The sequence below is a fragment of the Tursiops truncatus genome, chromosome 17 (genome assembly GCF_011762595.2).
Source record: "Tursiops truncatus isolate mTurTru1 chromosome 17, mTurTru1.mat.Y, whole genome shotgun sequence".
NCBI classification, from domain to species: domain Eukaryota; kingdom Metazoa; phylum Chordata; class Mammalia; order Artiodactyla; family Delphinidae; genus Tursiops; species Tursiops truncatus.
The window spans coordinates 23,945,965-24,221,871 of NC_047050.1; the positions used below are offsets into that span (position 1 = coordinate 23,945,965).

A 275,907-nucleotide genomic window follows, 5' to 3' on the forward strand; every position below is an offset into this window, starting at 1 on the left:
CGGGGAACACGTAGAAGTTAAACCGTGCCTCAAAGGGCAAGGGGTGCAGCTGGGAAAGATGCTCTCTGCTCCAGAATGATCACATTTGAGATGACATCAGGACACACAGATGGAGAAATCTTGGAAACAGATGTGATGCCTGGTAAACAGTTGGCTCTGGAGCCCTCAAGGTCCAGCCTTGAGATTTTAAGAATCATCTTAGATGAGAGCAAATATTCAGAATGGTGATTTTAAGGGACAGTAGTGTCCTGTGTCATTAAAATAATTAAAAACGATCATAGTGCAGTTTCACAGAGGTAGAAAGGTAGACCAATGAACGATTTTTAACAATAGCAAACAAGGGTGGAGTATGTCTGGCTCAACTTACCTAGGGCCTCAGAATTTTCCAGTCCCCTTCATGAACACATGTCCTAGAATTGGCAGCCCACCTCCGGCAGGACTGCCCAAACTACTCCATTCCATAAGTGACTGAACATCGACCAAATTGCTAAGCCCCAGAAAGTCGGTTTCCCCAGGTAGCCCAGGTGGGAAACCTGATTCTGTGATCCAAAGACTCAGGACAAACTTTTAACTGAGAGCCTCAGCACACAGAATGGCGTTGGGCCGGACAGCTCTGGGAAAGGAGAGGAAATTCCCCCACGTGGTGAGAAATGAAGGAGGAGTTTGAAACGGAGATGGTCTGGCTCTTCCTGCTTTTTCCTCGAGGTTGCCATCATTACTTTGCATCATGTGCGAGAAAGCAGAGCGCCAGGGTGAGCTCAGACTCAGACATGGTGCATGGATTTGCAATGTTCATCATGAGAGTCAAGGGTGCGTTAAGGGTGATTTGGGCCAAAGACTGTGACAGGCAGCAAACTCCTTAAACCGTCGATAGTCTAGGAGTTAAGTGAGGATAGTAACTTACTGTACAGGGAGGCATTGGTTCCTTAGAAATAAGCAGGTCAGTCCAGGGCAAATTTGGAACAGGGTAAGTACTTATAACTGCACAGATGCGAAGGGGCCAAAGAAGGGAGCATGGGAAAGGCCCAGGGGGGTGGGTGGGTGTCAGGTCCGGGGTGTCTTATAAGAGGAAATTTGTGGGTTTGGGGGTATCCTGGAGTTGAGGGGCACAAACACAAATGATACAGGAGCATACCAAAGACAGCCCTCCCTTGCTTCACCTTTTGGCCTCCAGGTCTGTCTTTGGTGATTAGGAAAGGGGCAACCAGGTCAGATGCTGACCGAAGCCATTTGCTCTGAGACCTCCTGCTGGGTTACACCCCTTTCTGCCCTCAAGCAGGTGAGCTCTCTTCATGGCCTGGGGCATTATTTGCTCTCAGCTTGCATTTCTTCACAGGAATACCTGGCCCTGTGGGTAGATGTCACCAACATTTTCCCAGGCTTGTGAAAAGGGTCTGTTAGCATTTACAGAGCATTTAGCATCTTCCAGTGCCATGCTCAGTCCCTCATTGGGGATGACCAAGACGACCTTGTTAGTAGGTTCTATACTACAATCCCTCACTTCGTAGGTGAAAACAGGGGTACAGAGAAGTCTCACAGCTTCCTCAAAGTCACCACGGGGCTGGGACTCAAACTCAGGTCCTTTTCTGCAGAGTCTGTGACTCTAATCACTCCACTGCACAGCCTGCTCAGCAGGCACGACCTCCTTCCTGCCAGGTGGTGAGTTGGTTGTTAAAACCCTCAAGCCCTGGTGATGCCCTAAGGGCATGTAAATGAGCCATTCTTGATCTTCCCAAATAGTAAATGAATGTTAACAAGCTTTTATGTAAAACTGAACTTTATTGCAATTAAAAAAGAACAAAGACAAGTTGATAAGTGCCTTTAATTACAATGCACCTGCTATTTACATGTAATTATACTTTTATATACAGCTTGAGTAAGGTTCATTACATGTAAACTATAAGATAGGACAAGTTGAACTCCAGCCTTTTGGGAACATTCAGCATAGAAATACTATGGGCAAAAATACACAGAAAACAAATACCCATTTCAGTTCCTTAGGTACCATTACTGGATAAATGATCAAGATCTGGCCACAGAAGAGAATTGTAAATATGAATCAAGTTGAAACTTATTCTTAACATGACTAACAGTATTGCTATTATTTAAACCCTAAACATAATTAATAATTGGATCACTAAAAACAACACAATTTCAACTTATACAGCACCTTTCTTACGGAATTCAAAGCATTTGTATTTATATTATCTCATTTGTCCCCATAACATCCCTATGAGGTAGGCAATGGTTGGTATCATTATCCCCATTTTGTATATGGAGAAACTGAGGCACAGAGTAGTTAATCATTTGCTCAAGGTCACACAGTAAAGTCAGTGCTGGAACGGGGACCACAGAGCCATGAGTTGATCTCCAAAACCAATGCTTCTCTTTAAACTAAATTGTCCCCTCTGAGAATTTAATTCAATACTTCAGTTCATTTTTACAAGACATAAAAACGTGCATTTTTTTCTCCCATAAAAATTGTTGAAATACTATAGGCAAGAAACAAACACTCTGGGGCAGAGGTTAGACTGATACTATGTTCTTCTAGAAAGAGTTTATGGAAGTCTCTTGTTGGTTTTGTTTTTTCATTACTAGGAGTTTCTTTCCCCAGTTTTTAAAAAAGTTAGAATGAAATATATTTGAAAGAATGCACCTAGATACCTAGAAATTATAGCTTTGGTAGCCATATTCTGCCATGCACAAACCAGGTTTATTCCTGAGTTTACAAAGAAAAAAATACCTAAACAATAATTTAAGTCTTTGAGATATTCTTTCTCAATCTTATATACATTTACGGTGTGCTTCTCAAGAGACTCAGAGTGGTAGGCAGGGCACTGGAATAAAATATTTTCCAGAGTCACACACACAGGGGCAGGAAGTCTTTCCCACATCACTTAGTTCAAATTTTACTTCTAATTCCTGCCCTACCCACCCCCTGAGAATCAAATATGTAGTTGGTACTCAGAAAAAAAATAAAGAAAAAATTTTAAAAAGGGTCAAAAATCTGAGGCATACAGGACTCTTTCAAACGCCTGTTGACGTGGATGTAAAATTCAACTTTCCCAACACGTTCCGCGAGCTTCTCCCTGAGAGCAAAGCACTGCTGATGGTGCCGCCAAATCTCCAGGACGTCAGGAGGCAGCCGTGGAGGGGCCCACAGGAGTTAAGTTTCGAGCGCGGCTCAGGAAAGACAGAGAAGCTTATATTTAAAAGCATGAATGCGAAAAAAGCAAGCACACTTACTGGATGGGTCATGATCATCATGTCAGGTTCATCTATGGGTTTGACATTAAAAATACATAAAAACTTGTCAAAGGAATGTTCAAAGACCGACTCAGGCCTTTGGTTCTAGTCTCTTCGCCTAGGGAAAGGCACTGCTGTCTGTCAGGGAAGCCTTTACTACCTAAATGAGGAGCTAAAATTACATTTCTTTTTCTCCTTAAGCTTAAAAAAGGAAAAGGAAAGAGTTTGTTTACACTCATTGTTTCCCACTTGTTGAGTTAAAAAAGCAAACAAAACAAAATAAAACCAGACGTTGCAATAAGTCGGTTCTGAAATGCAGGCTCCAGGGGACAAGACTTGTCTCTCTGTTTTAGCCTTAACTGTCCTGTGAAGGGTGCCTAACTGATATACTAGATAGGCTTTTAAGAATTAAATGTATAATGAGAATGAACATATCTGTTCTGTTAATTTGGAAAAAAATATTACACTCTAGAATACCCATTCAAATAAGCTATGATGAGAGTGAAGGTTAAAAAAATCAAAACTAAACACATCCTGCACCCTCAGGTGTGCAGAACGTGAGACCCTCAGCCACTGGATCACCTAACATCACCAAACATCAGGGATTTTGCCTATAAATGGCCAAGTTATGTTCAACATCTGGTAACTCCAGAGTTAGATGCTTGAACGTTCTCATTTCCTTGAGACCTGGAGAGGAGCTCAAACTAGTTATAACTCACATAACTCATAAGCACTGTTTCTCAGGGGATGGGGTGCAATAGCTACATGGCTAAGAAATGTTACACATAATTTACTCTAGAAGTGATTAATTCTTACAGGAAAGAGTTTTTTTTTTGTTTTTTTGTTTTTTTTTTCCCCTCTCAAAATAATCAGTGCCCTTCCACTTTATGGGTAGCTATTGGTCTGCTGTTCCAGGGATTTCCCTCCAATCTCAATACCTTGTAGGGGACCTGTGGGCTTACCTGGTTAGAGCACAGTGCTCATTTTTCTGCATTTGTGAGTCTGAGTCCTCAACAGAATTTTTAAAAAGTTCTTCTCCATGGCTCCTCAGTGCCAACCATTCTCACGAAAGATGTGGGCAAGAGTGTACATGGTTTAGCAAAGTTCATGGCAAATAACACCCAGCATCTGCTTCCCCAGGTGGATCTGTGCCTTATCGAGATAGCCCAAACGTGAGCTGGGCAGAGCTGTCTTCGTGCCAGGAGGTGCTGGGGAACGGTTTCCATGCTGCCAGGCCGGGTCTGTGATACTGAAGATCGCAATTGGTATTAGAAAAATTGGAATGGACTGGGAGTAGCAGACACAGGGGGGCCGGGGTGGTGCTGTGCAAGGTGACAGAAGGTTTAAACACTCGCAATATTGAAAACAACTTTCCCACTCTTTTGTGAATTGGACAATTTGACCATTACACAGACCTTTTTGAGACAATGAGTCACAATGATGCTAACTGTCATGAATTACTTTTGAGTAACAGGAGTACTTTGAAAATGATTGGGACCATCTAACAGATAATATGTCACTTTTTTTGGAAACTATTTTTATGAGGAAAAAAATGCACGCACAGTGAAATGCAAATTCCTATTTGTTTAGTTATATTTCAAACTCCCCCTGAAAACATGAGGCGTGTTAATACAATGCAATATTTAAGAGGTAATGACATTAAACTATTTTACTGTTGCCAATTTAATATACAGAAGTCTGAGGAATGACAATTACCAACCTTTACAATCCATTACACAAGGTGATCTGAGACAGAGCACAATACTTTTTAAAAAACACCCATAGTATATATATAAATGGCGAGCAAAGAAAAGTCCAATCTAACTGCATTAAGATAAATGATTACCAAATTGAATGCTTTTAAAAAAATTGCCTTTTTTAAGCAAAAATTGTATTTCTCATTTCATCTGGCATTAAGAAAAATCTGAACTACTATTTCCTAGTTAAATAAAAGAAGAACCTGGGAAAACAATGAAATACTTTATAAATATCAGAGACTGGATGTAAATACAACTTTAAAATGAGCAGTAGGAAAAAAAAAACCCCTTTATGAATGTTTGTTCTCTTCCGGACCATGATTTTATTTAATTTACTATGGTGATTCCAGATGAAGACTCTAATTTAACACAGTTTCTGGATCGATCTCTCTAGTCAAACACTTTCTAAGTGTATACAACTCATCTAATGATACTGTCAGGAATAATGTATTTAAGAAAAGGTACAACACAGAGCAAGAAAATACTACTACAGGACAAGAAATTTAGACTTCACTGCAAATAAAGCCATAGTTGATATTATAGACACATGTTCCTACTTTCACATCAGTCACTTATTAACACTAAACATTACACTTTAACTTTTCCCAGTTACACAGTACAATAAGCCTGCCAAGATTTCCAGGAAATAACCATGGGTACCTACTGTGCTTCCCGCAGCCAAAGCTAAGCTAGCTGGGTACCAGAAATCAACACTTTCAGAAGAACGGCATCACTAGGACACATGGACTCATGGCAACTATTACAAGGAGCATTTACAAAATCCTAAGTCAGTCTTGAACTGAGGCTCTGGGATTCTAGCCATGTTACATCACCATCTCAGAGTGGCTCTTCTGCACCGCATCCTCCACCACTGCCTGTTGATTCTGTGCTAAAATCTCATGGTTTTTGAAGACAGTGAAATAAAATGCCCTCATGTAATAACGGGTCCCTGCTTCTGCCCCCGGGTGGGCAGGTAACCTGGCCATGGCGCCATCCTGGCTCACGGGGCTCTTGTTGCCTTCGGCCAAATCTGTCTTCAAACGCCTGTCTGAAGAGGACACCTATTTTCATTCCCTTTTGTCAGGTTGAATATGTAGGGAGTTGCATGAATAAAACTATTTAAACGTACCACTGTTTTCAGCTAAGAGAATGATGGACCTAATTTAAAATCTGAATTCATTAACTAGAAAAATTCAATGAGGGCAACTTAAGATGGTTTTCCTGTAATTACAAATGAAAATGATTGGAGAACTGTTTCTTCTATTCTGCTTTTATGACAATAGTCATTACACTAGTAGGATAAACACTCAAAATAAATGACAGGATGTATCCTAATTAATTAAGCACCAGAGCAACTTTATATATATACGTGTGTATATATGGATGTGTGTGTGTATCATATATATACAACATATATATATATATATATTTTATATAGTTACTGGTAAAAGTAAGTAAATGCTCTAATTCAAAAAATGAAAATCAAATATGAGAAACAGATCTAGTGACATGCTGAGGTTAAATTTCAGCTCTTTGTGTTTACTTATTGTTAATTTAGCACTCAATTAGAATTAACTCTTGGATTTTAAGGGCAGAGAAATGAGTAATTAGCCTTTTTCCCACAAAGAGTGGTACCCTCAAAAGCTTTAATAGCCCTAATGATGTAATTTAATGCAGGGCAAGAAAAAAAATTTGTGGCAAACATATTTGCAAAAATTACTTTCTTCTAGAATTTAAAATTTCCTCAGGGCTTCCCTGGTGGCGCAGTGGTTGAGAGTCCGCCTGCCGAAGCAGGGGACACGGGTTCGTGCCCCGGTCCGGGAAGATCCCACATGCCGTGCAGCGGCTGGGCCTGTGAGCCATGGCCGCTGAGCCTGCATGTCTGGAGCCTGTGCTCCACAACGGGAGAGGCCACAACAGTGAGACGCCCGCGTACAGCAAAAAAAAAAAACAAAAAAAAACTTCCTCAAACATTTCATATAAAACAGGTTACACTTCCCTGCTGACAATATTTGAGAAATAGTACAAGCAGGACAAAAAAATTCTTCAAAACTTTCAAAATACCTGAATAAAAACAAAGATCCTACTTTTAGGCAAGATAGGTTTATAATTCTGATTTATACGACAAAAAAAATTCCTAAACTTATTTTTATCTTTTTGTATAAATTTCACCTACCTAGGTTATTATAGTTGAATGCATACATAATACGGGTGTCAACATTTTAAAGATATAGTAAACTCTTTTTTCTTTATAATATCCTTTCATATATTTAAACTATGTGGCATTTAATTCAGGATGAAATGTTTTTTAAAAGAAGCCATAGGCTTCCAACTCAAAGATTCTAGCACACACTTTCAACAAATAAAGTAAAAAGTGATGAAGTTTATGAAATACTGTACTTTAGGGTCGAAACCGTGATGCTACAACAATAAATATACTTCAGTAAGTTACCCAGTGTTCTGAAGAGCAGAGCCATCTCCTGAAGTTTATTCTGCTTCTCCCTCCTCCCCCCCAACACTCATGGACTGTGCTATCACTTATTCTTTTAGGATTTGTTCTGGAGGGCCTCAGAGTTCCTTTCAGTACTTTACATCACAACTTATTCTTAGCACAGGTTTTCAAGTCAAGAGAGATATTTCATTGCATACTTTATGGCCATAAGGCATAGCCTTGGTTTTGAAACTTCTGGGGGAATTCTGATAATGAAATTTCAAGATGATATGACTATTTATAAAGAGCTTCTCTACCTAGAAATGGTTTTACCCTTTAGAGGTCATACCCACTACCCTGGCAATAAGTAAGACATCATGAATTACAACTTTCGAGCAGTCAGGGGCTCATAAGGGACAAGCCTGCAGCACGCACAATGCTAGGTGTGCAGTGTGACATGGCTGTCACCAGATACAAAGCAACCCCACAGAGTCAAGATTGTCGGGTCAAACTCATTCATACTAAGCAATGAGACTCACTGGGCGAACCAGTGCTTACAAAGGATGTGAATTCAGAGAGCATGGGGCCTTGCACCTTCCTGATCAACTTCTCCCTAATCCAAGGTTATTCCGCCATGATCTTTTGATCAATGATGATTGTGCTTATACACATGAAGTCTTCATGGGAGAGACCAGGCTGACTGAAAAATAACGACAACCAACCAATTTACCCCAACCGAGCTACTTTACAATTTCAGAAACATATTACAGAGCAGTCACAAAATCAAGCCATGAATGCAAGGAATGGAAAAAAACATGCCCGGGAGCTGGTCCCTACAATTTTCAAGATGCTTCATCCTCCCAATTGCATTCTTTATCATAATGAGTGAAAACAGCAAGATTATTCAATCTGAAAAGTCACAGATGTCACAGCAGTACAGAATAATTGCCTCTTTTTATTTTTCTTTAGCAGTGCAGGAAAAGCTCCTTTTCTGTAGCCCACACTGCATAATAGCACTTCAACCAGGTTCATTTTAAAATGAAAAGTGAACAAGCTTCCCAATGTTGGCCTTATAAAATCTAGAGAGATGATTAAATTCAAACCAGGCTGAGCTCTCAATCTGAGTTATTTCAGCAACTGATTTTTGTAAAATGAAGGGGAAAAAAAAGTCCCAATAGGCAATTTACATTTGCAAGCACCAGGCTGCAGAATTCATCACCTTTTTCTTAAAAAAGTAGCTAAAACTTAATGAAATTATAATACCTTCTCGAGGTTAATTGCTCACAGTCATCCCTAGTCATATCTTGTTCCTCCTTCCATTTTTAGCATGTCAAATATTTCAGTACTTCCCACCACAAACCATTGAAAATGATCATTTATGTTTATTCCACTTATTTCTCCAGTGAGCCGATGATTTGACCAGGAGCTCCAAGTACCATTTGAAAAGTCAAGTCTTTAAAAACCTTCAGTGTTTTCAACACTTGGTTAGAAAAAAGGTAACAACTACTCATAATTATCCAGCTTATGTGCTTTATGGTGTCTTTTCAAAATGAGAATACAAATCATTGTACATCAAATCAAAATAGTTAATATACATTTTATCTGGCACTTTCTAGAAATTAGGCATTAAACATAAAATACCTTATAAATTTATATAACAAAAATAAATGTCTATATTTTAATCTCAGATAGATTACCTTAGGGGAGCAGTTCATGTATGAAATCCCGCACGGCTGGTGTGGCAGCGGGGGTCATCAGAAATACACATTCAAGTTCACAGCCCTTGGGAAATGGAAGCCGTGGCTGCCATCCAAACATGTGGTCTGTGTCCCAACATAGAGATTAAGGCTCTCTGTTTTGGAGGAATGAGCTCTGGGCTAAAAGAAGTATGGAAGTACCACGATATTCACTGAAGGCTCTGAAGAGTTTCAAATGCTGGGGAAAAAACCATTTTGACTATAAAAATAAAATAAAGCATCTAACAATGACTTCAAGTACTTTGGGAGAGGCTGCTGACATGGACTGCCCGAATCAGAAGGAATGAAGAGCTAAGAAGCTCAAGGGGCATCTCCAATCCTACCCACTGGCCGGTCCCGGTTCCCAGGGGCAGCTGCTTGAAGAGGACTGGGGAGCGGTAGGGAAGCAGCAACCACAATTTCTTACCATCGAAAAACACCCACGTTGAAGGCAAAGGCCAGGCTGGTGGGAGAATATCCTTGGAATGAACCATTATAAATCGGAAGATTTCAAGGGGAAAAAAGCCATTCATTTTACCGTTAGTAGCAGGCAGTAGAAAGGGGAGAGAGGGAAAGAAACCCGGCCCCTGAGAGTGGCAGTGCTTCAGGCAGGTGAGCGGTGGTTTCGGATGAGTGCTTTTCTTCCTTACTGTGTGGCTTTCTTCACAAAGAGGGTGAGACCACTGACAGCTGGGATCCTTCCAGAGGGTGTGGGTATATGAGGGAGGTGTGCTTGGGTGTGCCCGTGCCCTGGCAGTAGGGTGTGTACCTCACTGTTCTCCAAACTGAGAAGCGGTTTCGGCATCTCCAGTCATCTTCCTTTTCCGGAAGCAGCATATGCAGTGTGGCTGACACTGCTTCTTGTGTTCTGCAACAGCACTGGCCCTGCCGGCTGGTCCTATGCTAGCTGGGTTGTCTTCGGGCTGCTAGAGCCTGGTGATGTCTCGGCATTGCTGCAGGTCCCCGATGCTCTCGTAGTCATTCTCCTTTGGGAAAAGGCCGTGGTGGCTGTTGGTCTCCGGGGCAGCCTTCTCTTCCTCTCTGTTTAGAGTCTGTATCGCTTCGTAATCTGGTTCGGGCTCCTCGCCGTTGGGCCTCCCTGCTGCTGGAAGAGTGCTGACACTGTTGGGAATTTTCTCCAAGTCTTTAAGAGTAGCATAGAGATCGTTACAGGAAGAGGGCGACCTCAGAGCGGCTCCTTGGATGGAGGTATAGGTGGACTCTGGTGCTTTGAGTGACTGTCCTGATTTGTTCCCTGGCTGTCCTTTTTTATGTACTGATGAATACATTGCCGAGATCTAGAAAACAAAGGGTGAAGTGAATAAACAAGCTTCAAGCTTGATTTCTCCCTCCCCTTTTTAGTGATAAGCTAGATTTTTAGGACAATGTGTGTGTGTGTGTCCCTTTAAGACTTTATTGAGATATTACTGACACACAACACATACAAGTTTAGGGTGCGCAATAGGATGATTTGATACACATGTTGTGACATGATTACCACGATAAGGTTAGTTAACAACTCCCTTACCGTAATTGCCGTTTGTTTGGTGTGTAGTGATAACATTTCAGTGCTATTCTCTTAACAACTTTCAAGTATATAATACAGTGTTGTTAATTCTAGTTGCCATGCTGTACAGTATATTCCCAGAACTTATTACAGATGGAAGTCTGACCCTTTGACTAACATCTCCCCATTTCCCCCAGTCCCCAGCCTGTGGCAACCACCATTCTACTCTATGTCTATGAGTCTGGCTTTTTTAGATTCCACATATATGTGAGAACATACAGTATTTGTCTTTCTCTGTCTGACTTATTTGACTTAGCATAATGCCCTCCGAGTCCATCTATGCTGCTGCAGATGGCAGGATTTTCTTCTTCTTGACGGCTGAATGCTATTCCATTATGTACATACGTACGTGTGTGTGTGTGTGTGTGTGTATAAAACTACATTTTCTTTATCCGTTCATCCACTGACAGACACGTGGGTTGCTTCCATGACTTGGCTATCGTGAATGCTGCTGCAATGAACATGGGTGTACAGATATCTCTTCAAGACAGTGGTTTCACTTCCTTTGACTATATACCCAGAAATGGGTTCTTCATTATCTGTACTAATCCTGGAGTACGTAACTCCAGGAGAATTATGTGTGTCATCTACAACTTTGTAAGTAGCATAATTCTATGAAAACCAGGTCCTCTCTGGGTCTCCTCATGGGTTTGAGGAGAGCAGGTGGGGTGGGCAGCTCAAGACCCCCAGGACCTGACCACAGATCAGGTTCTATTTGGTTTCTTTATCAGAATGATATTTCACCTGCGAAAAAGGTTTGACTACTTTACAAAAAAGGGTAAAAAAAAAAAGCATTAGACCAGTGATTCTCAAAAGGGTGCGATTCAAACCAGCAGCAGCAGGATCTGGACAGTTATTGGAAAGGCAAACTCTGGGGCACCACCCCAGAACCACTGAGTCACAAACTCTGGTCGAGGGGGTCCCAGATGGGCTGATTCTGATGTCCACTAAAGTGTGAGGACCACTGAACTAGACTGTTTGATCCACTCTTCCTGCACCACAGAGATCTGAAGAGTAGCTCCTGGATTCTGGTTGGTCATATACCTATATCTGTCAGAGTATCGTTTTCCACTTTTTTCTGTTTTTTTTACTTCACTGCATACTATTGGTTAAATATACATTTACAGACGGGGCTACATTTTCTTCAGTGGGAAAACTCTTTCTTATTTGAAACCAGCCAACTCAGAAATAAAGCTAGGAGACAATCAACTTATGGGATGCTCTTTCCTATGGGAAGAGCAGCCTATTTTCCAAGGACACCTACTCAGTCTCACTAATGTACCTCCTGTAGCCACACGTATCAGGAGAGATTTCATTTTCTTTGATAGAAAAATGGATGATAGAGTAAATGGACTGATGAGGAGATTTGGGAGGTATTGTTTTATTGTTCGAAATCATGTTTGGAAATAGGGAAGAATACCCTTCATTACCTGTATTTATCTTTGCCACAGCGATTGATTTATTCAAACACCCAGGAAATAAATGAACATACTTCCTGACAGATGCTTGGCTTTGCAAGTACAGGGAGAGATGTCCTGTTCTCACACATCTCACATACTGTGCAGGAAGCTTCCAGCTGGCCTCCGAAGCTTCTTAAGACACGCCTGCCGCATGTTAACTGGTCATTTGCATGAGGACTTTTCACTACAGGCTGGTGGCTCACATTTGCCAGGCCTTGACGAGCCAAAGGTTTTGAGTCAGAGAAATAATCTTTGGGAAACTCTTGCCCTGTTGATCTGACCCTTTTCAGGACTGTGAAATTACCATTCTCTCCTTAGAGGTTTTAGTGAAAATACTACTCTCAAAATGAAGAATTAGAATTTCTTTCCATTTAGAAAAGAATTAAAAAAAAAAAAGCCTCTGCTTTTCATAGGGAGGTGCAAACATATGGAACTTTTTATTTATAAGGCGGTCCAAGCCAAAAATGTGGACAGATTATAAAGGGGTAAGTCATGGATGACAGTGATAAAGGGAACCAGCATCCTAGATATTTATTCCTCACCTTCAGGGGTAACAACAGGAGGACAAACACACCTTTACCTGTGAGAGTAATGAGCGTTGACCCCTCACCACCATTTCTGTTTCTCTTCCCTACTTTCTTCCCCATGGTCCCTGCCATTAATGCCCCCAACTCTTTGTAAGTACTTGGGTCTTCTTGGGCCTTATAGTCTTTTCTTTTTTTTGATTATAGGCTCTTTCATTAACTTACAACTTAATATTATCTCTGAGCATGAACCAAATGTGCAGAGGTTGTCATGTGAAATTTGAACTCTTATCAACGTTTCTCAAGTCTTCTAATATTCCTTTTGAATATTTGTCTCCTATGACTATTATTTTTATTTTGTATATAAATAAAAGGTTTCTCTTTAAGCCCCCTTGCTATTTAGCTTTGCAATTTTTCCCTTTAAAATCTTTCATCATTATTATTTGGTCTGTAAATTGTTATTATGTTCTCATAAATTACTCCGTTTTCCCCATTTCTCTCCTTTTTATATTCAACCCTTCCCCCATCATTCTGTTAAATTGGGATAATAGTACTTAAAATTCAGGTCTCAGTTTCAGTCTGGACTGTCTAACATTATATTACATGAATATAAAAATAAATGATTTCCATATTTATTTTTTCTAAATCTTCTTCCTAAAATGAATACACAGGAATCACAGTTCCTTATTCTATGTTAAACATTCATCAGTATAACCAGGTCCTATTTTCAAAAACCACAAACAAATGTAAGATAAGAAGAAAAGTAACTTAAAATTTTACTGCCTCCATTTATTTTAAAGGATTAGTTTCCAGATCTTTTATATTCTATCTTCTTTCCCCCCTTGTTGTTTTGGCCACACGGCTTGTGGGATCTTAGTTCCCTGATCAGGGATTGAACCTGCACCTTCGGCAGTGAAAGCACAGAGTCCTACCCACTGGACCACCAGGGAATTCCCTTATTTCTCATACCAAATGGGATGGCTCCGGGACAGTGAAAAACGCTGGTGGAGGCAAAGGAGCTGCCACAGGCCCTGGTAGGAGGGTCCTGCCTTAGTCTCCTGAGGGGAGGAGGGCCCAGTGGAGATGGAGAGGGGTTGGGGGGTGCATGAAAGTTACTTTGGAGGTGGAACTGAAGGGACTTGTTCCTGACTGCATCTGAGGACAGTGAGGAAAATGGGGTGTTAAGGATGACCCCAGGGTTTTGGCTTGTGCAACCAGGTGGATAGATGGCAGGTCCCTTCCGTGGAGCAGGAGACGTGGAGGGGGTTAGGCAACATCACCTAAGGAAAGCACTTCTGCTCCTTCAACTTTCAATGTGGGATTGTAATGTAGCTTCATATTTTAATACTCAGAGTCCTATATGGGAGGTGATGTACCAGCATAGGTACATTACTTTTGTACATGTACAAAATTTACTAAGCTAGGCATTCCAGAAAGAGGCTATATGTAGCTAGATAAATTAAGGTGTTCAGCTCTCTCTGAGTCTAGCTTGACATAATAACACAATAAATAGTGGCTTTTACAATTTTAATGCTCACTGAAAGTTTAACCAGTGAATTTTCAGCCCCGGTGCTTGGGAGAATATATCATCCTTTCTTGCTGGCGGCCATGTCTGACTCTACTTCCAAGCTGGACGTGTACTTCCTGAAGTTCCCTGCTCTCAGCCTCCCAAATTCCTAAGCCCTTCTCCCCCTGTCTCCCAGCCTGGAGCAAATTCTCTACACCCACCTGCTCCAATTTCCTGTATTTTCCAACCCACTATTAACTTCCTTCTAGAGGGGACTTTCTGACAGATTAAAGCTCCCACACTTATCATTTCTCTCTTCTCATTCCTCTTTTCTCCCCTCCCCTTTCTATTTTTCTCTGCTCCTTCTTCCCTACTGAGTTTTCTTTACTTAGCAGACCTGTTCATCTTGTCCTCTTTCTTGTCTTACCATCTGCCATTCACTCTCTCTGAGCCATTATAAAGCCAACATCCCCAAACCCTGATCTCCAACCATATGCTTAAGAGCGTACTTTAGCTTTCTCAGATGAAGGGTAACATGACAGTGCATTTACTCAAGGAAGGAGGTGCTATTCTCTATTGCATGAGCTTTCTGGTTATTTAAAAACTAACAGGGCTTCCCTGGTGGCGCAGTGGTTGAGAGTCCACCTGCCGATGCAGGGGACACGGGTTTGTGCCCCGGTCCGGGAGGATCCCACATGCTGCGGAGCGGCTGGGCCCGTGAGCCATGGCCGCTGAGCCTGCGCGTCCGGAGCCTGTGCTCCGCAACGGGAGAGGCCACAACAGTGAGAGGCCCGCGTACCGCAGAAAATAATAATAATAATAAAAAAAACTAACAAAACTCACCTCTTCTTCTGTGAGAGTTGGGTCTTCTTCCCGGGACTTGTATGACAACGAACTAAATCTCTGTTAGAAGAAACATAAACCAAGAGAAGGGAGTTTGAAGTCAATAATCGAACCTTTCTCGTGCATATGCTTTGATCCACCTATCTACAAAAATGTTTTCAAATGATATTTGGAGAAGAAATTATTTTCTACAAAGAAATTATATAAAGCACCTGAGGAATAAACACATAAAAAGTATGTTTTTGCATACCCAGTAGTATTACACTTAGAGAAACTTCTGGTTGTTTATTTGAATCTGCAGGTACAAATAAAACGAACAGTTACGTGGACTACTGTTTCAATTCCTAATTGTCACTGACGGATTGATCATCAATGAGAGATGGAAAGCCTGATGAAGAAAAAAACATGGTTTCTTTATCAAGTGCCGGAATTTTATATTTCTACAGCTTGCCTGAGCCATCAGGAAGATTCTTAAGTCATCTGGAAACTTTTCACAGCTAGTGGAGAACTCAGCTCACATTTTGTCACTTGCTACCTGCCTCATTTCTCAATGATTTTGGTTCCTGCTTCACTGATTCTGTCTCTAACGCATCTCCTGCCTGAATTCTTGCTGACTGCAACAAACAGGGATCCTTCCAAGCCTGCCCCAGCTCCCTGACCTCCCTGCCCCGACCCTGTCCTCCCGCCAACCTCACTGTTCACTCTCCCAGCTACACCTCGGACTTCTCTTACCCTAAACAGACACCCCACCCTCCCATCTCCTTGCAGCCCCCTTCAGACCAGCACTCCTCGATCAAGCCCACTCCTCCCATAACCCAGTTCCTACAATCCTGCAAAACGTTTTTGAGTGTGTCGCTTCTCCTGGGCGTCCTTCCTTTCTGCCCTGTCAAACTCCACTGCCACACGTTAAACACTCCACTCCCTTCTTGGTCCCTGGTGAACTCATCCCTCGAGTGAGTCCTTAATGCTGCTCTGAATCCTTCTATCACCTGGTCCCTGGTCTCCTAGCTCCCTGCTTCACGTCTTCCCCTCTCTTCCCAAACTCCCAACACCTCTTCACCCATCCTCATGCTTAGCTGAGGACCTTGAGAAAACTGAAGGAAACGAGAGAAATGTCTATAAACTTTTACCTCCCCCACCTGCCCCCAGTCTCTGCATTCATGTACCTTCCTTCCTGTCAGTTGCCACAGATGAACTTTCCATGCTTCTCCTTAATGATCCTCTCCTCCTGTGCACTAGATTCTGACCCCTCACACTCACTCGTGGATATAAGCTCCAGCGTCTCTCCCATTTTGTCTACATCATCAGCTTTCCCCCTCTGTGGAGTCATCCCCATTCATGTAAAAACAAGCTATTTATTCTAAAAACAAAACCAATCCACCCTTCTTCCAGTTCTATTACTCCTTCCTTTATAGTAAAACCTCTTAAGAGAGCTCTCTGAAAAAGTCACTCAAATAACTTGTCTCTTCCTATTCTCTCTCTAAACCCATTTCAGTCCGGTTTCTGCCTCTTCACTTCAGTGAAACTGCTCTTGTCAAGGACACCGAAGTCCACGTGTAACTATCTCTCCTGACCCACCTGCTGCATCTGATGCAGGGGTCACTCCTTCCTCCCTGAAAGTTTGCCCTTGGCTTCTAGGACACTGTACTTTCCTGTTTTTTCTCTCCTGTTTTGCTCTCTTCTGCTGGCTCCTTTTCTTTCCTGGACCTGTGTCCTTGGAACTCTTCTAGTTCCCGTTCACACGTACTCATGCAGTGATCTCATCTGATGTCAGCTTTGACAACAAATTTCTGCTGCTGACTTCCAAATGTACAAACCCAGCCCAGGCCCTTCCTCGTAAACCTGCTCCCCCATCCAGCTGTTCTCTGACATCTCTACTTGGATGACCAATATCTATCTCAAAGCAATAGGTCCAGCCCGGAACACCCAAGTTGCCTCCCAAGTCTGCTCTGCCTACAAGTCCTTTCTACTTCAGTTAATGGCAATTCCATCCTTCCAGTGGCTCAGGCCAAAGCCCGGACTCATTGCTTCCTCTTTCTTTCATCCACATCTGGTCTATCAACAAATGTCCTGGCTCTAGTTTAGTGTCTCCCGTTACTCCTGCCCTGATCCGAGCCACCTCGTCTCTCGTCTTGCTTATTAGAATGGCTACCCAACTGGTCTCCTTGCTTCCATTCTTCATAGGTGAATTTCAGCTCCATCAGAGCAATCCTTTCCTAACCCAGATTAAGCCACCATTCTTCTGTGCAAGGCTTTCGAGTGACCCCATTTTATTCAGATTATAAGCCAAGGCTATACAGCGTTGGGGCCCTGCTTACCTTTCTTCCTACTTCCCTTAGCGTTGCTCTCCCCTCTCCAGCCACGCCCACCCCTTCTTCTTTCCCGGAGAGGCCGGGCCTGCTCTGGCCTCAGGACCTTCACACTGGCCATCCCCTCTGCTTCATTTGCTCTGCCCCCCAAAATGTGTACCAACTCACTCTCTCACCTCCTTTAACATTTTGTTCAAATGCCCCTTCACAGCCAGGCATACCCTGACCACTCTATTCACAATTGTGCTCCCACCCAACTTTCCTAAACCCCCGGATTCTGCTCTAATTTTTTCCTTTAAACTTTAAAGCCTTCTAAGATACCACATACTTTACTTACATACGTATTTATGTCTCTATCTCCTTACTTAAATGTAAGCTCCACGGGGGCAGAGATTTTTGTTCATTTATATGTTTTGTTCACTAGTGTATTCTCAGCACCTGTATCATGTGGCTTATAGTAGGTGCTCATTAAAATCTTTTTGCAAATAAATGCATGAATATTAAACATTTCAAGTTCTCCCAATCACTTAAAATTAGGCTGGTTTATATGGAGATGATGGATTATTCATTCCTGTATTACTATAGAAAGGTAATCTGCTTCCCAGATGGCTATTTCCAGTTTCTAATGTGACATCTGCAGAATTGCTTACTTAGCAGTGGTTAGACAGTCAACTCTCTTACCTTTCAAATGCTTGTAAGTAAAGAAGTTTTAACTGCTTTAGGCAGCATAAACGTCACATTAGTTTTATTATCTTTAGTTATACAAAGGGCAAAAAAAAATAGGCTGCATTTTACAAATAGATTCATAAATACTTTACTGAGGCTCTCAATGGCTCACTTTACGGGTAAAACGAAAAGCTGAAATGCATTCAGAGAACACGACACAGAATGACTCATTGGCATAAGCTATATAACCCTAGCCGGACCTCCCCTTTTGATCATGAACGGCACAAGTTTTTCAAGGCTACTACTGACTGACTAGTCCCTACTTGGCCTTCCTACCAAAACTTGAGAAGAGAACCCTACTTTTTTCTCTGCAGAGAATGGAAATTAGATATGAGTTGCCTAAAGAAGGTAGGGCCTAGTTTAAATCCCAAGGAAATGCTGACAGCTGGAGATGTGAATTCCAAGCTATGGTGGCTCAGACATCAGCTTACGAGACACCCACAGAGAAGGCTCGGGGATTGTTAGTACATTTTAGAGCTCTGTTGAATAGTTACACTTAAGAGCTACAGGGTAGTATTTAGAAATTGTCACAAAATAAAATCTTTTACTTGATTCCTATAAAAGTCTATACATAATCAGATACGCCCAGTGGCACCTGTGAACTGGTCCCCTCTGCCTGTTCTTGTGCTCTGATTTCTGGGACCCGGGGAGCGGGGAGATCACCCCACTGCCTGGGGTGGTAACAAGTGGAAGAGGCTAAGTGGGTGGCAAAGAGTCTCATCTTTCCAGTTCTTGGTCTTCACCATGAAGAAAATAATACTGTCCCCATTAGACATGATGCAAAAACTGGAAGATATCCAAGGAAGGTGCCAAGTGAGAAATATTTTGTAAATATGAGCTTTCAGTATTTTGTTACTTGGAAGGGGGAACAAAAAGTCAAACACAGCTTCCACTAAAACAGCTTCCACCATTCAATGCACGTGAAGGTGCTAGCATGTATTCCTTAGAACAACGTGCACGCAAAAGCCCCAGGATCAGCTAGACGCCCAATTGTGACAAAAGCTCTGAAACCAATGTGCTGGAGCCCACCTTGTTGGCTTCACTGGTCCCCTCGGCGGCCCCTTCTTCTCCTGTTTTACTCTCTGCCTGTTCCTGAAGGTTTTCATTTTCATCCAGAAGTTTAATGGGGACAGGGGGTGGCGCCTCCTCTTCTGGATCCCATGAATTTCCAAGAATACTCTCTGCATTAGCGCTTTGTCGACACTTTCTGTTTCTGTCCACGGAGGCATATTCGGCAAAGTCTGTTTTGCCACTGGTCTGGGGCCCCGGAAGCTCTTTCACAGTGGAAGTTGACTTCGACCTGCTGCTGTGGCCTCCAGCTGAGTGGGCGGCGGCCGTCACCTCCTTAATTTCTTTCACAGTTTCATACAAGCAGTCCTCCACCATATTTTCTTGTGAGGCACTGTCCTTGAGCACTTCGTACGGCCCCTCCATCCCCAGACCCTGGTCCCCGTCCGCGCTTTCTCCATTGAGCGTCGTGTCCACTTCGCTCTCAGGAGGAATTCTGGGCAACTCCCGGCTCTGATGACATTTTGGCTTCCCTGTGCTGTCCTGGGAGTCCAGCAGATCTGAAGCTGAGGTCTGGACTTCCTCATAATGCTGCGTGCAGGTCATGGTGCTGTCTTCTGAAAGAACTAAAGCAGTGGGAGTATTAAAAGTGGAGAAAGACAATTTCTGACATAATTATTACAGTGAATCAGATGATGTCAAGTTAGGTGAAATCAAAGTGCTGGCTTTTTATTTGATTTGAGGCTGTAAATTACAGATGTTTTGACTGTTAGTGGATATTCTTATTTCAATCACAGTGTAAACTAAAGCCATCCATTACATCTTTCCAATAGAGTATTTAATAAATTGTCTTGGCTATCAATTTGGGTCACAGTTATACAGTCTTTGCTGTTACTCCTGATGGGCTCCTTGTAGGCAGTGTCCAAAGTGACCAGAGGATGAAAGTGACACTGCATAGGGCCAAACTGTGGGAGGCTGGGCTCCAAGGGGGGGGCATGTGTGGCAGCGACTCTCCCGGCCCTACTGGCCTCCTCTCGTGTGGAGGGAATACCTGGGAGCCATCCCCCTTCACAGGTCACTTTGTTTGAGAGACAATGGAAAAAATGGGGCAAAAATGTGCCCAGAGCAGTATCCCAAAGGGTCCGCCTACCCTGTGCCTTTTTAAAGCTCTTCCTTCCATCTTACTGGCTCCCGGTGCCAACATTTTTACCTCAAATTAGAAAATTCGTATTTGAAATTCTTAGATTGCTACAGAAACGTTACTGCGTGGAGCCATTCAGCCATCCCTTTATCAAATGTTTTTTGAGTGCCTCCTAGGTGCCAGGGATGGTTGAAGTGCTGGGGAGACATCATTCATCAGTGAGGTCCAATGAGTCCTGCCCTTTGGGTACTTACACTGCAGTGAGCCAGTTATTAAATTACTGTCTCTCCACTGTATGTTCTTTATATACTATATATTCTTCATATATATAAGTGTATGTATATAATATATATATTATATAAAGTAAATATATACTTAAACATGTATTTGTACTGGTATATTCATATATATTTACTTTATATAATATATATATTCCTTATATATCGTATATATTCTTTACATCTGTGTGTGGGTTTATAACTTAGTTTTTCTTTTTTGATGTTGGGGGTAGGAGTTTATTTATGTATTTATTTATTTTTGGCTGTGTTGGGTCTTCGTTTGTGTGCGAGGGCTTTCTCTAGTTGTGGCAAGCGGGGGTCACTCTTCATCGCCGCGCGCGGGCCTCTCACTACCGCGGCCTCTCGTTGCGGAGCACAGGCTCCAGACGCGCAGGCTCAGGAGTTGTGGCTCACGGGCCCAGTTGCTCTGCGGCATGTGGGGTCCTCCCAGACCAGGGCTCGAACCCGTGTCCCCTGCATTAGCAGGCAGATTCTCAACCACTGCGCCACCAGGGAAGCCCTATAACTTACAGTTTTTAACCCACTTGGTTTTACTGACTAGACTGGGATTCTCTAAGACCCTGGAGTCCAGAACAGTGTCTAATGCATGGTTGACTCCACTGTTTTTACATGAAAATCTAAATGAGTGAAAGAAGAAATAAAGTGCTCACCTCTTATCCTGAAAAAAAAAAGAAAGACTACTTCTCTTTAGGGGGACTAGAAATAGTGTCCCTGAAGAGTATCTCGGGAAAATGATAATGGAACCCTCGTCGGAAGTTACCATCACTACCCACTGTGTTCTAAATACTTGATCATCAAGGAGGGGGTGAACTTTTGCCCTCTGGAATTAGATGTCTGTGTCACGGTGGACAGAGAACGGGCACTGGAGTCTGAAGCCTCCGGTGTCAATCCTGACTGTCCCCCAGTTTCCTTGTCTGTAACTGGAGGTAAGAGGAGGATTTGCTACCCCAGGTGAAAGCGCTCTGTAAACTGGGGAGTGGAAATGTGGCTGTGACTTTGGTGAGCGAGCACATCCTGGGCGTGAAACAGGCAGCATGCAGAGTGGTCCTAAGGGTGTACCCAGGAGTCAGATGAAGGGTTCAAATTACAGATCCTCAGAGCACTGACCATAACATCTTAGGCAAGTGATTAACCTCTCTGTGCCAGACAGAATAATGCCCACCCCCCACCCACCCCCCACTCAGGAACCCACGTCCTCTTCCCTGGATCCTGTGTGTTTCATTCCACGGCAAGGGAGGAATTAAGGATACTGATGAACTATTAGCTGATCTTGAGATGGGGAGGAAAACTGGGGCATCCAGGTGGGCGCGGTGTAATTCTGAGGGTCCTCATCAGTGGAAGATGGAGGCAGGACAGTCGGAGAGAGACTTGAAGATGGAGGGAAGTCCAGGACCAAGGAATGCAGGAGGCTTCTGGCAGCGGAAGCAGGCAAGGAACTAGATTCTTCCCTAGAGCCTTGGGGAAGGAGCGCAGCCCCGCTGATACTTTGATTTTAGCCCAGGGAGACCCGGTTCAGACTCTGACCTCCAGAGCTCCAAGTTCATAAACCTGTGTTCTTCTAAGGCACTAAGTTTGTGGTAATTTGTTGCAGCAGCAATGTTTCAGTTGCCTCATCTGTAAATTGTGAAGAGTAATAATCCCTACCCTACAGGGCAGTCATATTAGTCATGGTAACCTTATAGTTGCTAGCATAAACGGGTTAGCAAAAATGAGTTAGTACAGGGCTTCCCTGGTGGCGCAGTGGTTGAGAGTCCGCCTGCCGATGCAGGGGACACGGGTTCGAGCCCCGGTCCGGGAAGATCCCATGTGCCGCCGAGCGGCTGGGCCCCGTGAGCCATGGCCGCTGAGCCTGCGCGTCCGGAGCCTGTGCTCCGCAACGGGAGAGGCCACAGCAGTGAGAGGCCCGCGTACCGCAAAAAAAAAAAAAAAAAATGAGTTAGTACACATACAAATCTTAGAACAATGGCACAAGAAGCCAATTCATAGATATTAACTTTTCATCCGAATGAGATTTTTTTGGCTAAAACTGGTAGCAATACAAAAGGTAAGCAAGAACAAACACATTTCCTAGTTTTTGAGCCACATTTTCTGAAACCCTTTCTCAGGTGATGAGGCCTGTGTGGATAGCTGGTATTTCTGCAGAACTTACTGTCACCGTTGGTGAGTGCCCCGTTCTGTTCGCTGCTGGCAGGCGCGTCTGTGGCCAGGCTGGTAACTGAACGGCTGAACATCTCCTTGTCGGAAGGCTGCAGAAACAAAGGCACCAAAAGGATCAGACTGCGTGGCAGAGGGGAATATCCATGGCTTTTTTATGGGGGGGGGGGGTATTTTTAAAAATTCATTCATTCATTCATTCATTATTTTTGCCAAACCGCACAGCTTGTGGGATCTTAGTTCCCCAACCAGGGATTGAACCCTGGCCCTCGGCAGTGAGAGTGCAGAGTCCTAACCACTGGACCGCCAGGGAATTCCCTCCATGGTTTCTTCTAAAAATGAAAACAACAACAAAAGCCAAACCCACTGCTTAGATTTAAGTTAAGCGAAACGAAATAAAATCGAGTTCCTCAGTTGCACTAGTCACATTTCAAGGGCTCAGTGGCCACACGTGGACAGTGGTTACCCTATCAGTGCAGTTACAGAACACGTCCATCTTGGTGGAAGGTTCTATCGGACAGGGCCGTCCTGGGAATCTTCCGAGGCCGCCATCCACAGAGCTTCCCATCTGGTAATCACAAAGAGGCTATGGTAGGTTGTGGGGTCTCAGGTCCCTTATCTCAAGGTAAGGGGGACCAGAAGCCCCAGGGCTGATTGGAATCAGCTCCAGCAGAGAGAGGCCTCATCCTTCTACCAGGGGTGCCGGAAACGTTACCTTTTTTAAGGGTGTGTCATGCCGAGGAAAACATCACCTTTGTCATCTGAAGGGAAGGGACTTAAATCTGATCAAAGATAATGTCACTGATGTCTGAGACTCAGAAATCAGCCAAGTCTCTGCTTCAAGGTTCACCGAAACCATCATATGCTAAAAAGTGGTTTGCAAACCTTTCTTATTCTCACAAACAAATTCAGGATGCTTGGAGGGAAGAATGGCATTGATTGTTTTCTACTGGGCTAGCCTGGGTGGACAGTACATGGCATGATACGCCAGGCTGAGCTACAGCTATGACTAGCCTGAAGGTAAGGTGGTAGCTCACATATTTCTTGAAATATGCAGCTGGTCCCACGTAGCAGCTGACTCACTGCTGATATGATCTGTTCCCCCTTCCCACTCATGGAATGCATGGCCTGCGGGACCCAGGAGGCCACACTGGACCATGTTCCAGGAGTCCACCTGGGAAGTTCTGATGTAAACAGCACCACAGCCTTGGCTAGCTGGCTTCACAAATTCTCTGACTTGGGAACCAAGTAATAATAACAGAGAGCAAACAGCTCATGCTGCGTCATGATCCAAACATGTACCGGGAGTCAGCTATTTCAATCCCATGCAGCCCGTGAGATGGGTCGTTGTGTTAGGTTGCGGGACGGCTGCAGACACAGGTGCCCATTCACAGAAATGACGTCACCCCTGGGCAGGAGTCAGCTGTGGGGGGAGGATGGCTCCCAGGTGGGCCCGTAACAGCACAATCAATCCGTCACAGCTGAATTATCATACTCTAGGCTCTCACCACCATTTCTTCTCTTAGCTTCTACGAGAAAACGCCTGCTGGAGCTCCAAACACAGAAGCCAGGAGGGAGCCTCTCTCTCACTGAAGCTTCAGATGCAGCCAGGGGACACCCCCAACCCCCGCCGGCCTTTTTCACCTTAGGATTTAAAGGCAGCTCCTCTGGGGCTGTGGAGTGATCAGTGTGTGTCGGGGTGTGTGTCAGCCGGGATCAGGGGTGGGGAAGGCTGGCTGACTACAAGGACTTGTCAGGCCTGGGATGGAGACTGTGCAAGTTGTACAAAATTGAGAAGCTAGGATAGAAGCTTGTAAAGAGAGCCATGTGATGTGTGTGTGCAAACGTTCACTCCCTTGCTCACACATTCGTATGAGAGAGGCTATGGGGGGCTATTAATGAAGGACACTGCACACGGAGAGCCAGATCTTCCTTTTATCCACCCGCCACTCTCTTCCCGTCTCACCCAGGGCTGCTGCTGGGCGTTAGCAGAAGAGCAGGAACCAAAGGTCTAGAGCAGAGGTTCTCACACCTGAGCAAACATCAGGATGACCCGAGGGCTTGCTCCCAGCCTCCCCCCCCCCCACCGCCCGCCCCCGAGTCTTCTAACAAATGGAGATGGAAGCCTCTCCCCCAGCCCCGCGTCTCCTGCCAACGGGCACCAAGGAGAGTGGCAAGGGGAAGAAAGCTGGGGCCTGGGACCTGCACGTGGGAGAAGCCACAGTGGAGGTACCATCCCCTCTCCCACCCGCCCTCTGGGTGCCTGCACAGCGGCAATCCAACAGAGGCGCTGGGGGCAGGTGAGAAGCGGGGATACAGACAACCAGAGACTGCAGTGAGGGTGACAAGGGGGGTAAAAAGGAGGAGGGTGATGAGAAACCCGGAAAGCAGTGGAGGGTGTGTGTGTGTGAGCCGCCTGCATACAGAAATGAAAGGAAGGAACTCCCCAGGGGTTCCCAGGAGAGGAGGGCTGACCACTTCGCTGCCTGGCCTGGAAGAATCCCTCAATCCTAGGGCAGGGCCCCCGGGGACGCCTCCTGGGTGAGCTTGGAACCTGGCTGCTGGCTGAGTGTTTCATACCAGACCTCACATGACATACTTCAGTCATCCATCTTTCCTTTTTGCCCCTTCTTCCTCCAACCAGTTTATGCCTGATCTTGAGAAATTACGTCTGGGACAGGAAGCATCTTCACCATTTCAGCCTTGCGAATATGAGGGCGGCCCCATCCCCAGCTGCTGGAATTGCTCAGCCAGTTAAAGGCATGGGCCTGAGGGGAGAGAATGAGGTGGGACCAGGACGCCCAGCCTGCTCCCTATCTGGGTGAATCCAAGAGGCCCGCGGGGCTCGATCAGGACCCTTTAGGACACAGAGCAAGAAAACCCAGCAAGGCCAGGCCACATCTGGGATGCTGGGGGTCCCAGGCTCCAGTAAGCTTAATGATCAGCTGTTACAGGTTGAATTTTATCATCTCCAAATTCTTCTATATTGAAGTCCGAACTCTCAATACCTTAGACTTGGCCTCATTTGGAAACAGGATCGTTGCAGATGAAACATGTTAAGATGAGGTCATATCGGAGGCCTTAAAAAAGGGTAACTTGGGCAGAGACAGACACACATAGAGGGAAGACGGTGTGAAGAGTCACAGGGAGAACATAACGTAAGGGCAGAGATCTTCAAACCAAGCATCACTAAAGGCTGCCAACCGACCACGGTAAGCTAGGAGAGTGGCCTGTAACAGATGCGCTCTCACAGCTCTCGCAAGGAACCAACCCTGCTGCCACCTTGATCTCGAATTTCTAGCCTCTAGAACTGTGACATGATAAATTTATTAAGCCACTCAGTTTATGGTCCTTTGTTAGGACAGTTCTAGCCAACTAATACACCGGCTGGAGCCCAGCAGAGGCAAAACAGAAACGTCCCTGCAGTAGGTTGGAACTATCTGAGGATCCTTCCAGCAGTGGCACAACTGCATCCGTTTCAGAAGCTCTCCCAACAACCTGGCTAATTGCACAGGCCTCTAGCCACGGTGAATATAAACCTGCAGCAAGAGGACCGGCCCAGGCATCCAGTTAACTCTGGCTGAATTGCTTCCCTGGGCTTCCTTCAGGCTGTAGGCTTGTGGGGACCTGCTTTAGATAAGCGGCTGCTGCTTTAAAGCTCGTGCACGCGTGCTCACCACGTTCATCAGGTTCTCATGGTCTCCGCTGTGCTGTCTCGGCTTCTTTTCTCTGAAACAGAAAAGGAAACATGGCTGTAACATCCAACGTGCTATCTAAAATCAAACATACACTCCCCTTTCCTATTCAAACTTTGATCGACACTTAAATAATCTCTCTTTTAAAAACCGGGTTTATTTTGCCAAGGAAGCAGAAGCCGGACAATTCACTCTACCCCTCCTCTGCAGGCAGCAGGGTCCGAGGGAGTCAAGTCCCAGCAAGGGGCTGGTCACCTCTCTGGACCTCCCCTTCCTCCAGGAGTAGAAAATACAAGTGAACAAGAGGACTGGGCAGTTTCCTGAGTAGAAACTGTTTATATCTAGAATGCTGGAATGAGTTTTTTGTTTTTGTTTTTTGTAAGGAAATCAACAATTCTCATCTCTTCATCTTTCTTAATTCAGTCTTTGCAAAGTCACACACTGCCATGGGATTGAGAAAATAAAGAAAATACAACTTTTGGCTTGTCGGGGAGGTTACATGCCCTCAGGATGAGTCATATGTACTTGCAGTCTATGGAAAAGTCCATCCAGTAAAAATAGAATTTATTTTTACTCGGGACAGGCTAAAGAAAGCCATCAGTACTAGAGGCTACCTTTCCCATAGATGTATAAGGCAACAGTGACACCTAGTGGGGGCAGAAATAATTGCAAGGCAGGCCCTCCCAGGCCCAGGGGAACAAACACTCCTCTAGCTTTGCTTCTATTTTTCATCTTTCTGGCCAGTTAGTCTCTCTCCCAGCCCTGGAGTCCTGGATCCAAACCGGGCAGGGATTTGGAGGCTACTTGTGTTCAGGGAGTCTGGATTTTCCCCTCCTGACAGAGACTTTAGGGCACAAAGCCACATCCAGACTTTTAAATGACACTTGTCCAGTCTCTTCCAAGGTTATTGAGAAGAGTTTGAAAGAAGGCTGGCTGTCAGCTGGTCTGCACTGGCTCCCAGCAGCAGCCCTCACCAGAGGGCTGTATATGTTGTAACAATGTCTGAACACCTGGAAAATCACTCCTGGTTAGAAAGGACTTTGCTTCTCTCCAAGCAAAGATCTCCTTTTCTTCTTGGTGGAGGGGTTACACATTTTATTGTATATGAGGGAGACAAAGAAGGAGGAAGAGGGGAGGGGAAAGAGAGAGAGAGAGAGAAGTATAATTCTAAAATAAGACAAGATGGTTATTTCATATACAGAATGTTTCTCTTGTAGAAAAGATGAATGTTTCTTAAGAAACTGCAGCTCTAGATAACAAATCCTTAATAAAATGACCCCCGAAAGCTACAGAGCAGCAAAAATTCTCAGTAACTCTCAAATGGCAGCAAAAAGAATATCTTTAATGCACATGATACTTAGATTTCCAAATGTCCACAGATGGAAAAAGAAAATACACATTCGGACAAGGGTGTGCTCATAAGAATAGCAAAAATTTCCTTCTGGGAAGTTTCATACATAAGGGCTCTTCCAGTTGCTCCCCAGGAAAATCAGATGTGGCTTTTCACTGAACTAATAAAAAGTGTCCTGGGCTCCTTTGCGGCAGAGAAGTCAGTTCATCTAACATACGAGTTTCTGGGAATGTCTATGCAGTGAGATGCCATTCATCACAGGCTTTTTATATAGAAAGTCTTCTGGGAACATGTTATTTTAAGGCTCTAGTAGACATGCACTGCTCTCACCTGTCACAACTGGAGCATAGAAAGATGAGGAAGGTGATGAGGAAGAAGGTGGCCACAGCTGCCAGGCTTCCCCACAGGGTGATCTGCATTTGTCCCCCACTCAGCAAGCTTCCCTCGGGTCCCATGGTGGGTGGGAAGTGGCACAGGCTGCTGGATTTGGTCAGTCCTTCCAAGGTGGCGACATGGGGGCAGAGGGCTGCGTCCTCCTGCAGAGAGAACAACGTGTGTTTTGACAACTTCTCGCGTGAAATGCCACAATCTGGGAGTAAGCTCCTGGTGGGGCGTGGGGTGAAGGGGGCGTTTGAGTAGAGCAGGGAGGTGTGTGCAGACTGCAGGTGTGTGCAGGTGTGTGCAGGTGGACTCGACTTGGAACTCCCTCTGGGCAAGTTTCCCTCTGTGGTCCAGGCCTTTGTTTTCTCACCCAAAACGCAAAGCAGGAGCGTGCAATGCCTAGCACAGTGTTTGAGGCAACGGATGTCTTGTTATTTGGATATGTTTGGGGATAGATTCTTAACGTCTTCAAATAAATTTAAGACTCCAAGTACTCCACAGCAAATGAATAAATGCTTATTTGGTTTCTCTTGCATTTTTTTGTTGTTGTTGCTTTTTGCCAGAACAGTGTAAAGCATTTATTACAGCTTTCACAAAAATGCAGTTTGCATCTTTCCCACCTGAATCCCCAACTCCCCAAACCTGCTTCTCTTCGAGAAGGTTTACGGTCAATACAATTAATGAAACGGATTGTCTTTACATTCACCTTCGTAAACAGTTAACTGTTCTGAGTATGTGACTTTATATTCAGGGCTGGCTTTCACTAAACTTTGTAAGCACTCTATAAGTCCACTTTCAAAGGGATGGCTGAAAGTCTACGCTAAGAATGCATCACCGGCAGCAAATAAGACTTATTTATAAACAACTACAAATTGAGTATAAAAGCTAGGACGTATTAGTACCCTGCATGTGCCTGGGACTCGAGTGCTTTCCTCATTCGATCACTGCCACCAGTCTGTGAAGAAGGCACAGCTAATCCCCATTTTTCAGAGACACGAAGTTCCCCGACGGTGTCACCGCGCTCAGTGGCAGCGGAGGATATGAGACCAGCCAGCTCTGACTCCAGCGCCAGTGGTCTCAGCCCCTAGAGGGCGCTCCTTCTCACTGGGGGCTACCGCTTCCCGGTCCAGCTACAGGGCTTCTACATGAAAATGGCCAATGAGTTCTGTGAAATATTTTAAGACTTTTAGATTTTGAAAAACAGAGTGTTATATCAAATTAACGATGATCTCTCGTCAGAGATGCCTTGTTTAAAGAACATTTGCTTTGCTCAATTCTAGAACATTCTCACTTAAACAGTCTTTAACTTCATCTCAAGATTCATGAATAAAGTCAGCAAATAAATATTTTTGTCATGATAATTCATCAAAACTCAAAACATTTTTTTTTTCTTGAAAAAGACGGTTGATGTTTGCATTTCCATTTGCTTCCGTAACAGACCTGGGACTCTATGTAGCCATCACTGAGCATCTACATCAAGTCAGCACCTGGGGAGCTTAACGGAGTCACTGTGGTTCAACGAGACCAGATTTTCTCCAGGTGAAACATTTCACATTTATTTCAATATTTAAAGGTGGCAAATAATAAAAAGCTGGAGAAAAAGAAATTTTATCTACAAGCATGCAGAGAGATTTCTAGATGAAATCGATTGCTTTCTATATGGTCTTGAACCAACATGAACACTTCTTAATGCTCTATAAATAAATAAATGACAACTTCCTGGGTAATACAGAACTTCTTTCTTCCTGTGTTGGTTATATATTATACCTATAAACACTACATGCATACAGGAATGGATGGTCAAATTGCCTTTGCCTGTTTGCCCCTGGACAGCTATAACTGAGTGAAAATCGCCAGCACTTCTCTTATGATTTGTTGAAACAATGAATAATTCACTTTTAAACTTAGACTACAAACTGGCACAAGTTATTAAAATACATTCAAGCACATGAATGACGGGGACCTCTGAATATATATGAAATAAATTTTTATATCCAGATCCAGGTTCATGCATAACACATTTCAGGAGGTACAAACAAAAGATATCTGTTGTGCAGGCGTTTGTGTGTTCCTTCTTTCCTTTGCTCATTCATTCGTACAATGATTTAATCAATGTCTCTTTATAAAGTTCCCGGTTCTTAGAAAATAGTTTGCTGAGTGAATTGTTCAAAAGGCACATATCTATCCAGCAGGACCCTCTCTCCATCTCTGGTACACGTTTCTCTTTTCTCTTTCTCTCTTTCTCAACAGGGGGAGGCGATAGAATATAATGAATTATGTGGTGCTCCAGCTAGCAGAACAGTGTGGGGAGAAAAAGGGCGAAAGCAGATTATTACCAGCTACTGAATAAAGGATGTAACTCAGAGAAAAGGTGTCAAAACTCCTGGATCACTCCCCTTCAACCAGAATTTGCAGAAAAGCTACTGACAGAAATGCTTTTTTACAAAAGTTCTCATCGTGGACAAAAAAAATCTCACAGTGAAAAGCAAGATCATCATCTGGTACTGTTTCTGAGTCAGATTATCAATACATTGTACCCCTAAGGACAAGGGCTCCAATTGCGTGGGCAGCTTTCTCCTCTCAGAAACCTCTATGTGCAACTCGACAGGAGCCACGCAGGTCACAGCTGTGGTGGCAGTGCAGCAGGAACACCTACCCTTGCAGGGGCCAGGGGTCTACACACACATGACCTCCCTCCCAGTGGGATTGTTCCAGTTTTAGAGAAGGTCTGCACCACTGGTACTCTCCTCTCCTGGTCTCTTTCTCTTTCTGGTCTCCTGTTTCCATAATTCTCCGGCCCATTTCTTCTCTGGTCATCTCCTTAAATTTTAGTGGCTTATTTACTATTGAGACATGGCTGCCTCCCCCCACCAACCCAGTGTGTGTAGACGGACTGTCCCCACCATGTGTGTAGACGGACTAGCCCTCCCGTGTGTGTTTTGATGAACTGCGCCCCCCAGTGTGTGTAAATGGCCTACTTCCCCCTCTTTCCCCACCATGTGTGTAGATAGACTATCCCCTTCCCCCGCCCCATTTGTGTAGATGGACGACTCCCTCCCTCCACCGCATATGTAGATTATCCCCTCACCGTGTGTAGACGGACTGCCCCTCCCCCATGTGTGTAGAGAAGCGCTAACACCCATAACGGATGTACGCGTTATGACTTCCACATTCCTCCCTCTTGGTGGAGATGAGAGTGGAAGCCCTGTGTGGATGGTCCAGGGCTTTCCAAGAAGTGGAATGGACTTTCCCCCCAAGGCTGGACCCTCCTGCACTGGTTCCACTGAACTTAAATGCAGTGTTCAGGGTTCTTTCGTGGAGTTCATTTTGAGCAGGGCAGGGCATAGGTGTCCTTCCCTGAGACTCAAGGCTTCTCTCAGGATTAGCGACAGAGAGGGAGAATGAGGACAGCGAGGCACAGGGTCCGGGAAGTAAGAAGTCACCCTGAAAAGGAAGGGCCCCCGAAGGAGCGAGGGTTTTCTATATTATACACTGTGCGCCTTTACCAACCAGGTCCTTGTGGAAAAGATAATCCAAGGCTGCGGAGTCCCTGATGTTGTTACCGGCCTTGGGGACCAGCTAATTTTCTGCTAATTCCTATATCAAGTAAGATGTTTCCTGAGCATCCAGCACCAACCCACACCAGCAGAAACACATGAACAATTTGGGGCGATCTCTCACGATTTTTTCAAGGAGATATTTAAGCCTATTTCTCTCCATCCTGTTCCTACCCGTCTCAATAAAATTGCATTCAATTAGAGAATACTGTTTCTTCAAAGTTAAAAAAATATCCCATTGTCAGACCACATGTGTAAATATTCTATGAGTTATTCAACATAGAGCAAAGGATGACCATTCACCGTACCTCAGCGAACATTTATTACAGCACCTGAATGCCCCACTAAGATGTGTTGCAAAAGATCATACTACTAATGAAATAGCAGATTTAGTTTAATAGTTGTACATCATTTTTTTTGTTTTAGAATAGGCTTCACCATTGGCTGCACTGACGTTCAATCATGACCAGTGACTGTAATTTAATGCATGATATTGACAAGAGGCAGTGGCATTTCGCCCACCCCGCAATTTTATATCATTTCAGAGTACTGTGGGAAATTGTCATTTGGCCCTGAGAAAGGTCGATGCCTGAGTTTATAGGACTGCTTTTGGGGATTCTTTTCGAAGTAGGGTTGGATAACTATTTCGGACTAAAAGCTCCATAATCACTCATACTTTTGTATCCATTCCTTTCACGATTTTAATCAGTAAGTGATTCAATCTTGAGAAAAACCGAGGGCCTTTTACTTTAAAAGCAGGTGCCACGTTTAACCACAAGGGGGCAGTATAATTCTATTCTCAGCCCTCCAGGACAGACCTCAGTTATTCTTGCTGTCGGCGCCTCTGCTGAGCCTTTTAACTGTCTTCAGTAGCCTGGACTATCGCCACCCCAATCAATTCCAACAAAACAGAAAGCAAAAACCGGATGAAATGAATGAAAGTTGCAGGCCAACTACCAGCTATTTCTTTGTTTAGCCAAACACATTTAACAGGTAGGTGCTCTGATCGCTGCAAATTCTGTATAATTTGGTAGAGCTGGGATGGCCGGTGAGATTAGCTATAGAAGCCGACACTTAGTTCCTCTGAAGCCGGTTGAGGTCAGTAATGATGGTCATTACCATTTTATAGCTGTCCTAGTTGACTCATAATTAAGCATGTTGGAAACCACCTCCACAAGACTCCTCACCAGTGGCCGAAATGAGGAGGTCAAGGACCCATTGCCATGGGAACGCCTCCTTCCCGGGTCATCACCAGGTGTGGGAACCATGCGGTAAAATGACACTTTACGGGCAACAGATTTTAACCAAACATCTAAATTCCTTGCTGGGCTTCTGTCCTGTGAGGCACGTGGGCAGATGCACAGGCTATGGAAGCATGAACCTCTCCACTGAAGTCTCCGGTCTCCTGAAAGAGTTTTAAGCTCAAGTATTCAAATTCGGGTCAATTTCTCTTCCAACCAAAGGGGTTCTGCTATAGGTAAGCTTTGTGCACTGAACTCTGTGTGAGGGTCAAGAGGGTCTGCTGTAAACACGGAGCCATGTCTGTCCACCAGGGCCCTGCTAAGGCCCAAGGGTCTCTGCCATACCAGTTGTTACAAACATATCCCTGTTTCTCTCTTTCCTGAGTTGGGGGGAAACACACGCAAAGAGCAGAAGGTGGTAAAGGACTCCAAGGTAAGATTTTCTTTACGGTTTCCCACATCATTTTATTTACATCACTATGGAGCAGTATCTTGACGTTTCTTCCTGCAGCGGCTTGAAGCGCGAGAGAAAGGAACCTGGGGAGCCTTGACAACACCAAACTGGCCCTGCTGCCATCAAGGCTTGCTGCTGCTGTGGAAAGAGCAAGGCATTCATCCCAAGAGCGGGTTATAAATCCTTCAGGCCATCTGTAAGCGTAACCTGATTTCTTCTTGTGCATATTAAACCTGTTGATCCCCATGGGAAATGGGAAATCTGACCCTTTGGGAGTGTGTGTGTGTGTGTGGCTGTCACTTGTCTTCAAAAATACATTAAACTTACATTACAGAAGTCATATAGTTTATTGCTTATCAAAGCTCTGCTGCCGTTTTGGTTTTTGCCTTCAGAAAAGCCAAAAGGCAAGTGACTTTGGTGGGTAAGGAATGCCTTCTAAGGTGGTTCCTCCTATCCTGACTTGAAAACCAATTCCCAAGGCTCATTTTTTTTATTTTTAATGGTAAATCTCATGAGAAAACAGGAGAGGGGTCGGGGAGAGAGAGGGAGACAGAGAGAGAGAGAGAGAGAGAGAGAGAGAGAGAGAAAATGATTCTGACAGACATGGCGGAGGAATCCAGGTATAGGGTCTTCAATTTGCATAAGCAAGTCTTAATGGGCTGTTTCACAAAGTGTGCAGTTTGAACTTTAGGCTCTAGTTCTTCCTGCCTTGCATGTTTGCTCATCTGATCTGAATGAAAAGTTCCTTGAGGGCAGGGATATATCCATCTTGTATCCCACCACATTCTCAGCATCTCCATGAGCTGGCAAACAGGAGACAATCAAGACATTTTTACTGAATACATGTTACTGCAAAGGGAGGATTCGCAAGCTGACTCTCAAAATGCAAGTTTAATGAATAATTTATTAGGTAAGGGAGAGAAGGAGAATAAAAGAGAAGAGCACATCAGGCAAACAATTAAAAATTAAGCCAAGTATGTCTTAAGGCAAAACCTTAGCTCTGGAACAAACACAGCCACCTGCCTCTTTTGTACTGTCACCAAAGCAGCCTGAGGTCTCTTGAAAAAGGTCCCAGCACTGGAATTACTTGCTTCTCTGTACGTGAATCCTCACCACCCTTACCAGGTCTCCACACTGGCGATCTCAATGTATCCCCAAGCTTGGCGTCCCTCTGGCCCCTTCTCAGCGATGACACGTCACGCCTCCCTCCTCTCCTAGGAATCTGGTACACACCTCTCTCTTCCCTCCCTCACAGTCCTGGGTCTTACATTTCTCAAAGGAAAGGGGAGCCTTAACTATTCTTGGCCGTCTTCGCACATTTTCATCCGATGGAAGCCTAACCGTCCCTCAGGTTTCAGCTTAAATGCCACTTCCTTGGAGCAGCTTTTCTGACGCTGTTTCCCCCTCCCCAGTTTAGTTTAGGCCCCCTGACTTTTTTTTTTTTTTTTTTTTACAAGCTTTTCCCTTCACGGCATCACTCAAGAGTAGAGTGATGAAGCCCTTTGTGTGTCTCTTCCACCGGTCCAAGCTCCAAGAGGGAGGCTGTGGAGAGACGTATCTTGTTCGCAGCTGTAGTCCTAGTGTGTGGCACACAGTAGGCACTTAATACATAAGTTGAATGAATTAACAATGAGTAAATAATTCCAAGGATCCAAGAGGAGGTGGATACTGACTTGGCCTTCAGAGACGGTTAAGAATTAGAAGAAATTCTTTTTCTCAGTCTTCTCAAACAAGGCTGAAATTTCTTGGGGATGTGAGGGGTTCCAGAAGCTGGCTTGCCTGCTTGACTAGCTGGTGGGGAAGTCTCCATGCTGCCTCCATCCTACACATGATCGACCGGCCTCTCTCCACGTTCCCCTCAGGGTCCTGAAGGGGCCCAGTGTATATCAGTTTCGACTCGTAGGCTTGAAATAAAAAAAAAAAACACGGCCATCCCCACCATGTTCATAACGCCCAGGTGTCCGCCCACCTGGGACAAGAGCAGGCAGGTGAGGACATGGGAGCCACGCCATCTTTCTGGCAGGCTCAACTTCACGCGGTCGTGACTTGTTTCCGGCACCAGAGAGAAGAACGCTCCCTCTCCTCCGATTCGCCCACTGTTCACTCCCAGCCATGTCATCATGGGTCTCCTTTCCAAGGGAACTAGTGCACTTTGCAGCCCTGGCACCATCTTCTTCGCTGGAGTCCGGTGGGGTGTGCTGTTTACACACGGGCCAGTTTACTGAGGTGGGACTTTTATTTATTTTTATTTTAAAAATTTATTTTCTTGAAGTATAGTTGATTTACAGTGTTAATTTCTACTGTACAGCAAAGTGATTCAGTTATACATATATATACATTCTTTTTCCTATTCTTTTCCATTGTGGTTTATCACCGGATACTGAATAGAGTTCCCTGTGCTCTATAGTAGGACCTTGTTGTTTTTCCATTCTATATATAATAGTTTGTATCTGCTAACCCCAAACTCCCAACCCACCCCTCCCCCAGCCCTCTCCCCCTTGGCAACCACAAGTCTGTTCTCTATGTGAGGTCAGGACTCTGTTAAGCATTTCTTTGCCTGTTTTTATTTGGCTTCTGACGCACAGGTGATTCAGACACTTGTTAAAAAAGTAGTAGTAAAAGACTTAACCAAAGAAAAACAAAACAAAAAAAACCCCAAAACCCTTCAGTGTCTTTGATGAGAAGTTCAGAAATTTACCATGTGACATAAACGTCTCTCAAATCCTCCACTCACGGACCATGATATTTAAAAGATCAGATTCATTTTAACACTTGAACTGTGGTTGGACACTAATTACAAGTGCTCCAGTATCTGTCACATCCCAATTAGCTTCTACCAAGCCCTCACCTAACAATGCTACCTCACGGAGACTGTACATCAAAGGATGCTTATTCTGGGAAAAGGAAACCTTCAGGATGGAAGCAGTGGAATTTCAGAGTTAGATAGCAATTTAAGCCACATCCCAGAGGAATCCCAGTTCGTAGTACTGGTTTCATTGTGAGTTAGATCAGCCACACCTTCTGATGTACCCGGATGTAAGGACTCTGAGGTAAGAGTTAACATTCTACCAGGCACTAGCAAGAAGGTAGCGTGACATTACCCAGTGCTCAACACATCAAGGCAATCTTTAATTCTCATCTTTCCTACATTTAAAAAACATTAAGAATTCTTTACATTATAAAACTGGCCGACAAAGTGCTTTTCGTTGACCTCTAGAAAGCAAAATCTTCAAAAACCTTCCCTGCGAGTTACTTGCCGGTGTTCCCAGAAACTACTTAGGGAGACAGAGTGACAGCTTGATTACAATGAGTCAGAATTTGTGTTTGAAAATGTAGGTATTCCGGGCTCACCCTCAAGGCTTTCTGCCAGGAGGGTGCGGGGAGCAGATGACTCAGGGAGTGTGACTCCCAAGCTCCTTATAGAGGAAGCGACAGGGCCATGGACCTTGTAGGGCAGAGCTCCTCCAAAGGTGGTTCTGGAGCAGAAGCCTCACCATCATCTGGGAACTTGTTTAAAATGCAGAATTCAGGGCCTTCTCAGAAAGTCTGGGGTGAGGTCTGGCAATCTCTGTTTTAACAAGCCCTCCAGGTGACTGTGATGCGTGCCGAAACTGGAGAAGGCTGTTCTAGAATAGCACCTTCCTTCCTCTCCAGATCACCTGGGGATCTTGTTAAGCAGCAGATTCTGAATCCTGCGTTTCTTTCTTTTTTTTCAGTTTTAATTTTTTTTTTAACTAAAGTATAGTTCATGTACAATGTTGTGTACATTTCTGCTGTACAGCAAAGTGATTCAGTTATACATATATTTGCATTTTTTTTCATATTCTTTTCCATTCTGGTTTATCATAGGATATTGAATATAGTTCCCTGTGCTATACAGTAGAACCTTGTTGTTTATCCATCCTATATATAATAGTTTGCATCTGCTAATCCCAACCTCCCACTCCATCCCTCCCTCAACCCCCTTCCCCTTGGTAACCACCAGTCTGTTCTCTATGTTCTTGTGAATCCTGCATCTCTATTCGGCCCTCAGGGGAGGTCTAGGCTGCTGGTCTGAGGGCCATGTATGAATAATACTAGCGTAGATGTTCATCTTCCTTCAGCTAGGGTTGAAGGGTCACTGAGCCAGATCCCTGGGGCTGAAACTTGGCCTTCATCTTCCTTAAAGTTAGGTGAGATGAGGTCAGAGCTCCTGTGTCCTGGGAGCCTTCTGGATTCCCATAGAAGCACACAAATAAAAGGCTGCCCTTTACAGAGTCTAACGAGACAAGTCACTGATGTGTGGCGGCACAGACCCAGCTTCTGCTCCATCCCTTTCCACTATACTGCTCTGTGGCCTGGAATGAGCCCGCACCTCCTGTGCCTCAGTTTATCCTTCTGAAAAGTGAGGTCATTTATAAAGTTTCTTTCCAGCTCTGAGATTCTCTTATAAAAGTAGCCAGTGATTCATAAGTTTTACGACCCACATCCAGAACTTTCCACACAAAGGGAAGTATTGACCCAGCAAGAACTGGAAATTCTCAGTGTGATCAATAGTTTCAACTCCCCAGGAAACACAGTCTTAATAATTCATGGGAAAACCTGATAAGGCCACACCAGTCACACAGATGTCAGGAGGGGACACCATGGGCGGTCTTCACGGTCAGGGTCCAGCGCCGGAGGTCAATCCTGACACCCCCAGAACATCAACAGCACATCTGGCAGCAACACCAGGCACAATGGCTGCAGAGCAGACGATGAGTCTCTTAATTTTCTCATTCACGTGTAGTTGATATATTTACACATTTGCGATTCATATTTATAAAAGTCTTTCAACAAAGTGTGAAGATCAAACCAAAGTACGCAGATGGGTGTGCAGAGGTGACTTAGAGAGAAGATGCGGCTGCTGGAAGCTTCTGAGGCTGTTTAAAGGCATATGCCCTAACTTAGGAAAATCTTACAAAGACAGCAAGTCTGAAAGGGATCCATCTAATTTCCAATCTCAATACTTGACAAGCCTGAGGAGATTCCAAATGTGACAGAACATTCTGGAGACTTTCTCTGTCTTTATTATGAAAGATGCTCAGCTCTTTGGTTTCATTTCTTGACTAATACCTCCAATGTTTCTTACTCTTTGACACTAAGGCACAATCTGTATTTTACTCTTTGACACGCAGTAATCCACTGAACAAATAATTGCTAAATACCTACTCTGTGCCAAGGACTGTTTCATCTTCTAATCACACCTTAAATATGAGATGACACTAGTCTGTTGCGATTCAGTTGCAAAATTCAACTGGCAAGAGGTGAAAAATCTTTAGAATTAAGTTCCTAATACAGAGATATATTTTGATCACAGATGAAAAACAATTTATTGTTGAATTCCAAGCACGGGAAGTCAGGGGAAAAAAAAGCCGGAAGTCCTTTCATTTCCACCATATTGCATGAGAAACAACATCTAGCCACAATAATTGTAGCGTGATTCCGTTCAGCTTGACAGCAGAGGCGCCGTGGCATTGACGCAGCTGCAGTGCCCTTGGACTGATGTTGTTTCAAGCTGAGAACTGTCCTCATTGTGTCTGGTGGATTCCAAAGGCAGCCTTTGCATGAGTACGGGGTGGACAGGACCACCACCAGGGACCCACGCACCCACCCATCACAGTCAGGGTCAGCCAACTGCTGAGGATGGATCAGATTTCAAGGACCTGGGAGGGTACCTGTAGAGAGTACCCCTCCCCGTCCCCCCCACCCCCTAATGGAAGAAAACTACTTTCACTTTACAGTGAAAGCAAAGCTTAAAAAAACATTCATGCAAGAAGTGGCACAAGCATTTAAAATCCCATTAAGGCATAAATGACAGAACAGAGCAATTCACCTAGTGAGGACAAGGGAGGGAAGGAGAAGGTGAGAGGGCTGAGGCCAGAGTGCAGACACAGTGTACGTGGAGGGAGGCAAGGGGAACAGACTCGGAGGACTTTTCTGGTAATTTTTTTCTGCTTTACCATTTTGTTTACAGCTGGCTTTACTCCATGGGGTACTTTGGGAGTTTAAGAATGACATGTGTATGTACATGTCTACGTACTTCAGCACATTTATTTTCTTCTTCTCCTTTGCCCACTTTAGAGAAGACAACACTCTGTCGACAGAGATGGGGAGATGGGTATAACAGAATGGCAACCCCTGTGGAGATTCTGTTCTTACAAGGTGTGACATGACTAAACATGAAACTCAACCATCAGAACCTGTCACATTCTTTGTAAGAGGTCTGTGTTCATTACAATGGCCATTAATATCATGGATAGCCAAAAACACTTTGAACTAGATACAGAAGGCAATACGGAGTATTTAAGAAGATGTGGTAAGAAGATGTGGTGTATATACATGTATATATACTATATATACACACACACAATGAAATATTACTTAGTCATAAAAAAGAATGAAATATTGCCATCTGCAGCAACATGGATGGACCCAGAGAATATCATACCAAGTGAAGTAAGTCAGACAAAGACAAATATTATATAATACCTCTTATATGCAGAATCTAAAAAATAATGCAAATGAATCTATATACAGAACAGAAACAGACTCACCGACATAGAAAACAATCTTACGGTTACCAAAGGGGAGAGCAGGAGTTGGAGGGAGGGATAAATTAGCTGTTTGGGATTAATAGATACACACCACTATACATAAAATAGATAAGCAGCAAAGATTTACTGTATAGCAGAGAGAAGCGGAAAATAATCTGAAAAAAAATATATATAACTGAATCCCTTTGCTGTACACTTGAAACACAACACTGTAAATCAACTATATTTAAATTTAAAAAAGTTGTTTCAAAAAATAAAGGCGGAATATTACTTAGCCATAAAAAGAAACAAAATTGAGTTATTTGTACTGAGGCGGATGGACCTAGAGTCCGTCATACAGAGTGAAGTAAGTCAGAAAGAGAAAAACAAATACTGTATGCTAACACATGTATATGGAATCTAAAAAAAAAAACGGTATGATGAACCTAGGGGCAGGACAGGAATAAAGACACAGACGTAGAGAATGGACTTGAGGACATGGGGAGGGGGAAGGGTAAGCTGGGACGCAGTGAGAGAGTGGCATGGACATATACACACTACCAAGTGTAAAATAGATAGCTAGTGGGAAGCAGCTGCATCGCACAGGGAGATCAGCTCCGTACTTTGTGACCACCTAGAGGGGTGGTATAGGGAGGGTGGGAGGGAGACGCAAGAGGGAGGGGTTATGGGGATATATGTATACATATATCTGATTCACTTTGTTATACAGAAGAAACTAACACAACATTGTAAAGCAATTATACTCCAATAAAGACGTTAAAAAATAATAAAAAAATAAAGGCAATATGGAATAAACTGTAGGGTCTTGAGTAGAGACATGGCAGGATAGAAGAGTATCTCATTTGTGAGCAGAATATTTTCTCAACTTCAGTGGATGAGTGTTTTGACTGTGGCCCTACCGAATAACTAGCCTCGACTGGTATCAAAGGGCACGGCCTCCAGGCCCCTCCATCTCAGCCCCATTGGTTTCATCTGGCTTCCTTCCCAGGCCACGTGAGAGCATCAGCCATTGCAGAGATGCCCCCCCCCCCCAAACCCCCTCAGTCCTGCTCACCACCCGCTGGGCACTTGTTACACTGCTGATGCCAAGGCCTGACCCTCAGATATTCTGATATAATACAGCTGCAGTGGAGCCCAAGAATCTGTATTTTTAACACGTGTCCTAAGTGATCCTAACATTAAGTAGCTCGCTGAAAACCCCAGGCTCTGAATTTGTTACAAGTCCTACAGGAATCCCAGTGAGGTGGAAGTTACTCATCTTAAAGTCTTTGGGGGATCAGAATTACTCAGAACTGACATCATTTGGCCAGGGGAATCACTGTAGCAGGAATTAGGAAAGTGTGAGAGGAAACGTCTGTGTAAACGTGGTCCCTACAAGCTGTATCATTTCCATTGGTTCATCCTATGAAAGGAAAAATCTAATCCTATGTTGAGTCCCAGGGGGCAGGGGTAGTGAAACTCCTAGGAAATCCACTGGGAGGTCTCTGCAGGGCATTTCTTCCCTTACAATGCCACGTAGCTAATGCGATTATAAGACCTAATGAACTGAGACTAATGCAGTTTTGAAAATCTTCATAGCTAATGAAAAATCACATCTTCTCCCTCAAGATTTCCCATTTTTTTCTGTTTGTAAATCATGAATGAAACGAAGACATGGGTGAAGGCTGTGTTTATGGTCTTTATAATTTGAAGAGTTTGTTATTTTGAATGTCACAGTGGTTTCCAAGTGGAAGGGTCACATTTGGAATTTACATTCTATGCCACAGTATTAAGAACGTTTTGGAGAGACCTAGAATATGCATTTATAACACTGATATTTAAAAGAGAGTCTTTCCCCCCTGCTGAGTTCAAAGTATTTTGTACATCAGGTCAGGCTGTCAAGGTAGCCACTCTGCCCCAATTTCCTTTTTTTTTTTGGAAAGTAGAGAGCAAGAAAATGAGAGCTAATATCAGGATATGGCTTTGACACCCCCCGACTCAGCACTTCTCTATCCTATGTTTTCACCCCTTTTGGGGAAGGAACATTTCAAAGGCATGAAATTGAGACAGGAGAATGGCCTATGGTGAAGTGGCGTATCGGGGAAGGCGCATCTTAGAGGCATGCTGTGGTAAATTCAGGAAAAGGTGCCAGCCACCTCTACCTGACTATCCACGTTACTCAGTTTTTTTAAAATTTAATTAATTAATTAATTAATTAATTTTTGACTGTGTTGGGTCTTCGTTTCTGTGCGAGGGCTTTCTCTAGTTGCGGCAAGCGGGGGCCACTCTTCATCGTGGTGCGCGAGCCTCTCACTATCGCGGCCTCTCTTGTTGTGGAGCACAGGCTCCAGACGCGCAGGCTCAGGAGTTGTGGCTCACGGGCCCAGCCACTCCACGGCATGTGGGATCTTCCCGGACCAGGGCTCGAACCCGTGTCCCCTGCACTGGCAGGCAGACTCTCAACCACTGCGCCACCAGGGAAGCCCCAAGTTACTCAATTTTAACTTTCACTTGTTAATAAAAGAAACACAGGTATTTATGGAGTACAATGTAAATCTAGTAAGAACTTAAAAAAAGGCATATGAGGACTCAAAGAAATTTTGCACATGGAATCAAAAATGTGAGTTCACTCCTCTCTGCCACTGAGGCTTTGAGAGGCTCTGGCTGTGTTAAGAGCATAAACTAGAGCATATGAGTGATACCCCTAGAGGCGTGGGGTAGGCACTGCATAGCCATCACAGCAGCTCTGTAGATGCACACTATGAAAGTAGCACAGTGGAATTTGATCCTGAGAAGGTCACTGTTGAATTATTTCTCATGCCTCTATTACAGGAAAACTTCAAGAAAAATATACTTACAAAATGGAACAGGAAGGTGTGTTTCCAGGACAAAAAAACTCATTTAGCAAAATCAGAGTAGTCACTGACACCTAGTTATTGCTGTTCAGTTATTGCTGAATTTAGTTATTGCTATTATATATTGCTACATAAATCAGTATTATTCTTTTAATTTATTGGATTAGATCATCTAAGCCAAGTGGCTTCATTCCAGTTTTTTTTGTAAGCAATTATTTCTAATGGTTATGTGATTTCTCAACACTAATTATAAAACAATACATTATTATATTTTAAATTTAAGAGAAAGAGTCAGTCTTTTTTACATTACTTTTTTTTAAGCCTTTCTCCAAACCCTTTGAAATCCTACTTTATTTTACTTCCTAATGCACTGTCATATTATAATATATCAGGAACAAGCAAATTTTAGGGACAACTGGTCCACCAGCAGCCACTGTGTTTCATCTTACTAAGAACATGATTAAGAACAATCTTAGATGTCCTGCAACATTCACTAATCTACCACAAGTCTCTGATTCTGTAGCCAGGATCCATCTAAGTCACCAAGGGGTAGGATTTCAGCATAGTCCCCAAACTAGTATTGATAACGTTCTCCCAGACTGTGTCATAGTACTACCATTGTACGATCAGACAGGGTAGGGAGAGGCTGAAAAATCAAATTCCAATCTTTCACGTCATTAACCGAGTTGTAATCTGATGCCATTTCCCCTAATTTATTATTGGATATGGCTTTTCGATGAACTGAAGGATACCCTCTTGTCAATGTTAACTGGAGTGCAAATAGCCTCCATATTGTAGCCGACACTATTCTATTGTCATGAGCTGGGGGGGGGGGTAGACTGGATAGCAGCTGAACCCACTGACTAATTAATGTCATAAAAAGTAGCTATTATAAAATATTAACATAAGGAACTGTCATGATTTATTTTTCTGTATTTTTTGGTAGAACTATTAAGGACCTTGTTCTATTGTGTAGTGCATAAAGCTTTTTGTGATAAACTCAGAGATTTTAGTGCTTGGAAGGTGGTTTTATTTATCCTGATAAGTTAGTTTGATTTTTTTTTTTATAGTGACTAAACTATACATACAAAAATCATACTTCCTTTTCTCTGGCTGGAAGCTGAACGCTGTAATTATCCTTCAATTATAGCAATTACCTTAGTCTAGCTGTTTCTTCCCTCTCTCTACACCAACCCCAATTACAAGTTTTTGATTTCACACATTTTGAAGAGTCTTATGTAAGTGTCTTTATTATAACAATCTCAGTATTTCTTAAAAACAGATCTTAATTTCTAAATATTGTATATATGAAGCTTTAAATTTAACTGCCATATACTCTTCCTTTATAGATTTTAAAAGCTCTCAATGTCCAGATACACTTTTAAAAAGCAAAGGATGAAAGAAGGAAGAAAGAAGGAAGGAAAAGAAGACCTTCCCACTAAACTAATCTTTGGGATCATAAGTTCTGATCTCTACTCTAAGGAAATAATGAAAGAAGTATTCAGATGATATATGAGATGCAAAGACTAAGGTGATTAAAATCAAACCAACTTTATCCTAAAGGCTACAGAGAATTATTAAATTCCTCTGAATTATATTAGAATTTTCAATCCTGGCTATACAGGATAGAATCACTTGGTAAACTTTTTACAATACACCAATGCACAGGCCTAACCCCAGAAATTGGCAGGGATTAGGTCTGGACATTTACAGTTGTAAATGTGTCCCCAGAGCATTTGAATGTATAGTTTGGGCTGAGAATCATTTAGCTAGACTATTCATTCATATTTCTAAGCTTTTAACTGACAAATGCTACTTCATTTTATTTCTTACATTATTGGAACATAGCATAGTCAGGATATGACAATATAAGACAGATACAGCTCACTGTTCCTCTTCCAATACAAGTCCACACTGGGCACCATGCAAACCAAGCTTTTTGCAGCACAGGTATAACCTCAGAGTGCAGACCCAAACAGAGCATGTATAGTCTAGTCCAGAAGGTAGTATCTAACCTTGCAACATAAAGACACACACTCAGAAGCTATGGACATTGAGCCATGTTCTTTGACTGTCTGCTAGATTAGGTCTACATATTTATCTCTGCACCCCTCCAAATACTAATCTAAAAGTTGTATGGCTAAATATAATTCACTAGATAAGTTAAAATAGCATTATTTTAAAGTATTTTCTTTTCTTTCTTTTTTTATTTTATATTAGAGTATAGTTGATTTACAATGTTGTATTAGTTTTGGGTGTACAGCAAAGTGATTCAGTTATACATATACATATATATCCATTCTTTTTCAGATTCTTTTCCCATATAGGTTATTACAGAATATTGAGTAGAGTTTCCTGTACTATACAGTAGATCCTTGTTGGTTACCTATTTTATATATAGTAGTGTGTATTTGTTAATCCCAAACTCCTAATTTATCCCTCCCCTCCAGGTTTCCACTTTGGTAACCATAAGTTTGTTTTCAAAGTCTGTGAGTCTGTTTCTGTTTTGTAAATAAATCCATTTGTATCATTTGTTTAAGATTCCACATGTAAGTTATAGCATATATTTGTCTTTCTATGTCTGACTTACTTCACTTAGTATGATTAAAGTATTTTCAAAGTAAACATTTCAATAAGAAATACAAAAAATCTCCTCGTCTAATGTCACTAGTTCTCACATACTGTTTTCAGGTTGCATGTCAGAGCTGATGTAAACACTCATTATGTCTCCACTTACAAAATGATCCATAATTCTTAGAGGTAAAGAATGTACTAGAAATCAATACATCATTATGACAATACCTTTCTTTATGCTTTAGGCTACTGGAACTTTTCTCTTGAACTTCATTGCTTCAATGGACACGATACACTGTTCAGGTCAGTTTGACAATTAACTGAAGGACTACCATGGGCGAGGCAGGCTCAACCCCTTCAGCCTCAGCTGCTTCCTTAGTGTCCTTGGCCATGACCTTCCAAACCCACAGGCTATTTCTTTGTAGCTCTTGGACATATTGAGTTTGTCCTCACCCTTTTGTACTAGCTGTTTACCTACAGGAACGATCATTTTTCAGGTCATCACACAGCTGGTTCTCCTTCCTTTTTTTCATCCTGTTCAAACAGCATGTTCTCAGAGAAGCCTCCTCTGACCAACCTTTCTGTAGCCCTCTCGTGCACCCCCAACTCAGCCTTATCCCATTGCCCCCTCTTCCTTTCCTGTTATCCCATCTGAAAGCATCTTATGGATTGGCCTTTGTGTTCATAGTCGGAGGAGGCTCTCTAGAACATAACCTCCACGAGCACAGGCCCTTTGTCCGGGCAGCTGTAACTCCAGCACCTACAACGGTGGTGTGCACTAAGTATCGATGGAGTGAATGAACACATGCCTTTGCGGTTTTATCAAGAGTAGTTCCAAAAATAGTCCTGTACTCCTTAAGGTTGAAACTACTGAACAGATAATAAATGAATGTACAGTTGCAATTTTAACTTATAGTCCCCCACGCACTGTGCATGCGTTGGGATTTTAATTGGACCCACAGTGCCAGCCACTTTCGCACAGAAGGTGATTTGTACCCTGTGCCTTCGCTGGCTCTCAGTTTCTGCCAGAGAGAGCTTCTCCTTTTTGAAGTCTTTGCTGTTCCTTTCAATTCTGGGCAGAAAGCAGCTAGACATTAATGTCTGAAACTGCACTTCTAATGGTCTGTGGAGGTTTCTTGAGATCACCTTATTGGGGGTAACACCATGTTTGTTTAGCGTAGGGTTCTCAGTCTACCATGGAAACGTTTTTGGGTCTCTTGCTATTGTTCATTTCCATACATGTCTGGCTTGGGCTGGGAGTTACGCTGCAAAAAGCATCCACTTGATGTTAGTGGGTTTCTTACAGCCTGGGATATTTTGTCGGTAGTAATCTTACCCTTCCATTATTACCACGTGATACTAAAAGGACTGGCTAGGAAATCAGCTGTAATGTTCAGGACAAATCCTCCTGACACGTGGAATCGTCAGTTGGACCCTACCTCTATTTCGAGGCGCTTCTGTTTGGTCTAGGCTGGCACTTTAAGCCATATTAATACTGCACTCTGCCAGCCTTCCAAACACGCGCCTGCGTTTGCATGTCAGCTCTGTTCAGCATCTTCAGCATTTCAGTTTTCCATTCAGTACAGAAAAGTATATTTGATATCATTAACAAGATCAGCTACATTTGTATCTTGTGAAACATGCAGTTTGGTGCCCTTGCTCAGAAATGTCACCCAATAAATAAATATTAGTTCCTTCTGCTGCTTTCCTTGCTATTTTAACAACTTACTTTATTCAAAAATATAAAGAAGAATCTGCATCTTTTAAAAAGTCAGTGTACCTAAAGTATTCAAATGTACTTCTAGTGTCTGTTTATTTCTCTCTGTTAGCTAATTAGAGTTATGTTAAATTCAAACAATAAATTGTAATCGTTATCAACATCTGAATCAGCTCCTTCAAACGCAGGCGGTCCAATGACAGGATAAAGTTCTAAGAGATGGTGGATCTTGCTTTAACCAAATCTAATATATATAAATTTGTATTCATAAAAGAGCGGCATTATGAAATAATATGAATATTTTCCAAAAATACTATTTTAAATAATGATCAATTCGAAATTCTTTAAAATATAATTCAATTTCAAATAGACGTTCACAGAAATTAACAGGAGCCTACGTAATACCATACAGTAGGTCATAAACAGATGCAAAGCCAACTCAGAACTAATGATTATTTCCCAGCACTGATACAAGGCTGTTCAACTATAGGGTTGGGGCTGAGGGAAAACTGTAGTGGGCGAGTCAGGATGATCACACGTGAACACAACGATGAATCAACGCAGTGTAAAGAGGCACCACCGGACACTGGGTGTGTGATGTAAGATGAAGCATGAACTATGAAGCCTTCTTGCCAAAAATGTGGACCTGAGCTGATTAAGTCTCCAGATGTCACCACCAGGCTTTCATTTATTTTTCTTTTACTTCTATCACTTAACGAATCAAATAACAATCAAGGGTTTTGTCGACCCCTGTCAGTTAACTCACATTCACAAGATTGTGAGGTTTGTGCATAGGTTTCTATATGTGACTATCTGTGTTAAAAAAAATCATTACAAATTTTGTACGTGCAGCTTGTGTAACTACCCATAAGGACTGTCATCAATGTGTCCATTAAAATGCCAGTGTATTGAACGGCAGGAAACGAGAATGACAAAGTCTGGTGGTACCTACACATTTGAGAAGACACTTCCAGAGCTTCCCTCCTCTCCCTGGTTGTGAAACACATGATCCTTGTTCTTTGAGGTTCAGTCTTGGGCCTTTTTCCTTCTTTTGCCTCATATTTTCTTCCTGGCATCTTATCCACACCCATGAGTCCAATTCCCTTCTTGCTGCCTTGATTCCTTATTTGTATGTCCAGACAAAGCCTCTATTCTGAGCCCTAGATTCCATATCCAGTTGCCATGGGACCTCCCCCCGCCCCAGCACCCGGCTGTCTCCAGGCCCTCGGTCTCAGCATGTGTGCACGCTGGACTGGACTCTCCATCTTCCCTGCACACCGGTCGTCCTCCAGGACGCCCTATCTCCGTGAACGGTGCTACCTTCAGCTCTCTGCGCAAGCTCGCATCCCAGGGTCCTCCCCTTTACCACCCCCTCCGTTTCTCCGCATATCCAATCCAACACACCAAGCCCTCTTGGTCTCATCTCTGAGATGACTTTCAAATCCATCTCTTCAATGAGTCCTTGTCTCTGCATCACCAAGGTCAACCCCCTAGTCAAGTTACCAGCATCTTTTGTCTTGTCTACTGCCTTCACCCTGCCGCCTTCCAATTTCTTCTTCAAACCCCAGCCAGAGGGAATCTTTCCAAAAAGAAAATCTGATCATACCAAGCCCTCTGCTTAAAATCCTTTACTGGTTTCCCACTGATCAAAGGATAAAGAAAATAAAATCATATAGAGTAGGCTGCCACTTCCTGCAAATCCAGGCTTTGGCCTCCTTCCCTCCCTCTTCTCATTCTACTCTCTCACTGTCTCCATCCCACTCACTTGCTCCTTACCTGGAACCCCTTCAACTGCCCCAGCCCCTCCCTTAGTTAAGTTCTACCCCCCATCAGATGCCAGGGAGGCCTTCTCATGCACAAGGCTATTGCTCATTGCTATACGTGTTTCTCTTTCAGAACACCTCTTTTTCCTATGTCCACGTATTTGTGCCATAGGTTTGACTAATGTCTGCCATACCTTCTAGACCGTATGGAAACCCTATTATGAAATCACCCCTGAACTCATAGTTAGTAGACACTGCAGTCTGTCATCTGGTAGTACATGGCAATCTCTCCTCCAGTCATGCTTGAGTAATCTTGCTGAATCTGGTGACTCTGGTTTGTATTGGTTTTTGTTTGTTTTTGTTTCCATAGTTAGTTGTGAAGTATGAGGTCAGATTTAAAAGAGGACCCATTTGCACAGGGCCTGGGAGGTAATGCAAACACTGAGGCAGGCCAGGTTAACCATGGGGAAATTTTTTCTCCTTCTCAAAGAAATGTGATGTTTCTCATTTTTCTTTGAAGATATGATCTGCTCATTCTATCTTTTGTTTTTTCTTTATCTTAAGAAAACCACAGCACAAAAATAATGAGAAATGGTGACTGACCCTCAACTTGATGGTTGGGGAATGACAGAGCAGGGTGGGGACAAGGGCAAATTATTATTCCACACCCTCCAAGTTGGGTATTGGTTGCCATTCTTTTAAAAGACGAAAGGAACAAGTTCTATAGTCTTAAAATTTAGATGTATATAGATGTATGAAATAGAACTAATAATTAGGTTTTACTAATCATCTTCTAAAATCGGAAGGATGAAATAGATTATGCTTACTAAATTTCTGGATGGTGTTCATTGGAATAGGGTTTCCAACAGCTCTCAAGACATGTGCTTAATCTAAAATGTTTAATATACTGTAAATCCTTTACAGTAACAATATTAAAAACCTTAGACTCTCCAGGGATCTTTGAGATCGAGTTCAACATATTTGCATTTAATTTTTATTTATAAAAAAATAATTGCAGTAATTTAAGATATTTGCAAGGTTTGCAAGGGTAAATTTGTCTCATGTTGGATTCAGAAACCTTTATACAACTACTAGTTTGGCAAACAGATGTCAAAAATACGGATTCCCCTTAAAGATATTATGTATAAATAAAGCCATCAAATTTAGAATAGCAAGCCCCAGATGGCCTAGCAGCATCAACAAAAATCACTTTCCTTGCCAATGTGAATTTCATAAAGCAGAAATCATTCTCAGGCACGCAGAGACAGACACATCAAGTCCACGAATACTTATGGCCATACGCTAGGTACCAGGTTAGGTACTTTATTATGTGGCCCATAAAACAGGACTTTAAAAACAAACACTGTGTGTTCAAAATGAACTGTTTACTCTTTATGGAAAGAGTGACCGTACTCTTGTGTTTTAGTGAGACAGGGTGGTGAGTACACACGGGACCGGTGGGATTTAAAAGTACAAGCAAGGCCATCAGCAAACCTGTTGGGATTGGGCTGCTTTGAACATTTGAACTTATATTGCTTTTTCTTTCTGATAATCTATTTAACCTAAATATCTGGGATTCAGTATTTGGGACTACGAATGTGACAGAACTGCCTTGTAAGCGTAAGTGTCTTTGTATGATCAGGATTAATGGAATAGGAACTGAGGCTTAGAGAGTTTCAGTAGGTACCCATGCCCACTGCCACCCCTGACTCCCCATTACTCAGAGAGAAAGTGAGAGAAGTGAGGGTGGGAGCCACATGTCTCAATCACTCCACCATCAGGACTTTCTAAAATCATAAAAGGAACTGCAGTATAATTGAAACTCAGTGCTTGAAAGCTAAGTGTAAGCAGGTGGACGGCCTTTTGAGGCCCTTGGGGCTCCTGGAGTTGGGGCGCTGGGTGATACAGGCTGGAGTCAGAACATAGGGCCCAGTGATCACATGACATATCTTTTTTTTTTTGGTACGCGGGCCTCTCACTGTTGTGGCCTCTCCCGTTGCAGAGCACAGGCTCCGGACGCACAGGCCCATACGGGCCCCAGCTGTTCTGCGGCATGTGGGATGACCGGGGCATGAACCCGTGTCCCCTGCATTGGCAGGCGGACTCTCAACCACTGCGCCACCAGGGGAACCCGCATGACATTATCTTTAAGGAACTTCAAGTCCCACAGTTATAAAAAGCAGACACCATCCTCAATGAACATTTGCCATATTTCTATACTGCACATTCCTGAATAACGTTTGATGCCCTATTTATTTCAAAGAAGATAGTTTTTTTTTTTTTTTTTTTTTTTTTTTTAATTTTGGCTGCACTGGGTCTTAGTTGCGGCATGCATGTGAGATCTAGTTCTCTGACCAGGGATCGAACCCGGGCCCCCTGCATCGGGAGTGCGGAGCCTTACCCACTGGACCACCAGGGAAGTCCCTAAGATAGATTTTTTTTTGACAGTTCACATCAATGATTAGAGATATTCTAGCTGCCAGATAAATAAATCTCCATTGGATCCAATGTGTGGGATCCAAGAGCAAATTATGGATCCATCTGGAATTATATGGGGCTTGGCTGGTTTTGTGAAAATAGTTACAAGGCAACAGTGAAAGAAATCAATAAAGATTTATTAAGGTTCTTCTTTCTTTGCATAGGTTTAAAAATGGGTTCTGACCTATTAAAAATGCCTTTAGTGTTTTTGGAGTTGAAATATTACACTTTACTGTCTCTGGTTCTTTTCTTGAGTTGACCCTTCACATAGATTAAGTATGTCTTTCTCATGCATGGCTGTGAGGATGTCTGGCTGCCGCCGCCAGGCTTTCTCAGCTTCATCAGGTGACGACACCTAAATTCTGTGCCTAGATACACATGCCATCATAGGCAATCGCTTTCCCCTACTTATATTATCTTTCTGTAGCAGAGAAAAAATGCATAACATTTAAACTTCTTGAACACCATTTGGAAGTTCATCTGATACTCTTTAAAAGTAGGCAATTAAAGAATTTGGCTGAAAATCTGACTTTTAATATATGTAAGAAAAAGTTAATAGGTTTCACTTATTGAACATCCACTCTTTGCCAGATACTTTTTAACTTGGAGCCTCATCTAGAAAGATCAAGTTACATTTCACTTATTCTTCATAGGATTGTTGTGAGCTACAGGTAGGTGAAGGAGATTGTATCAATGGTCACAAGGCTTCCCCTCCCTGTATCCTCACTCCTTGCACTGTGACTTTGTAGGTCCTTCCAGCAAGAAATGTTGTCTATTTCTATACCCTTAAATCTTGGCTGGTTTTGGACTCACTTTGTCCCATGGAATGCAGTGCAAGCAACAGTGTCAGACCTGAACCAAGACCATAGCTTTGCATGTTTCTGCTCTCACTTTTGGGACCCTGCTGGTCCTGTGAATAAGTCCAGACTAGCCTGCTGGATAAGAGACATGTGATCCAGGTGTCCTCATTGTCCCCCAATAGTCAGCCAATTGCCAGAAGCAGAGATACTTAACTGACTGCAAGCTGACTGTAGACATATACATGAGCCCAACTGAAACCAGAAGAATCGAGCCAGCCCAAACTACAAACCCACAGAATCAGGAGCTAAGTAAATGGCTATTGTTTTAAGCTGTTAACCTGTGGGGTGCTTTGTTATGCAGCCAAAGCTAACTGATACAAAAGGCATATTCTCATCACTGTACTAAAGAGAGGTACAGAAAGGTTAGTAACTTGTCCAAGGTCACTAAGCTAGTAAGAGGTAAAGCTATCAGGTATGACCTCTGTCTTATGGGCCCACACTCTTAGTTGCTCCACTGTGCTGACTCTTTTTAATGCAAATGGTAAGTGCCTCCAACCTGCTCTGGGCTGGGCTAGACATATTTCCTACATTTAGGAAACTTACAATCTCCATTTTGTTTTTCCCTAAGGAACTTGCAATGCGATAGTTTTGTTCATACTATTGCTTTCACCTGAAACACATTTTAAATTTATTTTTCACCTTTGAAACCTGCTCAAATGTAACTACCTCTCAGAAACCTTTCTAGTTTCCCAAGACAGAATTAGAGTTTCCCATCTGTGGTTGACTGCAAAAGTAATCACAGTTACTCCTTCCTTTATCCTCATCCTTTGTAATGTGACATTTCAGTACCATCCATTAAGAGATGAAAGCTATTTCCCTACCCCTTGAATCTAGACTGGACTTGTGACTTGCTTTGGCCAAGAAATATGGCAGAGATGATGGGGTGCCAGTTCTGAGATTAGGCCTAAGGGACCTTGCATACTTTCACTCATTCTATAGGTAACCATAACTCCACCATGTGAACAAGACTAGGCTAGCCCTGCTGAAGCGTGAGAAACCATTTGGACGAGTGTTCCATCAGCTAGGTTGTCCCAGCTGAAGCCCCCAGATATGTGAGGACCCAGCCAAGATCAGCAAAGCCAAACCACAGTGAACACTGCTGTATGTGGGTGGCTAGTTGAGACCAGAGGACTTGCTCAGCTGAGTCCAGCCTAAATTGCCAATTGCAGAATCAAAAGCTAAATAAGTGGTCATATTAAGTCACTAAATTTGTTATGAAGCAAAAGATAACAGATACAGATCCCTTTGTACTCTTCCGGCATTTTTAAACTTATTTTTGGAAGAGCACATATATTTGATAAATGTTCAATCAATGAATGAATAAATGATTAAATATGCAATTACACTGAGATAAGATTTTTCGAACAAAACAGAACTCTGACTCTTTATTTTTATTTTGAAGGGAATAATTTCTGTCTTTCTTGGCTGTGAGACAGAGCCACATTTACAGGGCTTGATACTTAGCAGAGGTGCTCAATAAATGTTAGCTCTCACAGATCCTGTATATGACCTGAAATGCCAAATAAAACAAAAGCTAAAGCAAACACTGTAGCACTGAGGCATGCAAGGGATTTTTTCCTAAAACCTTTCAAAATCAGGACAAACTCTCCTGGTATTTGTGAGGTGGAGATCTAGGGCAAGGGACATGATTTTTTTCCCCTTAATATTGGCAAGCTTCTTTCTCTTTGAAAGTATACACTCTTTAAATGATCCATCGCTACTCAAGTCACCCAATTTCAAAGAGTGGGAGAATTCTGCTATAGAAAGACCATCATGGGAGGCATTTCCCACTCCCTTAAGGCTAGTGGTTCTTAGCTTTGGCTGCCTAGTGGAAATACCTGGGAAATTTAAAAAAAATACCTCTAGAGAATAGTTTAATTAGTTTGGGGTACATTCTGCACATAGGGACTTTTAAAAGCCCCTGGATTGACTTTACTGAATTAGTCAAAGTTAAGAACCACTATTCAAACCCTCCCCAGAGTGCTTCCACCGGTCAAGTGATTATTATTGGATTTAACTTTTAAGGCAGACCTAAGTAAGCTTTCCTTTTTATATGCCTCTAATCAAAACACGACACTGAAAACCTATAGCTAAGAAATAATAATTTCTTATAATGGACAATGACTGGCTCAAAAGGAATTAAGAAATAATTATCAGATGAGTATCTTCCTGATGATTAACTCAACAAGCATAATATGAACACTTGGCAGGGTCTTAAATGTCTTCAAGGCCTTAAGTATAATTAGGTATTCAAAATTTTATTGCCCTAAATTAAAGCACCACATAACACTATAAATTATATTAGATAATAAATTCAAAGTAAATTGCACTGAAGCACATTAAACTAAAATTTTTGTTTGAAAATGTACCTTATATGAAAATAAAAATGTATCACAAATTAAGGTATAATTTAATATTTAATATGATTTTGAGTTCAGATTCAATGTGGGCATTTCAAAAAACTGTGGTCTTATCTTCTGAATGTATAAGTGGGTCTCACATGGCAACAGTATTATTTTTAAGGACTATTTTTTTGGGGGGGATGTAGAGTACAAAAATGCTAGAAAATGATAAATAGTAATCCTATGCTATAAACTATGTAATGCATGCAAATTGCTTTAGTACCAAAATTTCGTCGTCAATGAATTCCTTCACAAAGAGACCTCTAGCACATATTCAGAGAGTCAGAATTTTTCTAAGCCACAGTTTTGGGGAGAGAAAAATCTGGTGTGACCCCCTCTGATTTCATAGAAATGGAAAATGAGGTCCAGAGAGGTTAACATGTCAAGCAAAGCCCCCAATACCCAATGACTGGGAATTGAGCCCAGGACGTTTGAGCTTGCACCCTCTCATGTCTCCAGAGATGGGTACAAGGAAGATAGCAGCACAGTGCGCTCAAGCCCCACAGTCACTGTGGCTGGCTGGGATTGGCCTCTGATTTTGCCCATCTCTGCTGCAGGTGGCTGTGTCAGAAGACCTTGGCAATGGGAGAACTAGTTATCACTTCCTACTCCATTTCCTCTTATGACAAAACAGGCTGGAGTCAACTCTAGCCCTTTACTACATTAGGTATGAATACAGTTACTGTATTTTTTTCTAGTCTATTATTAACTTTTTACATTAACATGGTACATTTGTTATAATTAATGAACCAATGTTGGTACATTATTATTAACTAAAGTCCATATTTAATTCAGAGTTCTTTAGTTTTTATCTAATGTCCTTTTTTTGTCTGTTTCAGGACCCCATCCAGGATCCCACATTACATTTAGTTTGCTCTGTTTTTTCATTAGTTCAACTGTGTGTGGGTGTGTGCATGTGTGTGGGTGGGGGAGTATGACTATCTCTCTTCTTCTATGTAGCCAGTTAAGGGCAAAATCCTACAAATTACTGTTCTCAGGTGCTCTAATGTAAAAGAAAAGGGTATATGTTAATGAAGTAATCTGGAGTTTTAATTATGAGAAAAACACTGTAGATGAGAGGAAGCTTAGGTTAAAAAGAATTTGACATTTGGAGGGACCTAGAATCATGGTCTGTGACTTCAACATGGATTAACAGAATCTAAAAAGCAAGGAATGGGGTAGAGAAGCGTGACAGTTCGGAGTAATAAAAGGCACTTCACATAGAACTATAGCAATGCAGAAGAAAGAAGTAATATTGTGCAATTTATCATCATTTAATTTAGGGGAGTCTGCATTTTTAAAATCCACAGAAATGCAGTCACAGTTTCCTTGCCAATATTTGTAGAAAACATTTTCCAAACAAGACTCATTCATCTTACTCTGAAATGAATTGTTAGATCACAACAGAGAATGTTAAAGACTTTGCATCCCTTATAGAAATGCCAAACATTTTACTCTGCCTGATGCTGTACTATAAATAGGGAAATCCGAGTGCTAAAAATGTTCTTCAAGTTGCCAAACATAGTTCTTTAGCATCAACTTCCTCCTACAAATGACTCATTCTTCCAAAGTTTGAAAATGAAAGCTAGTTACAATTCAGAGAAATGTTGTAGCGTACATCGATTAAATGGCAAAGATATTTCATTTATGTATATTTATTTTTCCTTAGATCTTATCCACTGAAATTCTTCTTCAGAATTTTACTGAAGTTTTATTAAAGAGTAGTTACTCTCATGAGAAGTGGAGTTTTAAATAAACAATTAGAACAGCCAAGCAACATGAATATTGTTGGAGAATAATGATGGTTTAAATCATTTTGAAATTCGTTAACTTCATTTGGATATAATAGATGCAAAATGTATTTACTGTAATAAAAATAAGTTAATAGTGAAGTCATAACATGAAAACTAATAAGCTCACCAAACAAGATGGTACAAATAATGCCTCAATGTCCAAGAACACAAGGAAATTAAACTCTAAGAAATTTTACCTGATTAAGAAAAACAGGACTCTTGGGAAGAAAGCATCCTTTGTTATAAAAAGAATAATAAATAGGGAAAATGCCATTGATTTATGATTAATATTTCAAAATAGTACATGTATCTATATATATCTTGCAATAAGTAAAGAGAACATAAATAGTATAGGGATTTGTATAGCACATTTGAGGTTAGTACTCATTTGAAGAGGTAATTGCTTTTTTTTTTTTTTTGCGGTACGCGAGCCTCTCACTGTTGTGGCCTCTCCTGTCTCCGGACGCGCAGGCTCAGCGGCCACGGCTCACGGGCCCAGCCGCTCCGCGGTATGTGAGATCCTCCCGGACCGGGGCACGAACCCGTGTCCCCTGCATCGGCAGGCGGACTCTCAACCACTGCGCCACCAGGGAAGCCCATAATTGCTGCTTTTCACTGAGAGATGCGACAGGAAACTACAGGAGATGCTCATGTGATGTGGATGGAGCAAGGCAGGCGGCCAAGAGTGGATTCACATTTTCTTCTAATCAACTGACGATACCACTGGATTTTCATCTTCCTTCTGCAAATCACTAGATCTCATATTACCAGTCGTTTACTGGAGAATGGCTAGAATCTCTTTAAACTGACTACAAATAATTATTGCAACCTCTTTTCCTGGCTTCATTAAAGGCTTTTTCACCTGTTTTGACTTGCATAGTGACACTTTTGCAAACCTCTATGGGAGATATTTTAGTTATTTAAACATTTTATGGTATATAAGAAAGAAGTGACTTAAGTAAAATTAAAAGATTTTTTTTGAAGTTTTTTACAAAAAAGTTTTTACAAAACTTTACACGTTTCGTAAAGTCTTTCTTGAATTTGTTACAATATTGCTTCTGTTTTATGTTTTGGTTTTTTGGCAGCGAGGCATGTGGGATCTTAGCTCTCCCACCAGGGATTGAACCCGCACCCCTGCATTGGAAGACTTAACCAGTGGACTGCCAGGAAAGTCCCAAATTACTTGATTTTAGGTAAGTTATTATTAAAGATTATAATATCATAGTCATTTAAATATAAATTTTAAAAATCCTATTTTGACTTTTTCCTATTTAATAAGTGATGTGCTATTTAATTAACTTTACCTTCATTACCTCATAAAATACATGACTTGCAGACAAATTTTTGAAAAGGCACACTGGTGTATGATTGATTTGGGAACCAAATATATAAGTTTTAAACTATATTGAATATATTCTGATATCAAAATAGAAAATAATTGTTTCCATTAATATATGTCTGGGTATCATACATTTTGAACAAAAATAATCAAGCTATGATAATTTTGTGTTTAGTTATAGAACAATAAGGCAAAAAGTTTTAGGTTGCAGTTTGTAAGCATTTCTCTGCAATTAATGTATATTTGATTTGATTTGACTGTTTTGGTAGCTTATCAGGTGAAGTGTGAGGACACATATATTAAGGGTATGAATGACATTTATTTCTGATAAATAAAAAGCCAAATTGTATATAATTGTCACTACTTTTCTTTTTTTAACATTGAATTTTATACCAGATAGATATCCTAATAGGCTAATATAAAACCTACCAAATATATTAAGATACTTAAGATTTACAGAAAGTATAATTCAATAAACACCCATGTAACCACTACCCAGTTTAGGAAATGAAACATGACCAACACTATGAAAAGTATATAAGAATTTTGACCAGATGACTGCAGCTTATAACATCATATCAATGCTTCTTAAGCTTATTGTCTCACAAATCAGCTATCCATGATATGTATAAGGTAACAATCTATGACTAATTAAAACTAAAACCTCCATGAGAGCCTGCAGTGTTCACATGAATCATTAAGCGTGTTTGCTCATCTGACTGTCACTGATGGCTTTGTATACTCTTAAGAGGTCCTCAAACAGTATTATGTTCTTTAAAAATATTTATGTAATCACTTTTACTAATACCTTCTTTTTTAAATTTTAACTTTTATTGAAATATAGTTGATTTACAGTGTTGTGTCAGTTTCAGGTGTACATCAAAGTGATTTAGTTATACAGGTACTAAATATATACGTATATTTTCTTTTTTCAGATTCTTTCTCATTATAGGTTATTACAAGATACTGATTATAGTTCCCTGTGCCATACAGTAGGTCCTTGTTGGTTATCTATTTTATATATACTAGTGTGTATATGTTAATCCCAGTCTCCTAACTTATTCCCCCCCTCCGCTTTCACCTTTGGCAACCATAAGTTTGGTTTCTGTCTGTGATATTTATGAATACTTTAAAAATAGAACTTGGATTTGAACCTTTACCACCCTGGACAATGTGAAACCCCTGGGACACCTTTGACTCCCAGTGATTTTGTCAAGTGGCTACTGGGAAACCCTGATCCAGGCTATGACAAATGGTAAAAAGTTAGAGACAGATGAGGAAGACAGATGAGGATCCTGGAAATACAGAGTGAATGTGATGACCACATACAAAGATCACACAAATGTGTCCATCCCAGAAATGCGATCCCTCAAACCTTGGGCTTCCATCACACAGCTCTCTGGGTTCTGGAAAAGACTCCAGAGTCCTGGCTGTCTCAAAACGAGGAACGCGACAGTCTTGTTTTCACCTTCTGGAGTAGTCCTTCTGGAGTCAGAACCCAGACATACCCATGTACACCAAGGGAGAGCTGGTCTCTGCAAAGTGTAATGTTTAATAAATGAGGCGAGGGCTTCCCTGGTGGCGCAGTGGTTGAGAGTCCACCTGCCGATGCAGGGGACACAGGTTCGTGCCCCGGTCCAGGAAGATCCCGCATGCCACGGAGCAGCTAGGCCCGTGAGCCATGGCCACTGAGCCTGCGCGTCCGGGGCCTGTGCTCCGCAAAGGGAGAGGCCACAACAGTGAGAGGCCCGCATACCGAAAAATAAATAAATAAATAAATAAATGAGGCAAGGTACCCACAGCTACCTCTGAAGCACGTCTATGGAGGTTCCAAATCTCTTTGGTACCAGCCTGTGACAGAGACAAAATTTCTACCTAAAAGACCAAAAGGCCACAGATTTAAAAAACCATGGGAAAATTTTGATCTTAAAACTGGGAATAATTGTTTCTCTGGCGAAAATCTGTTTGTTCCTCGCTGAGGACCCTGTTAATCATGAATCTGTGATCATAGTTCTTTAAAAACTGTTCATTAGGAAACACAGAACAATGTTCCGTTCTTTCAGATCAACCATGAAGGCTTCTACAGAATTCATTGTGCACACTAATCTCCCTCCTTCCCCCACCTTTCCTACCTTCTATTCCTTGTGCCTCATTTTACCCCTACCTTTTTAAAACTTACTCTGTCTTGATGTGCTGTATATTGTGTCTAACTCTGGAAAGCCCTTTTGGAGAATATAAACAAAGTTCCCAGCTGATAAAGATGAAAAGAACTTAGAGATAACCCCATTCTATCCTCCATATTTAAAGGTGGGCTAGAATTTAGGAATCCCAAATGTAGCATATTGGTCTTTCCTTAATACCCGATTACCTCCTGTGACACTGGGTTTTCTTGTCTCTCCTCCACCCAAGGGATGTCGCTAGACGTTTCTCCCTACCTGAGAGAATAAGAAATTTAGGAAATTCTGCCTTCTACATCTTGCTTTGGAGGGACAGAAGAAAATTCTGAGAAACCCGCAGTAAGTAGATCAATTTTTGTTTAAACCACATCTGTCAAATATATCTGATCATAAATAAAAACTTTTCTTTCTTTTCTTTTCTAGGTGCACCGTGGAGAGCTGCACCCCTTAACACACCTCAGAACACGCTTTGGGAAGGTCAGGATTAAGGCAAGGCAAGGCTGCTATCTAACTCCCCATGGCAGTTGACAGAGAGGAACGGTCAAACGTCCAAGTCATTGACACACCAGCCTGAATAGTGGCTTCTCTCAATGTTGTCAAGTCCAGCAACACTGCTGCCCTCAGAGCCACCATCCGTCAAGGTACAGGACCTAGTGAAAAAGTGCAGAAGAAGAAGGATGGCAATCACCCTTGGCCTTTGTCCCAAGTGATGCTGTGCAGTACAGCTCACCTGACAGCCCCGGGGGCCGGGGCCTGGAAGCCTGGGTTTTCCATGCAGCATTAATCCGTACCCACTTTGAATTCTGGAAGGACAGTGGTTACAAATCCTTCTTCCACTGACATAAACACCAAGAGACAGAGGGTGTACAGTTCCAAACCCAGCAATGTCACACATCGTGTGTACCTCTGCAGACTGGCAGGTGTGTTTATAGACCCCAAAGGGATGTGACAGTTCAGCAAGATCTGCTGTGGCACAGTAGCCACCTTGGGGGCGAGGCCAAGACTCCGGCACAGGTGGCACTGCTGCTGTGTTCTCTGCCCTCACCGCCTGTGGGACTTTGGACAAGTTACTCACCCTCTCTGAGCTTCAGCTTCCTTTTCAGTAACATGGGAATAATCATAATAGTAGTAGTAGAGCAGTCTGGCGGATTAAATGATTTAATATTTGCCAAGTGCCGAGACCAGTGCTTGCCTCACCGTACATGCAATATGTGTTGGTTAAATAGGACAGTATCATTGTGTTTACTCCAATTTCCCTCTATTGGTATATGTCTCCTTTCATAATAGACAAAGATGACACACAACATTGGTGAAAACAAGACCGTCGCACTCCTCGTTTTGAGACAGCCAGGCCTGACTAATTACGAGGATACAAATGAGGCCAGGCTTGGCAGTGCTGCTTCCAGAGGTGCACATGCTGACTTTCTGGTGGGCTGGGGTAGCCTGTGATGGAGAGCCTGGCTGTTACTTGCACACACTAATGATCAGACCTCGTGCACAGTTACCAGAGATTCCAGCAGAACGGGAATATGGAGGCAGAACGAGAGGCAGGGCTGCCAGAATCACAGGTGGGCCAGCAATTGCCCTGCAAACTGCGTCTCTCAGGGCTCTCCTGTCCTGCTTCACGGGCAGCGCCTCCCAGGAGCCCCTGGCAGGAGCAGTAGGGGCTGGTCCTGCCTCTGCCTCACCTCCCTTCATAGTCCTTACCTCAGCTGTTAAAAATAATAAAATAAAACTAGCTTTAAAACAGACAAAATAAATGTGCTCAAAAGACAATAGAGGGAAATAGTTTGGTAAATCTTGATTAATTTTTCTTGATGTCATTGGTATTTACTTGAAAATAGCATCATATAAATATATTTTATATTTTTTTAAAAGGTTAATAAATATATATTTATAAAGATTGTCAAATATGTCTTAAGGAAATGTACATTTCTTGCAAAGAAAAAACAAAGCAGGTAATGTACATGAATAATGTCCTAAGTTGTAGAATAAAAGATCTTCATTAGGTGTGTAAGACTAATCCTTATATAAGTTACATAAAAAGCTGAGACTGGTTTGCTATCATCTAATAGCTGACCGTATACTGATGTCATCATAACTGTAATTTTAGAAATGTCAGAATTTATATCATATAGTTCTTGTAAAAAGAGATGCAGGATACCCCAATAAAGATGTTAAAAAAAAAAAAAAAAAAGAGATGCAGGGAGATCTTACAAATACCAGCCAAGATTGGGGAATATGACACGTCTCTCTCTGAGCATAAGGACAGGGGCTGGTGAACTTGGCTTGGGGTAGCTGGGCACGCTTGCTCTCAGGGCTCCCCTGCATCAGCTCACGTGCTGTGTCTGTGAACATGGCAGCCTGCAGCCTGGCAACACCTTTATCTGCTCTGGTGAGAAACACAAATGCACACACACACACACACACACACACACACACACACCCCGAGTCCCAGACACCTGGCGCTGTGCTCAGGGAAGTGGCGGAGTGGGATAAACGCAGAGCTTTTAAGAAGCACAAACCCCAGGCCACTGCAGGGTTTGCACACTGCTTTGAACCTTGGCTTTTACAGTTGTTGCCTTTAAAGTTCTGGAACATTCTGAGCATGGCGCCCTCTCACACTGTCTCTGGCGGGGCACTTCTTACCCCAAGGCACATCTTTTAATGTGTCTTTTTTTCTCTTATCTCAGGCAGCTCCCACTTGTTTCTGTGAATCATCTGATGACATGCACGGGTTATTTTTCGTTGATACCGACACCTGAATGCTTATGTGTAGGGAGCAATCTCAAAGCAGGTCTAGTGCGTTTAGAACGTATTTCTCACCTTTCATGATTTTAATTTTTGCTCCTACAGTATTGCGATAGGCAGGCTGCTCTCTTAAGGACTTTTTCCATGTGAGACATGCATAATGCAATAGTGAAGCAAACAATTACTTCAAGGAAAACGATCTCCCCAAATTATGACTTGCATCTACAGTCATGGAGGCTATTAGAATATATTTTTTCAAAAAGCTCTAAGCTGATCCACTGCTTAGGATTTTGAGATTCCCCACTGCTCTGCGATGTTTCCATTCTGTATGCACAGCACAGATTCCTGCCAAGCCTATTCCAGTGAATAAACAATGTCTTCTCTGTCAGAACAGAGAATGAATAGTATCACAAAATTCTCCTCTAATGTACCGCCTCCACTTTCCCGAACCAACCCCTTCAGAAGAGAACAGGCAGGATGAAGACTGGGGAGGAGAACATTCTTCTCCCCCTGCCAATCTGGAACTACATTCTGGCCAGCTCAGGACCAAGTACTGTCAACTCTATATCAACTGCTAAACAGAGAAAGTTGACAAGTTTATTTTCTTTGAAATTGGAGGGTAGATTTTTGCATTTCTGTGTGTGAGTGCACACAAATATCTTTCTTGAAGGAAGGAGGCAGTTCATCCACTATAATTTCAGGGCCTGGTGAAAACAGCTTTTAGCTACAGACTGAGCAGCAACAGGGGAACTTCATAAAAATGACACAGCAATTTGTGTTAAAATATTGACAGCTAATTCATGAGTGATGGAGCTGACTAGGAATTCAGCTGCTTCTGTGAAGATCTTTATTCTCGCCAAGCTCATGATTCATAAAGAAAATGCTTGGAGTTACTTCTCTGAAACATACAGTATGATGCTGACAGATTTCTCTTTGGTGTCTCTGTCTCATATTTATTCTCTCTCTGTCTCTGTCTCTCTGTCTCATACATACACACACACACACACACACACACACACACACCCCTTCCCCTCCCCCCAAAAGAGGCATCGCGAATATAATGTTCCAAAAAAGGACATCATTCATGAAGCATTTACCACCAGCCGATGAAAGATTTACTTAGTAGGTATTTTCATAAAAGAAGAACACAGATTTCTTTTAAACTCTCCCATATTCGTAAGTCTCAGTTGGTGTAAAATACTGTGATTCAGGTTTTTTCCCCCTTGTGATGTGAATACAACATATATCTTATTTTAACCCCTAAAAGGAATTACTCAACTCTTTCCTCATAAAAGAAGAAATGCTATTTTTACAATCAGACCACACTGCCTTTTGTTTTCATGAATATCTGAGAGACACTGACACGAAGAAAAAAATACAGATTCCCCTTTCTCCCCTTTTTCCCACACATTTTGAGCCCAGCTCAGTGGGCTCCCAGATTCTGACGGCATTCTCCTGGTAACACATTTAGAAGAGACTGCAGGATATCCCAACAGCGCTATTTTCTTCCCTCCAGCTCCCTCTCCTTCTTTCTCTCCTATCACTCTAGGTTTGTACCAGACTAAACAATTAAGCCTTTGTGCACTACCGCTGCAATCTGCAAATTCTAATGATCACTGGTACAATGGTAATATTTACCTTGAAGAAAGGTTTGTCCAAATAAGTATTCAAAATGCTGGCAATGTATTCCCTTTGAAACGCTGTGGTGGTGAATGTTCTCCCTTCCTTCTTGGCCTATAACCAAAGAGAAAAAAAGTTAGGGAAAAAAAAAAAGACAGATGGATAGAGACTGTGACAGATACTGGTCCAGTTCACTGTAAAAATGCTGGCACATTTATGCCAAACACTGAACAAAGCAAACTACAAAGTAGAGGAAAAACTACACATAGTAGTGGATGAATAAAAAAATTTCTCCGAAATAGCAGCCAAGTCAATGTCTAATCAAATACACATCAATTTACTTGCTCTTTCCCTATTTTTCCTAGTTTTATGACAAAGAAACCTATGTGTTATTGTAGTGATACTGAAATTCAAATAACTGTTGTCTGAATTTGAGAATAAAACAAGTGATTTATCTGAAAAGAGTATGCTTCGAGGTAAGGTAAGCCGTGATTTAATTGTGAAAATGTCTTACGAACAACAGTATCGTTGATGCAGCGTGAACAGTGTGGCCCGAATGGCACACCGATCTAATCCTGAGTGGTTCCTTCATCCGTTCCACTGTGGAAATGGGGAAGGTGTGCGGGAATAGAGGAGATCACAGGAATGACTTCAGTTGATCTCCCATCTGTTTTTCTGCTCTGTGTCTGGTGCCCTGCCTTTTCTCCATCCCCCTCTCCTCTCCAATTCTCTTCCCTTCCTCTAATCTACATCTCCTGTACTGAACCTCTCTTGTACATAAGATACCATGAAAAGTACAGTGACAAAGGGAGAAGGGCAGAAGGATGAAATGAATAAATAAATGAATCTACAAGGAGAATATCCTGGATGTTGTCTAAGATTCAGAACCACGCAGTATTTTACAGACTGAGATATTAATTCCTGATTTACAATATAAAAAACTGAATAGAACACCAGTCTTCTAGATTTGCATCTAGTGATGTTCTTTTATTAGGACCACATATGATCTCTTAGACTGAGTGTTGCTTTCTTCCATAGCAGAATCAGCAGATTATTTATATTATCTTTAGGTACATCAATTGTTTCCCTGACAGTTACCAAGTGAGACATGGCCACCTTTTGTTTGCCACTGCATTCAGCGACATTATTATTTTCTTTTTAAAAAATAAGTCTAAAAAGATTAGAACAAGACACATAGTCACGGGCAGTCTTTCTCCAACTCGACTCCAAGTCTTTGTCAGTCATGCAAACTAAGAGAGCAGGGCTTCTCTGGGTGAAGGGCTTGACAGACAAGAGCCCTTCTCAAGCCATCTTTCTGTCTTTCATTAGATTTCAAATCAAACCTCCTCCTGAACTCCTGCCATACAGATATATTTAGATGTGGATTCCAAACCTCTCCACTTCCCCGTGTTATCACTGTCAATCCCAGAGAACTCTCTTGAATTCGTTAGAGATGTGAGAAAGATTTATTATCTAAAGCAAATTGCTACAGTAAAAAAATAAAATGAAAATAATAAACATTTTTCTTAAAATGCCAAATCTTATTAATATGTATGGGAAATAATGTTTGCACATACTATCTGTATTACTAGACAGGAGTAAAGAGTCTGATTTTAAAACTGAACATATTATTTGACAGCTAATTTAATAACATAAAAGTGGTGCATAATTTTGCATTTTCAGAACATGAATTTCACGAGTTATGTTTTTATTCCAAGGAAACAAGGTAGTCAAGACAGTGTGGTACCGGCATAGGGTAGACATCTAGATCAGTGGAACAGAACTCAGCACCCAAAAATAAACCCATATATCTATGGCCAATTGATTTTTTGACAAAGGTGCCAAGACTATTCAATGGGGAAAGAATAGTCTTTTCAGCAAAAGATTATGGGGCAACTGATAGTCAAAGAATGGAGTTGGATCCTCAGCTCAGACTGTATAAAAAAGTTAACTCAAAAATGAATCAAATGCCTAAATTTAAGAACTAAAACTACAAAACTCTTAGAAGAAGACATAGGGGTAAATCTTCATAAGTTCAGATTTGGCACTGGTGTTTTAGATGTAATACTTTCAAAAGCACAAGTAACAAAAGAAAAATAGGTAATTTAAGTTTCATCACAATTAAAAACATTTTTATGTTTTAAAGGATACTATCAAGAAGGTGAAAAGACAACCCAAGGAATGAAAAAATATAGGTGTAAATCATATCTGATACAGGACTTTTATCTAGAATATGCAAAGAACTCTTATAACTCAATAATGGAAAGACAACGCAACCAAAAACAGGCAAAAGATTTGAATAGACATTTTGCCCAATAAGCACATGAAAAGATGCCTCATCAAGGAAATGCAAATCAAAACCACAATGAGATATCACTTCATACCCACTAGGATGACTATAATTGACAGATCTAAGATAGTAGCAAGTGTTGGCGAGGATGTGGAGAAATCAGAACACTCATACCTGGCTGATGGGGATGTAAAATGGTACAGCCACTTTGACAACAGCCTGGTTGTTCCTCAAAAAGTGAAACATCGAGTGATTTTACCCAGTAATTCCACTCCTAGGTATATACCAAGAGAAATGAAAACGTTAAGTCCACACAAAACTTGTATGTGGGTGTTCATAGCAGCATTATGCATAATAGCTCCAGAATGGAAACAGTAGCAATGTCCATAAACTGGTGAATGAATAAACACAATATAGTATATCCATATGAAAGAATATTGTTTGACCATAAAATGAAATGAAGTACCGACACATGCTAAAACACAGCCGAACTTTGAAAACATGCTATGTGGAATGTCAGTCACAAAAAAACCCCACATATTATCTGATTCCATTTACATGAAATGTCCAAAATGGGCAAATATATAGGTTGCTTAGGGCTGGGGAAGGATCGTCATGCGGATGATAGCTAAGAGCTGTGTGGTTCCTCTTTGAGGTAACTCGAATGTTCTAAAATTGATTGTGGTGATAGCTGCACAGCTCTGTGAATATACTAAAAACCATTAAATTGCACACTTTAAGTAGGATGTGAATTATATCCCGATAAAGGTGTTACCAAAACAATATTCTAAGGAATGTGGACATTACACATTACAATGTCAGTCGTTTTCTAGATCAATCTGAAATAAGTATGGCAACCCCAAGTATAATTGTAGCTGGAATCACTGGAGTTGCTGTACTGAGGAAGAGTCTCCTGGCTCCACTGAAAACTATCATAGTCTGACTGAGACAACCTGAGTATAATTCTGCATGGACCAATATTCCTTCAGGTCCTCTCTCATCCTCATGACTATCTCTGAGTGTGGACAGCAGTTAATTACTGCAAACAATGATTGATCCAATCAAATAGCAATCCTATGCTTTCAATGCTGATTTCTTTTCCCACTGAATGGAAGTTTGGACTTCTGAAACCAGGTATCTAATCAAATACGACTGGCCCCCTACCCTGCATACACTAAGTCAGTAGAAGGCCAATCTTACTTCTTCTATACCCATTTCACTGACAGTTCTCACGAGGACTCTTACCAGCTTCTTAACATGGATGATGTCATTCATAAGAGGCTCCAACAAACAAACTCCAGTAATTCATGATGCTTCTTGCCTACTAACCTGAAGGCTTGTTCTGGCTAAAGCCTCTCAGAGGATCTGAAATAGAATTCTATTTCTGGGCCACTGAGACTATGCACCTGACAGATGGCATGGGCCCAAGCCCCAGCTGCCATTGCTGAGGGGAAGTTTAGGGGGAGGAGCATTTCTTCAAAACTATGCCCTACAGTCCCTCCTAAGGAAGTAGTGATGACATTGACAGCAAACCTCCCTGCTATCCGTGTAGATAAATACTGGGATCTGGTAGCACAGACTTAAGAAACATCAATCCAAATTCATGTTTGAGAGGCTAGACATCTACTCAGTAGGAGACTAGACTCAAGGAGCTCAATGAGTAATTCTTAAATTTAAAAGAAATTTAAAGGTGAGCTATAAATCAACATCACTTGATACTTGAACCCTTTCTACAGTGTCTGTAACATCCAGTTCATGAGTGCAATGTCAAAAATACTTGGCTAAATGTAGCAGTTAAAAGTACTGAGCGATGAATGAATCACAGTGCCTAAGATATAATAATCACTCAATATTTATTCGCTGATTGAGTAACTTTTAAAAAATCAGAGCAGACTCGAGGATATTGCTACAGTAAAGCCACTCTCAGTTGCAGTCCCTGAAGACAGAGAAAGGAGTAGGATTGCATGTCGCTCGTGGTAGACATATTACCATGGCAATGTATCATGCGTGCAAATGCCAGCCAAGTAAATACTATCCTTATCCACGCTGTAGTGGAAATAAACCAATAAACGAAACTTAGACCTGCTATTCCAGCCTATGCCAGATTCCCTCCCATAAGGAAAGGCTTCCAGAAGGAATCCCCTTCTACCTCTTGGAAGCACTGCTAGGTTTGAGCTAGCAGTAAGGAAGGCTTAGTGGCTGCAACCTTAGTTGGCGTCCTGGTTCTGATATCCAGGGCTATGCAGAACAAGTCCAGTACTTTCCCTATATGGCAACCTTTGAAATACCTGAAGATACGTGTTTAAAGAGGTCCCTCTTCTGCTGCCTTTTAGTGTCCCCTTCTCCATTTCAAAGAGTATAGTTTTGAGTACCACCTACTATGACTCAGAAGAGCACAAAGGCTATATGGAGAAGGGAGCTGAGTCCTGGCCAGGCCTGCTCATGAGAGCAGAGCATGCTGAGAGCCCAATCCAGCTCCAAAGCCCAATCTAGGGACCAAACACAACATCCAATGGACAAGGCAACCTTGATCTGATTTAGCAAATAGTCCTTATCTGGGTTTTGGTGATGGTTGGTAGGGGAATTCTCAGGGAGGGCAGAGCTATCAGCAGGGAGCAAAAAGCTGGGCAAGTCAGGAAGGTGGTCCACTACTGTCCTGGAGGTCCAGTCACAGCTACAGAATCTGGCCACGGGGCAGGATTCCTGGGTAAGAGGCACACTTCTCTAGAAGACCTCCTGGCGAGACCGAGATAGACCGTGGTACCCAAAGTAGACACTGAGTCCCAGACACGTAATACACAGGAAGACAAAGAGCTGAAACTTGGAAGGTCAAGGAGTGAGTCTCAGGGCAATACCATTCTCAGCATGGGAGATCAAAATTCAACAAACACACTCAGACAAGCATTGAGCAAGATGATTATGGGCGAGGCACAGAGAGAACATGACGAGTGGTATGCCCTGCAGCACTGCGGGTTTAAGGATTAAACATCTTAGTATTTCCTGCTTTAGTGAGAACTGAATTCAGATCTGGGGAGGGCGAGACAGTGCATGCAAGAGGACCAAGTCGGGGAGGAAACAGGGAAGGTAGGAGGAGACATGCTGGGGGCTGACACTTTCATTTGCTGGTGTTCTCTTCTAAATGACTAAGCTCGAAGGCAGTTCTCCAGATGAAGTAACACTGCATCTGGGAAGAGGAGCTCGTCCTTGAGTCAGTTCAGATGCTACACTTTTATTTAGAAAGCCTACGATCACCGAAGCTTTTCTCACCAGCTACATTATACCGTGGGCATCTATGAATCTTTTACTTGACTCACACAAAATCTAAATTTGTTTCATCTACGATGCTGCTAAGCCACATCTCTCTTTATTGCCTTTTTGCAATTTAATTGGTGGCGGTGCTGAGGTGCTCTTGTCATCCCTGTTCCATGTCTGCGTCTTAGATGTGGGTCATTGCATTAAACGTCAAGTTGTTATCGAATTCTGTTTCCTTCACTTGTTATTACACTAGCCACCTCTCCCAGTTTGCGGCCACGCATTTATCGTGTTTTACCCAAATGAGTCCTCATGTTGACTAGAATAGGATTAGGTTCAAATACCAGAAACCTTTTTCCAGGAAGAAAGCGATTTATTAATCAGTTCCCTCTGGATATACTTACCAGACCAGTTATTAATCGAGCTCACTATACACACCCCCTATTTGTCCAAATGTTAAATGTTAGCAATGTGATACCCTCTGGTTAAAAAAAATCAAATATATCTCTAAACAAGTATATGCTATTTGTTATTAATCCTTCTGAATTCTATGATGGGTTTCATAAATTGTCAGTATAACAGAGATCAACCTCAAAGCAAAGACATATACTTCCATTAAAATTTCAATATTCAGCCTTCGACAGTAATCGTCCAAGAAAACTACATACTAAATATGCATAATGGTACAGCAATGAAAGGAGTAGCTAAGGACAATGTATATGGGCTAAGGTATACTGTGCAGTATTGGAAAACATAACTTATGACACTTCCTTCTCTTGCATTCTTCTTTCCCTCGGGCTGCACTTCTCTTGCTAAGCTCCCGCATGTTTTCTGGCCATTTTTTCTTGCTGGTTCTCCCAGCTGTGTCTCTCATCTTTTCCACCCAGCCCCCCACCCCCCAGCTGCTTTAGCTCACACTTCCAGCCTTCCTGGTATTTACTGTGTTAACAGTTCTAGTCATCACACCATCTGATGTCTCCTGCTTCATTTTTCACACAGTCTAACAGCTGAAATCCCTGATGTATGCAAAGCAACAGTCCATTAAGAAAAGAGTTTTCCTTATCGAGAACAAAAAAAAAATGGAAAAGGCAGGAAAGGGTAGTTCACAGAGGTGCCAAAGAGAGGCCACTATGTAGATAAGATGAAAGAAAAAAAAGACTTTTTTTAAGCCTCAAAAAGATTATGACACTGGGAAATCTAAAAATCCCCTTCAATGGTGTGGTTTAATGAAAATAATCCCCTTTCCAAGAAGAATATATTCTAGGGAATGGATGATAAAAATCCTTAAACACGTACCCTTATACTATCTACAATATACAGAACCCAGGTAAGCACTGATACAGTTATAATACATATACTAAGTTATTAACAAATGACATTTTCTTAGCAAAGCCTTCTTTTTGTTAGTATGTTACATGGAAAGAGGCTTAAAATGACACCTTCTACTATAAGGCTTATCTGTAAGCCTGCATCCCAAGTGAACAAGGCTTGGGCATGAATTCCTTGCAGTTTCAATATTAACAGAGAAAAAATCAAAATGACCAAAGTGCTCAACAGGAAAAAAAATCCTTTCTTAATGGAAAAAATAGAATAGCTTACAATATGCAAATTTAATGTATTTAAGGAAAATTATGTGCTTTTCGGATATCTGAACAAAAAGCAAGGTAGCATAAACACTAACATTAAAAAGATTAGCTTCGGGGGCTTCCCTGGTGGCGCAGCGGTTGAGAGTCCGCCTGCCGGTGCGGGGGGCGTGGGTTCGTGCCCCGGTCCGGGAGGATCCCGCATGCTGCGGAGCGGCTGGGCCCGTGAGCCATATGGGACAAAGTAACTTTATGGTGACCCCTTCCTCTCCATATATGTATATAAAGAGATTATATGTCTATATCCATCTCTTTCTCTCTCTCTACATATACATGTGTGCGCATACAGAGAGAGAATACATATTTAATATGTAAGTAGTGAGAGAATACACACACACACACACACTTGACCACTTCAATCTTAGACTTTCAACACTGCCTGCAGACACCACACCAGAACTGTACCATTGACAGGATACCTATGTGGCCATTCTCTTATGAGCTAGGGTTAGTTTTATGAGATGCTATCATATGTATGACATTTCAATCGTTTATTTGATGGAAAATAACTATTAGATGACCTAAGTTGAGCTTTAGAGAAATTCTGAGCCACCTAGTGAGATGTAATGCTCAGTATCCAGAGAAAGTCAAGGAGAGTCAATGGAATGGAAATAATGCATAAACTAATGTATGGATGCTAGCAAGAGCTTTGAGATAGTCAATGCTCCGCAAATGTCAGCTCTATTATGACCTGTACGCAATGGTATATTCAACAGAACTGAAGGTATCGTGATGGACTCTCGTCTACTAAGCTCATCTCTGCAGGGAGGCTACACTTAAATACTGTACTATAGGTGTGTGTATAAGTTGCCCGTATGTGACCATTTCGTGTCTGTTATAGGTTGAATTATATCCTCCCCAAATTCATATGTTGAAGTCTTAATCCCCAGTACCTCAGAATGTGACCTTCTTTGGAAACAGGGTCATTACAGATATGATTGGTTGAGATGAAGTCTTACTGCAGTAGGGTGGGCCGCTGATCTAATATGATTGGGTCCTTATAAAAAGGGGAAATTTGAGAGGTGCACACAGGAAGAATGCCCTGGGAAGATAGGAGTTACGCTGCCAGAAGCCAAGGATGTACCAACAGCTAGGAGAGAGGTCTTGCAACAGGTCCTGCCCTAGTACCTTCAGAAGGGGAAATGGCCCTGCTGACACCTTGATCGTGGACTTCTAGCTTGTGGCACTTAAATTTCTGATGTTTAAGCTACCCAGTCTGTGGTACTTTATTATGGCAATCCTAGGAAATTAATACAGAGCCAGTACATGAAATAATGGTCGTTTTCTAATATTGCAGTCCTAAGTTAAAGGAATAGAGGTGATATAAAATAGATAATCAACAAGGACCTACCGTATAGCACAGGGAACTATATTCAGTATTTTATAGTAACCTATAAGGGAAAAGAATCTGAAAAAGAATATATATATATATATATATATATATATATATATATATATATATGAAACTGAATCACTTTGCTGTGATTACACTTTGCTGCGTTTACACAATGTTGTAAATCAATTATACTTCAATAAAACATTTAAAAAAATTTAAAAAAAGGAATAGAGATGAGGGCGAGCAAGGTAGCACTCATCACTTTACACATCTCATATCAAGAAAATTTACATATCAACCCAGCTGTTACAATGGAGTTATTTCTTAATTATATGAATTCAAGTAAACATTGAAATAACAGGTTCACATAATTCATAATACAACTTCAAAGAAGGAATTTGTTTTTGTTTTTGTTTTTTTTTTGCTGTACGCGGGCCTCTCACTGCCATGGCCTCTCCCGGAGCACAGGCTCTGGATGCACAGGCTCAGCGGCCATGGCCCACGGGCCCAGCCGCTCCGCGGCACGTGGGATCCTCCCGTACCGGGGCACGAACCCACGTCCCCTAGCATCAGCAGGCGGACTCTCAACCACTGCGCCACCAGGGAAGCCCAGGAATTTGTATTTTTAAACATTCTTGTCAATAAGACTGAGGGACTAATTACCTAAACATCATAAAGCAGAATTAAAGAGAAAACTTTCAATCATTTCTTTAATCTTGAGGAAAGTTTTGAGAGGATTCCCTAAGAATTTGACCAAAATTTTTTTTTTGCTTTATTGGGACATCTATTTAGATTGAGTCATTTATATATTTATATAATTATTTATATATTTATTTTCTTTGCTCCTCTTAGTTAATTCATGTTTTTCCTTGAATTCATCCTTAAAAGTCTGCCCTGCTCTACTGTTTAGCACTTGCACATATTTCAGAGTTGGATTAATGTAATTTTAGAGTTAAAAGAAACTCCGCAATATTTCAGCTCATTAATTTTAGCAACAAGGAAGCCAATGCCCAGCTGTGATCACACAGCTCGTCAAGGTAGAGGACGGAACAGAACGTGGCCACTTTTCATTACTTCCAGATCATGGCCCTGGCTTCACCATGTTTCACGGATGCTACCTGTGTGTGCTTCCCTAATCAGATAATCTGGCTTCAGGGTTGGTGCCTTTTATGTTTTTTTTTTTAATCTCATCCAAAGATTCTCTTGCAACGCCACATCCAGAGCAGGCATACCAAAATGCCTGTTTAAATATGGATTATTGATGATATAGCTAAGTTTCTGTACGAAGATACTAGCAACTGATCATACATGACTGCTCTTCAGTATACTGTTATCTTTTAAGAAGTCTCTTCAATTTATTTACTATCTAGAATCTATTTTCTTTAACCTGAACATAGAACTAATCGGCATTATATATAACCCAGGTTTCATCTTCTTAGCTGTTTTGATATCCAGGCTAATGGCATTTTAAGTGAGATGTGAAATCTGGGCTTTGTTACTGTGGCCCTTTGTCTGGGTGTCTGGTCAAAGAAGTCAGTCCATCTACTTGGTTAAGTAAGGTGGGAAGAGGAAAGAGAAGAAGGAAATAAAAGAAAAGCAGAAATGACAAATAAGCTTTAAAGATTCCGAACTCCCTTAGACAAAGACATGCTTTCTAATATTACAGTTGGTAAGAATCACCAGACAACAAAGGCTTCAGGAGGTAACATGGCTGTATCCTCACATACAAAATGGAAACAGCTGAGAGCAGTTTCCATCTCAATCTGCCCAAATGGAGATAAGTGGTTTCATCCACAAGCCTAGATAAAAGAAGAAACAAAAACACCCTCCACATCTAACTGTGAGAGAGAGAAACGAGAAATATAGTAGCAGCTTCCTCACTGCAGAAGTACGTGTTTTTGGTCTGCCATCAACAGGTGTTGCCATGGTAACTATCTTGTAGTTAAGAAGTAGTAGAAGTATAAAAAACCACAATGAAGGGGAAAATAAGAAAAGTGTGCTGTAGTAAAACTAACCTCAGACCTCACAGAGTGAGCAGCAGAGACTCGCTCTCCCATTCGCCAGGTCTCTGTGTTGCTGGAAAAGGGCTCAGCCCAAGAGCACGGTGCTTGGAAGACCCAGGGAACTCTCAGGGGAGCTGTTGTGTCCCTCAATGTATCTTAGGTGCTAATTTACATCCCCACTCCCACAGGTACATTTTAGCTTTTTGATGTCTTTGTGGGAAAGGTTACAGTTTTGTAACGTTGTGTCTGGAAACCTCTAGAAAGGGAACATATATCAGTGAAGAATTTCCTTATTGTCCTTCTACTTCTCACAGGTAGTGTGTTTAGTAACGATTTCTCTGTGTTCTCTCTCCATATGGAGAAGCCAGGGCTTGCATGCAATGAATTAGTGCGATAATAAGAGCTATTTCTTGCTTTGAACAACTATAGCCAGTATTTGCAGCCCTGGTACCAAGAAATACCTCAGAGCCTGGGTAGGATTAGAAGACCATTTCCATGGTCCTTCCTTCATTACTCACAGCTAGTGATAGTATCCCATACTTTTTTCATCCCAAATATACTAGCATCACGAATGATGAAATAATAATCATTCTGCATTTTTATTTTGTAAGCTATTGTTGATGACCCCATGAAAGGGCACAACCTAGCCCCTTTATTTACCCAGATTTTTGCTGTTGCTCAAATGACCACTCCATTTGATAAATAAATAACATGGATGCATACAGTTTGCTAACTTCCGTGATGCTTTAAAGTTAGGACAGCTGATGAAACAAGTTTTTGAAGGCTAACATCTGAGCGGTTTAGCCTGAGAGACAAATCTGTGTGGTACCAAGGATACTCTGTTGAGACCAAGCAGGCGTCAGAGTGCTGTGGAAAATAAAAGAGCTGCGGTGTGAGCAGAGATGGCTCTGGGACCTGACTTTACTTCCCACGTCCATTTCTGGAACTCAGGGTCCCGTTCCCTAAAGAGATGGAAGCTCCACCTCCTTCAAAGGGTTCACGTGAGACTCAAATGAAATAATGCCGATGAAAGCATTACTTTTTTCATAAACATTAAACACTAGGCCAATGAAAGCTGATGTTGGAAATATGATTGTCACTTGTTTTTCAAACTTTCTGCTATGTTGGTATTACCTGGTTCACGTTTTTGAGGATAAGTAGGCCACGAAATTTTCACACGATGTTTCTGGCAGAAAATCTTTTGCGTTGTTATCGGTTGGAGGCACTTATATGATCTGGATGTCACTGTATTCTATTATTTCCTGTTCTTTCGACTTTTTGTTCTCAGGCTGGCAGATTTGTATCAGGGGGTGCATGTGTGTGTGTGCCTGTGCGTGTGTAAATGAGGACAAGCAGTAAGGGAGGGAGGAGAGAAAGGAAGGGAAAATGAGAGGAATAAATGAGTTAACGAAGTGGGAAAGAGCTTTCTTTCCCATTCCGCAGATACGTAGCCATCCCTGATGGTGTCTGTTATTGTATTTGCAATCTGTAGATCACTAGGCATACGTTCCTGGTGGCCTTACACACTCTTCAGGAGAAGCAGTTCTGGGGACAACACTGATGTCTGCCACTGACTCTCCTCTCATGATGCTCTGTTTCTCCATTTTCAGGCCAAAGGGCTTTGCCAATTGTAGTTCAAGATGCATAAATCCTTCTGTTTCTCAAACTAAAACCCCTCGATCTCTTTTACAATAAGATACACACCTTCTGTCTTCCTTGTGTGCTTGTTTTATTAAAGAACAGCTCCCGCTTTAAAATGCTGTCCTCGGGGCTTCCCTGGTGGCGCAGTGGTTGAGAGTCCGCCTGCCGATGCAGGGGACACGGGTTCGTGCCCCGGTCCGGGAAGATCCCACATGCCGCGGAGCGGCTGGGCCCGTGAGCCGTGGCCGCTGAGCCTGTGCTCCGCAACGGGAGAGGCCACAACAGTGAGAGGCCCGCGTACCACACACACACACACACACACACACACACACACACAAAATGTTGTCCTCTTACTTCTGAGTGTTTTGAATTCATGGCCCCCACTTTATCCCTTCCATTCTGTCTCCTACTTTCCCCCTTAAAGCCTGCTGTTCATCGCATTCAACTGCTGGCCAAGTCCCATGGATTCTACCTCCTTATGGTTTTGTTATAGTAAATCTCCAGCTCACTGTAACACATGCTTATTGAAAAGGTTCACAGAACACAGAAGAATACATCATACAAAATGAACGTTCCTTTTCCCCTTACCGCCCCCATCCCACTTCCTCCTTTATAGGTTAGCACTGCTCGAGGTGAGTAAAAAACGCTTAAAAAAGGTCTTGAAAGATACAAAAATCTAAAGGTATTTTTTTCTTTCTGTGTTACGTATATGGTATTCTACACAAGGCATTGTTCAACTGTTTCCTTGTGTTCATTTACTGTATTTTAGAGAACTTTCCATGAAAGTAAATATTGAGTTCTCTCATTTCTCTTAATTATAGAGCATTCAATGGTATTATAAATATACTATATTTAGACATTTCCATGCCAATGAATATTTAGGTTGTTTTTGGCTTTCCTCAGTTAGAAGCAATGTTACAAAGATTACTGTTGCATATATATCTCACTACAAGAGTGAGTACATCGATGGGACAGATTCCCAGACATGGAATTGATGGGTCACAGAGCATGTGCACTTTTTGTTTCATTCTCTCTCTCCTTATCGACCTAAAACCAAAGTTGTATTAATACACAGTCTGTGTAACTGTAAAAGAGAGTATACGTCTCAGTTCTGTTGGGTTTCACCACCACTTAGATGCATTTCTCTTAACACCTTCTGGGATTCTTGGATATCCTTGTCTGTTGATGGCATTTCTTCCTGGCTTTTCAGCGCTGCTGTGGATTTGTGAATTTCTTCTTTCTTTCTTTTACTTTGGTGAGTGAAGGATAAAGCAGAACCCCACATACTTGGTCAGCTATCTAAAAGCCATAAGACCTCTTGCCCGACTACTCTTGTCTCCTTTGTATTCCTCCTCCACAGCTGTCCAGCTAACCTTCTGAAATGCAAAAATAATCACTTGACTCCCCTTCAACTCTTTCAATAACACCCTGATGCTTGATGGGTGTTATGGGTTGGATTTCGTCCCCTAAAAACATATACGTTGAAACCCTGGCCCCAGTATCTCAGAATGTGACCTCACGTGGAAACAGGATCGTTACAGAGGTGATCTACTTAAGATGAGGTCATGAGGGTGGACCTTAATCCAATATGACTGATGTCCTTATAAAAAGGGGGAAGCTGGACCCAGAGACACACATGCACAGAGGGAAGGTGATGGGAAGAAACACAGGGAGAATACCATGCAAAGATGGAGGCAGAGGTTGCAATCATGTTGCCCCAAGCCAAGGAACATCTGGGGCTACCAGAAGCTGGAAGAGGCAAGGAACAATCCGACCCCACAGGTTTCAGAGGAGGCATGGCCCTGCAGACACTTGGATTTGGAATTCTAGCCTCCAGAACTGTGAGACAATGAATCTCAGTTGTTCAAGGTCACCCCGTGCTTTTCAGTACTTTGTTACGGCAGCCACGGAAAACTAATGCAGTGGGTAAAGTCCAACCTCTTAAGCATCTCACATAGTACCTTTCATGCAGTGGCTCGCTGCCCTCAGCATCCTCCCTCACTACCTTTCCTACCAATACCCTACTTCCTTATCTGCTCATGTCCACAAGTTCTAGGATGCTTCCTAAAGCCATGCTTTTGAACACCCTGCTCCCTCTACCTAAATTCCCTTCTCCACTCCCCAAGCATTACTAATGTGTCTTAGCTAATTTCCAGGGTCATCTCCGTTACGAGCTGTCTCTGACATCCCTTTCTCTACCAGTGTCCCAGACACAACTACTGTCCTCGTGAGTCCCCTCTGTGCTGGCCCTAGAGTATTTTGACATTATTTTGCGCTTACTTGTTTATGCACATCCATCCCCCTCTGCCATGCTGTGAGCTCCTTGACGGAAGAGCCATTTGACGTATTCTAGCAAAATCCCTGCATATAGCATGTCGAAATGGGATTTTGCTCAGTGAACAATGCTACGAAAATATAAAAACTGTAAGCAATTTAATGTTTTCAAAAAATTGTTATTTTATATTGGAGTATAGTTGACTTACAATGTTGCGTTAGTTTGAGGTGTACAGCAAAGTGATTCAATTGTACATATACATTTGTCTATTCTTTCTTTCCGATTCTTTTCCCACATAGGTTATTACAGAGTATTGAGTAGAGTTCCCTGTGCTGCACAGTAGGTCCTTGTTGATTATCTATTTTTTTTTTGATTATCTATTTTATATAGAGTAGTGTGTACATGTTGACTTTATTCTGTTAAACGTGTCTCATGTAAAGAGTTGGAGGAGAGTAGGTCAGGGCTGACTACAAATGGTTGATGTGCACAGGTGACATTGGCTGAAAAGTACTTTTCCACACACTGAATTTGTGGCTATTTTCAGCTTGTTTTTATTTCTGATGAGATTCATTCTTCTAACCAGTCACACTTAGGAACGTCAGACTTTTCCTTCAGATAATGTAAACTCTAACAGCTCCAATCATCAAAGATAAGTCCATCACCTGGACCTTGATGTCCACTGACTGCTTCCTTCATTAGAGTGGTTTATTAGAGGCAGAAAGTAGACCAGTGGCTGCCTAGGGCTGGGGGCAGTGTAGGAGATGGGGAAATTGAACGGGGTGATGACAGCTAAGGGGTGAGGGATTTCCTTTTAGATTTGTAAGAATGTTCTAAAACTGATTGTGATGATGGTTGCAAAACTCTGTGAATATACTGAAACTGTACACTTTCAATGAGTGAATTGTATCATATGAGAATTATAATTTGATAAAGCTGTTTTAAAAATAAAAGGCATGATTCATTTAATCCAATCTAGTCCACAAGAATCACTGTTAAAACAAGTCAACTCTTTAGTAGCCAAACAGCCACACAGATAAAATAAAATAAACCCACTGCAGTAATAAAAAAGAAAACAAACAAACAAACATAAAACCACAGCCTGGAATGTATACGGCATCCTACAGAAGACATGATGGACCCCGGGGCGGGGCATTTCCCGTCAGGCCCATTCACTCGGATCATCCTATTGCATAGTTGTAGCAGCATAACTAAGCCTCAGAACTTTCCTTTTGTCATAAAGTGTTCAATTCTCTCTTCTTTCTATGTCACTAGAGATACACATAGTTCAATAAACATGACAGCTAGGAGGGAAGTAAGATAAAAGGATAAGTGATAGCCAAAAAACAAACTCTTAAAAACTACCAAGCTTTAGCTAGTGGAAGGAATATTAGTCATATGGTGAACCAATGACCTCTGTGCTAAGTCAAGACAGTAGCATTTGTCAGGGTGTCAGGCAAAGGACCACATCTTTAACATTGGTCCAACTGTTCAGTAAGTCTTCTGAACAGACCAGGCAATGAATGACTAAAAGCAGACATCCTGGTGCTCATTCATACACTGTTTTGTATTTATCACCTGTTATGCAAATGCCTGTCACATGTCCCCAGTGAAATTCCAAACTCCTTGAAGACAGGGAAAATATCTAATGGATTTTTCTCTCCTCCCACCATTCCATACCCAAAGCAATCAGCAAAGAGTTAAAACTGCTTTACGGGGTCCAGGATACACCCATCTTAGAGTCTTACAGCACTAAAGAGATTTTTTTCCTTTTTAGTAATGTTGTTTTGGAGCAAACATAATTTAATGCACGGAATAACAAAATCTATGTAATAAACAATTTTGTAATTGATTGTTACCTTTCTTTGAAGCCCCATTTCTAAGGACGTTATTTTGGAGAAATGTATACTACAATCACATAAACAACAGAAAAAGCCTTCAAAAATCAATGGGCTGGGCTTCCCCGGTGGCGCAGTTGTTGAGAGTCCGCCTGCCGATGCAGGGGACACGGGTTCGTGCCCCGGTCCGGGAAGATCCCACATGCCGCGGAGCGGCTGGGCCTGTGAGCCATGGCCACTGAGCCTGCGCGTCCGGAGCCTGTGCTCCGCAATGGGAGAGGCCACAAGAGTGAGAGGCCCGCGTACCGCAAAAAAAAAAAAAAAAATCAATGGGCTGCTGGCTCCTGAATGTATCAGAGCATAGCTCCGTGAGCCAGGATTCCACTGGGTCCACCCAGATTCACAAACTTTGGTTTTGAAAACTATTTCAGAACTAAATCTTTTTTTTAAAAATAAATTTTATTTATTTACTTATTTATTTTTATTTTTGGCTGTGTTGGGTCTTCGTTGAGGTGCACAGTCTCCTCACTGCAGTGGCTTCTCTTATTGCGGAGCACAGGCTCTAGGTGCGTGGGCTTCAGTAGTTGCGGCATGCAGTCTCAGTAGTTGTGGCTCACGGGCTTAGTTGCTCCGCGGCATGTGGGATTTTCCTGGACCAGGGCTCGAACCCGTGTCCCCTGCCTTGGCAGGCGGATTCTTAACCACTGCGCCACCAGGAAAGCCCCTAAATCTTTTTTAAAGGTAGTTTTTAAGAAAAATTTTTTATTGGAGTATAGTTGATTTACAATGTTGTGTTAGTTTCAGGTGTACAGCACAGTGATTCAATTATATAGATATATTCATTCCTTTTCAGATTATTTTCCCATATAGGTTATTACAGAATATTGAGTAGGGTTCCCTGGGCTATAAAGTAAGTCTTTGTCTACCTGTAGACAAAGTAAGTCTATTTTAACTACAGTAGTATGTGTTAAAGGCAGCTTCTACTGTAACCAGAGGCAAGATTTTTATCACGGAAAGGGAGGGAATAATTTCTCTCTGCATCATGTCCTTACATAGGTCACACAACTGCAAAAAATTACAGACTCTGTGCTATTGAAATCTGATGATTAGTCACCGAGTTCAATATATTCTTAAAAATCTATAGTTAAAAGTAATTAGCCAAGGTAAATTATAGAGAGAAACATGCAAATACGTGAAAACATTCTCAGAGTTCAATGTACTAGGATGTAATAAAGAAAAAAAACCCACCTCTCTTCCACACATTCAGAAAGAAATACTCAAGCATCCCACTTCTGAAAGCTCCTTAGGTAAGGAGGGAGCTCCCTAGTTCCTGTGATTGGGACTCCCCAGACCTCTGTAATCTGACCAGCCAGCCTAGTTCCTTTCCAAAACAAACTCACCTTCCCCTGCCTTTGCGGACACTACTTTTGCCTGGAATGTTCCACCCTCTTCTCCCCTTATCTCTAAGTCCTGACCATCCTTCTTAGTAAGACTTGCTCTTTTCCTTCTGCCCTTTCTGCCCAGTTCATTTGACATGAAATATTACCTTACCTGTCCTGTACTGGGGGTTAAGTCCCTTTTTCCCTGATCAAGCAATTCAAGCAGATAACACTTCTGGCTCTTTCTACTTCTTCATTTAAGGGGAGGGAGGTGGAGTGACTCACTTAATGAGTCATTCCGGGAAGGGTAAACTAGGTACCCTGGGTGTAGTTCCTCCCTTCTTCCTTTAGGGATGAAGCAGCCCTCTGGGAATTTTCCTCTGACCCTCCATGCCATAATCTGATCCTTTTGGCCCACAGATCTGCCCCAGCTACTGTGGCTTGTGCGTAACTCTGGGGTTCCGCATCAGTACAACAAATAAACCCCACCCTCCCACCTGGCTTATACTAGTAATAATGATGATAGTTGAACCTTATCTGCCAATTATTTTATCCTCTCTCTTAATTTTTTTTCAGAACTTGGTAGGTCAGAGGGGTGTCATGATTATAGTTTTCATCAAAGATTCCAGCATCATTCATATACGTAAGTTGACATATATTGATTCGATGGCTTTCAAAATTGATGTGAGATTGCGTCCCATCTCCCTGCCTGGACATAATTTTGGGTCATGTCACATAAATCTTTGCTACGTGGTGAGTGCTTCACCACAGTGCCCAATGTATAGCAGAAATAAACTCAGAAAGGTTCAATTATGAATACATCATCTAATTAAAGATATATAGAGAGAAGATTATAAGACAAAACTCAGGACTACAATACTTGTGATTCCAGCTAATAGTTAATGACGTTATTAACGCATTTTTGTTGTCACTTATCAGCAGTGTTAGCATAAAGTTAATATAGGCAGGCTGAGTATAAAATTAATATATGCGACACACTGTGATCCTGCAGAGTCAATTTAATTGCACGTTGAGCAGCAAGAAGAGGGAATAAAAGATAAGGCATATACTGACTGATTTTCTTCATCAAAACCAACAAGATCTCATTTCAACAAAACCCTGTCATTAAATGTCCAGCATATCCAACAGTGAATTTTATATGATATATATCTGAATCTAATTTCCAAAGCAGTAATGGCAATCTACCATAAGCCAAGTTTTCATTTACCCACACATCTTAAACCTTCATCTTATAGGTTCCATTATCCTTTGCTCACTCTTACATAAAAAGCTTCACATGTATTTAAAAAGCTGTTAATGTGCAATGTTGCTGAGAAATAGTGGTTCAGTCGTCTAGTGTATGGTTTTGAGTGTCCCCCCCAACCCCGCCATGAAACAACAAAAGTAGATTAAATACATAAAGGATTTACAATTATGTCAAAATAAAGACAGTGTTTCACAAAATTTTAGAGGTCAATTAATGTGATTAAACCACTAATTTCAATTTTAGTTTTAGTACTTTTTTTGAGTTTCCAAGTCTTTTTATTTATTTATTTTTAATTGAGTACAGTCGACAATATTATAATAGTTTTAGATGTACAATGGTGATTCGATATTTTTATAGATTCTACTCTAACAGTATTATAAAATATTGGCTATATCGGCTGTGCTGTACATTACATCCTTGTATCTTATTTATTTTATACCTAGTAGTTTAAACACAATCTTTTTTTTTTTTACTTAAGTTTGAGTTTATTGAATACTAACTGGACGCAAGCACTAACTAGCGTTTGGTATCAATAAGCAGTACGTAGCCACACAATAATAATTCTAGAAATGATTACTTATATAAAGCCCTTTCCAGTTTTCAAAGATGTCACACATTTTTCCTTTGACTCTCACAGTCTCCTGTTAAAACAGCAGAGCAAACATTGTCATGCCCATTTTACAAATGGGGAAACTAAGGCTTAGAGAGGTCTTGAGCACTGGCAGGGCTGGTACTACCGTCCAGACTGCTGACTCCCAGGAATTAATCAGTCATTTGGAGATTCAATAAATAGTTATTCAGCACCTACTGTGCGGCAAACCCTATGTTGCAGCTGGGGATGGAGATGGTCCCTGCCCTCCCGGTCTCTCCCCAGGTTATCCTATTTGACATAGGACCAGCCATCAACATGCACATGATACGTTCAACACAGGATTTTTATTTTATACCTCGATAAAAGCAAAAATAAATTTGTGACTATTTTTCCTGTAAAAACAAAACTATGGAAGACTTCCTTAAAATTAATACAGCTTAATCATTTACTTTAGAAATTAAGAACGTGTTTCATTGTTACTCCTCCAAGCTCCAACTAGAATGATAGTGTTTCCATTCAAATTGAAACTCCAAGTAAAAAATACCCTTTGGCATTTTTCAATGAAGCATTTAATCTTCTATCAGATGAATGAGAATTTAATCACATAAATTAGTCTACCTCATTCCTCTACCAAAATGTTAGAATTTACCTAAGGAGACAAACTTAGATGTAAACATTCACAGGAACAGTGATGAGAATATTGCTGGAGAAGAAGACCCTTTTTGAAATTCAGTTTTGGGATTCACATATCCCAAATCACAGGGATCTGAGTTCCCAGTACCACCCTGCAGTTCTCAAGACACGAGTTTAATATGAGGTGGCCCCTTCATAAGTGCAGTTGTCATAAAATGTCATAAAACATGAGAGAGAAGATCCATGTTGAGTCCTGAGATGAAAAGGCACGGCACCCACATGGCTTTTTCTCATCTTTGCCCATAAATTAATTAATCAGTAGTAAAGACATGTGCATTTAAGGCAGGCTTCCTTCCAGGCAGGAAGACAGATAGACAAGACAGATAGACAGATATAACACAGAGAAACCAGCAATCTTGACGAAGAGAAACCCAATGAGGCAATGAAAGGAGAAAAGTAGGTGACTGAGTCAATCAGCCAGTGAGTTAATTTCACAATCGTGGCCTCACACTCTTGTTGATAAGCGGGTGAAACACAGTAGATCATGGGCTCATTACAAACGAAACACAAACCCACCCCTTCACGCCTCCAAGAGTTATCAGTCTTTGGAATTCAGCAAGTAGAGAAGAGTGTCAAAGTGCACTTTAGTTGTCCGTCTCCTTCCTCCACTCTTTCTTTCTCTAAAGGATCGTAACTTATTTGTCTCACATTTTTCTTTTTGTGAGATAAAGTCTATACACTTTTTAAAGTATATAGACTTAATGCAGCATTATTTCTTATGTAGCATGTATTTCTGTGTCGATCCGTCAGCTGTCTCTGGGTAAGGAACTGTGATGCCAACTGTATCACATGCCCAAGTTCAGTATCATCCACAGCGCCTGGAGGCACCGCTCTCCTGTAAAACGAGCCCTGCCTTATTAGAGTCCTTTTAGATGTGGTAAGAGGAAATAGAAAAATGAGACCCAGAGAGGCCCTAATTTATATAAATCACTGTCAGATGCTCTTTAAAAACGACTTAAGCTTTTTCAAAACATCAGGTCCCAAAGTGCCACATAAATTTCTATAGAATGATACATTGACTTACACATTTCTCTATTGGTGTGGGATTAATTAAAAATCTAAATCTTTGGTTCAAACTTCCCACCTTCTCTGGCTTATCAGACAGACACAAGATTTTGGCAACCTAGGAAGAAAATAAAAACAGCTCAAGAGGCCTAATTTACAAAAAGAATTATATTCCAAAAGCTCATCTTCAAGCTTGTCATTAGGAACACTGAATGCACTGTCACATTAGAATGAGTAAATGAAAGTTATTACATTTTTAAGACAAATAGGTCATAACAATTTTTATCAAGTTAAACAATTTTGTGGAAAGCGAAGAAACCAATGAACATTAAAACCCTATTTATTCTATTCTGAAGTTTCCTTGATCTTTAATTTTATAGAAACATTTGCCAAGTTGCCACCAGCGAAGAAATACTGTTTTGTACCATTTTCAGTTATTATGTCAAATATGCATTTCCATGTTCCAAAACAGCCTGCATGTGTCATTTTAAAATTATAAAGTATTGCATACTTTTATATCCTTAGTCACTTCCTCATTGTTAAAGGCAAGTAGCTTCCAAATTTTCATTGTTTAAAAAACATGCCGTTATGAATGGCTGCACAGTGACTTTTGCACATTATTCTCCATGACACAAAGTCATGATCTCATATGCTAGAAACACAGGATCAGAGAAGAGCCATTTACTTATCAGGATTGAGATTACACTTCTTTCACTCGGCTAACTGGAGCACCTGTGAGTGACAAGGACGACATCAGAAAACCGAATGGAGATGTTGAATAATTAACGAGCATGATGCCTCCAATACGGCGCTGATTATTAGTATTATTTTAACATCAACAACCACGCACGACACCACAGTTTCCTAAGCGTCTACCACCTGTCAGGTGCTTTGCAAGCATCATTCCCATCCTTTACAACTTTTACAAAATAGGGATTATTATTCCCAGTTTAAATATGGAGAGGGGTTAACGGACTCATCTAAGGCTACAGAATCTGCATTAGAGCTACACTTCGAACAGAAGTCTCTCTGTTCTGCCCCAAACTGCCTAGTTCTTAGAAAAAGATCACTGGATGGGACTATCAACCTGCTAAAACCTATTTACTAAAGACTTGAAAGTGATCTTTATTTGAGGCTTTGTAGTGAGACCTTATGTGCCAGCCTCCAGCTTAGGTGGGAGGTCTGCTGAGGGCACCAGTACCACCAGCAGATGGACCAGTGACATAGCAACAGTGGCAGCAGCAGCTATCTCCGTTGCAAGAGGTGACATGGCCAACAGGGCACTGGGACAATATTTTAGCTTGACGTCCTTAACCACTTACTTTTTTTCCGTAAGTATCTCAGCTATTTTGAAGTCTTATGTGGATGGCATTTTTTTCCAGATCATAATGTAAAATCATCCTTAATTTGGCAGTAACTGAGCGACATCATTTCTTTACATGTCTGATCAAAATACAGCTTTAAAAGTCTACGGACAATTAAAATTTTAGGAAGCATTTAGAGAAGCTTATTAATGTATTCCATAATCATTAACCAAAGAAAAACATTAATCTTTAAGATCCCTGTTGAGCATGGGGAGCTATTATTCTTGGGATTATTTTGTATAAACAAGCCCAAATCCTTATGCTGCACAAAGGCTAATGTCTTTGCTCAGAGGATCTGAATTAATTTATGACCTCTGCTTCTGACTTAAATGCTATAAACATCTCTGTTGACCTTGAAAACAAAGGCTGCTCCTGCATAGTTTTTCAAAGAGAGGAACTTAAATTAAAGTACTATGAAAATATTTACTGGATAGAACAAATGCCAAGATCAAAAATGCTAAGACACTGAGCGGATATTTATTATCCCCACTAATCCTTTTGTATTTCAAGGTTTATTTATTTTTACTCTGTTTTTCATCAGTTATGATAGCATAATTTTAAATTCGTAAAAGATGATGCAGAGTTAATAATATCATGAGCCTTACACGAATGTGCAAGTAATACTGAAAAAGATGGAAATCCATTTGTTATCTGAACATGTTCTTTGGCTGAACCAGCAGAAATGATAATCTAATGTTGGAATTTTAGCACCTCGTGCCCTGGCCAATGAGGCCCTGCATACAGAACAGAGATTTAACTTTAAAACATCCATGATGAATAGTTTTAAAACGACAACTCAATAAATCAAACAGTCATGCTCTTTCAGTGTATTTTAATTGAAAAAGCACAAATTTTATAGTATTCTGTCTTCCTAGCATTCCTAAGTTCTTACTTGTGAGGCAGTATCTGAAGTTAAGACATGGACCAATGTCTCCATGGCTTATTTGATGAAGACATACTAATAGTTATTTCTCATTGAATATACTTTATGGCAACTTCTAAGGGACTGTTAAAAGGAATTTCTGATCGGATGCAGTTGGGGCTTGAGAATACCAGAAATGATAAAGTACTGGCTACTTAAAAGCCTACCTAGATCACTGTCTTCAAGGCGTTCATGTATTTTTGGATGGTTGATGGACGGGCCTTGGTGACAGATCAGGCATGAGAAATATAAAGGAGGGAAGCACCTTGGGCATATGGTGGTGCCATTAACTGCGATAGGAAACTAGAAGGAGGAATTGATAAGGGTGGAAAATAAACACAAAGAATTTAGTTCGGTGAATGTCAATTTTAAGGTGGATGTGGGGCATGGAGGTAAGGAAATCTGGTGGGCAGTTACACTTAGGAATTAAGATCTTAGGAGAAAGGCTGAAAGTAGTGAGCAAATCACGATATGCAAACATTTTCTGTAATGGGCCAGAGAATAAATATTTTAGGCTTTGCAGGCCTGACGATCTATCCCAGCTACTCACTTCTGCCACTGCAGCAGAAAAGCAGCCACAAGATAGCACAGAATGAGTGTGCCTATGTTCCAATAAAACTATTCCTAAAAACAGGTGCCAGAATGCATTTGGCTGCAGGTCATAGTCTGCCAAGCCCTGAGTTCGACGACAAATAAAGTCCTCGGAATGGATGAGCTCACCCAGGAAGAACAAATGTAAGGCAAAGTAGTATGACATGAAATTTGAAAACACGGAACCCTGAAAAAAATAGAAATTCAGAATTCCATGGACTTTATCTTCAAATTAATCTGCAGAGTTAACTCTATTTAATAAGTCAAAGGACACAGCAGTATCAGAATGTTTTTCTTACAGGTTGATTTTTTTTTTTTTTTAGGTAAATCACAGCAAGTTGATGGCAAAATTAAAGTAAGAATTGAGAATTCCCACTATTCCATTCATAGGCTATAATCCGTCTCTTATAAATGAGCGTTCTTTTAGCATGTCTTGGGAGAGAAACCTATTCTTTCCAGAACAAAATAAATTCCTCTCAAGGATTAGATTTTGAGAGACTCTACAGCACTACAAAAGGCTTTTGCTATACCCTCCTGCTAATTTAATTTTCTGCCTTTTCCTTGTTGATAGCCAGAACCAATTTGGAATACCTTTTTCATATTATTGAAAATCAGTGGGCAGTAATGTCATTAATGCTTTCAGGCCACTAATGTACAAGAGGTTATTACTTCGAAGTATAAAAGATGGTCGAAAATGAGTTGACCTTCCTAAATTAGGAAGTAAGTAGCAAAGGCCTGGAATTCAAAAGCTGTTTTCTGTTTCCCTGAAACTGTCCAATAAATTTATCTTTTATGACCACAGAACCAACATTTCTTTGGTTAACTTGACATGAGGGCCCATAAAATTGTATTCAGGCTCTACAGCAGCTTCTCTGCTCCCTGAAAGAATAGTATGATTCATACCCATTTCAATTTATATCTCTTTTGCATAAATGAAGCAGACTTGTAGAAAAGACTGATTCATTATCATGTAAAATATAGCCATTAGTAGAAAATCTAGTAACCATATTCCCAGACATAACAAGATCAGACTCTCAGGCCTCTGGGCTGGAGTTGGGAAATGAGAGGTGCAGTGTTTCTGAAAAAAGAAAGTCTTCCTTCTGAAAGAGGTATTCACAGTGGTAAATTAGAGGAATTTTATAGCTCCTTAAGAAACGGAAGCCACAACAGGCCATTCCTTGAGTCTACCATCAAAGCAGAACATTCTATCCAATTGACCCTTAGTGTTAATACCAGTGTATACGTAAGTCTTAAAACTTGTATCTGTTTCTCTTTCAGAATCTTTTTTTTTTACGTTTACCAATTATTAAAAGATATGTTAAAGGATATGATAAAGGATACATATTAACAGCCAGATGAAAAGATATGTTAGGTGAGGTCTTTGAGAATCCTGCACCCAGGAGCTTTTCAGCTCAACCTGGAAGCTCCCCGTTCCCTCCACCATTGGGATTTTTTACTTAATTGGAGTATAGTTTATTTACAGTGTTGTGTTAGGTTCAGGTGTACAGCAAAGTGATTCAGTTATACATATATATATTCTTTTTCAGATTCTTTTCTGCTATAGGTTATTATGTGATACTGAATATAGTTCCCTGTGCTATACAGTAAGTCCTTGCTGTTTGTCTCTTTTATATATAGCTGTCTTGTGGCTGGAAAATTTGATAGGAGCCGCTTGCCTCAAATGCCTATCATGGTAACAGTCGGTGCGTTGCCGTCGTGCCTGCCAATCGGGTGCCACCACCAGGAAGGAACCGCTGGTTAATGACAGAAATGCAGAGTGTGAAGTACCATGGACCCCATAGTAAGGGGAGGAGACGGGAAGGCCGGATTCCAGGCAGTGATGATGAAATGGCCTCAGAGATGGGAAGAGGGGAAGATCCCCGGAAGAAAGCAGGCAAGTGGGAAGAACCTTCGAGTGCTTCTTCAAGGCTGGGCACTGCTCTAGGCACTGAGGATACAAGGTGAATGAAACGGATGAAGTCTCAGCCAACCTCCCTGTAGGTGAAGACTGATGAAAGACCAACTCACACTAGGGTATCAGACAGGGAAAGTAAATTAAAAAGGTAAAGGAGAAAGGAGTGACAGAGTGCTGTGAGGGATTCCTGAGCCATGGCTGCCTGGGGAAGCCCTTTTGGAGGAGGGAACACTTAGGTTCAGGTGGGAATGACAAGAAGGAACCATCCTCTATTCTTTCAACCTATAAAAACTGTCTTTGATGGGAAAAGGGTGTTAGATGGCAAATCGGAGAGCCGTGATCCAGTCTCATAATTCAGGGGTTTTCACCACTTTTCTATGTGTGTTTGAGGCACATTTTCAAATATAAGAATATTTATTAGATTATATAAAGGGATAATAGAACAAAGCAATTTAAAATCAGTCAACAGTAATTCAATTCTGTGGCTCACAACAGTTCAGCTAACAGCGTCTCAGGTGTCTATAAAAGCACGCCTCATCCCATGGTCACCATTTTGCTGAGATTCTGAGTTGCTATTTGCAGTCCACATCACACTCTTATACACCTGGGAGGCAAACTTGTCTCCAGTTAAAGCAAACAGAAGATCTTTGTTTAGCAGACACTCGAGAATACACTCAACTAAAAAGTAAACTTCCCTTGTCCTCTGCAAATGTACCTGTATTGCCTAACAATACCTGTAACCGTATATACACATTTTGTAAACTACATGTATTCAAATGTGGAAAAATAAATTTTAGATACTAATATTGGACAGCACACCTTTGTGCTTCGGGGCATTTGCCGGGCAATGGGAGATGATCATGGTCATGAAATGGCAAACCTTGGTCTGCCACTTCTGAGTTTCTACATTTTCTGGCTGTCCCATAGGAAGTAGTACTCATTTTCACAGAATCCTCAACTTGTTGGTTCTTCCCCTACATGATGTTATAGGAAAAGTCTTGTTTATTTATTTTTCCCCACCATTTTGTGATTCTTCATAGTTCAAACCATCAGAGACAGCCATCAGAATAGCTTGCCCCAAGCCTGCAGAGATGAGTGAGGTACACCCAGAGGAGGAAGGGCCCCAACACAATCCAGTGACAGCAAAATTAGGAGAAACTATGGTTGATCTCGGAAGCTCACCATTCAAAATTATCAAGTGGTAACTGTTTGGATGTAGGGCCATCTAGTTGTGACACAGGTCACTCCACTGATGACCAGGGTTGATCTGGTGAGCCAAGGGGCGCCTCTAAAGGAACCAAATGCAGGGTCCACAAACATTTTCCTTTCCTAATCAGCTTCCTAGAGCGGTGCATAATTAAATCATTTAAAAAGATAGAACAAAACGGTCGTATTAAAGAATATAAAGCCAAGCCTATGGGAGGAATGTTAAGAAGACTTTGAAGGATGCAGCTAAAGCTGTTTAGGAAACATAACAGATAACCTTAATATAATGGTTAGATTCCAAACAGCCAAGTCCCCTTCAAACAGCTGCTCTGGTGTGCCTCGCACACCAGGCAACTCAGCTTCCTGCTGAAGCCGAAATCTCAGCCCACAGCTCCAATACGCCGTACTCAGAATCTTCTCATTTTTGCCAAGTAAGACATCCATTCGTGAAATGAACAGGAGTGTTCCTGGGGCTTAATGGGAAACCCCTGAAACACTGACATGCCACCAGGTTGCTGCAATGTCTGCAGCTGTGAGGAAAAGGGAGGCAAGTGCGACCAGCAGTGAACAGCTGTCTCAGGGAACGGTGCTTATCCTTCCCTTCTGGTTCCTAGAGCCCTCCTCTGACGAGGCTCTCATCGCTGCTGCCCCGAGAGGGGAAACAGCTGCGACCCAAAGGGACAGTATCGTAGTGTCTCCTCCCAAACCTCTGGTGAGGGACTGGGGTCCCCAGGGAGCCACAGGCCTGGCCGGAGACCCCAACTGCTCTCTGTAGCAGGTGCTGGAGATCCCGGATGCTAAACTCAAGGTGTGTCCTCGATGGCTCCGAAGTTTCTAAGGAAATTGTGACTCCTGGTAGCTGAGCTAATCGTCTGAAATCGTTTCTTTTCACAGAAAATCGTGGACCTTTAAAACTGGAAGAGGACTTCCCTGGTGGCACAGTGGTTAAGACTCTGTGCTCCCAGTGCAGGGGGCCCGGATTCAATTCCTGGTCAGGGAACTAGATCCCACATGCATGCCGCAACTAAGAGTTCATGGGCCATGGCTGAGGAGCCCGAGTGCCGCAACTAAGGAGCCCACCTGCCGCAACTAAGACCCGGCACAACCAAACAAATAAATAAATATTAAAAAAAAAAAAGTGAGGGCTTCCCTGGTGGCGCAGTGGTTGAGAGTCCGCCTGCCGATGCAGGGGACGCGGGTTCGTGCCCCGGTCCAGGAAGATCCCACATGCCGCGGAGTGGCTGGGCCCATGAGCCATGGCCGCTGAGCCTGCGCGTCCGGAGCCTGTGCTCCGCAACGGGAGAGGCCACAACAGTGAGAGGCCCACGTACCGCAAAAAAAAAAAAAAAAAAAAAAGTGGAAGGAACTTTGTTCTTCATGAAGAAATAATCCTCACTTCATCTGCCCCCTTTTTTGCTTTCATTTCCTCCCTCCCTCTTTTTTTTTAATATCAACTAGTTACTTTCAAAAGGAAAAAAAAAAGAGTCCTGATATACAGAAAACTATGGAAGTCAGATGAATGCCTGCCAATTTCACACACCCTCACTCACCTTCATGAAGAAATAATCGTCACTTCATCTGCCCCCTTTTTTGCTTTCATTTCCTCCCTCCCTCTTTTTTTTTTAATATCAACTAGTTACTTTCAAAAGGAAAAAAAAAAGAGTCCTGATATACAGAAAACTATGGAAGTCAGATGAATGCCTGCCAATTTCACACACCCTCACTCACCTTTATTTAAATGAAAAAATCAAAATGATATAAACAAAAACAGGAGTTTTTGTGAGTTCAGGAACTCACCTTGGGTCACACAGAAGCCAGGAGTAAATAATGAAACTAGTGTCTAGAACATCTGACTCCCCAACCAAATTCTACCTTGCTAAGATCATACAGCTAATAGAAAATTGATATTTAAAATTCCAGATGGTGACATTCTAGCCATTAGATGCATTTTTAACCATTAGAAAAATCAGTTATGGTTGGGGAAACTACCTGAGACATATTTTCTTTAAGTTAAAAAATTCTAATAGTAATTTTCACATGTTAAAAACTTTTAAAAGAAAATAGAAAACACACACACATATATTGACAAAAAGTGAAAACTTTTAGAATGTATATATTCTGTACCATGAGGCAAAATTACAGTGTTATGATCAACAGGGCCAGCATAGCTTTTGAGAGTAAGTTGACAGATTCGGTATCAAGAAAGGAGCACTGCTGAAGCTTGGTTCCATCCAGTCTGATGCTATACAACTGACCCTTGAACAATGTGGGCCAGGGCTACCAACCCTCCATGCAGTCGAAAATCTGCGTATAATTAACAGTGGGCCCTCTGTAACCACAGTTGCTCTGTACCCAGAGTTCTGCTTCCATGGATTCAACCAACCACGGATCATTTAGTACATAGAATTTACTGTTGGAAAAAAACCATGTATAAGTGAACCTGCACAGTTCAAACCTGTGTTATTCAAGGGTCAACTGTACTTCATTTAGGTCCATTTGAAAGGTGGCCTGGAAAACAGAGGAATGAAACTTAACTACAGGCTGAAATTCTCCCTTTACATTTGGAAGCACAGCAAATGCACTTTCTCAGGCTTATGAAGTAACCCTCTAGCATCATTGATTTTTGAGTCTTACAAAAGCTCTTCGTATTAGGCCTGCATCACAGATTTACGCTGCCATAACTCCTGTAAGACATCATCTTGGCCTTATGAATAAATAAAACTATGCTCTAGGGAAACATTGATTTAAGAGGAAAAATCAATACCCATCTAGCATGTGATAGACCTGAGCTTTAAGGCTACTTATTCCCCCAAGTACAATATAATACTAAATGTAGAACCATACTTTTTGCTTCCTAAGTAAAAGGTGGGTGAAGGTGTATGAAATTGGCAGGCAAATACTTGCCTTCCACAGCCCTCAGTATATCAGGATTCCCCTTTCCCTTACAAAGTAGTTAGCTGATACTTCCAAAAGAAAAGAGGAAGGGAAAGAGAAAAAAGAGATGGACAAACCAATGATGGCGAAATCTTGGTAATCTGTGAACTTATGCAGTGAGTATATGAGAACTCACTGTATTATTCATTCTCTCGTGTATGCAAAATTTTTCATAATAAGAATTTGAAAAGTATGTACGCTTGCTTGGAGGAAACTCTAACTTGGAGGCTAATATCAACCAAGAAGCTGACAATGGTTCTTTTGGGGTAATGGCCTCATAGGGAAGCTTTTTTTCTTCCTTGGGAATAGGGAAGCTTTTTTTCTCCCTTGGGAGTTCTGTATTTTCCAGCGTACTGTAGTGAATATGTATATTGCTTTTGTAATTCAGAAAATACACACAGTAAATGCAAGGCAGGATAGCAAAAAAGAAAAATAAAGGATTAATTAGGTTGATTGCAAAGTATTTTGTTGACTACTGGCCTAGAGAGCGCTAAGATATACACCGTTACGCATATTTATATCAACTCTTACTGCCCTTGGACATTTTTTCAGGGCACAGGCAGACTGCTATTAAAATTGACTTAAAAAATAAAGTGAACAGCGTACGAGGAAATTAACCTCATCTTTGCGAGCCAAAGTTCATATGAGAGACAAAGTCATCATTTCCTCAGTTCTGCAATCACCTTACAACCTAAGTCTGTTTTCACAGCGGAGACAGCTGTTAAAAGTTCTGACAGGCCTGCGGTAGGTAACCCTTGATGTCAAAGCCGCTCCAGAGAGCCAAGGCTTTTGCTTTCTTGCTCAGAATTGGTTGGAATTAAAAATGAATCCCATTATGTTTCCCGAGCTCTTCAAAATGCAGTTCATTGCAAATTGTGTTAACTGTGGCCTTGTTGCTTTGGATTAGGGCTTCTGTCCCAGCAGACGGTTATTGATGCTGTTCTCATTGCTTGTCTTTCTGATAAGTGGAAAGAACAACTCTGGAAATCTGAATCACCCTTCCAAGGGCACATGAGAAGCCTGAAAATGGGTTGGGGTAATGTAAATTTTGAATCCCCCATTCAAACGTCATACAAGTAACTACTATCATCACCCAAATTGAGGAGGATATTGACTAAATCTACTTCCTAGGTGGAAATGATACACAGTTCTAAGTTCCAAAAATAGGTAGCCACCATTTTAGTCCTGACAGCAGTAGAAGAGGGAAAGGGGCTGTAAATTGGTTCTGGCAGCTCCTCCTTAACGCATGGATACTGAAAGCAAAATAGACAAGCAAAACATTACTGCTGAGAAAAATGCTTGTACTTAGGGAATAAGCACACCATGAGGTTACTTTTTACAAATACCATCTTCCTTTTTATTACAGGGTCAGAGATCCACTCACTTAAAGAAATCAGAGCATCCACTGTGTGTTCCTATGTGCAAGGCATCTATTAGATGTTGTAGATATAAAAATAAGAAGATCTGAATCTTACCCTCGAGCTTAGTGTCCATAGGAGGGAGGGTCAGATGTATAAGTGGAAAGTTAAATGCAGCATGATCAGAGATACAACTGAAGAACCGTGGGAGCCCAGTACACATGGGGGAATCAGAGAGGGTTTCTCAGAGGAGATGGAAATTGAGGTGACCTTGAAGGATGTACTGGAATATATCAAGAAAAATTGAGCAAGGGCGTTCTCGGAAGTCAGAAAAGCACACGCAAAGGCATGGGTGCCTGAAAAAACACGATGTTGTTAGTACATCCCAAGAAATTCAGTCCTAATGAAGCATAAATGGCGAAGCAGGGGAAGGTAGGCAGTGCGCTGGAGGGGCGCACAGGGCTGATCGCGGAGGTCCACAGCAAAGTGTGTGGGTCTATTCTCAAGGTTACAAGGGCCCACAGAAGTCACTGAGTGGGAAATCACGTTATAAACTGGGGAGCAGGGTACCTAAAGTGGAGACAGTCTGTTGGAAGAGAGCTCTACTAGTTAGCTCCAGCAACAGACTGGCACAGAGCTGATGAGGACCAAAACTAAGGGAGTGACATGGAGGACAGAGGAGAGGAAGATGGGAAAGATATTTACAATTAACATCTGTGACAGCCGGCAATTAATATTTGACCTCGCCTAGCGCCAGTCACCGTTTGGGGAATTTCCTACGTTATCTTAAATCCAGAATCCACTGTGAACTGAATGCAAAGGGTGAAGCAATGTCAGGATGGAGATTTCTGGCTTGAGTTACGATGTCAACAGTGGATGTCTTTAATTAAAATATTGATTCCAGGAGAAGGAATCAGTTGTGAGTAGAAGACAAGAGACGGGGGTGGGGAAGAAAGTTTCGCTCTAAACAGATTAATTTTGCGAGCCGCTTGGGGTATACAAATGAAGATAACTGAATGCTGGGGTCAGGGATGTGGCAGAGAGCAGACTGCAAATCCCAGGTGAAATTTCTTTTTAAAGGCAGAGAAATATCCTCATAGTAAGATTGAAGCAATCTGCCACATGCAAAAACAGCACATAATGCAATGCTTTCTAGAAAGTTGAGAAGACTGTGTGATTCCACTACAGAAACATCTGAGCCCTATTCTGAAATACTGGGTTGGCCCAAAAGTTCGTTCGGGTTTTCCCATAATTTTCCGGAAGATGGTACGGGAAACCCGAACGAACTTTTGGGCCAAGCCAATATATAGATTCTTGAGTTAAATCTTAATGTCCCTTAACTAGAAAATGCTCTATATTTCAGGCCCACAAATAAAATGTGTGAGGCGAGCAGCTCTCGTGGAAATGGAAGTCCATTAGAGAAAACAGTGTTTAATCCCTGAGATTCGACAAGAATCGAGATTCTTGTCAAATGACGGGAGATCAGAGGAAGGCATTTTTGGAGCGTGGATAATCAAAGCTCTTAATGCACTGGCTCTTAAGTTGAAGTTAACTAACAAAAAGCAGGCTGTTTTCTAGGATCTGCGATTATATTTAGAAAGACCTCTGAGGGGAACCCAAATGACCCTGAAATAGCTCCTTACTCTTCTAAGAGGAAAGGCTTTCTCTGGCAAGAGAAAGAACTTCTCAACAAGTTAAAGGAAAGATTTGATTGAAAGACAGTGGCCTATTTTACAAGATGCCTTCTGTGAAGAGAATAGGCACATTCAGGCCAGATGTACTCCTTCCTTTCCGGTCCATAAGAGAAACTGGATAATGATGTATAAGGGACAGGGGTCAGTCGGGTCACAGTGCTTGAGGTTGGCAAATCTTTTAAATGGGTGGGCACAGAACTTCAAATTGTCCAGGATTTATTAGAAAAATGGATAACCATGTAGCAAATTAACTGCTAACATCAAATAAAGAATGTCTTTGTGTTAATCTGTCACTTGTTTAGGTTGGCTGATTTTTTTTTCTGGCTTCGGCTCTGTTCAAAGATGACCTAAAGTCATTAAAGAATTTTTATGTAACTTTATTGTCAGCACTAAATGAGATTACTAATACCACTCATAACAATAATGGTAGAATGCAGCCTCATATATTTTTTGGTGGTGGTGGTGGTGACGTGAGCACTGTTTGGAATGGGAAACCCATCAGGCTACCCCATTAGAGTCTCCATTTCGAAGATGAGGAAAGAGCTTGAGGGAGGGCAGGCATTTTGCCTAACTTCACATAGACATTACAAGGCAGAGCCAGACTCACCGCCCGTTACTGACCATAGGGAAACACCATCTTGTAGGAAGCATGGCCAGTGGCATCTCGGTGCCTATGGCAGAAGCCCCATGGTGCTAAATTCAAAACTGGATTAGCTAATACCCTTGAGATTTTTCAGCTTCAAAGCTGTGTGTCTGCAGTCCCACAGGTCAGAGTCCCCAGATATACCCTTGATGCCTGTAGAAAGTTAAACTGAAAGCAAGCATGGATGGACAATGTAGAATAAACCAGATAACTGAATACCTTGCGATCACTCTCTCCCAGCTCTGAAGTTGCACTCACTGGCTGAAACAAGAGAATGACCTCGTGCTTTCTGGAAAGGAAACACAAGAGGAAACAATTTCACAACTCTGAGCTGGATTAAAACTGCAGTCACTGAGGGTAAAATGATGATCTTTTCATTTACTTATGAAAGTTCTGAGCAATAAAGAAACTGAGAAATAATTATTTAATTAACCTTTAGTACGATAAAAAATAATGTGGAAAAACAAGAGTTAAAACTTGCTCTTCCAATATCCACAGACCTATATATTATTGCAAATCTTTTATCGATAGGAAAGTAAAAATGATGGCATTAATCACGTGTGCTCTCGGTGATTAATAATTATGCCCATGCTTTGTTTTTTACTCATTGCTTCATTCCACCTCTTCTCACAGACGCTGACGGTAACTATGGGCTAGCACCACACACCACAAACATGGACTCTGCCAGTATGTGAGGTACTTACAGATCAAAACAAAAACAAAAACGGTTGCATGCCTTAAGAAGATGACAGCCTTATCAGAACAAAGATGGCTGGAACAAAATTGCAAAGAATTCTTTGATAATTCTTATAATAGATTTTGCCATATTACTTTATGTCTTCATCTTGAAACATGCTATATTTTTTGTTAGCATGGTATCCTATGGTTAAGATAAAACTATATCACTTACAAAGATCACTTCCTCCAAGAGGAAGTGTGATTCAAGTTTGAGAAATGTAACCTCAGATGGACTATTCTGTTTTTGTAGACTGTAGAATCTAAGAAGTCATCTTAAAGCATCCTAAGTGGAAGCAAAAAGCATTGGGAGTGAAAGAATGACCCAACAACTAGACTGAATGTTCTCAGAAAACATATCCACTGAGGTAAACCAATGCAAATTTTTTTCTTTTTGGTAAGTGTTTAAAAGAGAAAAGAAAGAGCTATTTCTTAGAAAGAAATGAAATGCAAAGCAATCCTAGAAAGACCAAAGGGAAATAGTAAGTTGACAACAAGCAAGGTGGTGGTCCCTCCATGACCTGCCATGTCAGACTCTCCAGAGGCCAGTAAGACAAGAGCTCCCTAGCCCCCAACCCACCTCATGGGGCCCCTGACCACGTGGTCTTAGTGCCTCCTGGCTGGGAGCTGCAAGAGAAACGTGCAGTAGAAGGTGAGGGAGAGTTACACATCAGGTTGGGAGGAAAAGGGTTAAGATCACATTTGCCAAGAGTCCTCTTTCAACGAAGAAAGGCAATGGAAATTCTCTCCTCTTTGCCCTTTTGTGGGAATCCTCCGTTCTGAGCTACTAAGCATGACATCTCAGGAGCACTGTGGGTTCTGGAAGGTTTCCACACCAGCCTGAAAACCCATTGTTTATGAAAATGGGACAATGCATTTCAAGCTCTAAACGACTGCAACTGAAACAAGTGTTTGGGAAAACTACCTGTTCCAAAGTGGAGAAATAACTATTTTGAGATAAATACTTGCTGAAAAACCTCTGTGTTATACAAAAGCAAGATGAAGAGGCCCAGTTCAGGAAACCAAGTTATCAATACATATGATACAGAGAGACACAAGTAATAATAAAAATATGTACAGGCTGTGAATAGTGTACAGAAAAGAGCATGAGGGCCCGTACGTACAGCTCTCTGCAGCTCTTGGGATAAAACTCAAGCCACTTGGCGTGGTTTGACCAGCTCCCACCCTGGTGTCTGCCAGTCTGCCAGAGTCATGTCTCATCATCTTCGCCTCCCATCTGGACTTCTCCATGCCTCTGCCACATTGTTTTTTTTGTTTTTTGGGTTTTTTTTTTTGCAGTACGCGGGCCTCTCACTGTTGTGGCCTCTCCTGTTGCGGAGCACAGGCTCCAGACGCGCAGGCTCAGCGGCCATGACTCACGGGCCCAGCCGCTCCGCGGCGTGTGGGATCTTCCCGGGCCGGGGCACGAACCTGTGTCCCCTGCATCGGCAGGCGGACTCTCAACCGCTGCACCACCAGGGAAGCCCTGTTTTGTTTTTTAAGAGGCTAAACAACTAACATAGAAATGAGTATCTAATAAAGCACTTGTTTGTAAGTTGGAAACCATCCATAGTGTGCTTCTACCATAGGTGGGTCCTCAGCCTGTCACATCCTTCTCAATCTTCTTTTATTTCGAGTCCAGTGAAGAAACAAACTGTAAACACCAGTGTAAAGTACAGATCGCTGGCATCTGGGGCTGTATAGTTCTTTGTTTTGAGGAGTTAGCATTCCTCCGCTCTGTGATTGTGATAATCAAAAATGTCTCCAGACTTTGACAAATGTCCCATGAAGGGCCAAATCATTCCCCAGTTGAGAATCACTGGTCTTAAATAAATGATGACTTATTAAAACATAATAATATTTATATCCTAACTTCCACATTATACAGAAACAACAGTTTGGGTGGGGACCATCGCAAACAGCGCAGAGAGGGGAGGAGAGAGGGAGGAAAGCGCATGTATTACGCACCTGCTGTATTCTTGGCTTTGTGTGGGGTTAGTCATCATTTTTTTTTTAATTTTTATTTGTTTATTTTTGGCTGCGCTGGGTCTTCCTTGCTGCGCGTGGGCTTTCTCTAGGTGTGAAGAGCGGGGGCTACTCTGTCGCGGTGCGCAGGCTTCTCATTTCAGTGGCTTCTTGTTGCGGAGCACGGGCTCTAGGTGCCCTGGCTTCAGTAGTTGTGGCTCATGGGCTCTAGAGAGCAGGCTCAGTAGTTGAGGCGCACGGGCTTAGTTGCTCTGCAGCATATGGGATCTTCCCGGACCATGGATTGAACCCACGTCCCCTGCAATGGCAGGCGGATTCTTAACCACTGCGCCACCAGGGAAGCCCTAGTCATCTTATTTAATACTCAAAGAACACCCTGTGCTTTCTCTTCCTAAATCAGAGCTTGCTTAAAACCCTGTGAGGCAATGATTTATGCTGACGATGTTATTAAAAGCAGAACTTTTCAGAATTAAATAAAAACATTTCTAGAACTTTACACAGACACTGAGATGCTTTCCTTTCACTTTCAGTGGACCGACCGCCTAACTTCCCAACCTCGGGAATAGCAGCACTATTCATTCTTAAGGTGGTACCTCCATTTGTGAGTTCATAGGCTATTTCTTCTACCAACCGAAAGCCATGTGGTTGTCCATAAGTGTAGACCCAAATGGAGTCACATGCGTGGTCAAAATAGCACCTTTCCTAAACTCCCAGGGAAGTAGGCATTTGGCCTGAGGAGTTGTTGTTAAGTGCTAACAGGATACAGCTCTGTGTCCGTGTCCCACATGAAGATAACAAGCACTGAAGAAGCCCAGAGCAGGTGGGTTAAATCCTGACTTAACTACTGACCTCCCTGAGAGCAATTAAAGAGGGAAAAAAGGGACAGGAATTCCTGGACAGAATTTGGTGTTAGTCATTTTCCCTCCTGATCCCCCAAGGGCCTGACAGGATCAACGATTTCTATTACATTCAGCACAGCCAGGTCCAAAAGGATCCCAAAACAGGTAGCTGTGTCCATTCAAATGGACCAGCGTGGCTTTATGAATACATGTGTTGGTATGTAGTTTTTACTAATTGGCTTTTTCTGATTCTGTTCTAATTTAATCACATCTTCCACTCCAATGTCTGTTCAAATATTTTATTTAAGGGGAGTCTTCATGTGCCGGCCACTATTCTAGGTGGTGTTTCAATACTGACAGAGACACACACAATTCCCAGTCCTGTGGTGCTTTCTGGTGCAGGTGGGAGACAAACCAGCCATCTGGCAAAACAGTTATAATAATCACTGAAGAAAACTGAAGCCAGTTTGGGGCTGGGTACTGCCCTGGGGTAGGCACTACTTTAAGCAGGGAGTTGGGAAAGACCTCAGGGGGTAAAATACGGTTGAGCAGAGCCCTCAAAGTGGTGGGGCTGGGTGGGGAGGTGGGAGGGGCCGGGAGGGGTGATGGGAGGGGCCTGGAGGGGAGATGGGAGGGGCTGGGAGGGGAGGTGGGAGGGGCAGGTGAGGTTTGGTGGGGCTACCAAGACGCCAAATGTCGGCACTGGCACCCCTTGGAGAGTGGTGGGAAGGCAAGTCAGAGAGGGGCTGGTCACCCCAGGCCCCCATGTGACCATCTGGGCTCCCTCGAACCTTGATCTTAAGCCGCAGCTGACTGGGGCCCCTCCCCTGGCCTCTCCACGGGGGGCTGCCCACCCAGGGGCGCCAGAGGAAGAGGGAGGGGCTGGACAGGCGCCTGTCAGCCGTCGTGAGGGTCCAGTGCTCCCGTGGCCGCTGCAGGGAAGGCCCGGGCCGTGGGCCCACACACAGACAATGTAAATCCAGTAGAAGAAATAGGAGAAAGTTCTTTTCTAAGTCATGATGCAAAGAAGAAACGTGGAAGCAAAGTTATTAGTGGAGATTCAGGGTGGGGAAGGAGGTAGTGGAGGTTTAATAGGAGAGCAGGGAGGAGGAAGAAGTCCTTCAGGAGAGGAAAAGAGTAAATGGACAAGGAAGGAGCAGCCTGAGGGGCCCACGGAGATGAAATTGAGACCTACTAGCTCAGCGGTGTATGTTCCTTCAGCCACAGCACAGCACAGCTGAAGACATGGGGGTGGGGGGTGTAGAGTGATGAGTTATGCCCGTGAGTATAACAAGGAAAGAGAGAAAGTAGCAAAGAACCTGAAGGTGTGTGCAAAGGAGTGTTACAAAGAGAGATCATGGGATCTAAGCTGAGTAACTGGGAAAGGAGAAGCGGAGGGAGTGACAGATGGTGGAAATTAGCAGGATCAATGGATTGAAGGTGCTGGTGAAGTGCAAGAATGGCTGGAGTTGGGACTTCCCTGGTGGCGTAGTGGTTAAGAATCCTCCCACCAATGCAGGGGTCACGGGTTCGAGCTCTGGTCCGGGAAGATCCCACATGCCGCGGAGCAGCTAAGCCCGGGTGCCACAGCTACTGAGCCTGCAATCTAGAGCCCGCGAGCCACAACTACTGAAGCCCGCCCGACACAACTACTGAAACCGGCGCACCTAGATCCCCTGCTCCGCAACAACAGAAACCACCGCAATGAGGAGACCGCGCACCGCAGCAAAGAGTAGCCCCCGCTCGCCGCAACTAGAGAAAGCCAGCGCATAGCAACGGAGACCCAACGCAGCCAAACATAAAGAAATACATAAAATTAAAAAAAAAAATGAATGGCTGGAGTTAAGGTACAGGGGAGGGTGGAATAGAAAGAGGTGGTGACCAAAGAATGGGGTACTTGGAGAGGGATTGGGTTAAACCCTTTGCTACTCGAAGTGTCGTCCCCGGACCAGCAGTATCAGCAACATCTGAGGACTTGCGTGAAACGCAGATTCTCAGACGTACTGAATCAGAGTCTACACTGTAACAGGTGACCCATGTGCACACTAAATTTGGGGAAGAACTGGCTTCCGTTTGAGCCACACTGGGTCAACCTCCACTTGCCCAGAAGCCACAGGCACTCTATAAAAAGGTGTTATTGAACAGGTTTCTGAGGTTAGGGACTTCCCTGGGGCTCTGCTTCCCGTCCTCCACTTTAAACGGCTCATTTTGGCTTCTTGGGTTTCCATTCAGCTGCCTCCTGCTCTCCCTGAGTCCTGCCTTGCAGCCTTACAATATGTAGTTGGCAGTCTTTGGATTCCATTTACCGATGGGGCCCCTTCGAGCGCCTCGCCCACATTCCCACCCTGCCTGTAGCGAATGGCCTCCCCCTCACTTCCTGAGACCAAGTTCCGGATACCCTGTCCCCTCTGCTCTCATTTGCCTTTGAGGGGGCAACCAGATTACTCAGTGCCCTCGACCTGACCTGCACAGTTCCCTGTACCCACAGAGATCTATTACTAGGCACTAATGCAAATACTATATATTGCCATTGTAGCTTCTTAAAGGTTTAGCTTCCTGCTCTGGTAATTACTCAGGGTTTTATGTCTTCTTTAATATGAGAAGACTGCCTTCCCTCTCTACAGTTAATTTTACAAAACAAGGGAAACAGCAGCTGTATATGACATTACAGAATGCAAGATGAAGTTGAGCCTAATTAATGCAGGCTTTGTTTTAATAACAGCTTTATTCCTAATAAACAGAGTGTGACATTTTCATTAACCTAGATACAAACTCCCACACAAATACTCACTCATGAAATAATATGAAAATACTGAATTTAGAATCTTTTGCTCTTCTCGAAATTTCCAGACCCAAATGATTTTAGATGTTGTCACTTGTAATAGTTTTACCACTACTAAAAATTACTAGTTAAAAGTCTTACTATTTGCAGGCCCCATGCTGCACATTCCATACATCCTCATCTCAAGGGATGCTTGTGGGACTTCCGTGGGATCTGTACTATTGTCATGCTCATTCTACAGGTGGGGAAACGGAGGCGTGGCAAGGTTAAGGGACACAGCCAGTGAGTGGCGGAGCCAAGTTTCAAACTCAAAGGTACCTGACTCCAAAGCGACACCTCACTCATATTTTGGATAACACGTAGCTGTCACCTAAGAGTGTGGCCAGATATAGTTTCTTTGCACCTCTGCATCCCTAAGCATATACATAGTCACTACTAAGTATTATATTAGTCGAGTCAAGAAACTATAAACCAATGGTCTCTAATCCCACTATTGCTAAATATTTGACACAGACATCCTTGGTTAGATGTGATCATTTTCCAGCTGTGTGATAATTCTTTCAGCTGTTTCTCAGCTAGAAGAAATCAATGAACAGAGTCAATCTGGGATCACTCTGCTAAACTGTGATGTTATGACAAACCTGCTTATCACCGCGGGGAGCTGAATGCAATCTCCAATGGGTGGGTGGCCCACCGGGAACAGAATTTGTTCTGCCGTCAGGAGAAAGTGCTGGCAATGGCCACTTGTCGGATCGCTTCCTCCACCAAGGCAGCTGAGACCTCGGGTGAGTTTAGCAAGTGTACAGAAGAAATGGAATGGAGTCCAAACCTTCCTATGTGAGTTAATTACCATGAGACTCTGGAAACACCATCCTCCTTCCCTGTATCACTTAACCTTATCCACGATTCAGGGATAACAATGTCTGGCCCTGCCTCCTCTGCTTCCCAAGGACGGTGTTAAGATGACGTGACGGGCTCAAGACCCTTGGGTAGAAAGAGCTGAGGTTAATGAACCTGTGTCCACACACTCAGCGCTAAGCAACCCCAAATCAGGCCAAGACACATGCACATGGTAATCAGGGTTAGGCATGTGGGGTTCATAAAATATTTCTTTTGACGTTAGTGAAGCCAAAATAAAACAACAACAATAACAACAAAAGAAGCCTCAGAAACAGACCCTCCCCTTCTCCAGTCCCCATCTGTAAAACAGAAACAGAAACTCCTTGTCTTTCAGTAAAAATTACAGGGCAAACTTTTTAGTTTCCCAGATTTTAAAAAGGAACAAAAGCTTTAAGAGAATAAATATCCTAATGCCCATGCTACCTAACCTTTTTATTTTAATATGTTTTATATATAGATGAATATTTATCACTCCAGATTTACTACTGCCTCAATATTACTGTCTCTCTGCATATTTCTCCAGCTGTCTTAGGTTGTCAAGTCTGATAAGGCAGGGGCCAAATCGAGTTGGTTCTTTTTGTAAAGCATGTGAAACTGTCATGCATAATTAGGCACTTAAAGGGTTTTTGATGAAGCTGATTATGAAGAATGAGAACAGTTAATACCACAGTAGGCATGTTTCCTGAAACCTTCCTGTCTTTCTGAAATGTCAGAAGATCACACGCTCGCAGACGTGCAGGGCTCATGGAAGCCTGGGCTGAGGGATCATGCAGAGCGAGCTGAACACCATGTGGTCTGTGGCCAAGCAGCAGCCACAGCAGAAGCTGCGCCCGGAAGCTCATCTGAAAGGCAAACCTCGGGCCCCACCCCAGACCTAGTAAATCAGAAGGTGAAACTTCACAGGATGCCCTGGCAATCTGCATGCACATTCGTGTCTGAGAAGCAGAGGCTAGAGAACCACCTAGTTCAACGGCTTCCTTTTACAGACGAGGAAAGGCTGAGGGATGTTTCCGCAGTTACAGAGCGAGGGCTCGTACCTTCCAACCTCTCTTGCTCCTTTCAGGACTCTTCCTCTTTACATTACTTTTCTGTGGCTCTACAGCTTGCCAAGAACATTGCTTGTTTTTGTTTGCCACCGAGTCCTTTAATGTTTCAACATTTTGAATACGCTCAGAGATGCTGGAAACAGAAATCAAGAAAACCATCTTACAGTCATGGGCTTACTCGCTACACGCTGCCCACATCATGATGGTGTGTGGAACTGGCGACCACGCTTCTTGGTCGAGATCTGGATCCCACATTTGTGGTACCTTTCAGGTCCAGTGAGTGATGCAGCCCAGGCTGCCATTCACCTTCGACCTCTGGTCCCTACTTCATTCACGGCTCCTAAGTCCTGGCTGACACATGGCTCTGCCTTGGAGTTCTGGAGTCCAACCAAATGAATATTATTCAAACCCTCAAGGATATGCATTCCAAGAAAAGCAAACCAAAGCCAGAACCATTTGAAAACTTGTAAAATCTGTGAGTTGCTCTTGATCTGCTGCATCTTTTATACCAGTTCCCTCCACAACTTCTCTATCCAGCTGTATTTCATCCTTCCAATATCAGATTAGGAGCCATTCATTTCTATGTAGGAGAATTTTACTATGAGTTTTCCCTCTGGAATCCAGCCACAAAAAGTAGTTAGTGAAGAATATTCAATAATATTTAAATCCCATCCCTTCTGGGCCACTGATATTTTCCAAAAGGCTAAAAAAGGACTGACGTGCACGTTCATCAGATCTGTATGTGGCATCTGTCTTGACTCACATCTGAATACCAACTGGCACCCTCCCAACATACGGTGACTTTTCTGGAAAAAAATATTAATTTCTCCACGTATTGAAAGGTTGCCTGTACTTTTTTCCACAAATCTAAGTTCTTTTCTACACATTTAGAGATCAGAAAAGAATGCGTTGGATATAAAAGAAAAGCACTTCATTGAAGAAGGCATGTTATAAAAACACAAAAGATTAATTGAATCAGAATTCAAAGTTTGGAGTTAAGGTGTGGAGAGAATGTGAACATTCTGCTGAAAGCAAAACATTTAGATTAGTTGGAGACCAGAACGGACTGACTTTGTTATGGGTAGCACTTCCTAAATAAACCTTGAGAGGGAGTGCCAGAGGCATGGACATATATACACTACCAAACGTAAAATAGATAGCTAGTGGGAAGCAGCCGCATAGCACAGGGAGATCAGCTCGGTGCTTTGTGACCGCCTGGAGGGGTGGGATAGGGAGGGTGGGAGGGAGGGAGACGCAAGAGGGAAGAGATATGGGATCATATGTATGTGTATAACTGATTCACTTTGTTATAAAGCAGAAACTAACACACCATTGTAAAGCAATTATACCCCAATAAAGATGTTAAAGAAAAAAAAAACAAAAACAGCCAGAAGGACACAGGCCTATGTTGGAAGCATTCTCCTCTCTCTCAAGGCAACATTCTTCATAAGAGAACATCATTCTGTCATTTGGGGTACAAAGTACCCCAGAAAATACCAGTTAAGATGAAGGAAAAAAAGTACAAAGAGAAGATACTGCTGATGCTCACATCCCAGGAAGTCTATCCTGAACTGGCTGAGGTAACAGGTTTCAGGAAACCTTCACTGCATCTTTGGGGAGGTGTTAAGACAGTATATTAAGCACTTAGAACAGGGCCTAGCATATATTAAGCGGAATATAAAATCAATCACCATTGGACTCCTATTCCCAAATTCTCCCCAAAACAGCAACTGAGTGAAACTATGTAACTGCTGCCCTTTAGATGAGGCATGTGCTCCCTGTTTGCCACAGTCCTTACCACTCCCTGTTGTCTCCCAGGTACTGCATCCAACCACCAGCTGGTTTTGATCATTGCCTGGCACTGTTGTTCTTAAAGTAGATTAAGAGGAAAGGGATGTAGTTTTACCCGTCTCTTTACCAAATCGCTGACCTCCTGAGAGGGCTTTGAGATCCTCTGGCTCACTCATTTCTGGTACCCACCTGAGTTTCTTGCTCTGGCTAACGCTATTACCTGGATAAAGCTGCTACCTCTGCTGGGCACATGCTCCCCCCAACCCCCGCCTTCCCATCTGCCCAATTAGAATTCACTTTTTAAGGCTTATGCAGTCTTTCTGACCTAGTCAGTTGGAATCTTCTGCTTAATTTTTGTGTACTAAAATTTAGAACAAGTTCTCTGGACTCCAGAACATTTTAGGCCAATGGTTGAATCTTCTGATCTTCTCCCTAACAGTTTTGTTTTGTTTTGTTTTTTGTTTGTTTGTTTGCGGTACGCGGGCCTCTCACTGTTGTGGCCTCTCCCGCTGCGGAGCACAGGCTCCGGACGCGCAGGCTCAGCGGCCATGGCTCACGGGCCCAGCCGCTCCGTGGCATGTGGGATCTTCCCGGACCAGGGCACGAACCTGTGTCCCCTGCATCGGCGGGCGGACTCTCAACCACTGCCCCACCAGGGAAGCCCCCTAACAGTTTTAAGGCCTTCTATTGCTCACAACATCCAGCTACAGCTTCTCCAACTCCTTTCTATTGGAGCCCTAATTATTTCCATGCTACACACACATGCACACCTCAGCACGGAACTACAGTGTGAGTGTGCATGTCGCGGGGTGGGTAACTCTGGAAGTGAGGCAGGGAGGAAGCGGGGGGGGGGGTGCTAAAAAGGGCAGAGGAGGCGTTCCTATGCCTTCCGCATTTGGCGCTCCCATCTCCGCAGGACCTGGAAAGAAATGAAGTAGTAAGGGAGCCCAGAAGAGATGAAGGAAACGAAGTTGCTTCATTTTCTTCTGGGACTTCTGGAACTCCCCTCCCTGGCTTCTGCTCTGCAACCCAGTGGGAAAGTCAGGTCTATATGACAAGGTGGGATCAAGAGTGAAGGGGAGGGCTTCCCTGGTGGCGCAGTGGTTGAGAGTCCGCCTGCCGATGCAGGGGACATGGGTTCGTGCCCCGGTCTGGTAAGATCCCACATGCCGCGGAGCGGCCGGGCCCGTGAGCCATGGCCGCTGAGCCTGCGCGTCCGGACCCTGTGCTCTGCAACGGGAGAGGCCACAACAGTGATTTTACTCCTTGTGACTTCCTAACCTGCTCTCCGTAGTCCCCCACTTCAGAGAGAAAGTCTGCAGCTGCTGAAAGAATGGGAAAGAGAGAAGATATTGGAGAATAAAGGGCAGTTGAAGCTCACATCACCCTTCCCCACCATCTCAAAAGCCTTTCAACCTCCTTCACTCCTATGCCCGCTTCTTAGTCCCAAATGTCTCCATGGCAACATGAATGCCTCTTCCCACAATTCACTCTGCTCCTTCCCCTCCATCCCTAAGTCCACTCAAAGGAGCCATACTGGGGGCTAGAAGATAAGCTCCTTGAAGACAGGACTCCCCCCTTGTTCAACTGGTGATAATCATGTCTACTACTGTCTGGCCCACAAGCCCAGTGAATGAAACTGGATTAATGAAAACCCCTGAACTCAGTAACAGTTTTCCTTATAGGATCATTGTTATAAAACTACTCAGCAAACCTCTTGACACAAAGAAGGAGAAAAAATACAGAAGTGTCTGCTATTTTAGTTCTTTCAATGCCAGCGTTTCTGGGTTCGAATTATGCACTCAGCTGCATGTTATTTCTCATGCACTTGTTTCTTGAGATAAGGTGACAAATTTTTAGTCTTTCTAATAAAATCAACTGCAAAAACATTTAAATCTATTACTTTAAAAGTAATACTTTTAAAGATACTTTAAAAACAAATATCTTGGGGCTTCCCTGGTGGCACAGTGGTTGAGAGTCCGCCTGCCGATACAGGGGACACGGGTTCGTGCCCCGGTCCAGGAAGATCCCACATGCCGCGGAGCGGCTGGGCCTGTGAGCCATGGCCGCCGAGCCTGTGCGTCTGGAGCCTGTGCTCCGCAACGGGAGAGGCCACAACAGTGAGAGGCCCGCGTACCACACACACACAAAAAAAATAATAAAGAAACCAAAAACACAAATATCTTGAAAAAAATTGAAGACAATTAATTCCACTGGAATATGAAGGTTTTTCTTCTCTAGTCCTTCGGAAAGTGGAGATAAGAATTAAGGCCTTTTCCAACAGGGCCGAAGATCTCCCTAACATTTTATGTCATGAATGAACATAGTTTGGAAATGAGAAGATATCTGGGTTTAGTGCAAAGACTAAGCCTACAAAAACATCTAAGGCTGGAAATAGATTCTCCAAAGAGATGTCTGAAAACACACATTGATAAGTGTCCCAAAAGCATGTGGAGCTTTGACTTGCCATTCTTTATCCTTGCTTATTTTATCTAAGTTACTTCGCAGGCTCCTGACTCATTACATTAAAAGACAGGCTGTTTCAGATGACCGTGTAGGTACAGAATAATCAGAGCAATTGACAAAGAAGGGAAAAAAATTGTACAGTGCAGAGATGTTGCTATTTATGAAAGGAAACATTGACTGGTGCAGGAAAGAGCAAGTCTGTCTTCCGGCCCTGTAAACCTTCCCTCCTATAACAGAAACACTGACAGCGGGCTGACAGCATACACCAGGCGCTGTTCTATGCACTTTTCATGTGACAACAACCCTATGAGGGAAATATGATTATTATCCCCATTTTACTGATGCAGAAACTGAAGTATAGAGTATAGGTTAATTATTTGCTCAAGGTCATAGAGTTGGTAGGGGGAGGGGCAGGGAGGCAGACACACAACAACAAATAGTCTGGCTTTTAACCTCTCAAGCTTTATTCAGCACCCTTTCACTCACTTCTCCATCACCTTCCTTCTCTCCTACAAATGCTCAAGTGTCACCCACAGCGGCATTATAAGTTAAAAGTCGCTGATGTCCGGATCTGGTGAAACCCTAGCCAGGTCTCAGCCTTCTCAGACCTTTCCCTTCAAATAAACATAACATGGATTGGCGGCAAGCTGGGTGAAAAGAGTCCACGGATTAGATCCCAAGCAGCCTTTCCATTCCTGGAATCCCCCCAGCCCATCCCCATCTTCCGACAGCACTAGTCACACACCCAGCCTGAAAGGTTGTCATCTTCATGGAATTTCCCATCATCCCTCAATCCTAACACAATGTGTACAAACAAGGCAGCCTCTTGTCATCTACAGTTTGGTTAAAAAAAAAAAAACAAAAAACACAAACCAACTTCTAATCGTAATAGAGCCTGAAATACCATTATCCTCAGACAATACTGAATTACTTAGGAGTTCGATATGGAATATTATCAGTTCCTTCTGAATGTCTGTTCTGTAACGAAAATGTGTTAAGTACTACAAAGTATGCCAATAGGAATAACATTACTCCTTCCCTCGTGGTTAAATTCCCCTTCTTTACTTCCATTTCCTACTAGGTCAACTATTTCAGATTGAGTATCTGAGGATCAGTGGAGATACTCAGAATTTGGCTCCTTCGGAGAGAGACGGGGCCTTTGAGTTGTAAAACTGAAAACACCTTGAATACTTTGTTAGAAAGCCAGATGCAGAAGAAATATTATCGCTTATTATGCATATTACGTCATGAAATTAAATCAATTTATGAGCACCTCAATGAAACTCTGAGAGAACTACCAGAACGTCTTTATCAAGGAATGTTAAAGTAACTGTTAGCAATGAAGAAACTGCACAAGACTCATTATTACTAATTTAAGAAACGCCAAAGAAGACGTTCTATTTCATGTATGCCTATTTCATTTCAGTGAACAGTTTTCCTAGATGGACTAATGATTTCAGCCCCTCCAATTCTATGGGAGTCTTAAGTTCGACAACTGTAAACTCTCTAATAATGGCGGATTTTAGAAATATAACTTTAAATAATTCATAATTAGGGAAGATACATCTACACAAATTGCTAAGATAAAAGTTAGAACATTAAAGCCATGAGAAAGAAATGTGACTTGTATGTAAAAAAAAATGAAATAAAATGAAGCAATAGATTCTTACTGGAGAGATGGAAAGGTTGCATAAACTTCGAAGAATGAGGCCCCCGTGGGCAGGTGAGGAAGGGAAGGAGAACGTGGTGCCAGCAGCAGTGACAGCTTTGGCTCTATTGCGAAGGGCGAGTCATAAATGCAAGTGCTGACCAGGGTCAGGCAGGGACCATATCTGAGTGTAGTGTGCCAGAGGAACTCAAAGCCTTCCTAAAAGGTCTACGATGCAGTAAAGGTGGGTAAAAATGTTACTTTTCTTTATTCTAAGGAAAACAACAGGGTCATGCAATGATAAAAAGGCAGCAGATGGTTGGCTGCGTTATCTGGCAGACAATAAAGAGTGGTGAGGACTGTGGCAAACACGCCTCATCTAAATGGACAACCACTAAGCAAACATATCTAACTCCTTTGGGGCAACTTGGGAATGTGAAATCCAGTGCTGGCAGATTTTTTTCTGTTTTTGTTTTTTAAAGAGAAGCTAGAAACCTGGAGTTTCACATGGTATCTCACAGTGTTTAAACATATGCTACTAATATAAATTAAAAAATACTACTCTACCTCCCAACATTAAGTGGGCCAACAAATTAGGCTTGAGAATCAGGTCTGAGGGTCACTTGATATATGGCTTCTGCGGAGGTGGGAGTAAGATGGAATTTGGGTGGCAAAGGCCTGGAATTTTCAGTCTCAGATGTACTACTTTGTGGCCTTGGAAAAGTGCTTCAACTTCCTGAGGTCAGCACTTTGTGCCAGAAAGATGCTTGGAGACTAAATCAGCAGCCTATGTGAACAGGCAGAGGAGTTTAGTCATTAAGAAAGAATGCGGGCTTTGGAACCAGTTCAGATGCAGTAATTTGCCCTCACTACTCATCAGGGCAAGTTATTTCACCTCTCTGTGTCATAGTGTCCTCTTCTTTAAAATGCCACTGACCTCATAGGCTGTTGAAGATTTCACAAGTATTAAATGTTTTTTGACACATGTGATCAATATAACAGGATCCCTTGCCTTCCTTCCTAACCCCCACCAAACAAAGAATAATGTAAGAGACAATTTAATCCTAACATCTTTCTGAATTTGGACATGGAAAGCTCTGTACAGTATGACACTGAATCACATTTTCAAATTGAAATGATCTACAAGAAATGTTAAAAGTTCTTCACTTTATTTTTTAATTAAATTTTAATTTTTAGATAATTGTAGATTCATATGCAGTTGCTTATAATACAGGGAGACCCCAAGTATCCACTGCTCAGTTCCCTGCAATGGTAATTTCTGGAAACACTATAGTACAATATTACAACAGGATACTGACAACTATACAGTGAAGATACAAAACGTTTTCATCACCAGGCAGGATTACACATGTTGCCCTTCTATAGCCACACCCACTTCCCTCCTGCCCCTACCACATCCTTAACCCCTGTCAACTACTAATCTGGTCTCTATTTCTATAATTTTGTCATTTTTAACGAAGGTTACATAAATGGTACCATACAGTATGTTACCATTTATGACTGCCCTTATTCAATTAGCATAATTCCCTGGAGATTCCTCCAAGTTGTTGCATGTATCAGTAGCTGGTTCCTTTTCATTGCTGAGTAGTATTCCATGTTATGGATATACCACATTTGTTTAACCATTCATCTGCTGAAAGGCATCTGAGTTGTTTCCAGTTTGGCTGTTACAAATAAACCTACTAGAAATATTTGTGTAAAGATTTTTGTGAGAACATACTTATTAATATCTTTGTGATAAATGCCCATGTTTAGCTTTTGAAGAAACTGACAAACTCATTTCCAGAGTGGCTACAACATTTTACATTTCTACAGCAATATGTGAGTGATCCAGTTTTCCCACCTCCTCACCAGCATTTGGTGTTGTCACTGTTTTATATTTTAGCCATTCTGATAAGTGTGTAGAGCTATTTCGATTTTGTTTTAATTTGCATTTTTCTAATGGCCAATGATATTGAACATCTTTTCATGTGTTTATTTGCCATCTGTGTACCCTCTTCCGTGAAATGTCTATTTCTTTTGTCCATTTTATGATTGTATTGTTTCTTTTTATTGTTGAGTTTTATTAATCTTCTGTTACACACATAGTTTGCAAATATTTTTTTTCCCACTCAGTACCTTGCCTTTTCATCCTCTTAGCAGAGTCTTTTGCCAAGGAAAAATTTTTAATTTTGGTTATGTCCAATTTATCAAATTTTCCTTTTATAGATTGTGCTTTTGGTGTCAAGTCTAAAAACCTCTTACCTAGATCTTAAAGATTTGTTTCTATATTTTTCCCAAGAGTTTGATATTTTACATTTAAGTCCATGATCCATTTTGAGTTAACTTTTGTAGAAGATGTGAGACAGGTCACAATTCATTCATTTTTAACATATGGATGCCCAATTGTTCCAGCGCTATTTACTGAAAAGGCTAACTTTCCTTCACTGCATTGCTTTTGCATCTTTGTCAAAAGTCAGAATCCATTTATGTTGTTTATAAGCCATACTGTCCCTGGTACTCTGCTAGACCAGCTCAAATGGACTAAGGCAGTAGTTTAAAATATCTCAGATTTATAACCTCACAGATCTGTAAGTCAAAAGACCCACTGCACTCCCTCTCATGGTGCTAAGGGAGAATTGGTTTTCTTGCCTCTTCCAGATTCTAGAGGCTGTCTGTAAAGCTATTCTTGTGACCCTGCATCACATTTTCTCCTTCTGCTTCCATCCTTATATCTCTTTGCCTGGCCCTCCTACCTGCCTCTTTTTTTTTTTTAATTTTATTTATTTTTTTGGCTGTGTTGGGTCTTCGTTGCTGTGCACGGGCTTTCTGCAGTTGTGGCGAGTGGGGACTACTCTTCGTTGCAGTGTGTGGGCTTCTCCTTGCTGTGGCTTCTCTTGGTGCGGAGCACGGGCTCTAGGCGTGTGGGCTTCAGTAGTTGTGGCTCCAGGCTCTAGAGAGCAGGCTCAGTAGTTGTGGCGCATGTTGCTCCGTGGCATGTGGGATCTTCCCAGACCAGGGATCAAACCTGTGTCCCCTGCACTGGCAGGCAGATTCTTATCCACTGCATCACCAGGGAAGTCCCTACCAGCCTCTTAAAAGAACTCTTATGAATACACTGGGCCCACCCAGATAATCCAGGAGATTTTCTCCATCTCACATCCTTAGATTAGTCACCTCTACAAAATCCCTTGACCGTGTAAAGTGACAGATTTACAGGTCCTTGGAATTATGACGTGGATATCTTTAGGGACCATTATTCAGCTTACCACACTTAGCTTCTTGTAACTGTACACTTATATTTTTCGCCAAATTTGGCAAGTTTGCGGCCTTTATTTCTTCAAGTACTTTTTTAGCCCTTCTCTCTTCTTCCCCTTCTCCTGGGACTCCATGCCACAAACGTTAGATCTTTAGTTATAGTCCCACAGGTCCCTGAGACTCTGTCTTTATATTTTCTTCAGTCTGTTTCTCTCTCTGTTCAGATTTGGGTAATGTGCATTGTTCTACCTTCCAGGGCACTGATTCCTTCCTCTGTTCCCTCCATTCTGCTGTTTGGGCCATCCATTGAGATTTTTGTTTTGGTTGTTATATTTTTCCAGCCTAAAGCTGAGACTTTCTGTTTTCTCATTTGTATCCAGCCTGTTCATAATTGTTCAGTGAAGCATGTTTATGACGGCTGCTTTTAATTCCTTGTCAGTTAATTCTACCATCTCTGTCATCTCAGTATTGGCTGCTATTGTCTTTTTTTCACTCAGTTTGAAATCTTCCTGGTTCTTGGTATGACGTGATTTTTTTTTTATTGAAAGCTGGACATTTGGGGTATTATGTTATGAGACTCTGGATTTTATTTAAACTTTCTGTTTTAGCTGCCTTCCTCTGATACCACTCCAGCAAGGGAAGGGAAAGACTATGTCATTATTGCCACATCAGGGGAGAATTAGGTTCCCCACTACACCTCCACTGACATCTGAGAGAGGGACAGATAGGATGCTGGGCAGGGGGAGTTCTGGCTCTCCACTAGGTCCCTATCCCACGCCTTCCTGTCTGGGAGGAACAGTGTTACTGCTTCCTATGTGGTCTCCACTGACACCACCCTAGTGGTTGGGAGGTGTGCAAATCCGGGCTCCTCGTGTGGTTTCCACCTACACAGGGGTGGAGGTGGCAGGTTTTGTTACTACCCGGCAGCAATCAAAGTCTTGGTTCCCTACTTCTCAGCCTTCTATGACACTACCCGGGGGCGAGTGGGCTGGGTGCTTCCTTAGAGCCTGGCAAGGCTAGAAGTCCAGGCTTCCCAATCAGCCTTTGCTGACAGGGTGGGACCACCGTTTTTTCTGTGATGTGTGGCTGGAGGACAGCGGCTGGTGTCAAAAAGCTTTCTGTCTTGCTAGGGTGTCCCTGTTCTAGTCTCTTGGCTAAAGAGGACAGGCTTTGGTGGTTGTCATTGTTGTTTTGTCTGTTCCTGTTGTTTCCTGATGGCCAGCTTCTCCGACTCTAAATTTGATGTATTTTGCCAAATATATGAGGCAAAAAGAAAACCCATGTAACTAATCATCATGGCACTCCCTGGGTCTTGAGGTTCTTTTTCTCCACCTTTCACAGTCTCCTTACGTTTGTTTTACAGAGTGTCTAGGGGTTTTAGTTATACTTTGTCAGGATAACAGGGAAAAAGTATGTCTACTCCACCTTTCCAGAAGCATAAGTAGTCCTTCCTTCCATTTTGAGGTTAAAATTAGAAAACTTATCAAGCAAGGAAACTGCACTTATTGTGTTGAGGACACTACATCGAGTAGCTGCAAAGTTTACAGGAAATCAATTTCAAATACTTATCAAATAATTTAAGGAAAACTTTAACGTTTTGCCATGGCATTTAACCCATAAAAAAAACAAATTGACAAAGAGTATATTTTAACTGTTCTCAAAAAATACCCAATGGTTTTAGTTAACTTTGTATTTGAGGATAGTTTAAGAAAAAGAAAGGGACTTTTTCTCTGTGGGCAATGTTTTGCAATTAGTTACCTATAATACCGAGGTTTTTTAGGTTTTTTTCCTACTTCAGTCATTATCTGAAGGCTTCTTTCTTTCCTAAGCTGTCTGTAAGAATTAGCTGCATCGATCTTACGTGTGATGATACTTATATTATCTGAAAGCTTTTCTCTCACATCACCTCTTTATAGAATTTAAGAGAACTAGATGCGTGCTGCAGGACGGTAGACAGAATCCCAATACTACATCTGTTTTCCTTTTATCAGCCCTTTATTTTTAGAGAAAATGGACAGAGTAGCAAAAGCACAGCTAAAAGTAAATAAGAGTCTGTTGAGAACACATTGAGATGAAGTCTGTTGTCGACAGAAATTCCTTTTTGCAGATCAATGTGAAGGATTACTCTTCAAACCTTGCTTTAAAAAGTGTTCAAATTACGTAAGATATAGTAAGTAGCAAGAAATGTACAAACTAGAATAACCTTCAAATAGATAAAGGCACTTGAGAACAACCTAAGAGGAGCTCTGAGTTAGGAGGCTTGGGCATTTACTTGGAACAGTTGTGGGAAAATCAGGGTTTGGATTTTGTGTTCCACTTGCCAATTAGAAGCAAATGGCAACTCCTCAGGGTAGACTCTAAATTCACCACATTATTTCTTCACATAGCCATTCTCCCTTCCTTGGGTGAACAGAAGGGAAACGCATGGTACGGTACTCAGTGAGATGTAAAATAAGGATTAACAAGCCATTCTGGCGATTTAGCAAAAATTAAGATTCATCCACCAGCTTGACTCATAGCCAATCTGGCAAGAAAGCATCCTAGAAAGCAAACTAACAGTGAAGTGACAAGCAGCACAAAAAAAATGAAATAACTCACAGAAGCATTAAAATCATGAAAAGATGTATTGTGTTCTGTGATCAACCAAGTCCACTGCTAGAAAAACAAGAGTCCATTCTGTACTCAATAAGCTAGTCCAAAACAGCCCACTGTACAATCTGCTTAAGGAAACAAACAGTACATGCCACTACCTATCTCCACACAAGAGAATTTATCAGTGGAGAGGAACACACAGGATGGTGTGGATACTTATTTTCCCTTTATGTGAAGAGGACATGTGAGATATCCTGATAGAGCTGAGGTGTGGCAGCATGAGAAAGAACCCTCAGCCTGGAGCCCGGCACTGCAGGCGGTCACTTGGATGTGCCCGGCAGCCGGCGATGCTGAAGACACAGAAGGGAGATTCTGTGTGCTGCCCACCAGGGTTTTAAGACTTTAGACAGTTATAGGAAGGGAGGCATTGTAATGCCATTGGACTCATCCCAAGACACATCAAGGATCAGTGAAAAACTTAAGTGAAAAACTGATTTAAAACTTAAGGTTCTTGGGAATTCCCTGGCAGTCCAGTGGTTAGGATATGGGCTTTCACTGCCGTGGACCCGGATTCAATCCCTGGTTGGGGAATTAAGATCCCACAAGCCACGTGGAGCGGGCAGAAAAACCCACAAAAAAACAAAAAAAAAAAACCTTAAGGTTTTTCAGCACTACCCATTTACTCTAAGTTTAAGATATTTTAACATTGCCTAATTACCTCATGGTTTTTCAAAAATAGCTCTTCAATATCTATTATCTTAAGAGGGCTTCAGATTTGGGTGCACGTCTTTGATTATGTATTATTTACATGCCAACTCCTTCCTAAAAGGATCTGAAACAGTCTCAGTGATTCATCAATTTCTGAAAAAAATGTACCAAACTCAAGGGCATGTGTTGTAATAGTGACTCACTAAAATTACAACTGGATATCAACGCTACATTCATGATCTTAAATCACCCAAAGTCCATTTTTCTCCAAAAGAAGAGCTCTTAGAACTAAAATTAACATTCTATAATCATTATTAATTGGGGATTTTTTTTAACCTCTCTGTTTGTTTCCCTAGTGCATATAACCCTAATGTGTTTATCCTTGTTATGGGTCAATAGCAAAACGATTATGTTATCTTTGGGTGTAATAAGAGTAAACTGGGTAAGGAGACCTGGAAAAATAGTTGGAAAGTGCTATAAGCCTTTAAAAAGAAGCCAAATACATCTGGCTTGCCAAACAAACATTTAAACCAAACTACTACACACACATTCAGAAAAAAAGCTAGCTTAACATGCCAGCAGAAAGATCCAGAGATGCTAAGCTCTAACAAGGGCAAGGGAAAGTTATTATCAAAAATGTCCAAATAAAGACTTTGGACAAAATGAAGAAGTTTATTTACCATCCTTAGGGGAAAAAAGTTAAATCAGTAATGAACTCTTTCCTTCTTGGCAATAAAGGCTGGTCTATTTGTTTTTCGCTTTCTTGGAAATCACTGTACCAAATTTTTACTGTTCCCTCTTGAAATTCAATGTGCTAAAGTATTTTACAAGTGGAGATTGATCACAACTCTGTCAAGAACTGTGAAGGCTCTGAGATTTTATCCAACTTGTAAGCTAACAAATTGGCCTGCCACATATCATGGATGCTGTAAGAAGACGCAAGACTCTTGGGTCAGAGACAAAGGGTTGTATTACTTGCAGTCGGGCAAGCAACCAGCACAAGTTTCCTGTTTAGTCACTTCTGCTTGGTGCTCAGGTCCCAGGGGTGCTACAGAGGGGCTCAGGTGGGTGCTGTGCTTATAGTGGGTTTGCATCACACCTAAAGAACCCTGAGTTTGGGGAACATTATGGAGCCTTGCCCTAGAAGGAAACATTTTTATATTGGACAGTAAATAAACCTACGCTTTGCTCTGAATGTAGACACTATCTCTGTCTTCTAAGGCTATTTACATCACAAACATCCTTGAAAAAATCGTGCTTCTACTTGCAAGACATGCGGAAACGTGAGAGACCTGTCCCAATACTCTCATTGAAAACAAACAAACAAAAACAAACAACAAAACCTGTGAAGATTGATTGAAATTGCACTACATTTACACGTTAATCTGGGGAAGGACCGCATCTTTCCTATACTGAGTTTCCCAATCTATGAACACTGTATGTCTTTCCATTTACTTAGGTCTTTTATGTGTTTCAAATAAAGTTTTATAATTCTCTTCATAAAGGTAAGATCTTTCTTGAGTCTTTGTAGGTTTCTATTGCTAACGCAAATGATATTTTTATATTATTTAAACCAATCTAAAACAACTGTCTAATTCTCCCTGGTATATAGGAACACAATGACGATATAGCCCACAATCTTTCTAAACTGTCTCCCAGGTAACTCCTGGAACTCCTTCTCTGCTTTATCCATCAGTCAACAGCATTCCGCAAATATTCAGTGAGTACCTTACTACATGTCCTTGGAGTGGATTATAAACACAGCTAAGCATTTATGGAGCTCTTACTGTGTCCCAGGTACTATACTTATGCTTCCTATGTAGTAGCTCTTTTATTTCTCAAAACACTGTATAAGATAAATTCTGTTATTTAGATAAGGACAACAAAATAGAATATGTAACTGGTCCAAGATCACACGTTGGTAAGTGGAAGAATATGCTAAATGTCCTCAAAGAATTTCCAGTCAGTCCAGCCTTAAGATTTATGTATGTGTGAAAATTTCAAGTCCTGAATAATAGTGATTTTCCTCTCCAGTCGGGAGTTTCCGGGATTGGTTGAAATGGGGCTCTGGACCTCCAGTCAGGAAACTTACACTGAAGTTCTGCCTCACACCGCCTAGCTTTTTTTTTTTTTTTTTTTGCGGTACGCGGGCCTCTCACTGTTGTGGCCTCTCCCGTTGCGGAGCACAGCCTCCAGATGCATAGGCTCAGCGACCATGGCTCACGGGTCCAGCCGCTCCGCGGCATGTGGGATCTTCCCGGACCGGGGCACGAACCCGTGTCCCCCGCATCGGCAGGGGGACTCTCAACCACTGCGCCACCAGGGAAGCCCCACCTAGCTTTTTAATGAGTGCAGGCACGTAATGTACCTGCTTAAGTTTTCGTTTTCAGCACCACAATGAAAATGCTGCTTGCTCTATCAATTTCACAGGCTTTGAAGGGAAAGTGAGAAAAGAATAGCAAATTGTGTAAAGTGTCATAAAATGTAGATGAAGTGCAAATTGTTCTAAAAATGCAGGTTTCGATCCTTACTCTCTGCCTTAGGCAGTGTCTCTATAACATCCTGTCATCCTGTTTTTATCTTCATTTCAGAATCAATTCAGCAAATGTTTGATCGGTTACTATAGAACAGATTCAACACTAGACACTGGGGAAATAAACATTAATATGTTGTGAGGTCTGCCTTCAAGGGACTTACAGTCCAGCGGGAGAAAGAGAGACCACTAACGGGGCGATTACAATAAAGTGTGAGCTGCTCTGGGTAAGGGATACTCTAAACAAAGCATTATGGGAATGCAAATAAAGGACATCTAAACCAGATTCACTTGGAGTGGCTGGACAAGCAGGGACAGCTGCTCAGAGAAAGGGGTACCTGAAGAGGGAAGCAGGAGTTAGTTAAGGTAGTTAAGGGATTCAGGGAATAGTTTATGCAAAGTCTCGGGCCACATTTAAGGAACTTTGAGTTGATGTACAACTAGAACACAGAACACACAGGAAAGTGTAACAAATGAGGCTGGATTTGAAACAGAGCAGGACCCCATGGTCCTTCCCCCCATGGTCCTCTGTTCGCCTTCTGTCTGTGGAAAAACCTCAGCCAAAGAAGAAGTTTAATCAGAGAAGTAAGAAAATGCAGAAACAAAGGAAAGCAGTCAAACGGGACAAAACAAAAATAGCTTAGTCAGTAAGCAGAGTTAAGGACATTCAGCTTCTTCTCAAGGGGGCTAAAGATGATATTCTGAGCCGTATCCTGTGTGCTGTCCTATAGATACTGAGACCTCCACCAGGTGAAAGAAGTTAACTACAAGATGACCAGACTATAGCCATGACATAAGCTGCCACGATTCTAGGAATTGGACTGAAGAAAACGGGAACAAACCGACCCTGGAACTGAAGACTAACTGTACTTAAAACAATCATGATGACGCTGGTCAGACCACCGATGACCAATTTCAAGATGACTGTCAGAGCTGACTGTGCTGTTTTTGCATGTAGCCCCCTCCCTTCACCTATAAAAGCTCCTGCCTATTGACTGTCGGTCGGGGGGAGTCGGCCTTTGGACAGGCGTCCGCCCTCCCACCCCCTGCAGGTTACCAGCATACAAAATAAAGCAAACTTTCCTTTCCACCAACCTTGCCCCTTTACTGGCTTTTGAGCGGCGAGCGGCCAGACCCCACTTTCAGTTACAGATTGACAATCAGGGACCAGATCACTAAAGACTCTGTATGCCACGCTAAGGAGTTAGCACTCTTGCCTGGAGACCACTTTCAGAAAAATCAATGAAGAATTTTAAAGAATGGCATGAACAAGTCGGCATGTGAGGTAATTCTCCCTGGCACCGGTGTAGAAAACAATATAGTTCTGGCTAAGTATGGCAGAATGGAGACCAGTTAGAAAACTTTAAAAATCATATTCAGCCATATGCCATCCAGATGATAAGACTCTAAACTATGAGAATGGCAAAGGGATTTGAAATTCGAAGGCAGATTCGGTACTTAATAGACACAGTGTATAAAACTTGGTGGCCGAGGGCTATGAAGAGTGAAGGATTATAGATAGAGGCCTCAGAGTGACTTCCTGTTTGATTTGTCATGGTAAGTAAGGTAAAGACTACAGGAAGAGATAAACTGTGGCAGAAGACAGTATACGGGGGCAGACTGATTAGCTGGGTGTTTGAACATGTTAAGTTAGAATATCATACAGCGAATATTCATTTTGTGTCAAGCACCAAGGGGAACTCTGAAAGAAGCACTAAACGCAATTCTTTTCCTCTACGGTCTGGTTAAGAATAAACATATATGGGGCTTCCCTGGTGGCGCAGTGGTTGAGAGTCCGCCTGCTGATGCAGGGGACACGGGTTCGTGCCCTGGTCCGGGAAGATCCCACATGCCGCAGAGCGGCTGGGCCTGTGAGCCATGGCCGCTAAGCCTGCGCGTCTGGAGGCTGTGCTCCGCAACAGGGGAGAGGCCACAACAGTGAGAGGCCCGCGTACCGCAAAAAAAAAAAAAAAAAAAAAGAATAAACGTATATGAATAAACTATTCACGGCAATACTTGATAAATGCTAGGGTCAATGAAACCTGCAACAGTGAGTGGCCAATTTTATCAATGAGTGGTACCACAGTAGTTGTATCCTAGATCATAGGGTGAAGCAATAAACACTGACAATATTAGTTTGGACACCTGTCTGAATAAAGATCAATCCATTTATGAATATTAAAATGACATCACTTTCTACAATGAGGCTTCAGAGAAAAACAGTTATTCTGAATATGATTTCATCTTTGTCAGATATGACAAATCCATAGAATCTTTGCATCTCAGAGCAAAGAGGTTTCTAAATGTCAACCAACTAATCATCAAATGTCGATGTCCCTCCACAGATTCAGCAATATTAGCTTGGTCCAGAATTTTATCCCTTGTCACAGAACTGATCTGACAACTGCCTTGTAAATTAAGTTCACCATTAGAAGCATGTGTTTGCCAAGATCACACAGAAAAAAGAACTAAGAAAATCATTTCTCAAGTCAATGGCATATGTAAATACCTCAATTAGAAGGGCGTATAATCTGATTTAACAATTCATTCTTTAATCCATAACTGATCTCAAAACTGGTGTCATTTTCTTGTGGTGGTGAGCTCCAACAGAGAAATCACAGGAGAACAGAGGGAGTGAAGCATAGAACATGAGCTCTATCAGATCTCCCTTAAACCCCAACTCAAACTTCCTCGATTCCTGACACAGGCAAGTCACGCCACGACTTCGACTAGATTTCCTCTCCTACGAAGTGGGAATTGTGAGGCCTTAATGATACACTGTACATTAATGTGCTTGAACAATACTTGGTTTTCAATTAATGTTTAATGAATGGAGTCTCCAAGACACATACTGAACAAAACAAACTATAAAACGAAGAAAATGATATGCTAACAATACATGACCTTTTTTGGCACCATCAAAACCAGCTGCACAAAAACAGAACTGTGTACCTGACACGAGGCTGCCCCAGGTAAGTCATCCTACCTCCAGTGGCTGAGCCAGAAAGCCAGGGCTTTCTTGGGCCGATAACCTAGCACAATTAATTTTAACCTGAGGGTGGTCATAAAGTCCATAAATCGGTGAATGCACATAACATATGGTATATTAATGTTACTTTACAATATACCATATCTTCTAGGATATATATGTCTGTTTCCACGCTTTACAGGCAATCTACATGATCAGCACAAAATGCTTTCACTATAGTCACAGAGCCGAAGTCTCTCCCCACTTTACAAATCCACTGTTCTTTAAACTGCAGTTAAAGCTCTGCTTTTCTTTTCACTTCAAGATTGTCACTGAGGTTCCTCTTTTGCTTACAGACAAATGCGGGCAGGTGGGGGGGGGACATTTTGATTTCACAATACGATGATGCCTTGTCTTGTATGTTAGACCCCCAGAGGTGGCCCTAAGCCCGCCTCCCGCCATTAATGATGGAAATGAGACTAACCCCTAGCAACAAGTAACAAAATGTCCCTTTGGGAAAACCTGTGACAATCATGCTGGGGCCTGTAAAGGCCAGCCTTTCCTCTGCCAATTCTGTAGGACTTAAGAGTCAGGCTTCAAGGGAGACAGAGCCCCTTCCTCGCTTCCAGGAAGCTCATTCAAGCTGGGCTCATGCCCGAGGCAGGCAATTCACGACTGGGGTCCAGCATGGGTGGTGGCTGACATCCTAGTACATGTTAGTCTACAGCTCACAGCCGTCCTGCCCTTGCCTGCTGCAGGGGCCCAACGGAGGGGGCGTGGCAGTGCGGAGGGGGGCACCCTGCTCTGGGAGAATTTTTTTCTTGCTCTCTTTTCATGTTCCTCCTCTCTACATATTCCCCGGGGGCAAGGGTGTGTTATGAGCTGAGTTGTGTTTCCCCAAGATTCATATGTTGATAGTCCTAATTCCCAGTACCCCACAGTGTGACTGTATTTGGAAATATGGCCTTTGAAGAGGTAACTAAGTTAAAATGAGGTCATTAGGGTGGGCTCTAATCTAATCTGATGAGTGTCCTTATACGAAGAGGCGATGAGGACACACAGACAGACGTAAGGGACGCACGTGCCCAGAGGGACAATGTTGTGAAGAGGCATCCAGGGGACAACCATGTGCAAGCAGAGAAGAGGCCTCAGAGGAAACCAACCCGGTTGGCACGTTGGTCTTGGACTTCCAGCCTCCAGAACTGTGAGGATATAAATTTCTGCTGTTCAAGCCATCCAGTCTGTGGTATTTTGTTATGGAACCCTAAAAAACTAAAAATACAAGATGCCTCCCTTCCCCAAAGTCAGGTCAACCTAAACTTTATTATGAGATTAAATCTCCAGATAAATAACGTTCAGTACCCTATCATCAGAAGAAAATAAGGCTGGAAGCTTCTTCACACTATCACACTAGATGGGGGCAGGCGGATAATTTATTTAAGTCAATGTGTTTTCAAGCCAGCTTTTACAGAAGATTTCTAATTATCAGTGTGCTTTTCACGCAGCAACCCTCCTCCATCTCTTCAGTATCATTTTCACAACTCTTGGTTCAAGAGCCACTTAAGAAATAAATGATTCATGGCAACTGAAAGCACGATAATTTTCTGTGAGGCAAGATGGTTGGGTTTCTAGGTCTATGAGGTGATTAAAAACTGCTACCCCTTAAACCTCTTAACTTCTTTTATGGAAAAAAGGCAAAAAGAGACCCAGAAAGACGGATGAAGATCAAATCTCTCCTTTGTAATATACATCCCCCACTCCCACCCCAGGGCTTAAAATTCTACCCTTAAGAAAGAAAATTACACTTTTCCTTCAGAAAAGCCAGACATTTCTGGTTCTGTTCCAAGATGAGATGTATCAAGTCCTAGGTGTGAGAGAAGGCCATGTTCATTCATGAGACGGATTAACCCACAAAGGATTTCTGAATTCTGCAGAGCTGTTCTTCCCATCTTCACGCAGGCAGGACTGGCTACAAAAAGGGGCAGATCACTTCGCCAGTCAAAACATGCACCAGCGGTGTGATCTCGGGCCAGATGCTTAATCACACAGCCTGTTTCCTAATCTGTAACCCAGGGAGCATACAATCCATTTACAGGGTTGCTGTGAGAGTTACATGGGATATTCAGGTAAGCACCATCTTCAGACACAATATTTCTCAAAAATCGGTCCACGGACTCCGTGCTTAAAAGCTGGAGGCTTAATGAAGTCTTGGGTCCCACTTCACGTCACTAGACCAGGTTAGGGTCTGGAAATCAGCACTTTGAACACGCATTTTAACAAGTGAATTAAGGCCGTGAGGCCCAATCTGAGTCAGGACAGAGGGCAGAAGAGGAGCCCAAGAACAGCGTTTTAGCATCAAGTCAGCAGGCTGCCCGCTCTGTTCTCAGCAGGTACCCTGGTTCCAGGATCCGGGCTCCAGCCCGAGGCACCAGCATCCCTGTCCTCGTTCTGGTTCACCTTTTGTCCTGCTCTGAAGTGATCTTCCTAAAATACAAACCTGGCTAGGCTGCTCCCTGCTCCGGAGCAGCCCCACTGCCACTCTCTGCCCTCCTTCTGGTCTCCTCCGACTGCCTGAGTCTGCTCTGGCCAGGCTGGTCTCTGAATTCTGGCCAGCTCTGCTTGCTTTGCTCACAGTTCAGCCTAAATGGCACCTCTTCCAGGGCGCCCTCCCTAACTGCCCGGTCACTCCCAGTAACAGTAATACATTCCACTTTTCTGCCTAGAACTTAATACCTGCTGATATTCCCTTGTTTGTGTGGTTGTCTCCTCCCACTAGAAAGAGTAGATACAGCTTGTTTGTTGCTCTATCCACTGCCTATCATGGTGCGTGGAACACAGAAAGAACTCAATAAGCGCGTGCTGAATGGATGAACATGTTAATTAATCACTGGCCTGCACTGCCAGCCTTGGCAAGGCTCTCACACTGTATGCAGGAGGCTGACAGAAGAGTTGCATTTTTACATGGAAGCAGACAACTGCGGTACAGTTTGCATTATACAGTATCTGTGCTCAGGGGAAAGTGTTACAGAAATACAATTTCTATAAACTGATCCCGTTAAAGAAAGCTGGCATTTAAATCATTCCTATATCTTCATAGTGGTTTGTAAAGTGAAGCATTTCTTTTTTCTTTCTCACAGCTGAATTTTCCAAAAATTTCACGAGAAGCCCTTAAAACAGTTAGCTGTGCGTACTTGTCATCAATGCCAAAATCACCTCACTTAACATTTTCCTATTTACTGATACAAATAAAAGTATTGTCATTGTCTTTGGAACAAAATATCCCTTAACAAGAAAGCAGTAGGGTCCAGAGAGTACTGTAAACCCACTCATGTTATAACTGTTCTCAGCTCCTTTAGAAACTGTGGGACAATGGAGCACATCCAAAGGCTCTTGGGCACTGTTCTCGGGAAAATGGACGTGCATTGGGACCACAGAACGTCTAGAAAAGAGGCATTATAAAGAGAGCTTTTATAAAGAAAGCTATTCAAATGCATTTCTGTCCAACTCCTGGACTCATTATTGTGTAAGGAAAGATTTCAGAGACCCATAGGTACATTAAGAATAAAAGAAAACTATGAATAGATGACAGTTCCATTTTAGTACTGGCTTCCCCTCTCCCACTAATTCAGAAAAATTATATTCTATACAATCGTTTCCCAGCAAAGACCCTGCCACCCATCTTTCTCGCAAAGGAAGGGCAAAGTGAAAATCTCCACTTGGGAACTTTAATTGGTTCTCCTGCGTGTGTCATTGTGGGGAGTGAGATGCAAAGGAACTAGCAGCAGATGAGGCGGGAGGGCGCCTGGCTTCAGGTTACAGAGAGTTACAAAAAGGAAAAAGGAAAATAGTTGGTTGCAAGGCTGGAAGCGAAATTATGAAAGGAAAATCAGACCCCTGGGTGCAGCCCCATGAGGAGATAAGTACAGGCTTCACCCGAAATGGTTTCTGGCCTGCTGGGGACACATGGCCACCCGGGATTCACAGATGAGAACACAGTCCAAGAGGGAGAAGTTGTCACACCAGCCGGGAGGCTGTAGGTGCCACTTACAGAAACCCACGCCCCTGAGCTGAAACTGAACGTAAAGCAAGGGATGAGGGAGTCTTTTAAAAAATATATATTTTTAAATTGACATATAGTTGATTTACAGTATTGGGTTAATTTCTGCTGTACAGCAAAGTGATTCAGTTATACATATATATACATTCATTTTCATATTCTCTTCCATTATGGTTTATCACAGGATATTGAATATAGTTCTCTGCTCTACAGTAGGACCTTGTTGTTTATCCATTCTATCTATGGATACAAAAGCTTACATCTGCTAACCCCAAACTCCCCCTCCATCCCTTCCCCAACTCCCTCCTGCCTGGCAACCAAACTTCCCTCCTGGTCCTTCCACAATGGCTAATTACCCTTAACAACAGACAGGTGTCCTGCCCTCCACACTGGTGGTTCTAAGTGATGGCTGCATCCCCTGGGGGAGCTTTCAAGCACCACCAAGGCAGAGCCCCCACCCTCCACCCCCAAGGGAATGTTAATCAGAATCACTGGGGGCGGGCCCTGGGTGTCAGGAAGCAGTAGACCTCCCCAGGTGATGCTTTTTGCAGCCAGTGTGGAGAACCATTGCTCTAAAGGCAGCAGGAGAGAAAGAAGGAGAGAGACAAGATAAGAGGGATCAGAGGGTCCACCCCAACAGAGGGGGTCAGCATCCCTGCAGCACGAAGAGGGTGAGGGCCTATTTAAAGGAGGAAGAAAGTGCAGCAGTAACAAGGTGGGGCCCCTGTGCGCTGTCAGCCCTTTGACAACAGGAAATGTGGTAACAACCAGAAATGTATGAAAACTCAGGGAAGGCGCCTGGCGAGAGAAGACAGACTTGTCCTGGCAAAACCAAGCCAGGACAAGTTGAGCTATTTAAGTTGGGAGATATGAGAGAAGATGAATCTTGGTTGTAAAACCTGGGAGGAGACTGTCTGCTGAAGCTGGAGTAGGAGGTGGGTGTCAACCAAGACACCCCAGAATGAAGTCTACACTAGAAAAAGCGGGCTGTGTACTTCCATTACCAAATGGCAATGATTCAACACCTTTGCACATTGATGGTTCCCCTATAGACAGAAACTTTGGCGTCACACTAGAAACAAGAACTTAAAAAAAAAAAACAAAAAAAGAGGTAGCGAATAATAGCATGTTCCTGAGTGCCTACTACCTTTGCCTCACATTGCCCTTTAAGAATTTAGTACTGCCTGGACGAGGTTTTGAGTCTTCAAAAGGCAAAATTCTTGGATGTCCCTATAAATTTTTTTTCTGATGCCGGTGCAATACTGCACTCTTTTTCTTATCTGCAGAAATTGGGTCCCCTTGCTCGTAAATGGGCCCTACAGTCTGTAGTACATTCTGCCTAAATAACGCTGCCATAAGGACATGCACACTCACATGCCACAAAAGGAAATTTACACATTGACTGAAATACTCAATACTCATTCTACAGCTCCCTAGGAGTGCCATGGGAAGGTCAGCTAAAACCCACTGCCACACAGTTACAGCTGCACCACTGGAATCTGGAAATTAACATGGATGTGAAATTCATGATTAAAAGACTAACAAGGTTAGCTAAACACCATTAGGCAAATTATATAAGATTATGTAAGATTTTTGAACAATTTGGAACAAGTCTGAAATGTCTTGCTTTGGACGGGTGTCCTCCTTCTAAGTTGTGAGCCCAGTAAACACCCTCTTGTCATTTTCTTCATGTCTATCTTTCTCGAATTCTAAATATCTTTATCTCAAGAGAATTGACTCTAGTGGACTCCCTACCCTGGTTTTTCTCTCTTCCTATAGCTGTTCAGTCTCACTGCCCATAATTTTGTGATGGGTGTGAAGGTTACCAAGCATGAGTCTGGGGCTACCTGGAATGATAGCTACCATTGTTACCTTTGGATTTTTCTTCGAGGACATCTTTTTGACCCCCCAAAGCTATCTTCATCATCCAGAGTCCTGGGCCTGGGGGAGCTGGACTAGATGGACATGGCTATACTCCAGCAGGGAGGTGAAACCACAAACCATAAGAGAATAAGGATCTGGCTGGCGATAACACATCCATACCTGACCTTCATCCACAAAAACTGAACAGCTAACTTGGCATTTTGTCAAGTCTGATGGGAAGTTAATGATGTGAAAGAAAGACAAGTATACCCATGGCTAAGCTGTATGAAGCACGTATGTGGCAGAGGAGATTGGGTGGGGAGGTGCTGAAAAGAGGATGGGACAATTATTTGAAATGTAATATCCTGGGATACACTGCGACAGGTTCATAAACCTTTATCCACAATTTTGAAACGCAAAACTCTGTGAAAACAGTTTCTTTGTTACTTTGCTACCAAACGAATTTGTTCCAAACCCTGACCTGAGCTGACAGGACTTTTTCTGTCCAGCTAAATGTGAATATTCATCTACTTTGCTCCAGAAATGACTGTGTTTCCTGAGTCCCATGGGAGTATTACATAACCTACAGTATACAGTCTGCATTCCCTTTCTAAAAGCTGGATTCTAAAAGACATTCAGCCCCAAAGGGTTTGGCTACATACAACTGTTGCTGACCTGCATACAACTCCCAAACAGGTGAGTTCTCCAGATTTAATCCTTCCACCGTTTTCCCACATCGTGAAGGTATTTCCCTGACCTCAGCTTTTCAATGATTTCTACAACATTATTTTAGTAGACAGATTCACAGGGAACAAAACAGGACAAGGCTGAAAAACAGGCATACCACATACGATTTCACATATGCCGCCTTAAACACACGTGCTCATCCTTTCCTTTGTCACATTTTTCACTGTATCAGTCTGGGAGTTCTGATACTGAGTGTACCCTATCCTGTGCCGTCGCATGTGTATGGTATGGGTAATACGAAAAACAGAAACGTGATGCTGATCTTCAAAAAGAAGATATCAAACTACATTTTAACTGTAAAAATTAATATTCCAAATGATATGTCCATAGATTCGCCTTTTAGCAAATGGACACAGAAAGTGAGGCAGAAAAGAGAAAAAGATGGAAAGATTAGTGCTTGCCTGGGGCTGGCAATGAAAACACAGCATGACCACAAACGGGCACAAGGGATCTTTCTGGGGTGATGGAAAAGCCCTAAAACCGAATTGTGATGGTAGTCCCATAGCTCTGCAAGTTTACTACAAATCTGTGAATTGTACACTTAAAAGAGGAGACTTTTATGGCATGTAAGTTATACCTCAATGAAGATGTGAAAAAACTAATATCCTAAATTTCTAAAGTAACACTTTTTATGTCCGCACCTCATCTTTTTTCCTGATGTTTCAAATTAATACCAGTTCAAATAGGGGGAGAAGGGTGCAATAAATTGGACCCATCCCTGATTATGAAGGGAAAAGGAAAAATCTTGCTCCCAAATGACTAATTTTACATCTAGCCAGAGAAGATGAGTTCTTCCAGATATTCCCCTATATTTAGCAAATGAAATAGAAATTATTTCTATTTTAACATGCCACACATGCCTCTCTAATTACAGCATGCATCACATCAAACAGTAGTATTTTGTTTACCACTCATCTTGCAAAGATAGTGGAAACTCCTAAGGACGATGCCAGTCTTCACAGTATTTTCAGGACCTAGGAGGTATTCAATATATGATTATATTGAATGCACGGATCTCTTCACCAGAACCATTGAACACATTCCCATTTGCTTGAACAATATAAAGCAAATTAAAAAGACATTCCTTTACTTTCCAGATCAGGGCTTCTCAACCACAGCGCTACTGACATTTTGGCCCTGATAATTCTTCCCCGTGGAGGGCTGTTCTGTGCATTGTAGGACGTGTAACAGCATCCCTGGCCTCTACTCATTCACTAGATGTCATTAGTAGCCCTCACATCCCTACCCCCTACCCTTGTCCAACAGCCGTGACAACCAAAAATGTCCTGAGACACTGCCACATGTCCTCTGGGTAGCAAAGTCACCCTTCGTGGAGAACCGTAGCTTTAAATAGAAAGAGTATATGACACATCAGATCAAACTGTTGTGTTTGTGTTTCAACAGTGCTTTTCATGTTATCACTTCCTAAAGCTAGCGAGAACATCAAGACAGAAAAAGCATAAACCTGGCAAATGATGTTCCTCTGACCACAGGCCTTGGCCTATAATGGGGAGAAGAAAAGAAGTTCTTTCTACTCTCCTTGCAACTGTGGAGATGCAAAAGACTTGTTTTGATCCAAGGCTGACAGGTTTCAGGATGTGCGGAGCTGCGAAAATCCGTAAGAGCTGGGTCCAAATGTCAAGTGGCCTATGGCTGTAAGACAGTAATAAAAGCAGCATGTTCACTGCCAGCACTGGGCTGTTTATTATGAACTGTATCTAGGAGAACAATTTTGAAAATGCTACTGAATATTTAATAAAAGAAAAGATCTATAATAATTCAGGTCCTGACCAGCTGCTATTAGTAAAGCACTAAGCCAGTTGGAACCTAAAGGTTAAGAACTGTGGTGACAGAAACTATTAAATTAAGTGTAAGTTTAATATTTCAGGGTTTTATTTTTCTCAGCAACCACAGTGTTTAGCAATCCTCTTCAATACACCCTGGCGCAAAAATCTGAAAAGCTATTATCCATATTGTCTGCTTTTAATGAGTCTCCGGACTTTTTAGTGTCCATTCTTACTTTGGAAATATTGGGAATTTCATGCTGATGTTAAAAGTTCAAGATGTACATTTTGGGCAAAATGACTGTTATATAATACAGCAAAGAAAAAAATATTCTTAACATTACCTGAATATGCTTACATAGTTATCAAGATGCGTAATACTTTACTGCAAAGCATCATTATTTTTTATTCAGGAAAAGAAAGGAGTACGCGCCTAACCTCAACACTAACAATTTAGGTGCTACAAATGACATCATTGTAGGTTTCAGCCACTTCTGTGTTTATCAGTCTATTGCATATAAGAAAGAGCTACGGTGGACAGTTACCTGTCAATTCCTAACATTTGAAAAGGAAGCATATCTTTTAAAATCACGTTTGTAAAAATATTTATATTTTTCTCTGCATGCCTATTGCTAAACATAAGCAGGTTTAGGACTCTGAAATATTAAGCATATAATTCCTAAATCCACTAAGAGAAAGAACGTACACAATATGCAAAAGCCCTCTATTCAGTCAAGCCATAACTGTACATATAATTATGGTATTCAAATCAGATTACTAATTTAGGCGTGTTCTATCATGTCAAGTATACACTAACATAAGAAAAGTCAGAATAAAACTGAATGGGGGGCTTCCCTGGTGGCGCAGTGGTTGAGAGTCTGCCTGCTAACGCAGGGGACACGGGTTCGAGCCCTGGTCTGGGAGGATCCCACATGCCGCGGAGCAACTAGGCCCGTGAGCCACAACTACTGAGCCTGCGCGTCTGGAGCCTGTGCTCCTCAACAAGAGAGGCCGCGATAGTGACAGGCCCGCGCACAGTGATGAAGAGTGGCCCCCGCTTGCCACAACTAGAGAAAGCCGTTGCACAGAAACAAAGACCCAACACAGCAAAAATAAATAAATAAATGAATAAAATCCTACCCACCCACCCCCCAAAAAAAACTGAATGGGAAGAAAAAAGAGGTAAAGAAAATTTAATTACTCTTTTTAGAAAATGAAAACTCCTAGCACATAAGATTAAAATATATACTTACGGAAACATTAGTGGGAAATGCAGCTTAATTATTCCTGTTGGTGGTGAGTAGTAAATACAGTAGTGTCAAATCGCCCCAACAGGATGCTAACTCTGTGCCCTGGATTATCATATTTGCATTTGGATGAAACTGGACACATGAGGCATGAAATGGCCAAATTAACTTTCATTTTACTTCATTTGAATTTCCTCACATATTTTTATAAATATAAAATACAATAAAATCACGTATAAAACACAATACTATTTTATATTGTTATTTAAATTCTCATATGCCTATACTGTAATTTCTCAACTACAATGGACTATGCTACTACAGTACGCCATGTGTAATGATAATTACTAAAGCTAAGATAGTTGCCTAACATTTTTATAAATCTTTAAAAACTTTATAAGCCTATGGTTATTTAAAAAAATCAGCATTAATAACAAAAGATCAACCAACTGAATGTCACAAATGCATAAGCCCTTTTGGATTCAGTTTTTTTCCACTGAAGCTAAAATGTAAAATTGGCACCGTGAAGCCTGAAATTGAGATTTAAAGATAAACACTGGTACCAGCATTTTGCTACTTGCTAGAAATTGCTTTCATCTGGAAATTGCCATTTAGCAAGGCTCATAGATATTTTTTATGAAATAAAAAGATGTAGCATCATAAACTTTTCAAACAGCCATAAAATTCCATGTATATTTCATGATTCTGACACTTCTGTATATTAATAGTTAATATCTGCTTTAACAGTAGCAAAATTAGGTAAATCATAATTTTAGAATATCAGAAGCCAAAATACAAGTTGTAAAAATAAAATAAGCTCTTTCGATTTATCCTGCATCATTTTACACTGCGTAAGAAAAAGACAAATGCTTTAATACTTTGGCATTAAATAGGGAACATAATAGCTGCTTTGGCAAGATAAAGCAAGCTACATCACTAATGTATTTGGAGAATTCAGGAATGATATTATAAAAGGAAAACCAATACGTTAAACTTAATCTGGCTGATTTATTTCACATACACGCACACATACATGTACACATAAAACGCTTCTCACCTACAACAGCCATTGCAACAACTGAAAAATAAATTTCCTTTGTATCACAGACAGCAAGTCTGACTACAATGATTTTACAGTTTAAAATGTTGAATCCTTTTATAACTTAGATGCTTTTCTAAAGCTTTTAAGATAATGAAAGAAAAAGATGTTCATCTGTGAAAAAAGCTTTCCCCCAGTCTGACTTAATCGCATACATTTGCATGAAGAACCTGTGGCCCACCAAATATAAAGACTGCGGCCAAAGCAGTTTCCACTATTAGTGTTTTGAGCAGACTAATTAAAAATCCCTTAAATATTCCACACCCTAATTTTTCTTTAGTAGCTATTCATGAAGACACAGGCAACATGATGGAGTGGCAAGAAGCCAGAATTTGAAATCAGAACGCCTTATTTGGGGTCCTAGGAGCTCTACCATTCACTAAGCTGTGTTATTTCCATGCAGTCATCCTAACCCTGCATCTCAGTTCCCTCATCTCTGCAATGGGAGTAATTCCACCTTTAGGTCAAAATTAAAGGATGAAACAAGTGAGGACTGAAATGCATGGTATTAACTAAAACACATGGTAATTATTTCCACCATCCCCCCAAATACTCCAGCTTGTCTATAACTTAATGATGCCTGTTTTTATAAGACAAGTGAAAATTAAAGGAAACTGTACTTGATATATCTCAAATAAACCAACGAGCCAAAAGGCTCATTAGTAACTCTAACAGGACTGGTTCACAGGTCCAAACCCTCCACAGATGCTGTGGCCATGATATAAGCTTTGCTTTTGTAAACTGTCAAATAATGTGTCATTATCACCGTCCCTTTCGGTGTGCTCATTCATGAATACAATGAGACATGCCTGTTATGGAGAACCAAGCACTTCATGTGCCAAGAAAGTGATTCTTTCATTCTTCCCACTTTCCCAAGTGGCCCTGTCCTGCTGTCAACGAAGGAGAAAAATGAAAGGAAAAGCAAAACAAGAAACGACAATGCTATCCTATAAGCAGCTTGAGGTTGAGGGTCATGCTTTATTCGTGATTTTATTGACTTCTTTCCTTTACCCCACTCCCCGTCCACATTCCACATAGTAGGTCTTCATGCTTATTGACAGGAACTAAAAGCTCTATGAGAAAGAGCCACTGTCATCTGTGTAGATGCAAGCGAGGAAACAGTCAGACCTGTCCCTTTGCTCTCTGCCTTTTCTTTCTATTTCATTCCTTTTGTCACACGGCTCCCGTTCCCTCTGGCTTCTGCCACTTTGTGTCCAAGCACTTGTCGAAAACTTCCCTCACTTAATCTTACCATCCCATCTCCCTTTCTTCTGCCTGCCACCTTGGCCTTTGTCATTTTTTCATTCTACGCACCCTCCCAGGCAGATCACAACCTCAACAACTTCAAATACACGGAAGACTTGCAAACTTTTATCTCCAGCTCAGCCTCGGTCTTGAATTCCAGAACCGTAGCCTTGTGCAACTGTCAACTGAATCTCAAGCCCTGGGTGCCCCTCTTGTGCCTCGCATCACACGAATCCACCCCTGAATTCGTCACCTTCCCCCGCTGCATACTGCACCATTCTCTGTATTCACTATCATGACCAATGGCACATCTGTCCTTTCAATCACTCAAGCCAGAGCCCTGGGGAGTCATCCATCCCTAAACTCACCATCCCCTCCCTGCTTCTCCTCTCCTTCTCCGATCCCCCCACCTTGATCAGTCTGTTCAGACCTTAAAATCCACACTAGGATTCAGCAGCTTTTTTCCACAACTGCTTTTTTCCACACCACCATCCTCACATCCCAACCATTCTTTACAACACACCCAGAGTGATCCTTCTAAAAGAACGACCTGAATTCATCTGAACCAAATATGGCCCACAAGACCCTTCCTGAAGTGGCTCCAGCCTCTACTTTCCATTTCCAGCTTCACCTACTGCCCCTGATGAGCACCAGTCTTGGGGAAGTACCAGCTATTCCACAGATGTACCACCCTCTTCAGCTCCTTCATTGTGTTCTCCCTGGTCCCTCTGCTCAGAATGATTTTTGCCAGCCCATTCCCACCCTCAGCTGCCTGGTCCCCTCCAACTCACCCTTCCAGACTCAGATCCTGCCCTGCTTAAAGGAAAGTCATCTCTTTGGAGTCAGGCACCCCTGAGAGAGCCCAGCATCTTTTAGGCACTGGTTCCAACTGCTGTTAAGCGTCTTTTCCCTCCCAAGACTGAGATTCTTGAGGAAAGTGAAAGGAATCCTCTTATGTCTGAGGTTTCATCATCCAACACTATGCCTGGTATATGGATATATATCTGGTGAATGCATAAATGAGTAAATACCACTCCAACTAAATTTGACTCAAACACTGCCAAGCTTCTAGTGATCGATTATGTGTGAATGAGAGGTTCAGAGCTCTCTGTACAAGGTGCCATGGAAAATATCACAAGGCCACTCCGGTTGCAATTCCCAAGTGCTGAATACAGAAGTTGTGGTGTTCTTGTGTGTAGCCACGTTACAGACCGGCTTTTTTATAGTTTAAGAAAATTTGTCTTGTGTGGTTTTATTGCCTCTGACCTATAGCATGAGCTGCTTCAACGTTAAAGTTTCCGAGTAGCTTCAGCACGTTCAACCACGTGGGGGTGATGGAGGAAGGAGTTCGGGTGGAGGTGAAAGGCCAGAGTGAGTGGAAGCAACATTAACAGCAATGATTGAGTCACAAATACAGCGAGACCTGAACCCCAAGCACCTATCTGAACACTCTTCATTCCTTACAGAACAAATTCACAGAAAGGCTTCCACATGCAACCTTGGGGCTCCCTGAAGACTGAAATGACAGATGCAGCAACGCTGACGAGTCCCACCTTTCGGTACTTTCAGAAAATCAATTGAAATTGATTACTTACAAATGAATACGAGATATGATAGGTGGGGACTGGGTCCCGTGAAATTGAAGAGGAAAGTACAAGGCTGCTATTGATCAATTAAAACACTTTTTTTTAGAAAAACCTGCCTACTCCATAAGGTTCATAGGGTTTCAAGTGCTCTGTAGTTTAAGTAAAGGCCCCCCAATCAGGCCAAACTTCCCTGTCCTCTGCCATAAAATCCACACTTAGAAAATTGAATTTTTCATAAATTTTCAATCACTCACAGGCTTGAAAATTATACAGTCCTATAAAACCAAGAAGGGGGAGTGGGTGAGACATTAACATAATATACCGAAATATTATAACAACGACAACAACAAAAATAATAACTCAAAACCCAAAGGATATGAAGAACTTTTTTTAATGGGTTTTTAAATTGTTTTATTTTGGAAAAGTGTTTCTTACAAAAGGGCAGCTGCATAATACAGAGACCTCTACAACAAACGTTGGCTCCAGTGTGAAATCAGGAAAAAATAGAGGAGGTGGGGCTCAGGGAAATGGTTTTGAAAATATTACATGTTGGTTTTAAATTCTGCCCTTTCCCTCTGCATTTAGAGTGGAGTTAGACTAGGATGCAGACACAGAAGATGTGACACAATTTTCCTTTTCTGAGACAACACGCTTGCACTTCGCTTGTGAGACATACTTGTTCATTTACTTTTAAAACCATCAAGTTCATCGTGAACAACACGTGACACTGCTGTAGTCATACTCACTGCTGATTAAATCATTTTTGATTTAATATTTTAGAAATCACCTAAGAAAATCTCAGGTTGCTACACTTCTCTCTTCAATGAGAATGACGCAAGTATGTGACATCAAACACAAGGTTTGCACGCCTCTCCACTGTGTCCCACGATCAGTGGAAGGCTTCATGCTTCCTATTTCACGATGCTAACATGGGGGTTTCTTTTCTGAGCTCATTGCATGAACTAAGCTTTAAGCTCTTCCTCAATAAAGATCTGGAAGACGGTGGGCACGGACCTTTCCACCATCCCTTTAGCTCTATCCTAGGGTCACTGTGGGGAGAACATGAGATAGCATAGGATTATTTTGAGACGCACAATAGAGGATATCTCTGTGACACAGCTGAACCATAAGAAGGCCCCCACATTGGATGCAGTAGAATGCTGGGCCTCATCAGACTCCTGGCCTCCACTCTTCGCTCAAAAACACACTAGTGTTATCTTGGACAAGTGCTCTGACCTTTCTAGGCCTCAGTTTCCCCTTGTGCAATAAAGGATAACAAAGTAACCACACAAGGTCACTGATTAAAGTAAATATTGTATGTACAGTTCTTAGCATGGCAGCCAGCCCACGATAAGGGCTCTGTGTTAGCTATTCATTCCATCCAGTAAGGATGTGGCAGATAAATCATACTCGGAGCTGTCTTTCCCCACACCCAGCCCTCGCCCTCAAATTCAGCAACGTCCCAGCCTTGCGGGACTGTCTCTGCCATGTTGCACACGAGCAACTTGCTTGTAGAACCAAGACTTAGTATAACCTCCAACAAGTTTCTCCCAGATGTATGAGGCAAGAGCTCTAGAAATACAATCAGCCCCAGACTCCCCAAGCCCAAAGGGAAGATAATTCAAAACAGTAGAGGGGCTTCCCCGGTGGTGCAGTGGTTGAGAGTCCGCCTGCCGATGCAGGGGACACGGGTTCGTGCCCCGGTCCGGGAAGATCCCACACGCCGCGGAGCGGCTGGGCCCGTGAGCCATGGCCGCTGAGCCTGCACGTCCGGAGCCTGTGCTCCGCAACGGGAGAGGCCACAACAGTGAGAGGCCCGCGAACCGCAAAAAAAAAAAAAAAAAACAGTAGAGATGACTGGGGAGACTAAATGGTCTTCATTCACTTTATCCATATTAAAATTAGCTTGCATTTCTTGTATGTCTTCTGACAGCAAGGATAGCTAGATGTCAGAGGCAAGTTATTTGGCGATTTAGAGGTAAGCCAATAAATAGTTAACGTAGACAAAAAAATAAAACTGAACTACGTAAATTCTAAAGAATGAGTTAAAAGTAAATTATGGACCCAGGTCGAGTCACAAAAGTGATTGAGGAAGATTTTTACTACAGAATGCCCCAGAGCAGAGGAGCATTTGAAATGTAAGTAAAAGCATTTGAAAGAGTAAAAAGGAATATTTGTACTCTGACAAGGAGAGCTAAAACCGCAGAAAGACTCAGTTGATGGCAAGGACTCTATCTGGCACCCTCCTGGAAGCTCACACCCAGAGACTTTTGATTTGATTTTTTTTTAATTGAGATGTAACTGACATATAACACTATTCATTTCAGGTGTACAACATAATGAATCAACCTTTGTATATATTGCAAAATGATCACCATGATGAGTAGTTAACATCTGTCACCTCACATAGTTAATTTTTTTTTCTAGTGATGAGAACTTTTAAGATCTACTCTCTTAGCAACTTTCAAATATGCAATCCAGTATTATTAACTATAATCAACATGTTGTACAGAGAGTTTTGACTTAAAAAAAAGCCCAATTAGAACATCTGTATTGAAGTACCTTACAGTGGTAGGATACCAGGTTTCTTTAAATATTAAATCAGTCTGTAAGCTGTCTGTGGCATATGTGCCCTTTACAGAAATTAGATTTTTTATATCTAGAAAGCAGAGTAAATATTTACCAAGGGCCAGAATACTATGTAGATCTGGATGATAATCTAAGAAAGCCACAGGAAAAAAGCCTTTCAATCGTTCCCAACTTTCGGAAGTCAAGTGAAAAGTTTGACAGACTGGACCAGACTTTTAACAAAGTAGAGTCCATGGGGGGTTGGTTCCAGGACCCGTGAGGATACCAGAATCAGTGGATACTCAAGTTCCTCATACAAAATAGCATTATATTTGCATAGAACCTTAAAGTACATTCTCCCACAGACTTTAAATCATCTCTAGACTACTTATAATACCTCATACAGTGTAAATGCCATGTAAACAGTAAATATGTAAATGCTACAATATGTAAATAGCTGCTGGAGCAAAGCAAATCAAATTTTGCTTTTTGGAACTTTCTGGAATTAAAAAATATATATTTTTTAAACCCGAGGTTAGTTGAATCCACAGATGTGGAACCCGAGGATATGGAAGGCGAAACTGGACTGCTCACACAAGACCCCTAAAACTGCTTCCCACCACACTGGTACTAAGGCCCAGAGGAAGCATGCTTATTTAATATGAAATGTAAATTATTTCCATTTCTGAACATACAGTACACTATGTTGCAAAGTGCAGGGCCTCTCTGCCCCAGGGGTGCTCTCCAGCTGGGACTGAATTCATGCTCACAGATGATGCTGATTGTGGATCGATGGATGACCTGCTTGCGGTGGTTCACTAGGCTATGTGGATCCTGCAGCTACATCTGCAGGCGGAAACAAACCCAGGAGTGCTGTCCTCCAGCGGGAACTGTGGGAAGGGTAACATACCATTTTCTTTTTCTCGATTCTCTGAGTATGTGAATAGGGAAGTGAAAAGCAATGGAATCCACTTCAAACCGAATGAGAAAACTCATTTCACCTGCTTGCATCTCTACCATGTGCTAATGTAGGCAAGCTTTTAAACAATAATTATGATAATAATAATAGCTCCCAGTCATGGAGAACTATCTTGTGAGTTAAGCACTTTGCATACTTTACTGCTTAAAGTAAATTTCCTCATCTGTAAATTAAAGATAATAACGCACCCATTTTATTATGTTATTATGAGGATTCAAGGAGAAGAGATGGAAAAGGCAGTTTGCAAATCGAGGCAGCAGGGCCAAAAAGGACAGGGTTTGAAAGAGACAGACATGGGTTAAAATCCTAACTGCGATTTCTACTATTTGATCTTGTTGAGTTCCAGTTTCCTTTTCTCCAAAGTGGAGATGAAGCCACCCACCTTGGAGAGGAATTGAAAGAGACATTAGGTCAAACACCAGCTGGTGTCTGCATTACCAGGAGGTTCATACCCTCTCTCCTATTATACATGTGAACTGCTTCTGTTAACCTCCATCAGCAGCCATTCAATGTCCACAGAATCCAAAGATGCATTTCCTTTCCTAACAATAATTTTACTCAGTTTAATAAGCCAGACACTGGTTCAGTAGCTTTAAATCTATGAACTCACTTAATCCTCACCACAATCCAGAGAGATAGGTAACTGTTATCCCCATTTTACAGACAAAGACACTGAGGCACTGAGTTTAGGTAACTTGCCCAGATTCAAACAGATGGTACCCAAGCTGCCAGCATGGCTCCCTAGTCTGTCCTCCTAACCATGTGACAGTGCATCATGTTAGGAGGGGGTCAACCTGTTTGTGCTTCCATGCTCAGATGTAATCTCTTCTAGAGATGAGCAATGGCTGCTCTCACCAAGTACAAAGTGTTGACTAGCTTTTCAACTTTTGAAATTACATTTTGTGTATTTTCTTAGAATTCCTTAAAAAAAACTATGATATGTTTTTAAATGAGGTGCCTATAACTAGTTCGTCTTGTTCCATGTGCTAGAATGCTATAAATAAATGTGCTTCTTTTTCTAAAGAGTATCTAAATAAATCCTACATCAAAACACAACCCTGAGTTTTGGTTTAAACGTTTATTACAAGTCCACATTAAAAAAGATATATTAGGGCAGTCAATGTTATCTGTTTTATTAAACTAATGACTTCTATACCAAGAAATTGGAATATTCTCCTTATTTCTAATATTCACTGTCTTAACAGTCATAGCAGTACTGTATGGTATTTCAAAGTACTCCTTTTACAAATTTAATCAACTCAAATATTAAACATCAATGATGATAATCTATTGCTCTGCTTAAAAGGAATCTCTAGGGCACAGACGAGAGAAAGGTTAAAGAATTCTAGAATTCTATCCTTCAAAGTAGGGCAGGGCAGCTACCTATAAATCATGCTCTTTGTTTATTAAGATAATTAAGCCTATCAGTACACTTAACTTTCAGACTCAACAATTGTCTGGCATGAACCATTTCCACTTTTTCTAAAACAAAGGGGATGTGTTCAAAGGGGTCCTCTGCAAGCTCTCTGTACAATGCATGCTATTTTAAAACATGATTTATGTGTCTAATTCCTGGAGCTGCCTTGAAAAATATACTGGGGTTTTCCTTGCACATTCCCTATTAGGAGAAGACACTCCAATTTGAAGAGTGCACTCTGTTTCAGACTGCAGAGCGCTATATCATGTCAACATTTTCATTAAATACGTTCAAGCTAGACCTTAAACAAATGGAATGGAGAGCCACAGCTGCAGCCACTGCAGAGACAGTTATCCTGCCGGGAGGCTTACATAAGAGGTGGAGGACAGTAAGGGTGAAACCCAAGTGTCATCATCTGAACACTATTGCTTTGAGACTTGCTCACATTCTTAAAGTGTATGAAATCATACACGCTGAGCGGGTTTCTCATTTTATTTGCCTTATAGCACAGAACTCTAGGTTGACATATAAGTTGTCTTTCCCTAAAGGACTGGTCTCCAATTACAACTTCTGCCTAGGGGAAGAGAAAAGTGGGATGCGCGGGAAGCCTGGAGGCCTGAGAGGGAATGACTTAGCCCCCATCCCCAAAGATCTATCGCATCCAGGAATATTACTAGAGTCATTTCCTTGAGGACTTGCGATGGAGGTGACAGGACCCCCCTAACACCCCCCAGTCCCCCCCACCGCGCGCGCGCACACACACATACACACACACACGCACACACACACAGTCAAAGGGCTTGGAATGTGCAATCAGCAGCAGGCAAAATGCCCTCAGAGCACCTGTCCTCTCACAGCATTTCCGTCTGGCACGTTCAGCAGAGGCTGGAGCCAGTTCTCCCGGGACTGCTTCCTCTCCCCGCGTGCCCTGTCCGCGGCTTCGCACCCTCAACTCCCCAAGTTGGAGCCCTGCTAACAAGAGGTGCCATCCCCAGCTTCCCACGACGTGAAGATAACAAAAACGAACCTCCCCTTCCCGTGGCGCCCTCCAACTTCAAAAACTACAGTCAACTTACTGGGACGCAGACGACAGGGAGCCTTCGGGGGGGACCGCACTCACGCTGCGCACAGAGCGCCGCGGCCCCGCACTGCCCGGGCGGCGGCGGGTGCGGGGCGAGGTGCTGCCGCTCTGCACCAGCCGCCTTGGCTCCGCGGTGACAAGCGCGGCGGCGGCGGCGGCGACGACAGAGGTTGCACCCGGCCGCGCGGTCCCGAGCGCTGCAGCTGCCGCCCGCCCCGGAGTGCGGCGCTTCGATCCTCTGGTGCGTGTCTCCGGCTCCGAGGGAATCGGGGCTCAACAAGGAAGGCGGCCAGGGAAAAGCCGAGGCGCTGTAGCGGGGAGAGCTGCCAGCCCGCTCCCAGGCGGTCGATCACATCGCAGGCGCGCCGACAAGCGAGCGGGAAGGCAGGCACGCGCCGCACTCGGCACTCGCCGCCGCGCCGCGGAGAATGACAACCGCCGAGGCAGTGCAGCCGTGCGGGGCGCGGGACGCGAGTGCGCATGAGCCCGGCCCTCTGCGGCACGTCACGGGGGTGGGCGGGGCGGGGAGGGGGCGAGGCGGGCGGGGCCGGGTCGGGGCGCGGGGCGGACCCGGGTGCGATGCCCCGCTCCTTCGTGGGAAGGTACCGGAAGTCTCCCGCCTGGGGTTCGGTGAACCTTAAGCTGTGTGGTTGAACTTGTTTGTCTCCAGAGTCCATTGTCTCTGAAAAATCACTGTTTAATCTAAGCGATCCATAGGGCCCCTGGCAAGCCTACAAAAGCCAATTTAACTCAGGTTATAGTTTAACCTTAAAAAGCTGGGATTTAGGGGACAATGTACCTTGGCTGTACATTAAAGTAACTTACGGAACTAGTAAGAGCCTTTTTGCCCTGTCCGCACCCCAGAATCCAGAATAGTAAGTACATGAGAATCTCTAGATGGGGCCCAGGTATCATTAGGTTGTAAAGCTTCCCAGGTGACACCAAGGTACAGTAGAGCTTCTCAAAGGTGTGACAGAATCTTCTAGGGATTTTGTCAAAATGCTGGTTCTGATTCAGTAGGTTTGGGCACTACGGAGCGATTCTTCATTTCTAACAAGCTCTCAGATGATGTCAGTGCTGCAGGTCCAGACCAACCTATCTTGGCTACTGGAAGTGTGGTCTAGAGTCCGGAGGAGAGCTTCTGGTCTGCGTGAGAATCACCCGAGTAGCTTTCTGAAAATGCAGAGCATATTCACGGGCCCTATCTACAGTGGTTATGGTTCAGCGGCTGGGCAAAGGTGGGTCTCTGGAATTCCATTCCTAAGGAGCACTCTCGATGAGTCTGATATAGGTGTTGTTTGAACCAAACTTCAGGATATTAGACCAGCAGCTAGGAGTTGGGAATAGACCTTTGCAGTGAGACGCACCAAGCCGGGTATTGAACTCAAGACATCTGACTGCAAGTCCAACTCCAATTGGTGCTTTATCTCACTAGTCCAAATTTTCTACAATTATTATGCATTACTTTACTTAGTAGGAAAAATATATAAATCATGTTAAACACACACACAACACACACACTGTATTCCTTACACGTATCATTAAAGGAGGCTTAAATCTGGCCTGGGAAGAAGGCTGATCAGGAGGGGAGGTATGGGAGTAGGGAGCAAAGTGATGGAGTAAGAGATGTTAGATGGCCTGTTCCATAGTGCATTGCAGAGGGAAGGCTGTGTAGCAGGAAACAAATCTAGGTTCTGGAAAGGTGCCTTGGAGAAGAAGATCCAGGGACTGGACGTGGTCTCCTGTCTGGCAGCACAGGGTGAACCTCAGGTATTCCAGAACTTATTAATTTATGGTACGTCATATATATTACCTCACTGAAATCTCACAATGGTCTCGTAAATTGGATAAAAGAGATTTATGCTTATTTTACAGATTTTAAAATGTTGACTTGCTCAAACAGTGGGACTTGAATGAGAGTACAGATCTGAGTGTTAGACACAGCTTCTATAATTCTAAGGAAAACGATTCAGATCTTACAAGAAAAATGCCTTCTGTTTATTATGCACATCCTTTAAAGGCTGTGCCTAAGTTTTGGGTTAGAAAAGCTTTCATTTTTGGAGGGAAAAAATCCATTTTGCATCTTCACAGCAGTTTTGCAGCTCCACAAATTGGGATACATTACAGTTACACAGGGCAGGCTTCACTGAGAGGTTCAAAGAGCGACACTCACATTTTCTGGTGACAAGTGTGATTACCATCCTCATTTTATCCAGGCCCAAAGAAGCTAAGTGATTTAGGCAAAATCCAGGCAAGAGCCAGTCTCAGGCCTCTGTCCTTCTCCTCTGCTCTCCTGTCACCAAATAACGTCCTGAAGATTGTTTTACATTTCCAAATTTTTACTGATTTGCCATCAGTAAATTAGAATCCAAAGGTATTCCAAAGTCACTCCTTGATATAGAACCGTAAGTGTCAGGAACAATTCTTGTGCTTGCGGTAAATACTCTGGACTATATTCCCAATGTGAATAAAGTTTTGGAAGAAAGTGTGTGATGTTTATATGCAGTCTCCCAATCCGGAGGTTTGCTTTGGAATGCTATACTGTAAACTATGTCCGACCCACCTTTGTCTTTACCTCCAGTATAACTCTTCCATTAGAGCTATTCCTCTGTGTGATTATGAAAAAATTAATAAATGAATGCCTAATTAAAAGAGAATTCTCTATAAATGAGGGAGATGGTTGTGGAAATTTGTTTGTTCAGTTTTTAATAAGAAAATATTTTAAATTACAAAAAACACAAAGTTAGCATAACAATCATGTTGGGACTTTTAGGAGAGGTGTCCAAAGTTGTCATCCTGTTTTCTTAGGTGTTACAAACTCCAATCAAAATATTTATCTGTATAGTGTATGAATTCACTTGAATATTGACTTTAAGAGAGCCAAGATTTAATTTTATAAAAAGTTAATTAGTATGACCCAGCGCCACTGTATTTTGAGTTACTATCATTGGCATTAAACACAGGAAATATGTAATTGCCTTAATATTGACTGTATTAATATTGATCATATCTGATCTATAATTTGTTTCTGATTAGCTGCTGTTGTTGTCTGGCAGGGATAACAGCCAGAGCTGCTCTGAGCTATGTATTCCTTAATGGGTCAGCAAAGTCTGCTCTTTGGCTGAGAATTTCTTCATTCAATGCCTCTAAAAGTCCCCATAGTGAGGATTTCAATTATACAGATGCTAGCGACTCCATTGAACCTATTCTCTGCTCATTCAAGAAACTGTACCTAGAATAGATTTTGATTACACTCTTTCTGCTGAGAATCATGGGCTTATCACTGAGCTGAGAGGTTTTGGCCCCCAAATTCTCTGTATTTGTTAATTACATTTCTTCATCTGTTTCACTCAAAGAGATTCTTGGACATGAAGATCTTCCACCCTCTGCCTAATTCATAGTGATAGTTCAGGCCAGAGAACTGTGGGGAGCCCAGGGGACTGGCAAAGCTGAGACAGAAGTGGGCACATAGAGTTAGATTTCACCAGGGAAAACTGAGGTTGCCATAAAAATGAACACGAGTTGTTCTTGATTTTTTGGACATGGTTTATTACCGGGTTTGCCTTGTTTGAGCACATGCAGCTGCTAGTAACTTCACTGGAAACCAAAACTGAATCCCTGGTGGGATGTAGGGATCGGGGAGGTGGGAGTGGAGATAGGTAGGTTAGCATTCTGTCTTTCTTATCCTGGGCAACTTTTGAAAACTATTGAAAAGCCCAATTCCTCTTTCCCTGACACAGGAAAGTTAAGAAGCACCTGAATTTCAAATGCTTACTTCTCAACTGTTTGTTCTAAAGAGTTTGTTTAGAACTTAGGACAGCCTGATCTGGATTTTTCAGGCTAGCTCCATAATGTTTTTTAAACCTACAAATAAATTAATATGGTGTTTACTGCAACTCCAAGCTTGAAAGGAAATAGGTGCTGGATGAGAATTCTGGCTCAAGGGTAAGAGAGGGGTCTGGGGCAGGGGAGAATGGAATTTAGGGACCAAAGAGGAAGACTGCCTATGGTCTTGGTGGCTGAGAAGCAGAGGCTGACAAAGACTGTTTATCAGTAGCCTCTGAGATGAACTTTGGAGAAGTATGAGCCTGTGACCAAGAAGAGAAATAGCAGTTGAAACTGTACCTGCAGCTCAGCACTTGCATTTCCTTAAAGTGTTAAGGGTGCCACGTTTGACTTAATCTATAGGAATGAATGATCAGAAATTACTAAATAGGCTATAAATCCCTTATAAATAGATACATGTTTAAAGAACTACTGCAGAAATGTACATTCAATTTTAATCTCTAAGAATTACCTACCCCTCCCTCCCAAGCAAGTTGTCCACTAATAGAAGGAGAAGGCGGCCAGTTGAGGGACCATGTGCACAGTTGGAACCACACAGAAGCTCTGGCTTCCAGAATCCCCATCTGTCAGCTGTAATCACATGGCTACCATCTTTGATTACCTAACATGGAATAACAATAGTTTTAAGCACATAGTAGGTTCCTAATAATGCCAGATATAGGGTTAGCTTTTTTTTTTCTCCTAGAGTTAAAGGCTGTAGCTAGATGTCTCCTAATGCCCATTTTATCATTTTAATGTAAGCAGTGATTAACCATAGTTTGTAAGGGAGTGCTTTCCCTTTTTGACAGAAGACTTAAGAATGACTTTAGGCCTCCTCTGAGAACAGGGAAACCATGAAGAAAAGGCTTTCAGGGGAGATCAAGACAAAGCCTGCTAATGTTACTCTCTGGCCTCACACTGTACTGCAAAGGAAAAAGCAGGGCTTAGGACTTGACACTTCCAGATCTTTCTATTGGAAGAAAGAAATTATGATGGGAAAGAGACAGTACTTACAAAAGTGAGAACAGAGAGTATCTTAAGGGAATGTCTTTACATTACAGATTAAAGAAAGGATACCCATCATCCTTTGTCATCCTGACCTTACCTATTCCTTAAATTTCTATCCTGACATTGCTGCTCAAGATTCGTGGCTGTAAAAGTGATGAGAGGATGTGTTACTCATCATGTTGACCGAGATTCCTTAGGTTCACTTTTTCCCTCTTCTGCCTTTATCACTTCCATAGAATACAATTCTCACAAGCTCAAGTTTGAAGTAAGCATCAGAGAAAACCATGTGTTTCATTATCAGCCAACAAACAAAAATTCAAGATTGAAAAAGGAAGGTGTATACAGTTATGGAGAGTTTTACTTCCAGGAGGGGCTAGTTGCTCGCTCTCCAAAGTCAGAAAGATATGAAAAGCTTTCAGGGGCTAAAGCATTGCTGTCATTTCTTTCTCCATTCCTACCCTCTCAACGTTTTTTCAGCAAATAGACTTTTCTGCTCTCAGTCCTGTACCCTCCCTGGAGTGGAGCCTTATCTCGTTATGGAGGCACAGAAGATGACAGGGAGGGAAATTCAGTATACTGTGGCTTTTTCTTTGAACCAGAAGCCCCTTTAGGACTGGAGGAATATGCACTGTTTGTTTGAATTTCTTCCTCAGTCTGTCTAAGGTTACTTATCCGGAAAATGCGGATATCAAAAGTAGCTCTTATTATTCTCTGAAAGAGTCAGCTCTTTACTTATTCCTACTTCCCCAAGAAGAAGCAGCATTTAGTTTCTGCTGAACTCTTTTCCCTTCCTTACTCCCAAAGAGAACACCTTCTAGAGAGGGATGCTAGGGAGGACTAGGGAGAGTGAGGGCTCCCCGAAGTTTCCGTAGTGATCAACCCTACTATTCTGAACAGGCAACAAAACTCCTGGAATTTGAGATGTTGCTTGTGTGGTTGGTGGTCACACTCTAAGTGGAGACTCAAACATATTGGTTGGCAGATGAAAAAAAGTATAAGCATGTAGCCTGAAGGAAAGGCAGACCTTGGAGATTTCACAGCAATTCACATAGAAGAATTCCCAGAGGCAAAAGCCATAAAATAAACCATCACTCCAAGAGGTCTTGTAAAAACAGCAGTTGGTTTTAGAAATACTTAATCCCAAATTCCACCAAAGTGCACATGGTATTTCCTGTTTCTGGAGAGGCAGAAGAAAATTAAGCCCTGCTTGAAAGAAAGCAAACAGAGCCAGATGTTGGTGTTGGTAATGATCTGCAGAGCCTAACACTCATGTGGCAGCAGTTGGGGGAAATGTACGACAGCTGTCTGAAGCCATGGGAGCTTAATTTCTCTTGGCTAGAAAAGAAACAAAGTGTAGAGGCTGTTTTGTTTATAAATACAATGGACAGCTGAGCCCAAGAGACATTATTTTGGTTTGTAGAGCCAGTAACAGCAATTTTACATATTATTTATATTCCTTTGACATACTTTGTCCAAATCACTTATTCAAGAATATTTAGTATCCAACCAACTATAATGCCATTCTACAGTGATTTTTTTTCCAGAGAATACTAGACTATTAGATTTTAAAACCAATTATAGGCAATTTGATAGTAGTTTGCTTTGTCTATATTAGTAATTAGAATTTGGTTCTGAAAATACGTGATTGGGCTTCTTGATAAAAAGAGCCTTGGGTATGTATATAGGAGTGATTACAGTCTACTTTATCTTTTGCTGTACCCCACCTTGATTCTTCTGCTTTGGTCAAACTGGTTTGCTCTTCATTGCTTCACATCCTTTGTACTTTCTTGCTTTAGTGTTTCACTGTTTTGTTTTGTTTTGTTTTGATTTTTATTCCCTGTGTTATTTAATTATATTCAATTGACTTTTATGCTGATAACATTTTCCCACTTTAACAATTTATTTATTTATTTATTTCCCCTCTTTTAAAAAATTGAAGTATAATTGACCTAGAACACTATGTTAATTCCAGGTACATAACATAATGATTCAATATTTCTATACATTACAAAATAATCACCAGGATATGTCTAGTTACCATCTGTCACCATACAAAGTTGTTACAATACTATTGACTATATTCCCCATGCTCAACATTTTATCCCCATGACTCATTTATTTGTAACTGGCTGTTTGTACCTCTTAATCTCCCTCACCTATTTCACTTATCCCCCCACCCCTACTCCTCTGGTGACCACCTGTTTGTTCTCTGTATCTGTGAGTTCATTTCTGTTTTGTTATGTGCGGCGAGCCGTTTCTGACCGGCAGAATAACGAGCCGCCACACGCAAGATTCTTCTCGTATCACACTTTATTGGAGCACAGCTTGGTTGAGGAAAGATGGAAGGAAGACCCCGCAATCCTAGAGCAGTCTGCTTATATAGGGATTAAGAACATGTGTCGCTCTGTGATTGGCTTTCGCCGATGGTGCGATTTGTGAGCCAGCATCGGATAGGTCGCTACTTTAAAACCTCATTAGTATACTTAGCGCAAGCGCAGTGGCCACAGGAAGGATGACTCAGCTTATTTCAGCTTCCTGCTGCGTAGCAGTTAGCTGACCGCGCCCTACATCTCCCCCTTTTTTATTTATTAGAACACCAAACAGAATGTAGCCCGTACAAGTGTTCACCTCATGATGTGCTCACTGTTCGAGGGCAGTTTTCTGTTGGCATGTTTGAGACTCAGAATAATGGCTGATTCCCTATAGAGGTGCGATGGCGACAAGGCCTCTCTGTGCAAGGGCAATCAGGACAATGAATGACTCCCTATAGAGGTGCAATGGCAACAAGGCCTCTCTGTGCAAGGGCAATCAGGACAATGGATGACTCCCTATAGAGGTGCAATGGCAACAAGGCCTCTCTGTGCAAGGGCAATCAGGACAATGAATGAATGACTCCCTATAGAGGTGCAATGGCAACAAGGCCTCTCTGTGCAAGGGCAATCATTTCGAATTATTCAGGGCGGAGAGCCAGGCTGCGGGAGAATCTCCTTCCTTAATAGCCAGAAGTGCCTGAGTGAGCAGGACCCTATCTCGATGTGCCCTGATGCGCACACGACAGACCAACCAGAGACACAGCATAATCCCAAATACACAGCAGACTCCAAAGATTCCTACCCCCACCCACTCCCCAAAGAAGGAAAAGGTAGAAGAGAGCCAAGAGGCAAAATCTCCAAAGGCAACTGGGCTCCAGCCCGGCAGCACTCAGTTGCACAATCTGAATAATCCTTTGTGGAATTCCAACTAATACAAAGCTCAGCATCTTCTCCGAAGTTTTCTTCAACAATTCTCGTCAGTCTTGATGGCACCCAGATCGGATCTTGATCCTGTGGGGAGACACAAAGAGATCCCCTGGATCGAGTAATAACACGATCCGGGCCCTTCCATTGATTGGACAACACATCTTTCCACATCACTTTGCCATAATTTTTATGGTTTGTTGCCACATGGCGTTCAGCAGAGGTTTCTTTATCATCATTTAAATGTAAAAAAATTATGGTAAATAAGGCAAGTGAAAGTCTCTGTCTAGGGGTACAGTTCTCTGCGATTCCCCCTTTTTGTTTTATTAAGAGTTCTTTAAGCTGATCTGCCTCATTGACAAACCCTGTCGTTCACAATAGGCTTTCATTAGTTTACTAAGTGGTGTATGCCTCTTAATCTTAAACTGCACCACAGAACCATCCTGCCCCGCCACCTTCAAATTAATATGATCGTTGTTCTCAGTCTTGACTCCTTCCTTGGGCTTTTCGTCGGCCATGGCCTTGTGGATTATAGGGCAAGCCTGTAATATGAATCACCTGCATTTTTTGACTAAAAAGAGCAAAGCTTTTGGAATGCCTCTGGGGTTAACCCCAGTCTTTTGGGTAACAACTCTTCACAATATTCCTAGCCAAAGCTCTGGTAATGTTAAATTTTTTTTCTTAAGACTGTAGATGACACATGATATAGCTTATGAAACTCTTGAGCCTGTGTCGTAGAGTCTAGCGCTGTTAGAGCGCGTGTGGAAATTAAATTAAAAGGACACATCCAAACAGGTTGAGAATCATCACAGCGTTCTAATTGTGCATTTGTAATAGCTTGTTCTACCTTTTGAAGTGCCTGATGGGCTTCTGGGGTCAATTGGCGTGGGGAATTAAGATCAGGCTCCTAAAAAATTTCCCTCGGGAGCAAGAAACAATCCCCCATTCCCTAAATATTTAATCAAAACGCCTAAGGCCTGTTCAAGCAACTCCATACAAGGGGCTTTATCTCGACTATTCAAAGGAATAGAAAAGACGCCATTTCCCTAATTTTTTCTTAATTATTCCAGGGTGACTAGGAGGGTTCTAAATGCCCTAATTGTAACTGCTCATCCACTAGTTTGGATGCCGCCTCCAGCTTTTCCTTTGACAAAGGCCACTGAGGTACCCACACAGGTGTTGTGGTCCTCCATGTAATCATAAACTCAGTGACCCTTGAGAAAAACCCAAGTCTCGGCGGTTTAAATTTCCGCGGGCTTCTATAGGGGCGGTCATGCCTTATAACTTACGTCTTATCCCTCTATTAGATATCAGGGGCGGAAGCTCTAGCCTCCGCAGGATTAAAATATGGTGGGCTAGCGAGTGGCGGCATGTACCAATGCCCATACCGCTCTTGTTCATATGCCGCGGCCGCTCCTTCTAAATCTTCCTCCTCTCTAGGATTTAATTCATCTTGAAACAAATATAATTCCTTAAACTCATCTAGGATTGGATATAATCCCGGCACCGTTTCTTGCTTTTCTTTTTGTTTTCTTTTTTCTCTTTTCATAATTTCAGGCCTATCTACCGTAGTCCCTGTTTGTTCATTCTCTGATGCGCTATCTTGAAAACATACCTGACTGGACTACTCACCGACGGTTACCACTCCGTGTGTCGAGTTCTGAATCGGTCCTCCATGCAGGGCGCGAAGTTCCCGGGTTTCGGCACCACTTGCGGCGAGCCGTTTCTGACCGGCAGAATAACGAGCCGCCACACGCAAGATTCTTCTCGTATCACACTTTATTGGAGCACAGCTTGGTTGAGGAAAGATGGAAGGAAGACCCCGCAATCCTAGAGCAGTCTGCTTATATAGGGATTAAGAACATGTGTCGCTCTGTGATTGGCTTTCGCCGATGGTGCGATTTGTGAGCCAGCATCGGATAGGTCGCTACTTTAAAACCTCATTAGTATACTTAGCGCAAGCGCAGTGGCCACAGGAAGGATGACTCAGCTTATTTCAGCTTCCTGCTGCGTAGCAGTTAGCTGACCGCGCCCTACAGTTATGTTTATTCATTTGTTTTGATTTTTAGATTCCACATATAAGTGAAATAATATGGTATTTGTCTTTCTCTATGTGATTTATTTCACTTAGCATAATACCCTCTAGGTCCATTCATGTTGTTGCAAATGGCAAGATTTCATTCTTCTCTATGGCTAATATTTTATTGTATGTGTGTGTGTATATATATATATATATATATATATATATATATCTATCTCACATCTTTTGCATTCATCTATCAATGGACATTTAGTTTGCTTCCTTATCTTAGCTGTTGTAAATAGTGCTGCAATGAACAAAGGGATGCATATATCTTTTTGAGTGAATGTTTTTTTTTTCTTTGGAGAAACACTCAGAAGTGGAATTGCTGGATCATATGATAATTCTATTCTTTATTTTTTCTGGAACCTCCATATTGTTTTCCATAGTGGTCATACCAATTTGCATTCCCACAAACAGTGCACAAAGATTCCCTTTTCTCTACATCCTTGCCAACACTTTTTATTTGTTGTCCTTTTAATAATTGTCTATTCATGTCCTCTGCTCATTTTTTAATCAGCTTTTTTTTAATGTTGATTAGTATGGGTTCTTTGTTTATTTTGAATATTAACCCCTTAACAGATATGTCATTTGCAAATTTCTCTCCTATTCATTAGGCTGCCTTTTTGTTTTGTTGAGAGTTTCCTTTGCTGTGCAAAAGCTTTTTACTTTGATATAGTTCCATTTGTTTATTTTTACTTTTGTTTCCCTTGCCTGAGGAGACATATCCAAAAAAATATTGCTAAGACCAATGTCGATAGCGTACTGCCTATGTTTTTTTCTAGGTATTTTATGGGTTCAGGTCTTACATTTAAATCTTTAATCCATTTTGAGTTTATTTTTCCATATGGTATGAGAAAGGAGTCCAGTTTGATTCTTTTGCATGTAACTGCCCAGTTTTCCCAGTATTATTATTGAAAAGTCAGTCTCTTCCCTGTTGTATATTCTTACCTCCTTTATCGTAGATGAATTGTCCACAGAGTGTGGGTTCATTTCTGGGCTCTCTATCCTGTTCTATTGAACTATGTATCTGTTTTTGTACCAGTACCATATTGTTTTGACTACTGTAACTTTGTAGTATGATTTGAAATCAGGGAGCTTGATACCTCTAGCTGTGTTCTTCTTTCTCAAGATCGCCTTGGCTATTTGAAGTCTTTTGAGTTTCCACACAAATTTTAGAATTATTTGTTCTTGTTCTGTGAGAAATGCCACTAGCTTTTAAATAAGGATTGCATTGAATCTGTAGATTGCCTTGGGAAGTATGACATTTTAACTATTAATTCTTTCAATCCATGAGCATGGTATATCTTTCCATTTGTTGTCTTGTCTTCAACTTCTTTCATCAATGTCTTGTAATTTCTGAGTACAGGTCTTTTATTTCCTTGGTTAGATTTATTCCTAGGTATTTTATTCTTTTGGATGCAGTTGTAAATGGGATTGTTTTCTTAATTTCTCTTTTTGATAGTCATTAGTGTATGGAAATGCAACAGATTTCTGTAGATTACTTTTTTATCCTGCAACTTTACTGAATTCATTTATTCTAATAGTTTTTTGGTGGTGTCTTTAGGATTTTCTTTATATAATATCATGTCATCTGAAAATAGTGACGGTTTTATTGTTCCTTTCCAGTTTGGACTCTTTTTATTTCTTTTTCTTGTCTGATTGCTGTTGAATAAAAGTGGCAAGAGTGGGCATACTTGTCTTGTTCCTGATCTTAGAGGAAATGCTTTCAGCTTTTCACCATTGAGTATAATGTTGGCTGTGGGTTTGTCATATATGGCCTTTATTATGTAGAGGTATATTCCCTCAATACCCACTTGGTTGAAAGTTTTTATCATAAATGAATGTTGAATTTTATCAAAAGCTTTTTCTGCACTTATTGAGAGGATCATATGATTTTTTTTCTTCAGTTTGTTAATGGATATACCACATTGATTAATTAGCAGGAATTGAACCCTCCTTGTATCCCTGGGATAAGTCCCACTTAATCATGATGTATGATCCTTTTAAGGTATTCTTGAATTTGGTTTGCTAATATCTTGTTGAGGGTTTTTGCCTCTATGTTCATCTGTGATATTGTCCTGTAATTTTCCTTGTTTTTTTGTGGTATCTTAACTAGCTTTGGTACCAAGGTGACACTGGCCTCAGAATAAGTTCAAGAGTGTTCTTTCCTCTGCAATGTTTTGGAATGGTTTGAGAAGGATAGTATTAGCTCTTTAAATGTTTGGTGGAATTCACCTTTGAAGCCATCTGGTCCTGGACTTTTGTTTTTTGGGATTTTAAAAAAATTATTGATTCAGTTTAATCAGTCTCTTTATATTTTCTATTTTTTCTGATTCAGTCTTAGGAAATTGTACATTTTAAGAATTTATCCATTTCTTTATCCATTTCTTCAAAAGTTGCCCATTTTATTGGCATACACTTGTTTATAGTAATCTCTTATGATCCTTTGTATTTCTGTGGTGTTGGTTGTAACTTCTCTTTCATTTCTGATTTTACTTATTTGAGCCTTCTCTCTTTTTTTCTTGGTGAGTCTGGCTAAAGGTTTATCAATTTTGTTTATCTTTTCAAAGAACCAGCTCTTAATATCCTTAATCTTTTCTACTACTTAAAAAAAAGTCTCTATTTCATTGTTTCTGCTCTGATTTTTATGGTTTCTTTGCTTCTACTAAGTTTGAGTTTTGTTTGTTCTTCTTTTTCTAGTTCCTTTAGGTGTAAGGTCAGGTTGTTTTTGAGATTTTCTTCTTTCCTGAGGTAGGTTTTTATTACTATAAACTTCCCTCTTAGAACAGCTTTTGCTGTTTACCATGGATTTTGAGTCATTGTGTTTCCATTTTCGTTTGTCTCCATGTATTTTAAAAATTTCTCTTTGATTCCTTCAGTGACTCATTGGTTATTTACCAGCATAATGCTTAACCTCCACATGTTTTTTGAGGTTTTTTTTTTTTTTTTACTTTATTTCTTCACTGTTGTTGTTTACTCAAGTCCTCCTTTCCCACTTCTGTCCTTCAAATACCAGCCATACTTTAATGCCTAATGCATATCTCGCCATGTCCATGCAGTTGCCCTTGATCATCGTAGCTCTCCTGCTGGACAGATCTCTACTCCTGTTGGGAAACTATAACACCTACTGTCTATATCATCCACGTGACACTTATCCCAAACTGTTCCTGTTTCCTAGCACAGACCTTCAAAAACCCCTGGAGCTTCTTGGGTGGTAAGAGTGTCTTATGATATACATAATGAACTTCTTTGGACCATACCTGAGTTTATGCTAGTGAGATATGGAGGAAAACCAGTCATGTGCTTAGAAGGTTGGAAATTTCAGCCCCACTACCTGACCCTGGGGAGAGGAGAGGAGCTGGAGATTGAGTTCAATTAAATGGCCAACGATTTATTCAGGCACCCTTATGCAATGAAACCTCAATAAAAAAAACTCAAGACACTGAGGCTTGGGGAGCTTCCTGGTTGATGAACATATCAACGACTCAGAGGGTTATGCAGTCTGACTCCACACAGACAGAAGATCCTACATGCCACAGTCTTCCATACCTTGCCCTATGTACTTCCTCATCCGGCTGTTCTGTCCTATATTACATTTAGTTTGGGTTTCAACCCAAATACAATGAGAATAATCTGGGAACCTTAAAAAGAAGATAATAAACTGGTAATCTTAAATATAATATTTTCCTAAGTTCTATGGGTCATTCTAGTCAATTATGAATCTGAAGGAGCATTGTAGGAACCTCTGAATTTGTAGCCAAGTCAGATAGAAGTGTGGGTAGCCTGGAGACCCCACTTGCAGCTGGCATCTGATGCAACGGAAGTCTGTTAGGGACCTTGCACTTTAGCTTGTGGTATCTGATGCTAACTCCAGTTAGTATTAGAATTGAATTGAATTGTAGGACTACCAGTTGGTTTTAGGGAATTGGCATCAGAACACAAAATTACACTCTGTGATTAAAAAGACACACAATGTTTTTGTGTTGTCTTATTTAGAGTGTTGATTAATATAGAGCAGAAATGACATCACCATCTCCAGATGAAGAAGAGAGCAATTATATCAGGAGATTATGTCTATATCAATCAGCTCAATTTGATTGGTGGTCGGTGAAGTAATCAACACATTTTAGCATGTGCATCCCATCTCTCCAGCTGGACTGTATGCTTGTGGAAGTCAAGCCCACATTTCCTATGTCTTTATATTTCAAACCATGCCTTGTGAATTGTCTTAAAAAATCCTAAGTACTAATGACATGCTTTATGGTTGATAGGATGATGTACAAATAAGTACTTATTAATTATAATACTCATCTTTCATTTCATGCCTATTTAACAGTCTTGTCTCTATGGACATTACTTTAATAATTTTTTTCTCTACTTATTTCACAAATAAGAAAGAATAAGCCATAGATAAGCCTCTTTCCTAAAATCTCAGAGTAAGTCAGGACCAGACCTGAAATTAAAAGTCCATCTCACTTAGCCTATGACTTAGCTTATCACACCCTCCTTAAGTATTAAGAGCTACTGGTCTTTTTCAGTTCCAATCATTCTGTGAATGATGATAGACAGTGATATAGTCATTGAAGTTCAGAAGCAGGTTCTATTATGCATAGTGAGCTTGTCGTTCACTTAGCCTTATGTTTATGCTAGTAATTAAACTCAATGTCATTTTGCCAAATTAAGTTAGTGAGTCATTTATACTAATAGGAAATGTTAGGAATCTAACTTGACATACACTTTTAAAGAGCAAAAGAAATAGACTTCAAGCATTGACACAAACAGAAACATATTAAAAAAGGAATCTCAAGTATATAAAAATAACTGTATTGCCTATCTAGCAGGTTAAAATTTAATTAGCTCTATTGAACTGTAGCTGGACTCACTCTTTGAGTCTTCTTCATGTTATATATCAGAACTGCAACAATAACTTTGCAGCCAGAGGAGTTTCTAATGACTTTGGGGGATACCAGCTAACGATTTATTTCAGGAGGGAGAACAGAAGAGAAATATTGTTTTATTTGATCTAATGTTGCTTTTCAGAAGTAAACACTTGCTTTTCTAACACACCAAGCTTTTACTTTATTACTAACAAAATCTCTGAAAATGACAGCAGCTGGCATTAGGGAACAGTCATTACTGGAACACTCTATTTGACAACGTGAGATGATGTCCATTAAGAGCTTTAAATTCCCCTCAAATATGTGGTAGGAAACATCAAAGTTTATTTAACCCAGTGCTGAGTACTAAGAAGCGCAATAATAAACTTGCACTGAGAGCCTGATTCTCAACACATTTCCCTAAGAGCTTTATCTAAATGGCAAACATGACAGAAAGGATTGTTTCCCAGAGTCTTAAGTTTAGACATACTTGTGACACTTTCTCTGAGTCAAAGCAGATGATTTTAGTAAAAATTTTGCAGTTAAGGGAAAGGTCCATGGTCTTTCCCTTCTAGAAAACTCCTGGATAAATAGGGATGTCTGTTCCATACAAGCTTTTGTATGTATATGCTCTCAAATGGGAGACACCTGGGGGATTCGACTTTTCAAGGGAAGGCCTCGGAGATTGGCCCGATTTTGATTATGTCAACAGTATTTAATCCAGGAGAGTCTAGATTTGTTCTCTCTCTCTCTTTTTTTTTTTTTTTTGTGGTACGCGGGCCTCTCACTGTTGTGGCCTCTCCCATTGTGGAGCACAGGCTCCGGACGCGCAGGCTCAGCGGCCATGGCTCACGAGCCCAGCCACTGCGCAGCATGTGGGATCTTCCCAGACCGGGGCACGAACCTGTGTCCCCTGCCTCGGCAGGCGGACTCTCAACCACTGTGCCACCAAGGAAGCCCTAGATTTGTTCTCTTTTGAGATTCACTTAGAGCAATTCCAAAATTCCGGAATTCAGTGTCCAGGCTAATCTAGACTCTTCTGAATTAGGAATGATATGGTCTGCTGTAAACCCAACGTCCTGGGGCCACAGGAGAATTGATGGAGGCTTAGTTAGTAAAAGGTGGCCTTGGCTAGAGAATTCTGTGCCTGCTACAATAGCAGGAGTTCCTTTGGGGTACAGTAGGGACCCCAAAGCAGTTTCCCTTTTTTGTGGGAGAGAGAGTTGATGGTTCAGACCCCCGCACAGTGGTTAGCAGCGTGGGCTCTGGGGGAAGGTAACCCAGGTTTATACGCCTCCCCTGACAGGTACCAGAATCTTAATCAAGTGCTTTTTCTCTCTCCGTCTCAAGATTCTGCGCTTGTAAAATGTAGCAATCGCTTTTCTCATTCAATATTTAATTATATGATCAATATAACTAATGGCTTTTAAACTTTTTGCACAGTCTCTGGAACCTAGAAAGTGCTCAAATAACAACCAATGGTGCTCGGTGTGCTGGGTGAAGTCTGTACATTTTATATATGTAACTCATTTGATTTTCACAGACTGTATGAATTACTGCATTCCCATCTTATAGATGAAGGAACTGAGGCACATACAGACTAAGTAACTCATCCAACATCACATAGCTAGCTAACAGCAGATTACCTCTATTCATTTTAACCCAGGTCCTATGGCTCCAGAGTCCGTGCATTTAGCCACGATTTTCTGCTGCTTCTCAAATAAATGTGATGTTTTATTATTGTTGTTTTCCTTCCTGTAAGGCTTTCCAACTCCATGACACCAATGTGACCTCTGTTGCCTCAGGTCTTTTGTTCAGGGAGAAGTAGCAGTTGGCCCCTCCTATTGCTAAACCAGTGTAACCCATGACAAACCACTTGTCACTTGCATGATTCCCATGGTGAAGGGGAAATGGTAGCCAGAAATGCTGAAAGGCCATATATGAGGAGTTAAACTCTGGTTTGGATTCTAACACTCTCCTGGTTACATAACCAGGTTCAAGTTGGAATATTTCTATGCATCGTACATCTCTAGAATTTTGCGATAGTCTATTTACCTAAACTTAAATACTTCCTGAATACTTACTAAGTGAGATCATTGTATACTTTGCTGTGGATAGAAAAAAGAAATGAATCAATAGAATCCATGATCCCAACCGCAAGTAAATTGATTCTAGGATGATAGACGCCTATACAGGTAACCAGGGTGGAGCACCTGTGAGAGTTGGCAAGACCTGGTTTCAAACACAAGTTTCCTTTCCTGTCTGTGTATCACCTGAAGCAAATGATCTATCCGATCCTTCATTTTCTCATTTGTAAAATGGGCTTGATAATACTTTCCTTGTAAGATTTGAATCACTGCTGGTACTCATAAATGTTATTGAAAGTATTCAACAAATGCTTTGAATAAATATATTATTTAAAAGGAAGAGTATAAGAATGTCAGTAGGAAAAATATGTAATACTGTGAAAACTTTAAAAGTGTATGGACTCATGGACAAAATTAATTTCCATGTTCTATTTTCAAGATAAACTAAATAAGAGGTTATATTCTAGAATGCATTTTAAACTGGTTGAGAATTTAAAGTCTAGACACCAAACAAAATTTAACAGTTAAGACCTCTTCTAGCTTGTGATCTTCAGGAACGCCCTCACCACGTGCTTTGGCAGAGGGTGTGTTTGTGCTCACGGGTGCGACATGTGGGGTATCTTTTGTGGAGGAGGCCGGAAGATGCCTAGGTTGTCTGCTATCTCAAAACCCAGATCCCTGTAAAAGGCAGCAACATATGTTCAAGAAAAACACTGTGCTTTTCAATAGTGAGCAGCGAGAGGGAAGCTCTTCTTTCCCATACTTGATACTTTCTTCCATGTAAAAGGGGTTCCACTAGCATAAACTGTCTGGGCTGTCTTCTACCCCTTGCTGATTCCCATCCAGGGAGAGAGAGTGACTTTCTGACTGGTGAGGTTGGAAGAAGAAACACGGCGTGTACAGCCTACCCCTTCCTCTTCTCTTCTGGTGGGAGCTGCCAGTAGGAAGTGAGCCCTCGTCTCTGCTCCTGGCAGAGACGGATCTGCTCTGGAAGCCCAGCACCCCTGCAGCAGAGAGGGGGAGCCTCTAATTCTGGAGAAGGAGAGCGTGCTGTGACAGGATGCCTCTGGCCCATAGATGTGCTGTCACTTCCTCTGTTAACATCCTTATCGGTAATAAATGCTATTTTGTGGCCTCCATCTACCTAACTTCTCTATCTATGTCTTAATTTATTTGGAATTCAACTGAGGGGAAGAAAAAGACATTAATTATTGAGTACTTTTGATTTCTAACATTCAAGAAGAAGTTGTTGACCCTTCCTCAGGGGACCTCTTGTTTTCCTGCTCAGATAGATAGGTTTGTACTGACTCATTTGCATTGCCTTCTCTCACCACCTTCTGACGATCCATGTAATTTTCAGGGTGGCAGTAGATTAATGGAGCTAATTCTCACATAGACTTTGAATACATTAAAGCTGAGTCAGGGACTTCCCTGGTGGCGCAGTGGTTAAGAATCCACCTACCAATGCAGGGGACATGGGTTTGAGCCCTGGTCCGGGAAGATCCCACATGCTGCGGAGCAAATAAGCCTGTGCGCCACTGCTGCTGAGCCTGCGCTCTAGAGCCCAAGAGCCACAACTACTGAGCCCATGTGCCACAACTAGTGAAGCCCTTGCGCCTAGAGCCCAAGCTCCACAACAAGAGAAGCCACCGCAATGAAGAGCAGCCCCCAGTCACCGCAGCTAGAGAAAGCCACGCACAGCAATGAAGACCCAATGCAGCCAAAAAAAATAATATTAATTAATTAATTAATTAATTTTTTAAAAGATTAAAAAAAAGAAAAGCTGAGTCAATGAGTGGGAAGAATTTAATCATCATTTCATCCTCTGCATGTGAAATGTGCTGTAAAGAGATGTCAGTGAGTATGCTCATAATTACAAATGTACTATTTTCACTTATTACTTTAATGCTAAAGGAAATTGTTATATTACATTGTCATCAGACATTTGATAAGATTAAAATGCATATTAAAGTAGGACATGTCTATGCAACATGAGACTCGTGCCATTTAACCAATTTATAAATAAAGAAAAGATGAAGTGGAAGGAAACCAAGTTCAAAGAAATACTGCCCATTGATGGCCAAACTGGATGCAGATGGGGGGTTTTGAACGTCCTGGTTAGGCCCTGACGCTGATGTCCTACCTAAACATCATACAGCATAGCTCGCACGTTGACCACTTTAAAATTCAGTAACATCACTTGTTCAGTTCAATTCGGCAAATATTTAATTGACTCAAACTTTCTATATGCCGTGTTCTGTGTTCTGTTTGGGCAAAAGAGCAATGGACCAGAGAAATATGGACCACACCCGCAGGGAAAACAAAGGAAAGAACCCGTTTGTATTTGTTAAATTTGTAATTGTTAGCAAAGAAATATTTTCTAAAATTAAAAGTGCCATTATTTAAACATGTGTTACTATGATTTTTATTGCTTTGTTTCTTTCTTTCTTTCTTTTTTTTTTTTGCAGTATGTGGGCCTCTCACTGTTGTGGCCTCTTCCGTTGTGGAGCACAGGCTCCGGACGCGCAGGCTCAGCGGCCATGGCTCACGGGCCCAGCCTCTCCGCGGCATGTGGGATCGTCCCGGACTGGGGCACGAACCCGTGTCCCCTGCATCGGCAGGCAGACTCTCAGCCATTGCGCCACCAGGAAAGCCCTGCTTTGTTTCTTATAATAGGAAAAAATAAGAAAAAATCCTGAGCCTTCATCAATAGGAGGTGGTTTCATAAATTATTATACTTCTACTCTATGGAATATTATACAGTTATTTGATAGAATGAGATAGATCTATGTGCAGGAATTGGGAAAATGTAATGATATGTTAAGAAAAAATTAGTTATGTCTACAATTCCACTTTTGTAAAAAGAAAAACAACAATGGTAGTAATGGTATTTATATGTATACTGTACATGTTAGTTTAGCAAAGGAGTAAGTAAGGAAGGTGAATACCAAACTTTTAATAGTGGTTACATCAGTTGGGCAAACTTTTGACTTGTGACTCAGAGAAGTAGCATTAATACTTTAAATTAAAAGCATTGCTTTACTGGTGAAAAAATACATAATGTTAAGTAGAAAAGAATGGACTACATCTAAACTAAGAAAAATAAACAGGAGTATGGCGGAGATGAAAGTGTCAAGATGTTAATATTTGCCTCGGGATAGAATAATGATCATTATAAGTAAATTTTTCTCTCCCTCTGGACAGTTTTATATATTTTCTGTATTTTTTTACAGAAGCATGCATTAATGTGACAATCAGAAAGATATAAAATTATAAGGAAGATGTTTGCGCCCTTTGACTTAACTCCATTCTTAAGTTTCTTGTTGAAACTAGAACATACCAGAAGAATACAAATGAGAATAATTTCTTTTAAAAAGTAATTATAAGGTGAGGCTATGCCCTCATTCCAGAAATAATTACTTAAAACTGTTTTTTGGATCTTCTTTTGGATGTCCCAGTGCATTCAGCAGAATCATTGGGCTATTATACCTATCCAATTAAACAGAAGTTTATCTTTGAGCTCATCTCTGTGTGCTAACCACATTCCATTCTCGGTAGGGCCCACTCCACACTAATCTGTGGTATCACCACGTAAATTCATAGAAAAAAAACACATCCCTCAGAAATTACACCAGAAATTTCCCTCTAGTTATAACTATTTAAGAAGAAGCATGTTCTAAAGTCCCAAAATAATCAATAATAAAGAAAATGCTTCTTGTGTAAAAATTTACATTCTCTGAGGAGCTTGAAATTTGAATAATTGCTTACCGTGTGTGTGTGAAGTGTGAGGGTAACGCAGACAATCCATTTGATAAACACTATTGGTTGCCCACCATGGTTCCTCTTCTCATCGCTGGGAAGTGCAGGGGCAGGTGTAAATAGAAATTACACCCCAGGTGTGGTTGATGGTTGTTCAGACAACTTCTGAGGCACTCAGGCTGGGCACCAGGGAGTAGAGATGGAGAGAAAAGAAATATACAGGGAAATGCAAGGCTTTAGTTCCTACCTGGAAAATCTATGCTGTTACAACCTGGCCATGAAGCAGGAAGACCTGCGATGGGGTTCTGTAATTTGAAGTTTTACTGAAATTGAACATGTCAGTTAATCTCTGAGCAGTCAATCTCTGATTGATCTGTGCTGAATTGAAAAAAAGCTTAAAAAAACCCCATACCACGCCCCCCCCCCAAGCCAAGCACTTTACAGAGTTATTGTGAGGATTAAAGATGATATTTGCAAAATTATATTTTATAAAGTGTGAAGTTCAATATATAAGTTGGATATATCAATAGTCAAGGGCATGTTATATTACTTGGGACACATACAGTGTCTTCCACTTGGTCATTCCCCATTAAGTATTTATTAAATTTGTTTGGTGAGTCAGGACATGTATTGGTGATAAAGTGATGTTTTGGCAGCCGAGGTTCCCTGGGTGAGGTAAAATTAAAAGGCAGTTAACGCTTTGCACGGCCACAAAATACTTAACATCATCGTGCAGTCTTAGAACCGGTAGGATAACATGCGGTCACTTGATTCAACCTTCTACTGGTGGCTGGCATTTATCTTCTCATCTATTCTATCCTAGAGCACTAATTCATTGATTCATTGTGACTCACTGATTCAATTATTCAGCCAGGAAACATCGTTTGAGACTTGATTATGTTTCAGACACTCTACTAAGAGCTGTTGATACAACGGTGAGGAAAGACAAACACTCCCTGTCCTTACAGAGGTTACAACGTGGTATTTGAGACAGGTAATTGTCACATAATCACACAAACTATTGTGACCATGACAGTTGCTTGGAAGGATAGGTATGTAATTCCACAGGATCCTGTAATTTCTATGTTTGATTTAGTCAGAGAGGTCAGGAGAGAATTCGCTGAGCTGGAGGTGTGTGGACTTAAATCCAAAGGATAAAACGTAGTGGCCAGAAGATGAACAGAAGAGAGAAGAACATTCTAGGCAGAAGGAACAGCTTGTATAAAGGTCGTGCACGCAAAGGAGCATCGCAGTCTGAGTAAATGAAAGAAGGCCAGAGTAGCTGAATCTCAGAGTTAGGGGCTGGTAGAAGAAGATGAGGCTGGGGAGGTTTGTGGTAGCTGGAAACCACACAAGACTTGAAGGCTGTGTTAACGGTTAGGGTTAGGGTTGACAATGTTTCTGAAGAGCAGTAGAAAGCAAATGATGGTTGTAAACGAGTGTGTCATAACCAGATCTGTACTTTGGGGGAAAAAAAATCACTCTCATTGTGTTTGGAAAAACAGACCAGAGATCGGCCAGGGTTGATGTATTATTTTTCTATTGCAGCTGAAAGAAATTATCACAAGTTAGGCATTTAAAACAATATCACAGGGACTTCCCTGGTGGCACAGTGGTTAAGAATCCACCTGCCAATGAGGGGTACATGGGTTCGATCCCTGGTCCAGGAAGATCTCACATGCCACTGAGCAACTGAGCCCGTGCACCATAACTACTGAGCCTGCTCTCTAGAGCCCGTGAGTCACAACTACTGAGCCAGTGTGCCACAAGTACTGAAGCCTGTGCTCCGCGACAAAAGAAGCCACCACAATGAGAAGCATGTGCACTGCAATGAAGAGTAGCCCCCGCTCACTGCAACTAGAGAAAAGTCCACGTGCAGCAAAGAAGACCCAACTCAGCCAATAATAAATTAAACAAACAAAAACAATATCACAGTTTTTGTAGGTCAGAGGGTCTCGGGCATGGCAAAGCTCAGAGGGTTCTATGTCCAGGATCTCATCAGGTAGGAATCAAGGCATCACCTGGGGCTGAGGTTCTCATCCTGAGCTCACAGTTTGCTGGAATTCATTTCCCTCTCCTGCTCTCCGTGCAGTCCCTCCTCTCTGAGCCAGTAACTCCTCCAGGTCAAGTCCAGTCTCTTCAACTTCCCCTTCTGCTGCCCCTCTTCTTGGGCAGGCCAGCAGCTCCACTTGGAAGGATTCATGTGATGATATTGAGTTTACCTAGATAATCCAGGATATCTCCCTATTTTAAAGGCAAGCTCATTAATAACCATTACATCTGCAGAGGCCCTTTTGCCATGTAGTATGTTATTCACAGTCATGACATCGGGAACAAAGATCATGGCCAAAATTCTGCCTACTATACTTGATTTAGGGATACCAATTAGAAAGTTATTCTAATAGTTCAAGCAGGAGAGGTTGATTATCTGGACTAGAGGGGTGTTGGAAGAGATAGGGAGAAGTGTCTGTGTTAAAGGAATTGAGGAATAAGGGAGAGAAGGTATAAAGGAACCTTCCAAGGTCTTTCTTGCTTACACAGTTGGATGAGTGGGGAGTTCATTACCTATAATGCAACTTGCTCCATTTTTAGACAGTTCTTATCATGTATTCTTCTTCCCCAGACTTCCAGTCTTACTGCCCATTTCCAGCACTTCTCTATCCTGCATTTCAGACTGACCCTGCTTATTCTTTTCTGCATAGAGGCAGTACCCCTGCAGGCGCTCCTGGCTTCCAACCATTACTGGGGACAAATACCAGAGAAGATTTGTTTCTTTAGTAATGTGTTTCTGATTATAAATATTATATTGATTCTCTTTAAATAGTTGTTGAATGAGTAAATGAAAAATATGAACTACTGGAAGAAAAAGAAAGGAGATTGCAGCTCAGAGTAGTTGGGGAACATTCTTGGAGAAAGATAGATGGTTTTAGCTGTGAAGAATGGTACAGGGAACAAAGACTTAGGGGCAGGAATGTGCACATTTTTGTCAAAGGGAGCATCCTGGCCTGGCTGGAGCAGAAGGTACACAGAGGTAAGGATGGGGCAGGTATCATGTCAGGGAGTGGAATTTGGATGGAATCGGAGGGCAAAGGAAAGTCATTATACCGCCAAATAATATATATGCATTTTACCTCAGGTGGCAAAGCATTAAAATTCCATCCTGAGATCTAGGATGTCTATTTATTACCTTCTTCCCAGTTTCAACAAATCTGGAACAAATTACAGTCCTCAAATCATGAACATAATGAAAAAAATTTAGCAAGGCCCATATATTTCATAGTTATACTTGTGATGATGATTTTATTTTTTGTGTCCTCTGTTTCTCATGAAGTGGTTCACTGTTTTGACAGAGCAGCTTCTTGGATTATTTAATCTAAGAATAGTTTTCATTTACTTGATATTTTCTTTTCTTTCAGGAATGGCCCTTACAGAATATGCATTTCTTTTCCTTGAATGAAATAATATATGTGAAAGTATTTTGTAAACCGTCAGGCACTACGGAAATGGAAGGTGAAATGAATATTACCTCCAGAGGTCTTCAGGGACGTAAACTACAGAAAGCATCAAGTCTCACTGCCCTGGCTTTCTTGCTTTTTATTGCAATAAGATGGACTATTTCATTATACCTGGAGATTATTTTTTTGCTACAGTTGAGAGGCAATCATGTTTGTCTGTATATCACCCAGTTACTAACTCTAAGAAAATTAACAAAACCACGTTGTTTCTGAGAGAAATGTTGGATGAACAATCAATCATATAACATACTCTTTGTTCAGAAGAAAAAAAGAATTAAAATTCTGCCAATTTAAAAAGGCACATATTTGACTTGAATAGGGCAATGCAAATCAAAACCACAATGAGTTAACACTGCACACCAGTCAGAATGGCTATCATCAAAAAGTCTACAAATAACAAATTTTGGAGAGGATGTGGTGAAAAGGGAACTCTTGTACACTGTTGGTGGGAATGTAAATTAGTACAGCCACTATGGCAAACAGTATAGAAGTTTCTCAAAAAACTAAAAATAGAACTACCATATGATCCAGCAATTCCACACCTGGATATATATCCAGAAAAAACAAAAACACTAATTCAAAACGATATATGCACCCCAATGTTTATAACAGCACTATTTACAATAGCCAAGACTTGGAAGCAACCCAAGTGCTCATCAACAGATGGTTGACTTAAGAAGATGTCACACACACATGCACACACACATACACACACACACATACACACACACTGGAATATTTCTCAGCCATAAGAAAGAATGAAATACAGTAAGTCCCCTCTATACAAACGAGTTCCATTCTGAGAGCACATTCATAAGTCCTATTTGTTCGTAAGTTTAACAAAGTTAGCCTAGGTACCCAACTAACACAATCGGCTATATAGTACTGTACTGTAATAGGTTTATAGTACTTTCCACACAAATAATACATAAAAAAACAAACACAAAAAATAAAGAAAACATTTTTAATCTTACAATACAGTACCTTGAAAAGTTCAGTAGTGCAGTACAACAGCTGGCATACAGGGGCTGGCATCGAGTGAACAGGCAAGAAGAGTTACTGACTGGAGGAGGGAGAGGAGGTGGGAGACAGTAGAGCTGACGTCTCCTATCGTCAGCAATAGGAGACGGAGGGAAAGCTGCAATTTCAGTCATGCCTGATGTTGATGGAACGCATATTTGCATCTTTGAAAGTTCGCGACTTGAAGGTTCGTATATATGGGACTTACTGTTCTGCCATTTACAGCAACATGGGTGGACTTAGAGAATATTATGCTTAGTAAAATAAGTCAGACAAAGAAAGACATACTATATGATATTACTTATATGTGGAATCTAAAAAATAATACAAATGAATGTATATCCAAAACAGAAACAGATTCACAGACATAGAAAACAAATGTATGGTTACCAAAGGGGAAAGGGAAGGGGAAAGGGACAAATTAGAGGAATGGGATTAATAGATACAAACTATTCAATACAATACATAAAATAGATAAGCAACAAGATTTACTATACAGTGTAGGGAATTATACCCAGTATCTTGTAATAATCTATAATGGAGTATAATCTGCAAAAATACTGAGTCACTATGCTGTGCACCTGAAACTAATGCAATATTGTAAATCAACTATACTTCAATAAAAATAATAAAAATTTAAAAAATTAAAAAGCACTTATTCCTCATATTCCCCACTCGACTCTTCTCTCCTTAGTATGGAATTCTACATGCAGTGTCAAGAAGAACAGTGATTTCTATTAGTCCCTAACGCTGCAATGTTGGGCTGCCCTGACCGGGAGACTTTAGTTCTGTGTTCTAATAGCGAAACTGTTGCATTAAAATTTTTAAGGAACATACTCAAAAATAAAAGTATTTTCCAAAATGGGATCATCACTCTTTTTTAAAAAAAATTATTTATTTTAATTTATTTATTTTTGGCTGTGTTGGGTCTTCGTTTCTGTGCGAGGGCTTTCTCTAGTTGCGGCGAGCGGGGGCCACTCTCCATCACTGTGCGCGGGCCTCTCACTATCGCGGCCTCTATTGTTGCGGAGCACAGGCTCCAGACGCGCAGGCTCAGTAGTTGTGGCTCACAGGCCCAGTTGCCCTGTGTCATGTGGGTTCTTCCCAGACCACGGCTCGAACGCGTGTCCCCTTCATTAGCAGGCAGATTCTCAACCACTGCGCCACCAGGTAAGCCCCATCACTCTCTTTATCCTCCATAAATTAGCTCAATCATTCTTCCTGAACATAATATTAAAAAAAAAAGACATGAAAATATGATTACTCCACAGAATGATCATTGCTTTTGTTTATTTATTTTTGTTTTATCAATGACATCCTCTCAACCTGATCTAACCCATTTCAAATCCACCCACATACTCTTTTCCTATCTCTCTTATAAAAATTTATTTATTTTAAATAGTGAAAATAACATATCTTTGCCATTCTCCTGGCTTGCCATTCTATTGCCTTTAGGCTAAGAGAAGGACGTCTTATTCTAAAGTCAAAATTGAGAATTGACTGAGTTGTATTTTAGTTAAAGACTGAGAATAGGAGGGTTTTATAAAGAAATGTAAGGCTCTGGAATTTTGCTTTCTTTTGATTCAGAAAAATCTAAACCTGTTGTCCTTCAGGTAATTACACAAAGCACATCTGTTAAATCAGGATTTTCCTGAAAAAATGGACAGGGATTCTCTTGACAATTTGACCTATTTGAATTCTGCTGGTCTGCCATACATATGCCTGGAGTGTCAGTCAAAGAGCGCATATTATAAACCAAAATTTAAAAATCCACTTGGCTTTATTAGAACCATTATCCATGATCCATTAGAAATGATCTCCCAAATTTTCATCTCATCAAATGCAGTTTTATTAACTACTCTACATGCTTAATAGCCAACTTGCTCTATTCATTGTGATTCAAGGTTGTATCTCTGCAGCCATCGTAAATCACTTGTTATGCTCTCCTGCATTATAATACCAGCATAACCTTTTGCTGTCTCTTGCTGTCAAAACATTCCAATCTAATTTGATGCAGTTTTATTCTACATGTGTGCATCTCTCTCTAACCTACAGAGTAGCAGAAATAATTGACCGCATCTGAGAAGTTTTTTCACCAAACACCTGTAATAATCAAAACTCTAAATATATGGAAAATTCTTGACAATACTGCTCATCATTCAGAACTTCTTTTCACAGGCCTAGCAAACAAGATGTGAACTGTGTACAATGGCTAGTCAAAGATGGATGAATAATGGAAGCTTTATTTGCCAAACATTCTTAAGGAGCCCATTTATGAGCCATCTAAAACATGATTCATTGGATCCATTAGTGGTTCCCACACCAGTGGCAGACGGGCATGAAAGACCCCCATTTCCAGGCCTTATGAAATGGTAGTTCTTATTGTGCCTGAAACAAAAATGATTCCATACTACTACTTTCCATATAGCTTGCATGTGTACTTGCATTGAGTTTTCCCTGGCTGTTCTGCAAGACATAGATCTTCTCCAGATGCTTGGATCACATTTGCCAAATAGGTGGTCGATCCAAAGGGTCTCTGGCATTTCACACCAATCGCTGTTAGGGAAATACTCTGAAGGGCATAAAAGCTCAATGTGTGGTAGAGATTTAACTAACAGTGTAGTCTTTTTTATCTCTTACCTGACTCTTGAAACACAATATGATATATTTTGACTGAGAAATGTTTTTTTCTTGTTTTCTATTTTTAGATACATACCACCAGAGAGGGACACAGGAAATCTATGACAGCCCGACCTAAACTATTTGGAGACGAGGCTAGAAATTAAGTTCCTAGCAGGAAACCACATGTATTTTGAAATCCAGTATAATGTGCATCAAAATCATCTCTTCCTCTTCTCTAGCACAGCATTAATCGCTATATTCTTTTACTAGAGAAAAAGGCTGTCTTTTCTCTTGTTCATAGGGGTACATGAGGTGTCTCTATAATGCAATGAATTGCTTGGCTGGCAATGAAGCATTCGCTCTCCTGATGTGCTTTCCCACGACTCAGATTCTTTCAGAAAAACTTAATTTTCCTTTTACTATCCCTCACGTGGATATAGAGTCAGATTTCATTATTTTTTATCTGTAGTTTCCTTAGCCATATCACCGATGCATCCCAGGAACCAATTCCTGAAAAACAAAAAAGGGCTTAAAACCTTTTATTGCTTCTAATATTGAAATACACTAGAAGTACAGAAAAAGAAAGACGTTTGCTTTTGCTTGTCTAGGAAAGCAGTGTAATGTCACTGCAGAAAGGACCTCACATGTATCACAGCATTTCTGCAGGAAAATTGGACTCATCCTTGATGCCTGGCTGGGTGCCAAGGACCCGATCAGGAGTACAAAGTACACAATTTCTGCTCTGTAACTGTTTTCTCTGCAACAAAGGAAGCCAAATGAGTGCATAATATGTATTATGTATCTCCTTTATGGGCACACATTTAGTGTGTGTCATATAAAAGGTAAATGAGCCTAAGTCCTAGCACTGTAGCCTGAAGGAAAGGAGGACAGACCTTCGTCCAACCATGGTCAGAGAATGCTTTAACAAATTAAAGATATACATGAGGCTTTCCTTCTATGCGTTGATGCCCAGAGACAGCAAATGCAGCACTGAGACAGTAAATGAAGCACAGAGACAGCAAATGTGGCGCTGTCTGTATATTTGAACATAATAAATATTTTCTCCAGGTCTCCTAGGGATGCTGTTTCATGAAGTCATACATGGAAGACATTCTAGAGGGTACGAGTAGAGAACATAAACATTAATTCTTTTATTCACTTGCATTTATTGAGTCTTCCTATATGCCAGGCACAAAGGATGATATGTGCAACATCATCACTAACTTCCAGCTCAAAGTCAGGTGAGTTCACATGAAGAAAGTCATGTGAACATGTAAGTAGGATGAATGTGATAAGTGTGGGGAAAAAAGTGTATCTAAAGTGCTGTGGAAACAAAGGCAGGAGTAATTCACTCTGCTTACTTTTTTAGGGGGTGGGGTATTGCCTAAGACACCTCCTATTTCCCTTTCCCGCTCATTTTTCTAGAGCACTTACTATCATGTGATATAGTATATATTGTTTATTAACCAGTTTTTCTTTTACAGTGTGCACCAGCCCCACCTCAAATGTTATGTAGACCCTCTGAGAATAGGCACTTTTCAATTTTATTCACAGTTACATCTTAGTGCCTGGGACAGTGGTTGACATAAAGCCATTGCCAAATAAGCCTTTGTTGAGTGAATGAAAGGCATGCCAGCTGTGTGTCAGATTCTGTATTAGATGCTAGACATACAATGGTGAATAATACTCACAGTCAGCCTGACCATAGACAGCTTACATTCTAAGAGGGGAGAGGTAGACAATACACAAAGAAGTATGATTTCATACACAGATGGGTGCTAACGACACAACAAAAGTGGAGACATCATAGAGGGAGAAGAAGGATGTTGCTTAACTAGAGATGACAGAGAAGGCCTCTCTGGGAAGACGACATTGGAATTGACATGAGATCATGAGAAGCAGGAAGCCATGTGCAAGTACAGGGAAGGAGGATGGATGTCAGGGGGAAGAAAGAACAAGCCCAGGCCCTGAAAAGGGGACTGTCAAGAATCGGACAGGTCAGTGTGCCCAGAATGAATTTACAGAGCGAGAAGTGAAGGGCTGGGAAGTCCCAGGATCCTGGGATTTTATCCTGGAAGCAAAGGGAAGCCACCAGAATATTTATAGCAGGGGAATGACATAATCTGATTTACGTTTTAGAAAGTAAATTGGCAGAGTTGTTTGAAGTTACTATGGTTGTGAAGGAGGGTCAGGAAGGTCTGGTCTAGGTGTAGGAGAGACGTGATGGTAGCTCGTGAACTAAGGCTGTAGCAGTGAGGATGGTGAAGAATGCTTGGTGTTGGGATAAATTATGGGAGTCGAACTGACAGGACTTGAAGAAGGATTTAATGAGGAGATTGAACCTCTGAGTGAGCGGACAACACAGGGTAACAAACAGATTTGTTTTAGTTAAGCAGAAAATATAGCCAGAACATTATAGGAAGTTAGGACGAATGGTGAGCTTCCTAAGGTCTGTTCGTCGGAAGTTTGAATCAATGAGCTAGTGAAGAGGAGAAACAACTGCTCCATTAATCTAATGCAGAGAAAAATCATTTAACCCTGGGTAGAGTGCCATGTAGACAAAATAGCCAACAGATTGACTACATTTTCCACATTTTAGCTACTTGTTTTTATACTACAGACAGAAAACTTTCTTCTGTGAATGGATGTAATGGATGAAGCAAAAGAAAAAAATCTGGATTTGATTTCAAACTTGGTTTCAGATTAGTGGGGACACAAATACCGTGCCACCATATATGACCTGAGAAGCCTGGGGAGATAAAAGAAAAAGAGACAAAAGTAGTTATTTGAACCAATGAAAGAATGTCGTTTCATACGAAAGCTAGTTAAAAATCTTTACCGTTGGCTTGGAAATGTTTTCAAGTTTACATTTAAATATAAAAGGGTGTGGTTTTTCAGGAAGTTCATTTAAATATAATGAATTAAAAGGGTGCAAAGAGGACTTAGAAGACTCTGGGGAGCTACTTCGTTTCCCACCACCAATTCTTTACTGCGAATAGATCACTTTCTCAATTTTTCTAGAAAGATGATCTTTCTTGAGCCTTCCCAGGAAGATTCCGGGAAGAAGCTATGTGTTTGTGTTCAGTATCAAGAAAAATGAGTTAAGAGCTCAACAAAGCTATAATTAAGCTCATTTACTCATTCATTTGACACATATGAGTTACACTGAAGTCCAAAAGTACGTGATAAATATTTAAACCTCTTTGAGGTCAGGAATAATATCTGATGCATCTTTCTATCTCTTCCAGCACTGAGCACCAGTTTGTGAATTAAATGAATGAGTCTGGCAAAGGGAAAAGTGACAAGGCTGGAGTCATTTAGCAAAGCTTCAGGGACAAAGTAGAATTTTAACTTGTCCTTTAGCAGAGGAATAGTCTATCTAGAAATTAAAAGAGGTAAGGAGTCAAAAGTATTAATAAATTTGGAAGAAAGATTTGCCTCCTAATCCAAAAATGGACAGATGGATATAAGATTATTCATTCATTCATTCAACAATTGACTTAGTACCCCCTCTGATCTTGGCATTGCGTTATATTTTAAGCATGCATTATAAACTATTCACACTCTCTGCCCTAGTAAGACTTAGAGTCTTAGAGACTTAGAGTCTAGTGGGGGAGATAGTTAAGAAACAAACAAACAAACAAACAATTGAATTGAAAAACAAAAGAAATCCAGTTTTTTTTCTTGTGATGAGAACTTTTAAGACCTATTCTTCTAGGGATTTTCAAATATCCAATACAGTATTATTAACTATAATCACCATGCTGTGCATTACATCCCGAAGATTTATTTTATAACTGGAAGTTTGTACCTTTGGTTACAAAAAACTTGTAACTGTGTGGTGATGATTGTTAACTGGGCCTGTCATTTCACAATATATACATATATCAAATCATTATGTTGTACACCTGAAACTAATATGAAAAAAGAAAAAACAATGCAGATTGTTCGAATTGGAAAATAATGACAGATTGGTTGATCAGGGTGATCTGGGAAGATCTTTCTGAGGAATGACATAGGATTTGGTGAGAAGAAGCCACCCATCCTAAGAGCAGAGCATTTTCTGTGGGAAGGAAGGAATTGAGGAGACTGAGGCTCCAGGCAGAGGACACAGCACGCAGGAAATATCTTGGCTCCTTGGGGAACAAAAAGGAGGATTTGTGGCTCAATTTTAAGGCTTGGTTTTAAATAAAAATGGGATATCCGACTGGAGATCTCCTAGAATAAAGGAAATTAACAGCCTAAAAGGGGGTGAAACGTCACTGGTAATATTCATTCTTTTCATAAATATGCACTGAGTCATTCCAGGCATTGGGGAGAGAGTAGTAAGAAGCTTGCACTCTAGAAGCGGAAGAAAAATCAGAAAACAAGTAACTCAATAAACACTTTTTTTTTAACATCTTTATTGGAGTATAATTGCTTTACAGTGGTGTGCTAGTTTCTGCTTTATAACAAACTGAATCAGCTATTCATATACCTATATCCCCATATCTCCTCCTTCTTGGGTCTCCCTCCCACTCTGCCTATCTCACCCCTTTAGGTGGTCAAAAAGCACCGAGCTGATCTCCCTGTGCAATGTGGCTGCTTCCCACTAGCTATCTATTTTACATTTGGTAGTGTATATATGTCCAGGTCACTCTCTCACTTCATCCCAGCTCACCGTTCCCACTCTCCTTGTCCTCAAGTCCATTCTCTACATCTGCGTTTTTATTCCTGTCCTGCCCCTAGGTTCTTCAGAACCAGTTTTTTTTTTTTAGATTCTATATATATGTGTTAGCATATGGTATTTGTTTTTCTCTTTCTGACTTACTTCACTCTGTATGACAGACTCTAGATCCATCCACCTCACTACAAATAACTCATTTTCATTTCTTTTTATGGCTAAGTAATATTCCATTGTATATATGTGCAACATCTTCTTTATCCATTCATCTGTCAATGGACACTTAGGTTGCTTCCATGTCCTGATGATTGTAAATAGAGCTGCAATGAACATTGTGGTACATGACTCTTTTTGAATTATGGTTTTCTCAGGGTATATGCCCAGTAGTGGGATTGCTGGGTCGTATGGTAGTTCTATTTTTAGTTTTTTAAGGAACCTCCATACTGTTTATCTCTGGGCTTTCTATCCTGTTCCATTGATCTATATTTCTGTTTTTGTGCCAGTACCATACTGTATTGATTACTGTAGCTTTGTAGTATAGTCTGAAGTCTGGGAGTCTGATTCCTCCAGCTCTGTTTTTCTTTCTCAAGATTGCTTTGGCTATTCGGGGTCTTTTGTGTTTCTTTACAAACTGTGAAATTTTTTGTTCTAGTTCTGTGAAAAATGCCAGTGGTAGTTTGATAGGGATGGCATTGAATCTGTAGATTGCTTTGGGTAGTAGAGTCATTTTCACAATGTTGATTCTTCCAATCTAAGAACATGGTATATCTCTCCATCTATTTGTATCATCTTTAATTTATTTCATCAGTGTCTTTTAGTTTTCTGCATACAGGTCTTTTGTCTCCTTAGGTAGGTTTATTCCTAGGTATTTTATTCATTTGGTTGCAATGGTAAATGGGAGTGTTTCCTTAATTTCTCTTTCAGATTTTTCATCATTAGTGTATTGGAATGCCAGAAATTTCTGTGCATTAATTTTGTATCCTGCTACTTTACCAAATTCATTGACTAGCTCTAGTAGTTTTCTGGTAGCATCTTCAGGATTCTCTATGTATGGTATCATGTCATCTGCAAACAGTGACAGCTTTACTTCTTCTTTTCTGTTTTGGATTCCTTTTATTTCTTTTTCTTCTCTGATTGCTGTGGCTAAAACATCCAAAAGTATGTTGAATAATAGTGGTGAGAGTGGACAACCTTGTCTTGTTCCTGATCTTAGGGGAAATGGTTTCAGTTTTTCACCATTGAGAATGATGTTGGCTGTGGGTTTGTTTTATATGGCCTTTATTATGTTCAGGTAAGTTCCCTCTATGCTTACTTTCTGGAAGGTTTTTATCGTAAATGTGTGTTGAATTTTGTCAAAAGCTTTTTCTGAATCTATTGAGATGATCATATGGTTTTTCAACTTCAATTTGTTAATATTGTTTATCACATTGTTTGATTTGCATATATTGAAGAATCCTTGCATTTCTGAGATAAACCCCACTTGATCATGTTGTATGATCCTTTTAATGTGCTGTTGGATTCTGTTTGCTAGTATTTTGTTGAGGATTTTTGCATCTATGTTCATCAGTGATATTGGCCTGTAGTTTTCTTTCTTTGTGACATCTTTGTCTGGTTTTGGTATCAGGGTGATGGTGGCCTCACAGAATGAGTTTGGGAGTGTTCCTCTCTCTGCTGTATTTTGGAAGAGTTTGAGAAGGATAGGTGATAGCTCTTCTCTAAATGTTTGATAGAATTCGCCTGTGAAGCCATCTGGTCCTGGGCTTTTGTTTGTTGGAAGATTTTTAATCACAGTCTCAGTTTCAGTGCTTGTGATTAGTCTGTTTATATTTTCTATTTCTTCCTGGTTCAGTCTCGGATGGCTGTGCTTTTCTAAGAATTTGTCCATTTCTTCCAGGTTGTCCATTTTATTGGCATAGAGTTGCTTGTAGTAATCTCTCATGATCCTTTGTATTTCTGCAGAGTCAGTTGTTAGTTCTCCTTTTTCATTTCTGATTCTATTCACTTGAGTCTTCTCCCTTTTTCTCTTGATGAGTCTGGCTAATGGTTTATCAATTTTTTATCTTCTCAAAGAACCAGCTTTTAGTTTTGTTGATCTTTGCTATTAATAAACACTTTTATTTCAGATCATCATAAGGTGCTATGAAGATGACACAATATCATGGGAGTGACAATGACTGCTTTCAATAGGGAAGTCAGAGAAGGTTCTTGAGGAGAAGATACCAGCTGTGTAGTCTCTAGTGAGAGCATCTCCACAGAGCATGTGCAAAAGTCTTGAGATCTGTGGTTCTGTTCAGATCTTTCCAGTGTCACAAAGGCTGGAAATATTCTCATGGTCCCTCTATCCCACAGCACGTCAGCACCCCTCACCCCATTGTGTCCATAGCCAGCCCATCAATCATCTCCAGAAAGCCAAAGTCATCCATGTATGCTGTACCTCCTCTAGCTCCTTGACTCTTGTCTCTCTTCCTGTCACCCTGTGCAACTTACCTTCCCACTCTAGTTACACTGCCAGCAACACCTTCTCTTTCTTGAGGTGGGGACAGTGAAGAGGTTTTGTGGTCTGTAAGCTGGGAGGAGGCTCAAAGAGCATAGCGCAGGAACCCTGCCTGGCCAAGGAGGCTGCATCAGGAAATGGGTGTGAGTAAATATCAGCTTGGGCAGAGTTCACTGACGAGCCTGAGATTCAGTTCAACAACATGTCACTGAGTTCCTATTGTGGGGCTCTGAGCCAAGTGCTTGCATCTTCCTGACATATGTGTGAACGTTTCGCTGAGAATGTGAGCTCTAAATGTGGAAGCAAATGCATAGTTACTCACACATAGGATAAGAATAAAGTGGAGAATTATGTTCTCAAAGATAAACTGAGACTTTATCAAGTTACAATGAAAGATGAACTGAGATGTTATCAAGTTGCTATGTAATGAGAAACTATATAAAATATACAAATATATTTTTCTTTATAGAATTGAAGAATCAGACTCAATAACCATGAACTTAGCCCCTATTATATACCAAAGACAATACTTGGAAAATGAATTCAATTCTTACAGTGGTCCTATGCAGTAAGTCAAACTTTCCCCATTTTACTGGCAAAGGATAGGGAACAGCCTGATACCTGGTCACGCCCTAGAAAGAGGCAGAGCAGGGGTTCGAATGCAGGTCATCTGACAACAGACCTCTGGGATCATCTTGTGAAACATCAACTTCTGCTCAGCACAATGGCAACATGCTGGGAGGCAGGCTGGGGAAGAATCCAGAGCAGTGATGGTTACACCTGGTTAAGAGCATGAGTTAGAATCTCATTGTTACCTCTTTCTAGCCCTGCTAGCTTGGGCCAGTAACTTTACCTTCCTAAGCCTCAGGCTCCTGATCTCTAAAATGGGACTACTAATAAAACCTACCTCGCAGGGCTGTTTAAGGATGTAATGGCACACTTGGCACTCAGTAATGGGAGCTACCTATTATCATCTCAGAGGAGAGAATTTAGCACTTAGGGTGCTCTTTTTAAGCATCGTCACATCCGATGGAGGGCCGGGCTCTATATGATGCTGTCCCCAAGACAGGGGCTCCTTGCTCTCGGGCTCTCTCCATGGACAGTGAGCAACCCAGTCACCCCCATTAAAGCATACACTTCCTGTGTCTGCAGCCAGGACAGAAATGCCAGGGGCCATGAGTGGCAGTCAGCAGTGACACTCGTGGCCTCATACACATCCACAACCCGAAATCTCTTGTCAGAGAGCATTGAGGTTTCCTGCAGTAGAGCCTCACTTTTTTTGTTTTTGACATCTTTATTGGAGTATGATTGCTTTACAATGGTGTATTAATTTCTGCTTTATAACAAAGTGAATCAGCTATACATATACATATATCCCCATATCTCCTCCCTCTTGCATCTCCCTCCCACCCTCCCTATCCCACCCCTCTAGGTGGTCACAAAGCACTGAGCCGCACATTTGAGTTGAAGTGCTGCATTTTTAACATAATCCCTGCCCCCCTGTACCTTCTAGATGTCTGAGTAAGGTGATTTACATAAATATCCCACACGCTGTGTCAGAACATTTAAATGTGGACCTTTGAATCGGGCTCTTATTAAGAAGAAATTCATTTTTAATTCAAATAAAATTTTTTTTGCATGCTTACCCCATCAAACTTCCTGCCTAATAAATTATGTAAAAAAAGTTAAAAATAAGTGAGTCACGTGACCTCTGAAGTTAGAAAATACATCAGAAAAAAGAAAAAGGGAAGTGAATTGTTCTAAGTATACCAGAAAGGCCTTGTGTATTCAGAAACTCATTCCTTTTTTCTCCAAATCAATATGCAGTGCTCAGCACAGAGAACTGTCAGAGAACTATTGAATATAAAGCACAGAAGATAACAGCAGTGATTACAACATGCAATTGTGCAGCTGTGATATCATCTCCTCCCTCTCAGCCTGGTCCCCTCCATCAGATTGGTTGCTATGTTAATATTTTAGGCTTAAAGGACTAGAATTAATGCCTTCAGTTTTGTCTCTGATGTGTTGGTTTTCTGTCAAAAATTCCTGACAAAATTAACAGCCAATGAATCAGGATAATTAGAGATGGAGTGATGCAGCCTTGGAATCACTGGGTACACCGTCATCTCCTGCTTGGATGCAGGGCCTTGGCACGAGACGATCCCCCTCCTCATTCTTCTACAGGGCAACTATCGTCAGCTATGAATAGGTCACCAATTATTTTTCTCCTTGAATAATGAATGTGGAGGATGACTTTCCTCTGGTTTGATGAACAACCACCAGTACGAAAAATCAGATGAAATCTGGAGAGGCAACTGGAGAAGGTGTTAGAAAGCCCCTAAAAACTGAAAAAAAATAAATTAAGAAGAATATACAGCCTGATCATTTTACCACCTCGTTCTTTTTTGATGATGATGTGAAGTAGGTTTCTGTTAATAGAGAGAACCTGTGAAATAGGCAAAGATCCTCCAGAGAATGTTCCAGGTCATTCAGCCTTACAGAAAATAGGGAAGTGTTTGGAGGAAGATGAAAGAAACACAGGAAGTTGACTGCTGGAGATGAGAATGTGCCACCATAGCATTTTCATGTCGAGTCCCAGACTCTGCCTCTCCCCTACTACATCTCTTCCTTTCCCTCTGAAGTCTTCACTCCTGAAGACGAATGTGGAGGGAGGGAGAAGGGGAAAGCATGATGTAAGCGTCTGTCTGCCAATAACCTACTTTATGGTCAGAAATCATTAATCTTGATGACTTTTCTTTTTTCATCATTTCCTTAAGAACGGTTGAGAATTCAGAGTTTGACTGCTGTCAGTGGCTAAAATCTTCCTAATCCAAACCTACTTCTGGTTTCTAATAGCCAGCTGGTTACCCTCATGCCAATTTCATTTGTCTCTGAGAAATTTACTTAACTTCTGAAAAGACTTTCAGAAGGATAAAATGCTACCATGGATCCTCTTGGGATCTAAGCTGTGACCACGGTGTATATGAAGGTTTTCTGAAGCTTAGTGGGTATAGGTCACATTCTAGGTGCTCCAACCTGTACCTCGGGTGGCTTTCTGAAACTCAGTATGTAAGGGTCACATTCTAGGCACTCCAACCTGTACCTTGGGTGGTTTTCTGAGGTTGGCTGAGGGTGCCAGCAGTTAGGTGTCAGAAGTAAGTGGTCTTCAAAAAGGAGGTGAGTTGGGGAAGCAGGAAGGTGAGAAGCAGATGAAATTGAAGAAGGGACGTATCTCCCTTGATTATGTCTTTTTCAATCAGTGGGGGCTGGTCAGCAAGGAGTGTGGGAAATATTTGGTATGTTAGGAACAAGGCTGATGCAATAAATTATGAAACTGTCTGTAGCAAATTTCCTGTGAAATACCCCATCCACCCTTAGAAAAATGGTTTGCCTTTGCCCTGGGAAATTGCTTACCATAAAGATGTTAGGTAATACCTATGCTTTACAGCACCCCATTACAGATATCCAAATGGCTCCTGCACGCTATAACAAAGCACCAAGCCCTCTCTACGCTGATTTAACAGCTCTGGAAGCACCGACGGACATAAATAATTAAATAATTATATACGCATATAAGTCTTTTCTCCAGTCTTCCGTCTAAAATTTTCACTTTTCTACAGAGTGGAGAAGATTAACTTTTAATGTTACTAAATTAGTTAGAATAAAACTTAATAGGCACATCTGAACATTTGATACAATGTATTTTCTTCCTCTCATTATGACAATAGTACCTAAGGCCCCTTCCTCATTTAGCTGTTACTTGAGCATCAATAATCCATTAAATGAAAAGGGCTAAGCATTGAAAAGCATTAACTGAATTTTCCTCTATTAGGACCAACTAAACTTGATCAGATATAGGTCAAAAATAGAATACATGTCCAACTCTTGATTATCCATGGAAAGGAAAACAATGTCTGATGTGGATTACACCGTAATGACAAATGATTCTAAACTTTATTTTTATTGGATTTTTAAATACATTCTGTAAATTTTCAGCACAAGAATAGAGAGTGAATTGTCGGACCATGTCTGGAGTTAAATCACGTGTGACTGGAAGATCTCATTCCATTACGTTGCACTTATTAAGATAATTTAATTGTATGACCCCAGCACACTACATGATCTTGGTTAGGCTTTGGAAACAATTTGTGGATGTTTGTTTGTGTGTGTGTGTGTATGAGATCATTCCAAATCATTTTCCCATACTAGTTCCTCTTGTAGTAACTTATAACATGTATATATTTAGACATATTTGAGTAAACTTATTTTATTAAGTATGGTTTAAAGCAGTGGTCCCCAACGTTTTTAGGACCAGGGACCGTTTTCATGGAAGACAATTTTTCCATGGACTGGGGGGGAGGGGATGGTTTCGGGATGATTCGAATGCATTACATTTATTTTGCACTTTATTTCTATTATTATTGCATTGTAATATATAATGAAATAATTATGCAACTCACCAAAATGCAGAATCAGTGGGATCCCTGAGCTTGTTTTCACTTTCCACTCACTGAGAGGGTTTTTTTGTTTTGTTTTGTTTTTTGTTTTACTTTTTACATCTTTATTGGAGTATAATTGCTTTACAATGCTGTGTTAGTTTCTGCTTTATAACAAAGTGACTCAGTTATACATATACATATGTTCCCATATCTCTTCCCTCTTGCATCTCCCTCCCTCCCACCCTCCCTATCCCACCCCTCTAGGTAGTCACAAAGCACCGACTTGATCTCCCTGTGCTATGCGGCTGTTTCCCACCAGCTATCTATTTTATGTTTGGTAGTGTATATATGTCCATGCCACTCTTTCACTTTGTCACAGCTTACACTTCCCCCTCCCCATGTCCTCAAGTGCATTCTCTAGTAGGTCTGTGTCTTTATTCCGTCTGACCCCTAGGTTCTTCATGACATTTTTTTTTCTTAGATTCCATATATAAGTGTTAGCATATGGTATCTGTCTTTCTCTTTCTGACTTACTTCACTCTGTATGATAGACTCTAGGTCCATCCATCTCACTACAAATAACTCAATTTCATTTCTTTTTATGATTGAGTAATATTCCATTGTATATATGTGCCACATCTTCTTTATCCATTCATCCAATGATGGACACTTAGGTTGCTTCCATCTCCTGGCTATTGTAAATAGAGCTGCAATGAACATTTTGGTACATGACTCTTTTTGAATTATGGTTTTCTCAGGGTATATGCCCAGTAGTGGGATTACTGGGTCATATGGTAGTTCTATTTGTAGTTTTTTAAGGAACCACCATACTGTTCTCCATAGTGGCTGTACCAATTCACATTTGCACCAGCAGTGCAAGAGTGTTCCCTTTTCTCCACATCCTCTCCAGCATTTATTGTTTCTAGATTTTTTGATGATGACCATTCTGACCAGTATGAGATGATATCTCATTGTAGTTTTGATTTGCATTTCTCTAATGATTATTGATGTTGAGCATTCTTTCAGGTGTTTGTTGGCAATCTGTATATCTTCTTTGGAGAAATTCTATTAGGTCTTCTGCCCATTTTTGGATTGGGTTGTTTGTTTTTTTGTTATTGAGCTGCATGAGCTGCTTGTAAATTTTGGAGATTAATCCTTTGACCGTTGCTTCATTTGCAAATATTTTCTCCCATTCTGAGGCTTGTCTTCCAGTCTTGTTTATGGTTTCCTATGCTGTGCAAAAGCTGTTAAGTTTCATTAGGTCCCATTTGTTTATTTTTGTTTTTATTTCCATTTCTCTAGGAGGTGGGTCAAAAAGGATCTTGCTGTGATTTATGTCATAGAGTGTTCTGCCTATGTTTTCCTCTAAGAGTTTGATAGTTTCTGGCCTGACATTTAGGTCTTTAATCCATTTTGAGCTTATTTTTGTGTATGGTGTTAGAGAGTGTTCTAATCTCATACTTTTACATGTACCTGTCCAGTTTTCCTGGCACTACTTATTGAAGAGGCTGTCCTTTCTCCAGTGTACATTCCTGCCTCTTTTATCAAAGATAAGGTGACCATATGTGCATGGGTTTATCTCTGGGTTTTCTATCCTGTTCCATTGATCTATATTTCTGTTTTTCTGACAGTACCATACTGTTTTGATTACTGTAGCTTTGTAGTATAGTCTGAAGTCAGGGAGCCTGGATCCTCCAGCTCCATTTTTCATTCTGAAGATTGCTTTGGCTATTCGGGGTCTATTGTGTTTCCATACAAATTGTGAAATTTTTTGTTCTAGTTATGTGAAAAATGCCAGTGGTAGTTTGATAGGGATTGCATTGAATCTGTAGATTGCTTTGAGTAGTAGAGTCATTTTCACAATGTTGATTCTTCCAATCCAAGAACATGGTATATCTCTCCATCTATTTGTATCATCTTTAATTTCTTTCATCAGTGTCTTATAATTTTCTGCATACAGGTCTTTTGTCTCCTTAGGTAGGTTTATTCCTAGATATTTTATTCTTTTTGTTGCAATGGTAAATGGGAGTGTTTTCTTGATTTCACTTTCAGATTTTTCATCATTAGTGTATAGGAATGCCAGAGATTTCTGTGCATTAATTTTGTATCCTGTTACTTTACCAAATTCATTGACTAGCTCTAGTAGTTTTCTGGTAGCATCTTTAGGATTCTCTATGTATAGTATCATGTCATCTGCAAACAGTGGCAGCTTTACTTCTTCTTTTCCGTTTTGGATTCCTTTTATTTCCTTTTCTTCTCTGATTGCTGTGGCTAAAACATCCAAAAGTATGTTGAATAATAGTGGTGAGAGTGGACAACCTTGTCTTGTTCCTGATCTTAGTGGAAATGGTTTCAGTTTTTCACCATTGAGAATGATGTTGGCTGTGGGTTTGTTTTATATGGCCTTTATTATGTTGAGGAAAGTTCCCTCTATGCCTTCTTACTGCAAGGTTTTTATCATAAATCGGTGTTGAATTTTGTCAAAAGCTTTTTTTTTTTTTTTTTTGCGGTACGAGGGCCTCTCACTGTTGTGGCCTCTCCCGTTGCGGAGCACAGGCTCCAGACGCGCAGGCTCAGCGGCCATGGCTCACGGGCCCAGCCGCTCCGCGGCATGTGGGATCTTCCCGGACCGGGGCACGAACCCGCGTCCCCTGCATCGGCAGGCGGACTCTCAACCACTGCGCCACCAGGGAAGCCCGTCAAAAGCTTTTTCTGTATCTATTGAGATGATCATATGGTTTTTCTCCTTCAATTTGTTAATATGGTGTATCACATTGTTTGATTTGCATATATTGAAGAATCCTTGCATTTCTCAGATAAACCCCACTTGATCATGTTGTATGATCCTTTTAATGTGCTGTTGGATTCTGTTTGCTAGTATTTTGTTGAGGATTTTTGCATCTATGTTCATCAGTGATATTGGCCTGTAGTTTTCTTTCTTTGTGACATCTTTGTCTGGTTTTGGTATCAGAATTATGGTGGCCTCATAGAATGAGTTTGGGAGTGTTCCTCCCTCTGCTATATTTTGGAAGAGTTTGAAAGGATAGGTGTTAGCTCTTCTCTAAATGTTTGATAGAATTTGCCTGTGAAGCCATCTGGTACTGGGCTTTTGTTTGTTGGAAGAATTTTAACCACAGTTTCAATTTCAGTGCTTGTGATTGGTCTGTTCATGTTTTCTATTTCTTCCTGATTCAGTCTTGGCAGGTTGTGCTTTTCTAATTATTTGTCCATTTCTTCCAGGTTGTCCATTTTATTGGCATAGAGTTGCTTGTAGTAATCTCTCATGATCTTTTGTATTTCTGCAGTGTCAGTTGTTACTTCTCCTTTTTTGTTTCTAATTCTATTGATCTGATTTTCTCCCTTTTTTTCTTGATGAGTCTGGCTAATGGTTTATCAATTTTGTTTATCTTCTTAAAGAACCAGCTTTTAGTTTTATTGATCTTTGCTACCGTTTCTTTCATTTCTTTTTCATTTATTTCTGATCTGATCTTTATGATTTCTTTCCTTCTGCTAACTTTGGGGTTTTTTTGTTCTTCTTTCTCTAATTGCTTTAGGTGCAAGGTTAGGTTGTTTATTCGAGATGTTTCCTGTTTCTTAAGATAGTATTGTATTGCTATAAACTTCCCTCTTAGAACTGCTTTTGCTGCATCCCATAAGTTTTGGGTCGTCGTGTCTCCATTGTCATTTGTTTCTAGGTATTTTTTGATTTCCTCTTTGATTTCTTCAGTGATCACTTCGTTATTAAGTAGTGTATTGTTTAGCCTCCATGTGTTTTAATTTTTCACAGATCTTTTCCTGTAATTGATATCTAGTCTCATAGTGTTGTGGTTGGAAAAGATAATTGATACAATTTCAACTTTCTTAAATTTACCAAGGCTTGATTTGTGACCCAAGATATGATCTATCCTGGAGAATGTTCCATGAGCACTTGAGAAAAATGTGTATTCTGTTGTTTTTGGATAGAATGTCCTATAAATATCAATTAAGTCCATATTGTTTAATGTATAATTTAAAGCTTGTGTCTCCTTATTTATTTTCATTTTGGATGATCTGTCCATTGGTGAAAGTGGGGATGTTAAAGTCCCCTACTATGAATGTGTTACTGTCGATTTCCCCTTTTATGGCTGTTAGTATTTGCCTTATGTATTGAGGTGCTTCTATGTTGGGTGCATAAATATTTACAGTTTTTATATCTTCTTCTTGGATCGATCCCTTGATCATTATGTAATGTTCTTCTTTTTCTCTTGTAATAGTCTTTATTTTAAAGTCTGTTTTGTCTGATATGAGAATTGCTACTTCAGTTTTCTTTTGGTTTCCATTTGCATGGAATATCTTTTTCCATCCCCTCACTTTCAGTCTGTATGTGTCCCTAGGTCTGAAGTGGGTCTCTTGTAGACAGCATATATATGGGTCTTGCTTTTGTATCCATTCAGCCAGTCTGTGTCTTTTGGTGGGAGCATTTAATCCATTTACATTTAAGGTAATTATTGATATGTGTGCTCCTATTCCTATTTTCTTAATTGCTTTGGGTTTGTTATTGTAGGTCTTTTCCTTCTGTTGTGTTTCTTGCCTAGAGAAGTTCCTTTAGCATTTGTTATAAAGCTGGTTTGGTGGTGCTGAACTCTCTCAGCTTTTGCTTGTCTGTAAAGGTTTTAATTTCTCCATCAAATCTGAATGAGATCCTTGCTGGGTAGCGTAGTCTTGGTTGCAGGTTTTTCTCCTTCATCACTTTAAATATGTCCTGCCACTCCCTTCTGTCTTGCAGAGTTTCTGCTGAAAGATCAGCTGTTAACCTTATGGGGATTCCCTTGTGTGTTATTTGTTGTTTTTCCCTTGCTGCTTTTAATATGTTTTCTTTGTATTTAATTTTTGACAGTTTGATTAATATATGTCTTGGCGTGTTTCTCCTTGGATTTATCCTGTATGGAACTCTCTGTGCTTCCTGGACTTGATTAACTATTTCCTTTCCCATATTAGGGAAGTTTTCAACTATAATCTCTTCAAATATTTTCTCAGTCCCTTTCTTTTTCTCTTCTTCTTCCTGAACCCCAATAATTCAAATGTTGGTGCATTTAATAGTGTCTAGAGGTCTCTGATACTGTCTTCAGTTCTTTTCATTCTTTTTTCTTTATTCTGCTCTGCAGTAGTTATTTGCACTATTTTATCTCCCAGGTCACTTATCCATTCTTCTGCCTCAGTTATTCTGCTGTTGATCCCATCTAGAGTTTTTTTTTTTTTTTTTTTTTTTTTTTTTTTTTGCGGTACACAGGCTTCTCACTGTTGTGGCCTCTCCTGTTGTGGAGCACAGGCTCCGGACGCCTAGGCTCAGCGGCCATGGCTCACAGGTCCAGCTGCTCCGCGGCATGTGTGATCTTCCCAGACCGGAGCATGAACCTGTGTCCCCTGCATTGGCAGGCGGACTCTCAACCACTGCGCCACCATGGAAGCCCTATCTAGAGTATTTTTAATTTCATTTATTGTGTTGTTCATCGTTGCTTGTTTCATCTTTAGTTCTTCTAGGTCCTTGTTAAATGTTTCTTGCATTTTCTCTATTCTGTTTCCAAGATTTTGGATCATCTTTACTATCATTATTCTGATTTCTTTTTCAGGTAGCCTGCCTATTTCCTCTTCATTTGTTAGGTCTGGTGGGTTTTTATCTTGCTCCTTCATCTGCTGTGTATTTTTCTGTCTTCTCATTTTGCTTACCTTACTGTGTTTGGGGTCTTCTTTTTGCAGGCTGCAGGTTCTTAGTTCCCATTGTATTTGGTGTCTGTCCCCAGTGGCTAAAGTTGGTTCAGTGGGTTGTGTAGGCTTCCTGGTGGAGGGGACTAGTGCCTGTCTCTGGTGGATGAGGCTGGATTTTTTCTTTCTGTTGGGCAGGTTGACATCTGGTGGTGTGTTTTGGGGTGTCTGTGGACTTATTATGATTTTAGGCAGCCTCTCTGCTAATGGGTGGGTTTGTGTTCCTGTCTTGCTAGTTGTTTTGCATATGGTGTCCAGCACTGTAGCTTGCTGGTTGTTGAGTGAAGCTGGGTGTTGGTGTTGAGATGGAGATCTCTGGAAGATTTTTGCCGTTTGATATTATGTGGAGCTGGGAGGTCTCTTGTGGACCAGTGTTCTGGAGTTGGCTCTCCCACCTCAGAGGCACAGCACTGACCCCTGGCTGGAGCACCAAGAGCCTTTCATCCACACGGCTCAGAATAAAAGGGAGAAAAAGTAGAAAGAAAGAAAGAAAGAGGATAAAATAAAATAAAATAAAGTACGATAAAATAAAATAAAGTTATTAAAATAAAAACTAATTATTAAGAAAAAATTTTTTTAAAAAGTAAAAAAAAAACAAAACAACAGCAACAAAATAAAAAACAAAAAATGGACAGACAGAACCCTAGGACAGATGGTGAAAGCAACGCTATACAGACTAAATCTCACACAGAAGCATACACATAAACACTCACAAAAAGAGGAAAAGGGGAAAAAATAATAAATCTTGTTCTCAAAGTCCACCTCCTCAATTTGGGATGAATCGTTGTCTATTCAAGTATTCCACAGATGCAGGTACATCAAGTTGATTGTGGAGATTTAATCTGCTGCTCCTGAGGCTGCTGGGAGAAATTTCCCTTTCTCTTCTTTGTTCACACAGCTCTTGGGGTTCAGCTTTGGATTTGGCCCTGCCTCTGCGTTTAGGTCACCTGAGGGTGTCTGTTCTTTGCTCAGACAGGACGGGGTTAAAGGAGCAGCTGATTCTGGGGCTCTGGCTCACTCAGGCCGCGGGGAGGGAGGGGCACGGAGTGCGGGGCGGGCCTGCGGCGGCAGAGGCCGGCATGACTTTGCACCAACCTGAGGCATGCCATGCGTTCTCCCGGGGAAGTTGTCCCTGGATCACGGGACCCTGGCAGTGGCAGGCTGCGCAGGCTCCCGGGAGGGGCGGTGTGGAGAGTGACCTGTGCTCGCACACAGGCTCTTGGTGGCGGCAGCAGCAGCCTTAGCGTCCCATTCCCGTCTCTGGGGTCTGCGCTGTTAGCCACAACTCGTGCCCATCTCTGGAGCTGCTTTAAGCAGCGCTCTTAATCCCCTCTCCTCACGCACCAGGAAACAAAGAGGGAAGAAAAAGTCTCTTGCCTCTTCTGCAGGTCCAGACTTTTTCCCGGACTCCCTCCCGGCTAACCGTGGTGCTCTAACCCCTTCAGGCTGTGTTCATGCCGCCAGTCCTCTCCCTGCGATCCGACCGAAGCCCGAGCCTCAGCTCCCAGCCCCGCCCGCCCTGGCGGGTAAGCAGACAAGCCTCTCGGGCTGGTGAATGCCAGTTGGCATGGATCCTCTGTGCGGGAATCTCTCCGCTTTGCCCTCCGCACCCCTGTTGCTGTGCTGTCCTCCACGGCTCCGAAGCTTCCCCACTCCGCCACCCGCGGTCTCTGCCCATGAAGGGGCCTCCTAGTGTGAGGAAAACTTTCCTCCTTCACAGCTCCCTCCCACTGGTGCAGGTCCCATCCCTATTCTTTTGTCTCTGTTTATTCTTTTTTCTTTTGCCCTACCCAGGTACTTGGGGAGTTTCTTGCCTTTTGGGAGGTCTGAGGTCTTCTGCCAGTGTTCAGTGGGTGTTCTGTAGGAGTTGTTCCACATGTAGATGTATTTCTGATGTATCTGTGGGGATGAAGGTGATCTCTGCGTCTTACTCTTCCACCATCTTCCTAGTTGTACTGATAGGGTTTTGATATGAGTCTGCAAGCAGTTGATTTATTATGGCCTCTGTGCAGTCAAACCTCTCTGCTTATGATAATCTGTATTTGCAGCCACTCCCCAGTGCTAGCATCACCGCCTCAGCTCCACCTCAGATCATCAGGCATTAGATTCTGATACAGAGTGCACAACCTAGATCCCTCGCATGCACAGTTCACCGTAGGGTTCGCACTCCTATGAAAATCTCATGCCGCCGCTGATCTGACGGGAGGAGGGGCTCAGGCGGTAATGAGAGTGATGAGGAGTGGCTGTCAATACAGATGAAGCTTTGCTTGCTGGCCGCCGCTCACCTCCTGCTGTGCGGCCCTTTTCCTAACAGACTATGGACCACTATCAGTCCGTGGCCCAGAGGTTGGGGACCCCTGTTTTAAAGTGTTTTATTTCTTATTTACTTTTATTTTTTTGAAGTATAGTTGATTTACAATGTTGTGTTAATTTCAGGTGTACAGCAAAGTAATTCAGATTCTATTCCATTATAGGTTATTATAAGTTATCAAATATAGTTCCCTGTGCTATACAGTAGGTCCTTGTTGGTTATCTATTTTATATATAGTAGTGTGTATCTGTTAATCCCAAACTCCTAATTTATCCCTTCCCCCCGCACATTTCCCCATTGGTAACCATAAGTTTGTTTTCTATGTCTGTGAGACTTTATATTTTGTAAATAAGTGCATTTGTATCATTTTTTTTTTTAAGATTCCACATACAAGTGATGATAAGATATTTGTGTTTGTCTGACTTACTTCACTTAGTATAATAATCTCTAGGTCCATCCATGTTGCCACAAATGGCATTATTTCATTCTTTTATGGTGTTTTAAACAACAACAACAGCAAGATAATAGGCTTCTGATTCTGGTCCTCCTTAATCTCCATCGAAAAGAATATTTAGGGAACAGTAGCACCAGTATCAACGCCACAGTGATCTTTTGATCTTCCTGTTTATTTTTTTTTTAAATCTAAAAGAAAGTGAAACTGGTAAGAATGAAAATAGATATTCCCAAGTATACCTTACTAGAGCAATATTGTGACCCAAATTTCTGAACAAAGAAATTTAAGTGTATGATAATAGACCACTCATTTTATAAAATACTTAATTATACAAAATTTTAGTTAAGAGAATTTGATTAATCCACGAAATTTTATTCAAATTGAATTTGACTAGGTCTTAGAAAAACTGATCTCTACTGAAACAGCATTGCTGCAAACTGCATTATAATGTGTTCGAAGTATCAGAATCTCCCAGATGGGACTCAGGGTAGCAATAGAGGCATATAGAGGCAATTTAAGAAGTAATTTAATCCCCAGGGCACAGTGAAGGAAAAGAGAACAAATAACGAAGTAATGGTTGACTAGCATGTGTTATTCTTAAGTCTATCAAAGGTAATTATAAAAAATGTCCTAGATATAAGTTTTATTATCTTTTCTTAGAATGAAATATTTTTATTAAAACATCTTTAAAATATCTAGGTTTATAAATGTTTTAACATAGGTCGATTGGGGACATGTTTTTTTTTTTTTTTAAACTGGTGAGAGAGATTCTTTTTCAAAAGAATTTCACATTAAAATTATTGAATCTGATGAGACATTGAAAAGCACACTTTTTCCTCTCAGAGTAGCAAACTTTGAAGAGAAAAAAATGTCCTAAAGAATGAAAAACCAAGTTAAAATAAAGAAAATCATTGACCATTTGGTTTATAATGTTATTTACAAAGGTCTTATGACTCCTGGAGGCCTATTTTTTACATGCATGAGCATTTATGTATTTTGTTTTAAAATTTATGTCAACTTCACAAATCATTTTTTTAAACTATTACGTCTGGAAAAGAAAAGCCTGAGTCTTTGGGAAAAAAATATTTTGCAGGTCATTTAGTGGACTATATAACAAAGTCATTTCATTTTATGCCCCAAATCTGATTCAAAGTATGTCTGTGAATTCTTTTCAAGGCCCAGGAATAGAATGCCAAGGAAGCAAAGGGATCGATCCTAGTTATAATTTTAACTACCTGGGTTCAAGAGTCCACAGTAAACTTGATTTACTTTTCTCTCACTCTTTTTCCTGGTCTGTGGTTTCCATGGTGAATTACTTTAACGCAGGTAGACTAATCCCATATTCTTTTGACTCAGACAGTTCCAGAGGTGATGTATCTCAGTGGTCTCTGTGAAATCCAGTCATAGCAGGGAGAGATCTCCTTTCAGAAAAGAAATCTGCTCGCCGAAAATAGATAAGCTTCCAATAATTAAAAGGAAAATCAGGTTAAAAGATTTAATGAGGTTTTGTCCTCGTGATTAGTCACATCATTTTATTAAAAGAAAAAAAAATACTCCAGTGAGCCTTCTGTGCCGTAACAACTCAGATTTGCATGGTGTGCTGCGGTTTACAAAGATTTCTCACAGATAATCTCATTTTAATTCATACAGTGCCTGCTTATTTTTCTGTTAGATTTTAGAACTCTGCTGTGATCAGTCATAATCTGAAGTTCATGGCTGGCTATAAACACAACCAGGGCAATAGAAGGTGAATTGTTTTGGATGAAATATAACAGAGACCAATAATTGAAGCCCCAGAACTCAAGTTCAAATACTATTCCATCTCTAGCACGATCTCAGAGCCAAGACTTCCCAGATGACATCAGTGTGAGACTCTATTGTCCTTAATTTGATTTTTTATTATTCAAAATCATTTCCTGGGAGACAGTCTTCTTATTTAAGTGTAGTTTTTCAAACCATCTTATCTTCACCACCGTTTGTTTGAAGATTTCCTAATTGAATTCTTAACAGAAAAGCCTCCTTGCGGTCAACACCCACAGAAATGAAATAGAAACAATGGATACAGGGATTTGCTTTTGAAATACTGATAAGTTCAGGTAAAATCAAATGCTTCACAGTGTGAAAATCGCTCTCATTCTTATTTGTAAAATTCAAAGAAGCATTTCCTAATCGTTTGTGTAGATCCAGTTTCGCTTCATAATTTCCAGACTACCACTTGGATGTACTGAGGCTCTTCTGTGACACAGCTGAGCTAGTTCCGAAAGTTCCTCCTTTGTCTCTGGGTTCCTTTGCTTTTATTCCCCTAGGACTCGCCGCCTCAAATTGTTTTATCTGAACTATGACTGAACATGAATAAACAAATGGAGAATTGAGGCAATTATACTATTAATATGAGCAGGAAAAAAAAACCCAACACATTGCCTGAGTTATCACATTGCCAATTCTTGGCAAACATCTTTTTCTGTTTCAGTGATGTGGAAGATTGCCTGACTTCTTTTCTCGGGGAGTGTAGATCTGGTCCGTGTCACATGGCTCTGAGCATTCAGTGTCTACACATGATTGCTTCATTTCCTGCTGCCTCAGACTATATCTATTCTAGGAAGGCTAAGCTATGATAGGAAGGTTCAGTGGTTCTGAAGTACAGTACTTACAAAGATATCCCTGTGAACACTTTGATATTTTAAGTTCTTAACTGATGTTAGGACCTGTTCCACTGGTCATGGTGAGCTGGACCAACTGATATTTTCATTCATTCATTCACTCATCCATTATTTATTGAGTGCTCTGTGCCAGGTCTCCAGGATACAAAAATGACAATCTCTTGGTGCCAGCACTTGAAGAGTTCGAAGACATTAAAAAAGTATTTACAAATTACTACTAGAAAACTATGACTACAAAGAACTAAAAATAGAGCTAACCTGAAATCCCACTCCTGGGCGTATATTCAGAGGAAACCATAATTCGAAAAGATACATGCACCCCAGTGTTCATTGCAGCACTGTATTCACTAGCCAAGACATGGAAGCAGCCTAAATGTCTGTTGACAGAGGAATGGATAAAAAAGCTGTAGTATATATACACAATGGAATACTACTCAGCCATAAAAAAGAGTAAAATAATGCCATTTGCAGCAACATGGATGGACCTAGAGATTATCATACTATGTGAAGTAAGTCAGAGAAAAACAAATATCATATGATATCACTTATATGTGGAATCTTAAAAAAATGATACAAAGGAACTTATATACAAAACAGAAATAGACCCAGAGACATAGAAAACAAATATGTTTACCAAAGGGGAAAGGGAGAAGGAGGGATAAATTAGGAGTTTGGGATTAACAAATACACACTACTATATATAAAAAAGGACCTACTGTAGAGCATAGGGAACTATACTCAATATTTTGTAATAACCTATAAGGGAAAGGAAAAAAAAGTAGTTATGATACAATGCAATAAGTTTGAACAACGAGTCCACTGTGGGTAAAAACACACACCCTCTAAAAGTTTCAGGGAGACAGAATCAGAAGCCACAAGCAATTTCCCAAGAATATACTTTTCATTCTTATCTTGTTTTATTTTTCTCCTACAATCCTTTAAGAATGAGATAAGCCAGTCTCACTAGGTATTCATTTGCTACTTCTCAAAGATCTTCAGCTTCTGAGAGTTTGGGGACAGACATTTTCAACAGAGCAGGATTTGGCAGAGGTTGGTCAAATGTCTCTGCCAAGGGCTCTCCCTGGCAGATGGCAACAGCTGTTTGGGATTGAGTCAAAGTACAGGATAAGCCCCTGCAAAAAGTCCTTTTTATTAGACTAATGGCTTTTTCCCTCGGAGCGGTGATTCATTGTATCAGTGCATAATTGTTTTTGTTAATGCATTTGCTCAGATCATACAAAAATCTAATTATTCTATGTAATGAATCATTAACAATTTCCATAAATTCATTGCAGTGTTTGCATGCTGGCATTCAGGTTATGCTAATAAATGTAAAATATTCATGCCTTTAAGTCTGAGATTGCCCACTATGTTCGAAAAATTTGTTTTAGTAAATGTACCAAATTTTGAATCTGCATTTTGTAAAATACTGAAGTGTAAACTGCAAGATTATTCTTGAATAGAATATTCTAATTTTCTATTCACTTTTTAAACTGAGTTCTTTTATTTCCTTCACAACCCACGTTCACTTAGCTACAACAAATGACACATGGTCATGTTTAACTTAAGAGCATTAATTGGTGTTTGGTAATGAAAGAAGATCAAAAGTGATTGTCGTTGGCCTTTTCCACTTTGATTTCTTCACATTGAAACTCAGCCTTTGATCCATTTGCTGAAACAGATATTAGGAATATGTACCTTATTATCATTATTTTTAATCAGAGAAGGGGGAAATAAACCTTGAATTCTAGTCATACAAATTCACCACTATAAAGTACAGAGGTTTTCTACATTATTATTATTGTTGTTGTTATTAACATGCACTGTGTGGCAGGTACTCTGTTCAGTGCTTAATATTCTCCATCTCATTTAATCCTCCCCCAAAGCCCCTTAGGTTGGTCCTCTATTTTCCTCAATTTACAGATGAGAAACTGAGATTTAGAGAAGTGAAGACACTTGCCCAAGTTATCAGTTTTGCATAGTGGTTCTCCACTGAAGGAGATTTTGCCTCCTTGGGGACATTTGGCAATGCCTAGAGACATTTTTCATTGTCACAGCTGGGCAGAGGGCAACTGGTATCTGAGGAGGAAAGGCCAGGGATGCTGCTAAACATCCTACAATGCACAGCGCAGCCCCCATAACAAAGAATTATCTGGTCTAAAACATCACTAATACTGTGGGTGAGAAACCCTGGTGTAGCAGCTGTGTGTTGCCCATGTCACAGCTCCTTCAGTGACCGATTTCAGAGCAGCTGTGGTGGACGGTGGTGCATCTTACCAGCATGTGAGGTTGTGGATCTTGGCTTTTCTGCCTCAGGGCTTTCTCTGAAACACCAGTGTAGGTGCATTCTGAGACTGTGCAGGAGTTGACACCTGGGGGCAACCCTCCACCAGTATGCAACCTGATGGGACCCTTGAGGGCCTTCTACAGAGTTTCTCCTCATGTCCCCAGATAGATGGAGTCTCAGTTGCCTACAATGGTAACCAACTGGTACAACGGACACTGACTGACTCAGTGCCACCTCTTACTGGCTGAGGGTTGCCCCAGCTTGTCAACATCTCTTAGATTCTAGGTCATATCTGTTGCTTGACTTCAGAGAAAGATTTGGGGCAGAAAATCAGAGATAGCACCACCTGAGCAGTGTATTTAACTACACTGAACTGTCTGCTAAAGCTGGTTGAAATCAGTAACATATATGTTATGGGTTTTTAATCACTTCCCTGTCTCACTCCCTGGACTCTTTCTTCTTCCTAGACCTGCCTTTGAAATAAACTACCTGGACCCAAGTCCTTATTCAAGCTCTGCTTTCAAGGTAACCCAAACTAAAACAGAAGGCTAGCAAGTCTACTCTGTTACATTGCAAGTCCAATTAAACAGAACCCAATGCTGGCTGTGTCACCTGATAAACAAGGGAAATCTGTCCATCGGCACCCTTTGGCTTACAATGCCCTTTCCACTTTAAGTTCCATGGTCAACTATTTAATACTGCTTTATCAGGACTCTAAATGCTCTCACTACTTTATTTTTCCCCAAACCCAATAACACATCCTCAATGATGGAATCAACCTTTTGCTGTTGTTTTTGTTTTCTGTGCAGAAGTGATATTGGCTTGAGAGAGGAACCCAGCTTACCTGACCTATTGTAGATTTATGCTGAGAACTTGAACTTAGCCTTTGCTACTGTTTGGAAATCTTTCAGGAGTGTTTGAATGACTTCCTCATATACTTCTTATTCCTTTCTAGCCCCAAGCCTGGCTTTATAAGCCCTCTCCCCCATATCTCTTTGGACCATTTGACACTTTCTTCCTGAATTTTTTCTTTTTTTTTAACTTCCATGATTATACTATATTTACTACTCCTTTGATCTGACAGCTCTTTTTTTTTTGTAATCCACTAGTATCTCTTTTTCTTTCTTCCAATCTGAAAACAAGAATTGTCATATCTCCTTTTTTATACTCACTTTATGAGCGAGTTCATTCTCTTCTATAGGAGTGTCAGCTAAATTTCTGTTTCCAGCTCTGATATTTCCCCTAGGTCCCCAGGTCATTGCTGACTGTCCACTTGATTAACCCATCAGCTAATCTTCTCCTAGGCAACCTACATGGCTCAGAAGAAGTTGAATTCCCTCTCAAGTCCAGGAACGCACCAGAATGGTCTAAGGACAATCTCCTCCTCTTGCCCAATCGATTCAGCAATTTTCATATAAACCAGTTCAGTTTCCTGAGATTCAAGGTAAGATTTGTTGGGGATTCTGGCGAAATTCTTCCTTACTCTTCTGGGAGAACTTTCAGAAGCAATTATCTGTTTTTTTCTCTTGCTTTTTCTCAGTATATATTCATGTGTGGATGTGACATCTGGAAGGGAGGTCATTATGTTAATATCACTTTGGGGATGAATCCACCGTGTGGACGAGTGCTGAGTCAAATGACTCTCAAGGAAATGGAACTAAGGAAACTGGATTAAGTCCCTCTGAATGAGTGCACTTCTTTTGGACAGCCAGCAATGGGAGTCAATATTTTTCCTTGTTTAAGCTAGTTTCAGTTACTTGCAGCCAAAGGCTCTTAGTGAGAAAATGTTGTGCCATGGTCTCTTTGGAAGAACCTCAGTCTCTCCATTTTTTCCCATTACAACTGTCATCTCTTGAATGCACATCCATTACTGGCAGTCTTCCAGTGAAACTACATACTTGCATTCTCTCCTCTTTCTGATTCATCTTCTATACTGTTGCCAGGTCAATTTCCCTAAAAGACAAGTTTCATTATGTTACTCCGTAAATTTCCATAATGGTTTCTTTCTTTTCACTTTCAGCTTTTAGTCCAAACTCCCAAGATTTGTTTTTAAGACTTTTCATAATCAGACATCTTTTTGTATACTCAATATGGTTTCTCTGTGCTCCCCAACATACAATTGAAATCTTTCCTCTTAATATTTTCACAATAGAGAAATGTTTCCCCTGTGACAATTCCATGTACACTTTCAGTCTTTCTTTAATTTCTAGATTCTCCTAAATTTTTCCTTAATAGATACAGCCTTTATTCATTTAAACAGTCTTTATTTTATTTATTTATTTATTATTATTTTTTTTTGTGCTATGCGGGCCTCTCACTGTTGTGGCCTCTCCCGTTGCGGAGCACAGTCTCCCGACGTGCAGGCTCAGCGGCCATGGCTCACGGGCCCAGCTGCTCCATGGCATGTGGAATCTTCCCAGCCGGGGGCATGAACCCGTGTCCCCTGCATCGGCAGGCGGACTCTCAACCACTGCGCCACCAGGGATGCCCTAAACAGTCTTTATTAAGTGCAGACTATATGTTCCAGGTATGCAACGAGCAGTGGATTTATAAAGACAAATGTCTGAAAAAGTCCTCTTAGGAATAATGAAATAAAACTTGAGAAACACTGTTCTAGATACTGGGTAAACTTTTTTGCAATGCATGAAACAGTCCTGCACAATTGGAGAACTGTTCTGCCACAAATCCCAACACTGCCGTTAATCCCAACACTGGTGGAGTTGCTTTTATGTATTTATTTTCTTTTTAAATCTGTAATTGCAATTTGAGACAACAGAAAGCAGAGTATTTTACTGCCAATTATTTCAGATCAATTCCTCCTCCCCCACTCAGCTAAATTATCAGTGCCTTGAGAGCAGATGCCATCTCATATATTTCTTTCATACCTTCCTTGAGAGAATAGCATGAAATGTCTTTACGTTGGTCTCTCTCTCTCTCATTCTCTGCATACTCATTTTATCCATTTCTTATTGGAGTGCAAGGAGTGATATTTGCAAAGCTGATACTAACCGTGGTTAAGAACAGATTTTTGCTTTACTGACTTAGCACACAGGAGATGATAAAAAACATTAGCTCTTATTAATGATAATAAAGGAAGCATAGAAAATGTCTTGATTGATGAAAATGCCTGCCTTAGTCTTGTTGCTATCACCTTTGCCCATTCTCTTAAATTCATATCTTAGTAATAGAGTTTAAAAATTATTGTCAAACCAATGAAAGGTCTATTTTCTTAATCTAAACATAATCCTAACTCTCTAATATTTATTTCTTTATATTCTCTTACAAATTTTGTCCATATGTAGTTGATTTTTTATTAAAAATAGCAATACTGAATAGGTAGTCAGTGTCACTGACTATTTTATTCATGTAGAATCAATAGTAGATTGATGTAGAATCATCATTAAATGATGTAGAATCATTTAATAAAGATGTTTCAGTGTTTCTACCTAATTATCAGAATTGTCATTTTAACAGCTGCATAATGGCCCATCACATTTATTGATTGCTCTTACTTTTTGTTGGACAATTTGTTTCTCGTCTTTCATGATTATACGTGATGCTTCTGCCTAGTCTTTCTGCCACTGATTTTTGTCATCCTCTATTAAATACTGCCCCTACCCCCTGGATTATTGTCTACTTGCTTGGATTCTGACTATTGTGATTTACACATGCATCAATTCACCTGCCTGTACTTAGCTCTGATCAATGATAGTTGCTTGATCCTTTACATTCCTGGTTCCAAAGAGTTGGTGCTTCTGATCCCCGCTGCTCAAGAAGGATTTGGTATAGCTCGAGGCACGTGTGGGAAGTCAGCTGGTGTTTCACGGTAAGAGAGAAGACATATCCCAGAATAACTGAAACTCTTTAAAGATAAAATCCACATATTTCCTCTTTTGATAAAGTGCTAAATTATAGTAAATGTGCTCCCAGGATACCCATGGATTACTTGATGATAATAAAAGATAACAGCTGAATATTGTTTTCAATTTTGAAAGAGCAAACAAATCAACAGCAATCATAACATTACTTTATATGCCTAAACTAGGATGGAATAATGTTTTCATAGAAGATGTGATCTGGGTTCAAATAACATCATTTACCAAATGCAGAGGATTGCTGTAGCTCTTGACTTAAAGATACATTAAATCTATCAAAGTTAAGAGTCAATATAGACGCAGGTCAGATTCTATGACAAAAACTCAGAGACCAGGGCTTCGCTGGTGGCGCAGTGGTTGAGTGTCCACCTGCCAATGCAGGGGACACGGGTTCATGCCCCAGTCCGGGAAGATCCCACATGCCGCGGAGCGGCTGGGCCTGTGAGCCATGGCCGCTGAGCCTGTGCTCCGCAACGGGAGAGGCCACAACAGTGAGAGGCCCGCATACCACAAAAAATAAAAAGAAAAATAATCAAAATAAGATTGCTGAGTAAGGTTGTGAATAAACAGTCTACAGAAATCAATTATATATATTTGATGAAAGGGAGGAAAAAACTCTATTCAATAAGAAAAATAAAACATTTAGGAATAAGAGTGAGATTTATACAAAGATCTACTTAAGATTTTAAGATGCTACTGAAACATACATGTGGACAGGTGTATCATTTCTTGGATGAAGCAAATCAACATCATAAAGATGTGATTCAATAAAAATAGTAACAGCATTTTTATTTTGGAATCAGACAGGCTGGTACTAAAGTTCAGATGGAAAAATAAAAGACAAGAATAGTCAAGAAAAATCTGGAGGAGTAGCGAGGAGGACTAGTTCTTCTGCATATTCAAATGCATATTTTAAATCTTCAATAACAAAAACAATATGGTACCAGTACCTGAATCGAATGACAGATCAATGGAATTGAATAGAAAAACCAGAAATAGGTCTAAAATAAAAGGATTTAGCATATTAAAAACGTGACACACCAAATCAGTAGGGTAAAGGTAGAGTTGTCAATGAACGATGTTGGGTCAGTTGACGGGGTCTGGAACAATATATAACTCCATAACACATTTCTGTATTGACTCTCCCTCCTTTTGTTCCTCTTCTATCTCTCACCCCTTTCTCTAGATCACACTCTCCAACAAAATATTTGCACAAAGACTTTGTTGCAGGCTCTGCTTTCTAGGGAACCCAGGCTAAGGTACTTATTGTATATCTAACCTCTTCTCCCCTCTACTCCTCTTTTCTCCATTATACCTTTTATAATTTGTTAGAGCTTAGAACGTTTCCAGCTGTCACTCTATTTCCTATATTTATTTTAGTCTTAGTTTTATAGTTATTTAGTTGCAATTCTCACTGCCAGTGGTTGGCTAAAGTCTTTCCTCTAGTTGATTCCTTAATAAGGATTTATGGGAACAATATTCCCTGAATGCTTGAATGTTTGAGACAATTTGTCTGCTGTCCTTACAACTGAAAAGCAGTTAGATTGGCTATAAAATGCTAAAGTCACTTGAAGATTTTGTAGGTGTTCCTCCATTGTGTTCTGATGTTGATAGGTGTAGAAAAGTCTGAAACCAATCTAAAATCTTTTTCTCTGTGTGCCCAAAATATTTTCTTCCTTTTGAAAGATTATTGACTTTATAAGTGCCTTTCTCAGCACGGATCTTTCTGAGTAAATTTACTCTGGGAAATGGTCAGTTTTCAATATGTGCAAAGTCATGTATTTCAGAAAAGCTTTCTTGAATAACTATTTCTGTTTCATTTTGCTTGTTCATTAAATTTGTATTTCTGCGTCCATCATGGGACTTTTAGCAGTGTTCACTTCCCTTAAATCCCCTCAAATTTTACATTTATTTCTGATTATATTCTGATTATGATTATCTTTTTTCTTCTAATTTATTCCTAAACTCCTCTAGCTCATAATTCATCCCTTCCTGTTATCTTACCATCTCTCTTCCGAGTTCCTGCATTTCTGTCTTATGTACTTGTTTCATAGTGGTGATTGCTTCATTAGGCTTTTCCCCTCCCTCTTCAATGCACTGTTAAATATTTGGTCACACTTTTTTCTGCGCCATGGCAACTTCTTTCTCGCGAGTTTTTCATTTTCCCCTTGGTCTTCTTTTCCTTTCCTCATGCACATTAATTGGTCAGTTTATATAAAGCTTCCCTATAGGAAGGAAGAGAGACTTTGGAGTCATTTTACTTGTATTTGAAATCTAGCTCCACGACTTACTGCATATGTGACTTTGGATAAGTTATTTAACCTCTTGATTTCAGTTTTCTCATCTACAAAATGGGAAAAAACAAAAGTACCTACCTCTTCGTGCTGTTGGGCGAATAGAATAAAATAATACAATTAAGGCTGAGAGTGGTGTCATACACATAGTTTAACAGTCACCAAGTGTTAGCTACTGTCATATAATCACTACCTTTTTTAAGACACATTTTTCAGACAAGACAAATGAGACACAAAGTAAGTAATTTCCAAGGACTATAAATTCCATAAAGATAGTGTCTTAGTCTGTTCTGGCTGCTATAACAAAATACTACAGACTAGTAGCTCATAAACTACAAAAACCTATTTCTCACAGTTCTAGATGCTGGAAGTCCATGATCAGGGTGCCAGCACAGTGGGGTTCTGATGAAGGCCCCCTCCTGGGTTGCAGACTGTTGATTTCTCTCTGTGTCTTCCCATGGTGGAAGGGGCTAGGGATCTCTGAGGGGTGCTTTCATAAGAGCACTAATCTCATTCAGGAGCGCTCCACCCTCATGACCTAAGAATCTCCCAAAGGCCCCACCTCCTAATGCCATCACGTTGGGCATTAGGATTTCACATGGGGCAGTGAATTTGGAGGGGACATAAACATTCAGACCATAGCAGGTAGTGATTCTATTGCTACCTTTTTCTCTTTCACTGCTATATATCTAACACTTTGCATACTACCTGGCACATATGAGAGTCTGTGATCCAACAAATAGGTGCTGAATAAATGAACAAATACACTTCCCATTGGTCACACAACTAAAAAGTCGGCAGAGCCAGCATTTGAACCCAGCTCTCTTAGACTTGCCAGTCACATTTATCTCAGGCACATTCTATAGGTCAAAACAAGTCCTAAGACTAACTGGATTTCAACGGTTTTGGGAAACAGACTCCAGCTCTTGCTAAGAACTACCAAGAGGGACTTCCCTGGTGGTGCAGTGATTAAGACTCTAAGCTCCCAATGCAGGGGACCTGAGTTCAATCCCTGGTGAGGGAACTAGATCCCACATGCATACCACAGCTAAGAGTTCGCATGCCACAACTAAGGAGCCTGCCGGCTGCAACTAAAACCTGGTGCAACCAACCAAATAAATAAGTAAATTAAATTAAGAAAAAAAAGAACTGCCAAGAATTTATGGCCACATTTAAATTACCATAGACACTGTCTCCCATTCTTTATTCAAATCCTTGGGTCTTTTAGCACTTCATGTATCCCCACTTTTGGAAGGTACGTAATCCCTAACTTTACAGAGAAAATGGAGGACCTTAGGCAGAAATTACTTCTCTTTCTTGCTGCCACCTGGCACTTAATTTACAGTAGACTGTGTCTCCTATCCCCCTCCTCCCAGACCCTGGCACCATTCCCAGGAATCAGCTGTTCTGATACCTGTCCTTCTATTCTTCATTCAGGGTTAGAGTATATTCAGCTGTTCTTCCTGAAAAAAGCTGGTCTCTTCACCCTTGTTCCTATTCCCTTCCCCTACTTTTTCCTTAGGGACCTTACATTTCAATGAAATCCTTGAATAATTTAAATATTTTTTTAAAATTTCATGTCATTTTATAAACATGCATGTATCTTTTTTTATCTATGGAAAAAAACACTCCAACATCTACCCTATCTTTTAGCCATAAGAAAGTATTTGCAAAAAGATATCTCCATTTAGTGTCTCTTCTTCTTTACTTTCTATTGATGTTTCAGCCCATCTCCCCTTGTTTTTTGTGTGTTTTTTTGTGATACGCGGGCCTCTCACTGTTGTGGCCTCTCCCGTTGCAGAGCACAGGGTCTGGACGCGCAGGATCAGCGGCCATGGCTCACGGGCCCAGCCCCTCCACGGCATGTGGGATCTTCCCAGACCGGGGCACGAACCCGTGTCCCCTGCATCGGCAGGCGGACTCTCAACCACTGCGCCACCAGGGAAGCCCTCCACTTGGTTTTTATACCAACTCAAAAACACAAATTTTTTCCACCAAGATCACCTCCTAGTTGTGGTATCTAATGGATTTGCTTGAATCAGCACTGGCTGCTCCTTTGTAATTTCCTTCACTAATTTCTTTTCTCTACTCATATCTTAAATGTTGGTTTATATTATCACCTTTGCCCATAACTAAAACCATATGACCTCATGCTGGATGATCTCATGCAGTCCCTGGCACTGACCATCATGATCATGGTCATATTATCTCTCTTATGTGCTCTAGATTCATATCCAACTCCCAAATGGATACTTTGCTCTGGATATTCTATGGACAATATATCAGTTCTCTATTGCTGTATAATAAAGCATCATAAAATGTAGTATCTTTAACAAACAATAATTTACATGCTCATGATTCTGTAGTTTGGGCAGGTTTCAACTGAATGGTTCTTCCGGTCTTGCCTGGGGTCACTTAGGTGGTTGCAGTGGGATGATGAGTTGGCTGGGTCTGAATGGGCTCATTCACATACCTGAAGCCTCAGCTCAGAACACTCTAATGGCTGGACCTCTCTTTCTCCCTGTGATCTCTTGTCCTCAGGAGGTTAGCTTGCACTTCTTCACAAGGTGATGACAATTTTCTAAGAGGGTGAAAACAGAAACTGCAAGATCACTTGTGACTGAGACTTGCCAGTCATGTTACTTCTGCCACATTCTATTGGTCAAACTGAATCATAAGACCAGGTATATTTCAAGGGGGGCTGGGGAAATAGACTCCACATCTTGCTAAGAAAATTTATGGCCATATTTTTTTCCAACTGTCATATAATAGATATCTCATCTAGTTTAATTCTCACAACAATCCTGAGTACTGTAATTATCATTCCTTTTTTGAAGGTGAGAAAATGGAGGCTCAGAAACATCCTCTAACTTATCCAAGGCTCCATGATTTAGAGATGGCATGGCAGGGTGGGCACCCTGGTCCATGTCATGTATATTTCATGTGCCTCACTGAGCAGAAACTCAGATTTCTAGATTGCCCATGCATGAACAGAAGGATATTCCTCAGGCTGGCCTCCAGGCTAACAGACACAAGAAAACAAGGTAAATGAAAGTATATTTCATTATATGATGTAGCTATATATTCGGAAATCATTGTATTAGTCCAGGATAGGGCCGGATCTGCTAAAATAATAAATCCCAAAATGTTAGTGGTTTAGCACAGCAAAATTTCATTTCTTGATAATATAAAATCTATTGTGAAAGACCGAGCTAGATGGAGACACAGTGTGTGTGTAGATGCTTCAGTTGACAGTTCTAGCTCAGTCCAGCCTCTGAGCCAAACTGCCACATACACCTTATACCTGACATGCCCCCAGCTGTTATTTATTATCTCCCTTAAATTTGCTGATATTCCTGAATTTTCTGTTTTAATTCACATGGTCCCCAGGCCAGAAATTATTAACAACTCTCCTTTGCTTATCAGGTTCAGTCTCCAGGTTCTGTCAAATTAATCACTTTATTTTCTCTCAAATCCATTGTTTCCTCCCTCTCCCCTTAGCTTCATAATGTTTTGCACACAGCTTCAAATTGAAACTCTAATTTTGCTTCTGTAATCTATTCTCAACATTCCTGTTAGGGTGATCTTTCTAACGTGCAAATGATCAAAATAGTGGATGCATATCCTTTTTGATAAAAGTAACTTTTGTTGTCTGGCATCTGGATCTCACTCTTACATTTGGTTTGTTTTGCCTCATGCTATTGAAGCTGAAAAGAATTGTCACTGTTTTGCCAGCCTCTTGCCCTGGGTGCACACTCATAACCCAGGCTAGGACAATCAGACATGTCTGCTACAGAATTTGAATCCAAAGCAACAAGTGGCAGCAACATCCAGTCTCCCAGGCAAGTGTGAGGAGTGGCCTCCAGAGTCCAGAGTTTCAGTGTCCCATGGTCAGATGTAGGCAGGTCAGTCAATTTTACACCTTTTCTTCCTGCCTATTCTCTGTGCCTCGTTCACCAGTCTTCCACATGATTGTGTATGTCACCCAATGGCTTTTCAATATATTGTTTTCTTTCCTCCTGAAATAGGCCAGGGTTAGTTTCTGTTGCTTACACCTCAGAACTCTGAACACTTCATATATTTTAGCTTCACATCTTCCAATGAATCCTCATGAACTAATGTTGAGTAAACATTTATTGAATGAATGATTGAACCTGCTTTCTGACTGCCAGGGGCAAGCAAACTAAGAAGGGAGAAGAGACTCATAAACATGAAAAATTGCCATGATATTATTGTCAGTCTTTTGGGGTTGGACAAATCATAAACAACTTTATGAGGTGCTCCTTGGACTTTGGTAGATGTTCTGTGTTGGTGCAATTAGAGAAGTACCATTAGGTGGACTTGGCCATTAGGGCTAGCATTTAAGAGATTTTGGGGACATATAAAAATATTTTAATTATAAGTGAAAGATAGCCGTGCTTGCTCTTACTAGTAAAGTGTTGCATAGAAAATATAACTTAATCAATTAAGCATTACAATATTGAACAATGGCAAGAAAAACAAACAACTGCAGGCAGTACAGTCTTTCTATTTTAAATTACAGCAATTTATTCTGGCCCACTTATCTTGGCATGATCTGGTTAGAGCTGGTTTATTAATGCCCCACCTTCATTCATAATTCCAGATGGAATTATAGAATTTCCAGAGGTTTCTAGTAATGTCATTGTATTTCAGCTGATTCCTATTGAGCTACATTCTCATTGGTGGAAAATATAAAGATATATGTTATTTATTTCTAGATGAATGCAACAAGTAACAAGTGTAATGGTAATTCAGACATCTTTTATAGATAGTTTCATTTCCTTTTAATTCCAGACTAATATTGCCTTTTTATTCATTGTGCAATGTTTTGTGAACATTTTAAGCTGGCAACATTTAGTGAAACAGAGACATCAGGAAAATCTATTAGAAATGTAGTTTTGAGCTGAGTTGGGATGCATGACAAGGATTTAGATGTTATGAATATGCAGAGACTCAGGAGGGCATTAGTGAGTAAGGAATGGACTGGGCAAGGTGTATGGAGGAGGAACTATGTTTGGCATGTTAGGATGGTAATAAAATTTCAGCTCATTTGAGAAGTATTAAAGTAATGCAGTCATTAGAGAAGGGGTTGGAAAGTAAATTAAAGATAAGGAATTGCCATCCACAAGTTGTGCATGGAAGAGGAACAGATGTGGTATCTAGAAAAATTAATTTGACAGTCACATGCATGGTGGATGGGAGTGAAGAAATGCTGGAGTCAAGAAGAGTAGATTGGTTGATTACTTCAATTATTACCTCATGGGGTTATTACAATGATAAGCTCACAAGGATCTGGCAGTGAGTCAGGTAATAGGAATGAAAAGAATCAGACAATTTTAAAGATATTGTGAAGCATAAATTCACAGAATTTAAGATAGGACATGGAAGTCAAGAGAAAAATAAATGAAGAGGTAGAGAATTAGTAGTTTGATGGTTGGTCAAAAGAGAGATGACTAGCCCTACTAACAGATGTGAAGGCAGAAGGAGACAATCAATTTTAAAACAAGAAGACAAATTCCAGTTGCATATATGTTGACTTTGAACATCTAAGTGGAAATGTCTGAGAAACATTTGTATATGTAACCTAAAAGGAGCACTGAGGGCTACAGAAAAAGGGTTTGAATGAAAACCATCCTCATAGAGAAGATGATATGTTATGGGTTGAATGAACCGATGAGAATGAAAAGTAGATCTCTGGGAAATGGTGATGCATAAGAGATAAGAAGATAAAGAAGAAAACAAAGTGAACTGAGTAGGAGCTATCTGAAAAAAATGGTGGAAAAGTGAACATGGAACCTGGTTTTGGAGGGCTAAGCAAGGATAGATAAATAGTGTCAAATGCTATTCCAGCATTTTCCAAACATCCTTGGGAATGTTGCATTTATAACTGTATTAATTATCTATTGTGATATAATAAAATATCCTAAAAAATAAACATTTGCTATTATCACACAACTTCTGTGGTTAAGAATTCAGGAGTAGCTTACCTGAAATATTCTGCTTTGGAGGGGTCTCACATGAGGTTGCAAACAAGATGGCAGCTGAGGTTGCAGTTATCTGAAAGCTTGACTGGGGCTGAGTGTCTTGCTTCTAAGAGAGCTCACTCACATGAGTTGAAAGTTGGTGCTGGCTGTTGGCAGGAGGCCTCAGTTCTTCTCCACATGGGTCTTTCCATGAGGTACTTAAGCATCCCTACAGCATGTCAACAGGCCTCCTCCAGAGTAGGTGATCCATGAGAGAAAACAGGAAAAAACCAGAATCCTTTATGATCTAGTCTCAGATGTCCCAGTACCTCATTTTTTGCAAGATTTTATTGGTTAGACATGTCAGCCTGATTCAGTATCAGAGGTGACTAGGAAAAGGTATGAATGCCAGGAGGTGAGGATCACTGGGGACATCTTAAAAGGCTGGCTACTACAACATGCCTCTTCCTGTTACAAATCCAACCAGGAACTTAGCAATATTTAGGCTTTTCTATAAAACTACTGACTTCCAGGAAATTAAGTTGATGGAAATTTTTCTGAAATAATGAGAATAGCGTATCTTTTATAATGAATTCTTTTCTTTGTTCTGGTCCATTAGATTTCACTGTCAATACATGCTCTGAACTTGTAACTTGGATTGCAGTACTACAGAATAATTGGTAAAGTCCACAGGGTCAGTAACTGTATGCCAGAATTATCCTCCTTAATGAGACATTTAATGTAAAGCAGGTGGATTAGTGATGTTTTCAGGCTCATTTGTTGAGTATTAATGCTTAATTTCCTTGTCTGTCTAACAGTGTGCATGTAATCTGCTTTAAAGCTACATTGATTTTTTAAATTTTTATTGTAATTTGATGTTTATTCTTTTATCATTTTAAAAGACTCTTCCAGAATGATAAATATGCAAGGTCTCTATGAATTAATGAATTAATTAGATTAATATTTAGTGAAAACACAGATGACATTTTCAAAATCGGCCACAGTTCTCAAATCAGAATGTGTAGAATAATTACCCACAAAATTTGTTTACAAAGGCAGTTTTCAGGATCTTCTATATAGAAACTAATTTATTAGATCTGGACTAGAGTCTGGAATTTAAAACCAGAATTTTAAATGATAGTTAAGGCGATTCCAAAATAGGTGATCCACAGAACAATGTAGAGCTGCATTCTCATGAAAAACTTCTATTAACTTATAATGTTAATATCCAGCATTTTGCAGAATATATTTTATAAGAGAGAATGAAAGTCTTCTGAGAAAACTAGCTACTAAACATTAGTTCTTGAAAAAATACAGTTTAGGCAAATACAAAAGGGAAGACTAGAACTTTCCATAGTTACTAGGAAAGGCCTGGCTGTGCACAGCAGCGAGGTGTGAAGTTAATAGCAGCCTTTCTCTCCTAGTATAATTGCCAGGATTAAATGATTTAATGTGAGGTGCTTAGAACTGTACTCGGCACAGAGTCAAACCTGAATGAAATGTCATTATTGATGATGATGATACTATAAGTTGTATCCCTCATACTGGACCAGAACACATATTATTCTCTTGTAAACACTGGTTAAAATTACCACCCATTAATCAGGGAGTAGGAATTAAATATTGATATTGTACCCTACTGTGTATATTTTCTTAATAGTTTGCTATATATAAATATAAAGAGTGAAATGTGTACAATTCTTACCTCAATGAGTTCAGGCATTATCCCAAAATACCTAGCTTCTGCAAGTTTAAAAACCCAAACAAAAAAATTTTTGTATTAGTTTGCTAGGGCTGCTGTAACAGAGTAGCACAAAGGGGGTGGCTTAAATGGAAATGTATTTTCTCACAGTTCTGGAGGCTAAAAGCCAGAGATCGAGGTGTCAGCAGTGTTTGTTCTTTCTGAGGGCCATGATGGAGGAATCCATTGCAGGCTCCTCCCCTTGGCTTGTAGATGGCTGTCTTCTCCCAGTGTCTTCACATTGTCTTGTCTCTGTGTCTGTGTCCAAATTTCCTCTTCTTGTCAGGACCTCAGTCATTTTAGATTAGTGCCTTAAATGACCTTATTTTAACTTTAATTACCTCTATAAACACCTTAATTCTAAATAAGGTCTGAGGAAATGGGGGGTTAAGACTTCAACATATGACTTTTGGGAAGGACTCAATTCAATCCATAAAAACCTCTTTGGATTTTCCTTGCAAATTTTACAAAATATATTTATAGGCTTGGGGGTTGGAATTGAGGGTCCCTAATGAGTAGGCTTAGAATAGGGGGCACACACACACACACACGATAAAAATGGGCAAAGACTGCTCTTCCCACAGACTGCTTCTGTAACAAAGTTTGTTTTTGTTTTTGTTTTTTTTGGGTGGAGGCGGGTTTTTTTTTTGGGTGGAATTGGCACTGTGAACAATATAAAAATGTAAAATATCTTGTCCTTGCTTTCAAAGGATTTACACTCCTCAAAGGGCACACAAGAAGTAAATGTGTGGGGGGAAAATAAAATGACAGTGCACAAATGTCTACTAGTTGAATTGAATTCAGCTTCGACTGTGACCAAATTTAATGAGTGATATTTGGGGTTTAACACAGAGAAAGTGCTCAATAAACAGTACCCATGATTGTTTTACTGTTACTAGTCTAGCATCCTTCCAGAAAGACTTTCTATGAAATAGGTAAGAGTGGGCCATAAGAAGAGAGAAATGGCCTGGTAGAGTAAAACCAGTAAGGCACATGCGTCTGGAATTGGTTCTTTTGTTTATAATCTTAAATAATAGGGACTCAGTGGTCAATCACTTTCACTTTTAGGTAAATCACATTGTAAAGTTTTCCCTCTTGCTATTCTTTTCTTTGGCTCTGACTTTTTATCTCTTTTAATATTGTCATATTACTACCATCATTTTGAAAGTCCTCTCAAATATCTTTTGGAACAAGATGAGATATAAATATAATAAAGTGCTCTGTGGGAATTGTCTTGCTTTATTTTGTTTGCCATAAGGAAAATATTTTTATAAATCAAGCCAGCTTTCAAAGCTTGACACTATAAACAAGAAATGTGAGATAAGAAAAGGTCATATAATGGATAAAACTAAATCATGTAATCTGGATAGGATGGCTTTTTTTTTTTTTTAAATGAGAGTGTGGAATTGTGTCAATTTAGTCGATTGTTGGTTTAATAGGAGAAAAGGTCTCAGAGCCATAGCTGCATGCATTTCATGTAATAAAATAAGAAACAGAAGTGAATAATAGTGATTTATGGGATTCCTTTTGATCCTGACATTTCATTATTTTTATACAGAAATAGCATTTCTAGTGTATGGTTTTAACATTATGTTTCCTCATCTTGCTCTGAAATAATATATATACTGCAATGCACTGTCTCATTTTATAGTTTTCTGACTTCCATCAGGAAAATAGTTGTACCATAAACAAGGTTCTTGATCTATTTTCAGTGTGTTTCTTTACAAATCTTTGTACAGATGTGGAAAGGAATGCCATAAACATGAAACCTAAGACTCAAAACTTACTTCTTAAAAATTACACACAAATTAATTTATTTCTCTAAATTTAATTTTATTTATTTTTGGCTGCGTTGGGTCTTTGTTGCTGCACGCAGACTTTCTCTAGTTGCGGAGAGGGGGGGCTATGCTTCGGTGCCGTGCGTGGGCTTCTCATTGGGTGGCTTCTCTTGTTGTGGAGCACGGGCTCTAGGCACACGAGCTTCAGAAGTTGTGGCACGCAGGCTGAGTAGTTGTGGCTTGTGGGCTGTAGAGCGCAGGCTCAGTAGTTGTGGTGCATGGACTTTGTTGCTCTGTGGCATGTGGGATCTTCCCGGACCAGGGCTCAAACCCGTGTCCCCTACATTGGCAGGTGGATTCTTAACCACTAGCGCCACCAGGGAAGTCACCCCCACCACACACACACAAGTTATACACACAAATCATTTCACTAATTTGGTATATGCAGTTTTAAAGGAAATTAAATTGAAACGATAAGGCTTTATCCTTCCTTTTTTTTTTGCCGTACGCGGGCCTCTCACTGTTGTGACCTCTCCCGTTGCAGAGCACAGGCTGCGGACGCGCAGGCTCAGCGGCCATGGCTCACGGGCCCAGCCACTCCACGGCATGTGGGATCCTCCCGGATCGGGGCACGAGCCCGTGTCCCCTGTACGGGCAGGCGGACTCTCAACCACTGTGCCACCAGGGAAGCCCTATTCTTCCCTTTTAACTGAGTTTTTGAGTGGAAAATGTAATTATATTTTTGAACCAATATGATTACTTAAGAACTGGAGAATGAAGCTTTATTTGCCACAAGATACACTTATTAGCACTGTTCTCTTCATTTTCTAGTCAGTTTTATTTAATATAGAACCTTATCCATAAGTGATACAAGGCATAGGATTTTATGAAGGATGGAGAAAGAGTTTGTTGTGTGTGACAAAAATCTGTGGCTTGTATATTATGATTTGGCTACAAACTCATCATATGATCATGACTCTGACCTCTGGTCTACTACTTCAGGGTAGTGGTGGTATAGTCAGATCGGACCTGGGCTTAAATCTCTGCTTTGATGCTGAGTTGGAAGGAGGTACTTAATCTTTTTAAGCCTCAATTTTTCCATCTGTAAAAATGGAGACAACGATACCCATGTTATCAGACTTTGTGGAAAATAAAATGAGATAATGTATGTGATATATGTTAGGCATTACCTCTCATAGCACTTAGTTTCCAAAAATAGTTTTATGGTTTATTGAATGAAATCAGAGTGTTTAAAAATAAGAATAATGTAACATTAGACACAAGGAATGGTTGAGATTAGATTGGCCAATGCCCTCTCCAGATAAACATCTTTGACTTTATAGCCTCTGCCTAAAGACTGTTGGTGAAGAGGCATTCACCATCTGTCAGTGTAGCTGGCTCTCCACTGAACTGTTTTAATTACTCCCATATTTGCTATGTCACTCTATGCATAAAATATTGACATGTTGCCTCAAAACTAACATTGGAAAAGGAGATAACCTTATTGCAATAAAAGGCTTGTGGACTTTACACTTGCAGTGGCTATGATTCACGTGGCAAGGAAAAATACAGCAACACCATAATATCTAAGTGAAATATTGCATGCCTGGGAGTGCATCTTTTAGAAAACAGATGGTTTTTTATTGAAAACAAAATATGATTATGGTGTTTGCATGCAAAAATCTTATACTGTCTAATTATAAGAATCAGACTAGTTGTAGCTGTTTTGGAGTGCAAAGCTTCAAACCAGTAGAGAAATTTCCTACACTTGACTCTATACAATTGAGGACAATGAGATCCAGGTAAAATATCACTTTAATGAATATCATTATGATGCCCAGATCTCTATAAGACTATGTGCAGGTTCAGACACATGACCCATGGTCACTGTATTCTGTTGATCTGGTTTCAATATATACTATTGAACCAAAAACTTAGCATAACTGATGCTATGTTCACCAGGCCCTGCCTGTTTAAGAATTTACCTCCATGAATGTTGCTTTGACATTTATCATTGCATTGCAACTGGACTTCAATGCTATGGAACATTTCTTTAAACTTTGACAGATACGAGGAAAGAATGACTACTTTTGGGTTTGGGGAGAGTATAGAGATCAGTCAGATTAGCAGTCATTGGGGAGAAAAGGCAAATTGGAGTAATTTCTGAGTTAGGTATCTTTAGTTTATAAATGAAACTACAGTATCCTCTAATTCAGTGGCTCTCAACTGGGATAATTTTGTCCAGGGGCATATGGAAATATCTAGAGTTATTTCTGGTTGATACATCTGGGGAGGGGGTCCTGCTGGCATCTGGTGCATAGAGGCAAGGGAAGCTGCTAACCAATACACAAGACAGCCCCTCCTAATACAGATTGTCTGGCCCGAATGCCAATAGTGCTGAGATTTAGAACCCTGTAATTTGAAAGTCTGAATTACATGCCCTTATGTATTTCAATAGATATATCTACATAAGCTGGACTTATAACATGATAAAGTAATTTTTATATCCTATTGGCTTTAATCTTGAGACTCTACTCAGATTCTATAATTTAATAAATAGCTACTTTCTAAATGTTACGTGAACTAAGATGTTCACAGTGATAAAACATATCCTGTACAAATAGCGACATTAGAACTGTCTTTTTCTGAATATAGCAGAAGATAAAAAATAGTCAGATACCAAATCTGTAAATACCTTCAACTCATGTACATTCCTGGGGATTCTGTGGATTGCTCTGGGCAAGAGCAGAAAAAGCCAATCAACGTGGGACGCAGAGGTTATGGTCATTGAAGCTGTAAATGTTGGAGCAGTAGTACAGACAACAAAACTGAGTGCAAAATTAGAGAAATAGCTGGGAGCTAGAGCAAATCGACTTAGCCTGGGAAAATGAAAACTCGTGAGTTAAAAATAGGAAAAGTAGCTCAGGAAACAGAGTTAAAAAGAAATCAACCCTCTTCAGACCCTAGACTATAGACCATACAATTCTCACGTTTGGTCAGTTTTTACTGTGCAACCATAATATCTCAGTGCCATTCAACAATAGTGCTTATTTTTTATGGGTCTGCTTGTTGGTGGTAGTTGGCAGATCTAGGCTCAGCTGGATGGCTCTGCTTTGAGCTGTAAGCTTGGCTTTAGCTGGCTCCGCTTGTCTTTATTCTGGGACAAAGAGATACACAGAGAAATCTCTTTTTATGGGAATCACAGAGGCACAGGAAGATAATTGCAGAAACACGTTTCAAGCTCTTGCTGACATCAGATCTGCCAATAGCTCATTGGTCAAAGCAAGTTGCATGGCAAGCCCTAAGTCTGAAGACAGGGAATAATACTCCTACAGAGGTAGTGAAGAGGATGAATATTTTTAAACAATAATGTAACCTACTATACCATCTCCAACTAAACCCAGATTTTCTGAAGAAATATAACTTTTTTGTACTCAACTGCAATACAATATTTTTAATTCTCAGATTGAAAGGGTAGTCCACGTAATGAGTCATGTAGTTGGATTCCCAGGTTCTGAATATTATTCCCCCTTCTACTACTGATGTGACAAGTTGAGCATATCAACTTTTCTGCAGAATCTCATCTCTACCATCTGCTAAATGTAGATAACATTTGGTGTTGACTTACTATTCTGTGCCTTCCAAGAAACAAGATAAAATCTAGAATTTGCTAGGAAATCCTCAGTGGAAGACAGTAACAAAGGATTCATCATTATTTGGTTGTTTAGCCTTGATAATTTTTAATGTAGTTCCTTTGACGTTATTTAGAATATTTTCAGAATGGATTTGTCCAGACAAGCATTTGATGTTTTTCCTCATCTCTCTCTCTCTCTCTCTCTAAGGGATACTACTTTGAATTTGTTTAGCATTTTAGTAAATCCATTAACCTTTCACCCTGGACTTAGAAACTGGGTTTGATGGTTTAATTCTGTTCCCTGAAGAATCTATAACCACATCATAAGCTGCATCATGTTAGACGTTAATTGCAATGTATTTTCAGACCAAATTCAGAGTTAAGATAATGGAAGTATAGAAAGTAGGTACTGGAGAAAGCCAAAGAAATTTGTCAATCTTGGCTCTTGCTAATTTTTACAGTTGGGTTAATTCCTGTTCATGGGAATGGTGTGTATTAGCAAAGGGACTAAAAGAACTACTGAATTTAAAAAAAATATCCACTTAAAATAAGCTTGTTCTCTTTCCTGTACGAGATTGCCACATATATCCTATATTTAATCTCTGACAATCTTTTAAGTACTCTTGATTTCTTCAGTTGCTGTGATGTTCACGGTATGGAATTAAGAGGAATATCTCAGAAGGAAGGATCTCAGTTTCTGAAAAGAAGAGCTAGTTGTGAAAGTCAGTCTTTGCTTTTCAGTGGCCTCATTTCACTTCCTAAATCAATCCTGAAAAGCAGGAAATACATTAATAGCTTCAGCAGGTTTCTTTAAGAGGGAAGAAAAGAGTTAGACCTTGTTTCCTTTACTTTCCACACAGGTTTGATTATTGCTAGGAGATGGACATCACAGGAGAGCAGTAGCTACCTCGTGCCTGACCTGCAATCTACCACCTGGATAGCGTGCCCTCCTCCACACTTCCCAGCACACATTGCGTGCAAGGATAATGCCTACCTTGTATCTGACCTCATGTTCTACCTGCTGTCTGGCACGTGGATATCAGGCCCCTCTCAAGGGATTCGATCATTGTGAATGTCTACATCTCATCTGAGATCTCCAGTCCCTTTACTCTGCTTCCTAGCTGACCTTAAAAAGGTTAATCTTGTAACCAGGTTATTTCTTCCATCTTTCTTGTATTTGTTCAAGGATTTCTCTCCAGTCCAGTTTCCAATATTGTTGTACCAGGGAACCTTATCTGGTTTATGGTTAAGATATTAAAATTTCAGAAAAGCAATAACTTCAAGGAAAGGAAAAATATGGATGCAAATTCCAATAATTCCTATAGTAGTTAGTTTATGAAAACAGCATTTCATTAGAAGCCTTAAACAAATCATTGGCTAAGTAAGGCTTTCTTATTTTGTGAGGTGGAATGAATGAATAGGGGATAGATAATGGCTAATGATAATATCGAGTGTGTTCTGTCAAATCACAGCGGCCTTTCATCAAAAGATATTACTAGGTATTTTTTGTCTACTGGGTAGCAGACAAGAAAAAGTATGGAAAGAGAGTTATTATTTTAAAAATTCTGAATTACTGGTTTTCTATTTCAATTGGAATAATATTTTGTCATTTTTCTAAATAATATTCACCTTTTTCCATATGTTGTACATGGTACTCTCTTGCTTTTTTAATTGTTTTGGGTATCTGTGGTTTTATTTTATTTCTTATTTATAGTGTTATTTACTTCTGTGGACCTCCACTCTTTCTTCACTTGACTTAATGAGGGTTTATCTTTTCATTTGCTTCATTCCATAAGAATTTTGAGTGTATACTTTAAGAGATTGATTCTAAATTTTGTCTGTTTTTTTTAACTGATGTGTTTTGTTTTATATTGCTTGGTTTGATTGTGAATCTTTTTACCTATTTAATGAAAATGTTAATGCATATATTTCCTCTTTTAAAAACAGTGCTAGTGGTGAATATTATAACTTTCTGCCTGAATCCAGCTCCATCCTACATGTTTAGAGATATGATTGACGTACTGGTCACTTGGTCTGTCCTGCATATTCCCCTTTTCTGATAGTGCACTTGTGCAGCCTCTAATGAGCAGGAACATGGAACCCTACAGTCCCATGACTGGTCACATGGGACTCAACCAGTCCCAGATGATTGGACAGTGGTGGGTATCTGATCCAACTGGATCAATCAGATTTTCCTCTCCTTGAAGATCAGATTTGAAAAAGTCACTTCAGTCAGTGTCTGTTAGACTCCAATGGGAATATAAGAAAAAGTCAAAATTGGGTGGCCATGATCACCTGGCATGAGAAAAGGTAGGTTGCAGGTAAGCCTGTGCACAAAACAAGGAAGAACAAAAAGACTATGCAGAATGAGACAGAAAGATAAAGTGGTCACCATGATTCTTGCAAGATTCCTTGTTCCTCCTATAGTTTGGCTTCCCTACCAGCCTCTAGTTTCCATTTTATTTAAGCTAGCCAGAGTTAGTTTTCTTGCAAATGAATGATTTCCAAAAGAGTAGTTGTTTCATTTTATTTTAAAATCCTTTTATCATATTTTGGAAATTGTTTTAAACTTTGTGGTTGTTGTTTTTAAATTTAAAATAGTGAGTTTAGTTCATATGTTATTAGCCTGTGGGAAACTAGCAAGTCGGTCCACCTAACCTGCATCACAGTTTCAGTTTACTGAAACTTGAATTTTCAGTAAAGTTCCTGGATTTCTCTGTTCCTTTCAGTAACACTCATGATTATTTTAAAGAAGGGAAGTAAGCTGTTTAAATGGAAAGAGCATTAGTTTCCTATTATTAGTTTCCTATTCCTGCTATAGCGAATTCACATGACCCTGGTGGCTGGAAACAACACAAGTTTATTATCTTACATTTCTAGAGGTCAGAAATCTGAAATGGGTTTTATGGACTAAAATCAAGGTGTTGGCAGGGCTTCATTCCTGCTGGAAGCTCTACAGATTTACTCACCTTTTCCAGGTTCTCAAGGCCACTTGCATTCCTTGGCTGTGGCCCCTTCCTCCATTTTCAAAGCACATCACTCTGAGCTTTGCTTGCATAGTCACATCTCTTTTCTGCGTCTGACCCCTCTGTTTTTCTCTTATAAGGACCCTTGTGATTACATTGGATCTACCCAGATAAACCAGGGTAATCTTCCCATCTCCTAATCTTTAACTTCATCACATCTGTACAGTCTTTTTTTTTTTTTTTTAACATTTAAGGTGACATATTCATAGGTTCTGGGGATTATGATGTGGACATCTTTGGGTGGTCATTACCCAGCCTATCACTGAGCATTAGATTAGGAGCTATTTATTTATTCACATATCAATTCTATTACTGTTTGATCTTAAGCAAGTTATTTAAATTCTCTGTGCTTAAATCAGCTCGGTGCTTTGTGACCGCCTGGAGGGGTGGGATAGGGAGGGTGGGAGGGAGGGAGACGCAAGAGATATGGGAACATATGTATAGGTATAACTGATTCACTTTGTTATAAAGCAGAAACTAACACACCATTGTAAAGCAATTATACTCCAATAAAGATGTAAAAAAGAAAATTCTCTGTGCTTCAGTTTCTACATTTGTAAAGCAAGGGACTTACATGAATCATTTTTTAAAGAGTCCCTTCCTAGGCCAAAATTCTTTTTCTAGCTTACCACGAATAACGCATAAAATAACACTAAATTGCCAGCATAAGTTCAGAGGTGGTTATTTTTTCTCAAGAATATTTTACTAATTTTAACTACTAGGTCTCTTAATTTCAGGCAAGCATGTATATGTTCCTTCTCGTTTGACAAGAACAGCATTCTGCTTCTACTATACATAATTATTTTGTCCTTTCCTAATGACAGCGTTACTCGTTCTTATTCAATACTTCTTTTCTAATGCTTCTTCTTACTCCTTCCCACTTTTACTACTCCACCTCCTAATTCTCTTGCTTAAAAAAAAAATGGAAGAACAACACATATACCGTGGCTTCTGAAAAAGGTTGTTTTAAATGAATACCCCATGTTTTTTTCAATTTACTTTTCCAAAAATATAGGCATAAAATATGAGCCCTTCATATTATCACTAGTCATTACCCATTCCCTCCTCACCCATGTCACCAAAAGGATATGAGTAAGACTTTTTCCATTTTTATTTTTTAAGTAATTAAAAAGGCAGTGGGTTAAGGCATGGATAGCAGTTGTTAAAATGTAACCTTAAGGAGATAGCATATTATGTTAGTATTAACAATTAATAGATTTTTTTCATAGAGAGTCTATTAGATTAGCCAGTCTACTATCCAGTAGTGAGGGGAAGGGGAGCTGAAGCAGGCACATTTCAGGGGAGGCAGGTTGTAAAATATTCAGATAAGCATAATCTGGGAACGGATGTCACAGTGGAAAACTCTAAGAGAAAGCCTTAGAACTGGAAGAGGGCCTGACCACTGAGAGGCTGACTATGATCTCTGAACAAATCTTCACTGCCCCATTTTGCTTAGGGTTGTCAGGAATATACACTGTCCTATTTTCCTCTTCATGGTTTCCCAGGGAATATCTATGAGGAAAGGCAGACATACAGATCTGTTATTTTCCTATTTTAAACTTCAAGTATGAACTAAGTAATCTCTAAGACCCCTTCCAGCTCTGAACTTAAATGTTTTTTTAAAACAAATTATTGAGTTCGGGTCCAAGATGGTAATGTAGGAGACTCCTGGACTCACATCCTCCTCCCATGGATATACCCAGTCTATGACTGCACATGGAGCAATTGCTTCTGAAAGAAACCCGGAAACTAGCTGAGTGACTTTTAAACATCAGGTTAGTGAGGAGATATCCATATCAAAATGCATAGGAAAGTCTGAGACACAGTCTCACTGTAATCCCCACCACTGGCACAATGACATACAATTGGGAGGGAATTAATGACTCCCAGCTTCTCCCTGAGGAGCAAAGGGTTTGGACCCAACATCTAGTGCCTAAGAAAGAAAATTACAGGCCAATATCCCTGATAAACATAGATGTAAAGCTTTTCAACAACATATTAGCAAACCAAATTCAACAGTACGTTAAAAGAATCACACACCATGATCGAGAAAGATTTATTCCAGGAATGCAAGGATGATGTAGATGTAACACCCACAACCAATGTGATACACCACAGCCAAAATAAAGGATAGGGACTTCCCTGGTGGTCCAGTGGTAAAGAATCCACCTTCCAATGCAGGGGACATGGGTTTGATCCCTGGTCAGGTAACTAAGATCCCACATGCTGCGGGGCAACTAAGCCCGTGTGCCACAACTACTGAGCTCATGTGCCTCAATGAGAGAGCCCACGTGCCACAAACTACAGAGCCCACGCACCCTAGATCCCATGCTCCACAACTAGAGAGAAGCCCGCGCACCACAACGAAAGATCCCATGTGACTCAACCAAGATCCCTCGTGCTGCAACTAAGAACTGACACAGCCAGAAAAATAAATAAATATTTTAAAAAAACAAAATAAAGGATAAAAATCATCTGATTTTCTCAATATGTGCAGAAAGAGCATTTAATAAAATTCAATATCCAATCATGATAAAAACTCTCAACAAAATATGAACAGAGGGAACATACCTCAACATAAGTCTATATATGACATGCCCACAGCTAACATCATACTTAATGTTTCAATCTAAGATTAGAAAGAAGATAAGGATACCCACTTTCCTAACTTTTATTTAACATACTACTGGAATTAGACAATTAATTAGAGCAATTAAGCAAGATAAAGAAAATAAAATTCATCCAAATTGGAAAAGAAGTAAAACTATCTCTATAAGAAGTAAAACTACCTCTATTTGCAGATGATGTACTATTATATGTAAAACCCCTAAGACTCCACCAAAAAACTGTTAGAACCAATAAACAAATAAACTAATACTAATAAATTCAGTAAAGTTTCAGAATACAAAGTCAATATATAAAAATAAATTGCATTTCTATGCACTAGCAACAAACTATCAGAAACAGAAATTGAGAAAAATATCCCATGTGCAATTGTATCAGAAAAAATAAAATACCAGGGAATAAATTTGCCTAAGAAGATAAAAGATTTGTACACTGAAAAGTATAAGAAAATAATTAAAGAACTTAAAGAAGACACAAATAAATAGAAAGATATTCCATACTCATGGACTGGAGGACTTGATATTGTGGAAAAGTCCATACTATCCAAAGCAATCTACATTTTCAATGCAATTCCTATGAAAATTCCAATGGCATTTTTCACAGAACAAACAATCTTAAAATTTATATGGAACCGCAAAAGATTCTGAATAGTCAAAGCAATCTTGTGAAAGAAGAACAAGGCTGGAGGTATCACACTTTCTGATTTCAAACTATATTAAAAAGTTATAGGAATCAAAATGGTATGATACTGGCACAAAAACAGACACATAGATCAATGGAACAGAATAGAGTCCAGAAATAAACCTACTCATATATGGTCAATTAGTGTATGACAAAGAAGCAAGAATATACAATGGGGAAAGGTAGTGTCTTCAGGAAATGGTGCTGGGAAAACTGTACAGCCACATGTAAGAGAATGGAACTGGACCCCTATCCTATACCATATACAAAAATCAACTCAAAATAGATAAAGGCTTGAACATCGGACCTGAAACCATAAAACTCTTAGAAGAAAATACAAAGGATAAGCTCCTTGATATTGGTCTTGGCAATATTTTGGGGGGATTTGACACCAGAAGCAAAGGCAAAACAAAAAAGCAAAATAAATAAATGGAACTACATCAAACTAAAAGGTTTCTGCATAACAAAGGAAACCATCAACAAAATGAAAAGGCAACCATGGAATGGGAAAAAATATTTGCAAACTACATATCTGATAAGGGGTTAACATCCACAATATACAAAGGACTCATATAACTTAATAGCAAAAAAAAAAAAAAAAAAATCTAATTAAAAAATGGCCAGAGGAACTGAACAAAGATTTTTCCAAGGAAGATATACAAATGGTCTATAGGTACATAAAAAGATGCTCCATATCTCTAATCATCAGAGAAATGAAAATCAAAAGCATATCACTTCACACCTGTTAGAATGGCTATTGTCAAAAAGATAAGACATAACAAGAGTTAGCAAGGATGTGGAGAAAAGGGAACACTTGTGCACTGTTAGTGGTAATGTGTAATGACTATGGAAAACAGTATGATGGCTTCCCCAAAATTAAAAATACTATTATATGATCCAGCTGTCCCATTTCTGGGTACCTACCCAAAGGAAATGAAAACAGGATATTGAAGAGATAGCTGCATTCCCATGTTCACTGCAAGATGTGGAAACAACCTTACTTACTTATAATAGGCAAGATGTGGAAACAACCTAAGTGTCCATAGATACATGAATGGATAAAGAATATATACACACTCACACACAAACACAATGGAATACTATTCAGCCTTTAAAAAGAAGGAAATCCTTGATGTTTGTGAAAACTTGGATGAACCTTGAGGGAATTACGCTAAGTGAATAAGCCAGACAGACAAAGACAAGTATGATATCACCTATATGTGGAATACAAAAAAAAAAAAAAAAAAATGGGAAGTTAAACTCATAGAAACAGAGAGTAGAAAACTAGTTTCCAGGGACTGGGGCTGGGAAAATAGGGAGAGGTTGGTGAAAGTGTACAAACTTTTAGCTATAAGATGAATAAGGTCTAAGGATCAAATATCTAAAGTAAAACACTGTGACAATGGTTGATAACACTGTATTGTGTAGTTGAAATTTGTTAAGAGAGTAGAACTTAAATGGTTCCACCAAAAAACAAAAAAGATAAATATGTGAGGGAATGGGTGCGTTAAATAACCTGATGGGGGGAATCTTTTCACAATGTATATGCACATCAAATCGTCGCACTGTACACTTTAAATATCTTACAAGTTTGTATGTCAGTTATTCCTCAGTAGAGCTGACATTTTTTAAAAAAATTATTGAGCTTATAAGAGTAGTTTTAATATTTATACATTTACTATTTTGATTTCTAAGTGGCCTCTTAATTTAGCAGTTTCCCAGCTGTGTCAAATTCTAGTGGCCTTTCATCAAAAAATATTCCTTAGTAGGACCAATATGTCTGGATCAGCTACACCCCCTCACCCTTCTTTTAGGTTAATCTCTTTTCCTCAGAAATTTTTATTGAAAGTAATTTTCTTCACCTGCTTGAAAATTTTACCATCATGAACATGTTAGCCTAGGATGTATCATCTGGACAGTGAACCAGGAAGAAATCCAGGCTGTATTTACTGTTGTTACTCAACATGGCTGCCTTGTTCATCCTTTATGTAAGAAGAGTGGTGAGACTATTGTTCCTAAACATCAAGAATTTATGGTTCAATAAAGGGAAGGTATAATTATGAAACTTAAGCATCAACATTCTGAAAATAAGTGAAAAAGGCTACAGTAAAAAAGCATAAATATTTCAACTACTGTTTCTTCAAATATGTACCTTTCCCCGAAGAGAAGGGTTTCTGTAGCCTCATTGCCCAACTGCAAACAACTGACTCATGGCCATCTTTTTTGGGGGGAAACTCAAGCAATTCTCCGGCATGAGAAAACTATTCCTACAACACTGTCAAGATGCTACTTCACAGCTGTCATATCCACAGTAATTTTTATTAGGAAATTATAATCTTATGGTTAAATTAAGCAAAAAAGTTCTCTACAGAAAATCCTGAAGAACTTGACAGAACTTGTGTAGTCAATTAATTCTGAAATGTAGTTATACCCAGGTTCGTTGTTTCCTCTTGACTAATTTTACCACCAATATTTTCTACTGAGTCTAATTTTTAAGCCATGCAAATTACAGAAGTCTTCAGAACGCCAATAATAGCATGCTGGGGTTAATTATTGACTCAGAAGGGAGAATGTCAACTACTGAATCATCAACATATCTCCTGCCACACCTGGGGTGTTCTCTGGGTGACTTCCATGCAAGTGTTGACAAAACCTGATCTTGGATAGTTGCAAAGATTTGTTGGGACTATGGCCAAGGGTGCTTATGTGCCAGAAGAACAGGCTCCATGTTCCTTAACTAGGTTATTCTGCTCCACATATGGCAAGAAGTGTACTTTTTGAGTTTTCCACATTAATGCTGATTGAAAGCTTCCAGACAAAAGGTTCTTATTATTGTAATTTCACGCAGTGCCCTGGGTTCAATCCTGATGTAAACCTTAGTAGCTAAGTTGAAAGACCAAGGCCCAGTGACTGGTCACCTAAAATGGATAAGCATGCCTATTGGATAGAGATAGAGTAGGATAATTAAAAAGTTAGTTTAGAAATCCCACTAGGGAATTAAAGACAGAAAGGGAATTATTATTATTATTATTTTTTGCTGTACGCGGGCCTCTCACTGTTGTGGCCTCTCCTGTTGCGGAGCAACAGTCTTCGGACGCACAGGCTCAGAGTCCACGGCTCACGGGCCCAGCCGCTCCGCGGCATGTGGGATCTTCCCGGACCGGGGCACGAACCCGTGTGTCTTGTATCCTCAGGCAGACTCTCAACCACTGCACCACCAGGGAAGCCTCAGAAAGGGAATTTTAAGGGAGTTTGGGAGACTGTTGTAGGCTAATGACCACTCAAGAAAAGAATCCAGTAACCTAGCAACAATCTACACTATGTTGAAGGAAGACCAGGTACATTCAAGCACTAGGCACACTCAAGCCACAAACCCTGATAGTTAAAACACAAGACAATAGATATGGGGTCTGAATCTTGTTACATGAAGTCAGGGAGTTAATGGTCTTTGGAGAGTAACATTTCTGCCTGTAGCCAAGACAGAAATATAGGTGAAAGGGGAAAGAAACTAGGTGAAAAGGGACATTATACCGAAACCCGAGACGAATTACCATATTTTAGTATATGTTAACACCCTTTTGTTAATATACCTATGACTTAAATAGCACCATGACAGTCCCACTTAGACCATACAGGGCCAAAGGAGGAACTAATGATGTAAGCCTTGACATCTAACCAAGAATGAGGAAGAAGGTGGTCGTCTCCTCTCCCCACTTTTTCTTTGATTATAAAAATGTAGCCCTCTTTGTTCTCAGTGCTATGCTCCCTCGCTGGCCTGCTTTATCTCTCACAAGCATCCTATGCTAATAAACTCATTCTTTGCCTCCCACTTTGCCTCATGCTGAATTCTTTCTGCACTGAGACAAAAGAACCTGAACTTCAGTAAGTCCTGATATCAGGTGAGTGGTTTCAATTAAAAGACTGTGGGTTTGAGTCCCCTCTTAAGTCAGAGATCGTGGGTTCAAGTCCCAATCTGTGGTGTATCTAGGTTCAAGTCGTATTGGAGCGGAGTGGTTTAATATTTATTATAGTTAAAATACAGGCCCACAATCAGAACACTATATTATACCTTCTGAGTTGTCCTGGTAGAAATCCCAGCCAGAGGGATGCATTGTTTTCCAGTTGAATTAGCTGGGAGTCCAAAGAACAAGAATTCTGACCACAGCTGTCCTTGTGATTTGTCTGGGGAAGGCCATTTAACCTAGAGGCTCCCCTTTCTCTTTGCAACATTAAAATTATTAAGTAAGTGACCTTGAAGGTTATTGTGAGGAATGATGACATTTTAAGAAGGCTTGTCTTTGAGGGAAAAGGGGCTTCCTAGCAGTCTCACTAAACCTCAGTGTTTCAACAAGGGGTGGTAAATAGAATAAAGAGAGTGAAATAATAGTAATAAAAAGGGCATTATAGAAAAAGACTAAATAATGCTGTCTTGCCTGTTAAAACCTTTTCTTGCTTCTATTATCTATAATTTCTAGGTCAATTATGCTAATGTCAGCCCAGGGCCTAACTGAGTTAAGGAAAGAATATAGGAAGATTTGTATTGACATGGTGTCAAGAGAAGAGTGGTGTGGGGTATGGAAATGCCCCATTAAGCCTCCATTTGGATATAATAGTCTAATTTGGTACAAGCTCCTAATAGAACTTGATGGTTAGTCATATCCCTGTGGAGCGAAACTTGAGTCTTGCGGATCACACATCCCACAGATTCTCAGTTTCACAAAATGCAAAGTTGACATCAAACTTTTAACAATTAATTCTCCAGAAAGTAGCCTTTGAGAGAGTCTAGAAAAATCAGTCAGCAATATTTATTGAGGGCTTTCTGTATGCCAGGTCTGGGTTAGGCTCCTTAGGCTTAATCGTAAATTATTGTCAGATCATAAAGCAAATTCAGTAAGAGAAACAGAAAATTTCTAATATAAAACATTAAATGTATTAATTTAAATATTAATGTGAATAAATTATCTTGCCCTATTTTTTCCCCTAGGAAGTCTTCACAGACTGGGAAAGAAAATTTACTCCCAACTTTCCCCCCATGAGCCATGATGACATATAGTCTTAAACCTAGGTACGGTGGGTCTCTGTCTTGGGGCAGGCTCCCCAGCACGTCTCCCTCTACGTAGAAAACGATCTGGATATAGCAAAGAATCTTTACCCAAGAACTGGAAACATCAGCCTGGGAACAGGGCAATTTGGTCATTCCTTTTGGAATAGCTCTGTCCTCCTCTCTATGGGGCCCAGCATTGGTGGAACTTTATCTGAGAATGCATAAGTTCTTGCTGAATCTTGTGTAACATGGGAAAAAGCAAGGGGTGAGCGGCTTACCTTGAAATGACAGCAGCTTGTTGATTGAGTTTCGGCCTGTAATGTAGTATCCATAGTATGCATTCCTAACTGGAATTTCTAAGCATTGCCTCTATGTTCAGAGCAAATACCCATTGACAAGTCTGTGCTGTGGATGGGGAGATAGCCTTTTGCTCACACTGCACTTTAAGAGGTAAAGCCAAGTGACATTTAAGTGGTCAATCCCTAGACCCCCTCGGTCACAACCACTGGCTGTTTCAGCCTCTTCCTCATCTCATTCCCTAGTACTAAAGTTAGTCTGGCAACCGAGTAGAGGTATTTTGACAAAGTCTAACCTCCATTCTCTGATATCTCTCTGGATTCCCCAAACTTTCACAAGTGTGATTTAGCTTCTTTATTTTTGGCTGTAGATTTTCTTCCTGGGAGCAATTTAGCGTAAAATGTTCATTTCTCATCCAAGCAAGCAAAAAGATATGCACAAGTACAAAACAGTAAAAATCATTGAAGTAGAGGATTAATAATATAGAACAATTAATTGTAAAAAGAAATCGGTCTAGAATCACATACTACAACTTCAAATATAGGGAAGAAATAGATGGGAAAATTTTATTCATGGAGTTGATGATAACTCCAAGTGAAGAATTTGGTTAAGTATGTTCTTAAAAGCTTTAAAGTAGCCAATGGCACAGAATTAGACTAAAAATGTAGTATGAAAGCTATTAGTTGTAATAATCAACTTAAAATTAAATGACCTTATTAAAAGACCTGAGGCTAGAATTTCCCAAACTGGTGTCCTGCACACCACCATGTCACAAAATGTTAGTAGTATACTATAGAAAGTATACTCTACTGAAGAAACTATACTAAACTATGGAAAGTATATATACCATATTATACTATACTATTATGTTCTATACTATACTATAGAAAGTGTTTCTGGCGTAAAAATTATTTGGAAAACGCTGTTTTAAAAATGCTATACATTTCTTAACTTGAGAATTCCTCAGTGTCTTTAACATGATAATGAGCATTGTAAAGCTCTAAGAGGAAATATAGTGTTCATTGTTTCCCATAATATTTCATCAGAGAAAATTGTTTTCATAGTATACTTATTAACGTCTCAGTGTAATGCTTTTCTGAGCAGTTTAGGAAAAACTATATTCAGCATTTAACTGAATTTAAGAATTTAAATTTAAGAAGCATTGAGAAAGAATTAAGTAATAATAAAAATTAATAAATTAAAACCATAAACTGTCCAAATTAATAAATAATTTTATAATTTGGTTCTCTAAAAAAAGTAAAATGGACTCTATTTGACTAACCTGGATGTAGAAAAATAATTAAACTATTTGATACTAATAAAATTGAAATACTAATGAAATATTAATTTTGAGTAAACTATATACTGCTTAAATTGACTCAAAAGGAACGTAGAAAGTTAAGAAAGTAAATATTGTCATAGAACTGGGAAAAAAGTCACCTAAGTGCTTTTTCTGTTCTTTCTGTTATGCTATTTTTTAATTGAAATACAGTTGAAGTACAATATTATGTTAGTTTCAGGTGTACTACATAATAGTATTACATTTATATATATTATGAAATAATCACCACAATAAATCTAGTAAACATCTGTCCCTAAATAAATTTATTACAATATTATAGACCATATTCTTTATCTTGCATATTACATCCTTGAGACTTATTTATTATGTAAATGTAGATTTATATCTTTTAATCTCCACGTATTTCGCCTATCTCCACAACCCCCTTTCTTCTGGCAATCACCCGTTTTTTTATCTGTACCTGTGAGTCTTGTTTTGTTTGTCTGATTAGGTTTTTAGATTCCACATATAAGTGAGATTATGTGGTATATGTCTTTCTATGTCTGATTTATTTCACTTAGAATAATGCCTTCTAGATCCATCCATGTTGTCACAAATGGAAAGATTTCATTTTGCTTAATGGCTGAGTACTATTCTACTGTATATATGTACCATGTCTTCTTTATCCATTCCTCTATCAATGGACACTTAGGTTGCTTCCATACCTTGGCTGTTGTAAAGAATGGTGCAATGAACATTGGAGTGCATACAGTTTTTTGACTTAGTGTTTTTGTTTTCTTTGTATAAATATCCAGAAGTGAAATTGCTGGAACATATGGAAGTTCTTTATTAATTTTTTGAGGAACATCCATACTGTTTTCTATAACAGCTGCACCAATTTACAAGTCCACAAACAGTGCATGAGGGTTCTCTTTTCTCCACAACCCTTGCCTTGTTATTTGATGTCTTTTTGATGGTAGTCTTTCAGACATGGGTGAAATGGTATCTCTGTGGTTTTGATTTGCATTTCTCTGATGACCAGTGAGGTTGAGCATCCTTTCACGTGCCTGTTGGCCATTTCTACATATTCTATCTATTTTTTCTATGTATTTTTCTTTGGAAAAATGTCTATTCAGGTTCTCTGCCCATTTTATTATTGTGTTGTTTGGTTTTTGATGTTGGGTTGTATGAATTATTTGTATATTTTAGATATTAACTCATCAGCTATATCATTTGCCAATATCTTCTCCCATTCAGTAGGCTGCCTTTTCATTTTACTGATAGTTTCATTTGCTGTACAAAAGCTTTTCAGTTTGATCTAGTCCCATTTGTTTATTTATTTTTTCCCTTGCTTGAGGAGACATATCCAAAGAAACATTGCTAAAATTGATGTCAAAGAGTGTACTGCCGGGCTTCCCTGGTGGCGCAGTTGTTGAGGGTCCGCCTGCCGATGTAGGGGATGCGGGATCGTGCCCCGGTCCGGGAGGATCCCACGTGCCGCGGAGCGGCTGGGCCCGTGAGCCATGGCCGCTGGGCCTGTGCGTCCGGAGGCTGTGCTCCGCAGCGGGAGAGGCCACAGCAGTGAGAGGCCCGCGTACCGAAAAAAAAAAAAAAAAAGAGTGTACTGCCTGTTTCCTTCTAGGAGTTTTATGGTTTCAGATTTTACATTTCGGTCTTTAATTCATTTTGAGTGTATTCTTGTATATAACGTGAGAAAAGTAGTCCAGTCTGATTCTTCTGCGTGTGGCTGTCCAGTTTTCCCCACACCATTTATTGAAAAGACTTTTTTTTCCCATTGTATTTCTTGCCTCCATTATCATAGATTAATTGACCTTATAACTGTGGGTTCATTTTTGGACTGTATATTCTCTTCCATTGAACTATGTATCTGGTTTTGTGTCAGTTCCATACTGCTTTGATTATTGTAGCTTTGTAGTGCAGTTTGAAATCAAGGAGTATAATACCCCTACCTTTCTTCTTTCCAAGATTGCTTTGGCTATTCAAAGTCTTTAGTGTTTCTGAACAAATTTTAGAATTATTTGTTCTTTTTTTAAAAAATGCATTGGTATTTTGATAGGGATTGCGTTTAATCTGTGGATTGTTTTGGGGAGTATGGCCACTTTAATTAATATTATTAAATGTTAATAATATTAATATTTAATATGTAATATTCTTACAATCCATAAGCAAGGTGTATCTTTCCATCTGTTTGTGTTGCCTTCAATTTCTTTCATCAATGTTTATAGTTTTCTGAGTACAAACCTTTTACCTCCTTGGTTGGATTTATTCCTAGGTATTTTATTATTTGGGGTGCAATTATAAGTGGGATAGTTTTCTTAATTTCTCTTTCTGATAGTCCATTTTTAGTGTATAGAAATGCAACAGATTTTTGCATATTAATTTTGTATTCTGCAACTTTACTGAATTCATTTACTAGTTCTAATAGTTTTTTGGTGGCATCTTTAGGATTTTCTATATATAGTATCATGTCATCTGCAAACAGTAACAGTTTTACCTCTTTCTTTCCAATTTGGATTCCTTTTATCCCCTTTTCTTGTCTGATTGTTGTGGCTAGGATTTTCAACACTCTGTTGAAAAAAGTGGTGAACGTGAGCATACTAGTTTTGCTCCTGATCTCACAGGAAATGCTTTCCGTTTTTCACCATTGAGTATAATGTTGGCTGTGGGTTTTCACATATGGCCTTTATTATGTTGAGGTATATTCCCTCAATACCCACTTTGTTGAAAGTTCTTATCATAAATCAGTGTTGAATTTTATCAAAAGCTTTTCCTGCATCTAGTGAGATAATCACATTTTTTTAATTCTTCAATTTGTTAATGTGGTGTATCTCACTGATTGATTTTTATATATTGAACCATACTTTCATCTCTGGGATAAATCCCACTAGATCATGATGTGTGATCCTCTTAATGTATTCCTTTTTTTTCTTTTTTTTTCCGGTACGCGGGCCTCTCACTGTTGTGGCCTCTCCTGTTGCAGAGCACAGGGTCTGGACGCGCAGGCTCAGCGGCCATGGCTCATGGGCCCAGCTGCTCTGTGGCATGTGGGATCTTCCCGGACTGGGGCACGAACCCGTGTCCCCTGTATCAGCAGGCAGACTCAACCACTGCACCACCAGGGAAGCCCTAATGTATTCTTGAATTTGGTTTGAAAATGTTGAGGATTTTTGCATCTATGTTCTTCAGTGGTATTGTCCTGTAATTTTCCGTTTTTCTTGTGGTGTTTTTGTCTGGTTTTGGTATCAGGGTAATGCTGGTCTCATAGGATGAGTTGGAACGTTCCTTCCTATTCAATTTTTTGCAGTTGTTTGAGATGGATAGGTGTTAACTCTTCTTTAAATATTTGTTGGAATTCACTCATGAAGCCATCTGTTCCTGGAGTTTTGTTTGCTGGGAATTTTTATTACTGATTCAATTCTGTTACTGGTACTTTATCTGTTATATTTTTTGTTTCTTTCTAGTTCAGTCTTGGGAGATTGTTCATTTCCAGGAATTTATCCATTTCCTCTAGGTTGTCCATTTTATTGGCATATAATTGTTTATAGCAATCTCTTATCATCCTTTGTATTTCTTTGGTGTCAGTTGCAACTCTTTCATTTCCGATTTTATTTATTTGAGTTTTCTCCCCTTTTCTCTTGATGAGTCTGGCTAAAGTTTTTATCAATTTTGTTTATTTTTTTCAAAGAACTGGCTCTTAGTGTCCCTAATCTTTTCTACTATTTTTTTAGTGTCTATTTTGTTTTTTTCTGTTCTTATCTTTATGATTTCTTTGCTTCTCCTAAGTTTGGATTTTCTTTGTTCTTCTTTTCCTAGTGCCTTTAGGTGTAAGATTAAGTTGTTCATTTGAGATTTTTCTTGTTTCCTGAGGTACGTTTGTATTGCTATAAACTTCCCTCTTGGAACTGCTTTGCTGCATCCTATAGATTTTGGACCATTGTGTACCCATTTTCATTTGTCTCATGTATGTTTTTATTTCCTCTTTGATTTCTTCAGTGAGCAATTTGTTGCTTAGTAACATATTGTTTAGCCTCCACACATTTGTGTTTTTTGCAGCTTTTGTTTTCTTATAGTTGATTTCTAGTCTCATATCATTGTGGTAGGAAATGATTTCAATTTTCTTAAATTTACTGAGACTTGTTTTGTGGCCTAGCATGTGATCTATCCCAGAGAATGTTCCATGTGCAACTGAAAATAATCTGTATTCTGCTGCATTTGGATAGAGTGTTCCACATATGTCTATTAAGTTCATGTTGTCTAATATGTTATTTAAGGCCAGTGCTTCTGTATTGATCTTCTGTCTAGATGATCACTCCACTGATGTACGTGTGGTGTTAAATCCCCTACTATTATTGTGTTACTGTCAAATTATCCTTTATATCTGTTAATATTTGCTTTATGTATTTAGGTGTTCCTATGTCAGGTTCATATGCATTTACAATTGTTATATCTTCTTGTTGGATTGATCCCTTTATCACTAGGTAATTTCCTTTTTTGTCTCCTGTTACAATCTTTATTTTTAAGTCTTTTTTCACTGATATATTAAGTATTGGTATGCTAGCTTTCTTCTGATTTCCATTTGCAGAGAGTAACTTTTCCCATCCCCTCACTTTCAGTCTATGTGTGTCTTTAAATCTGAAGTGAATCTCTTGTAGGCAACATATATATGATCTTGTTTTTGTATTGATTCAGTCAGTCTATGTCTTTTGATAAGAGCATTTAGTCCATTTGCATTTAAAGTAATTACTGATAGGTATATACTTTTGTCATTTTGTTGATATTTTTCTGTTTTTTTGTCTTTTTTGTTCCTTTCTTCTTCCCTCTTCTTTGTGATTTGATGACTATCTTTAGTGTTATGTTCAGTATTAAATTCCTTTATCTATTTTTTGTGTTTATCTATAATAGGTTTTTGATTTGTGGTTATCATGAGGGGTGTGTGCTATGTGTGTGTGTGTGTGTGTGTGTGTGTGTGTGTGTGTGTGTGTGTGTGATTTAAGCTGATGTTTTCTTTGATTTGAATGCATTCTAACAACCCTGCATTTTTACTCCCCTGGCCCCCACCAGCAACATTTAATATTTTGACATCCTATTTTACATTTTTCCCTTTGTATATCCCTTAATTACTTACTGTGGATATAGATGATTTTGCTTCTTTTAACTTTTCTACTAGGTTTATAAGTGGTTGATCTACTACATTTATTGTATGTTTGCCTTGATCAATGAGATTTTTCCTTTTGTAGTTTTCATATTTCTAGTTGTGGTCTTTTCTTTTTTGATTGGAGAAGTCCCTTTAACATTTCCTGTAAAGCTGATTTGGTGGTACTGAACTCTTAGTTTTCGCTCGTCTGTAAAATTCTTTATCTCTCTTTCAAATCGAATGATAGCCTTGTTAGGTAGAGTAGTCTTGGGTATAGCTTTTGTTCTTTCATCACTTTGAATATATCTTGCCACTCTCTTCTGGCCTGACAAGTTTCTGCAGAAAAGTCAGCTGATAGCCTTATAGGAGTTCACTTGTATGTAACTTGTTGTTTTTTCCTTGCTGGTTTTAATATTCTCTCTTTATCTTTAATTTTTGCCATTTTAATTATAATGTCTTGGTTTGGATTTCTTTGGTTTCACTTTGTTTGGGTGTCTCTATGCTTCCTGGATCTGAATGTCTATTTTGTTCCCCAGGTTAGGGAAGTTTCCTGCTATTATTTCTTCAAATAAGTTTTCTAGCCCTTTATTTCTCTCCTGTCCCTCTGGGACTCCTTTAATGCAAATGTTAGTATGCTTGACACTGCCCTACAAGTCTCTTAAACTAATTTCATTTTTTAAAAATTCTTTTTTTTTTATGTTTAGTTTAGGTGGTTTCCACTACTCTGTCTCCAGTTCACTGATCTGTTACGCTTCATCATGTAAAATACTGTTGATTTTTTCTAGTGTACTTTTTATTTTAGCTATTGTATTCTTCAGCTCTGTTTGGTTCTACTTTGTATTTTCTAACTCTTTGTTAGATTTTCATTGTGTTTATCCATTCTTCTCCCAGGTTCATTGAGTACCTTTATGATCATTACCTTGAACTCTGTATCAGGTAGATTCTTTTCTCCACTTCATTTAGTTTCTGAGGTTTTGTCTTGTTCCTTTGTTTGGAACATATCCATCGGTTTCCTCATTTTACCTAATTCTCTGTGTTTATTTTTTTATATTAGGCAGGTCAGTTACATTTTCCAACCTTGGAGGAGTGGCCTTAGGTAGGAGATGTACTATGGGGCCCAGCAGCATACTCCCTTCTGGTCATCAGAGCTATATGCTCTTGGTGTGTCCTCTATGTGGCCTTTGTGGGCCCTTCTGTTGTGGTGGGACTGAATACTGTAGGTATGCTGGTGAGTGGGGTTTGTCCATAGCCTGGTTGGCTTCCAGGCCCTGTCTCAAGCAGTGGCTCCTGGCCCACTGGTGGGTGGGACTGTGTCCCAAGGCAACTGGCTGTGGGGACTGAGGGGGACCAGGGCTGGTGTCAATACACTGGTGTGTGAGTCCAGGTCCCCATGCAGGTGGCTGTGGGGCCCTGGGGTTCCCAGGGCTGGTACCAGTTTGCTGGTTGGCAGAGAAGCCCCCAGTGCTTTTAAGCTAGAGGGAGGACTCCAAAATGGTTCTTGCAAGCACCAGTATCCTTGTGTTAGAATGAGTTTCCAAAAATGGCTGCTGCCAGGGTCTATGTCCCCAGAGGGAGTCCCAGACAGGAAAGACAGTCCTCCTGTCTTTCCAGGAGGCTCTCCAAGATCAGCAAGTAGGTTTGACTCAGGGTCCTTTGTAATAACTGTCTCTGCCCTGAGACTCAGAGCATGTGAAATTTTGTGATAGGCTGATAACATGTCTTCAAAATAACTATTGATCCTCTAATTTATTACAGTAAAGTCTTCTCATAAATAAAGCAATATCTCTCAAATGCATCTTCTTTCTAGAATTGACTGAATGCTTTTACATATTTCATGTTTTATAATATGCAGCTATATCTTACAGCTAAATTTTATGCATTCCAAGCTTTATACTCTTCATAAATATTTTAATTCCAATAAATTTCAGAGTGTAACTTTTTTCCAAGACCGAAAATATAACTATTAATCATTTCTGATTTCATTAGTGTTCTCTAAATATCATAAAATTAATATTATAAATCTTCATTTAGGTTATTAATTCTTAAACTGGCTCTAGTTTATATTTGAGGAAGTTTTACAATTTTCTAAAAATATTTGGCAAAATAGCTCATTTTATCTGGAAATTGCATTTCCAATTCTGTATCTCTAAGTATTCTGTTTTATTTTCCTGATACATTTTTTCTACATCCTAACTGCCTAAATTATCATGTATGGCTTGTCACAACTGATTACTTCAAATATCACTCTTTTGTTTCACCAATTAGAAATGCTGGTTTGATTCTGAAGCCAACTATCCCCTGTAAGGAAAGGTCCAAGTAAGAGAATCACAAAATGAAAAAAAGATGTTTTGTTTTCCACTTTGGCTGGGAGATATGTACATTTAATTAGGCTTATAAATTTTTGTTTGTCTCAGAAGGATCAAATCTATTAGAAGGGAACTTGAACACTAATACAATAACTCTATGTGAAATACTAAGAATTTTGTAAGATCATCCTAAATTTGTTCCCATTAGCAGGAAAATGAATAAGAAAACCCACCTACAGAAAATGTTAATTTCCCTGAAGAGACAGAGAGAGAGAGAGAGAGAGAGAGAGAGAGAGTGTGATGAAGCAATTGAAAAGACTCTTCAGTAAAACAACAGAGGTACTGCTGATCTAACCCTGCTCTGGTTCATCTATGTAGAGCTTTCAGAAACTGAATGTAGGTTTTCTATTTCTTCTTCTTTCTCCCAGTCATTTGGAATTTTCTTTTGAAAGGAAATATTAAGAGGCTGGGCTGAATGTTAAAGTTACAATTATTTTCTGAGTCCCACCCTATAAATTTTTCTAATCAAAAACCTATACTAGACAATTGTTATGGTTTAGGAAACTGTAACAAATAAATCAAACCCAGTTGGATTAATTCTCAGGTGTTAGTTCATTAGGAAATATATTTACTAATGAAACTAACATCTTCACAAATCTGAATACTGTTGGACACCAAGCTATGAAATACTTCAGTGTATAAAACATTGTTGCATCCATTGGCATCTTAAGGAGACTAATTGACATTCTTAACTAGACGTCTCATTTCTGCCCCAAAGAGCTAGTTTAGTTTAGAAGCAGTCTTCTCAAGCCTATCTGCCTCTCAATATTTACTAGCTCTTGGTTTCATAAGCTTATTTGTCTGCAGGTGACAATAATTCCTTTTTCTATTTCTCCAACATTTCCTGAAAATAAGATCTTAGTGAGAATGGAGGGCACCTCAGTGACTCGATACATCCACCTTCTCTTCGTGTTTGAGTTACTATCTTTTCTTCAAAGTATTACTTGGGCACCCACTATTGGGTACTACTGTGTAGGGCATTCAAGATAGTTTTCACTCTTCCAAGGTAATTTCTTCTCGAATCTCTTACCTAAACATCTGCAATGGTCACTTCATTGCTACTGCAGGCTCAAATCTTGCATCCTTCCTGTCTATCCTTCACTTCACCTCCAAAGTGATATGTTTATAATGTAACACCAACCACACCACTCTCCTGTTTAGTCAGTGGCCCCCATTGTCTTCTGTATAATGTCCACATTTCTCCAGCCTCATCTGAAGTGCACAGGTCAGACATTCAGATGTGCTTTCCATCCTCCAAGTACATTAGGCAATTTCATATCTTCCTGCTTTTGATCGTGATGCTCTTTCTACCTGGAATATTCTTTCATCCCACTTCCTTGCTACTTGAGGATGCCTATTCACTTTTCAACTCCTAGTTCAATCAGTAACCCTCTGTGAAACATTTCCTGGCTCGTTTCATCCTGTTCTTTATTTATGTTCTTTCTTTATAACCCAACATACTGCTATCTTTATATCTATAATTCTTAATTGTACTTTTTGAACCCATGACTATCTGTCCTACTATTTTTATTCTCCTGGAAGGCAGAAATTATGTCTGATTTATTCCTGAGGAGCATGGAAGAAAACACATTAATTAGTGAAGAATGAAAGGATTGTTAAATAGAGGGGAGGCACCAGCTGCTAACAGACAAGATGAATCTGAAAAACAGAAACAAAACAAATGAGTTTGGTTTTGTGACTTTCTTCGGTTATGCCCAACAGCCTCATGATAAGGAAGGGAAGAGATAATACCCAGGATGAAGAACTGAAAAGTTGGTTTCATTGGAAGGACATGGTGTACAAGAGATCAAGGCTTCCAGTGAGAGCTTTACTGCAATGGCTACCCATAGGGAATGTCTGTGTTGGAGACAAATGAGCCTGCAGTCTGGTAGATGGGTTGTAAGAACAGAGGTGGTCCAGGAACTGGAGGACCAAAGGCAGAATCAGTAATAGTGAGGCAGTGGGAAGGGAAGGAGGAAAGGAAAATTTTGGAGTTCAAAATTTTGCAAATGAAGCAGTTTGGGGTGATGACAAGGCCCAAGGCCCAAAGCCCAGTTTTAAATTTAGGCAGCTTAATGGTAGGGTAATGAAGATAAAGGTTGTTACCACTAAAGAAACTTTGAGGTCAGGGGGCTCGGGGTGTTATTATTAGAGTGACCATATATCCTGGTTTCCTTGGGCCCAACCTGGTTTATACTTCTTTTTCCAGCATAATTATTAATAGTATTTCTTTCACTCTCAAAAGTTCCTTTGTTTGGATGATAAATTATATAGTCACTCTAGTTTTTATTAACTTTCCCCAAAAAAGCATGATACTACTTACTGTAGCTAAGATAGCTTTGTGGACTTTGGGTGAAAAATGAGGCTTTCAAAACTAGAACTGTAAAAATTAGAGTTAAAAAAGAATATTCAGAGAACAGTTATTGCAATTTACGATGGGAAGATAGTAATAATGAATGCATTTTTAATTATATCTCATAATAGAAGTTTTTAATTTCACATCTAGACACAAAATCTTAGGTTTTCTGTAGTATGGGTCCTACCTTTTAATGTTTCTCAGAATTGAGTGAGCTAAAACAAATTAGCAAAGCTTAACATGTGGCTAAATAATTTACACCTAAAGGCGAGTCTGTCAACTGAGAGATGTTTCAAATATAATTGCTGCATTGCATCAAGGAAAGAACACAGAATGAAAAATCAGAGGACATAGCTCGGCTTTTTACCAGCTAACATGAAAATAACCAAGTCAATTATCCTCCCTAAGCCCATTTCCTCACTGGTAAAAGGTGATAATAACAGTCATCTGACCTCTCAAAGGGGCTGTGGTGAAGACCAAATGAAATAAAAGAAAATTCTTTTAAAAACTGTACAGACGGAAGTAGACCAAATGTCCTTCTAAAAACAAAACAAAACAAAAACAAAAACGAGAAAAGGGAAAAAGGATTCCCCGTGAGTTATTATAATTTTTGTTGTGAATTAACTTGAATATTTTTCCATAAGTATAGAATTAAATGAATTTGTCACTGTTAATATATAAATAGATGAATTGTTCATGGTCGAAAAACACATTTCATAAAATAGAATGCTGGAAGAATACTGGGAATAATCGAAAACCACAGTTATCTTGTTAGAAATCCGTCTTCTCATTTTATGTGGAAGACAGACAAAATCATTAGGGAACCAAAGGCCTGATGAGAAAAAGAGGTAATTTTTGGAGACAGAAATATCTGATTCATTCTTTTATAAGTATTTTACCTATTAAAAGCCCTCAACCTAGCCATCAGAATGTCAACCGTTTTATAGGTTAACTCACTTAGCCCATGTCAGAGGTTAGGAACTCTCTGGTGAGAACAGCTGTTGATCATTTGTCTTTCCACATCAAAGAACTAGGAAGATTCTGTAGTAAATTAGGGAGGTATTAAAGAGATTAAATTAGTTCAAATTAGTTCCTGGTATAAAGAGAATGCATACCACAACATTAGTTTCCCTATAATGAAGGTAGGAAATAATAAAAACTAATTGGAGCAGTGAAGCTTCCTAGAAAATCTGTTATTGATGGTAAAGCATATAAGACTATTTGATTTTTTTTTGATTCACCTAGAATACTTTATTCAAAGTTTTCAAATATGTCGAAAATAATATGTAAAACACCACATGGAATTCCATGTAAATTTACACGGAAAAGTTCCTTATTTTTCATGCAAAATATAGTTTTTTCAGAGAGCAAACTCAGCTTTAATTATTAAAAGGAGGCAAGTTCATTCTTGCACAGATTTTTCAATAAGTTCCTAGAGTAATAGAAAAATAATGTAGACATTTGTGAAAATGAATATACTTTTGTAAGAAAATGAATATATATATTTTCTTCTGGTTTTATTGAGATATAATTGACATACCGCATTGTATAAGGTTAAGGGGTACAGCATAATGATTTGACTTACATACGTCATGAAATGATTACAAGTCTAGCGAACATCCATCATCTCATATAGAGGCAAAATAAAAGAAAAAGAAAATACGTTTTTCTTGTGATGAGAACTCAGGATTTACCCTCTTAACTTTCATATATAATGTACAGCAGTGCTAATTGTAATAATTCTGTTGTACATTACAAAATGAATATATTTTAAATTTCAACTACAGTCTAGGATCTGTGCTAGGCATATTACATGGATTACGGTATTTAAATTCCTATAGCAATAAAAGAGTTAGGGATAATTCCCACCCTCACTTTTTATAAAAGGGAAGGAAGGTACAGGTTGGTTAAGTTAGAAGCCAGGGTAGACAGAAATCTTTAGATTCTCCCCACCTTGCCCCACCCCATCTCATGATTCCAGTTCCCTGGTTATTTAATCAGACACTAATCTAGGTAGTGCTGTGAAGGGATTTCTCAGCTGTAATTAAAGTCCCAAGTCAGTTGACCTTAAGACATGGAGATTATCCAGATGGGCCTGATCTAATCACATGAGACTTCAAAGGGCAGATTCCAAAATCCAGAGAGAATTGAAGGGTGAGGACTCAGACTCCATTCTGCAGCTTTAAAGGTGGAGGGGCCCCATGTGTGTGGGCAGCCCTTATAAGCAGAGAGTGGACTCTGGAGGAAAGCCAGCAACAGGGACCTCAATCCAACAGCCATGAGGAAATGAATTCTCCCTTGCCTCATCAGATGAGAGCCTGGCCAATGCCTGGGTTTTGGCCTTGTGAGAACAAAAGCAGAGGACTCCACTGAGCCACACCAAACTTCTGAACTATAGAACTGTGAGATGATAAATGGGTGTCCTTTTAAGTTGCTAAATTTGTGATAATTTGTTACAGCTGCAAAAAAAATCGAATCCAGAAACTCAAAGTCATAGAGCAAATAAGCGATAGATCTAAGGTTTAACCCACTCAGCATAAAGTATCTTGATGAAAATAGGTGGGAGCAAGACCAGCAGGTTGATTTGAAGAAATCTTATTCATTCATTCATCCATCCATTCATTCATTCATCCATCCATTCACTTATTCATGAACTATCAAATATTTTTTGACTACCTTTTATATGGCAGCCCTAGGGTTACAGAGATTAAAAAAAAATCCAGTCCCTTTCCTCAAAGAGCTCACAATTTAAGGATTGAAGGCAGACAAACAAATAGATTGGGGCAGTGCAGTGTGTCTCTTAAGTACCGTAAAAAGATAGGCCAGAGGTTATGGTGGTACAGATGCTTTTAGTCTGATTTCTTACCAACTTGCCCATGGTAGGCAGGATAATGGCCACCAAAGATGTCTTGTTCTAACCCCCAGAACCTGTGAATATGTTACAGGGCAAGAAGAAATTAAGGATGTAAATAGAACTAAGGTTGTTAATCAGCTGACCTTAAGATAGGGAGATAATTCAGTATTATTCAGGTGGGACCAATGTAATCACAAGGGTCCTTACAAGTGGAAAAGAGTGGCAGAATAGAAGGTCAGAGCGATTTGATGTAAAAAGCAGTAGACAGGTCATTGCTGGCTTTGAAGATGGAGGAAGGGGCCACAAACCAAGGCATGTGGGGAACCTCTAGAAGCTGCAAAAGGCAACAAGATGGATTACTCCTTAGTGTCTCCAGAAAGGAATGTAGCCCTGCTGACACCTTAATTTTAGCCAAGTAAAAATCATTTTGGATTTCTGACCTTAAGAATTATAAGATATTAAATGTGTGTCATAAGCCAAAACATTCTTGGGTATATGTTACAGCAGCAATAGGAAGCTAATACATGCCTGACATGAGATGACTTAAACTAAAAATGGAAAGGAAAATGTATAATGGTTGTTTTATTTCAGCTAATATTCAATAGACAGACTTTAAATATGGAGAGCGTGGGCTTCCCTGGTGGTGCAGTGGTTGAGAGTCCGCCTGCCGATGCAGGGGACACGGGTTCGTGCCCCGGTCCGGGAAGATCCCACATGCTGCGGAGCAGCTAGGCCCGTGAGCCATGGCCACTGAGCCTGCATGTCCAGAGCCTGTGCTCTGCAACGGGAGAGGCCACAACAGTGAGAGGCCCGCGTACTGCAAAAAATAATAATAATAAAAAATAAATAAATAAATAAATAAATATGGAGAGCATATGAAAACGAAAATGAGTGCAAAAAGCATAAATCATTAGAGAAAACATTTATAAATTAAATCTCATCAAATTAAAAATTTCTGTTCTTCTAAAGAAATTCTCAAGAAAATTGAAAAAAAAAAGCCTCGGACTAGGAGCAAATATTTACAAAACTACATCTGATAAAGGACTTGTACTCAGACTACATATAGTTTTTACAGATCAATAGTAAACAATGCACTTTAAAATGGAAAAATATTTCAAAAGACATTTCAGCAAAGAAGATATACAAATGGCCAATAAACACATGAAAATATGCTTAATATCATTAGTCATTAGGGAAATGTGCAGTGAGATACTAATACATACCTAGAATGGCTTCAATGAAAAATTGATAATGTTAAGTGTGAACAAGGTTGGGAGCAACTGATTCTCAGTCACTGCTGGTGCAAATACAAAATGGCATAACCACTCTGGGTGACAGGTTGTAAGTCTCTTATAAGTTAAACATTTGCTTACCACCTGGCCCAGCAATTCCACTCCTATGTATTTATCCAAGAGAAATAAATATATGTGTCAAAACTAAGATCTGGATGTGAATGTTTATAGCAATTTTATTCATATCACTCAAACTGGAAAACAACCCATCAACTCTTGCATGGATAAACAGAGTATGGTATGTATATACAGTGGAATACTGCTCAGTAATACAAAGGAATGAACTGATACCTGCAACAATGTGGGCAAATCTGAAAAACATGCTAAGTGGAAGAAGCTAGATTCAAATGACCACATATTGTATGATTTCATATGATGTTTTAGAAAAGGCAAAACTGTAATGATGGAAAAAGGTCAGTGTTGCCAGGGGCTGGGGGTGGGGCTGAGATGGTGAAGGGACATGAGGAAACATTTTGGAATATTAAAAATATTACATATCTTGTTTGTGGTGGTGATGACTTAATCAAATATACATTTATAAAAATTCATTGGTCTGTACACTTGAAAGGAAAAATTTCAATGTGTATAAAATATACCTCAGTGAACCTGATTAAACTCCTCCCTCCCCCCAAAAGAAAATAAGTACATAGCACGTAATTTAAACAAGGGACTGACCAACTTCATAAATGTAATCTTTCTCAAGAAAATTTGGCTTCTTAAATATAGAAGGGCAGAAAACCCACATAGGTGCAAAATGTTACATGCGTTAAAATTCAACCGTAGCATATATTTCCTTGTCTGGTCTATTTAATCAATGTAAAACTTAAAAAAGAATATTTTAATTAAATATAAGAAGACTGAGATGGATTAAGATAGCCTGAAAAAAAAAAACAGGAAGTGTTATTACATCATCTACATAAAAAATGCACTCGGATGAGCAGTTTAATACACTGTAAATATTGAGAACTGCACAATAGCTTACTGAAATGAGTGTAATTTATCTCACTTAACACTCAGGAATAGCCTTTAAAGGACTGTTTTACTAAAAAGAGAAACATTTCCAGGCTTATAAAGTGTGCAAAGCTCCTTGGAGAAAAATACAAAGTGTAATGTATTATAATTTCATGAGCTTTGGGTTGACTTTGACAGTCATTATAGTTGCTCCATTTATAATTGCTGGGGTTGACTTCATAGAACACATCTTTGGTACCTGCATTTGTAATTCATTAAAAGCACACACCCATTTTGGGAAATGCCATTTTAGAGATACGGACATTGAACTTGTGAGAAGGCAACTATTTTGCCCATTTTACTTTGTGCCATCAGAGACATGGAGGGGATCGGCACCCACGGGGGCTCTTTGGGGGTCCGCAAGTCTCCATGTATTACTTACATGAGAGAGATTTTTAAGAATTTTATTTTGCGAACAGTTATTTTGAGGATGTAATGTGGCAAGGAACTATGATCCTTGCCTCTTTTTCCACAAAGGGGCTTGTAGATTGTAATAGGAAAACCATTAGATTAGAAAAATGTAATTTTATTTTACTTATAAATGTATAATCTAAGGGTAAAACCAGCCCAATCCAATTCATTGTTAATATCCGTCAATTGCAGCATATTTCATTTGTAAACGCAGCATGCTTCTCACTATTTTAATAAGCATTTCTGCCCCTTCCCATGGGGGTTTGTAGTCACAGTCAATAGCCATAGACCATAAAGATGTGACAGGATGTTTCATCTCATTAAGATGCCACACAACCAGGATTCCTTCCTCTTCCTTCTTACATCTGATTTGTGCTCCTCAAACGTGACCTTTAAGGCCTTTGTTGCTTTGCAAAGGGGTTGCATGTCCCAAGGGCACATAATTAAGTAGGTCACATGCTTCACACTGCCTATTAGTAGTTGCCTTTCAGCATGCATTTCCTCTTTTCTACTGTGGGAAAATTCTTTTTCATAAGATGCTCTTGGATAAGTTCTTGGCACTTTCCACAAAAGAAATGTTCTTGATATATTGTGGGAATATTTAAGGTCATTTGGCATTTCGTCAGTCATGAGAATAATTGGTCTCATATTTCTTAAAGAGTCCACTCATACTAATTGTAGTATGGCCTTAGGCTTGTACTTCTAGAGGTAGAAAAGAACTCTCAATGATAATAGTTGCGGTTGTAACCTTTGCCAATTAAAGTATATCAATAATTTTTGAATAACGCTATCCATAAAATGTCACAACAAAAAATTTTTAAAAAATTTCAGATGTATTTTGATAATCTTTGACACTTGTAAATTCGTTTGCATAAATGCATATGTACCTGGTAGAGTTTCTATTAATTCCTCTTGGAAATGGTATGGACTCTGCACGCTGTAGGATTTCCCAATCAAATAAATAAATATGCATGCTGTGATTGTTTATAATTTTGCTTTCATGACTTTAATAACTGAGTGTGAATTTTTAGCAACAAGATAAAATTTCATTTTGTTGACTATAGTTATTGAGTGGTAAAAGATTTTAAAATATTTAGTACAAGTAGATTTTGAGGAAAATCAGGATTACTGGCTCCGCCTCTCCACTCCATCACAATTCCTTTATCCTTTGTAAATCAAGTAAGTTTCTCCACCAAAGAAATCAACTAGATTAATCCTAGATGAAGCATTTGTGTCCTAATTTATTTATTTATTTATTTTTGTGGTATGTGGGCCTCTCACTGTTGTGGCCTCTCCCGTTGCGGAGCACAGGCTCCAGACGCGCAGGCCCAGCGGCCATGGCCCACGGGCCCAGCTGCTTCGCGACACGAACCCGCGTCCTCCGCATCGGCAAGCGGACTCTCAACCACTGTGCCACAAGGGAAGCCCATTTGTGTCCTAATTAAGAGGCCTAGTTCATTAAGTTGGATTGTGTAACTAGTGACTTGCTCCTCTTAGCGAGGTTAATAAAGAGATATCAACAAAACACAATTGAGTTTTCACATGATAATCATGTTAAGAAATTAATAGGAGATGAAATGGTGGCAAAGAGGACACAGAACCCTGTAGGACAGTGATTCTCATATTTTACGTGCATGCAGATCACCTGGTAAACATGTTAAAACACAGATTTTTGATCCAGTCACTCTTGGGTGGGGACTGAGATCTTTCATTTCTAATAAGCTCTCAGGAGATGCCAATGTTGTTTGGTGTGAGGGACCATATTTTGAACAGTATGGTAAGTACTATGGGTCGGCACATAGGTCCGTGGCACCACCTCAAGGCTGAGCTATCTTGTACCCACAGGAATTGTAGCCATGCACTGGGATACAAAACATACTTTCCAGACTAAAACATACCAGTTTGCCTTTTATTCCTCTGCTCGAACTGTCCTGAGCTGAGGCTGTTGACTTAAAGAAGAATGACTGGTGCCAATTTTACTTTGAAATATATTGTTGGGTGATGGTGACAGTGGAATGTTTGGGCCTCCACGTGCTGTGGAAATAGTCCAAAAGGGTGATTTACCTGGGGGTAAGGGTGGGGGGGATGCGTGCCAGACTCTGTTTACATTTGTGTACATGCTTGTGCGTGCCCATGTGTGGACTTCCACCCTTAATTGAGTGGAATCATACTGCAGCGGGCTTCTTACTTTCCTTTTTGCCCCTAGAACGTGGAATAAAGCTTTCATTTCCAGTCTTACTGAATACAATGACCTCCTTTTTAATATAAGAGGAATTAAAGCATTTTATTATTCAACTGAAAATTTATAATCAAACCTTTGAATTGAGTTTGTCCTTAACGAATCTTAAGATTATCTATATAAATTTGGAAAAAAATCCAACAAAATGAAGCCAGTACACCTATGAGAGGCTTATTACTCGTTCAAGCTCCAGGCAATAGTTTCTCTCTGCAGCGGCGGTTTTGGAGACAATTAAGATGATCTGGCTGATGAACTTCCTACTGCATTATAACATTTAGATTTCCTTCTGCTTTGTTCTCCAGGATGACTGATTTCCTATGAAGAGTAGAGAGCCAGGAAAGACTAGAGAAAGACAAATACCGTATGCTAACACATATATATGGAATCTAAGAAAAAAAATTGTCATGAAGAACCTAGTGGTAAGACAGGAATAAAGACACAGACCTACTAGAGAATGGACTTGAGGATATGGGGAGGGGGAAGGGTAAGCTGTGACAAAGCGAGAGAGAGGCATGGACATATATACACTACCAAACATAAACTAGATAGCTAGTGGGAAGCAGCCGCATAGCACAGGGAGATCAGCTCGGTGCTTTGTGACCACCTAGAGGGGCGGGATAGGGAGGGTGGGAGGGAGGGAGACGCAAGAGGGAAGAGATATGGGAACATATGTATATGTATAACTGATTCACTTTATTATAAAGCAGAAACTAACACACCATTGTAAAGCAATTATATTCCAATAAAGATGTAAAAAAAAAAAAGAGATGATGAACTTACACAAAATCCAGAAGAACTAACTGGAGAGCCCTGGAAAATTAATATTTAAAAATAGGATATAAGGGATGCTTAACTTTTCCTTAACATAATAAATAATGAGAAACTGACAAGAGAATTCAAAGATTCCATTTCAAACGTTCTTATGACTGCCTCAAGATATTTTTCTGTTTCTTTTTATTATCTTTGGCTGGGTGATGTTTCCTTATAAATAAATCAACAAAGCCAAACAGTAATATGTAAAGGCTTATCGCCAAGATTCTGCCAACAACAGGGGCAATTTCCATGTTTTGAAATAACAAATCAATCTGTGATGTGTTCTCCACAACCCATTTCCTTTCCCTCCTAGGCACGTGACTACCTTGCTTACCCTCCACTGTTAATTGTGTCCATGTGACTGAGTTTTAACTAATGAAATGTGAGGAGAAATGTGTTCCTTCTCTAAGACTGTCATGAAAACTCGCCCACAGTTTAACCTGTGCTCTTTCCCCTCTTGGGACTGACTGGAGAAGACAAGAGCGTCGAGAGAAGGAGGGAGCCACAAAAAGAAAGTCTTGGTCCGTGATTGGCCCACCATGTACAGAAGGTGATCTGGAAAAGAAACTCAACATTGGACTGACTGTAGAGAAAATAAAACCTCTGATGTTTGGAGGCATTACACATTTCGGATTTGTTTGTAATGCAATAAGCCTACCCTAAATAACACAGGTGGAAAATAGGAAATTAAAGTCTAGTTTTGACGTCTGCTCTCTCCATTGAGGAGAGGGTCTGGGTCTTTGAATATTAGGCAGATTGCCTTGTATTATTAGGTACTCCATAAACATTTGCTGGAAAGAGTTGGTACAACTCTCCAGAGTCTTCTCCTTTTCCTGATTCAGTGACCCAGAGGATGATAGTCCAAGAGCCCATATCCCACTTAGACCTGTATCCAAAAACGACTGGGGCTGTTCCATTTTTTTTTTTTTTGGCGGTACGCGGGCCTCTCACCGCTGTGGCCTCTCCCGTCGCGGAGCACAGGCTCCGGACGCGCAGGCTCAGCGGCCATGGCTCACAGGCCCAGCCGCTCCGCGGCATGTGGGATCTTCCCGGACCGGGGCACGAACCCGCGTCCCCTACATTGGCAGGCGGACTCTCAACCACTGCGCCACCAGGGAAGCCCGGCTGTTCCATTTTTAAAAATTCTTTCCAGCTGCACTTGGCTATACCTGTTTCAAAGGAACTTTTGCATAAATGAATTAACCTGTCAGTATTTCTTTTCTGAATCATTTTCTTCTGTTGCAATCTAAAAGATACTTTTATTTAGTGGTAAGAAAAGGTTAACATCACTTATTTGGAAGTAATGTCTGTTTATTGGCTAGGAAGCAGGAGAAAAGGATGCCTGTATTGTGAAATATATATTGAGCTTAGTTTATATCTCCAAGGAATTTGCACTTTCTGGGAATAGAGGGGAAATTATCTTCTATGATTATTTCTAGAATCTTCTGTTCATACTGAAGAAGTCATGATAACCTGCTGAATCCTTTTGTTCCTTAGGGGACCACTCTGTAGGCTGGTGGGCTATCTATAACAGGATTTTTTCTATGAATTTTTTTTTTTTTTTTTGCGGTATGCGGGCCTCTCGCTGCTGTGGCCTCTCCCGCTGCGGAGCACAGGCTCCGGACGCGCAGGCTCAGCGGCCATGGCCCACGGGCCCAGCCGCTCGGCGGCATGCGGGATCCTCCCGTACCGGGGCTCGAACCCGCGTCCCCTGCATCGGCAGGCGGACTCTCAACCACTGTGCCACCAGGGAAGCCCCAAGACTTTTTTTAATATATCAAAATGGAGATGTGCTCAGTTTTCAAAAAATATTTAAGTTCCTCATTTATTGTATTAGGTACCTAAGTAGACAATACATAAATACTCAAATGGAAATAGTTCCTACGTTTTGTAAACCTGTTCTTTAGGCAGACAGAAGCTGCTCATGTGAACTTGAAAATAACACAGTAAACCACACAAGTGTCAAAGATAGGATAGATGGCACATTTAAAAGGAAAACAAATCTTTTGTGTGGGAGGATGGTCGCACACTCAGACAGCACTCCAAAGGAGAGAGGATACATACCTTGTTTAGCCCTATTATTGCTCTTCAAGGATCCTTAAGTCAGATGCTTCTTTGCCTCTGTGAAGCCTGCATCATTATTACTGTCAGTGTACATGAGATATTGACATCAGGGCTGCCTTTATTGAACAGAGTACATGCCAAGCTCCATCCTTCCAGTTGATCAGGCCAGATACCTTACCGTCATCCTCATGTTCTCTCATCCTTTCACACCCTATGCCCAATCTCTCAGGAAATCCTGATGACTCACCCCTTCAAACACATCTATCACTTCTCTACTCCTCTCACCTGGACCGCTGCAAGCCCAGACCAAGCCACCGTCAGCTTGTGTTTGATTCCTGCCTAAACTTCCTACCTGGACTCGCTGCTTCAACGCATGCTCCTCTACACTCTCCTTTCTTTTAAAGCAGCCACCCGCATCCTTGAGATCATGTCACTCCTCAGGTAAGTTCTGCAATGGCTTCCAAATTTACAACGATCTCTTGTGGGCTGTTGTGGTACACGATGTGGTCCCCCGGCCTCTCTGACTTCATCTTCCTACCCTTTCCTCATTGCCCATTCTTCCCGCCACAATGGCTGTCCTACGTCCCTTTGAACATACAGAGCATGCCCTTGCCTTGGGGCTTTTTATCTGCTTCCTTTAATGCTCTTCCCCTGAGTATTTTTTAAGGAATAACTGCTGTAATGGACAGATCCAAAATTCTACTGTGGCTCAAACAAAGTGGACATTTTCTTCCTCATTTAATGTTCTTCCATGTCGTCACTCCGGAACCCAGGCTAAAGGAGGTTATGCCACGTTCATCGTGAGGCTTCCAAGGTTCTGGAGGGTGCTCCTTTATGGCAAGCCGGAAGGGGAAAAGAGCTTGGAGGAGTTCGTGTGGGAGCTTTTGTTGGTCAGGCCAGAATGTGGGAGTCACAGCCTCCACTCATATTGTATCGCTAGAACTCAGTCCCACAGCCAGGCCTAACAGAAGGGGGCTAGGAAATGTTGTTCAGTGTGGGCCAGGAGGGGAGAAAGATTCTGGTGAATAGCTGACTACCTCTGCCATACCCTAGTAGACATCTGGATTTCTGTCACTTTCTCTAGGTCTCTTCTTGAATGTTACCTTCTCAGTGAGACCTTCCAGTCATTATCAATACAACATCCCTTCCTATACTCACCGTTCCTCTTCCTTGTTTTATTTTTCTCTATAGGGCTTATTGTCACTATGTATTTGTTATTTGTTTTTAAAAATTGTTTATCTGTAGTGGGCTGAACTGTAGTCGCCTCCTCCCTCACTGCCATGTTCTAATTCCTAGAATGTGTGAATGTGACCTTGTTTGGATAAAGGATCTGTGCAGGTGTAATTAGGTTAAGGATTTTTTTTTATATCTTTATTAGAGTATAATTGCTTTACAATGCTGTGTTAGTTTCTGCTCTATAACAAAGTGGATCAGCTATACGTATACATATATCCCCATATCTCTTCCCTCTTGCGTCTCCCTCCCTCCCACCCCTCCAGGCGGTCACAAAGCACCAAGCTGATCTCCCTGTGCTATGCGGCTGCTTCCCACTAGCTATCTACCTTACATTTGGTAGTGTATATATGTCCATGCCTCTCTCTCGCTTTGTCACAGCTTACCCTTCCCCCTCCCCATATCCTTAAGTCCATTCTCTAGTAGGTCTGTGTCTTTATTCCTGTCTTACCCCTCGTTTCTTCATGACATTTTTTTTTTTTTTTGCCAGAAAGCTAATCTTTATTCACACCAAAAAACTCACATGAAGGAAAAACTCTATGTTTGCAATCTATGTGAAAAAGTTGTCATTGATAATTCTTTTTGGTGTGTGATTGGCATTTACTTTATTCTTATTTTTAAATTTTATTTATTGAGGTATAGTTGATTTATAATATTATACAATATTATATATTATATTTCAGGTGTACATTATACTGATTCGATACTTTTATAGATTATACTCCTTTTAAAGTTATTATAAAATATTGGCTATGTTCCCTGTGCTGTACAATATATCCTTGAGGCTTATTTATTTTATACATAGTGGTTTGTACCTCTTTATCCCCTTCTTCTATCTTGTCCTTTCCCCCTTCCCTCTCCCTACTGGTAACCGCTCATTTGTTTCTATATCTGTGAGTCTTTTCCTGTTTTATTATGTTCATTCATTGGCTTTATTTTTTAGATTCCACATATAAATGATAACATACAGTATTTGTCTTTCTCTGTCTGACTTATTTCACTGAGCATAATATATTCCAAGTCCATCCATATTGTTGTAAATGGCAAAATCTCATTCTCGTTTATGGCTGAATAATATCCTTGTGTGTGTGTGTGTGTGTGTATATATATATATATATATATATATATATATACCACATCTACTTTATTCATTCACCTATTGATGGACACTTAGGTTGTTTCCATATCTTGACTATTGTAAATAATGCTGTTATGAATATTGGGGTGCATGTATCTTTTTGAATTAATGTTTTCATTTCCTTCAGATATACTCATACCATATACAAAAATAAACTCAGAATGAATTAGGGACATGAATGGAAACCATAGAACTCCTAGAAGAAAACACAGACAGAACACTCTCTGAGCATAAAATATAGCAATATTTTTTTGGGTCTGTCTCCTAAGGCAAAGGAAACAAAAGCAAAAATAAAAAAATGGGACCTAATTAAACTTAAAACCTTTTGCACAGGAAAGGAAACCATCAACCTACTGAATGGGAGAAAATATTTGCAAATTAAATGACTGACAAGGGGTTAATATCCAAAGTATATAAACAGCTCATACAACTCAATATCAAAAAAACAAACAACCAATCAAAAAATGGGCAGAAGATCTGAATAGACATTTTTCCAAAGAAGATATATAGCTGGCCAATAGGTGCGTTAAAAGATGCTCAATATCACTAAGCGTCAGGGAAATGCAAATCAAAACCACTATGAGATATTACCTCACACCTTTCAGAATGGCCATCGTCAAAAAGACCACAAATAACCAATGTTGGTGAAGATGTGGAGAAAAGGGAACCCCAGCACACTGCTGGTGGAAAGTTAAGATTTTGAGATGAGATCATCCTGGATTAAGGGGGTGGTTTCTAACTCAATTACAAGTGTCCTCATAAGAGAAGCGAAGGGAGAAGACACACAGGGAAAGGCCACGTGAAGAAGGAGGCAGAGATTGGGGTTATGCAACCACAGCCAAGAATTCTCCCCAGGAGCCTTTAGATGGAGCATGGCTCTGCCAACATCTTGATTTCCAGTCTCCAGAACCATGAGAAAATAAATTTCTGTTGGTTTAAGCCACCCGTTTTGTGTTAGTTTGTTATGACAGACCCAGGAAAATGACACATCTTCCCTTTTGCAATGTAAACTCCTGGAGAGCAGTGATTGTGTTTTGTTCATTGCTGTAGCTTTCCATACATAGAACAGTGCCTGGCCCTTACTGGCCCATAGCAAATACTCAACAAATACTTGTTGTATGGATGAGTGAATAGAAATAGGGAAACGTATCTCCAGCCTACTCAAAAGAAGTAATTTATTTAAAAAAATTCTTTTAAACATCTTTGTTGGAGTATAATTGTTTTACAATGGTGTGTTTGTTAGTTTCTGCTTTATAATAAAGTGAATCAGCTATACATATACATATATCGTCATATCTCCTCCCTCTTGCATCTCCCTCCCACACTTTTTCATAGTCTTTATGAAATTGTCTACCCCAGCGAATGATTTTCTGGTTCTTCCTCATTCTGGGACAGTAGTGTGTAGAGGTTAAGAGCTGAGACTCTGAACTTTGACACACTTGAATTAAACCTCTGGCCATGGAATCACTGGCAAGTGTGATATTGGACAAGTTAAGTAAGATTCCTAAGCCTCAAATTCTGCATAAGATTGTTGGGAGAATTAAATGAGGTTATAAGTAAACAAACAAATTTCTAGTATAGTGCTTGACCAAATAAGTTGAGAGTAAATCACTATTATAATTAGTTGGGATTAATTGGGAATAAACTGAAATCTTTCAGACTGAATTATCTTTTAGTTTTAAAATCCTTTGAAATGACATCCTTTTATTATAACATTTCTTTACTAAGAATTTCAATCAAGTAAGTCCTTTCTAACCAGAAAATCCCCTACTATAGTATTTTAGTATTTGCAGATTTACTTCTGTGTACCACATATAAACCATAACAATTTTGTATTAAATATGTGCAAGTTGCTGGAGTTCCAAATTGTAAACTAAAATCAGCCCCATCTGAGCAGCCTGCCTCACTCACAGTTTCAAGGAGACTGACAAGCAGTTGGCCTCTCAACTTCTCTACCCCTTGGCTATGCTGTGTGTAATCTGTCACAGTTTTGCTATCTTGTGAAAATAAATGATCTTCATGCTGCTTATGCCATGATTTAGTGCTTAAATATCACATATTGTTTTTGTGTGTCACTCAGGGATACAACTTTTCAAAAACATAATCATTTATTTGCATAAATTTGCATAACATTGGAGCACAGACAAAAATTCTTGAGCTACTCCATCACAACTGCAAATAAAATAAAATAAAATAAAATAAACCCAAGGGAAAATCTTTAAGACTGTGAGGAAGGGGTTGGGTAATAAAATTGAGTAGTGCCAAAGAAGAGCAAAAGAAAGGTGATGTCTTTAGAAGGCAAGATAGATGTTCTTGATCTGTTTTATTATTTTGTTCATTGAACTGAAAAATATTATTAGACTTCTATAAATTCATTCTCAACCTCAATTCCTTTAACCTTAATTTTCTTCTAAGGTCTCTTATTTCTCAACTGGGAGGTAAAATAATCCTTGGGTTTGAAGACAGAATATAGACTATATATTATGTAAACTCTCAACTTCTTACCCTGCCTGCTCTCCCTCATGCACACCCTCCCCTCCCACCCCAGGCCCTGCCACAGCAACTTTCTTTCTGCTCCTCAGGGTTGTTCTACGCAGAACCTTTGCACTAGCTGCTTCTAGGGCCTAGGAATGCACTTTCCCTGATCTACATATGCTTGGCTTCTTCAGAGAGGCTTCCCTAAACCCCTTCTAGTACACCATCCTGATTTATTCTTTGCCCAGCATTGATATTTTTCTTGGTGTGTGTGTGTGTGTGTGTGTGTGTGTGTGTGTGTGTGTGTGTGTTTGCCCATTCATTGAACTGGTCATCTTCCTATTCCATTAAAAGATAAGCTCCATGAAAACAAGTTCTTGTCTTTCTTGCTTGCTGCTGTATACCCAGTGCCCAGAACAGTTCTTAGTATAACCTACTAGACACTAGTAAATACATATTAAATATAATCAAGTCAGTAGCCTGCTATACACCTATACATTTATTTTATTGTTAATTTCTCTTCTCAGTCCTTCTCCGATATTCCAAATTTTGATTTCCAAATTCTAAATTCAGTCTGAGCTATTATAAATCCCGACTTCTGGAACTACAGAATGATGTTCAACATTAGCATCTGTGCTCCAGATACTAATACACACGGATGCTGGCTATTAAGGTCCGTCAGGGGTGCAACTGGAGAGCGTTTGTCTGGAGGATTCAGTACTACTAGCATTTCTTCTACCTTGGCATTCCCTTGGGAGGAGTACACGCAGAGAAACACTGACAAAGGAAAGCCAAGGACAGCTTTATTATGAGTGGTTCAGATCCTGATGCAGGGTTGCTGGTAAAATGCACCAGAGCAAGCAGCGTCGACCCGCTCCTGAGATGTGTGAGGGAGACACAGCACCACCTGAGAGCTCTATCTCCTCAGGCTCGGATAAAAATCTTGGTGTTTTTCACTCTCTGGCCAAGAACAAGATACAAACGATAGCAAATGTCTGCAACTGCAGAGACAGGCGTTGGCTCAGCCCCTTTCCTGTGGGAGAGGCCCTTTGCTCTCTTACTATTCCAGACACAGGGATTTAGAAAGAAGAACTCCACACAGTAGATAAATTCCCATCCAGACTGTGGTGCAGAGTCTTAAAAAGTTAAACATACATTTACCAGATAACCTAGCAATCCCACTCCCAGAAATTCCTGTGAAGGAAGAAATGAGAAGACTCACATCCTCTTTAGTTGTATTTTGTAGATTATAAATTTCCCAATATATGGGAAATTATTTTGATTGTTTGTGATTCTCCATTTTGAAAAAAAAATTTTCCTTTTGAGGCTTAACTATGTAGGGATGCATATTATTCCTGTTCCAATCTGCTTAATTTGAAGAGAAACAGTTATATCTAACCAGTGCTAAATCTCATAAGGGCTTCCAAGATTCGACAGCGCCCAGTCCAAACTCTATCCAAGCTGGGCTGGTTCTGCCATCTAGCGACCATCCTGCTGAACTACATCGGTAGGGCATGACCTAGTCTGGTCTACTCAAGTCCCAAGAATTAATTTTAATTTAATGTCATGTGATTTGTCTGAGCCTTCATGTCTTTTCATTCCTACCTACTACCTGTGTGACCTTGGGAAAATTAATTAATATTTCTGTGACTCAGTTTATTCATCAGTAGAATGGGGATAAGGACCTACCTCCTGTGATTTTCAGGAAACTCATGTGAGATAATATATGGAAAAATCTTAGCAGAGTGCCTAGGCACAGGTAAATCCTGAAGAAAGGTTTGCTGTTGTTATTATATTTCTTATTATAGTTAAAATTATGCAAGTCCAGAACTGAAAACAAAAATAGGCCAAAGAATGGGCAATCAAGTTATAGGTATATGAGTATTTCAGAATACATTGTCTATAATATTTAAAACTTGGAAGAGGATCAAGTTTATTTAGGCTTTTCGTGTACACTGCCAACAAATGCATTACTGCAATTACATTCGCCTCCTTCCAAGTCTTTCCCCACCTCATATTGAATGTTCCCATCACAGAGACAACTCAGTACTCTGCATGCATTTTAATGCCTTCTTCCTGTTTCTGGAATAGTCTCCCTCACATCTTTACACTTCACAATCCCTAACTCCTAACTCAAATGTCAGCTTCCTTCCCACGTAGCCCTTTACTCTCATCTCTGTTAGAGCATTTGACACGGACAGGCTGTGCTGGAGACAACTGGAAATCAGGTGTATGTAGCCCCTTAACTAGGCTGTGAAGTGCTTGCTGTGACGTATTATGTGTTATCTTTGTATCTTCTCCCCCGCAACCCAATGACTATTACAAAGACTTCACGTAGCAGGTACTCCATAGAAGGTTGCTGAATTGAAATCAAAGCTTGGCAAGAGAATACTTAGAGCAACTTTTTAAGAAGGCTGAATGACTCTTAGATACTTCTAATGTGTATTGGACTAAATTGGCCTAATGGTTTAAGTTGGCAGCGTTATCCATCAAAATATGCTTTTGGATTAAAAATTAAGTAACATTTATAGTAAAATAATTAAAGAACATTTTGAAATTACCAAAAAAAAAAAAAATCATGGCTCTACTACCCAAATATTACTAATATTTGATTAATATTTTTTCAGTAGTTTGTACAATGTTTTTATTACATGGCTGTGATCCTTGTCTATTTGCAGTGAATATACCCTGATTTTTAAATTTAACATATTTAAAATACTTTCTGATTATACTGTTTGCACATTAAAAGCATCATTTTAAAAAGCAGAATTCCTCTGAATAATGTGCCATAGTGTACTTAACATCATTATGTTTCAGGCATTTAGCTTGTTTATAATTTTTTGGCTATTAAATTGTAGTAACACAAAGTATATCTTTGGGCATAAAGGTGTTCTTTTGTCTAGGATTATTTGCTTTTCTGAGTCCCAGAAGTATAATCTCCATTGTCTTTCTTGTCATAGTAAGCCCTGATGGACCAAGAATTGGCATCTTGTAATACACAGAATGTCTTGATAATAGAAAGGTAACCAGGAAATGGGTTTAGACTTATGATGGCTCCAGGTCCCCATTACAAACTTTGATCACTCAGGATATATTGAAGATGTGAAGAAAGGCTTTAGAAGGTTAGGCTGAGTAAGCACAAAAGGCTGTTTCTAAAAACATTCCCTGATATTACATTATGGAGTTTATTTATTTTTTTAGTTTTTAATTATTTTATTGAAGTATAGTTGATTTACAATATTGTGTTAGTTTCAGGTGTACAGCAAAGTGATTCAGTTATATATATATATATTTTCAGATTATTTTCCATTATAGGTTATTTCGAGATATTAAATATGGTTCACTGTTGGTTGTCTATTTTATGTATAGCAGTTTATTGTTTATTTCTTTGCACATTTGTGTGTGTGTGTGTGTGTGTGTGTGTGTATTTTGTTGTTTCATTTTATAAGTGAAATACTCAGGCCCAACCTGTGTTAGCTGAATTCACATCTTCCTTCCACAAAGAATGATTCCTTTGGTTCCTGAATTTATTTATTTATACATTTATTAATTCATTTAAAAAATACTGATGGATGTTTACTCTATGCCAGGCACTTCTGTTAGGTGTTATCTAACCAGACATTAATAAAACATTTCTTAAAAGGATTTTTATAACTTAAAGAGGAAAAGACAAATAAATGATAACAGTGCCATATGAAACTTACTTTATAGAAGTAAGAATAGCATGGCTTTAGGAGCAAAATGGGGAATTAGTTCTGTTTGGGGTAACAAGAAAACTTCACCAAGGAGCTTATACTTGGGTCTTGAATGATGTAGGAGTTTAACAAGTGGGCTCAGAAGAATTCCAGTCAGAGACCAACATATTCATGTATTTGAAGAAGAATGACATGCAAAAATCGAAAAATTCTTTGTGACTGAAGAGAGTGTCCATGGAAAGAAGGAGCAGGAAATCATGTTGTAAAGATAGAATGAGGTTAGATTATGAAGTGTTTTATGTTTTAAAATTCCAAGCCAAGAAGTGTGTGTTTTATATTGTAACATATTAGGAACCATTTAAAGTTTTCTTCTCCTTCTTCTTTTTCTTCCTCTTCTTCTCCTCCTTCCCTTCCTCCTCCCCCTCCCTTCTTCCCCTTCCTCCCTCTCCCCCTTCTTCTTCTTCTGCTTCTTCTCCTTCTCCTTCTTCTTCTTCTTCTTCTAAAGCAAAGAAATGACACAAAAATGACAGCATTCAGTAAATTAGACTTTATGCCAGGCATGTTACTTGAGTATTTTACATGAGAAGTTTTCACAACAATGCTATGAGACAGTACAGTTGTTTACTTGAATAATATGGAAGAGGAAAAAAATGACACTTGGATAAGATAAATAATTTGCCCAAAGTCACACAGCTCATAAGAGCTAACACCCATCCTTCTGAAACTCTTCCAAAAAATTGTGGAGGAAGGAACACTCCCAAACACTTTCTATGAGGCCGCCATCACCCTGATACCAAAACCAGACAAAGATACTACAAGGAAAGAAAATTAGAGACCAATATCACTGATGAATATAGATGCAAAATCTTCAACAAAATATAGATGCAGAATCCAACAACACATTAAAAGGATCATACACTGTGATCAAGTGGAATTTATCCCAGGGATGCAAGGATTCTTCAATATACACAAATCAATCAATGTGATACACCATATTAACAAATTGAAGAATAAAAACCATATGATCATCTCAATAGATGCAGATAAAGCTTTTGACAAAATTCAACACCCATTTCTGATAAAAACTCTCCAGAAAGTGGGCATAGAGGGAACCTACCTCAACATAATAAAGGCCATATATGACAAACCCACAGCTAACATCATTCTCAATGGTGAAAAACTGAAAGCATTTCCTCTAAGATCAGGAAAAAGACAAGGATGTCCACTCTCACCACTATTATTCAATATAGTTTTGGAAGTCCTAGCCACGGCAATCAGAGAAGAAAAAGAAATAAAAGGAATACAAATTGGAAAAGAAGAAGTAAAACTGTCACTGTTTGCAGATGACATGATACTATACATAGAGAATCCAAAAGATGCCACCAGAAAACTACTAGAGCTAATGAATGAATTTGGTAAAGTTGCAGGATACAAAATTAATGCACATAATTCTCTTGCATTCCAATACACTAATGATGAAAAATCTGAAGAGAAATTAATGAAACACTCCCATTTACCATTGCAAGAAAAAGAATAAAATACCTCAGAATAAACCTACCTAGGGAGACAAAAGACCTGTATGCAGAAAACTAAAAGACACTGATGAAAGAAATTAAAGATGATACAAACAGATGGAGAGATATACCATGTTCTTGGATTGGAAGAATTAATATTGTGAAAATGACTATACTACCCAAAGCAATCTACAGATTCAATGCAATCCCTATCAAATTACCAATGGCATTTTTTACGGAACTAGAACAAAAAAAATCTTAAAATTTTTATGGAGACACAAAAGACCCCAAATAGCCAAAGCAGTCTTGAGAGAAAAAAATGGAGCTGGAGGAATCAGACTCCCTGTCTTCAGACTATACTATAAAGCTACAGTAATCAAGACAATATGGTACTGGCACAAAAGCAGAAGCACAGATCAATGGAACAAGATAGAAAGCCCAGAGATAAACCCATGCACGTATGGTCAACTAATCTATGACAAAGGAGGCAAGGATATACAATGGAGAAAAGACAATCTCTTCAATAAGTGGTGCTGGGGAAACTGGACAGCTACATGTAAAAGAATGAAATTAGAACACTCCTTAACACCCTACACAAAAATAAACTCAAAATGGATTAGAGACCTAAATGTAAGACCAGACACTACAAAACTCTTAGAGGAAAACATAGGAAGGGCACTCTTTGACATAAATCACAGCAAAATCTTTTTTGATCCACCTCCTAGAGTGATGGAAATAAAAATAAACAAATGGGACCTAATGAAACTTCAAAGCTTTTGCACAGCAAAGGAAACCATAAATAAGACGAAAAGACAACCCTCAGAATGGGAGAAAATATTTGCAAATGAATCAACGGACAAAGGATTAATCTCTAAAATATATAAGCAGCTCTTGCAGCTCAATATTAAAAAAAACAAACAACCCAATCCAAAAATGGGCAGAAGACCTAAATAGACATTTCTCCAAAGACATACAGATGGCCAAGAAGCACACGAAAAGCTGCTCAACATCACTAATTATTAGAGAAATGCAAATCAAAACTACCATGAGGTATCACCTCACACCAGTTAGAATGGGCATCATCAGAAAATCTACAAACAACAAATGCTGGAGAGGGTGAGGAGAAAAGGGAACCCTCTTGCACTGTTGGTGGGAATGTAAATTGATACAGCCACTATGGACAACAGTACGGAGGTTCCTTAAAAAACTAAAAATAGAATTACCATATGATCCAGCAATCCCACTACTGGGCATATACCCAGAGAAAACCATAATTCAAAAAGACACATGCACCCCAATGTTCATTGCAGCACTATTTACAATAGCCAGGTCATGGAAGCAATCTAAATGCCCATTGATGGATGAATGGTTAAAGAAGATGTGGTACAAATATACAATGGAATATTCCTCAGCCATAAAAAGGAACGAAATTGGGTCATTTGTTGTGACGGGGATAGATCTAAAGACTGTCATACAGAGTGAGGTAAGTCAGAAAGAGAAAAACAAATATCGTATATTAACGCATATCTGTGGAACCTAGAAAAATGGTACAGATGAACCAGTTTGCAGGGCAGAAATTGAGACACACATGTAGAGAACAAACGTATGGACACCAAGGGGGGAAAGTGGTGGTGGGGGTGGTGGTGGTGTGATGAATTGGGCGATTGATGACTAATAAGAACCTGCTGTATAAAAAAATAAATAAATACAATTCAAAAATTTAAAAAAAAGAATGTTTGTAAGAGACTGTGGCAGGAGGGAAGCTCTTATTTCACATTGATGAAAAAAAGAAAGAGTCACTGAAGTAGCTGAAGAAGGCAAGCTTTGGGCTGTTGGGCTTGCTGGGGGAGAGCGGGGTGTGATCCCGTTTGGGGGGCTCGGAAGGGGTGCATCAGTGAGCGAGGGTAGGGGGTGGGGAGATGGGGAGGTAAGGCAGGAGAGGTGTCGGGGCAGCAGAATGGCAAAGCCAGCCTTTGCAAGTTACAGAGCAGGGCAAAGTGACAGGCAGTCTTTAGAAGGAGCATGAAAGTAAATTCTCTATGTAAGGGAAATTTTTTTTTTACTGAGAATCACTGAGTTATAGATACATCTGGGTCCTGACACCTTCAATATCCACACAGTGTTGATGGCATCTGGCACATTGTAGAAGTGCAGTGTTTGTTGAATGAATGAATGAGTGACTTCTGTCCTTCCCTCTATATGTGTGATAGAGAAGGAGGCCTGCTTTTAACCAAGTACACATCTTCCAGAGCAGTAGCCTAAAGTAGCGGCTGTGAGTCAGCTCTGGAGTCAGAAACAGCTTTACGACTCACTGAGGATGAATTATCAACTTATCTCTTTTGGGACCCCATTTCCTCCTTTTAAATTAGGAACAAAATTCAAACCTACCTAGAAAGATCGTGACATTTTAAAAGCCTGGCATAAAAAGCACCACCCAAAAGTGAGCTGTTATTCGGGAGATTTTAGGATTCTGGCTTAGCACCCAGAGCTGTTTTCTTGGGCTTCTGGCACCAGTAGACCTATTAAGAGATTATTCTACCCTATCCACACATCTGTCCTCCTGACATTTTATTTGCCTAGAAAAGCATAAAGCAAAGGATCATAAACATAAAGATCATCACTTTTCCTTGCCCTAACTGATTGAAACCCTGTTCATATGGCAGGCCTGCTGGTATCGTCAGCTCTTCCAGCACGTCTACCCAGGCCATCTGTTCTGCACCATGTCAAGCCATATGGAACGGGAGCCCCCATGTCTTTGGAAATGCCTGGCTTTTTTCTTCTGTGTGTTCTTTACTTGGCTGTACTTCCCAGGTCTACGGAATGCGATGGTTGCAGTAACAGTTCCTTTATCGTCCATCCTTGAAAGGAAAGTGAATGACTTAAATTTTATTAGGAGAGCCTTGAGATTGTGCGTTTGAACACTCCTGTGAAGTAATGACCAAAAACTTCACTAAAAGCCCTGTGACATTTGTGACACCAGATAAATAATTCAGAAATCATAGTTATATAATTCTTTCTTACCACTGTCCCTGTTCACTACAAAGGGAATAATATTACATTTCTTTCCTCTGATACTTTAAGTTGCAATTATCTTCTACCAAGCTTAGAACAGCAGATACAGCCCTGCTGAGATGATTAGTTCTTAACTGTGCAGGTTATTAGCTGTGTAGAAAATGATATGCAAACCAAGGTATGGTTTGGCTCCTACTGTGATAATCCCAATGAGATTTACAAATATCAAGGAGATTTCTAAGCTCTCCTTAAAACTCATAGCAAAATGCTTGTCTCTTAAAAGTAGGAGCTTAAATTAAACCTTAATCAGGTTTCAGAAATAACTTTTGAGGATGTTGTCTAACTCAATAAAAGTGTAAGGTGGCTTATTTTTTAAAAAAATTTTAATGGAACAGAAAACAATTTTTTTAATAGAATAGAGGTAAGAAGATGCCATCTCAGCTGATTTTCAGCCAAATCATGAAGTGAGACAAGTTAGTTTTCTGCTGTCCTAACATTCTTACCACCCTCCTCAGTTTTTGTTCCCACTATGGCCTCAAGCCACTTATAAAGCATATTTTTTTCTAGCATAAGAAAAATATATTAAAACACTAGGACATTAGTATAAATTAATTAAAATATGTCAGGCCCCTGAAGGTAAAAAAAATACTTGCTTTACAAAGGCTTCACAGAGCAAAAAATAAGGAATTAACCTTCATTCTTACCATGGGATAATTTCCTTCTTCTGTTCCTTTTCTCTCAGGCAGTGATTCTACTTCCATAAAAAACAAAAGCTCTTTTCCTTCCAGTCCTTTCCAGAACAGACTTGACATACTAACATTCCTGTAGGCCTCGTCTTTCCCAAAACTCTTAACATTTATTGGCACTTGGTCTTTGCCCAGTTGCAGGCATAATGTCTGGGCCCACTAGGTGTGTGACAAATGAATTTGAGTTGAATGATTTTGTAAAATTCATCTTTTTTTTTTTTTTTTTTGCGTTACACGGGCCTCTCACTGTTGTGGCCTCTCCCGTTGTGGAGCACAGGCTCCGGACGCGCAGGCTCAGTGGCCATGGCTCACGGGCCCAGCCGCTCCGCGGCATGTAGGATCCTCCCGGACCGGGGCACGAACCCGCGTCCCCTGCACCGGCAGGCAGACTCTCAACCACTGCACCACCAGGAAAGCCCTAAAATTCATCATTTACTACAGAACAGAGAACTCTGCATGAACTGAAAGCATCTCTGCAGTTAATTGCGCCAGAGAAAGTGAGAGCTTACGTTTGAACCCAAAAGAGTTTCCTTACAGTTTTGTGGTTCTCAAACTTTTGTGTTCATACACACTTTAAAGTTATTACATTTCTGGTGGCACATTTTAAGGGGTTAACAAAACAAAACAAGCTAAGTAATTCAGCAGCAAGTACAACTTATAGCTAATATTTTGTAGCCAGGGGTCAGGGCAGGCTCCTTGCGATGGCATGGGCAAGGAGGTCCTTTACCCCTCCCCTTACCTCTCAGAGCCTTCATCAGCTGCCGCCTTGCTCAAGCCACCCCAAATAACATACAGTTTAAATCAAGGATAGATCTAGCTAAGCAAACTCAGTTTATATGTCTCCCACCTTCACCTTTCAAGAAGATCACCAACCTATATAGAAATTCAAGTCACCACTGGTCAATTTAAAATCCATTACTGCTGTTGACTAAAAAATTATTCACAACCTAAAAGTTGAGAGTTATGTTTTATTTGGTGGGAGCCAGGATATATAGGAGTTTTGCAACAAAGGACAGGTAGTCTGAACGTCAAAAGAATATTGTTAATTAAAGAAAGCCAGATATGTCAAGTTAAGGAATTTAGCGCTTTTCTATGTATGAAAAGATGCAAGAGTCTGGGCTCACTGAAATCACTTCTTTGATATGTACCTCAGCCATCTGGGGCCAGTATCCTGTGCTTTCATATTCTAAGTTTCCTCAGGGCTCACTGTGGGGAGTGGCTGCGGTCTGATGGCTGCTAGATGGCAGGTATTCTTTCCTTCCTCAGTTCCCTCAGGGCTCACCAGCTCACCATAGACCATGACTGCAATCACTGATGACTGTGACTTCCTTTGTTTACTGATATGGCAGGCAATATTTCATTTATCACTGCCTATTTCATATTGTCTCATCTGCCCTACCCAAGCTCTTTTATACATTCAAGAGGCAAAGTCCTCGTACGTTCCACGAAACACTCTTTTTCTTTGGCACTGATCATTACGCTTACCTTTTACCTGCAGCCCAAGGTACTCTTATTCCACATCACACTGCACACACAGTTCAGTGTCTGGCAGACAGTCATTGATGTAACAGCAGTAATAGCTGTAGAAAATATAGAAGAAAAAGTGGGGAGCTTGTGAAAGGCCCACAACACTTCACTGACATAACAGCCATGGAAGCTGCATCAGCAGCAGTGAAGAGGACTCAGCTGGCATCTGAGACCCCCCTCAGAATCCAGGCCCCTCAGTTTCCTTCCTTGATCCTTCATGTCTCCCCTACCCAGGGACAGATCCAGCTTTTGTGGGCTTGAAACTTATACGATTCAGAAGTTCTTCTTTATGAAAAAATAATAAAAATTACAAATATAGAATTAGCTACAAAAATGAATATTTATTTCAACTGAGAAAAAAAACACAACAAATTACACATTCAAAAAATCTGACATACACCCCAAACATCACAAAATCCACAAAAATAATATAATTTTTCAAATTAATTAGCTACCTCATACAACTCTATAATAATACATTCCTGCTGTTTTTGGCTGTATACTCTATGGTTACTTCTTTTTGTAACAAATGGTAAAATTTCTGGGCGTTTCCATTTTACTCAAGCAATGACCAATTTCAAATACTCTTGCACTGACAAAACTCAATACCCCCTTTGTTGTAGCATATTATGAATTTTATGTTTTCTTAATCAATGTTGGTATTTCCTATCAAGTCAGCAAGAAATTTATATCTTTTTCCAATGTGTTGATATAATTTACTCCTCTTAGCTAATTTGATTATCAAACATTCCAAAAGCTTATTTATTACTTCTTTTCAAAAAGTCTCTTTGTTTTAATTAATTGTGGCTCTTGGTATGATCTGAAAGTTTAAAAAATTATAATTAGCTTCTAGATGTCAGAATAATGTCTCATCTTTATTACCTTTGTTTCATATTCCTTTTTTCTTTTTCTTTCTTTCTTCCTTCCTTCCTCCCTTTCTTTCTTTCTTTCTTTCTTTCTTTCTTTCTTTCTTTCTTTCTTTCTTTCTCTCTCTCTCTTTCTTTCTTTCCTTCTTTTATTTATTTTTGGCTGCATTGGGTCTTCATTGCTGTGTGTGGACTTTCTCTAGTTGTGGTGAGCAGGAGCTACTCTTCATTGGGGTGCATGGGCTCCTCATTGCAGTGGCTTCTCTTGTTGCGGCATGGGCTCTAGGCATGTGGGCTCCAGTGGTTGTGGCACACAGGCTCAGTAGTTGTGGCTTGTGGGCTCTAGAGCATGCAGGCTAAGTAGTGGTGGCACACGGGATTAGTTGCTCTGCGGCATGTGAGATCTTCCTGGAACAGGGCTTGAACCCATGTCCCCTGCATTGGCAGGTGGGTTCTTAACCACTGCACCACCAGGGAAGTCCTCATTTTCCATTAATTCTTTTTTTTTTTTTCTTTTTTTTGCGGTACGTGGGCCTCTCACTGTTGTGGTCTCTCCCGTTGCAGAGCACAGGCTCCGGATGCATAGGCTCAGTGGCCATGGCTCACGGGCCCAGCTGCTCCGCGGCATGTGGGATCTTCCCGGACCGGGGTACGAACCTGTGTCCCCTTCATCGGCAGGTGGACTCTCAGCCACTGCGCCACCAGGGAAGCCCTCCATTAATTCTTGTCTGACTTTTCTTTAAGGTAATTAATAACTTTAAGGTAATTAATATTACCTTAATATTAATAAATAAATGTTAAGGTAATATTCTTCATATCTCTAATTCAGGAGTCTGTAATTTCTTACCATTTTATTGAAACATCTTTACAAATTACAGTTAAAATGGCATATATAAACTTTATCAACTTTTTAATAAATGTGTTATTGAAGGTTTTTTCTGTCTTCAAACATGTACTTTAGATTCTTAAAGTATTATTGTTCCCATGTACTAAGTCTTGAAAACATTATAGTGAGTGTATTATTCCACAGCCAGAGTTATTAAGAAACTCACATGTTGTTAAAGAAAAATCCAAGTCATGTGTGTCTTCAAAATGCTCCATCTGCAAGGAGCATAAACAAAACAAAAATGTGTTGAAAAAATTGGTAGTCAATTTTCCCCTACCAATGAGATTAGGTGAATGAGCTGCATACTGCACACCTTCTGCAATTCTTAAAATATTTTAAAGAGCCCTTACAGCCATTTGTCTTCACTATTGTCATATGCTAATTACTATATTAAGCACTTTACATGCATTACTTCTTTTTTATTTCCACAACTATCTTATTAGTTGTGGATATAATGACTATTATTGTCCCCATTTTATAGGTGAAACAGTTGCTTGAAAGTGTATGTAGCTAGCAAAAGACTGAGTCAGAGTCAAGCTCAGAATCTCTGAATCTAGGACTCAGGCTCTTAACTACTACAAGACACTGCTTTCTTTAATGTCTGTATTTATATAAGTGGGAAAAAATATTTAGAAGAAGGAAGTATTCATCCTGAAGGACCTGAAATGTCTGTATAGCCTTAGCTTGGGGCTATGTGTGGCAAGGAAAACACATTTAGCAAAGCTGAAATGGTCCATATTTTTTCCCACTACTTGTTCCAATGATTGACTGGATTGTGGCAGACATTTTTAGCCTCTGAGACCTGTAGAGGGAGCACGTAGGCTTGAAGCTCTTTCACTGTTTTGCTGGCTCTACAAACCACAACTTTAGTGTGTTGGAAGCATGATGGTATCTTGAATCCACCCCTGACTGACTGTGACCTCTGTTAACCTCTATCACCAGACTAAGCTACAGCTTCCTCATCTATAAAACTATGGAGAACTATACTAAATGGTCTCTGAGGGTTTTTTCTAGCTCTAAAATTCTATAAACTTCACTTGCAGTGCCAGTTTAAGTAGGAACATGGGGTTCCTAGTACCAAAGACATTTATTCATCTTGCTGAAGTCACACTGTTTAAATATGGAGTCATAGTTCCAGGCAGCATGTATAGTAAAAGACAAACCAAACTATTGCCTCTTCTCAAATATTCTGATTTATTGACTATGCACAAAATTAAGGTGAAGGGGCTTTGAGAGTAATATGCTGTATTGTATATAAGTAAAGGTATTATGGAAGATAATACCGCTGATAAAACAATAATCATAATAATGTTCTTACTTGCATTAATATTGGTTTATGGTAACCAGATGTATAACTTCTATAAACCCAACTTAGAAAGTCAGTCATTATTGAGGCATGTTTATAAATAAATATTCCTGACAAAGAATTATAAATGACCAAGAAGCTCATGAAAAAAGTATCTTAGATATGACCCCTCAAGGTATGAGCAACAAAAGAAAAAAAAATAGACACATTAGTCTTCATCAAAATTAAAAACTTGTGCATCAAAGGACTTTATCAAGAAAGTAAAAAAGACAATCTATAATATGTGAGAATATATTGGCAAATTATGTATCTGATAAGGGTCTAGCATCCAGAATATATAAAGAAATCTTACAACTCAACAACAAAAAAGACAAACCAAATTAAAAAAATGAACAAAGGACATGAATAAACATTTCTTCAACAAAGGTATACAAATGGCTAACAAACACATGAAGAGATGCTCAACATCATGGTGACTAGAGAAATACAAATCAAAATCACAATTAAGTACCATTTTACACCCACAAGCATGGCTATAATTTAAGAAAATGCACAAAAATAAATGTTAGCAAGGATGTGAAGAAATTGGAACACTTATATGCTGCTGGTGGGAATGTAAAATGGTACAGCCGCTATGGAAAACAGTTTTGCGGTTCCTCAAAAAGTTAAGCATGGAATTACCATATGACACAGAAATTCCACTGCTAGATATATACCCAGAAGAATTGAAAACAAGTATGTGTACACAATATTCATTGAAGCATTATTTCACAGTAGCCAAGGATGGAAACATCCAATCCATGATGAATGGATGAACAGATGGGTTATATCTCTGCAATGGAATATTATGCAGTCATAAAAAGGAATTAATTAGTGACACATGCTTTAAGGTGTATGAATTTTAGAAAGATGCTAAATGAAGGAAGCCAGACAGATGGGATCACATATTGTATGATTCCATTTATATGAATTATCCAGGATAGATAAACCCATAGAGATAGAACATAAATTGGTGGTTGTCAGGGGCTGTGGGATAGGGGAATGGGGATAATTTTATAGCTATATTTGGAGTATAACCTTTAAAAATTGTGACTCACTATAGTGTACACCTGTAATGTAATATTGTACATCAACTATACTTCAATAAAATTTTTTAAAAAAATATTTAATTTTATGTTATGTGAATTTTACCTCAAATTATTTTTTTTAAGTTAGTAGAGGTTATCTTTGACTAGGGGTGTTATGCATGATTTCTTTCATCATTTATCTGTATTTTAAAAAATTTAACAATGAACCGTATTGTTTAAATAGTTCGGAAAAACTTATAAAAAAATATTAGCTCCCAAGAACATGACAATTTAAAGCTACACTTTAAGGCAGCTGGAAAAAATGGCTAAGAAAATTCTAAACATCTTTTTACACACTTTGAGAAAAACATGTCTTTGAAAAAACTGTTAAAAACATAATGTTTAGAATGTTCATCTTTGTTCATTAGCAATTAAGGTTTTTTCATGTATTGCTTCCTAGAACTCTTTTAAGCAAATTAAGAAGAATGGCAGCAGAAAAGTTCATAGACTTATGTTAGAGCTAGTGTCTTTGGGAGAAAGGAGAGTTGGTGAGAGGGATGGGATAACTGTGATGAAAAGGTAAATTCAAATCTACTTTTATGAAAGAAACAACTAACCATTTAGAGAATGAGAGTAAAGTCCATTTCACAGCTGGCTTTGTTTTCCCTCCCTTTCTCTGCTTTATATAGAATTGAGAGAAAATAAATGCACAGTACTCTTTTTTTTTTTTTGGCCTTAATCATAAAACTATTCCCTGAAGAGTTTAGCTAGGGCAGTTGAGTTTTGGTTTGAAAAAATTAGAGAAGCAATAAAGGAGAAGGATACGCACTTCTCATGGCTTCTAATTTCCTTCTGTAATGAGTTTCCTGCTTAAATGTGCATGCAGTTTGTCCCCCTTCCTGATGGGAAAATATGTGCAGTAGCAACTTTTCCAAGAGCCAAGTTTCCTTCTAGTGCTCAGTTTGCTCCATTGGGGAAAAATACATACTATTAGTACCAGCCCAACCCTGTGTGGGACACATTTGGAAAAACATGGAGGGTGTTGCTAAAAGGAATAATGGATCAGAGCTTTTAATTTGTCTTGTTGTGAGCTATTTACAAGAAAACCATATATATCTAATAAAATAACTAGATACTACAAGAAAAAAATGATGGCAGAATGTGTTTCTCAAAGTGTGGTATGCTGACCACATGAATCAAAATTTTCCAGGTGCTTGTTAAGAATACAAATAGCAGGTCCAACCCTAGAACCACAGAAACAGAGACCTTGGGAGATAACACTACTTAAAAAACAAACAAACAAACAAACAAACAAAACCTCACAGAAACACACCTATGTACTAAGCTAGAGGTCAGTGAACTATGACCAGTGGACCAAATCCAGCCCACAGCCTGTTTTTGGAGGTGAAGTTTTGCGGACACAAAGCCAGTCTTAGTCTGTGGCTGTATTTGTGTTAAGATGGAAGAGTTGAGTAGTTGTGTCAGAAACTCTACAGCCTGGAAAGCTTAAAATGTTTACTATCCAGTCCTTTACTGAAAAATTCTGCCACCCCTGTTCTAATGCCTCTCAACTTAGAAATCGTTTGAGAAAGAAGATTCTGATTCAGTAGGTCTGGGGTAGGCCTGAGAGTCTCTCAGATCTCCCAGGTGATGCTGATGCTGCCGACTTGTAGATCACAGTTAGTAGCATGACCCAGAGAAGTGGTTTTCTGAATAGGATAAATGCAAATTCTCAGCTCCGAGGCAGACCTACTAGATCAGAAATGCTGCAGGTCAGACCCAGCAATCCATGTTTTATCAAGCCCTCCAGGTGATTTCTGATGCTTACCAAAGCTTGCAAACCCCTTGTCCAGATTTTCCTTATGCAGACTAAACCTCAATAACCACTATTTTCAAAGAGCCTAAAATCATATGTTTACGCTAGACTCCATTCTCATTGATCTCCTAAACATAGTATATATTTGTTGATCATTATAATCAACACGGAAGGAGACATTGTACGAAATTGCCACTTAAAACCATATTATATATTTCTTCCTTATATATTCAGAATGGTGTGGTTGGATAAATAATATTTCAACTGTGTCTTTCTTTGGAGGGAGGGTGTCTTCTATTTTTGTGGCTGCTCAAAATAGTTTCAAATGCCATATCTTTTCTAAAAGGACCAATAGAGGGAGCTGGTGTTATAATCCTCATCCTTAAAGACCAGGGGAATTTTTCCTCATTGGCTGAATCAAAGAAAGAACGACCTCTTGACTCTTCCTTGAGTAAAATGTTATTGTTTGGATGTATAGTTCCTACTGCCCACGTTATATGCAGCTCTTTCTAATGCCAAAACAGCTATATGATATATTCAAACTGAGTGTGACCTGTAAGCAATTCTATTCAATTACTTTCAACATTCACAAAACCCCCTAATATATTCAAACAATGTTGACGGTACAAGAGACTCCTATAACACAGATCGTATTCTCATTACACATATGGTTCTGGGGAGAGCAGGTGTTAACAAAAGCACATAAATAAATCTAATTATATAGAATATGATCCCTTTCCAAGATCAGAGAGGAACTGAGGTAGATGTTTTTGTGCATTTCCTAGAAGATGGGGTAGATGATATGAGTGGTCACAGGAGGAACTGAGCCATGTAGCACTGAGCTGAATGATGTCCCTTACCATAGCACTAGAAGAAGTAGGAACTCTTAATCTAATTGTCCAGTTTGTCAGCAGGAGAGAGACGGTGTTTACAACATGCAAAAGAAGATATTCCCAGGAGTGAGAACCAGCACACAGATGGCAAGTTGACCATACTTGTCCCTTGTCTTTATCTTCAGGAAAATTCAAAACCCGTGACTGGCGTGGGTTTTGACTCCATGATTTGACTCCGTGATTCAGGAGTTGGCTTTGCTTACCCAGTTAATGATACAGTTAAAGGATTGAAACAAATGATACTGTATCAATTTGTCCTACCAAGTGACTTTTTTCTGATCAAGGACACCATTTAATGGCACATTTTGTATAATTATGGGCCAAGTACTTAGTGCAGTGGGGACTAAATAAATGTTTGCTGATGTATGAAGAGACGGATGAAGGACTGAATGGCTGACCGGATTGATGGAATAAAGAGATAGTCAAGGTCTGGTGAGGGTGTTATCAGTGGGAATGAAAGGAAAAGACAAACTAGAGAAATGTTGTATATATAGCTAGACTCAGGGTTTGATAATTATTTAGATACAAGGATATAGAAGTCAGTGGATACAAAATGACTGTTGACTGAGGGATGATAAGGTCTTGAGCACTAATAAAAAAATTAGAAAGCTAACTGAGCTTGGGTGGTGAGTATCCAGAGATGTGTTTAACTTTAGACTGAATTTGGAGGATCTATACCATCTAGGATGAGGTAAACAAGAGGCTGTTGGTACTGCAAGTTTCAGGTTTGGAAGAGAGATTTGGAATAGAAATAGAGATTGGAGTTGCCTTCAGAGCCATCTTAGGATAGCTTAGATATATGATCAAAAGAAAATATATTCAGTCACAAATGAACTGATCCATTCCGTAGCATTTATCAAAGACCTAATGTGTTCTCTACTCTGGGCTACAGGCTGAGGAGTATATTAGACAACATTTTTAGAGCCTTTATTGTATGATAGGTACTGCCTGGCACTGAGATTGGAAGAGTGAATTTTGATGAAACTTAGATTCTGGTGGGGAGAGATAGAGAATAACTTAATAAGTAAAATATATCCTCTTAGGTGGTGATATGGAGGAAAGTAAGGCTGGAGAGCAAGATAGAGGATATTAGGATTAGGGACTATCAATTTTAAATAGTGTGATCAGGGAAGACCCCACTGAGAAAGTAACATTTGCACAAAGACCAGATGCAGGTCAAGCAGCAACGGTATATGGGAAACAAATGTTCCAGGCAGAGCAGCAAGTAGCAGCAGGAACGCTAAGTGCAAAGGCCCTGGGGTGGAAACATGCCTGGAGAACTGGAAGAATGTCAAGAAAGCCAGTATTTCAAGCAGGGCTAGAATAGAAGAAGGTGAGGTCAGGGAGGGAACAGAGACTAGTGAAAGTGACTTTGGCTTTCACTAAGAGTGAGATGAGAACCTGCTGGAATGATTTTAGTGGAGGAGTGACATGATCTGACTTACATTCTCATAGTATCACTTAGGCTTCCGCTGCAAAAAAATAACTAAAAGGGCAAGAACAGAAGCAGTTAGGAGGCTAATTCAGGTGAGAAATGATCGTGGCTCAGGCCAAGTTAATAGCAGTGGAAGCGGAGACCAGTGGTTGCATTCTGGATCTATTTCGAAAGTAGAGCCAATCAGACTTGGTGATTGATTGATTGTAGGGCATGAGAAAGAAAGGGGAATAAAAGCTGATGCCAGCATTTTTGGCCCTGAGCAATGGGAAGCATGGTGTTATTCCTGGCAGGATGGAGAAGACTGAAGTGGAGTGTGTGGGAGGGAACAAGGGTCAGGAGTTTTGTTTGGACAAGTTAACTGTGAAATCCCACTGGACGACCAAGTGAAGTCATAGAGGATACTGGTTTATATATGGGTCTGGAGTTCAGGACAGAATTCCAAGCAGGAACTATAGACGTGGTAGTTTTCCTGTACAGATGGTGTTTGCAGCCTGAAGTGGATGAAATCACCAAGGGAATGGGTGTAAGTAGAGAGCAAAAGCTCAAAGACTTTAACCTTGGCGCATTCAGTATTTAGAGTCGGAGAAAACCATAGGAAATGGTAAAAGAGAGGGCGTCCAGGAGGTTATATGAAAGGGAAACGCAGATGGAAATAAGTACAAGTATGTTTGTACTTATTATAGAGGGCCTTCAAAAGAGAGAGAGGTTGAATTTATCAAAGTAGTGAGCAAACAAGAAAGATCTGATAGAGAGGGACACACTGGAAAGGGGGTCATGGTGTTCCAGACAGAGAGGGATGAGATTAACACATCCAGCTCAACTTTGGACCCAGATTGCCTGGATTTGAATCCTGGCTCTGCCACTAACTAGCTGTGTGACATTGGTCAATCACTTAACTTCCCTGGCCTCAATTTCCTCATTTATATAAAATAAGGATAATAATAGTACACATCATAAAGTTGTTATGAGAATCAAATAATTTAATATTTGTAAAATTCTTAGATTCCATAGCATGGTATGTGCTTTGTAGCAGTGTTTGGATTTGACAGTTTCCTGAATGATCATCAATGATTTTGGAGAGAGGAGTTTCTATTGGGTTGATAGAATAGAAGCTATCCACTCAAAGGACGAAGGAGGAAGTGAGTATGAAAAAAGATAGAGAACAGTAAACAGAAGAGCCCTTTAAAAGATAATTGTTTCAAAATATATGTTCACATTAATTTAATGGAGAAGGAACCCTATGATATTTCCAGGTACACCGAGATGCCTGTATTCAAAACCTATCAGTTCTTCGGTTGTATCGTATAATAATTTCCTGAATTTAGTCTACAGATGTAGCAATTTAACCCAATATTCCAAAATATCATATGTTAGATTTCTTACTGACTAGAAGTCAGGCCCTTAAGTCCTTTGTGTCAACTACCAAGTCTAAGTCTAGAGAGAATATCTGAACCGTAAAACTGCCAAGAACACTTTGTGGTTCATGAGACTCATGGATAAAGGATAATGAAAATTGAACAACTATTAATTTCATTTTTAGTGTTTGTCAATAGCTTAAGCTTTATGTAAAGAATAATAATTTCTATAATACAGTATTAGAAATAAGCAGATATCTTTTTTTGCTAGATTTCCACACATACTCTGAAAATAAAAATCTTGCTCTAGATTCCTCAGTTTTTAAACTAAGTATTTTTGAGAGTGAGATGGCTATAGTAGAATGAAACTATGGTAATTCATCTGCTAGAGACATCATTGAGTGAAAGTAACTTTAGTGAACTTGATTATTTTGGACCTTACTCCTTGCTTCAGTAATTTTTTTCTCGAATGTAACTGCTTTGAGGCCAATGATGTGAAAGGCATGTAAAATGCAATTAACAGAAGAAAAATATCTCTTGTGATTTGATGTTAAGCAGAAGTGATGTAGTGTGACATTGAAAAACGGTATCAGAGGTTCACAGTTTGCATTTCACTTTAATTATAACAATTTCAGACTCTGGAACACTGCAGTTTCACACATGCTTAATTAAATTATGTCAGAACCCATACTTTTAGGTCAAAAAAATTTTTTGGAGGAAGTTTCAGAGACAGATAATATGGAAACAGCAATTCTTTGTCTTTCTGGCTACTGGACCAGAATAAGCTCTTAAAGTTTCCTTTATCTGTAAAGATATGTGGTCATGATAAGGAGTGATTTGAATGGAATTCAAAACCCCTAAGACAAATGACATCATTTCCAGTATGCTTGGGGTTCATGGAGGGAAAGTGGTCTGTATTAATTCTCCAACTCTCCACTCCCCATAGGGAGTTTCAGACCTAAATATTTTTTGAAGATGTAAAAAACAGACAACAAACAGAGAA

At 40.4% G+C, this 275,907-nt stretch overlaps 1 protein-coding gene and 2 long non-coding RNA genes across 15 annotated transcripts; 1 reads left to right on the forward strand and 2 right to left on the reverse strand.

Annotated features, from left to right (window-relative positions):
- Positions 1 to 1,759: 1,759 nt before the first annotated feature.
- On the reverse strand, positions 1,760 to 144,493 carry PAG1 (phosphoprotein membrane anchor with glycosphingolipid microdomains 1). 9 transcript variants are annotated; one of them, XR_002174594.3, is made up of 11 exons: positions 144,029 to 144,493; positions 98,328 to 98,397; positions 66,735 to 66,834; positions 64,289 to 64,384; positions 28,085 to 28,290; positions 26,386 to 26,437; positions 22,704 to 22,800; positions 19,136 to 19,740; positions 15,072 to 15,131; positions 9,940 to 10,468; positions 1,760 to 9,369 (listed from the first exon to the last, which is right to left on the reverse strand). XR_002174594.3 is itself a non-coding variant. In XM_019926288.3 (10 exons), exons 5-10 carry the CDS (start codon positions 28,207 to 28,209, stop codon positions 10,097 to 10,099), a joined length of 1,311 nt encoding a protein of 436 aa, XP_019781847.1. In that variant the 5' UTR covers positions 28,210 to 28,290; positions 60,356 to 60,549; positions 64,289 to 64,384; positions 98,328 to 98,397; positions 144,029 to 144,493; the 3' UTR covers positions 1,760 to 10,096. The 9 variants fall into 9 exon arrangements, 6 of the variants coding, with proteins under 6 accessions (XP_019781847.1, XP_019781845.1, XP_073650657.1 ...); XR_002174593.3 differs by having other exon boundaries at positions 9,598 to 10,468; XR_002174592.3 differs by having other exon boundaries at positions 1,760 to 4,495; positions 9,132 to 10,468.
- Positions 35,460 to 62,096, forward strand: LOC109548513 (uncharacterized). Of its 5 annotated transcripts, XR_012327230.1 has the most exons (6): positions 35,460 to 35,613; positions 44,146 to 44,327; positions 45,616 to 45,673; positions 55,148 to 55,257; positions 55,430 to 60,238; positions 60,323 to 62,096. It is a non-coding gene; the product is annotated as an uncharacterized lncRNA (long non-coding RNA). The 5 variants fall into 5 exon arrangements; XR_004522909.2 differs by having other exon boundaries at positions 55,148 to 60,238; XR_012327231.1 differs by lacking the exon at positions 55,148 to 55,257 and having other exon boundaries at positions 57,469 to 60,238.
- Positions 144,494 to 151,520: 7,027 nt separating the features above from the next.
- Positions 151,521 to 154,135, reverse strand: LOC141276902 (uncharacterized). Its single transcript, XR_012327233.1, has 2 exons — positions 153,735 to 154,135; positions 151,521 to 152,189 (listed from the first exon to the last, which is right to left on the reverse strand). It is a non-coding gene; the product is annotated as an uncharacterized lncRNA (long non-coding RNA).
- Between the last annotated feature and the right edge of the window lie 121,772 nt (positions 154,136 to 275,907).

Coding starts and splice junctions, on each gene's coding strand:
- PAG1 (XM_019926287.3), bottom strand. CDS start 66,806: ATGTTTCACTTTTTGAGGAACAACCAGGCTGTTGTCAAAGTGGCTGTA. Junction 64,385..66,734: donor TTTACATCCCCATCAGCCAG/GTATGAGTGTTC, acceptor CTTTGGTTATAG/GCCAAGAAGGAAGGGAGAAC. Junction 10,469..15,071: donor CAACTCTCACAGAAGAAGAG/GTGAGTTTTGTT, acceptor TTTGTTTTCTAG/ATCTCGGCAATGTATTCATC.